This window comes from Mytilus californianus, unplaced genomic scaffold, assembly GCF_021869535.1.
Source record: "Mytilus californianus isolate M0D057914Y unplaced genomic scaffold, xbMytCali1.0.p SCAF_36, whole genome shotgun sequence".
NCBI classification, from domain to species: Eukaryota; Metazoa; Mollusca; class Bivalvia; order Mytilida; family Mytilidae; genus Mytilus; species Mytilus californianus.
In genome coordinates this window covers 1088977-1316689 of record NW_026262686.1, presented here as the reverse complement: position 1 = coordinate 1316689, position 227713 = coordinate 1088977, and the positions used below count along the sequence as shown (strand labels likewise).

At 33.2% G+C, this 227713-nt stretch overlaps 6 protein-coding genes and 1 long non-coding RNA gene across 12 annotated transcripts; 5 read left to right on the top strand and 2 right to left on the bottom strand.

Moving 5' to 3' along the window:
• Positions 1–11931: 11931 nt before the first annotated feature.
• LOC127736777 (uncharacterized) lies at positions 11932–30652 on the top strand. The gene is made up of 5 exons (XM_052247369.1): positions 11932–12509; positions 14590–14748; positions 16937–17078; positions 24376–24612; positions 30267–30652. The coding sequence occupies exons 1-5, from the start codon at positions 11977–11979 to the stop codon at positions 30450–30452; spliced, it is 1257 nt and encodes a 418-aa protein (XP_052103329.1). The 5' UTR covers positions 11932–11976; the 3' UTR covers positions 30453–30652.
• Positions 30653–47111: 16459 nt separating this feature from the next.
• On the bottom strand, positions 47112–83331 carry LOC127736775 (ankyrin repeat domain-containing protein 13D-like). 3 transcript variants are annotated; one of them, XM_052247367.1, is made up of 15 exons: positions 83015–83331; positions 79541–79676; positions 77980–78104; positions 72064–72109; positions 70899–70952; positions 66480–66569; positions 64977–65160; positions 63885–63951; positions 63086–63258; positions 62544–62610; positions 61339–61618; positions 58519–58674; positions 56868–56971; positions 55244–55332; positions 47112–54308 (listed from the first exon to the last, which is right to left on the bottom strand). In XM_052247367.1, the coding sequence occupies exons 1-15, from the start codon at positions 83108–83110 to the stop codon at positions 54086–54088; spliced, it is 1890 nt and encodes a 629-aa protein (XP_052103327.1). In that variant the 5' UTR covers positions 83111–83331; the 3' UTR covers positions 47112–54085. The 3 variants fall into 3 exon arrangements, with proteins under 3 accessions (XP_052103327.1, XP_052103326.1, XP_052103328.1); XM_052247366.1 differs by lacking the exon at positions 62544–62610 and adding an exon at positions 62307–62373; XM_052247368.1 differs by lacking the exon at positions 62544–62610 and having other exon boundaries at positions 63097–63258; positions 83015–83329.
• Positions 83332–83518: 187 nt separating this feature from the next.
• LOC127736774 (ARF GTPase-activating protein GIT2-like) lies at positions 83519–139662 on the top strand. 2 transcript variants are annotated; one of them, XM_052247365.1, is made up of 20 exons: positions 83519–83668; positions 97729–97862; positions 102687–102799; positions 104388–104487; positions 105029–105115; positions 105652–105782; positions 107243–107337; positions 107998–108043; positions 109094–109145; positions 110059–110131; positions 113131–113228; positions 115083–115206; positions 127733–127878; positions 128321–128470; positions 129313–129486; positions 130890–130955; positions 131598–131728; positions 132440–132607; positions 133489–133552; positions 135651–139662. In XM_052247365.1, the coding sequence occupies exons 1-20, from the start codon at positions 83611–83613 to the stop codon at positions 135825–135827; spliced, it is 2187 nt and encodes a 728-aa protein (XP_052103325.1). In that variant the 5' UTR covers positions 83519–83610; the 3' UTR covers positions 135828–139662. The 2 variants fall into 2 exon arrangements, with proteins under 2 accessions (XP_052103325.1, XP_052103324.1); XM_052247364.1 differs by having other exon boundaries at positions 107983–108043.
• Positions 139663–150881: 11219 nt separating this feature from the next.
• Positions 150882–170374, top strand: LOC127736773 (retinol dehydrogenase 12-like). Its single transcript, XM_052247363.1, has 4 exons — positions 150882–151086; positions 162928–163170; positions 164274–164579; positions 170020–170374. Exons 1-4 carry the CDS (start codon positions 150882–150884, stop codon positions 170358–170360), a joined length of 1095 nt encoding a protein of 364 aa, XP_052103323.1. The 3' UTR covers positions 170361–170374.
• A 15758-nt stretch (positions 170375–186132) lies between these two features.
• LOC127736772 (coiled-coil domain-containing protein 86-like) lies at positions 186133–191423 on the bottom strand. The gene is made up of 4 exons (XM_052247362.1): positions 191228–191423; positions 189459–189588; positions 187500–187574; positions 186133–186341 (listed from the first exon to the last, which is right to left on the bottom strand). Exons 1-4 carry the CDS (start codon positions 191320–191322, stop codon positions 186276–186278), a joined length of 366 nt encoding a protein of 121 aa, XP_052103322.1. The 5' UTR covers positions 191323–191423; the 3' UTR covers positions 186133–186275.
• Positions 191424–199486: 8063 nt separating this feature from the next.
• Positions 199487–212835, top strand: LOC127736771 (arginine/serine-rich coiled-coil protein 2-like). Of its 2 annotated transcripts, none has more exons than XM_052247361.1 (8): positions 199487–199591; positions 200953–201097; positions 201302–201360; positions 205322–205642; positions 207927–208335; positions 208621–208748; positions 210093–210218; positions 211017–212835. In XM_052247361.1, the coding sequence occupies exons 1-8, from the start codon at positions 199511–199513 to the stop codon at positions 211302–211304; spliced, it is 1557 nt and encodes a 518-aa protein (XP_052103321.1). In that variant the 5' UTR covers positions 199487–199510; the 3' UTR covers positions 211305–212835. The 2 variants fall into 2 exon arrangements, with proteins under 2 accessions (XP_052103321.1, XP_052103320.1); XM_052247360.1 differs by having other exon boundaries at positions 200953–201106.
• Positions 212836–218585: 5750 nt separating this feature from the next.
• Positions 218586–227445, top strand: LOC127736769 (uncharacterized). 2 transcript variants are annotated; one of them, XR_007999174.1, is made up of 3 exons: positions 218586–218745; positions 226267–226373; positions 227297–227445. It is a non-coding gene; the product is annotated as an uncharacterized LOC127736769 (long non-coding RNA). The 2 variants fall into 2 exon arrangements; XR_007999173.1 differs by lacking the exon at positions 218586–218745 and adding an exon at positions 218767–218945.
• The last annotated feature ends 268 nt before the right edge of the window (positions 227446–227713 follow it).

Below are 227713 nucleotides of genomic sequence, written 5' to 3'. Positions count from 1 at the left end.
ATGTCGTTATACCTTGGGTTAACAATGGGAAGAAACGGGATATGTCAGTGAGGAAAATCACACAATCATTTTGAGCCAAATTGTATTGCATTACAAACTTTTACCTTCAGACACATTTATGAGAAAACATTATGTTCTCTTTTTAACATGTAAAATATCTTAACATGTAAAAAAAAAGGATTTTAATTCTCGGTTAAATGTATGATATTGTAAAATCATATATACATGTATCATAGTAGCCGTTTATACTATCAGATTCCCCAAAGTAAATAATGATTTTAAAGCTAGCTGACGACTAACGCTCTTATGAAAACACTTGTAGATATAGAAGGGATATATTTATGTTGTCACGTATGATCATGCTGTACATTTCCATCGTTTTGTGTTGATCATTCGTAGTCCGTAAAGTTTACAATTTAATCTTTTCTGAAGCCACCGGGATAATCCTTGTGTGGGTCCGTTTCCAAAAAAATGCCAGAGAACCCAGAATAATGGGTCGAAGTCGGGTGACATGTATTTCTGTGGACTATTATTGCATTGTACTAACACGATAAAGATTCAACTCATTGCGTTAGTCTAGTACAAATCGGATATCATATCGTCTTATTACTGTGTTCTTTCCATGATATAGCTATAACATTGCTTCATTTGTGTTAAACAGTAATGATTCTCTCACTCTCAAATACCTCCGCCATTGTTAATTTTTGTGATTGCATATCATTATGCGAAGAAGTTTAAATAAGCAGTAAATAAATACAACCATTTGAACGTAAACAATTAATGATATTGATATTCGGTACCTTCGATCAGCCGGGTACATTCGTTGCAGCAAAGATCTAAACAATAACCAATGTGCTACCCTTTGCGTTCTATTTTCCCACCACGTTTATATGCATTAATTTTACTACGCTAAGTACGCACAGAGACATATGTCTCTGGTACGCATCAATATAAGGAATAAAACTGGGTGGATCGAAATCAGAATATTGAGTCTGATTCAGGTGTCAATGCCCTTCAGTGGACTGTAACATTCAATCTGAAATTGAAATTTGTTCTGTTTTACGTGTAAAGATATTGTACATGTAAAAAAAACGCATAGACTGGTTGGATGGGAACGGCAATAATGAAACCGAGTCTTATGATCATTTACCTCAAGATTTGTATAATCCCATTTGTATATTTATTTCCACAATACAAGTATAATCATTTACCCAAATATGTGCATAATGATTTCGCTCAATACAATGAGCAGGTTTGTTGTCCATTTCTTTCGAAAAAAAATTTTTTTTCTTCAAATAATGTAGGCTATGGTGGCTTCAGTTCAACAATTAATCAAAGGGCCCTGATTTGGTGCCTAGGACCCTTTCTGAATTTTTCGTTTTATGGGTGGAGTGTAAAAGGGCATTAATCAAGGATGAAATCTGATTAAATTTAAAGTATTTGTTGTTTCATATAAACTTGATATATTTTGTTTTTAATGAATTTAGTATTGTAAAAGCCATGTTTGGTTCCTGTATTCAGCTGAACTATGAATTTATGGTAAAGACTTAATTCTAAATCAAATACAGAGACTGAAAAGAAATACGTAAGCTTGTTTTATTTAATGCATGATATTCACTATAGCGTCATTCCGTAGAGCTTGTTTGTCGATTCTCAAGAAAATTCTCAAAATTCAAACAAATTTTGTGCTTATTGAATCGCTAATTTTTAACAGGAGATCTTAGATATTAACACAAACTTGCATGTTTTTTGCAAGAATAAATATGTTGAATACCTTTTTTTTTCATTTTCCAAATTTACTCCCAAGTTTCATGATCTGATAATCTTACTTGATCGGGCCAAGTGCCCCCGGACCACTTCTGTGGTGTTATAGATGGCGTGCTTGACTCAAGTGGGGAAGAACGTAACTTCGATTCCAGATCAGCTCTTGGCTGTTACGTTGAACTTTGTAATTTTTTACATGTAAAAAAGAGAAGACTGGTTGACTTGGAATTTAGAATAATGTGTCGAAGTCGGATGAAATGTATTTCTGTGGACTATTGCTTCATTGTGCTAGCACGATAACGATTCAACTCATTGCGTTAGTCTAGTACAAATCGGATATCATATCATCTTATTATTGTGTTGTTTCCATGATATCGCTATAAAATTGCTTCATTGTGTTAAACAATAATGATTCTCTCACTTCCAAATTCCTCCGCCATTGTTAATTTTTGTGATTGCATATCATAATGCGAAGAAGTGTAAATAAGAAGGGAATAAATAAAACCATTTGAACGTAAAAAAATTACTGAAATTGATATTTAGTACCTTCTATCAGCCGGGTACATTCGTTGCAGCAAAGATCTAAACAATAACCAATGTGCTACCCTTTGCGTTCTATTTTCCCACCCCGTGTATATGCATTGATTTTTCTACGCTAAGTACGCATCAATATAAGGAATAAAACTGGGTGGATTTAAATCAGAATAATGAGTCTGATTCAGGTGTCAATGCCCTTCAGTGGACTGTAACATTAAAGTTGAAATTAAATTTGTTTTGTTTTACATGTAAAGATATTATACATGTAAAAACGCATAGACTGGTTGGATGGGAACGGGAATAATTGAGCCGAGTCTTGTGATCATTTACCTCAAGATTACTATATTTATTTCCACAATATAAGTATAATAATTTACCCAAAGATTTGCATAATGATTTCGCACAATACAATGAGCTGGTTTGTTGTCCATTTCTTTCGAAAATATTTTTGTTCTTCAAATAATGTAGGCTTCTGTTGCTTCAGTTCAGCAATTCATCAAAGGGCCCTGATTTGGTGACTAGGGCCCTTTCCTAATTTTTCGTTTAATGGGTGGAGTGGGAAAGGGCATTAATCAAGGATTAAATCAGATTAAATTAAAAGTATTTGTTGTTTCATGTAAACTTGATATATTTTGTCCTTAATGAAGTTAGTATTGTAAAAGCCATGTTTGGGTCCCGTATTTAGCTGAACTATAGAAGTTATGGTAAAGACTTAATTCTAAATCAAATACAGGAAAAAGAAATGCGGAGGCTTGTTTTATTTAATGCATGATATTCACTATGACGTCCTTACGTATTTCTCAAGAAAATCCTCAAAATTCAAACAAATTTTGTGCTTATTGAATCGCTAATTTTTAACAGTAGATCTTGGATATTAATACAAACTTGCATGTTTTTGCAAGAACAAATATGTTGAATACCTTTTAGTTTTATCATTTTCCAAAATAACTCCCAAGTTTCATGAGCTGATAATCTTACTTGATCGGACCAAGTGCCTCCGAACCACTTCTGTGGTGTAATAGATGGCGTGCTTGACTCGAGTGGGGAAGAACGTAACTTCACTTCCAGATCAGCTCTTACCGAAGACTGCACGAATGATGGTTGAGGCTTCTCTGCTTAGTACGCATCATTAAGGGGGTAAGGCTGGTCGGTTCAGAATCAGAATAAGGGTTCAAGTCAGGTTACATGCCTTTTTTGGACTGTTACGTTGAATTTTGTATTTTTTTACATGTAAAAAAGAGAAGACTGGTTGACTATGAATCAGAATAATGGGTCGAAGTCGGGTGACATGTATTTCTGTGGACTATTGCTTCATTGTGCTAGCACCATAAAGATCAACTCATTGCGTTAGTCTAGTACAAATCGGATATCATATTGTCTTATTATTGTGTTCTTTCCGTGATATAGCTATAAAATTGCTTTATTGGTGTTAAACAATAATGATTCTCTCACTCCCAAATACCTCCGCCATTGTTAATTTTTGTGATTGCATATCATTATGCGAAGAAGTTTAAATAAGCAGTAAATAAATACAACCATTTAAACGTAAACAATTACTAAAATTGATATTCGGTATCTGCTATCAGGCGGGTACATTCGTTGCAGCTAAGATCTAAACAATAACCAATGTGCTACCCTTTGCGTTCTATTTTCCCACCACGTTTATATGCATCCATTTTTCTACGCTAAGTACGCATCAATATAAGGAATAATAAAACTGGGTGGATCGAAATCAGAATAATGAGTCTGATTCAGGTGCCAATGCCCTTCAGTGGACTGTAACATTAAAGTTGAAATTAAAGTTTGTTTTGTTTTACATGTGAAGATATTATACATGTAAAAAAAACGCATAGACTGGTTGGATGGGAACGGCAATAATGGAACCGAGTCTTGTGATCATTTACCTCAATATTTGTATAATCCCATTTGTATATTTATTTCCACAGTATAAGTGTAATCATTTACCCAAAGTTTTGCATAATCATTTCGCACAATACAATTAGCAGGTTTGTTGTCCATTTCTTTCGAAAATATTTTTGTTCTTCAAATAATGTAGGCTTCTGTTGCTTCAGTTCAGCAATTCATCAAAGGGCCATCATTAGGTGACTAGGGCCCTTTCTGAACTTTTCGTTTAATGGGTGGAATGGGAAAGGGCATTAATCAAGGATAAAATCTGATTAAATTAAAAGTATTTGTTGTTTCATGTAAACTTGATATATTTTGTCCTTAATGAAGTTAGTATTGTAAAAGCCATGTTTGGGTCCCGTATTTAGCTGAACTATAGAAGTTATGGTAAAGACTTAATTCTAAATCAAATACAGTAAAAAGAAATGCGGAGGCTTGTTTTATTTAATGCATGATATTCACTATGACGTCCTTACGTATTTCTCAAGAAAATCCTCAAAATTCAAACAAATTTTGTGCTTATTGAATCGCTAATTTTTTACAGTAGATCTTAGATATTAACACAAACTTGCATGTTTTTGCAAGAACAAATATGTTGAATACCTTTTAGTTTTATCATTTTCCAAATTAACTCCCAAGTTTCATGAGCTGATAATCTTACTTGATCGGACCAAGTGCCTCCGAACCACTTCTGTGGTGTAATAGATGGCGTGCTTGACTCGAGTGGGGAAGAACGTAACTTCACTTCTAGATCAGCTCTTACCGAAGACTGCACGAATGATGGTTGAGGCTTCTCTGCTTAGTACGCATCATTAAGGGGGTAAGGCTGGTCGGTTCAGAATCAGAATAAGGGTTCAAGTCAGGTTACATGCCTTTTTTGGACTGTTACGTTGAATTTTGTATTTTTTTACATGTAAAAAAGAGAAGACTGGTTGACTTTGAATCAGAATAATGGGTCGAAGTCGGGTGACATGTATTTCTGTGGACTATTGCTTCATTGTGCTAGCACCATAAAGATCAACTCATTGCGTTATTCTAGTACAAATCGGATATCATATTGTCTTATTATTGTGTTCTTTCCGTGATATAGCTATAAAATTGCTTCATTGGTGTTAAACAATAATGATTCTCTCACTCCCAAATACCTCCGCCATTGTTAATTTTTGTGATTGCATATCATTATGCGAAGAAGTTTAAATAAGCAGTAAATAAATACAACCATTTGAACGTAAACAATTACTAAAATTGATATTCGGTATCTGCTATCAGGCGGGTACATTCGTTGCAGCTAAGATCTAAACAATAACCAATGTGCTACCCTTTGCGTTCTATTTTCCCACCACGTTTATATGCATTCATTTTTCTACGCTAAGTACGCATCAATATAAGGAATAAAACTGGGTGGATTTAAATCAGAATAATGAGTCTTATTCAGGTGCCAATGCCCTTCAGTGGACTGTAACATTAAAGTTGAAATTAAAATTTGTTTTGTTTTACATGTGAAGATATTATACATGTAGAAAAAACGCATAGACTGGTTGGATGGGAACGGCAATAATGGAACCGAGTCTTGTGATCATTTACCTCAATATTTGTATAATCCCATTTGTATATTTATTTCCACAGTATAAGTGTAATCATTTACCCAAAGTTTTGCATAATCATTTCGTACAATACAATTAGCAGGTTTGTTGTCCATTTCTTTCGAAAATATTTTTGTTCTTCAAATAATGTAGGCTTCTGTTGCTTCAGTTCAGCAATTCATCAAAGGGCCATCATTAGGTGACTAGGGCCCTTTCTGAATTTTTCGTTTAATGGGTGGAATGGGAAAGGGCATTAATCAAGGATAAAATCTGATTAAATTAAAAGTATTTGTTGTTTCATGTAAACTTGATATATTTTGTCCTTAATGAAGTTAGTATTGTAAAAGCCATGTTTGGGTCCCGTATTTAGCTGAACTATAGAAGTTATGGTAAAGACTTAATTCTAAATCAAATACAGTAAAAAGAAATGCGGAGGCTTGTTTTATTTAATGCATGATATTCACTATGACGTCCTTACGTATTTCTCAAAAAAATCCTCAAAATTCAAACAAATTTTGTGCTTATTGAATCGCTAATTTTTTACAGTAGATCTTAGATATTAACACAAACTTGCATGTTTTTGCAAGAACAAATATGTTGAATACCTTTTAGTTTTATCATTTTCCAAATTAACTCCCAAGTTTCATGAGCTGATAATCTTACTTGATCGGACCAAGTGCCTCCGAACCACTTCTGTGGTGTAATAGATGGCGTGCTTGTCTCGAGTGGGGAAGAACGTAACTTCACTTCCAGATCAGCTCTTACCGAAGACTGCACGAATGATGGTTGAGGCTTCTCTGCTTAGTACGCATCATTAAGGGGATAAGGCTGGTCGGTTCAGAATCAGAATAAGGGTTCAAGTCAGGTTACATGCCTTTTTTGGACTGTTACGTTGAATTTTGTATTTTTTTACATGTAAAAAAGAGAAGACTGGTTGACTTGGAATCAGAATAATGTGTCGAAGTTGGGTGACATGTATTTCTGTGGACTATTGCTTCATTGTGCAAGCACCATAAAGATCAACTCATTGCGTTAGTCTAGTACAAATCGGATATCATATTGTCTTATTATTGTGTTCTTTCCGTGATATAGCTATAAAATTGCTTTATTGGTGTTAAACAATAATGATTCTCTCACTCCCAAATACCTCCGCCATTGTTAATTTTTGTGATTGCATATCATTATGCGAAGAAGTTTAAATAAGCAGTAAATAAATACAACCATTTGAACGTAAACAATTACTGAATTTGATATTCGGTATCTGCTATCAGGCGGGTACATTCGTTGCAGCTAAGATCTAAACAATAACCAATGTGCTACCCTTTGCGTTCTATTTTCCCACCACGTTTATATGCATTCATTTTTCTACGCTAAGTACGCATCAATATAAGGAATAAAACTGGGTGGATCGAAATCAGAATAATGAGTCTGATTCAGGTGCCAATGCCCTTCAGTGGACTGTAACATTAAAGTTGAAATTAAAGTTTGTTTTGTTTTACATGTGAAGATATTATACATGTAAAAAAAACGCATAGACTGGTTGGATGGGAACGGCAATAATGAAACCGAGTCTTGTGATCATTTACCTCAAGATTTGTATAATCCCATTTGTATATTTATTTCCACAGTATAAGTGTAATCATTTACCCAAAGTTTTGCATAATCATTTCGCACAATACAATTAGCAGGTTTGTTGTCCATTTCTTTCGAAAATATTTTTGTTCTTCAAATAATGTAGGCTTCTGTTGCTTCAGTTCAGCAATTCATCAAAGGGCCATCATTAGGTGACTAGGGCCCTTTCTGAATTTTTCGTTTAATGGGTGGAGTGGGAAAGGGCATTAATCAAGGATAAAATCTGATTAAATTAAAAGTATTTGTTGTTTCATGTAAACTTGATATATTTTGTCCTTAATGAAGTTAGTATTGTAAAAGCCATGTTTGGTTCCCGTATTTAACTGAACAATAGATGATATGGTAAGACTTAATTCTAAATCAAATACAGTGAAAAGAAATACGGAGGCTTGTTTTCCTGATTTAATGCATGATATTCCGTAGAGCTTGTTTGTCGTTTCTCAAGAAAATCCTCAAAATTCAAACAACTTTTGTGCTTATTGGATCGCTAACTTTTAACAGTAGATCTTTGATATTAACACAAACTTGCATGTTTTTGCATGAACAAATATGTTGAATACCTTTTAGTTTTTTCATTTTCCAAATTAACTCCCAAGTTTCATGATCTGATAATCTTACTTGATTGGGCCAAGTGCCTCCGAACCACTTCTGTGGTGTAATAGATAGCGTGCTTGACTCGAGTGGGGAAGAACGTAACTTCAATTCCAGATCAGCTCTTACCGAAGACTGCACGAATGATGGTTGAGGCTTCTCTGCTTAGTACGCATCATTAAAGGGGTAAGGCTGGTCGGTTCAGAATCAGAATAAGGGTTCGAGTCAGGTTACATAAAATTGGGGATGGAAATGGGGAAAGTGTCAAAGAGACAACAACCCGACCAAAGAGTAGAAAACAGCCCAAGGCCACCAATGGGTCTTCAACACAGCGAGAAAATCCCGCACCCGGAGGCGGGCTTCAGCTGGCCCCTAAATAAAAATGTGTACTAGTTCAGTGAAAATGAACGTCACGCTAAACTCCGAAACATATAAGTACTAAAATTAAAACAAACATACAAGACTAACAAAGCCCAGAGGCTCCTGACTTGGGACAGGCGCAAAAATGCGGCGGGGTTAAACATGTTTTGTGAGATCTCAACCCTCCCCCTATACCTCTAGCCAATGTAGAATAAAAAAACACACAGCAATACCCACAGTAAAACTCAGTTTAAAGAAGTCCGAGTCCGATGTCAGAGTAGATAACAAAAGAAACTAAGCAAAATGACAATGATACATAGGTTAACAAAGGACTACTAGCAGTTACTGACATGCCAGCTCCAGACCTCAATTAAACTGATTGAAAGATTATGTCTTCATCATATGAAAATGAGGCACAATCCCTCCCGTTAGGGTTTAGTATCATACCATCATTAAATATATGAGAAGAACATAACCCGTATCATGCCAACTGGTTTTATAATAAATGTGTTTATTTTCGATGCAAAGACCCTATCAGTGAATCAATATTAATTCCAAAATATGCCATCTTTAATGACCTGACAACAGTATCGTAACTATATCCCTTCTGAATAAGTCTGTTTAAAGGTTTGGTTAGCTTTTGAGGTGAATGACGACATTTTTGTGCTTTGTATAGAATATTACCATAACAGATTGGATGTGAAATACCTGAATGTATAAGATGTCTGCATGTTGATTTATATTTACGAATGATGTCCTTGTACCGATGATAAAATTTAGTAAATGTTTTGACTAGTTTGTGATATCGAAAACCCTGGTGTAATAATTTTTCAGTAATACAGAGATTTGTTTCGTTAAAATCAAATACGTTATTACATACACGAGCGAATCGAACAAGTTGAGATATATAAACACCATAAGATGGTGACAAGGGAACGTCACCATCTAAAATTAGATAATTAACAATAGGAAATGAAAAATCATCTCTTTTATCGTAAATGTTGGTATTAAGATTCCCGTTAAAGATATAGATATCAAGATCCAGGAAAGGGCAGTGTTCATTGTCAGTATTAGCTTTATTTAAAGTCAGTTCAGCAGGATAAATTTCTTTAGTGTACATACTGAAGTCGTCATTATTGAGAGCCAATATATCATCCAAATATCTAAAAGTGTTAAATTTTTGTATCAGATGTTGTTTCGATGGGTCTTTGCTGATTTTAGTCATACATTGTAACTCATAACAATACAAAAACAGGTCCGCAATAAGTGGTGCACAGTTAGTCCCCATTGGAATTCCGATAAATTGACAATATACGGAATCTCCATAGCGAACGAAAATGTTATCTAGTAAAAATTCAAGTGCAGTTATCGTATCAAAGCAGGTCCAATTGACATAGTTCTTTTGTTTGTTGTTACTAAAAAATGACCTAAAAGAGTTTGAACATACATATTCGCATTCTGACTTTTTAAATACCCATTTAATTAGGTGTGTGAATTTTTTCTTAATGAGATTATGAGGCAAAGTGGTATATAGGGTAGAAAAAGCAAACCTTTGAACAGATTCGAAATCACCAATATAAGCATGCAATTTATCAATTACTTCCAACGAATTTTTGACACTCCAAAAGTAATTAATTCCACTATTTTCAAAGGCCTTATTTGAACAATTTATTACCAGGTTTTTGATTGTACTAAGTGTACTAGTAAGTAGAATAGACAGTTTAGTAGTGAAACAATGGCTTGAAGACGAAATAAATCTATATTTGTAAGGTGTTTTGTGCAGCTTCGGAAGCCAGTACATAGTTGGAACTTTCATTGTATTTGGTTCTGCTTGTAAAGAGGTAGCTAAAAGTTTATGTTTGTTACAGATGTCATTTTCCGAAAATGGAGTCAGTTGGAATGTTTGTGAATTCGTGACTTCCCTTTGCAGAACCTCAATGTAAAATTTACGTCAAACAATAATGATATTATTGGCAGCCTTATCAGTCGGGACAAAAACAAATTCCTTGGCGAGTTCTTTTAGCTTATGTTTGATACGAGAAATAGGGCTATTATAGTTGTTGTTAGGAGTAAAATGTGCTTTTAAATGTTTAATACGAATATCAACTATGTTCATTACTGAATTAAAAAAAGAATCTAAGGATTTTTTGTCAGCTTTTTCTCGTTTTATCCATTTCGTGCAGTAAGTACGGAGTGAGTCGTGGATGATGTTACGACACTCATTCCAATTAATAATCGACGGGGGACGATATTAAGGTCCTTTACTGAGGAATGATTTCAACTCTCGGTCATGGACGATGTTAAGGTCTCCTGTTATAACATGGGAACTGGGGCCATAAATGTATTCGGAATTACTGCAATTTCATGACGTAGGTGTATTGTCACTGATATTAACATCTTTACATGCCTTTTTTGGACTGTTACGTTGAATTTTGTATTTTTTTACATGTAAAAAAAGAGAAGACTGGTTGACTTGGAATCAGAATAATGGGTCGAAGTCGGGTGATATGTATTTCTGTGGACTATTGCTGCATTGTGCTAGCACGATATAGATTCAACTCATTGCGTTAGTCTAGTACAAATCGGATATCATATCGTCTTATTATTCAAGATGGCTGGTTAGACTAAGATTGGTTGGAAGTATTGGCCACAGCTTTATTATTATTGAAATCAAATTTAAATATGTAAACACAAATAGATTCATAGATAAGATATATATTGTTTCAATAACACATAGATTGATAGATATGTGAGATAATTGTTAACTCATATTTTGGTTACGTCACTGTTCTGGCAACCTACAGATAACTATATCAATATATAGATAGATAGATATATGATCCTGAGATACAGAGATCCATAAAATGTACTTTTATATGAATAAAATATAGATGAACTGTAACTATAGTTCACCACACGCAGCGAAGTTGCCATATTGATCCGGTATAACAAAATCCATTGTACCAAGCTGTTCCGGATCAACCACCACAAAAGTTGGGGTGAAGCTGCGAGTAGCTGTGGACCAATACCTGTTACTTACACAATCTTATTTAATGCATATATCTACTACAATTCAACTGGATATGTTGCAACACCTGTGCAAATAAAAATTTCTAGTGCACCTTGCAAAGTACCCCCCCCCCCCCCCCCCCCCCCCCCCCCCCCCCAAAAAAAAAAAAAGAGCCCATAATGGCATATACACAGAATAAATTTCTTTAAAAAATATGTGTATATATATATAACAAAAGATACCAAAAAAGAGGACCATTAGGAAGTACGTTCTGTATTCAATCATTTTCTGGAATAGGGGACTGTAATACTTAATTTTGCTTGTTCGGGTAACACATTTGACCCCATCGTTAATCTTTTTTTTCAAGGTATTGAAAAATATCCCGAAATAAAAAAAAAATGTTTGTATTTCCTTTACAGTTATACAAAACGCTACATTAGTACCAAAAAATACAATTATTGACCACTTTATAAAGTTTTATTTTTCACGGTTGACGATACTATATGGTTTGGGTACGGATACGCGTTACACAAATTATCCCACACTGTTTCTCTCCCCTTATTCGTCACAACTCGGCCGATTCCGTACCTCCAGATGGATCTACCATGTGTACAGGAAAGAGCATCTCCGTCAATTTCGGAGGCAAACAGTCTCGATGACATATCTTTTCGGACTGATGAGCACGAAGATGAAAATATTTCTTCGCCATCTAGTTCATTCTCCAGGCAAAATAAGAGACGCAGGTTAAGTCCCAGGTTACAATATCAAAATTACGTTTCAAAGTATCATATTCCACAATTCGTGTCTTCTTGGAAGTTATACCACGCTGAAAGATTACACATTTTTTATTCCAAGTGTTACACCGAAACTCCAAAGGATTTACTTAATTTATTGGACAAGACAATTGAACCCTTTTCACATCAACAAAAGTATTATATTGAAAGAATAAAATCATTTCTAAAATTTGAATCTTGTGAGCCTGGAGTATCCCGGAGCCGATCGAGTGTTTTTTTAAGGGACATATACATTAGATTGGAACCTGTATTTGGTGAAATTATCAAGGAGCTTCGTTCTATCTTTGAAGGAGGATACAAGGCAAAAAATTCAAATCCTGGTTATTATCACATGTGAGTTCACAGTTGTTTCAATAGTTTTGATTTTTAAAAGAAGGTGGAATTCCAATTTTCACGAGAGAACTTGTATTGCCCAACTAATTTTGGATTGTCAGCAACTGGCTCTAAACAATATTCTCCCTCATGATAACCTTTTTCTTAATTCAATAGAAGAATTAAGCAGGAACTTATGTTATAGACTCCATCTAAAAAGAGTGTCTTCTCTTAATGTCTAGTTGTCATAAGGTCAGTGTGGTTGTACCGCGCTAAACCTTAAACAACTATCTTCAACTTCATAAAATAAAATATGGCTTTTTTCTCCAATCTAAGGAATAATCATTTATGCTTCTTCGACAGTACAACTAGGTCAGTGTGGTTGTTCCGCGCTAAACCTAACATCAATCTTTTACACAGAATTAAATGCTGCGAAAATCTAAATGTTCAAATCTTCATTTAATTTAGGTTAATATGGCTGTTCCGCGCTATACCTTCAATTGCTTTCTTTAACTCCGTAAAATGAAACAACTTAAACAACGTTTATCTTTAATCTAAAGTCATCATAAAGGTTTTTGGACAGAGCAACTAGGTCAGTGTGGGTGTTCCGCGCTAAACCTATCAATCCTTTACGTAAAATTAAATGCTGAGAAAATCCATGAAATTTTAGAATAACTGGTCAGTGTGGTTGTGCCGCGCTATACCTATAGTTGGAATAAATGTACATGTTTATCGTTAGCTTTAATACCCAGTAGCTTCACATATATATATATATAACAGATAGATAATGGCTATGCATAATTAGATCGCTTAGGACATATAAGCTTATATGCATGATTTTGTTGATTTTATATCGCCTAGTAGTGCTCATAGACAGATGTAGTAACTCCAGCATGTAGCAGGCAGGAAGCTGAAAACTCGTTATTTTTTACCTTTAAGTAACATTGTTTAGTAAATGTAAAGATTTTTTACTATAATGCATGCCCTGTAAATAATATTCAAAACTTTTTTATTTTTAAAAATTTTATTAATAACTTTTAAACTGTGACCCATTTTTAATGTACATAGAAGTTATTATTAGTATCTTTGCAGGGATTTAACTGTACATAATGTTATTTTTAAATAGTTAGGTATTCACTTAATAATTTTTATAAGGATTAACCAACCTGAATTCAGTAAGGTTGGTGTACTCCAACTATTGGAGGAAGATATAGAGGAAAGAAGAAGAAGGTGGCTACTTGTTTTTTTTTAAGTCGGGAGTATAGGCCCCCAGCCTCTAAACTCATCAATTCATGATTCAAGATAAATGATGGGACCCGATTGTATTTCAAAAACCACAAATATATATATATTTTTGTTTACAATTAAAAAATCAAACGATGAATGCATATTTTTTTGTGTACCCGTCTGTCCCTACTCGAAAACGAAAATTACATGTGTCCCTGCCCGTCCCTACTCAAAAATTGCACAGTTTCTTTTTTATTTTTATAATGTGGAAGTACAAAATATACATCAGCGGGGTTAAACGGCCACAAAAGAGACAGACAGATGAGGTTTCCGTGAATATGACTTTATGAGAAAACTAAACGGTCTAGAAATTATTCTGTCGAATGGGAACGTGAAAGACCCTGGCTAGGCGATAGGGACGACGGGATGGTGTGTTCTGCATGCAAAGTTCACAGTGACGCAAAAACTAATTCATTTGTAACTTGGTGTAAAATCTACAAATTAGATTGTGTTATTAAGCATGAGAGATCGAACAATCATGAAAAATCAGAAAAGACCAAGACTGAATCCAAGTCTACTTTATTTTCAAAAACTTGTAGAATAGCGAGAACAATCTTTGTGCCATGAACAAGTTCTAAAATGTTGTTAGCACAGTTTTAATTAAATGCATGTAGTTTACATATAAAACCTTTATTTCACTTGATTATTACTCCAAACTGTGTAGTAGTTGTAGTTGTACAATGTAGCTGAAATATTGCTCAAGTTGGCTTTAAACAACATTCAATAGACCAAAAAGTGTAGAGAATATAGTATATGAATCAATACTCTCAGGGTGTAAGGTACATGTATTATAATTTCTCTTTTATCTTTTTAGAGATGTCTTGGCAAGTTATAGGGTATTTGAATTTATTGAAGAACTTTCAATCCTGCTAAAATTGTTTCAAGACAAATACAATCAATTGCAAGAGGTTGCTGAAACCTATTACATTCCTGTCTGTCAAAGTTTTGCCCAGATGTGTCATTTAAAAGTGCAGTAAGTATAAGTAGTATTAACATTTCATTTTTTTGCCATCACTTTGCGTCCGTCGTCTGTCCGTGTAGTCTTCCGTCCGTCCCTCAAAATTTTACACATTTTAATTGTCTCCTCTGAAACCACTGGGCAATGGTATTTGGTATGATGTTGTATATCATCAGTACATCTCAGTTTCATGCTCGTACTGAAGCCCCACCCCCTCAGTCAAAGTCTAGTGACTTAGAAATTAATACACAGTTTCTATGTTAAGTTTTCTGATTAGGTCAGTTCAAAAGAAACTCCTTATGATAGGTCAGTGCTATTTTGTATCATGTTGCATTATCATCAGTACTACTCAGTTTCATGCAGGTTGTGAGGCCCTACCCCCTCAGTCATGGTCCACTGACTTTGAAATTGCCACAAAGTGTATGTTAAGTTTTGTGATTAGGTCAGTTCAAAAGGAACTACTTATGATAGGTTAGTGATATTTGGTATGATATTGCATTAGCGTGTGTACATTTCATTTTCATGCAGGTTGTGAGGTCCTGCTGAAAAAAAAACTCAAATTAAATATTCCCATTAATAGTGCAGTCAATATCAATCAAGGATTTGAAAATTGTGTTAATTCATGGTAAATATCAAAGGGGTTTTGTAACTATTTCACTCTTAGATATACACAGTCTAAAATAAACTTTGCTGCAAAGCAGGCGAGACAGTTGTCTGTGATAACAGTTTATTCAATTATTGCTTATCACATTGTGTATTATTGGGATTTTTCATCTGATTCTGATGCCGTTTTTATTTAATTTTTTTTATTTATTTCCTTATTGCAAGACTTTTCGGTAGTATGCCAACTTCATGTGAGTCTTACTATTTCAGAGATATAAGGGATCAGTTTTCAATTTTTGTATAATACTGGAATTTGGAATCAAGGTATACAATTGTATATAAACATTGGGTTTTAGTGTAGCAGATACTGGTAATTTTCTTATTTTACTACCAGCCATATTTTGCTTCATTGGCAGAAACCCTTTATTCAGATTTGTGACTTTGTGTCAGTTGATGCGGCCAGTCATTGAAAATGACCACCATGCCCTAAATGAATAAATAAAATCAATGTAGTAAATTGAACTGAACTTAGTATATATATTTCCCTAGTGGTACCCATTCAACACTACATTAATTGGTCCTACTGGCCTTTTCAAGATGATCAGTATGGGATCTGATCAGACCTAAATAGGTAATTGGTTAAATTCCTTTTTATGTCCCAGCCACGGCAGAGGGGGCATTAAGTTTTACCCTTGTCCGTCCGTACGTCCCAAAATTAGTTTCCGTTCTCTAACTTTAGTTTCCCTCAACCAAATGTTATAAAAGTTATACACAATGCTTATTACCACCAAACACAGATCAATTTTGAATATGGGTTGAAAATAATATGTTGCCAATCTCATATTAAAATATTGAATAGGTTATTTGAATACATATATACAATATACTGACATGCCTGACCAGTATAATTTATGTGGGCTGTTAAAAAACCTGTCCATCAGCACTTTAAGTGCTTTGATTTATCTTAATTAACTACTTCAGACCTTCATATATTTCATGAAACTTGGACAGAAACATCTCTATGGTCAAAATATTGTAGATACACAAAAGTTTTGAAAATAAATGATTTTTTTTCCGTTTTCGCAGTAAATTTGGACATTTTTTTATTGCTAATTGTACTAGGCTGACTGTATGTAATGTTAAGGTTTTTAAAACTTGAATAACTTCATCAAACAGTCTTACCTCCATGAATTTTGAACTGAAGCTACTTTAGTACCTATACATAAATTTTGAAAATATTTTTTTTTCCATTTCGGCAAAGAATTTGGAGTATTTTCTTTGCACATTTCTACTTTGTTTAACCTTTACATGCTTTAGTTTAAGAATTTTTTCCGATACAGTGTCAGAAAACTTGAGAAGCATGTTTAGAGTCTAATCCATGTATTGACAGGGTATCTTCTGTTTTGTCATACAATTTGAATATTACCGTAATTAATGATAATGCAGATCTATATATTTTTTATCGAATTATTGCATTGACTACTGTCTCCTTACAAAATTTTTGATTTTATATCAACAACTGTCTGAACTGTTGTGAAGTGAATTTCCCTGAATGACCAGCACTTTCATCACAAATTAATACCATATTCATCTTTTTAAGATATGGCAGACCCACGAGATGGACAAATTTAGCAGATCAAAAAGTTGTGTCATCAGTACCAGACCTCTGTTTCTTCCAAAAAGGAAAGCAGTTGGATGGACTTGTACTCTCAAAATCTCAAATTTTAGTGTCAGTTGTAGAGGTAAGTTGCTTTAGAACAAAAAATGTAAACTGCTTTTCCCTTTTATGTGACACAAATTGAAAAAAACTGTTCCTTATTGCATACAAATAATAAATGTGGTCAGTATTCTGTTCTTCAATATTTATATAGCTTTACCTGCAAAAGGAATCACAAACCTTCCCTGTTTATTAGCTCACCTGGCTAAAAGCCAGGATGAGCTTTTGTGCATCACTTTGCGTCCGTCGTCCGTCTGTAAACTTTTTCAAAAATTTTTTCCTCTGAACCCACTGGACCAATCTGAACCAAAGTTGGCCTGAATCATCCTTAGGGTGTCTACTTTCAAAATTGTATCCGATGACCCCGCTCTCCAAAAATGGCAGCCATTACTATAAATAGAACATAGGGGTAAAATGCATAGAAATTTCTATAAATGGCAAAAACCGCTTTATTTTTCAGTAAAATGGGTTCAAATTTGATCTGTAGCCTCATCATTTAGAGTTGTTTAACATATGATACAGGTTTTTCCGAAAAATTTATACTTTTGCCGATTTTGCTTAATATGCAAATTAGGCTTATTTTGACAAAAATTCAATGAAAGATCTTCTCCTCTGAAACCATTTGGCCAATTGGAACCAAACTTGATGTGGATGGTCCTTGGCGGGTCCCTTTCAAAAGGATATCTGGCAGCCCTGTCCTCCATCTAAAATGGTTGCCGTTTCTAAAAATAGAAATTTCTTTAAATGGCAAAAACAGCTTTATTTTTCAGCAAAATAGGCTCAAATTTGAACTGTAGCCTTATGAAAAGGAGTTGTTTACATATAATGCTTTTTTTTTCGAAAAATTTATACTTTTGCCAACTATGCAACATGTGCAAAATAGGCTTATATTGACAAAAAATCAATTAAAAATCTTCTTCTCTGAAACTACTGGGCCAATTTGAACCAAACTTGACTTGGATGGGCCTTGGGTGGTCCCCTTTCAAAATTATATCTGGTAGCCCTGTCCTCCATTTAAAATGGCCACAGTTACTAAAAATAGAAATTTCTTGAAATGGCAACAACTGCATAATTTTTTAGCAAAATTGACTGTAGCTGCATTAAAAATATATTTTTAATGGCAAAAACAAATTCATTTTGTGCTAAAATTTTGAATTAATATAGCCCTGAAAGAGTTAAACATTTAATTCAGTTTTTATACGACCGCAAAAAAAATTTTGTGGTCGTATATTGGTATGATGTTGGCGTCGTCGTCCGGCGGCGTCGTCATCGTCCGAAGACACATTAGTTTTCGCACTCTAACTTTAGTTTAAGTGAATGGATCTCAATGAAATTTTACCATAAGGTTCAATACCACAAAAGGAAGGTTGGGATTGGTTTTGGGGGTTATGGTACCAACAGTTAAGGAATTAGGGGCCAAAAAGGGGCCAAAAATAAGCATTTTTGTAACTTCCAGACATAACTTGTGTGTAAGTGTATGGATCTCTCTGACATTGTACCACAAGGTTCCATATCACAAAGGGAATGCTGGGATTGATTTTGGGGGTAATTGCCTCCAAATTTTAGGAATTAGGGGCCAAAAAGGGGCAAAAAACAAGCATTTTTCTAGTTTCATGACAATAACTTGTGTGTAAGTCTATGGATCTCTCTGAAATTGTATCACAAGGTTCCATATCACAAAGGGAATGCTGGGATTGATATTGGGGCTAATTGCCTGCAAATTTTAGGAATTAGGGGCCAAAAAGGGGCAAAAAACAAGCATTTTTCTAGTTTCATGACAATACAGGCGGAAACCCAGTTGAAATAGAACAAAAGAATCGAAGCTCTTTGTTAGAGAAGGCGATAAATGCTTACTGTAATGTTTACTATAGTAACAAAAATTTTAAAAGTTAATAGAAACAAATAAAACGACAATTTTCTTCTCAATTACAAAGTGTTTTATTTTAAAAACACCATTTGCATAAGTTTTCAATTTATCTATTACATAGTAATGCAGAACAATTAGATATCAAGTCGACGACATGGGTATATATCAAGTTGGATGTAGAAAATGCATAACCTCCGATTTTCAAAATTGTTTTACCACGGATGGAGAACATATCAATCTATATGTTCAGTAATTTTCGTGTCTGCCCTTCCATTATGTGACTCAAGGAAAAATTCCAAAAAATGGGTAACAATTGTATCGAAAAGAGAAAATCGAGTGCACCTTTTTATGTTAGGGCGTGTTTGAGGTGTATATTTTGTCTTTAAAACGTACAAAGCAAGAGTATTTGATATATCTTCTCGCTTCAGATTCTATCATTTTTATATATCAAAGCTACAGATTGACTTTATAACATAAAAAAATCACAGTACGAAAAGATGAAATATATGGGTCAAGTGAAATACCTATCTAATGAATCACAAAAACAGAGTAGGTGTGTTCGAATAGCTATTTTTTTACTAAAAGTAGTTGACGACAGTCTTTTAAGTTGGATGATGAAAATGCATATCTTCGAAAAAATATAATTTTTTGTGTGTGATAACTAGGGTTTATAATCTTCAACCACTGAAAATTTTTAGTCTGACCTTCCACGAAATATTTAATTAGAATTTTTTTAAATGTTTAAGAATTTTCGAAAATTCCACCTGACAACCGATCAGACAATAGTTTTAAGTTGAATCAATGCAGACAAGATCATTAACTGATGCTCATTAGCTAGTAGATACATTTGTCTTTTAAAATACAACTGACATATAAGGATCGTAATGGTGCTATGTGGATAAATTTATCGGTTTTTAAGAGCAAAATTGGTAGAGCGTCATCCCAACAATGGCTTCCATTTCTACGATTGTGAAAATGAACTGGCGTAATGGGGAGATAATTTTGACGAAGTAGAATCCTGACTGAATAACTTAGGTGTAAGTGTATGGATCTTTATGAAATTGTACTACAAGGTTCCATATCACACAGGGAAAGCTGGAATTGAGTTTCGGGGTAATTGCCCAAATAGTTTAGGAATTAGGGGCCAAAAAGGGGCCAAAAATAAGCATTTTTATACGACCGTAAAAATTAAAAAATTTTGGTCGTATATTGGTATGACGTTGGCGTCGTCGTCGTCGTTGGCGTCGTCCGAAGACACATTGGTTTTCGCACTCTAACTTTAGTTTAAGTGAATGGATCTCCATGAAATTTTACCATAAGGTTCAATACCACAAAAGGAAGGTTGGGATTGATTTTGGGGGTTATGGTACCAACAGTTAAGGAATTAGGGGCCAAAAATAAGCATTTTGTAACTTTCAGACAATAACTTGTGTGTAAGTGTATGGATCTCTCTGACATTGTACCACAAGGTTCCATATCACAAAGGGAAGGCTGTAATTGATTTTGGGGGTAATTGCCTCAAAATTTTAGGAATAAGGGGCCAAAAAAGGGGCAAAAAACAAGCATTTTTCTAGTTTCATGACAATAACTTGTGTGTAAGTGTTTGGATATTTCTGAAATTGTACTACAAGGTTTCATATCACAAAGGGAAAGCTGGAATTGAGTTCGGGGGTAATTGCCTGAAACGTTTAGGAATTGGGGGCCAAAAAGGGGCCAAAAATAAGCATTTTTCTAGTTTCAAGACAATAACTTGTGTTCAAGTGTTTGGATCTCTCTGAAATTGTACTGCAAGGTACCATACCACAAAGGGAAGGCTGGGATTGAGTTTGGGGGTGATGAATCATAAGGGGGTTCAAAAAATTTGGGGGGGGGGATTTTTTTTTTTTTCTTTTTTTTTCTTTTTTTCCTTTTTTTTTTCTTTTAAAATTTTCCATTTTAAGTTGGTTATTTCTGATTTATATTTAAAAGCAAATAATAATGATATTGTAGGAGATACACACCAAACAGGATGTGTAAATTTTTATATAATAAGTATTGTGCAATAGCAAGAAATTTTCAATTGCACAGTATTGCACAATAGCAAGAAATCTTCAATTGCACAGTATTGCGCAATAGCAAGAAATCTTCAATTGCACAGTATTGCGCAATAGCAAGAAATATCCAATAGCACAATATTGCGCAATAGCAAGAAATTGTCAATTGTACAGTATTGCGCAATAGCAAGAAATATTCAATTGCACAGTATTGTGCAAAAGAAGATACTTCTTATAAATTGCTTATTTCTTGATCAATTTCAATGGGGTTTTATTCTTGAATTCTTGGGGTTCTTTAATATGCTGAATATAACCGTGTATTAAGTTTTTGGATTTTCGGCCCCGTTTTTAAATTGGTCCACATTGAGGTTCAAAGGGTCCAAAATTTAACTTTGTTTGATTTCATCAAAAATTGAATTATTGGGGTTCTTTGATATGCCGAATCTAACCGAGTATTTAGATTCTTAATTTTTGGTTCCGTTTTCAAATTGGAGTACATTAAGGTCCAAAGGGTCCAAAATTAAACTTAGTTTGATTTTAACAAAAATTGAATGTTTAGTGTTCTTTGGTATGCTGAATCTAAACATGTATTTAGATTTTTGATTATGGGCCCAGTTTTCAAGTTGGTCCAAATCGGGGTCCAAAATTAAACTTTGTTTGATTTCAACAAAAATTGAATATATGGGGTTCTTTGATATGCTGAATCTAACCATGTATTTAGATTTTTGGGCCCCGTTATCAACTTTGTCCACATTGAGGTCAAAAGGGTCCAAAATTAAACTTTGTTTGATTTCATCAAAAATTGAATTCTTGGGGTTCTTTGATGTGCTGAATCTAACCATGTATTTAGATTTTGGATATTGGACCATAATATGTGAATGTCCAATTTAAAATTTTTAAGTTCTTAGACCACATTCATTCTGTGTCAGAAACCTATGCTGTGTCAAATATTTAATCACAATCCAAATTCAGAGCTGTATCAAGCTTGAATGTTGTGTCCATACTTGCCCCAACTGTTCAGGGTTCGACCTCTGCGGTCGTATCAAGCTGCGCCCTGCGGAGCATTTTATTCTAGTTTCCAGACAATAACTTGTGTTCAAGTGTATGGATCTCTCTTAAATTGTACTGCAAGGTACCATTCCACAAAGGGAAGGCTGGGATTGATTTTGGGGGTAATTCCCTCAAAATTTTAGTAATTAGGGGCCATAAAAGGGCAAAAAAACAAGCATTTTTCTAGTGTCAGGACAATAACTTGTGTGTAAGTGTATGGATCTTTATGAAATTGTACTGCAAGGTTCCATATCACAAAGGGAAAGCTGGAATTGAGTTTGGGGGTAATTGCCCTAAACGTTTAGGAATTTGGGGCCAAAAAGGGGCCAAAAAACAAGCATTTTTCTAGTTTCCAGACAATAACTTGTGTTCAAGTGTATGGATCTCTCTGAAATTGTGCTGCAAGGTACCATACCACAAAGAGAAGGCTGGGATTGAGTTTGGGGGTGATGAATCATAAGGGGGTTCAAAAAGTTTGGGGGGGGGGATTTTTTTTTCTGTAAAATTTACCATTTTAAATTGGTTATTTCTGATTTATATATAAAAGCAAATAATAATGATATGGTTTGAATAGGTTAATTAAAATTTTTTAAGTTCTTAGACCACTTTCATACTGTGTCAGAAACCTATGCTGTGTCAAATATTTAATTACAATTGAAATTCAGTGCTGTATCAAGCTTGAATGTTGTGTCCATACTTGCCCCAACTGTTCAGGGTTCGACCTCTGCGGTCGTATCAAGCTGCGCCCCAGTGGAGCATTTTATTTTTTTATCTGAAAACACAATTTTCATAAAGTTGCAACATTCTGGTCACAGGTAATTCAGGTGAGCGATTACAGGCTCCTAGGAGCCTCTGGTAATTAAATTCTAACAAGGCAGACATAGAAAGGCCCTTATTTCCTTAAAAAAAACCAAAACAATTGGAATATGCATAAAATACACTTAGAAATCAACTGCACCTGTGGCATAATGGTAAGCATGCTCACCTGGAATGTGGTAAATCATGGGTTCAATCCCTGGTAGGGTCATACCATCGATTTACAAAATAGTATTTGTTGCTTCTGTGCTAAGCAAGCAACATCATAGGGATAGAACATCGACTGGTAGGCTTGGAGCCAGGATAATGTGTTAGATTGAGGTATCTTGTATACTGCAGTCAGGTACTTCAGTGAGCTAGCAGAGCAAAAATCCAACTCATCATGTTGGTCTGGTACGATGCAGACATAAAAACACACAAAACACACTTGTTCTTGTAATAATATAGCTGAAAAAATGCTGAATTACAGGGAATACTCTTGACTTGAGCATGAGGGAGTAGTGACTTCTTCTTTTTTCCAGAAATATGTGAATTTGCCTTTTGCTGAAAAAAAAAAAGTTAGCTTGTGATTGATTTAAAAAAAATCTTCTTAAAATAAACTGATAAAGTCAGCTGCTTAGCCAAATTGAACCAAATTGACTGGAATACTCCTTAGGTGGTCCCCTCTCAGAATTGTGTCATGACCTGACCCTACCCATTATTCAAGATGGACAATTTGTGATTTCACGGTGCTATGCAAACTGAATAATTTGCAATGTGTATTAATATGTTTGTAAGATTGGCTTTATACATGTAATTGTGATTTAGCTTATCTACGTTCACATCCCAAAAATGAGTTCCATTGATTTTTGTGTTAATTTTTCAGTTGCCTACAATGCTCTGGTGGTATAATAATGAATGTACTAGACACCATTGAAACTTTTTTTTTAATAACTTTGCAAGGGCTTTTTCTTGTTCAATGATTTTGTGTTTTTAATAAAAAAAAAAAAGAAATATTATAGTACATTCAGTAATGGACTACACTACATTTATCTGACATTTTGTCTGAACTTTTAACTAGATATTCATTGTAAAATATTTTTATGGCCCAGAGACCAAATGTTGGTGGGCGGGGATCATATTCTTTAACCCTGTCTGTTCTTCCGTTATTGTATCCCTGCATCTGTCCACACTGTAAGCACTCTAGCAAATTTATTTCTCGTAAGAGTTGGATAAAATTTGTACATAGCCTTCTGTTCAATGATAACTCAAGCCAGTTTGAAGATGAGTTCTGTTCGTGATATTTTGTAAGAGTTGTGCCACTTAATAACTTTGTAAATTGGCAATATGGCCTTGTCAGCAGAAACACTCTACTGATTTTATTCCATTTTGGATTTGAATGCAATTTATACATATGCTTTAGCTCAATAATATCTCGAAAAAGTATGAAGATGAGTCGTGATAGTAAATTTATGTAGCATTTATGTTCCTTAAACAACTTTGAAAGTTGGAAAATTAATATTTGCAATGGGGGGTGACATTGGAGCACTGTTTTTTTATGATATAATTTTTAATAGGTGAAAAAGGATTCAAGGCAAAAGTGCGAGGAACCACCCATTAAAATCGGAAAATGCTCAGATGAAAAAGATGAAGGTTCCTGCAGACCAGAAATATTGAAGGATTTAACTGAGTCTGTGCTAGGACAGCATGCAGGAGAACTTTTGTTAGAAATTCGAAGAAAAGATCATGTAACAAAAGTAGAAAATGGAGTTAAAAAGTTTATGAAACCGGGAATGGTTGTTGATGGGACTAAGGTAATTTATTGCAGAATTAGAACATTAATAAACAAGTAATATACATGTAAATTAATATCCATGCCACCTATAGATGTATAAATGATATTATTGAGCATCCATGTATATTTATTAGTCCCCTACTGGCAAAGGCTCTGTGTCCATCTGTCCGTCCGTCAGATTTTAAGTTTTACAGATTTTTCCCAAAACCCTTTAAGACAGCAGTTTCATATTTGTTATGTAAATAATTCAAGGGCTGTTACAAATGAAGGTCACATTTTGTTCAGGTCTGATAATTTTTCACAGTGTTATGGCTGACCGTCCGTCTGGCAGATCCTGAGTTTTCCAGATCTTTTTAAACCCTTTGAGATGTCAGCTTCATATTTGATATGTAAATACATCATGGGCTGTTACAGTTCAAGTTTGGATTTTGCTCTTGTCCGATAATTTTTCACAGAGATATGACCCTTGAACTAAAGAAAATTCATAGAATTTTAATGTTTTCCACACTTTTTTCCCCAACCCTTTAAGAGATGAGCTTCATATTTGGTATGTAAATACATCATCGGCTGTTACAGTTCAAGTTCACATTTTGTTCCGGTCTGATATTTTTTCACAGAGTTATGGCTGTCCGTCTGTCTGATTTAAAGTTTTGCAGACTTTTTTCCCAAACCCTTTTAAATATCGGCTTCATATTGGGTATGTAAATACATCATGGGCTGTTACAGTTCAAGTTCCCATTTTGTTCCAGTCTGATAAGTCAAGGCCCTTGAACTTCTTTCTGTCTGATAAAATGTTTTTTTTTGCAGCGACACATAGGGATCACTCTCTGTCGTCTTGCGTCTGCGTCGTACTACTGTAGATTCATTTTTATTCGTGGTATACCAATTTTCGTGGGTTTCATGGGTTACAGCAAACCATGAATTGAAGAATTCAACGAAGAATAATCCCGAGAAATATGTATTGAGTCGAATATTTATTTCCAGTTATGTTGTGCAATTCTAGTATAGTGTTGATTTGCGAAAGCATGGTAACATAAAAAACGTGTTTTTGAAATAAAATATAAAAGTATTTTGATTAAATAAATAATGAAATCTTTAGAATAGCAGTGCAAATTTACTTTTTTAAATTGATTAAAATTGTTCATGGGAAATAACTGCAAGTTGTTAATTACCGTGTCATAATTTGGTTTATTGGTGATTAAAAATCAATAGGATTAAGTACGGACATTGCCAGTAGGCAATAGTGTTTATGACAGGAACATTAAATTTCACACCTTTGACTCATGAAAATTCTTGACAAACTTTTAATAAGGTAGCTCAGGTAAGACACAACTTGCTTTTCAAAAAAAAATTTCGATAAATTGCCGTTGAAGCATTTTTGTTTACTTAATTCTTGACAAAACGATATTTTTTGTTATAAAATTTTAAAGGGAGAATGGAGGACACAAATTGCATTTCAAATAATATTCCGATAAATTGTCGTTTAAGCATGTCATTTTGTTTATTTTGGACAAAAACGATATTTTTTCGAAATAAAATCTTACTCAACAAAATGTTAAAACAAGGAGCTCATGGAGCTGGGAGGACACAAATTGCTTTTCAGATAATAATTCGATTTATTGTCGTTTAAGCATGTCTATTTCTATATTCTGGACAAAAACGACACTTATTTCGAAATATAACTTTACTAAGCAAATTTTTATACAGGGAGCTGGGAGATTACACATTGCTTTGAAATAATATTTCGATAAAAGGGCGTTTAAGCATGTTTGTTTCTTTATTCTGGACCGAAACGACATTTTATCAAAATAATAATTTACTTGCACATGAACACATTGTGATGTACACTTGTAACCCATTCAGTTATAATCCTTTTAGACATTTATCGGTACATATCATACATTATACAAATACAATTTTAATAGCAAAATCGTTTATCAAAATTACAAGTGAAATAATTGTTTCCGACTTGAAACTTATAATTTATAATACATTAAAAAACCTCATGTTCCAAGAGAATATAAAAGAAAACCGCGCGATGAGTTAATATTCCATCATTGTTTTATGGCTTGGGTTCCAGCTTGGGATGCAAACATCGTAAGCTTTTATCTTACTTTTGATCATTTTCTAATGACTGCTTATTGTGTCGTGATAAGTGAAAATAACTTTCAGTCAGTTGTACATCAAAGGGCTTTGAATACCTTATAAAATTCCGACAAGAAGTTATAAACATATAAAACAAACAAATAATTAGTTGCCTTTGTCCTCGCTTGCGATCGAGGTTTTAAATGAACACTTTAACCTAGAATGACCAATCGAGGATTTTGACATTTCAAAACATTTTCAAAGAATTTCTATCTTTTGTTTTATCATTACAGAGTTCCACGAATTTACGTATCTGAAACATTTTTTTTTAATTTTTGAAACAGCGATCCACGAATTTACGTATCCCACGAATTGTCTTTTTTTCTCTATCCACAAAAATTGATACCCACAAAAATAAATGTATTTTTTTATCACACTGATTTCTGGGGTTTCCCAGACCAAAACTTTTACTTTTGGGGACAGGCGACACATGTGTTCCGAGGAATACTCATAAATTATTTAGGTTTATGAATGATAATTAAAGTACCACTTGACCAAATCTTTTGAAATATATACACAATGTCATGGACCATAAAATATAGGTTAAGGTTGATTTTGGCATAAAAAAAGAGTCCATGTAAAAGACAGGCAGTGGGTGGCACATGCACTAAAAGTTCCCACTAAATTCTTTATTGATTTTTGATTACAAGCTCATATCATATGATGTGCAAAACTAATACTGGTTGTCATTTTTAGCTCACCTGGCTAAAAGCTAGAGTGAGCTTTTGCCATCACTTTGCGTCCGTTGTCCATCCGTCCGTTAACTAATTCATTATTTTTTAGTGTTTTCGTTACTCTTGAATCTGAATTGCTTATCATTACAAGCCCGTTTTTGACCAAAACTTGTACACACAACTTTTTGTTCTTCATGAAAAAAAGAAACGCAAAATCTCGTAAATAAATATCAAAATATCTAGTATGCTGACCAATCTTCGATAAAAAGTAATTGAATAATATTTTTGATCAACACTACTAGAGGATGGCTTGGATTTGAAATAGCATTTAATGATTCATAGAAAAAGCCATATTGTCAACAGGAAGTTCGAATTGAAGGGAGACAATTTTGGAGGGAAATGTTCTAAAATCAGTATTGTCAAATCTTATGATATATTTCTGGTGGCAATAATTCAAATATTATAAAGTTATCTTTACCAGACTCAAACATTACATATAGGATTACCTAAAACGGCTTTATTAGTATATGAAAAGTACATTTAAGTTTTATTTTATTAGTATATCAATTTTGTTAAATTGCAATCAGCTATAACACTGAGGCATATGACCACACTTTTGAATAGCAATTTGCCAGTCATTATAAAAATCACCACAAAATATATTAATGATTGTCTTTTATTGAGAAAATCTGTATAATTTTTAGCTCACCTGGCCCAAAGGGCCAAGTGAGCTTTTCTCATCACTTGGCGTCCGTCGTCCGTCGTCCGTAAACTTTTACAAAAATCTTCTCCTCTGAAACTACTGGGCCAAATTTAACCAAACTTGGCCAATATCATCATTAGGGTATCTAGTTTAAAAAGTGTGTCCAGTGACCCGGCCAACTAACCAAGATGGCCGCCATGGCTAAAAATAGAACATAGGGATAAAATGTAGATTTTGGCTTATATCTCTGAAACCAAAGCATTGAGAGCAAATCTGACAAGGTAAAAATGTTTATTAGCTCAAGATCTATCTGCCCTGAAATTTTCAGATGAATCGGACTACCCGTTGTTAGGTTGCTGCCCCTGAATTAGTAATTTTAAGGAAATTTTGCCTTATTTGGTTATTATCTTGAATATTATTATAGATAGAGATAAACTGTAAACAGCAATAATGTTCAGCAAAGTAAGTTCTACAAATAAGTCAACATGACCAAAATGGTCAGTTGACCCCTTAAGGAGTTATTGCTCTTTTATAGTCAATTTTTAACAATTTTTCGTAGATTTTTTTTATCTTTTACAAAAATCTTCTCCTCTGAAACTACTAAGATGAATTGAACTAAAGTTGTAAACAATCATCATTAGGGTATGTAGTTTAAAAATTGTGTTTGATGACCCCGCCCTTAAATTTTCAGACCATTCAGGCAACCCGTTGTTGGGTTGCTGCCCCTGAATTGGTAATTTTTAGAAATTTTTTCAGCTTTTGGTTATTATCTTGAATATTATCATAGATAGAGATAAACTGTAAAGAGCAATAATGTACAGCAAAGTAAGACCTACAAATAAGTCACATGACCAAAATGGTCAATTGACCCCTTAAGGAGTTATGTCCCTTTATAATAAATTTTTAACAATTTTCATAAAAAATAATTTCTACTGAAACTACAGGGCCAAGTTCATTGTAGATAGAGATAATTGTAAGCATCAAGAATGTTCAGTAAAGTAAGATCTACAAACACATCACCATCACCAAAACACAATTTTGTCATGAATCCACCTGTGTCCTTTGTTTAATATGCACATAGACCAAGGTGAGCGACACAGGCTCTTTAGAGCCTCTAGTTTTTTTTTTTTTATTGTTTGATACTATCCTTCTTTGTTCATGGACATTAATAATTGTTTATCTGTCAATACACACATATTTGTAGTCTTCTTTTTCGTATGAATACCACTGTCACACTAATTTAATTATTGTCAGTTAATTATTTCAATTGTACTATACTGTATGCCATAACCATTTAATGTAAATGTGTTTGTGCTAATAAATATTGTCTATAAAAATTGGTTGGGCCCCTAAAATTTCAACTGGGCCCCTGAAAAAATAGTTTGGGGCCCAGCTGGCCCCTGGAGAAAAAGAGTTAAGTTTAGTCCCTGATTAGCAATATCTCAGACAAGTTTGAAAATCAGTGCAGATCAATTATTTTTAAAAGAGTTATGCCCCTTTAAAATATTAATTATATGGAAATTTGCATTGTAAGAGCTCTCACATGTACAATTTTTGCCAGATTTTTATCAGATTTATATCAAAGGTTTATATTTATAAGCAATGTCTCATCAAATATTTTTAAAAGAGTTATGAACCTTGAAAATATATCTCAAGCCTTCATTTCTCTAAGATATTTATAAAAAGTTTTAAAGAACAAACAAAAAAAGTTTTTTCTAGTTATTGCCCTTGGATAGATAAAATATGTGCAACGCGGGGGACATTGGAACTCTGTTCTTTTATAAAATTTAATTTGACAGCATTCTAATTCCACACACATGACAAATTGAAATATAATATATATGATGTCAAGTTTAACTTGTCATACGGCCACAGAAATACAGTATATCATACAAATCTCTAAGCATGTGACAACCATACAATATATTTCTCCCCCCGGATTTCAGAAACATCTGAGATACAAGGTTAATACAAAGTAATTATATATTCCTGTGGTTGTTTTCAAGAATTTTTTAGTCAGCGTAGGAATACAGCCTTACAGGATCTCTTGAGCCTCTACCTATTTTACCATAACTAGCTACTTTTGTTTTCTGAAACAGGTTTGTGAGGAGACATCAGGTTCTGAGAAACATTATTATTTTTATTTTTCAGGTTTATTTCACAATTCTTAAAATGTCTGATAACCATATAGAAGAACTTGAAATAAAGAACAAATATGATGACAGTATGGATGAGGCAACTATTTATTATGCGAAACCATTGGACCTTATTTTTAAAGAAGATCGGGACATTTTGATAGACAGCTTTATGATGTTAAATAACATTGATTTCAGTTAATGCCATAATCCGCAAATTTACAAGCTTCTTCCACCAGTAAAACTGGTCGCCACGATATAACTGAATCAAAGCCTTAAAGGCTGTAAAAGCAATTGCTGCCATGTTAATGTTTTGGGGACTTTTTTTTTCATCCACATATATATAAGAATTAAACCTGACAGGAGTGTTGTCTAGTGAGAAGTAAGAAGGTTTTAACTTTATATCAACAGTCAGGGGTGCTACTTAAACAAGTGATTTCATCATCACTTATTTCAGTGATTTGATAAATTCAGTTATCACCTATTTAAGTGATTTTAGTGTTTTCTTTGATCTTCAAATGCTAATTTCATTGATTTTCCATATTTTCAAAATCTTTTCTATAATTTTCCTACATAAATCAATTATCCCTTTTTCTTTGTATATTAATTTCACTAGTGCGCTTGGGCAGTAAGTTAGTGCAGTAAGTTAGTGCGCTAAAGCTTATAAAAGTACCCTTGGGAATTTTTCTGTAATCAAAAATTCATTAACTACTCTTACTATCAGACAAAGATCAACAATATTAGGTAACCTGATTGGTTTTCTTTAGAGTTAGAATGATCTACTTCAAGGTTATGACCTGATCTACAAACTATTCCAGTTTTTGCATATTTTAAAAAAACTGTAAAAGTGTCAGGCTTATCAAGCAAAAGACAATTTCTGCATATACATAGTTGTTTTTTCAATGGAATTGTTGTCTTTTTACCAATAAAAAAATCAAGCTTGTGGGAAAAATATCAAGAAAATGTTATAAACACTTATTAAAGTGATTACATTTTAACTTCTAAAATTACTTGTTTCAGTGATTTTAAAAAGTCTGTGTGAAAATTTTTAATATTTCACAGCCAAAATCACTCGAGGGAGTGATTCTGAAATCACTTTTTTAAGTAGTACCCCTGACTGATCAATAAAAGACTTTAGCAGAAAGTCATTTTTAATATGTTTTATATTTCACAAGGAGACGACACGTTTACCAGGCTAAAGTTGGGGTCAAATATACATGTGCTGAAACATATAACTCAAAAAGAAATCATTATGGATTATCCCCTGGTAGTGTTTGTAACTGGGCAATAATTTCCTTTATTGATTTAATTTTAACAATTTTCATAATTAATTTAAATTTAACCATTCAGTTAAAACATTTCAACTTTCCAGACGCAAATGTTGAAAAACGGGAAAGAAATAAAATATCTTACAAGACATAAACATGTAAAAAATAAATATATATTTCAGCTTACTAAAAATATTTTCATAATGTTACTTTGTCATCATTTCTTAAAAACTAAGTCCCAAACATTATTGCTCAGTTGATATGTGTCATCCTCATGCGGTACGAGATAACTATAATTCTCATGCAATCCCGAAAAGAGGGGCCATCACAGACAAACATGACATTAAATTGTCATTATACGAACAAGAACAAACAGCTCTACGTTGCTTTGATATTTATCCAATTTTCAGGAAACATTGTGAAAAATGATCTTCAATATTTCGAAAACATGTGAAATAAAATTGCAAATACGGTGGACCGTCGAGGGTCAACAAACGTAGTAGACTCGTCCATTGGAAAGACGAGGATAATGGTTTCATCATTTGTCATGCATACCCAGTACTTTTTTTAATCTATGAAACTAGAAAATTCCAAATTGTAAATATCTCTTCATCTGGACTTGGCATCTATCACGTTTGGACGGGTCCATCTCATTAGTAAGGTGATCGATAAATCTTACGGAGTTATGACAAAAAAGGAAAACAAACTTATTGTTACCCGGTATGTGTTTTTAACAAGGGTTTCGTTCCTCTAAATTATTTGCGCAAACAAATCAACAAAATAGGTCAGTTAAGTTTGTCTATTTTTAGATTACAGGTAATCATTTGACACTACGTATAACCTGTGTAGTGATTTTGATTTTACGATAAATTTATGAATGAACGATAATTTTATGAACGAACAAGAGCACCTGACCTCTTTCTTAAAGAAACACAAATTAAACATATAAAACCGTATTTAATAAGAGATAATTCAGTCAAATTTTCAATACTAAATCAACAACTGAAATGATTCCATATTTTGTTGAAACATCGTACGAACGGAAAACGGAATCGCAGGTATAAAAATGCACTTTTTTTACTCGGACTTCTATGTTTTTTGATAGTCAAACGGTTGTCCCCCTAAATACAAAAATACATCTACAAGAACATATGCTGAAACTTCTTAAATCCACTAAGGTTTTTCAAAAGTTTCAAGCTATGTATTGCATTAGAAAACATGCATAGGTGTTTAAGAATGACAGACCAGGAGCCTGTTTAACAAAATACTATGGCTTGATCTGGGCGGAGTCTCTGATCTGCGTCACAAAGATGGCCATACGCGATGGCATGAAAGCAATTGCTTTAAAAATTGTTGAAAGTGGCGTAAAAACCCTAATCGATCAATCAATCGATCAAATTTACAAAGTTTTGGACTATTTTTGGAGAGTTTATATGATGAAAAGGAATATGTACATTTTGTAACTTCATAAATTTTATTTCTTGAATTTCCTGTGAATTCTTCTCATTGTTGTTGTTATACAAGCTTGTCCGGGCCAGAACTTTTTCATCTTTTGAGCTACCAACATAATATTTGGTACATGCATGCATTAGATCGAGGTGGAGTGTTGGATACCCATGGGGTTGTCCTTCCCTCAACCATCCTAGTGATCTCCAAATTGGTTGAGATCCCCACCCCATAACAATATGTTTTTATATTCCTGGTGATAAGACAGATTTATATCAGCATAAACTGGATCCCCAGGGGTCATCCCCACTCCCTCCATATATTTAACTTTGATTATTTCTAAATTGATTGAGATCCCCACCCAATAACCATATGTTTTTATATTCCTTGTAATAAGACAGGTTTATTTCGTTGCAAGTTTGGATCCCCAGGGGTCATCCTCGCCCCCTTCATATAGTGAACTTTGATTATTTCTACATTGGTTGAGATCTCCACCCAATAACCATGTGTTTTCATATTCCCGATGATAAGAAGGGTTTATTTCAGTGCAAGCTTGTATCCCCGGGGTCACCCCCCATCCCCTTCATATAGTGGATTATGATTATTTCTAAATAAGTTGAGATCCCCACCCCTAAACCACTAAAACAAGTCTTCTTAGGTTTATTTAGATTGGAATAATTTTTACTGTATTCTCTCTTAATTTGTATATTTTACATGCATTTTTAGATGTTAATATTTTTGTTTACCTTTTATATTTGCATGCAAATATCTAGGTGTGTATTTTAGTGCTTCAGGTACATTCTCCTGTGCTCAGAATGAATTATACAAGAAAGCTTTAAAAGCATATTTTAAACTTAGAAAAGACTTATTATCTTTAATTTAAATCCTAGCTTAAAAACTAGTATACATGTTTTTGATCATACTATTAAGCCTATTCTTCTTTATGGAAGTGAAATTTGGAGCTCATTTAATCCCTTTGTAGCAAAATTTAGATCTGGAATTCAGGTAACATTAGATAAAATTTATTTGAATTTAACTTGTGAAAAGCTACACAGTAAATTTTGTAAATTTATCCTGGGTGTGCACTAAAAAAAAAAACACAAATTTTGCAGCCTTATCTGAACTTGGTCGGTTTCTTACTTTGACTTAGTCAAATCTATTTTGAATTATTTGCTTTGACTAGAAAATTTAGACTCGTTTCCTTTATTACAAGATGCATACCAGCATTCAAAAACTTTATTTTCTCAGCAGAAATCATCATGGTATGGCTCTCTCCAACAAATTTTAAAAACTATTCCTGGGTTTGCAAACCTAAATGATGGGAAAAATATTTCAAAAAATACCATGAGGAAAGAATTGAAAGAGACATGTATAAAAATTTGGAAAGATCAACTGATCAAGAATTCAGAAGGGAAGCTCCGCACCTATGTAAAATTTAAGACTAATTATGGTTTCGAAAAGTATCTAAATATTATAAGCATTTTTGAGCTTAGGAGATCATTAACAAAATTTAGGGTGTCATCTCACCATTTGCAGATTGAAATAGGACGATACCAGGGTACTCCTCCACACCTTAGACTATGTCAGCAGTGTAACTCGGGTAATATTGAAGATGAAGTTCATTTTCTCTTTTATTGCACAAAATATACAGAAGACAGACAGCACTTATATCACATTATTTCGGAATCATGTCCTAATTTCATAAACTTAAATTCCCAAGAGAAATTACTATGGTTGCTGTCTTGTGAGAACTCTACTGTGTTGAAAGAGTTGTGTATATTCCTGAATAAACACTGCAAATAGCAGATTTATCTGACATGTTTCACATAATTAGCAATTGTTGTTATTTATTAATTTATTTGTAAATTGACCAGATTCAATTTCTCTATTTATTTTGTTCATCTGCTTCTGACATGCGGAGGATTGCTGTTACTGCCTATTGCAATCAACAGTATATCCTAGAGCACCGTCCCTTGGTGTCTCCTGCAGATGAACAAATATCAATCTTTACAGATAATAATTTAAGTATGTTCAAAATTTTTTTTGGTTTATGATTTACTTGTTCATCTGCTTTTGACACGAGGAAGATTGCTGTTGCAGCTATTATAACAGTATATCCATAAGAATCGTCCCTTGGTGTCTCCTGCAGATGAACAAACTATATATCTTAACCTTATAAATCTTAAATGATAGTTGTGCTCATGTGAACACGAGGTGCACTGCCGGACATACAAATAATAAAGGGAAAAAATATTCAAGAGTACTTATAATGTATTTTTATTATTAATGTTATTTTCATATGTCTATTATGATATCTGTCACATTATATGCTGACAATGTCTCATGTTTGTTGCTTATATTGTTATATCTAATTATAATTGTTAATTGTATATATTATATACAATGAACTTGTATTATTATACATATTTTTTGTATCTGTATATTGTTTTTTTCTACTTTTTTGGATTATTTTTATTTGCAGATCTCTTATTTTCCATGAACATTTTTAGCTCACTTGGCCCACAGGGCCAAGTGAGCTTTTCTCATCACTTGGCGTCCGTCGTCATCGTCTGTCGTCGTTCACTTTTACAAAAATCTTCTCCTCTGAAACTACTGGGCCAAATTTAACCAAACTTGGCCACAATCATCATTGGGGTATCTAGTTTAAAAAATGTGTCCGATGACCCTGCCTGCCAACCAAGATGACATGGCTAAAAAAAGAGCATAGGGGTAAAATGCAAGTTTTGTCTATTGTTTTGAAAACCGTTATAAATAGAGAAAATCTGACTGGAGCAAAAATGTTTAGAATGTTGAGCTCTACCAATTGCTAATACATGTATACATCAAAACTGTCAGACGACTTCTTATAGGAGTTGTTGGCCTTAAATGACAAATTTTACCATTTTTTTCATTTTTAACCGGATTTTTGACAATTATAATAGAGAGAAACTTTAAATTGCAAAAATGATCAGCAAGACAAGTTCTTCAAATAAGTCTAATGGTCGATATCGTCAGTCGACTCCTTATTAGAATTTTTGCCCTTTGATGACGATTTTTACCAATTTTTGAGTTTTTGCCTTATATCTTAAAAATTGTAATAGATAGATAGAAACTTAAACAAGCAAAAATGATCAGCAAGACAAGGTCTACAATTAAGATAAACATGGTGGAAATCATCCGACGACTCCTTCTTGGAGTTATTGCCCTTTAAAGACGATTTTTACAATTTTTTTTGCGTTTTGCCTTATATGATAAAAATTATAACAGACAAAAAGACACTTTAAATCACAAAAATGATCAGCAAGGCAAGATCTACTAACTAATATTGTCGATATAGTTATTAGACTGTAACTCTTTAAAGGAGTGATTGCCTTTAAATGAGGATTTTTTTTACCCTCTTTTGTGTTTTGAGCAAAAACTAAAGAAGATAGAGATAAACTAAATAAACTAAATGATCAGCATTACAAGATCAACAAAACAGCGATTTTTGTCATGAGTTCTATTCTCGTCTACAATGTTGGAGAGTGTCCTTTGTTAAATATGCACATAGACCAAGGTGAGCGACACAGGCTCTTTAGAGCCTCTAGTTTATAAACTTATTATATTTTTAATCAAAGATGCTTGAAAGTAATATATATTTTTTTCAGGAAATCGTTTTTCCCCCACTTGCATTGTGTTATGATGAATGAATTTTTTTGTATATATATATGAAAGCAAAATTTATCTTATCATTCTTAATTTGCTTCATAAAAATATATGAATTTGTACCATAAAATCTCTAAATATTCGACTGTCTAATTATTTGACAAATTTCATTTTTAGATCTCCTGGCTAAAAGCCGGGGTGAGCTTTTGCCATCACTTTGCATCTGTCATCTGTCCGTCCGCTAACTTTTAACATTTTAATCTTCTCCTCTGAAACCACTGGGCCAATTGGAACCAAACTTGATTGAATGAAAAGAAATCTTCTTAAAATAAACCCCTTAGCCAAATTGAACCAAACTTATCTGAAACTCCATAGATGGTCCCATTTCAGAATTGTATCCGATTAGGGGGCCTGTCATCCAAGATGGCCACCATGGCCTGTGATTGGTTGAATGAAAAATAATCTTCAAATAAACCATTTGACCAAATTGAACTTAACTGATGACAGCTCTAGGCAATATATAAATTGTTTTGTAGTCATCTGTTAATCAGGTGATCGATACTGGCTCTCTAGAGCCTCTAGTTTGTTTTTGGTGCTGGTCAAAAACCAAAAATGTTGGCCATTGCTTCATCATGTTTTCATAGAAATTATATAGATGAGTTTTATTTCCCATTTAGGACTAAATATGATGAACAGACCTTGTATTTTTGAATATTTAGGGCCAAAATGGGTAAAAATGTTGCATAATTTCAGGCTTGTTGCATATCAGTATGACCAGTGTTCTGCCAGTTTGCATAAATATCTTTACAAAATGGTTCTCATTTATAAAATTATCTTTTTTCTTTATTAAAGATACCTTTCAAATTAGTTGTTCTTTGATGAAAATAATATCTAAATCAAACTTGATTAATTGGTATCAAATATGAAATGTATGCAACACATAAAAGTTAAGGTGAATACCACTTGCTATAATCATGTCTAGAAAATCTAAGAACCAAACACATAAAACTGTAATGTAATGTTCAACTGTAATATGATTGTGCTGAATGTAAAATTGTATATGTTGTGCTTGATTTAAATACAAGGTCACCACAAAGTTGTGTGCGTTTGTTACTATTACGTTATGTTTAATATATAGACAATGAAAACATTTGGTTGCTGACCCAGTAGAGGGTGAACTGGAACCAAGTTTGGTACATTTGGTTCCTGTGTAGATCATCTTGTTATCCTAGAAGCAAAGATGAGTTTTTCAAGTAAACCATTTTTTTTCACTAAAACTGCACTTGATAAGAGTTCTACATGTGAGTGATACTAGCTCACCTAAACTCTGTTAATCTTTCTATAATGCCCTTGAATATTTAAAAGATTGCTACAATGAAGCAGTATCAAGGGCTACACACTTCAAAAGTAAAATTGAAAACATGGTAAAGATGTTAGATCAAAATTTTATTTTAATTGGAAATCTTGTATATGAATACTTAGAAAAATTGCTTATTTCAGTGTTTGTGTAGGTCAGTGTTTGGGGCAAGTACATTTGTAATACAAGTGTACAGCTACATGTATTTTTGTACCAATGAGATTTAAGAATGATATCAACAACATGGCCAATGTTCAGAGTTTGGCCCTAACATGAAAGTAGGCAGTAGCCTAAAGAACATTAACAAGTCCTGCTGTTAGCTAAATAGACCTGTCTAATATAGTAATGGCCATGAAAAGTTCAAAGGACTACCAGTGAAACCAAGGTATTACGGATAAATTTCAGGTGAATTAAGGACAGCGGATATTAGTGTCAAACCCTGACAAAATGCAATAAATTTCCACCATAGGGGTAACTATTGGACCCCTGGTACATATATAAAATAAAAATACAGTAAACTGACAATATGTAGCCTATTATAGTTAAATTGCACAACACTATAGTGCAGCAGGGGCTATTCATGTGTTAAACACACGCTCACATTTTCCTACCTTTTGCAAATAACTGCTTGATGGGTGACATTAAGATAGAATACAGTCAACTGACAATATGTAGCCGTTTCCAGTTAAATTGCACAAACTATACTGCAGCATGGGCTATTCATGTGTTAAACACACGCTCACATTTTCCTACCTTTTACATATAACTGCTTCATGGATGACATTAAGATGGAATCTTGAAATAAATGTAGTTTCTTTACTCGCTTTGTGTTGAAATTCATATTCTTTGTTAGTGCAATACATGTACCTACATGTTTTAAGTTGGACGTAATTGTATGTTGTTATTTTCACAAGAATATTATTGAGTTTCCCTTGACTGTATAAAGTTTTTTTCTGTTTATATAAATCCCAGTAACCAGCTATTATACAATAGTCTTCCTCTGGTCAAGTTTTCACAGTAATGTACATGTACATTGATATTCAGAGTTCAGGTCAATGTTGAATTAAGTACATCATTTATGAAAAAATCCTTAACCCACATGCAGATCCCAAATTTTTAAAACTACAGTCGTTAAACTGGAAATGGCAAAACTGGAAGCAGATTTTGAGAGCAAAAAAAAGGGTTTCAAAATTCATTGTTTTAAAGTGGAAAGTCAGCTGTAATGAATTTTTCCAGTTTTCCTTGGATAAGCTCTCCGAGCAAGATGCTTCAACCACTGGAATCCTCCATTCTTTCATGATAGTATTTCAACTTCTCATAATGCACATAATAGTACTATTAGCTCATTAATCCAATGGCACATAACATGTACATTGAACAATGTTGATATAAGTTTTATGTCGGCAATTCATTCAGGAACTCAGGCTTGAGTAGGCGAGAGGCCTAGGTAGTTGGTAACTTCTATCTAACAGATCTCTCTAGCTTATCACTGCTGAGGTGTGAGTTCGTGCATGGCTTTGTACAATTACAAAAAAGGTGCACTCGATTCACACTCGTATGATAAAGTTTACCAGTTATTTGCACAATGTCGCTGTTCTCTCCGCACACTCCGGCTTCCTCTGCCTATTAAACTGGTCGCCATGATATAACTGAAATACTGTTGAAAATGGCACTTAACACCCAAATACCAAAACCAAACCATCCAGGAACTGAAAGTAAAGGGTTATTGAACAAAAGTTTTAGTTTGAAATCATTGAAAATTAATTCCTAAGTTCATAGGGATCCCTGTGTCTCGCCTGCTTTCCACCTATCAATAGTCAGTAGTCAATGCAAAATTTTTTAAAATTTTATTTAGATCTGCATTATCACTAATACATTTTCAAATTGTCTGAAATTCAGAAAAAAATTCCTGTCAATACATTTATACAACTGTAAAAATGCTTCGTCTGAAGTTTTATGAGATTGTACAAAATGTATAAAGATTTGAAGAATTGTTTTCCCTCACAAAACTTAAACCAAAGGTTTAACCAAATTCTTGGCCAAAATGGAAAAAAAAAATTTCAAAATTGATATAAAGGTCCAATATTTTGAGCCTAAAGTAGCATCGGTTTAAAATTAGTGAAATTATACACCTGTTCTATGCAGTTATTCTAGTTTTAAAAAGCATTACAGTCAACCTAGTACAATTTGCAATAAAAAACTAAATTCAAATTCTCTGCCAAAACAAAAACAAAAATCAAAAATTATTCTCAAACTTTTTGTATAGATACAATATTTTTTACCTTAATGAAATTGTATGAAGGTTTGATATATTTATTCAAGATAACAAAAAAACCTTAACACTAGGGTTAACCAAAAAAAAAGGTGAAAATTGTCTGCTAAAATGTTAAGTTAACATAAAGTTATTCAAGAATAAAAATACCCTTTAACATTTGGGTTAACCAAAAAGTATCGCAAAGATGGAAAGTGTTACCCCTATGTATCTCCTTAGCTACTACATCACAGGCCAGACAATAAATAAAACAGTTTACATGTTGTCCATGATTGTTTGTCAAGAAAACTTAGTCTTTTCAATAACAAGATTAAAGGTTCAAGTGTCTTTTATCTTGAGATCATTTTGTTGTTATAAAGACCGACTCGTTTTTTTAACTCGCCTGACCCAAAAGGTCATGGGAGCTTTTCTTATCACTTTAATTCCGTCTTCGTCAACCTTTCACATTTTAATCTTCTCCCCTGATACCACTTGGCCAATTGAACCCAAACTTTGCAGGAATGATGTTGTCTCATTTCATGCTGATTGGATGAAATTTAAAAAATCTCCTCAGAAACTACAAGTCCAAATGAAATGTAACTTTGCAGGAATGATGCATGGGAGATCTTCTACAAAAGTTCCTCATTTCATGCCTTTTGGAACTTCCAAAATGGCCACTTCCAACAATTCTTGTTTCTGATTGGCTGAATTTTAAAAATCTTAATGTTCTTCATTGTGTTCAGAGCTGGAGGCAAATACCAGGCATGGTTATAAATGCACATATATATTGCAACTATAGATGATAAGAAACCAACAATAAAATAAAATTTCAGGTGAGCGAAAAGGCTCTTTTATGAGCCTCCAGTTTTAAATAAAAACCAAACTCAAAGGGTCGTTGGAGCTTTTGTCCTCATTTGCATCCCATTTGTTTTCATTTTCAATTTTCCTCTCTTTTGAAACTTGTCTTAATTGGAATACTCATTGTATGTCTTTTACTAGAAATAGTGTTTTGGTACCAATCTGAAATGCAATATGGCAGACGGTGTTCTTATTGGCTGAAATTTCAAAAATCTTCTTCTCAGAAACAACATGCATTGTAACATATAAATCTGTAACCATGACTTGTGAGGAGGATGTTTTTTTACATCAATTTACATGTATAAACAAAAAAATTACATATGATTTTCTAACCAGAACTTTATTATGATTACATGTAGAATTATGATTACATATAAAGTTAATCTAATAAAAGTGTCATCAATGGTAGTAACATTCAAATTATGTCTGCTGTAACCTGCCAAAACAAATTACACTTTAATTAATGCAACCCTTTCTTTTAATCATAATTACATGTAGAGTTGATATGATATAATCAAATTAAAAACTTGTCAATAGCAATTTAATTCAAATTAAATTCACAAGTAAAGAATTTATTTCACCTGTCAATTTGTTGTAAAGGTCATCCTGTAAAAGTTGGTGTGAAAATTTGTCACTTCTGTAAAAGTTTGTACTGTAATATAATGTTAATATTTGAATAAATTAAAGATATGATTAGTTTGGTTAAGCGCTACCACCAGGAATATATAAATACCAGGATTATGATCATGTGATTATTGTGACCACATTGTATGTGGAATACATTAGAATGTATACATATTTATATGTTGCCTTTGTTATTGTTGATTTTGATATGATTTTAAAATAAATACTATTTTATGACTTTTTTAATTTGATTATTAGGTACAAGTACCTTATTTTGAATGTCCTCGTTTGTAATGAAGTAGACCTTTTATAGCATATCTTTTGTAGGAGTCTTTTCTAATTAGAGTATGATGGCTGGAATATAAATGTATATTCCAACCCTTGCAACCAGACATTTATACCATCCAGTAATACAATAGGCCAAACAAAACTCTCCTATTACTTACAGTACTGAGCCTAAATGAAGGTTTACACAGACACTGAAATGTGTCACTTTGTTATATGTCAAACGTCAATGGGGTGCTATTTCACCAAGGTAATATATCAATGGGTCATAACCTTTCATTTTCTGATAAGATGTATGTATATACTAAAATCTAATTGATTGTATTTGATTAAAGAAAACTAATAAAATAATTGTAATAAGTCTATTTTAGTTGTCAAACATTGTATTTGTTTTACCGGGTAAATGAGAAATAAGTATGAAAGGATTATGATTTTGCATTGAAATAAATATAATTGGGTCGGGATATCACCAAACTTTAATATGTAAATGTGTTTTTTTTCATCGTGCGCTGCCAAAAAAACAATAAAATAATTTTAAGGGAAGCTTTGTTAGTTCATAATCTCTGATCTCACCAAATATAAAACTGTTTCTTGGGTGTGCACCTACTTTTTAAATTCAAAATATACGTAAAAGTTGATGTAAAACGAGGAAAATCAAGATATTTTGCAAAATGTTGTCATGGTTTGTTGCCATGGTGATTGGTTGAATGTTTATTTTCTCAACACCTTATACCTTAGTAAAGTTAGGACAAATTTAAGATTATGTATGTTAACTTTTTAATTTACACTAATACATGTACTTGGGCAAAATAAGGACGAAGACCAAAACTAGCCTCGATGTGTCTTGTTATAACCCCTGCAAAGTTTGGGGGTATATAAGAAGCACCATATTCTCTGTCTGTCTGTGTGTCCTGTGCATAACTTTTGTACCATAAAACTTAAGTTAACCAAGCTTGGTGTGCAGTTGCATCAATGGCTAGGGTTGTGTCATATATCAATGTCAGGTCATTCTGACTTTGACCTTTGACTCCTATGAGAGTTTAACCATGACCAATTCTTGTCCAGCTCATAACTTTTGTACTGTAAAACTTAGGTTAACCAAACTTAGTATGCAGTTGCATCATGAGTTTGGGGTGTGTCATATAGCAACATTAGGTCATTCAGACCTTGACCCTTACGAAAGTAAAGCCTTGTCCAATTCACTGCTGGTTCATAACTTTTTTACTGTAAAACTAAGGTTGACCAAACTGGTATGCTGATGTATCTCTGGATTGGGTTGTGTCATTTATCAGTCTAGTCACTTTGACTCCTATGATAGTAAAACATTGTCCAATTGTGTGTGGTACACAACTACTGTAGCATTTAAATTTGCAAAACTTTGTATGCAGAAGCATTGTACTGACCTTGACTTTGACCTTTAATTTCTGAATTTAGTCCACAAACCTCAAACTTTGTTCCTGAGTCAGTATAATTCTGTCAGATTGACCTATCTGTAACCATGTGTCAACCTAATACAGAGGCAATGAAAGCCAAAAATCTTAAAATGTCATTGTCTCAATACTGAAATTCACAGCAGCAACTAAAATTGCATGAAGTTCCCTTCAATTTCAACTGTTCAGTACAAATGTTAAGGTTTGAAAGTTCCTGATAAAGGTAAATCCAGAAAAGCCCTATGATGCATGCAATTTTTTAAGTGTTATTTTCATTTCTGGTATTGCTGGTAGACTGTTAGTTCCATAGGGTATCATCATCTCAGTAGACTGTTAGTCCCATAGGGTATCATCATCTCAGTAGTCCCATAGGGTATCATCATCTCAGTAGACAGTTAGTCCCATAGGGTATCATCATCTCAGTAGACTGTTAGTCCCATAGGGTATCATCATCTCAGTAGACAGTTAGTCCCATAGGGTATCATCATCTCAGTAGACTGTTAGTCCCATAGGGTATCATCATCTCAGTAGACTGTTAGTCCCATAGGGTATCATCATCTCAGTAGACAGTTAGTCCCATAGGGTATCATCATCTCAGTAGACTGTTAGTCCCATAGGGTATCATCATCTCAGTAGACGGTTAGTCCCATAGGGAATCATCATCTCAGTAGACAGTTAGTCCCATAGGGAATCATCATCTCAGTAGACTGTTAGTCCCATAGGGAATCATCATCTCAGTAGACTGTTAGTCCCATAGGGTATCATCATCTCAGTAGACAGTTAGTCCCATAGGGTATCATCATCTCAGTAGACTGTTAGTCCCATAGGGTATCATCATCTCAGTAGACAGTTAGTCCCATAGGGTATCATCATCTCAGTAGACTGTTAGTTCCATAGGGTATCATCATCTCAGTAGACTGTTAGTCCCATAGGGTATTATCATCTCAGTAGACTGTTAGTTCCATAGGGTATCATCATCTCAGTAGACTGTTAGTCCCATAGGGTATTATCATCTCAGTAGACTGTTAGTCCCATTGGGTATCATCATCTCAGTAGTCCCATAGGGTATTATCATCACAGTAGACTGTTAGTCCCATAGGGTATTATCATCTCAGTAGACAGTTACCGGGTAGTCCCATAGGGTATCATCATCTCAGTAGACTGTTAGTCCCATAGGGTATCATCTCAGTAGACTGTTAGTTCCAGTAGACAGTTAGTCCCATAGGGTATCATCATCTCAGTAGACTGTTAGTCCCATAGGGTATCATCATCTCAGTAGTCCCATAGGGTATTATCATCACAGTAGACCGTTAGTCCCATAGGGTATTATCATCTCAGTTGACCGTTAGTCCCATAGGGTATCATCATCTCAGTAGACAGTCCCATAGGGTATCATCATCTCAGTAGATTGTTAGTGCCATAGGGTATCATCTCAGTAGACAGTTAGTCCCATAGGGTATCATCATCTCAGTAGACTGTTAGTCCCATAGGGTATCAACATTTCAGAAGTCAGAGATTTTGGTAATGACATGATTTATTACAATTTTCTGCTAAAATTCCAGTTGATGAATTAACAAAGAGTGGACACCCTGAAATGTCTCGCCTGCTTTACTGACCATTGCTTTTATGTTGATAGTCCTAAATTTAGAAACAGACCAGATCATTTTTCTGTCATTTGGTCTCAGGTGGCGAGTTGTCTCATTGGCAATCATACCACGTCTTCTTATTTTTTTATATTTACATGAAAACTTTATAATGACCAATGAACCATGAAAATGAAGTCAAGGTCAGATGAACCCTGCCAGACAGACATATACACCTTACAATCATTCCATGCTTTAAATAAAGTTGACCTATTGCATATAGTATCTAAGAACCAAACTTAATCAGGAAAACTTAACATTGACCAATGAACCATGAAAATGAGGTCAAGGTCAGATGATAACTACCAGACAGACATAAACACCTTACAATCATTTCATACACCAAATATAGTTGACCTATTGCTTATAGTTTAAGAAAAACAGACAAAAACGCAAAAACTTAACATTGAGCAATGAACTATTAAAATTTGGGCAATGTCAAATAAAACCTGCCAGACTGACATGTACATCGTAAAATATTTCCATACACCCAATAAGTATCTGAGATATGGACTTGACCACGAAAGCTTAACCTTGTTCACTGATTCATGAAATGAGATTGAGGTCAAGTGAAAACTGTCTGACAGACATGAGGACCTTGCAAGGTACGCACATACCAAATATAGTTATCCTATTACTCATGATATTAAAGAATGAAATTACAAAAAATATTAACTTTGTTTTCAAGTAGTCATTGAACCATGAAAATGAGGTCAAGGACAATAGACATATGACAGACAGAAACTTCATAACATAAGGCATCTCTATCCCTATGTCTCATTTTCTGCGACAGAAATCACAGGCTCCACATTAAATTACTCAGAAACTCACTTACCAACTCCATTAGGCAAAGTTTACTTGATAGATTAATTTGGCTATTCTTTTTTCTGATCCATTTTAGTCATATATCTCTAAACGTTTCTGATTATTTATACAACTCAGGTTTTCAGATGTTTAGGTTTGAGCATACCTAGTGGATGTTATCCAGAAAAATGCTTTGGATGCACAATATTTATTATAGTGTTATTTTCTAAAATCCAACAAGAAAAGCATGATCAATACTTTAAAAATAATTAAAGAACCTTAGTGAGCGCGCTCACATACCCCACGTCCCCACATTGTCACTGGAGAAATAAAATAACTGTAAGAAAAAAAAACTATAAGAAAAAAAAATTGAATCATAATTTCCTGTCGATATGCACATCTACATAGTATGTCCTTATTATCTACAAAGTTTCATGAAATTCTGTTGTGTGGTTTCAGAGGAGTTGCGATGACAAACTGTTGCAGAGGTATATTGGGGCAAATAAGTTCAAAGGGGCGTAACCCCTAGAAAAAAAATTGAATCATAATTTCCTGTCGATATGCACATCTACCTAGTATGTCCTTATTATCTACAAAGTTTCATGAAATTCTGTTGTGTGGTTTCAGAGGAGTTGCGATGACAAACTGTTGCAGAGGTATTTTGAAGCAAATAAATTCAAAGGGGCGTAACTCCTAGAAAAAAAATTGAATCATAATTTCCTGTCGATATGCACATCTACGTAGTATGTCCTTATTATCTGAAAAAGGTTTCATGAAATTCTATTGTGTGGTTTAAGAGGAGTTGCGATGACAAAAGGTTGCAGTAGTATATTGGGCAAATAAGTTCAAAGGGGCGTAACTCCTGGAAAAAAAATTGAATTGTAATTTCCCGTCGATATGCACATCTACGTAGTATGTCCTTATTATCTACAAAGTTTCATGAATTTTGTTGTGTGGTTTCAGAGGAGTTGAGATGACAAACTGTTGCAGTAGTACATTAAAGTAAATAAGTTCAAAGGGGCGTAACTCCTAGAAAAAAAAATAGATCGTAATTTCCTGTCGATATGCACAACTACATAGTATGATCTTATTATCTAAAAAGGTTTCGTGAAATTCTGTTGTGTGGTTTGAGAGGAGTTGCGATGACAAGAAACAGGACTGACGGTCTGACGGACGGACGGACAGACGGACGGGTTAAAAACATTATACCCTCCGCAACTCGTTGCGTGGGGAATAATTAAAAAACAATCCATGTTTAAGTATATTTATTATCAACCAGACAGAAATCAACAAAAATAAAAATATTTTTAACATCATATAAACAGAACACAGGCTTTAAAATATATATACTTATATATATATTTCTATATTACTTGCCAGAAAAAATAATAAATACAAGGTCAGATAATATAAAAAGATCCTCATGTATGTCCATCCTTTTATTAGGGTGACCCAGGTTTGTGTTTCAGTTTACAGTTTAATGTTTGATATAAATCAGGAATTAGGAGGGTGTAGGCCTAAGTATTAAATGTATCTTGGGTTTCCGTAATCAGCTTTTTTTACTCTGCCAGGTGATTAGCCATGCGAGAAACCTACAACCTGCAGGGTCAAGTTTTGCTGTTTGGTTTTTCCTTCCAAGCAAGGAAAACAGCTAAAGACTGTGTTAAATGGAAAGAATGTATCCTGGCCTTAAACACTGACTGGCATGAAGAAGATAGGTGAAGGTGAACACCTATGTTAAGGGACACAACTCTTACAAATCACAGTTACATTTGTATCAACCATTTTCATAATTATATCATAAGCTTCTTAGGAACAAAGATTAAATTTAATTCTGTTTCACAAGAATGCTTAAAAAGAATGAACAAAACTGCCAATTACAAAAGCATAATACTGATGTTAAAAGTTATCACCCTTTATGTTACTGAAAGGGGGAAGGTGTGCCTACATAATGTCTTTTTCTTGCATGCACAGTATGTATGGAGTTATCTCCCTTTATGTTATTGAAAAGGAGGTGTGTCTACATACATATCTTTTCTTGCAGTATGGAAGTTTGCTTGACTATTCATTATTTATTCTGAATGGACAAAATGAGAATCAATCTACTTTGAATGAAGCATATTTAACCTACACTGCACACAACAACTTTCTTCACAGGTCCAATAACAATCAATTAAAAATTAATATCTTGTAGATGAAAAAGGCTTCATTATGTGACTTGCTGCGGGTCATTTATACAATATCAATTTGCAAATAATATACATGACACTTACAATGATTTATACACTGCTGGAATTATAGTTTATAAAAACTCTCAACACAATACGGAAGTATCACTACGTAGTTGACAACAAATCAAGCCAGCAATTTCATAAGTCTTATAAGCAGGGAAATAAACAACCAGACATTATAGTACTGAAATAAAACTGTATTTAGAATCATATTTATCTACAGTTTTACTGTTTATGCATTCCTCACATTATATCATAGCTAACTGAAAAATATCTAACCTTAAGTGTAGAAATTAACAAGGTTAAATTACACATGGTATCTATACAAATTGTCTAGTAAGGGCTTTTAACAAGGTTCCATCATGCAGGGTACATGTATATAAAAATAAGAAGATGTGGTATGATTGTATGTAACTTGAATAAACTATCTAGTAATTATTGTAGAAATTAAAAAGATTCCATCAACAGGGTACATGTAACTTGAATAAACTGTCTGGTATTTATTGCGGAAATAAACAACATTCCAAAATTCAGGGTACCTGTATAAATTATTCGTAGATAGTGTAGAAATAAACAAAAATTTACAATAATAATATACTTTGTTGGTGACTTTGAATATACTTCACAATTTTTTTCTAATTATGGCACATTTAAAAGGTCACTAATCCATATCAGATAAACATCATAGAAATTTCATCTTTTTTATTTACATCTGAATGCTTATGTTTACTTTATGCATATTTATTATATATGGATGTGAGAGACTTATTTAGTCTTACTTGTCTAAATATCTCCACTACTTTTGTAACAATTCTGTTCTTCTAACTTTCCTGGACTATCATGAAGGTTTACAGATTGGTCCTTAGAGGTTATTAACATGACCTAATCTGATATAGCTGAGAGAAAAGGGGGGATAGGTCCAACCTCCAAACACTCACAATTCTGTTATACAATGAATATCTCAGTTCCCCAATCCATCCTAACCAGTCAGCGGTTTAAAAAAGTTCTAGTACCTGGTGGCCTTGTGCATCTCCACTTCAGTTTCACTTAAACATTTTTTTGGAAAAAAGAGGGTGCTGAAAACTTTACAAGTTGAATACACAAAAAAAAATTACCTTCCATCATGAATGTTGCTGAAAATTTAGTAAGTTTCATCATGTGAAAAATCACCAAAAATTATCCGATGTATATGCAAAGTGTCGTGAACATCTTCAATGTATATACAAACAATATAGAAAGAATTCTCTATACTGAAAAGAAGGCATTGATTTCTGAAAAACAGGTAGGTTTTTTTAAAAGACTGCCCCCTTATATTCTCCTCACTAGTAGTACACTTCATGTAACTAGACCTCCCCCTCCCCCCCCCCCCAAAAAAAGACAGAAATAGAAAATCCTAGTGACAATATATTTATATCAATATAGGAATGATATAAAGCAGTAATGTATAATTGTTGTCCGATAAAAAAGTGTACAGGATCTACTTAATTTACATTTACAAAGTATAATTACAAATGATTAAGAAATGAAATAAATATCACATATACCAGCACCAATAGAAATGTTGATAGATCTCTCAAAACATCACAGAAATAATGTCAAATAATCCTCAGGAAAATTCAGTAGACATCAAAATATAATTCTTTTCAAATTTCAAATTTCAGTTTGATTTCTAGTTAATTATTTTGTTCAAAACAACTATTCAAGTTATTCAAATTTTATAATGAATTCCTAAGGTCTTTTTTTAAAAGTATATATTTTTAAAATTTATATCTTTGTATTTTGTTTATTCTGAATGTACCGTATTTTTATAGACTATTAGCTACTGTTCTGCAGTTAATAAACTAGGGCTGAATCCAATGGTTTCTTATGGTCCTATCAATATCTAACATTTTGATTTTTCCTTATGACACAATTGATACAGTACTTAACACAATAGTTTCAGAACTTGACACAATGCACAATCTATGCAGTACTTAACACAATCAATTCAATAATTGACAAAAATGATCAAGCAATGACACTCGATTCAGTACTTGACACAATCAATTAAGTACTTGACAATTGATTCAATACTTGAAACAATCTATTCAGTACTTGACACAATCCATTCAGTAATATGACACTATGGATTCAGTACTTGACACAATCAATTAAGTACTTGACAATTGATTGAATACTAGAAACAATCTATTCAGTACTTGACACAATTAATTCGGTAATGACACTATGGATTCAGTACTTGACACAGTTGCTTCAGTATTTGACACAATAGATTCAGTACTTTTCTAGTCTTTACTACAAAAACATGACAATTTTGTTTTAATAAAGTAAAATATTTTCAACTTTTCTTTACTTTGTCAGAGCTTGATATATGGTATAGATACAGGTCATGTCTAAAGTTGAGTATTTCATGTTTACCTCTAAATTTCTTCTTGTTGTTAGGATCCTGTCTAATCAGCCCCCCCCCCTGATTTTTTTTGTGAGGATGCTGACTATTGTTAATTGGTGTATGTCTTACATCTTAAATTCATATCAACATTGCTTCTAAGATATTTACAAAGATTCACTTTAATATCAAAAGTACAAATAGTTTTTTTTTTTTAGAATTTTGGTACTATATTGAAACTGTGGTATTTATTTTCTCACTTTTATTTCATAAAATAATTTTTTAATTTATGAAAATTTTCCAATGCTCCTTTCTTGTGGTAACTGACAAATAAACTGCCATTTTACCTCAAGGATTTGTAACATTTGTTATACACCATCTAAAGCAAGCTTTAAATATAAATGGATACAAACTTGACAATACAAGATGCTGATTAACAAAGTATCAAAATACAGACACATACATATATAACATTGCTTGTTGTGCACAATAAGTGTATCTTAATTACAGAAAGGTGCAGTCATAACATTCCATGATGTGCTATTAACACGTTCCAAAAATACAGACAGTGACAGATGTTTCCTTTATATATGCACTTCATAAAAAGGTAACTACCAATTTTGTGTTTATTAAAAAATTCTGTTTGGCCAAGATATTCTTGGTTATAATTTTGTCTTGGTGTTTTAGTATCCCATATTCCCCCCTCCCCAAAGTCAAACTACATTTTTTTTTCTTTTATTAGACATGGTCTTTTTTTTTTTCTTTTTTTTTTTTCCATTTTGATAAAGAGTTTTCAGTCATGTCGTGTCACTTTCGTTTTCTCTACAGCTACTAAAGCATTTATATCTCATTAAGTAAATGTAAATAAAACTTATGATGATGTGACTTGTGTCTGTCTCCATCTGTATTAAATGATGGAAATAAATATGAATATGTATACTGTGCATTCATTTATTTTGTGGGTAACAATTTTCTTAAATTGAAGAAAAAATATTTTTCGTCTATACTTGATTTTTGGGTTTTGACAAGACCGTAGGAATTTGTATTTTGTTGAAAATTTTACCCATTAAATCCATGAAAATTATGAAAATTAGTACCCAATGAATACTAATTAATCCAATTACTTATGGTATTTTAATTCAGACTTATCTTATCTACAGTACATTGTAAATACATTTGCATCAGTAAAAATACATTAACATCAGTAAAAACATCAGTAGAAATACATGTTCATTTCATCGGTAGAAATACATGTTCATTTCCATCGGTAGAAATACATTAACATCCGTAGGTATACATTTTAATCATAATATTTAAAAGAATGAATTTCATTCCCATTTTCCATTGCACTTCAATCTTATATTTTTTGTGGTGAAAATGACCAATAAAAAACCCCTAGTTTTATTAATTTAAACAAATATATTAATAACAACATTTACTTTGAATAAATGTCAATCACATAAATCTGACAACTTAAAATTCTTAATCAGTTACCTCCCTTTGTCAAGTTAGGTAAACTTGGAAGAGGAAGGCTAGTATTAATAAATAGCCTACTCCTTTTTGTCCTTGGACTATAAATTCTGTTGATCTCCCCAAGTACCACAATCATCTCTCCTTGTATCAAATCAAACCTATTGTAATTATCTCCTCTAGTACTACATTTGTCTCTCCTTGTATCAAATCAAGCCTATTGTAATTATCTCCCCTAGTACTACAATTGTCTCTCCTTATATCAAATCAAGCCTATTGTAATTATTTCTCCTAGTACCACAATTGTCTCCCCTTGTATCAAATCAAGCCTATTGTAATTATCTCCCCTAGTACCACAACTGTCTCTCCTTGTATCTTATCAAGCCTATTGTAATTATCTCCTAAAGATCTGTAAACTTTAAATTTTTGTGATTGTTGAACAATGATGGACAAGCATTTCAGATTTTATAATAAAGGTTTCAGGAATTGCTATATTCAAATATGGCTATCAAAATTTAAATGTGTGTTTTATTTTTGTCATACCTATCCTGTCGCAATGTTTGATCAATAATTAAAACAGGGCAAAGATTTGTGAGCTTACAGTTCCAACGAACACTTATCTTTATTGTCTTTCCTTTTAAATTATAATGTTGTCTATTATAATTGTCTCCCAGACCACATTTTCCCATAGACAGAGCATGCTCTCCAGACCAACAGATGTCATCCATTTGTCTCCTCTCAGTTTAAAGACCTTTGTCTCCCTATGAATCAAATAACTTTTATCTGTATATTTTTTCCCCTTCTTTTTAAAGGATTTTTATTTTAAATGTTCCCCAATGTAAATTGTCCCCAAGGACAAAAGAATCATTATTTAAATTGTCTCAGCTATGACCAGAGAGCAAGCATTTAATTTCTACATAAGGTTACTTCTTTGAACGAAAAAACCCCTAGGATCAAAGGACAAATATTCTATTGTTTCCATTACGCAAAAAGGATGTTTATCTAGTTGTCTCCCCTTGGACATCTTTTCTTAGTCTCTAAAAACCAAGTGCTTCTCATTCTGATTTTTATGTGGACTGTAACCATGGTAACACAGATGTTCATATACTTTAAGGATGTTCGCTCCTCTTGTAGTAGAATTTTTGCCAGATATTCAGAATCCTCTGGTTTTATCCAAGTAGTGCCATTAAAAATTTTTGCCCATTAACCCCTACTTTTCTTTCCAGAATTTGATTTCATATAATTTAAAATGTTATCTTTGAAAATCTTATAAAATCTTTGTTTTTTTTTCAACGTTTTTAAAAGAAAAAAGGTGCCAATGTTAAATGAAAGATAAATCTAGAGAGAATTCTTTCCCGCCAAATTTTCAATGGCTTATATCTCAAAAACAAGCAAACGGACCCTTCATTTTTTTCTGCTTTTTTAGTTTCTTTATTTATATATTATCAATTTATATCAGTTTTTTAAAAAGCTTGTTATTTTGAAACAGAGTAGCGAACATCCTTAAGAATTTTATAAGACATTTAAATGCTGAAATCATACAATGTAAGATTGTGACATCTGAAAGGAAAGGATTTCTTACTTGAGATAAAAATAATCAATGATAGACAAAAGAACCTATGACCTACATTCACTGGTTGCAATTTATAGTCATTCACTGCTAATTTTTACATTTTTCTCAATTTACAGTTTATAAATGAAAATTCAAAAACCTTGTTAAACTTGAATAACAACATAGATTTGCAACAAAATATCGTAGTTCTATTAAGTTATTAATATTTCCTTGACTAATGATACTTTTTTTCTTGTCTTCGTCCACATTCTTCTGGTCTTCATCCACATTCTTCTAGTCTTTGTCCACATAAAACTTATTTTTACTTTCCTTGATACACGCTAATTTGTAACAATTAACTTTTAACAAAGAAGATATTTCAAAAGCTAAGCAATAATGTTTCATTATACTGAAGTTTTTACCAAAAATGTAAAAAAAATGATCCTTAATGTCTTCTTGAAGCAATTTCTTATGATAGGTTATGTGATTTTTCATATGATAGATTATATTATTTTATCAGTTGCAAAAGATCTTCATGAAGAAGATGTTTTAACCATTCACAAAGGGCGATGTTCAAGACACATATTACTTTTCAGTTATAGACAATTTCAGAATCATTTCTAGTTGTTCCTCTTCTTGTTTCCGTCGATTTGCATCGTCTTCCACTTGTTGACGAGATATTTCTAACGCTACACGAAGTTCTTCATCTACATCAGATGATATATCATTCACACTAATCATTTCCGGCTGAGTTGTCGTGGGTAATCCATTACTACCCTGTGATATGGCTAGGCTGTCTGCTATAGCTCTGCAAACAAGATATAAATAGAATCAAATGGTGAATAATACCTAATTCATAGTCTGACTAAAATAAGTTGACTAAAAAAACAAGTAAAAAGATAGCACTGCCAACTGATGATCACAAAACTGCACATTTATTGAGAGAAAACATTGTATTTCAAGGGTTCAAAATACTAGAATGCTTGGAGAAACAAATAAACATTTGCAAATTTTAAACCTGTTAAATGTGTTACAATTCATAGTGGGATACCAGCCTGAAACTAACTTGAAAAAGAAGACCTTAAACTTTGACCTATAAGGATGCCCCCAACCCTATATTCCACCTTTATAAGTTTTCATTTTAATCATGCAAGGGAAACTCTAGTAACAATACAGAAACAATTTTTCACATTTTTTTCTATTTTAAAGAAACTCGTATAACAGTTTAACTTACGACCAATTCTTATCCTTACATTTTTTGTGAAAAGAGACACAGAGCATTATGGAAATATTTCTTTTTCTGAAAATTGACAACTGGAGCAATAAAAATCTAAGTACCTCAAACTTATTAAAATTTTGAAAAAACTGAGTCTACTAAAGCTACTGAGATCTTTCCTTCATTCTATCAGGACTGGGTAACATAAACATCAATTTACATTAAACTGTGATTAAATTTTCAGTGTTAATTAAATCATTAACAAATACTAAAGACTTAACACTTCAGATTTAAGGTTCATCAAATTTTTATTGACGTTTGTTCAACCCAGATATAAAAATAAGATGTGGTATGATCGCAAATTAGGCAACTATCCACGCAAGACCAAATGACGTAGATGATAGCAACTATGTAAGCAGGACTGGTCTTTCCTATCCCAAACAGTAATATCCTCCCAAGTTTGGTTACGATCTGATACGAAGTTTATATTTTGTTGTATATAGTGGTTTGTGTAGATATATCTGTACCTTTGTAGTAGTCGCTCCTCTTCATCCCTTGTCCCTGATACAGGTGGGGGAGGGGGTCTTATGTTATTTAATGCCTCCATGAATGTTAGCTGAAAGTAAAGCATTATGTAGTTTTTTTATCCAATCATACAAAAGTATGTCACACAGAGAAAAAAGCAAAATGTAAGAAATAGGAAAAAAAATAATTTTATTTATGACGCTGATTTCTTTTGTGCTCCGACATTTATAGAATAACTAATCTAAGAATTCAAATATAGAAAAATATTCAACGAGTGACCGAACAACACATTAATTCACAAATGAGCATAGCGCATGAGTTAATTATCAGTGTTGTTCAATCACGAGTTGAATATTTTTCTATATTTCAATACTTTGATTAGTTATCCTTGTTATTACATTGACAATCGGCTTTTTAATGGAAATAAAGTAGAAATTGCAAGGAACTGTATCTTTTTCTACGCATTAATCATTTGCTTTGATGTAACGTCATCGACAAAGTCTTGACAACATCTATTGTTGTATGGCGTCAAGGAGTGAAATTATCGAGTTTATTTCACATGTGAAATTATCGATTTTTATTTCACTGGGAAATCACGGTAATTCATTGCAACCAATGTATAAATAAAATTTTATTCCTTTGACTAAAAGATGGGACAATAAAATAGAGATGTAACATTGTTTGTTATTGTTCCTTTAGATGTAACATTGTTTGTTATTGTTCCCAGAGATGTAACATTGTTTGTTATTGTTCCCAGAGATGTAACATTGTTTGTTATTGTTCCCAGAGATGTAACATTGTTTGTTATTGTTCCCAGAGAGGTAACATTGTTCATTAATGTGCTTTCTTGTAGATTTACAACTTAGAACAAGTATGACAGCACACTTAGCTGGAGAAATCAAATTGTCCAAGTTTGTGCTAATATATCATCCAGATTATACCTTCTTTCTAAAACAAAGAAATTTTTAGATATAAGTGCTAGGAAAACATATTATAATGGCTATATTCTGCCTCTAATTGACTACTGCTGTATTATTTGGGGAAAATGTAGGGATAACAAAAATATTCAAACTTCAAAAAAGGGCAGCAAGATTAATTTTAGATACAGATCCTTTATCCCCTTCAGCCCCCTTATTTAAAAAACTTGGGTGGATGACAGTTGAAAATAGAATTAAATACCACAAATATTTACTTCTATATAAATGTATGCGTATGGAAGCACCAATGTACCTAGTTCAAAAGTTTAAACTGAAATCAGATAATAATCCTTACTCTTTGAGAGGTGTTACTCAAGGTAATCTGATAATTCCTAAGCCAAAAGCTGAGCTGTTTAAGAAATCTTTTGTTTATTCTGGATCAATGCTATGGAATGAGCTACTACACAAAATGTGTAAACCCCTTTTACCTTCATTAACAGTGTCTTTGTTCATTAATGAAGGCTTAACAGCACCAAATGATGAGCAGATATTCAATTTCATATGTTAAGGTCAGATCAGTCGTTTGATGAAGTCCAAGCATGTTTTAATGAACAGTTGTCACCCCACCATAGATTTTTTTTTCAAATAATTTTACCATTCTATATTGACTGAGGCTTTTGGTTGAGGGCAATATGTAATGATAATTTACCTGATCACTTTCAGTACCACCTCCATTATCCATCAGACTCTGTTGTATAGCAAACTGTAACAGTTCATCATCTTCATCTCGTAAACGTTCATGGTGACCGTCACCTGAAACAAATAATCACTGAACATTGACCATAGGCGTTATGGCTGATTGGTCTAGACCCTTTTAGTTAATATGCTGTTATAACTTTTATTTTTTCAGCTGTTCTCACTTCATAAGTCTTGTGTATGTGATGAATTTACACTAGAAACATGTGCTTTGAGTGCCAAAATCATATCGTATGTTTTTTACAAGGGCAGAATGATATTTTAACATATTAAGTTATTAGGGATTGAAACATGTCTCATCTATGACACAAGTAACTAATTATTCATCCTCTGTAACAATTACGCCATCTACTGGCTATAAACTTACATCTATGACACAAGTAACTGATAATTCATCCTCTGTAACAATTACGCCATCTACTGGCTATAAACTTACATCTATGACACAAGTAACTGATAATTCATCTTCTGTAACAATTACGCCATATACTGGCTATAAACTTACATCTATGACACAAGTAATTAGTTATTCATCCTCTATAACAATTACGCCATCTACTGGCTATAAACTTACATATATGACACAAGTAACTGATAATTCATCCTCTATAACAATTACGCCATCTACTGGCTATAAACTTACATCTATGACACAAGTAATTAGTTATTCATCCTCTATAACAATTACGCCATCTACTGGCTATAAACTTACATCTATGACACAAGTAACTGATAATTCATCCTCTATAACAATTACACCATCTACCTGCTGTAAACTTACCCAAACGACTGTATCCTCTTGGAGGATCAAAACATGTCTCCTGTACAACACAAGTACCTTCATTCTCTATCACAGTAACGCCATCTACTGGCTGTAAACTTACCCAAGCGACTGTATCCTCTTGGAGGATCAAAACATGTCTCCTGTACAACACAAGTACCTTCATTCTCTATCACAGTAACGCCATCTACTGGCTGTAAACTTACCCAAAGGACTGTATCCTCTTGGAGGATCAAAACATGTCTCCTGTACAACACAAGTACCTTCATTCTCTATCACAGTAACGCCATCTACTGGCTGTAAACTTACCCAAACGACTGTATCCTCTTGGAGGATCAAAACATGTCTCCTGTACAACACAAGTACCTTCATTCTCTATCACAGTAATGCCATCTACTGGCTGTAAACTTACCCAAGAAACTGTATCCTCTTGAAGGATCAAAACATGTCTCCTGTACAACACAAGTACCTTCATTCTCTATCACAGTAATGCCATCTACTGGCTGTAAACTTACCCAAACGACTGTATCCTCTTGGAGGATCAAAACATGTCTCCTGTACAACACAAGTACCTTCATTCTCTATCACAGTAACGCCATCTACTGGCTGTAACTTACCCAAACGACTGTATCCTCTTGGAGGATCAAAACATGTCTCCTGTACAACACAAGTACCTTCATTCTCTATCACAGTAACGCCATCTACTGGCTGTAAACTTACCCAAAGGACTGTATCCTCTTGGAGGATCAAAACATGTCTCCTGTACAACACAAGTACCTTCATTCTCTATCACAGTAATGCCATCTACTGGCTGTAAACTTACCCAAGCGACTGTATCCTCTTGGAGGATCAAAACATGTCTCCTGTACAACACAAGTACCTTCATTCTCTATCACAGTAACGCCATCTACTGACTGGTCTAAGGCATTAATATTACCAAATGTTATCCTGGCATTCAGTACATGGAATAATGGAATTTCTACAAAAGATTAGCATGGAGACAGTATAAGCATTATAATAAAATGGGAAAAAAGTCACATGATTTACCTTCCTGTAAATAATAGATACACATGGTACAATGTCGGGGGATTTATCTGCTTCTATGTAAAATGATGTCAGATCTGTCTAATTAAGAATATTCCAGGAAAAAATTGTATGGCTGTGTTGGAAATCAGATGCTGTTTTTTTCTGTGATAATAAAGGTGGAATCAAATATAATTCTGTTACGAATGAAAATAAATAAAAGAAAAATGTGTCTGAAGACACAAATGCCCCCACTCAAGCTTTGCAATTTTCCAAGTTAGAAAGAGCATAACTCTAAAACGGTTAATGACATATTGCCAAAATTTAAACTCTGTTGTTCTTAGCATTGTGTATGAGTTTCATAAAATTTTCCAAGTTATAAAGGGGCATAACTCTAAAACAGTAAGTGACTCACTGCCCAAATTCGAACTCTGTCTGTGAATTATGATTCTTAGCATTATGTAGGAGTTTCACATGAGGCAAACTTAAGTTCGAGTGTGGAAATGAAAATGGGGCAGAGGAAGGAGGGATGGTCAAGGGTAACACTAAATGCCCCCTTAGGAGCATAAAAATATGGTGTGTGGGCAAAGAAAAGTGTTGTCAAAACCTCAAATACATCTTTTCCTGGAATACACCCTAAATTATTCACAACTTTTATAGACCCTGAACTACTGAGGGCTGCTCATTTTATATATAGACATTGGTCTATGATTGACAACTGCATGGTGCCCTCCAGACATTTATTTTTGTTCTTGGGTTGCTATCTCATTGACATATACCAAATATCTTAAGTTGAGAATGCTTTGTCTATTTTAAAGATATTGAGAGTCAATGATACATTCTATTTCAAAATAATTCACCAGGAAGGTGTGAAATGAAACACTGACACTGATTTAGATTCACAAAGACAATATTTCTAAACATTCTAAAGAAGGTATTTGTTAAATGATCAATAACTTTTACACTTGAATGAATAGTAAAACCACCACAACTGCCACACCAGTTTGGACTACAGCCACAATTTTATTCTTTAAGACCTTTCCAAATGAAGCATATTTTCTTTACAAGAAACTACACTATTCAATATAATCTTTTATCTTCCATCTTAAATGGAAACAGAGCACCTTTTTAACCAAAATCTTAATATTTTAAAATGATAAAAGATTTTAATAACCTTTTCAAATGGAAAGAAAAGGATTTTTCCTTTCGCTTTGGTATAAATCATTACAATGTACAAGAACAAGAGTGCACATGCTGAAATGTCTCGCCTTCTTTACTAACCATTGATTTTATGTTGATAGTCCTAAATACAAAGCTTTACTACAAGTAACACATAAACTTAACATGATCCAAGAAAATGAGGTCAAGGTCAGATAAACCAAACGAGAAATATATGTACACCTTACAATCATTCAATAAACCAAACATAGTTGACCTATTGCTTATTGTTTCTAAGAAACAGTCTTAAACAAGAAAACTTAACATTGACCAATAAACCATGAAAATGAGGTCAAGGTCAGATGAACCATGCCAGACAGACATGTACACCTTACAATCAATTTAGGCATTAAATATAGTTGACCTATTGCTTATAGTATCTAAGAAACAAACTTAACCATGAAAACTTAACATTGACCAATGAACCATGAAAATGAGGTCAAGGTCAGATGATACCTGCAAGACAGACATATACACCTTACAATCCTTCCATACATCAAATATAGTTGATCTATTGCTTATAGTTGAAAAAAAACAGACCAAAACACAAAAATCTTAACACTGAGAAATGAACCGTGAAAATGAGATCAAGGTCAAATAAAACCTGTGAGACTAACATATACATCATAAAATATTTCCATACACCATTTATAGTTGACCTATTGCATATAGTATTAGAAAAAAAGACCAAAACTCAAAAACTTAACTTTGACCACTGAACCATGAAAATGAGGTCAAGGTCAGATGACACCTACCAGTTGGACATGTACACCTTACAATCATTCCATATACCAAATATAGTAGACCTACTGCTTATAGTATCTGATATATGGACTTGACCTCGAAAACTTAACCTTGTTCACTGATCCATAAAATGAGGTCGAGGTCAAATGAAAATTGTCTGACGGGCATGAGGACCTTGCAAGGTACGCACATACTAAATATAGTTATCCTATTACTCATAATAAGAAAGAAATTAACATTACAAAAAATGTTGACTTTTTTTTCAAGTAGTCACTGAACCATGAAAATGAGGTCAAGGAGAATCGACATATGACAGACGGAAACTGTGTAACATAAGGCATCTATATACAAAGTATGAAGCATCCAGATCTTCTAGCTTCTAAAATATAAAGCTTTTAAGAAGTAAGCTAACGCCGCCAACGCCGCCGGATCACTATCCCTATGTCGAGCTTTCTGCCACAAAAGTGGCAGGCTCGACAAAAACCATGCTTTTATACAAAATATGAGTTTATGAAAATTTTCCTGTATTAAGGAACTAAACACTGACTGGACTATAGCAGTTTTCAACTATTATATCCTTCATAAGGTGACAAACATCTCTGATACATAATTAGTAAACAGTTACTAATGATGAGTACTACTGGTATCCTATACTCACCAATTTTGACAGGAAACCCAGCTGGTAACTGTAAAGTTATAAAGTCACGTAATTTTTTAAAATGTGCATTGCTCGCTGACATAAGATCTATAATTGGCACAACCTGTTGTTGTAACGAGAGAGGATAATTCTCACACAGCCACAGTGTAGCCTTGAACTTTTGAGTTTTAGTGGTTTGGTCGAGTGGTCGACCTACATCTCGATCACCTAAATCAATCAGTTGACTGAAATACTCCTCCTTTGTTATAGATGTTGGGTTGTATGACAGGGAGGTTAAATCCTAAAATAGATTTATACGAAAGATAATTCTAATTAACTGATTTAACAAAATAATAATAATTGTCAATCAAATATAAATCAATCATTAGAATGATATATGCTAAATTGCAGAGTACTATACACTAAAAGAGTGTGGATATGTACAAAATGAATATTTTATTGGTGGTTTAAGGCCTTGTTACATTTACAGTGAGGTGACAAAGTGTTTCTATTAAAAAATACATTTTACAGATATTTTTTACTTTTATCAAATATTGATAATTGAAAATTAAAGTGAATTAATAGAAAATTTTCAGTAATCAATCAACTTTTCATTAAAGTCGATAATCTGAACATCACTATCACTGATTGTGAATTATTAGGGTTTTTTTTTGCTATGAGTAAAATGACAGGTGCCAATATTAGAGCTAGAAATACTGCTTATCCTTCAGGAGCACATGAGTTCAACTCTGGTTTTTGGGGCAGTGAGTGTTTCATCTACTTACTGTTTTATAAGTGGAACTTTAGTACTTCTTTCTTTTTTACACTTACCCCATTTGAGTCCCCTTGTTTTTTATTATGCTCCTCTGCTACCCCCAGAAATGATTCCAGTAGAGTACTTAACACTAACCCCATACGAGGCCCCTTGTTTTCTATAATGCTCCTCTGCTACCCCCAGAAATGATTCCATTGGAGTACTAAACACTAACCCCATTTGAGGCCCCTTGTTTTCTATTATGCTCCTCTGCTACCCCCAGAAATGATTCCAGTGGAGTACTAAACACTAACCCCATTTGAGGCCCCTTGTTTTCTATAATGCTCCTCTGCTACCCCCAGAAATGATTCCATTGGAGTACTAAACACTAACCCTATTTGAGGCCCCTTGTTTTCTATTATGCTCCTCTGCTACCCCCAGAAATAATTCCTGTGGAGTACTAAACACTAACCCCATTTGAGGCCCCTTGTTTTCTATTATGCTCCTCTGCTACCCCCAGAAATGATTCCAGTGGAGTACTAAACACTAACCCCATTTGAGGACTCTTGTTTTTTTATTATGCCCCTCTGCTACCCCAAGAACAGATTCCAGTGGAGAACTAAAAACTTACCCCATTTGATGCCCCTTGTTTTTTTATTATGCTCCTCTGCTACCCCCTGAAATGATTCCAAGGAAATACCAAGCACTAACCCCATTTGAGGCTGCTCGTTTTTTATTATGCTCCTCTGCTACCCCCTGAAATGATTCCAGAGGAGTACTAAACACTTACCCCATTTGAGGCCCCTTGTTTTTTTATTATGCTCCTCTGCTACCCCCTGAAATAATTCCAGGGAAGTACTTAACACTTTCCTCATTTGAGACCCCTTGTTTTTATTATGCTCCCCTGCTACCCCCGGAATGATTCTAGGGGAGTACTAAACACTTACCCCATTTGAGGCCCCTTGTTTTTTATTATGCTCCTCTGCTACCCCCGGAATGATTCCAATGGAGTACTAAACACTTACCCCATTTGAGGCCCCTTGTTTTTTATTATGCTCCTCTGCTACCCCCAGAAATGATTCCAGGGGAGATTTTGCTGAGTTCTTTCTACTTTTAAGTTTATCTTCATGAGACAAGTGCTCTGTTCTAGTTTTGGTGACTAACTCAACATTAGATGCACTAAAAACCTAAAAAAAAACAAAACATTTTTTTTATTCTTGTACCCTTTTTCTTTTTACTGTTGACACACGATAGAAAAAAGTGAACCACTAAAATGTGTTCATGTGACCTTCCAAGATACATCTGTTAAAATCTGAATTAAAATAAAATTATAAACATATCGCATTACTGTATGACTGCACTGTACACATAGACACAGATGTGGATGTTCTTGATATCCTTTGTACACATCAACTTAAATGAATTAAAGATAAACAACTTCTTTATGGCCCTGTCTCAAGCCTGGAGTCTGTAGAAAGGTGGTTGTTGTCTGCCACAATTACAACTAGTTTTATATAGCTTAAGTCAGGCTGTTACTTTTCTCTCTTGTATTGTTTCACATTTTGTTATCATGGACCCTTATAGCTTAATTTACCGTATGGGTTTTGACCTTGTGTTGACCTTGTGTTGACCTTGTGTTGACCGCCATACAGTGACCTGCAGTTGTTTACATCCTTCTGCTTTGGTCTTTTGGTAGATAGTTGTCTAGTTTGCAATTATACCACATCTCCTTATTTTTATATTAACAGAAAATTTCTTCAGACTTTTTTTTTTAAATACCACATTTTCATAATAAAAATCCTAAATAACCTACTTTAGCTTCATGTGTATTAACATTCTCTGTTCTATCACTTCTCCAACCCCATATTCCTGACTTGTTTCTATAACACGACAAAAACAAAGTTATATGAAATACATTGTATATGTACTGCGTTGTATATCATTTACAGTCAGTAATGTATTTATTGAATATTAACAATTATCTTACAATCAACCAAAGACTCTGAAAATATTCTGTGTATGCATTATCTTTTTGGTGTATTTAATTCTAAACATTTATAAATATATTTCACAAGAGTGCACACACTCAAATGTCTCGTCTGTTTTACTGATCACAATTGATTTATTGTTGAAGGTCATACAAAGTGTTTAAAGGTTAGAAACAGACTTTACAAACATGTTTAAAATCGCCACATTCTTTATGTGTCTGTCTCAGGTTAAGAGCCTGTAGTTCAGTGATTGTTGTTGGTTCATGTCTGTCATATTTGCTTTTCATAAATTGTTTTGTTATAAATTAACCCACTAGATTTCTCAAATGAACTGTTTAAAATTTTTCATGTTGGGGCCTTTTATAGCCGACTATACAGTATGGGTTTTTCTCATTGTTGAAGGACATACGGTTGCCTATAATTGCTTACATCCACTTCATTTGAACTTTAGTGGATAGTTGTCTCATTGGCAATCACACCACATGTCCTTATTTTTATATTATCTACCTTTCAAATGATTTTTTTTAAAGGTAGTTTTGGTAGAATAAGATATCTCACATATTAAAAAGTTAGAAACAGAGTTATCTACCCTTCAAATGATATTTGTGTTTTTAAAAGTAGTTTTGGTAGAATAAGATATCTCAAATATTAAAAAGTTAGAAACAGAGTTATCTACCATTCATATTATATTTTTGTTGTTTTCATAAGTAGTTTAGGATTAGGTATCTGACACATAAAGTTAGAAACAGAGTTATCTACCTTTCAAATAATATTTTTTCTGTCTACATAAGTAGTAACTATAGGATTAGTTAGTCTGGCACATATAGAGTTATCCACCTTTCAAATGATATTTTTTCTGTGTCTACATAAGTAGTGACAATAGGATTAGTTAGTCTGGCACATACAGAGTTATCTACCTTTCAAATGATATTTTTTCTGTGTCTACATAAGTAGTAACAATAGGATTAGTTAGTCTGGCACAAATAGAGTTTGGAGAAGGGTCCATCACAGACGTGTCAAAGTTCTCTGGTAAGATAGCCATTGTTTCCGAAAACACCTCACGTTTATCATGGTCAATTTCCATCACAGTTGCGCTTCTTTCTATAAAAGAAAAAGGAAGAGAAAGTTTATACTTTTCCAATGCCATTTTTCCTCTTGTTTCTCTTTAAGGATAACTCTAATCATGGCATTTTTTTTAGCAAGGGATAATTTTCATTTGTTTCATGTTTGCTTGAAGGATGCCATCATTTCCCCTCTACATACAGTATTTGCAATATCAAAATATTACAGGGTAAATCAGCAATCTGCATGTATGAAAAATATAGACACACAATCTGTTCAAGACATAAAATTAATGAAAATAGAAACCAGAAATAATAATTAGTTTTGAAGTATCAATCCCTCCTCCCCCCATTTTTTCAGTAACAAATGAATCATGTGTACATTAAGAAACAAATGTAGGGATGAATCATAGTGAACCAATAAATTATACGAATGAATTAAATAAATAATGAAATTCACTTATCGTTTTAAAATTAAGCAGGAAAGTATTTACATACTGTTCATTTTGATGATTGCTACCTGCTGACTTAAAAAGATTAGAAGAGTAATAAAGCTAGACATGGATATAGTTAACTCATTGTAGTTCTACAGAATAATTAACAGACATACGGACAAGTGATTTAGTAGCATAGATGCCAACCCCCCTTTGTTGCAATCAGTAAAAATGTATTAAAATTTTCTTAATTTAAAATTGTTTCTGTAATAATACTTTTTATAATAATCATACTGATAACTAGGCAAACCAATGACTTCCTTTATTTATGACAACTACGACTAAAGTTGATGAGCAAGTAAGGAACACTGACCATCACACTGAATGGAAATCTTCACAAAATATTTCCAAAAGGCATAATGTTCTGATTTCTGATTTCTTTCCCTACTGCAGAAATTCAATTGTTCCATCCGACATCGTACTTGCCGCATTCATTAATTATTCGGAATATGCAAGAAATAGATAGATCACTTTCTGATTTAATAATCTTTTAAGTGCTTATTGTTACAAAATTATGACAAAAAATTGAAGCGTCACAATGATCAAAATGCTATCTAAACAAGGAACTGTTCCGGGCAGGTAATGAACAACAATCCGTAACAAGTAGACTTGATCGTAACACCGTAATTTTGGTTCAAAATTCATAGCAATTACAGAAAAATTGTAATGGTTGGCATCTATGTAGTAGCCTCATACGGTTACAATCAGTCATGAGGTTGGTATGTGACAAGTCCTACCCCAGTCCTAGTTTATACTGTCAGGATCAAGCGTCAGAGAAAAATATTGACCATCTGTCCCAATATTCCCGCTCCAAGTTTGTGCTGTCAGAGATTGGAGTGGGTATGTAAGGGGGCTATTGACTCACCTGTTCCTTTGAAAACATAACTTCTATTGCCCCGCTCCCAGTTTGTGTTGTCAAATCCAAGCAAAGTTGTATCTATTCGAACATTGGATCCTGAAAGAAAGAATTATTCAATATTGTCTACTTTAACTACTCGAATGTTTTTCTCCTGTGAAGTTGTGATTTCCTGCCTTGGAAAAGATTGATTGATTGATTGTTGTTTGTTTAATGCTAAGTGGCCCTGGTAGAAGGATTTCAAAGTCAGTGCTTGTATAAAGTTACTAACAACTGTTAATAAAATGCTTCGCTGGGGCGCAGCTTGATACAACCGCAGAGGTCGAACCCTGAACAGTTGGGGCAAGTATGGACACAACATTCAAGCTTGATACAGCTCTGAATTTGGATTGTTATTAAATATTTGACACAGCATAGGTTTCTGACACAGAAAGAATGTGGTCTAAGAACTTGAATTTTTTTAATTTACCTATTATGGTCCAATGTCCAAAATCAAAATACATGGTTAGATTCAGCATATCAAAGAACCCCATATATTCAATTTTTGTTAAAATCAAACAAAGTTTAATTTTGGACCCCAACTTGGACAAACTTGAAAACTGGGCCCATAATCAAAAATCTAAACACATGTTTAGATTCAGCATATCAAAGAACCCCAAGAATTCAATTTTTGTTAAAATCAAACTAAGTTTAATTTTGGACCCTTTGGACCTTAATGTAGACCAATTTAAAAAACGGGACTTAAAATTAAAAATCTAAATACACGGTTAGATTTGGAATATCAAAGAACCCCAATAATTCAATTTTTGATGAAATCAAACAAAGTTTCATTTTGGACCCTTTTGACCTCAATATGAACCAATTTGATAGCGGGGCCCACAAATAAAAAATCAAAATTCATGGTTAGATTCAGCATATCAAAGAACCCCATATATTCAATTTTTGTTGAAATCAAAAAAAGTTTAATTTTGGACCCCAACTTGGACAAACTTGAAAACTGGGCCCATAATCAAAAATCTAAACACATGTTTAGATTCAGCATATCAAAGAACCCCAAGAATTCAATTTTTGCTAAAATCAAACTAAGTTTAATTTTGGACCCTTTGGACCTTAATGTAGACCAATTTAAAAAACGGGACCTAAAATTAAAAATCTAAATACACGGTTAGATTTGGAATATCAAAGAACCCCAATAATTCAATTTTTGATGAAATCAAACAAAGTTTAATTTTGGACCCTTTTGACCTCAATATGAACCAATTTGATAGGGGGGCCCACAAATAAAAAAATCTAAATACATGGTTAGATTCAGCATATCAAAGAACCTCATATATTCAATTTTTGTGGAAATCAAACAAAGTTTAAATTTGGACCCCAATTTGGACCAACTTGAAAACTGGGCCCATAATCAAAAATCTAAATACATGTTTAGATTCAGCATATCAAAGAACCCCATATATTCAATTTTTGTTGAAATCAAACAAAGTTTAAATACTGGACCCTATCTTGGACCAACTTGAAAACTGGGCCCATAATCAAAAATCTAAACACATGTTTAGATTCAGCATATCAAAGAACCCCAAGAATTAAATTTTTGTTAAAATCAAACTAAGCTTAATTTTGGACCCTTTGGACCTTAATGTAGACCAAATTAAAAAGCAGGACCCAAAATTAAAAATCTAAATACACGGTTAGATTTGGAATATCAAAGAACCCCAATAATTCAATTTTAGATGAAATCAAACAAAGTTTAAATTTGGACCCTTTTGACCTCAATATGAACCAATTTGATAACGGGGTCCACAAATAAAAAATCTAAATACATGGTTAGATTCAGCATATCAAAGAACCCCATATATTTAATTTTTGTTGAAATCGAACAAAGTTTAATTTTGGACCCCAATTTGGACTAACTTGAAAACTGGGCCAATCTAAATACATGTTTAGATTCAGCATATCAAAGAACCTCATATATTCAATTTTTGCTAAAATCAAACAAAGTTTAATTTTGGACCCTTTGACCTTAATGTAGACCAATTTGAAAACTGGACCCAAAATTAAAAATCTAAATACACTGTTAGATTCGGCATAACAAATAAATAAATGTGATCAAAGATTTTACAAATCTAATGCGCCATACTGTGCAATTAAAGATTACTTCTTGAAATTTTTCAATATTTGAAATTTGAAAAAAAAATAATATTTGAAGAATATTTCTTTTTAATTTCTGAAATCTGAAATGAGAAAAAAATTGACCCCCCACAATTTCTTTTTATCCCCCCCTCCCACCTTTTTTCCCCCAAAAAATTCTTTCCCTCAAGATATAGTCATAATCTCAATTCAAATTTCCAATGGAGTTGGCAACCATAATTACCCATTTAAATTTACCATAGTGCTAACTTAATCTATTTTATAATAGAATTAAAAATATAGTGTCAAATCTTTCATATGGATTTTTTTGTAAAAAAAAAGATGCAACATTTGCAGATATTTTTACTGGTCTTCCTTTATAAATATGCATTTCTTTAAACATAATTTAAAAGCAGTGTAAGGGAAGTAACTAAAACATTGTATTTGGATTACCTCCCTTACACTGTTTTAAATTATCTTTATTGTTCATTAACCATTACTTTATACATAATTTAAAAGCAGTGTAAGGGAGATAATTTCAATGATGTATTTGATTTATCTCCCTTACACTGCTTTAAATTATGTTTTGTACTAAAGTATTTGTCCATTAACCAGGACAACCTTGTTTTTCCCCCTTTTTTGCCCCTAATTCCTAAACGGTTTGAGCCATAACCCCCCAAAGCAAATCCTTACCATCCCTTTGTGGTATGGAAACTTGTAGTATAATTTCAGAGAGATCCATACACCGTTGCACAGTTATTGTCTGGAAACTAGAAAATGCTTATTTTTGGCCCCTAAATCCTTAACTGTTGGTACCATAACCCCCAAAATCAATCCCAACCTTCCTTTAGTGGTATTTAACCTTATGGTCAAATTTCAAAAAGATCCATTCACTTAAACTAAAGTTAGAGTGCGAAAACCAATGTGTATTCGGACGACGACGACGCCGGACGACGACGTCGACGCCAACGTCATACCAATATACGACCACAAAATTTTTTTGCGGTCGTATAAAAATTGACATTCAATGGCAATAATAACTAATTGGAAATTTTTATTTTAATAAAAATGATTAATTACTGAGAAAGAAATTTCCATTCTGATTAAAAATTTTCACGGTTTCATTATTGTTTTTTCGGCTTAACGAATTAAATTTGTTTAATTGCTACTTAATTTTCGTCATCCTAAGTTTGTCAAGACTTTTCTTATTGGATTATCAGTTGAATTCTACTGATACTCACTTTCATTTACCTGTTAAATTACATACCTTTTTTCTTCACTCCAAGATTAGTTTTCACACGGTAAACACTTAAGTTCTTTTGGTATTATTTTTGAATTTCGAGTTGAAATGTCGAGTATCAATTTCCATAGTTTAGAGAACAGTTTTAACCCGCCTTCCCGAGCCCTATTTATAAATGTGTATTACATTATATTTTTTCTACTGGTCTTTAGGGTTAATTTTATGTATTAACATTTTTTGAATTTCTATCTTTGTAATTCTTAAATTTGTTTATTGATTATTATAGAACTATTTGTTGTGTGAGTCCGTATCATTAGCCTAATAAATGTTTTTATTATAATAGTTGTTTCATGTTTTTGAAAGTAATTAGAAGAGTCTGATGTTTTTGGTCATACTGGTAAATTTGTATCCGTTTTATCATGTATATATGCTCATTTTTGCTATTAACATTATTTCTCTAATTCTTAATCGATTCATACTTTCCCTGAACCATTCTTAACTGATTAATACTTTCCCTGAACCATTCTTAACTGATTTATACTTTCCCTGAACCATTCTTAACTGATTTATACTTTCCCTGAACCATTCTTAACTGATTTATACTTTCCCTGAACCATTCTTAACTGATTTATACTTTCCCTGAACCATTCTTAACTGATTAATACTTTCCCTGAACCATTCTTAACTGATTTATACTTTCCCTGAACTATTCTTAACTGATTAATACTTTTTCCCTGAACCGTTGATTGTTATCTCATAATCAGTGTGTATTTCATTTGATATTAGTTCTTTATTGGTCAAAATCTATTAAATGATGACGTCGAATTTTCTTGCTTTCCTCTAAATTTGCTATTCACGAAAATAGGCAACAATGCCTGCTGACAATACATAGAAAGAAAACATTTTTCCGTATATCATTGAAAAAAAAAAGATAAAGTTTGGCAACATTTGATCTGAAAATCATTAAAGAAACAGATTTTAGAGAGTTATCTGGTTATTTTGGTGGAAATGGAAAGTAGAAAATCTATGATTTTTCTAATAATAACCTTAATACCTACCACTTTTATAAACTCTGTATGTATCACTGGGGCACATTCTAGACACAAGAGGCACTGAAATCAAATATAATTATCCTAATTTATCATTTTTCAGGTAAATGTTTAAAATACTAAATACATGTACATCCTGTGATTTATAACAACAATTGAACATTATACTATTCAATATCTATCAATTAATAAACAAACTGATGCAGAATCTACCACAATATTCTTCTTTTTTTAAAACAGTCTCTGTGGAATAGTCTTATATTTACTCTACTGATAGTAAATATAACAATGATAACCACATCATCAAAACGGTTTTGCCTAGTTCAAATAAGTAAATAAATTTGATTATGGGTTAATCTTGCCTTGCCTAGTCCAAATATGTAAATAAACTTTGACTAAGTGTAAATTCTGCCTTGCCTAGTCCAAGTATGTAAATAAACTTTGACTATGTGTAAATTCTGCCTTGCCTATTCCAAATATGTAATTAAACTTTGACAATGTGTAAAAAATTGCCTTGCCTCGTTCAAATAAGTGAATTAATTTTGACAATGTGTAAATCATGTAAATCCTGCCTTGCTTGCCTAGTTCAAATAAGTAAATATACATTGACAGTGTGTAAATTCTGCCTTTCCTAGTCTAAATAATGTACAAGTAGTGTATCGCCTATAAGCATTATAAAAATGAATATAACAAGGCCTAGCTGTATCAGTATCATCATTTTACAGGAATAAATTTAACTTTTTTTAGATATTAACTGTACTCCAATTTGATCTCTACATAAAATCGTATCCATACCTCGTACTTACCTGAGCTTGTGAGCATCATTTCATCTCTACATATAATCTTATATTTCTCAGGCTTATCCAAACTTGTGAACATAAATTTTCAGAATTTCCCAGGGTAACTTTAGCTTGTAAATTCCCATTTCTATATACTGTGGAATCATTTAGTTTCTTAGGTACCCATGTTTGTAGATTGAGAAAAAAATGTATTTAAGTTGATATTTGATTTCGTGGTTTCACAAAAGTCTGCAAACAAGCCTATAAGAAATTTGTACTTCGTTGAACATTTAAATTCTTGGTTCAACTATACCCACAAAATCAAAGAAAATTGGAACCCCACGAATAATAATGAATCCCAACTATATAAAATCTTATGTATATCTTAGACTTACCCCAGCTTGTAAACTCCCATTTCATCTCTACATAAAAATCTGGAGACTGAAATAGATGATTAAATTATGTCATTTAGCATACCAAGCAAAGTTTTTTAAGGGATCTATACTTCGTATTTGAACAAACAGTCAGTTTTATCTGAATTTGGCTTTTTTTTAATATTGTGTACTCCATTGACAGGAGATATATATATGATAATAGTATAAACAAGTGACTTTTACCTACATTGAGCACTAGTTTCCTGTTTAAGTGACAATACACTTTATTCCTCATAGGAAATGTTATATATTTAATTTAGAATTACTTCCTGTTATAATGACTAATATATATATATGCTTCCACATAAGTACACCAATAATACTTTTATCATATACCATATACTATCTGTATTCCACTGCAGCAATATATCCAAAATTCAAAGTCAGGAGATTTTAAAAAAGCTCAAAGATACAATGAACTTTTGATGTGGTATGATTGCCAATGAGACAACTATCCACCAGAGTTCAAATGAAGTGTATGATTAAGAATTCCTCATAAAAATACAAGGATCAGAGATTTTGATAGTCTGGGATTTGCTTGATTTTAATACTTTGATCATTACCATGAAATTTTATTTTTCATTATTGATGAAAATAAATGTTGGGTAAACATCAATAAGACAGCAATCAAACAACAAACATCATAGTACAACACCAATAAATATGAATAAATGGAGACGTGTGTGGGGGGGGGGCTTAATGAACAAATGAAACCCCAGAAGAAAACTATAGGTTAGATCAATTAATTGTTTCAAACAATAGACAAGTCAGTGTTCCAGCTAGGATTTCAAAAGGGCAGGGTGCCAATCCTGAAAAAGGGCATTTAACGCGTGATATGATAATATGAAAAGGGCATGTTTTAATAAAGATTCAGTGCTCCAGCTAGAAATCAAAAGGGGCAGGGTGCCAGTGGAGGGCAGGGCACTTTTTTATGAAAGGAAAAGGCACTGCTCATTTCTTTTGTCTACATTTCTGTGTGTATCACGAGTTCACATTCTTTTTTTTACTGTATATGTTGTTAATAAAGATGCATAAGTTGTTGTTTTGATTATTTATTCTATAAAATTTGCATTAGAAAATGTAATTCATACGACATGTACGACATGTTCATAAAACATGTCAATACACATTCATACATCACATCACTATAAACCAATAGAGGTAAATTAACTTACTATGCTCACCCTCCCCCCCCCCCCTTTTCCAAAAAAAACAACATAAACTAAACACCTTTCTACCTTTTCTGTGCTTAATGGCAATACAGCACAAAACAGCTGTAAATGCACAATGTTAGGATATAGTGAACAGTGAAAATTTGGATTGAAAATAAAAAATACAGAAAAAGATGACCAAGGCACCCTACCAGCCCTGCTACTAAGACCCTCTTTAACTTTTCCCATAACTCAAAACACCTAAACATATAAATTCTAAAGCCAGAAGTATGAAGACATATTTTATAATATCTTAGTAGGTTACTCAATGCTAGGAAAAAATAAGATTGAGTTATCTTTCTTTATTTGGGTGTGCTCCTTCTTTGGAGGATAATAAACAGTATGTAGAAGATGTAGATACGATCAACAATATGGCGGCCGATTTTGTTATTTTCGTATAAAAAATGAAGGCAGTCAATGAAAAATACGTCTTAATTTGCTATTTATTTCACGGAAAACAATAAGAGCAATGTTTTTAACGAGTTGATTATGATTTTCAACTTTCTGTCAATTACGTTTTCTCCATGAAACTACGGTAAACATTGCTAATTGTGCCCAAGTTGTATGAACATTTCTTCAAGTTCAAAGACAAATGCCGACTGACCGATTCTATTTGAATGAATTAATGTTGATGATCATTAAATGACCCATCCGATAAACGGATTACCTATAACAACAGATTATGACACCTGTTGTAACCGTTGATTAGCTTGGGGTCGTAAACAAAGTCATATACTTGTCGTCAGGTAAATTTTCGTAATTGGCTGATCATATCAATACAAACAAAATAATATACCAATCGATCTTCAAAAAAGGTAAAAAACTGTAAAAAGGGCACAGGGCGGCCCTCGGGAAAGGGCGGGCGGACCGCCCTGTGAAAACGACCTAGCTGAAACACTGCAAGTGTCTATTCTTCTGTCCAAGTTTAAAAAACGCTCCATGAAGTTTTGACAAGGTTATTATATCTGAAATAGCCCAGATTGTATCTTAATGTTTACTGTGAAAAAAAAAACTAAATCCACTTATCATTGAAATACAGACAAATGACAAAATATTTCAAAATTTAACACTGGGTACTGTCTTTTGATCATGAAAAAGCTTCTGTCCAAGTTTTAATCAATTTCATGAAGGTTTCACAAAGCTATTGATGTCTAAATAGAAAACATAGACTGAACACAACTGTTGACTATACCAAAGTTGATGAGGGAATGTAGGATCACTATGTCTCACTTCTCCACAAATGTTGACTATGCCATAGTTGATGAGGGAATGTAGGATCACTATGTCTCACTTCTCCACAAATGTTGACTATGCCATAGTTGATGAGGGATGTAGGATCACTATGTCTCACTTCTCCACAAATGTTGACTATGCCATAGTTGATGAGGGAATGTAGGATCTCTATGTCTCACTTCTCCACAAATGTTGACTATGCCAAAGTTGATGAGGGAATGAAGAATCACTATGTCTCACTTCTCCACAAATGTTGACTATGCCAAAGTTGATGAGGGAATGTAGGATTGCTATGTCTCACGTCTCAACAAATGTTGACTATGCCAAAGTTGATGAGGGAATGTAGGATTGCTATGTCTCACGTCTCAACAAATGTTGACTATGTCGAAGTTGATGAGGGAATGTAGGATCGCTTTGTCTCACTCCTCAACAAATGTTGACTAACATGACTAAGCCAAAGTTGATGAGGGAATATAGGATCGCTATGTCTCACTCCTCAACAAATATTGACTAAGCCAAAGTTGATGAGGGAATGTAGGATCGCTATGTCTCACTCCTCAACAAATGTTGACTATGCCAAAGTTGATGAGGGAATATAGGATCGCTATGTCTCACTCCTCAACAAATGTTGACTATGCCAAAGTTGATGAGGGAATGAAGGATCGCTATGTCTCACTCCTCAACAAGTGTTGACGTCGCCAAAGTTGATGAGGGAATGTAGGATTGCTATGTCTCATTCCTCAACAAATGTTGACTATGCCAAAGTTGATGAGGGAATATAGGATCGCTATGTCTCTTTCCTCCACAAATGTTGACTTTGCCAAAGTTGATGAGGGAATGTAGGATCTCTATGTCTCACTCCTCAACAAATGTTGACTATGCCAATTTTGCCAAAGTTGATGAGGGAATGTAGGATCGCTATGTCTCACTCCTCAACAAATGTTGACTATGCCAAAGTTGATGAGGGAATGAAGGATCGCTATGTCTCACTCCTCAACAAATGTTGACTATGCCAAAGTTGATGAGGGAATGTAGGAACGCTATGTCTCACTCCTCAACAAATGTTGACTATGCCAAAGTTGATGAGGGAATGTAGGATCGCTATGTCTCACTCCTCAACAAATGTTGACTATGCCAAAGTTGATGAGGGAATGTAGGATCGCTATGTCTCACTCCTCAACAAATGTTGACTATGCCAAAGTTGATGAGGGAATGAAGGATCGCTATGTCTCACTCCTCAACAAATGTTGACTATGCCAATGTTGATGAGGGAATGTAGGATCGCTATGTCTCACTCCTCAACAAATGTTGACTATGCCAAAGTTGATGAGGGAATGTAGGACCGCTATGTCTCACTCCTCAACAAATGTTGACTATGCCAAAGTTGATGAGGGAATGTAGGATCGCTATGTCTCACTCCTCAACAAATGTTGACTATGCCAAAGTTGATGAGGGAATGTAGGATCGCTATGTCTCACTCCTCAACAAATGTTGACTATGCCAAAGTTGATGAGGGAATGAAGGATCGCTATGTCTCACTCCTCAACAAATGTTGACTATGCCAAAGTTGATGAGGGAATGTAGGATCGCTATGTCTCACTCCTCAACAAATGTTGACTATGCCAAAGTTGATGAGGGAATGTTGGATCGCTATGTCTCACTCCTCAGCAAATGTTGACTTAGCCAAAGTTGATGAGGGAATGTAGGATCGCTATGTCTCACTCCTCAACAAATGTTGCATGCTTGACAAATATCAGAAAAAAATGCTTATCTCAAGGTCATATTATTACAGATGTCAAAACATACAAAATACTTTCAAATAATATCAATTAAAATGAGATAGATGTAGGGAACACACCAATTAAACAGCAACCCCACAACAACAAAAACTTGAGACAACATATGGTCTTCAACAACGAAATATAACAAAATGCAACGAAATATAACAAAAGGCAACTAAAGATAACGTAACGAAACGAAATGGAAAATGAAGACACAAAATACAAAGCGAAATAATATATTTTTAGCCAAATAGCAGTTAAGAATCCGACCCTTTAGGTTTATGCTCTTGATAGTTATCATTGTTACAACTACATTAAAACAGCATATTTTTAAACACTCAAGTCTGTTTGATCTGTATTATCTAAATTCTTGTCAATGTTTTAAACAAAAGTGGACACCCTGAAACATGTGAAATGTGTAGCCTGTTTTAGTGTTCATAACTGAATTAATGTAGAAAGTCAAAATAAAAGTTTATACTACAAGCTTTACATTAAATTGATATTGCAGTGATAAATGAACATGAAGTGAAGGTGAGATAAATCTTTCAGACAGACATGGAAGCTGTACAAAATCATTCCTTTCACTGAAATATAGTAAACCAATTGCTTAAAGTATCTCAGAAACAAACTACATGTACATGACGAAAATTGAACTTTGACCGATGAACCATGAAAATAAGGTCAAGGTGAGATGACATCTTCCAAACAGCAATATACATCTTACTAGCATCATATAAACCAAATTATTAAGATAGTGCACCTCTTCCTTAATATTGATATGAGGTCAAAGTCAGATGATACCTGCCAGTTGGACATGTTCACCTTACAATCATTACATACACCAAATATAGTGAAAAATACTGAAATATTGTATATTTTGTCATTAAGATATCAGATATCAGCTAGTTTGCTACTGAAAATGGAAATGACTCAACATCAAAATGTTTTTAAGTTCTGTTTCTTAAACTACAAGCACTGTCGAAATAAATTTTAAAATGTACATGTATGATGGTACTTGCATTTCCTTTTCCTTCTCATTGGGCTCCATTTTGTGTAATAAAGTTTGAATAAAAAATTTCCCTTTTATATATACCCGGCTGAAGCCCGTGCAACATCTGGTGCTGAATAGGTTTTAGAAAACTTCAAAGACCTTTGAATTTTTTTTCTCAGGCTCACAACTTACCCATATAAAGCATGTAAAGAGAGCCGACAGGATCAAAGACAAAGCCCTTAAAAAGTATTCTTAAAACATCAAAGTGTTATATTGTACGTTACAAGTACTGCACGTCCACACAGGGTTGTAGAAAAGTATGCAGTCTTTTAATAAACAATTAATTAATTTGCAATCATTAATTAAGATATCATAGGGGTATTTCCTTTCATCTTAAATATACTGTTTGAACGTGCTTGTAACAATGATAACTATCAAGAGCACCACACAATTGCATAAACCTAAAGGGTCAGATTCTTAAGTGCTATTGGGCTAAAAATATATTATTTCGCTTTGATTTCGTTGTATTACATTCCTTCATTTTCCATTTCGTTTTGTTTCATTATATTTCGTTGCGTTTCGCTATATTTCATTTTGTTTCAATTCCATTTTTCACTTTATAAGTACCCCCCCCCCCCCCCCCCTGTCCTTCTATACATACCTCTTTTAGTTTCTGTAGAAGTTCTGGAACACCAACAGTTCTCTTACTGTATCTCTGATAGTCCCTATGCTTTAGTACTATCTGTACTAGTTCTGGGTCACCAGTACTGACTGCTTCATGTAACACTATAAAAAAAAAGGTTTCAAATACCCTGAATAACAAAATGTAATTCTTATACAACTTTTTTCATTGGCTAAAATTAAATTTACCATCAAATCCATATCTGAGATCACAGGGGCGCGTATCATAGATGTTTTGGGGCAGAAATATATGCCAGTCGACTGGTATGCGTTATATATTGTGTTAATAGCGGACCTATTAACATTATGTATAACGCATACCAGTCGACTGGCGTATCATAGATGTTTTGGGGCGGAAATATATGCCAGTCGACTGGTATGAGTTATACATTGTGTTAATAGCGGACCTATTAACATTATGTATAAGACATACCAGTCGACTGGCATATATTTCCGCCCCAAAACATCCATGATACGTAAGCGCCCCTGTGCTGAGATATTGTAACTAAAGAGTGAGTCTCCATATTGAATTTCTTGGATCTACAAATGTTCGATTACTACAATAAAATCTAAAATTTAACAACATCATGAAGTTTCACAGAATTTTATTCTATTTCAACATGTTCAAATATTAATTCAAGCATTTTTTCAAGCTCTAACATATCATTTCATTTTGTAATCTGGCATTAGTATAGGAATAACAGTACTGTAGTTGAAGAGTTGTCGCCATCAATAGGGAAATATCTTTTTTACTATATTTAAATCACCAATTGACAGTGGTAACTCTTCAACTACAGTACTGTTATTCTTTATTATTCGTACTCCCTTAGGTTTGAATACAATGTGTAATAGTCCGGACTTCTGATGTGCTATTAACACTGATTAATATAATATACACATGAATAATATGAGGTGTTGGTTATACATGTATATCAATGAAAAATTAAACAACCCAATGACACAAAAAATCAAGAGACATCTAGAGGTCAGCATAAGGTATTCAGCAAAATTCAGGTGTGTATATTCAATCAGCTCTACAAATTACCAATAGTCTAAAAAAAAGTTGTGAATAAATTTAACAGAGACCATGAAAGAGCACTGATCCTGACATTTTTACAAGGAATTCTTTACCATATATTCAATATAAACATTTCATTTTTTTAACTATGAAGTAGTTTCAAGCATGGTTAGGTATCTTAACTCAAACCCTGACCAATATCTATCACTTTTTGACATTCATGACATTATCATTAGTCCTATACATAAATAAACTGGAACACCTCTTATCAATAACTTTCATTTATCATGTTTATTGTATCTGCATTTATACTTTACTAAGTAGCCATTCCTACAATAGGTTGGTTGATTTTTGTTTGTTGAAGACTGTCGGTGACCTGTAGTTATTAAAATTCTTGTCTATTGGTCATGTGGTCTGTTTTAGGTGTTTGTTTCATTGACAACCAGACCACAGCTTTATTTTTATCTTGATTTTACATCAAAGTTTACCCTACATCAATCATCATGATCATACATAAACTTACCTGACCAATAGCCTTTATTTTCAGCATTTGCATTGGCTCCATATCTAAGCAGTGTCTTAGTACTCTCCACATGACCCAGACATACAGACAAATGGAGAGGTGTCCTTCCGCGGGGATCTTTCAATTCTTTGTTATGCTGAATAGATGAAGAAATAAACAATATGACTGTATTATATGTACAGTCAAGTACTTAACCCTATAGAGTTAACATTAATACAGAAAGGACAGCAGCTATTGTAAAAACAATACAAGAGTTATCTCCACTTTCTTCAAAAAGTTGGTGTATTGTGTTATAACAATGAAAACAATTGTCTGATATACAGCAAAAATGTGTCACCAGTTGTAATTCAAGTAATTTCATTGAACTATTAAACTTGATTCCTTTTCTGCAAGTCTAATGTAACTCATAGCAAGGAAAAAGTCTTATGAATAGTTGACCGTCTACAGTTACTAATCATTTGATCATACAAAGAAGTTACGCTGACAGACTTGGAAGTGTTTTGAGCTGTGAAGTACTTCTAATGAAGTTGGACGGTCTTGCATGCCTTGAAAAAAGTAAAGTAACAAAAATACCGAACTCCAAGGCAAATTCAAAACAGAAAGCCCCTCATCATATGGCAAAATCAAAAGCTCAAACAAATCAAACGAATGGAACAACTGTCATACTAGTATTCCTAACCTAGTACAGGCATTTCCTTATGTCATGAATGTAGAAAATGGTAGATTGAACCTTGTTTTATTGTCATGAAACCTCATTCAGGCCACCTTTGCGTTCTCTATTTTGCACTTTGCAAAAACTTTAAAAGGCATGTGATATCCCTATTGTTTAATTTTGTCAACCAGCCTCTGAATTTAACCATAATTTCCATCAAAGGCGGGATAAAAACTTTCTTGCCAGTGATAATTCGTCCACCACTTTTTTTCACAATTCAGCTGACATACAGATAGAGGACTACAGCTAGAAAGTCCCATACAAGCTCAAATATTTGCTTGATAACAATGCCCTCAATAATCAGGAGATGAAAACATTATCTCCCTTGGGAAAAGTTCAAAATGGGAAACCAACAACAATGAACAAATTTTTCAGGTTGAAAATAAGAAAATCCAGAATGTGGCTTGCTTTAAGATTTGATATCCATAATATGAGGGTCATAATGGGGGTATATACCTTCATGACAAATAATGGTAAAAAATCTTGCCAAATGATGTTAACAGTAGTTTTTGGTGCATGACGATAAAATGTACATTAATCATTTTTGTTTATCTATGATGATAAAAAAATTCGACTGATCATGCTGATTTTGACGAATCATGTTTAATTCTTCCCAAAAATAACGATAACAGATAATTTTTTTAGACCTATGACGAATCACGATAAGGATATTTTGACCAATCACGATAAAATTTAACCAATTTAACGCTAACAGTAGACGAAAATGACTGTTTGACACCTGACCAAGGATCTGGAAATTTTTTCACACAATTGCGGTTATTTTCAGATGACTTAAAAGTTGATGCTTTTTTTCAAATTGTCGTCATCACACTAGAGTAGATATTCATAGCATCAACGAACTTGTATTGACTGTTTCATCACATTTACTTACCAGTTTTCTAAAAACGTTCAAGACCAGTTTAAAATTGAAATGATTTAATGACTCAAAAAGGTAATTTCTCAGACATGGCTAACGTTCATGGTTTCTTTCAATTTTGAAGACGAAATTAAAACCGGAATTTTTGCTGTGTTTGAATATAACAGATAATAGTTGCACTCGTTTAATTTAGCATGAAATCATTTTGCATTTTACGATTAAGTAGAGAAGACAATTTCACTCATGCATATAACATAGTAAATAAAGCACATGTGTTACTCATGAAAAATAACTTTTTTCTATGTAAATTTAATTAAGTTTTGAATTTTAAATCAGAATAATTGAATGTCTTTGCTGAAAATAATTAATACAGGGTTCTCACTAAGGCGAGTCCATCTGGACTCATGAAAATCTGTCTAGACTCACCATTTTCAAAACTGGTGTGTCCAAAGATGCATCAAGATTGAAATATTTTGTATAAACTGAACACACATATCATCATTTTATAGCAAAAGTTTAAAGTAATTTGAATTTAATGTTATTTCATTGCTCTATAATTAGGTCATGGAGACTAAAATGATAAATTATATTGCAATAAAATATCTTCTTCTTACTGTTGGACTCACCATGGCCAAAAATGACGAGTCCCTGGACTCATCTTCAAAAATCCTTAGTGAGAACCCTGGAATACAGTTGTCATGGAATTTTAATTTCTTTATGATATTAGGTCTGAGCTTGTGATCAATGTCAGGTGTGAATTAAAAACACAGGTAAAAAGTGATTAGCGATCAGTAGCCAATATTTCACGAAGGCATTAATATAGATATAATGATTATCAAACTATACTGGACTGGCAGTTTTATTACAGAAAGGGATTATAAAACAAAAACAAGTGCAAAATGGCGATTAAGAAACCTGATCTCAATAAAATGACAGAAATTATTTCTGTAAAAAAATAAAATTTGTCCTAATTCCCAATTTTTCGTTTAGGACAAATAGCTTTCAGTTGAGGTCATGACTGGCAAATATGACCGTTTAAGGACCCTTGCCCCTGACGGTAAACAAATGGTAAAGGGCATTCATACCCTCATGTGGAGCAGGATCTGCTTACCTTTCAAAATCACCTGGGATCACCCCCAGTTTTTGGTGGGGTTCCTGTTGCCCAGTCTTTAGTTTTCAATGTTTTGTTTTGTGTACTATTGTTTGTCTGTTGGTCTTTTTCTTTTTTAGCCATAGCGTTGTCAGTTTATTTTCGACTTGTTTGTTTGAATGTCTCTTTGGTACCTTTCGCCTCTCTCTCGTTATATAAATTTGGGATAATAATAATAATAATATAATAATAAATTCTTTATTTATTCTTTGATTAGGGATGAGGAATGAAAATCAAGTTAATACCGCCAAATTCAGGATAGACTGTCCTAATTTAAATTTAGTATTTGGAATGGTACCAGTTAGCAAAGGTATGTTGACTTTCTGTAAAGCAAAAATAGCATAATCAGTTTAAAAACTTTAGCGCATATGATTTCCAGCTAAGTTGTATATCTGATTACCAAAAAGTCTAAAAGAATAGTGACAACAATATAATAAAAATAAAATTCTTTAATAAGGACTGTGTCCTCTTTCACATGCAACACCTGCCTCATGATTATTAAATTGATTGCACATATGCATATCTATAAATAAAAAAAAATAAAGGGCTAAAAAAAATCCAATATGGATCCCAGTAAAATCACAAATTGTACGAAAAGACTTAATTCAAAACTTTGGCTAGAGAACCCAGTAACTGATCTAACAACAGATTTTGACCTAGTGAATTAGTAATGAGGAAGAAATTAATCACTTTCTATTAAAATCAAAAATCATCAGAAATCAATACTGTACTCACAATGTCCTTTGCCAACTCTATGTCTAATTCACTAAAATTGTTATCCCAAACTAGCCAGTGAAGTGGGAATTGTTCTCCTAATGTCTTAGCTGACATTCTGTCTAAAACTTATTCTCTTCACTTTGAAAATACATTTTGACAGACGAAAATATGACTCATTTGTTGTGGTCGGTTATAAATCTTCTTCCGTGTGGTTTACGACACTACTTATCAAACAAAATACCAGCTCTTTGAATATAGGTAAAGGTAGCAGAAATAAATAAATAGCTCTAAGAACTATTTGCAAAAAAAATATCTTAAAAAACACATTTTTTTTCCTATTTTACGACATAAAAAAGAAAATACGAAACTGCGATTTGGTATTAAATTTCTATTTTGTAATTTTTTTCATGAAAAATAGAAATTAAAGTTATGAAAAATTATATTTTATGAAAATAAAACAAATCTGTGTTAACATTTGTAAAATATAATTAGCTTTCATATGTACGAAACTGTTGATCAAAATGGAAGTACACTATTGTGTGATGAATCTTTAGTAAACAGTCATCTCTTTCAATTGTTTTTATGCAGATTCTTACTCATCTGCATTAGTTTTCATGTCCAGGGTGAAAGGAAGGACCGCCACAGAGGTGTGTGCGGATTGCTCCGCCCCAGGTAAGAATTTCTCGGTCCATAAATTTAATTAAAAATTACTTTTTTCTCCTTCCTGATTTTTGATAATGTATATATTGTGAGGGTGATGATGTGGTACAATGATGATGATTGAGGTAAGGGTGATGATGTGGTACAATGATGATGATTGCAGTAAGGGTGATGATGTGGTACAATGATGATGATTGACGGGTTAAAATTGAAGGTGTTGTAAGTTTAATTAAATTATTGTGTTAATCCTTGAACTAATTTGTAAGTTTTTACAATACACCTTATCGCTATTTGTCCGCTATTACTGGACATCACAAAGGTTCCCGTAAAATTTTGACTTCATAATACAAAATATCTGATGCCACAATGCAGTGATCTGGAAGGATTTTTTCTCTATGGGCCCAGGGCCCCCCAAACATATATTCAATGGGCCATTTTTAGAATTAATGGGCCATGTTGTCAAATGTGTGGGCCATTCGTTTACAATGAAAAGAAAAAGAAAAAGTGTATATTTCAGCAAAGAGGTAGTGGTTACTGGTATGATTCTAATTGATATCATGGATATTGTTCCTGTGCTTTTGTAATTTCAATTTCAATGAATAATTTCTTCCAAAACCGGGCAATATTTACGATAACCTTTATCTACAATGTTAAAACTGGTACTGTTGCCTTGTTCATGTTCATGTTTTTTTTTACATTACATTTGGGTCTTCGACGATTGCCATCCTTTATTCCAGACGTTCCGTATTAGAGGACGTTTCTGACATTTCCTCTGCACTTCTTGTATTATTATAACATCATCACGATGACAAGAAATAACAGTAGAGAGTTTCGTTAATTGATAAGGGACAACAAAAATTCGCTGAAATGGCATGTTTACAAAATATTCAAACGAGCCAAAGACCAAAAATTGACAAGGACATTTTAGCGCCTTTTGTGGAGACAAATACTTAATTCATAAAAAGGCTTTTGGGTTTTTCAATCAAAATAGCAAGCTTACTTTAAAGATTATAATTAGAGAAAAAAAATCTCGTCTGTACTAGCCAAATTTCACAAATTTTAAGTTGTTTATAAAAATTTATACCATGAATGATGGTTAAAAACGTTTTTTGGAAAGGAATTAATATAAGTTGCAATAACTTGTTTTCCAATCCACTATAAATAAATATGTTTAAACTAATTACGTTTTTTTCGGTAATCAGTTATACCGCATGTTAGTGTTATTACCATAGGAAAACGCCCGAGACGTCCCAAAAATATACAGGCGGTGCTCCTATCGTTGGAGCTAACACTACACAGTTTTGTACACACACACATGGCGACACGAAACACGATGGGAAATCCATTTTAGGATATCTAAACGTTTCAAAACGAAGTGAAAAATATTGTGCGCCACATGGGCACTTACATTTGTCACTCTATGCGCCATTTCTGGTCAAAAAGCGCAATTGGCGCATGGCGCACGTCCTTCCCGATCACTGCAATGGAAAAGTGATTGTTGTATGACGTCAATAGTTCAAGCGGGACAGATTTCCAAATAGCGATAAGGTGTATATTAACAGCTACATTTGTGTCAAACATCATCTTGTGTCCGACAAATACCATAATATTTCTTGACTATGTTGTATACAATTGTATCTAGGGATTCAAATGGAATCTAACTCTGTTAAATAAGGAAAGATCTTTAGGCTCAGTCAGTTAGTGCATAGCATAGCTGCGGTATCATATATTAGGTCCTTATGAATTTTTTGAACATTTGACAAACTGCAAATTGTCAAAAAACTTCATAAGGACCTAAGAGTATGGTTCAGCAGCTAGCTAGTGTAATGCCTTTAGATCCTGAGGTTGCAGCTTAGAATTCTGCAGGTATCATTGTATTTTTCAGAATTACTATACATAGTTTATATCTGTATACATAGTATATATCTGTATATGCATGAAACATTGTGGTCAGGTGGTGAAGAGAATTACTTAAACTTTAAAGTATATATTAATAATCAATTATCTCCCTTGTTGTATGGCAGTTTATTTACACCGGCTCTGAAAAAATGTAGACAGTAACTATTTTAGAAGACTGAGCAGTATAATGGTACACGTATTAAAATAATTTGTTAGTTCCAAATGGCTTCACCACAAGAGTCCTGTCGACCAAAGAAAAAGCGAATAAAAAGCAAAGGGTAAAGTTGAGCCAAATGTGGGTGTGTTTGATTTGTCCGCCATCATGGCGGTTGCATGTTTACAACAAACATTTCTGATGAACAATTACATGTCCAGCCAGCCCTTCATGAACAATATGGACAATATGAATAGTAATTATCAAAATGATGGCTTCCTTTTTTGTGACCTCACCGACCCAGCAATCGCAGATAGTACCCCCCTTTTTTCCATGCCACATGCCAGTGCCGGCAGTTACCCCACCAATATGGGCGACCTATTTAATGTCTAAATTTGATGCTGTAGAAGTTTAAAGTTTATATTAATAATGTGGACTGTAAGTTTATCATTGTTTATGCATAATTATACTAAAAACATATGTATTGCAGAAGTTAGTACCATCAACTTTAATCAACACTATTACAATAATAAGCAATTTTTCAAATGACTTTGATCTTAAACAAATCTTTCAACTGGCTTTACAACAAATCCTTACATACACACTGACAGATGTACAAGCCAATTCCCAAGCTGATAATACAAACTTTGTTTTTGTTTAATAAAGTTATAAGACCTGTAGATCAAATTGAGAAATGATTTTTGATTTTTGGAATGTCATAAATCAACAATACTTAGATATAAGAAGATGTGGTATGAGTGCCAATGAGCTTGATGAGACAACTCTCCATCCAAGTCACAATTTATAAAAGTACATGTAACTATTTACTAAAAATATTCCTCTGATCATCGGTGAAATTTACACAGATTTTTCATGTGCAAATTCCATTTACCATGAATCAAATATGTCACTAAACATGCTAAACCCTCCTTTTTTAAGTAACTATTTATTATTTTACTATGGCAATGATGAAGTTGATGATTACACAATATAGTTAGTATTGTTATAAGGAACAAGCTATCAAATTATATTTTTAATTGAATAAAACGTATTCTCAAATTTGTGATGGAGTCTTTTCTCAAGCTGAGAAGCAATACTGTTGCCTGAGTTACATATATAGTGAGACAATTAATATAAAAATTCTTGAGAACATTTGAAGGCTCTGCAGTCTGCACCCTAGGGTAATTTCACAAGAATTAAAATGGATAAAATATAACAAGAACCTTGTCTAGTCATTTGCTAGTGATATATGAAAAAAATTTGACGAAAATGCAAAAAGGCAAAGAAAAATTTATCTACATAATGAACAGTTCTCATAATTAGTCCTAGCGGATATACATTCGAGACCAATACCGTATTGTGTACTTTCATTAGTACGTTCAAACATTGAGATACACATAAATGCTTCCTTCTATTCAAATTGGGGGACCTGTATTCAAAGACTACCTGTATTAAGAGACCACTTTTGCCCTCTCCTTTGAGTGGTCTCTTAATACAGTATTGTGTCATAGATCAAACTTATTTCATCAGTGTATGTTTTCTCGTTTTTGTTTAAATGTCTTGTTGATCGAGTTAAGCCATTTTAATTGATATTTTATAGTGTGTCTTTTCATGTTGTAATGTTACACTACTGTCTCGGGTTAGGGTGAAGGATGGCGCCTGTTAAAACGTTTAAACAAGCTGCATTATTATGCACCTGTCCTAAGTCGGGAGCCTGTTGTTCAGTGGTTGTCGTTTGTTGGTGTAGTTCATAGGTGTTCCTCGTTTTTCGTTTTTTATATAGATTAGACTGTTGGTTTTCCTGTTTGAATTGTTTTACACTAGTCATTTTCGGGCCCTTTATAGCTTGCTGTTCGGTGTGATCCAAGGCTCCATGTTGAAGGCTGTACTTTGACCTATAATTGTTAACTTTTTATACGACCTCAAAAAATTTTGCGGTCGTATATTTGTATCACGTGGTTGTCGTCCAAAGACAGTTGGTTTCCAGACAATAACTTTAGTATAATGAAATAGAAATCTATGAAATTTAAACTCAAGGTTTATAACCACAAAAGGAAGGTTGGGATTGATTTTGGGGGTTATGGTCCTAACAGTTCAGGAAATAGGGGCCAAAAAGGGGCCCAAATAAGCATTTTTCTAGTTTCCAGACAATAACTTGTGGAACGGTGTACATGGATCTCTCTGAAATTATACCACAAGTTTCCATACCACAAAGGGATAGTTCAGATTTTCTTTGGGGGGGTTATGGCTCAAACCATTTACGAATTAGGGGCAAAAAAGGGGGAAAAACAAGGGTTGCCTGGTTAATGGACAATTACTTAACCCTTTCACTGATAGCCGGCCTGACAGAAGCTACTCTGAGACGATGGCTTCCCTGGCTATTATGACACAAGTGGGAGATCTTCATATTGAATATCAATAAAAACTTGTCTGTAGTTATTTATGTCTTTATATTATTCACTTACACCATGGACACAGTTTTGTTAATGTTTTGATCATTTTTTTGTCGAGCCTGCAACTTTTGTTGCAGAAAGCTCGACATAGGGATAGTGATCCGGCGGCGGCGTTAGCTAACTTCTTAAAAGCTTTATATTTTAGAAGCTAGAAGACCTGGATGCTTCATACTTTGTATACAGATGCCTTATATGTTACGAAGTTTCCGTCTGTCATATGTCCATTGTCCTTGACCTCATTTTCATGGTTCAGTGACTACTTGAAAAAAAAGTCAACATTTTTTGTAATGTTAATTTCTTTTTTATTATGAGTAATAGGAAAAATATATTTAGTATGTGCATACCTTGCAAGGTCCTCATGCCCGTTAGACAATTTTCATTTGACCTCAACCTCATTTCATGGATCAGTGAACAAGGTTAAGTTTTCGTTGTCAAGTCCATATATCAGATACTATAAGCAGTAGGTCTACTATATTTGGTATATGGAATGATTGTAAGGTGTACATGTCCAACTGGTAGGTGTCATCTGACCTTGACCTCATTTTCATGGTTCAGTGGTCAAAAGTTAAGTTTTTGAGTTTTGGTCTTTTTTTCTAATACTATATGCAATAGGTCAACTATAAATGGTGTATGGAAATATTTTATGATGTACATGCCAGACTCACAGGTTTTATTTGACCGTGACCTCATTTTCACAGTTCATTTCTCAGTGTTAAGTTTTTATGTTTTGGTCTGTTTTTCTTCAATTATAAGCAACAGATCAACTATATTTGATGTATGGAAGGATTGTAAGGTGTATATGTCTGTCTGGCAGGTATCATCTGACCTTGACCTCATTTTCATGGTTCATTGGTCAATGTTAAGTTTTCATGGTTAAGTTTGTTTCTTAGACATGTTAGATACTATAAACAATAGGTCAACTATATTTAATGCCTAAATTGATTGTAAGGTGTACATGTCTGTCTGGCATGGTTCATCTGACCTTGACCTCATTTTCATGGTTCATTGGTCAATGTTAAGTTTTCTTGTTTAAGACTGTTTCTTAGAAACAATAAGCAATAGCTATATAGGTCAACCATGTTTGGTTTATTGAATGATTGTAAGGTGTACATGTATTTCTCGTTTGGTTTATCTGACCTTGACCTCATTTTCTTGGATCATGTTAAGTTTATGTGTTACTTGTAGTAAAGCTTTGTATTTAGGACTATCAACATAAAATCAATGTTTAGTAAAGAAGGCGAGACATTTCAGCGTGTGCACTCTTGTCTTCATAAAAAATCAAAATTTGCAAATTTTCGGCATTAGAGAGATGAAATTCTTGAAATTCAACTTTTTGACCCCAAATCGTAATCATTTAACCCAAAACTGCAAAAGTTTGAAAAATTCAACAAGGTTGTACAAATTCCTTACACTGAACGATGTCCATTCCAAGTGTTTTTGTACATAAAACGGCATTTTATGTCAAAAAAGTATACTAGTCTGGCTTCAATTCTTCCATATTCTTTCAAAAAAAATGTTTCCTTATTTCAAATTCTAGTAAAATCTGTAAATTTCATCTGATTTCGACACGGTTTTCAACAAACGGAAGCGCCATGTTTACACTTTCATCCCGGTATTCAACAAAGATAGATAACTTGTGTTTCCAATGTTTTTAGCGGGAAATGTAAAAGAGGTATTCCGATCCTGGTAAACCGGGACTCATCGTCAGCTTTCTGAAGCGTGAATTCTGGTAAACCGGGATTCGTCTGGGAAAGGGTTAAGACAATTTAAAAGCAGTGTAAGGGAGGCAATCCAAACACAACGTTTTGATTATCTCCCTTACACTGCTTTAAAATTGTGTATAAAGAAATGTTGTATTGTCTTGAGATGATTAGCTGTCAATTTATTTTTAGAAGTTACTATTTAGGAATATTAATTTTAGCTATGATTATGTATGTCATTTTCTATTTTAAGACTTTTATGATGTATTTAAATGGGTAATGATGGTTGCAAATTCCATTGGAAATTTGAATTGAGATTATGACCATATCTTGAGGGAAAAAGGGGGGGGGGGGAGGTGAAAAAAAAAATTGATGGGGGGGGTTAAAAGAAATTGTGGGGGTTAATTTTTTCTCATTTCAGATTTCAGAAATTAAAAAAAAAGTGTGTGGGGGGGGGGGGGGTAAATTTATTTATTTTTTTTTGTGGTGGGAGGGTGGGTCAATTTGCAACAGCAAAGTGTATTGCACAAAAGCAAAAAATTGAATATATATTCAAATCATATAACCAATTCTAAGTTCTTTGACTACAGTTATTCTGTGTCAGAAACCTATTATGTGTCAAATATTTTATTACAATCCAAATTCAGACCTGTATCAAGCGCGAATATTGTATCCATTTTTGCCCCAACTGTTCAGGGTTGGACCTCTGCGTTCGTATCCAGCTGCGCTCGGCGAAGCAATTTATTATACATTGTGACTTGAATGGAGAGTTGTCTCATTGGCACTCATACCATATCTTCTTATTTATATTGACTGTACACATAAAATTTCTTAACATCTTCCAACTTGAAGCAGTGTCAGTAGTAAACATTTGATGTGTACATCGATTATTTTTAGATTCAAATTTTTTGTATAAACCGTGATATATGATGATTTCCGTGACAAATATTTCAGATACATTATTCAGACTACGAGCTGACCATGCTATGCTCTTGCTCCTTAATGACATGTGCTTAGCGGAGAAGCAGCAAATACAAATGTTCAAGTTTTGGTTGACCTGGTCTTTGGTTTTAAGCCCATGTGAGTCCCCCATGTGAGGCTCACAAACTACTATGAGACCTATGAGGCAGTTCTTCATGAAATCGAACCTAACTGAAAGCATATAATGAATAATTATTTAACATTCTGTTCTTGTAAATGTTAGAAGCCAAGAAAGAACATACTTTACTTATTTAATCTTGTATTGTCAAAGTGAAAGTTAATGCGCCTTTAAACCCAAAAGGTCATAAATCAGTCTTCGAAGTGAACCCAAAAGGTCAACATTGCCTGGAGGAGTTTGTTGTTGTGGATGAATACACAGCTTGTGTACAATTGTTCTGTTACATGTGTTTCCTTGAAAAAAAATACATGATAATTATCGAGGAAGTGTGCTTAATTATAAAACAGGGCATGTAATACTTAACCCAGGAAACTTATATATTTACATCGTATTTACCCAGGAAACTTAATTAGCATGATTAGAAGTGTAATTGGTTTATCATATGATAAGATCTGTGTGATAGATAAAACAAATCAGGCCACACATAGAAATTTGTATGTTTTCTGACTCACTGGTGTGGTAAAAAAAACATGTATAGAATCAGGCCACAGATAGAAATTTGTATGTTTCCTGACTCACTGGTGATGTAGATAAAACATATATGAAATCAGGCCACAGATAGAAATTTGTATGTTTCCTGACTCACTGGTGTGGTAAATAAAACATGTATAAAATCAGGCCATAGATAGAAATTTGTATGTTTCCTGTCTCACTGGTGATGTAGATAAAACATATATGAAATCAGGCCACAGATAGAAATTTGTATATTTCCTGTCTCACTGATGTGGTAAATAAAACATGTATAAAATCAGGCCACAGATAGAAATTTGTATGTTCCTGTCTCACTGATGTGGTAGATAAAACATATATAAAATCAGGCCACAGATAGAAATTTGTATATTTCCTGTCTCACTGATGTGGTAGATAAAACATATATAAAATCAGGCCACAGATAGAAATTTGTATATTTCCTGTCTCACTGATGTGGTAGATAAAACATATATAAAATCAGGCCACAGATAGAAATTTTTATATTTCCTGTCTGACTGGTATGGTAAATAAAGAATATAACATCTGGCCGGCCACTGCTAAAAAATTGTTTATTTCTGGCTACAAGATGACTCACTGAACTCTGCATACATGTAGGTAAATAAAAAAATTTGCTTGCATTTAGGATTTGCCTATTTTGAATGCCTCCAAATCCTAAACTCAAATTTGTATTGGTTCTTTTAGAAATTCTGGTGGTCCCTATATATTTATGAAAAAAAATAGTAGAATTATAACCTAAAACACTATTTTTTATACGACCGCAAAAATTAAAAAATTTTTGGTCGTATATTGGTATGTCGTCGTCGTCGTCCAAAGACACATTGGTTTTCGCACTCTAACTTTAGTTTAAGTTAATGGATCTCCATGAAATTTTACCATAAGGTTCAATACCACGAAAGGAAGGTTGGGATTGATTTTGGGGGTTATGGTACCAACAGTTAAGGAATTAGGGGCCAAAAAGGGGCCAAAAATAAGCATTTTTGTAACTTCCAGACAATAACTTGTGTGTAAGTGTATGGATCTCTCTGACATTGTACCACAAGGTTCCATATCACAAAGGGAAGGCTGTAATTGATTTTGGGGGTAATTGCCTCAAAATTTTAGGAATTAGGGGCCAAAAAAGGGGCAAAAAACAAGCATTTTTCTAGTTTCATGACAATAACTTGTGTTCAAGTGTATGGATCTCTCTGAAATTGTACTGCAAGGTACCATACCACAAAGGGAAGGCTGGGATTGAGTTTGGGGGTGATGAATCATAAGGGGGTTCAAAAAATTTGGGGGGGGGGGGTTTCTTTTTTTCCTTTTTTTTTGCCTTTAAAATTTTCCATTTTAAGTTGGTTATTTCTGATTTATATTTAAAAGCAAATAATAATGATATGGTAGGAGATACACACCAAACAGGATGTGTAAATTATTATATAATAAGTATTGTGCAATAGCAAGAAATTTTCAATTGCACAGTATTGCACAATAGCAAGAAATCTTCAATAGCACAATATTGCGCAATAGCAAGAAATTGTCAATTGTACAGTATTGCGCAATAGCAAGAAATATTCAATTGCACAGTATTGTGCAAAAGAAGATACTTCATATAAATTGCTTATTTCTTGATCAATTTCAATGGGGTTTTTATTCTTGAATTCTTGGGGTTCTTTAATATGCTGAATCTACCCGTAACCGTGTATTAAGTTTTTGGATTTTGGGCCCTGTTTTTAAATTGGTCCACATTGAGGTCCAAAGGGTCCAAAATTTAACTTTGTTTGATTTCATCAAAAATTAAATTATTGAGGTTCTTTGATATGCGGAATCTAACCGTGTATTTAGATTCTTAATTTTTGGTTCCGTTTTCAAATTGGTCTACATTAAGGTCCAAAGGGTCCAAAATTAAACTTAGTTTGATTTTAACAAAAATTGAATTTTTAGGGTTCTTTGATATGCTGAATCTAAACATGTTTTTAGATTTTTGATTATGGGCCCAGTTTTCAAATTGGTCCAAATCGGGGTCCAAAATTAAACTTTGTTTGATTTCAACAAAAATTGAATATATGGGGTTCTTTGATATACTGAATCTAACCATGTATTTAGATTTTTGATTTTTGGGCCCCGTTAATAACTTTGTCCACATTGAGGTCAAAAGGGTCCAAAATTAAACTTTGTTTGATTTCATCAAAAATTTAATTCTTGGGGTTCTTTGATATGCTGAATCTAACCATGTATTTAGATTTTGGATATTGGACCATAATAGGTGAATGTCCAATTTAAAATTTTTAAGTTCTTAGACCACATTCATTCTGTGTCAGAAACCTATGCTGTGTCAAATATTTAATAACAATCCAAATTTAGAGCTGTATCAAGCTTGAATGTTGTGTCCATACTTGCCCCAACTGTTCAGGGTACGACCTCTGCGGTCGTATCAAGCTGCACCCTGCGGAGCATTTTATTTTGTTTGACCTAAACACATGTTGGCAAAACTACTTTTTATAAATTGTTTACTTTTTCAAACAAACTTTATATTCACACATGTTGCTTTACATGTTAATAAATGTTTTTTTGCTTTTCATACAATAACATTGTTTTTTATATAGAGAACCATGAGTGGAAATCAATACAATCATTAGAAACATTCAAACTACACATTAATTTGTACAGTATTAATTCAAATAACTCAAACATCAGACATTAGTTTATAATTAATACATGTACTATTCATATGCCCTATCAAGGCCATTTATAGCTTGCTATGGGGTATGGATTATATGCTCATTGTTGAAGGCTGTACCTTGACCTTTAGTTATATATAGTGTTTATTGACTGTTTTTATGCTCCCACCGTAGTGGAGGGGGCATTAAGTTTACCCTTGTCCGTCTGTACATCCGTCCATCAGTCCATACGAAACACAGATCAAGTTTGAATTTAGGTGGTGTCACTTTTACCTTTCTAAATTTTTTTTTTTTTGTTTTTTTGTTGTTTTTCTTGTTTTCCATGGTTTTGTTTAACTCTCTTCTACTTATGAGTTTTAATTGTCCCTTAGGTATCCTCCATAGGTTTCATTTATTTACCATGTACCAGAATGTGTATACACGTAGGAGAATCCCCATACCCCATACATAGGGAAAATGTTATATTACATTAATGGAGGTTTTTTTATTGAAACAAAACAGTGTTTCCGCTTTTAAAGTGATTAAAAGTATAGGATGTACTTTTCATAATGGTCCAAATAAGGTAATTAACTTCAGATAAGCATTCTTTTCATGTTTAGTGTACATGGAACAATAATTAGCTGACTAGATGCAGGAGTCACCAAGGGCTGGTCAGAATAGGATACATGATGATTAATGTTTATTTTGGTTAATGTGTTGTGTAGTTGCTGTTTCATAATGTCGATTCTTATCTCCATTTATTCCAACACAAAGAGGGAGCTATTTTCTCACAGTTACTGCATTAGCACATGTATCTGTGTATACTTACAACTTTTTAGCTACATGAGAAAGATTTTTATCTTCTTTTTATCATACAATTTCATGTTTCATCTATAATCAATGTTCTACCATTGATAAAGTGGGCTTTTTTCCAAATTTTCTTGATTCAAAATTATAATCCATATATTTTGATGAAAAACTGTGGCATATCTTATCATCATTGATCCTATAGATTAGAGATGCTGCAACATGGCACCAGAACTTATTGTATGTTTTTATTAATAAAAAAGATAGCAAATGATTGGAAGTCTTAAATGTATATTATGTATAGTAACAGATAATAACGGTATAAATAGATTTAACAAACCAATTACCATGCAGTATTTTAAAAGTAAAACAAACAAAAAAACAACTGAAAAAAAAGAGGAGAAATGTCGGGGAGGGGGGGGAGGGTAATTATTAGTATTAAGCTCACAAAATTATAAAAGGGGAATAATTTTGTATAGCAGTAGTTAAGAAAATAATGAACATTACTTAATGTTTTAAGCAAATGCCAATGACATGTTTTGTGGATTATTTAATCATGTTAATGTTATTTTTAATATTCTTGAAAGCTTAACATACATGTTTGCTTAAAAAATGCTAATTGAAGAGTTTGAACATTGTTGAGCAAGACTGTACTACATTTTATATACATGACATGATGTAAGTGTCAGTAGGAGGTAATGCATTGTACTCAGATATTTTGCATCTGCTTGTTTTATGTAAACTGTAATTAGTGCATCTATGCAGGACAAAACATTGTTAATTACAGCAGATGTTATTGAGGGGAGATAACTCATACTCACATACTGATAATGAAATAAGTTATCTCCCCTGAGTTAATCACCAGCATCAATCTGATTAAAATACAGATCCTTTGCCCATGTTTCACTTTAAAGGATTGGAAGGAAGTTTGAAATTTTTAAGGATGTAGTCAGATAAAATTTTAGAAATCTGGAATTTAAAATTGATACTATATTAAAACCAGAAGAGCTTTAGTTAAGGAAACAAAATAAGCTAAAAAAATATTGATAGGTTATGGGACTTATTTTTGATATACTTTTATTTGATTTAAAAAAAATGGCAGGAAAAGGCTGACTCGGACTTTCACTTTATATTTAGCATTGGCATTATTTGGGATTCAAATCATAAGAAAAGAAATATATATAGGATCTGCTTAGATTTTGGTAATGACCTTTTATGAGCTATTGAAGTCTTTTATGAAAAGAAAAGTGGGTGATATGGGGCGAAATATTTTACCCTGTATCGTAGAAAAAACCCAAAGAGTCCGAACCTGAACTGACTACATCCTTAATAAAAATGAGACAACTTTCCAACATAGACCAAATGTAAACAATTGCGGGGCACTGTATTGCCTATATTAATGAGCTCCTGGTTAAAGCTAGGTACATTAATTGTAATAACATTTAACAAAAATACCTATATCGTACACATTTTACTATCTATGGAGAGAGATATATAAATAAGAAGATGTGGTATAAAATTGAGAATGGAAATGGGGAATATGTCAAAGAGACAACAACCCGACCAAAGAGCAGAAAACAGCCGATGGCCAACAATGGGTCTTCAACACAGCGAGAAAATCCCATACCCGGAGGCGGGCTTCAGCTGGCCCCTAAATAAAAATGTGTACTAGTTCAGTGAAAATGGACGTCATACTAAACTCCAATGATTGCCAATGAGACAACTCTCCACCAAAGACCAAATGACATAAAAGTTTACAACTATGATGACTATAGGTCACCGTACGGCATTCAACAATAAGCAAAACTTATACCGCATAGTCAGCTATAAAAGGCCCCAAAATGACAAATGTAAAAAAATTTAGACAATTTCAAAATGAGTTTAACAGAAGGACATATATATAAATTTATAGATGACATGTTCAAGTCTTAGAAACATGCATATCTTTGATTGTGAAGAAGTACTAAGCAAAATAGAGTTACATTGACCTTCATTTTACATTGAATAATTCATCTCAGGTTATAATCAAGAATCAGATCTAGAAAACGCCATATACTGTACATGCTGTAAATTCAGAAAGTGTTGCACACATTTGTTCTTGTGATTTTGACATAACAGACCAACATGTGAGAATATTTATTGCAAATGCATGAAAAGCTTCACACAAATATATGTATGAGGTATCAGTATAGCAGTTCTTACTATTCCAATATTCACTCAGTAAAGTTGAGAATGGAAATGGGGAATGTGTCAAAGAGACAACAAGCTGACCAAAGAGCAGAAAACAGCCGAAGGCCACCAATGGGTCTTCAACACAGCGAGAAAATCTTACACCCGGAGGCGGGCTTCAGCTGGCCCCTAAACAACAATGTGCACTAGTTCAGTGAAAATGGACATCATACTAAACTCCAAAACATATTAGTCTCTTTATTATTCGTGATAACAAAAAGCTCTCAATAATTTCTTAGCTTATTTCCAATGAGGTCCATTCTAGCCCTAACATAAATGGACCTCATTGGAAATAAGCTGTATGGCTGTCATGGGCAATCCTGATTAGGTATCAAAAAGATTTTATGATTTTAGTAAAAATTACTATGTTTACATGTCTGCTAATGTTTATACTATTTTTGTAATGTTTTATGTTGATATTTGATCAAATAAATCTACATGTGTATCTATAATATACAGTGCATAAAATGACTCATATTAGTTTAGAGAATGAGGGTTTGTTAAACCAGAATAGTATTGTATATTTTGTAAATTTGTTTACAGATCCCACATGGGCCTCTATAAATCGTGGAGTGCTAATTTGTGATGAGTGTTGTAGTGTACATAGAAGTCTTGGTCGTCACATTTCACAGATAAAATCACTCAACAAAGGACAATGGAGTCCCACATTATTGTCTGTAAGTAGATAAAATCACTCAACAAAGGACAATGGAGTCCCACATTATTGTCTGTAAGTAGATAAAATCACTCCACAAAGGACAATGGAGTCCCACATTATTGTCTGTAAGTAGATAAAATCACTCCACAAAGGACAATGGAGTCCCACATTATTGTCTGTAAGTAGATAAAATCACTCAACGAAGGACAATGGAGTCCCACATTATTGTCTGTAAGTAGATAAAATCACTCCACAAAGGACAATGGAGTCCCACATTATTGTCTGTAAGTAGATAAAATCACTCAACAAGGGACAATGGAGTCCCACATTATTGTCTGAAAGTAGATAAAATCACTCAACAAAGGACAATGGAGTCCCACATTATTGTCTGTAAGTAGATAAAATCACTCCACAAAGGACAATGGAGTCCCACATTATTGTCTGTAAGTAGATAAAATCACTCCACAAAGGACAATGGAGTCCCACATGATGGTCTGTAAGTAGATAAAATCACTCAACGAAGGACAATGGAGTCCCACATTATTGTCTGTAAGTAGATAAAATCACTCAACAAAGGACAATGGAGTCCCACATTATTGTCTGTAAGTAGATAAAATCACTCCACAAAGGACAATGGAGTCCCACATTATTGTCTGTAAGTAGATAAAATCACTCCACAAAGGACAATGGAGTCCCACATGATGGTCTGTAAGTAGATAAAATCACTCAACGAAGGACAATGGAGTCCCACATTATTGTCTGTAAGTAGATAAAATCACTCAACAAAGGACAATGGAGTCCCACATTATTGTCTGTAAGTAGATAAAATCACTCCACAAAGGACAATGGAGTCCCACATTATTGTCTGTAAGTAGATTAAATCACTCAACAAAGGACAATGGAGTCCCACATTATTGTCTGTAAGTAGATAAAATCACTCCACAAAGGACAATGGAGTCCCACATGATGGTCTGTAAGTAGATAAAATCACTCAACGAAGGACAATGGAGTCCCACATTATTGTCTGTAAGTAGATAAAATCACTCAACAAAGGACAATGGAGTCCCACATTATTGTCTGTAAGTAGATAAAATCACTCAACAAAGGACAATGGAGTCCCACATTATTGTCTGTAAGTAGATAAAATCACTCAACAAAGGACAATGGAGTCCCACATTATTGTCTGTAAGTAGATAAAATCACTCAACAAGGGACAATGGAGTCCCACATTATTGTCTGTAAGTAGATAAAATCACTCAACAAGGGACAATGGAGTCCCACATTATTGTCTGTAAGTAGATAAAATCACTCCACAAAGGACAATGGAGTCCCACATGATGGTCTGTAAGTAGATAAAATCACTCAACGAAGGACAATGGAGTCCCACATTATTGTCTGTAAGTAGATAAAATCACTCAACAAAGGACAATGGAGTCCCACATTATTGTCTGTAAGTAGATAAAATCACTCCACAAAGGACAATGGAGTCCCACATTATTGTCTGTAAGTAGATAAAATCACTCAACAAAGGACAATGGAGTCCCACATTTTTGTCTGTAAGTAGATAAAATCACTCCACAAAGGACAATGGAGTCCCACATGATGGTCTGTAAGTAGATAAAATCACTCAACGAAGGACAATGGAGTCCCACATTATTGTCTGTAAGTAGATAAAATCACTCAACAAAGGACAATGGAGTCCCACATTATTGTCTGTAAGTAGATAAAATCACTCAACAAAGGACAATGGAGTCCCACATTATTGTCTGTAAGTAGATAAAATCACTCAACAAAGGACAATGGAGTCCCACATTATTGTCTGTAAGTAGATAAAATCACTCAACAAGGGACAATGGAGTCCCACATTATTGTCTGTAAGTAGATAAAATCACTCAACAAGGGAGTCCCACATTATTGTCTGTAAGTAGATAAAATCACTCTACAAAGGACAATGGAGTCCCACATTATTGTCTGTAAGTAGATAAAATCACTCAACAAAGGACAATGGAGTCCCACATTATTGTCTGTAAGTAGATAAAATCACTCAACAAGGGACAATGGAGTCCCACATTATTGTCTGTAAGTAGATAAAATCACTCAACAAGGGACAATGGAGTCCCACATTATTGTCTGAAAGTAGATAAAATCACTCAACAAAGGACAATGGAGTCCCACATTATTGTCTGTAAGTAGATAAAATCACTCAACAAGGGACAATGGAGTCCCACATTATTGTCAGTAAGTCAAATTCTTAAAATTATCAAAATACCATGGAATTTTTTGTCAAGTTATATTCTCTGCTGTTTTTTTAATGATACACGGTCCTCATACACTCTTACATTAATTTTCCAGCTGTCAAACTTGCCATCCTGCTAGAGATTCTTAGAGATACTACTTTTAAATTGCATTTTTTAATACCTCCATGACCATCATAAAGAGGTCGAAGAGGGGAAATACAGTGATGCATGTGTCCATCCATTTGTCCTTCCTTTCATCAGTCTGAAACAAGTTTGGTTCACAGAAAAATTCTTATAATAAGCTTTTGACATGTTTGAAATGATCAACCATTAATGAAATAACTACCATAGCCTAAACAAAATGTTTGGTTTCTATGCATTAAATTCATAATGTTCAGCAATGTCTTACAAAAAAATATACAGAAAAAAAAACATTATTGGTCAGATAATGATAGAATGGGCAGAAATATGTTAATTTTATACCAAAAACCATGCACTTTAAAACATGATGTATTTGGACATTACTAACTTAAATACAAAATGTGAAAAATTATTATGCACAGAAATTTCTGAGGAATTTTTATACGACCGCAAAAATTAAAAAATTTTTGGTCGTATATTGGTATGACGTTGGCGTCGTCGTCTGGTGTCGTCCGGCGTCGTCCAAAGACACATTGGTTTTCGCACTCTAACTTTAGTTTAAGTGAATGGATCTCCATGAAATTTTACCATAAGGTTCAATACCACGAAAGAAAGGTTGGGATTGATTTTGGGGGTTATGGTACCAACAGTTAAGGAATTAGGGGCCAAAAAGGGGCCAAAAATAAGCATTTTTGTAACTTCCAGACAATAACTTGTGTGTAAGTGTATGGATCTCTCTGACATTGTACCACAAGGTTCCATATCACAAAGGGAAGGCTGTAATTGATTTTGGGGGTAATTGCCTCAAAATTTTAGGAATTAGGGGCCAAAAAAGGGGCAAAAAACAAGCATTTTTCTAGTTTCATGACAATAACTTGTGTGTAAGTGTTTGGATATTTCTGAAATTGTACTACAAGGTTCCATATCACAAAGGGAAAGCTGGAATTGAGTTTGGGGGTAATTGCCCTAAACGTTTAGGAATTGGGGGCCAAAAAGGGGCCAAAAATAAGCATTTTTCTAGTTTCCAGACAATAACTTGTGTTCAAGTGTATGGATCTCTCTGAAATTGTACTGCAAGGTACCATACCACAAAGGGAAGGCTGGTATTGAGTTTGGGGTGATGAATCATAAGGGGGTTCAAAAAATTTGGGAGGGGGGATTTTTTGTTTTTCTTTTTTTTTTTTTTTTTCCTTTTTTTTTTCTTTTAAAATTTTCCATTTTAAGTTGGTTATTTCTGATTAATATTTAAAAGCAAATAATAATGATATGGTAGGAGATACACACCAAACAGGATGTGTAAATTATTATATGATAAGTATTGTGCAATAGCAAGAAATTTTCAATTGCACAGTATTGCACAATAGCAAGAAATCTTCAATTGCACAGTATTGCGCAATAGCAAGAAATCTTCAATTGCACAGTATTGCGCAATAGCAAGAAATATCCAATAGCACAATATTGCGCAATAGCAAGAAATTGTCAATTGTACAGTATTGCACAATAGCAAGAAATATTCAATTGCACAGTATTGTGCAAAAGAAGATACTTCGTATAAATTGCTTATTTCTTGATCAATTTCAATGGGGTTTTATTCTTGAATTCTTGGGGTTCTTTAATATGCTGAATCTAACCGTGTATTAAGTTTTTGGATTTTGGGCCCCATTTTTAAATTGGTCCACATTGAGGTCCAAAGGGTCCAAAATTTAACTTTGTTTGATTTCATCAAAAATTGAATTATTGGAGTTCTTTGATATGCCGAATCTAACCGTGTATTTAGAATCTTAATTTTTGGTTCCGTTTTCAAATTGGTCTACATTAAGGTCCAAAGGGTCCAAAATTAAACTTAGTTTGATTTTAACAAAAATTGAATTTTTAGGGTTCTTTGATATGCTGAATCTAAACATGTATTTAGATTTTTGATTATGGGCCCAGTTTTCAAGTTGGTCCAAATTGGGGTCCAAAATTAAACTTTGTTTGATTTCAACAAAAATTGAATATATGGGGTTCTTTGATATGCTGAATCTAACCATGTATTTAAATTTTTGATTTTTGGGCCCCGTTATCAACTTTGTCCACATTGAGGTCAAAAGGGTCCAAAATTAAACTTTGTTTGATTTCATCAAAAATTGAATTCTTGGGGTTCTTTGATATGCTGAATCTAACCATGTATTTAGATTTTGGATATTGGACCATAATAGGTGAATGTCCAATTTAAAATTTTTAAGTTCTTAGACCACATTCATTCTGTGTCAGAAACCTATGCTGTGTCAAATATTTAATCACAATCCAAATTCAGAGCTATATCAAGCTTGAATGTTGTGTCCATACTTGCCCCAACTGTTCAGGGTTCGACCTCTGCGGTCGTATCAAGCTGCGCACTGCGGAGCATTTTATTAATATTGGTTATTATCATTAACAAGATTGCTGTAATTTCAGTATGTAAAACAGTTGCAATTTATTTGTAGATGGTACAACATCTTGCAAATCATGGTGCCAACAGTATATGGGAACATTCATTATTGGACCCTTCACAGAGTAAACATGGGAAAAAGAAACCAGGCCCAAGGGACCAAGTGCAGTAAGTATAGCTTTACTATTTAAAGAGTTAACAGAGGAAAAAGGTACATTTACCTGGACCCTGAAACCAAGTAAAGTCATTACCACACAACCTCTCACTTAGCAATCACAGAAAAAACTTATCCCCAGGATATATCCAGACACACCACATACTTAACAGTCTAAAACATTTAAAAGAAACATTACCACAGGTACTGCTAGCTAATCTAGGCAAATACAGAGTAGGCAGATTTTGTCACTTTCACTCGTCCACTACAATGGTCAGAGTTTGTAAAGCTTGCTGATGGTCCCCTGTACCCTACTCTGTGGAGTGGACATGCTATTTCCTTTTCTTCCATTAGAAGAATTAATATTTACCATACAAAATCTATGAAAAAATACTGTGGAATCATTTATTTTCGTGGGTAACAATTTTCGTAAAATTAAAGAAATTTAGCATTTTCATGGATATTTGATTTGGTGGTTTTGCAAATCTCTGAATACAAATCCAATAGAAAATTTGTAATTTGCTGAACATTTGAATTCGTGGTTCACCTGTACCCACGAAACCCACAAAGATTGGTATCCAACGAATAGTAATGAATCCACAGTACTCTGACTTTTGTATTAATTTGTTTTTTTAAATCTATGAGTCAAGTTGTGTATGTATGAGTTGGTTGTCATACTGAAATAACTGAACCTTGTCTTAACTAATCTGAAATGAATGCAATCAAAACAATTATTACAATTATAAATACAAGTAAATCTCAGCAAATTTATACACATACTGTTCCATAAAGTATATAGGACCTTGCTTACCTACTGTTCCATAAAGTATATAGGACCTTTCTTACCTACTGTTCCATAAAGTATATAGGACCTTTCTTACCTACTGTTCCATAAAGTATATAGGACCTTTCTAAACTTCTGTTCCATAAAGTATATAGGTCCTTTCTCACCTACTGTTCCATAAAGTATATAAGGCCTTTCTTACCTACTGTTCCATAAAGTATATAGGTCCTTTCTTACCTACTGTTCCATAAAGTATATAGGACCTTTCTTACCTACTGTTCCATAAAGTATATAGGTCCTTTCTCACCTACTGTTCCATAAAGTATATAGGACCTTTCTTACCTAATGTTCCATAAAGTATATAGGTCCTTTCTTACCTACTGTTCCATAAAGTATATAGGACCTTTCTTACCTACTGTTCCATAAAGTATATAGGACCTTTCTTACCTACTGTTCCATAAAGTATATAGGTCCTTTCTCACCTACTGTTCCATAAAGTATATAGGACCTTTCTTACCTACTGTTCCATAAAGTATATAGGTCCTTTTTTACCTACTGTTCCATAAAGTATATAGGACCTTTCTTACCTACTGTTCCATAAAGTATATAGATCCTTTCTCACCTACTGTTCCATAAAGTATATAGGACCTTTCTTACCTACTGTTCCATAAAGTATATAGGTCCTTTCTTACCTACTGTTCCATAAAGTATATAGGACCTTTCTTACCTACTGTTCCATAAAGTATATAAGGCCTTTCTTACATTTGCTATTGAGGATGATTGCATTTCTCATGTTAATGATAGTATTATATTTACAGTCCTGTGAAGGCAGAATTCATTCGGTCCAAATATCAGTTTTTACAGTTTATCAATAAACAAAAAGATGGTGATGTTAACTCGATAGATGATCTGAGTAAGGTGAGTAACTCAAAAGATGATCTGGATAAAGAGAGTAACTCAATAGACCATCTTTTTTTTCTTTCTTTTTTTTTCATTTTAGAGACCAGGTGAGACAGTTGAAACCATGCCAAAACTTGAATAAAGATTCCTTTTGTTTTAAAATATCACTTCCAAGCCTTGAAACGTGTGACAAATGTTAACATTTAAATTCATCTACTTTTCTTCACATTTAATTCCTAAACTATATAACTGTACAGCATTTGTACATTTGCCAATAGATTGGAAACACTTAGAAAAGAACATAATATTTTTTACTGGCTAGAATCATACTTGCTGTTCGGTGTGAGCCAAGGCTCCGTGTTGAAGACCGTACTTTGACCTATAATGGTTTACTTTTATAAATTTTGACTTGGATGGAGAGTTGTCTCATTGGCACTCATACCACATCTTCTTATATCTATATTCTCCTTTTCTTTTTTTCTAATATTTTGTTATGAGCAGAATAAATGATGCTCATATTATTTACCCAAGAATTGAGACTGATATATTTCTATTACAGCAACTTCACTCCAGTGTAAGAACGAGTAACTTAGAAACATGTTTAAGACTTCTGTCCAAAGGAGCTGACCCTAATTATTTTCATCCGGTAAGTTGATATGATGATATAAAAAAAAAGACAGAAACCCAAAAATAACATAACAAACTGGATAACAGTCTTCCAATAGCAGACAGGTCTCTTATACAATATGTCACAATCTGAATGGTCTTGAATCTGAAAAAGTCTTGAATAAATTTAACAGAAACCATCAAAGATCTGCCATGAAGACAAAATTTCCCAAATAACAAAAAACATTAAGATATGACATAAGACAGCCCTTCACAAGGTGGATAAAACATATTTCTATAGAAATATCATTATTTCATTGGTTAAGCAAGTTTTACATGTTACATATATATATATATATATATATATATATAAACAAAGTTTGATGACATAATCATGAATCCACAATAGTTAGATTTTATCTTCAAATAGTAAGACAGCTGAACAAGTTGACAAAAAGAAAGTAGAAAACTGTAAAAGTGGACAAATGAAAATGTTAACAATTAATTTGGCAGTTGTTAGCATTCCATATTTTTAACACGAACAATTTTATGTTTCTATTGTGTTATATTTTGTAGGAGAAAGGTAACTGTCCTCTCCATGTTGCTGCTCAGAGTGGACAACCATTACAAGTAGAACTTCTAGTCATTTATGGAGCTGACCCTGGTGCTTTTGATTCCAATGGGAAAACTCCTATTGATCATGCTAAGTAGGTGTAATTCATCATGCTAAGTATGTCCATGATTCCTATGGGAAAACTCAGGTTAAGTATGTCTGATTCCTGTGGGAAAACTCATGCTAAGTATGTCTGATTCCTGTGGGAAAACTCATGCTGAGTATGTCAATGGTTCCTGTGGGAAAACCCATGCTAAGTATTTCTGATTCCTGTGGGAAATTTCCAATTAATGAAGTATTTCCACATAATTCTAATTAATTATTCCAAGAAATTCAGACATTATTGTGTAACAGGGGTGGCCACTGGCTAATCACAAAAACTAGACACCCTTGTGTACAGGAAATATTTAATAGATGGTAAGAATATAACCCTGTCTATGGGACTTAGGTTATAATACCACACGTACTGGTAACAATAATTCAACTGTCAACATTTAAATCTTTATTCTTAGAGACAACAGGAACATTTCCTAATAAATAATCACAGAAATATAATAAATTTCCGAAAGTTACACAAGACAAAATGATCCAGTGCTTTCTCTCAAACAATATCAAAATTTTGTAATTTCCCTCGGTCAAATCTAACCAATCAGAAAATAGAATTAATCCCTTGTGACATAATCGTCCAATGAAACTCCTGTACCAAATCTACATCACACAGATATACGAAATGACATCACAAGACTTACATCACAACTAAACAGTCGATATGACATCACAATAGTAAAAACATGTATATAAAGTATTGATCACCTGTATTAATCTACTGTTTATGTCCATACTTTCGTAATAAATCAATACTACATATATTTTAAACTACAATTATCTGGACATGGAAAATAATAAATAATAAAATATATGTACATTGCAAATAAATAATTTCAATATATAAATGACCCTATCACAATTGCATTGAATAGAAGAGATATGGTATATTAATTCATGAGACAAAATGTCTTAGCCATTAAACATAACCAAAGGAACTGCATTTTATGATGAAAAAGAAGGGATATGGTGTATTATTTCATGAGACAAAATCACTAAAACATTTGTTAGTTACTGGCTAGTGTTTACTATCCTTCAATACAACTAAATGTTTTAGTAGGACAGCCAAAGCAATTAACAAAACCTAAACCAGAGGATGATGCTTTTATGATGGAAAAGAAAGGATTTATTCCTGACAATAAATCAAGGGTACTATTGAAATGTTACACTCAGTAGTCTGTTTTAAAATTCAAGTAATTCTTTTTGTAAATTGGCACCTGATTCTAGTATAAGAAATCCTTGAAAAAACTCTGGAATTATGTGTGCAAATAGATTGGAAAATCAAAAATAATTTATTAAATACATGTATATATGCATTTGCTAATATGATATGCTGAACTTCAGAAAAGTATTTATATGATTTAAGAAAATGCTGCATATGAAGAAAGCTATTAGAATTTAAAATGTGAATATTAGTATTACATTATTTTAATGATTTATACATTACAGAGCTGAGTTGTACATAGATTTAGCAGACAGAATATTAGAATTACACTATGAACTTACAGATAGATTGGCTTACTATGTCTGTAAGAGAAAACCAGGTAAGCCTTTGTCTATGAATAAGTTACCATACATAATAAGTCAGCAATATTTGGTATTCAGGTTCATTATAAGGAGTATATATCTAAATGACTGTATCATATTGTTATTACCCTCATTTTCATACCCCCGCTTTAAAAAAGGGGGTTATACTTTTTTACCTCTGTCTGTCTGTTCGTCAGTCCATGTGTCCATCCCATGAATACTTTATATATTCGTCACATCTTTCTCAGGAACTACATTACAAGGATTTCTGAAATTTGGTTTCAAGGTTTATATGAGTCAGCTATACTGTGTGATTCGTTTTCAGATTCATCACTCAACAACTTCCTGTTTACCTTATACTTTTAGCGGGGCGGGGGTATCAATTATGTATGATAATTTGAAAATATTTTGTATAGGTATTCATTAAATGTCTATGACGATGTTCACCTTACAGGTCTCAGTTGATCATGGCCTCAGTTTGAACAGGTGTTTTCCTTAAAAATGATTCAAATATTGCAGCAAGTAGGATATTTTTGTGTTTCATATGTTGTTCAACTTAAAATGGTCAGTTAGAGGACTTTTCAGGAAACCATTGTCTGAGTAACTAAATATGTATTGCTTTTACTTTTATTTTCTGTTTATTCTTCACTTAAACATTTTAGGAATATATTTTCCAGATCACAAGAATGGAATACATTTTATTATCCCAGAAATGGCAGACAGGTAAGTTGTGTAGAGTCAAGGTCATTTATCGACCTTCCATATAGAAAACTTAAGGACTGATTTATCCCACAGAAGGTTATTCAGCATAAAATCTGCACTTATTGGAATTTAATGTAGGAATTCACATGAACCAGTAGTTAGATACATGTTGGATAGACTATATCTTATTTGGGCTGTTCCTTAAACTCACACATGGGACCCAGGGAAAGCACTTTAAACTTTCACCTTTGGATGGGTGTTAAGAGACTTTTTTAAAGATGAAAATGTAAGAGAAATTCTAAAATTGCTGCTATAGATGGTTACCCTATTTTCGAAGTGCCTTCCCTAGATACCATGTATGTTTTAATGTAACAGCCTTGATCACAATACTGGCCAGTAATTGTAACTACGCCAGATTCATTTTCTGTCTAGAATGAAATCAACTTAAGCAACATAACAGCTGATATCAACATCAAATTCTAATAAAAAAACATGGAAAGAAAATTTCTCTACAGGACAATGTTCCTGACTTTGAACAGATATTAGACAATGAAAGGGAGATAATTCATTACAGTATATTTACCAATCTATTGAAAATTGTAAAGGAACAAAGTGCAACAAACACTATGTTCAAGGAGACATGGGGTTTCCATCAATAAAACAGCAACAAAGCAACTCTTGGCAAGGCATAATTTTAAACTCAGATGTTGCCATATAGTCTTGAGTGGCAATACAGTAAGCTTTAGATTAATCAATTAAATTGATTAACAATAACAGACATAAAAAAAAGGACAACACAAGAAAATCCAAAAAGTAATTTTGCATCATTTATTGAAAAATATTTGTGCATGTCAGATTGTCCTGCCAAGAAACAATTAAAGTTCACCACAAAATAAATTAATAAATGAAATATTCAATGTATACATGTAAAAAGGATGTAGTTCGACAAGTTGTCATGGTTGTGAAACAATGATTTCACAAAACTAAGAATATTTATATTTTACAAACATGATTTAATCCACATTTTCTAGTTTGCTATTAGTATCTTAGTAGAAAGGTTTTTTTTTACAGTAGTTTGGATTTATCAGAGTTGGCTAAACAAGCAAAGCTGAAATTACAAGCTGTGAGTTTATTTTCATTATTACAATGCTATATTGTTTCTGGCAACAAAGGTTTATATGAGTAATGCCTGGGAAGAGTTTGAAAATAGTGTGGATCAACTGGTTTTTTTTGTGAGCTATGCCTATAAAATTATGTTTGTGCATCTGTCAAACCTGTCTGGTAAGTGCTTTCACATGTACAATTCTTGCCAGATTTGAATGAAATTTATATCAAAGGTTTATATCAGCAAGCATTGAAATATCAGTAAATTTAATAGAAAATTGCATTGTCAGCACTCTGACTCCTACATTTCCTGTCTGTAAAAGTTTTATCTTAAATTCCAGATATAAGTAGTTGCATTTCATAAAAGAATACTATTTTGTCGTCGTACTTATTATCTTGAATAGTAATGAGGATTGTGGGTCAACTAGATCTGTATTTTGTATGAATAAAAAGAGATGTTGGGTTCAAGTAAATAAGATCCAGACAGTAATCCAACAATTGAGCAACCCAAAAGACATCTCGAAGTCAACATATTTCCTTTAACACCAGAGAATAACTTACAAATGAATGTAAACCTCTAAATTGCCTCGAGTGTACATGTATTAAGTTGTGAATAAATTAACTAGAGAAACTTTCCAAGATTTTCTATCTGCTCAAAGAACAACAGTACAATATTATGGTATAATAAAAGTCAACCGTCAACAAGATTTAGGTTCCTGACTACTGACATGCAATCTTAAAGGTGTCTTGGTTAAACTAGATTTTTGAGAAATCAACCATTTATCTTAATTTCAATCATTAGTTTCATTTGCAATATAAATACATGTGATATAATTGAAATTTCTACATCTGTTTCAAATATTTAAAGAAAATACACATTATTAACAACTAAAGAGGAGATTTCTATAATCCAAATGTATATCTCTTTTTAGCTGCCAAATCATTTATTTGAAGAATTAGCCATGGATGTCTATGACGAAGTGGACAGACGAGAAAATGATGAGCGTTAGTAGTATAAATTACATCTTAAAACACACACACACAAATATATAGATTCTTTTAACATCAGTTTAAAAAAGAAAAGTGTGAAATTTTTATGTTTTCTCTAAGGTGTAAAACTTTTAACCCACCATCCCTAACTTTAAGATATTATTTCCTTCATTTATCAGAAATAACCATAACCCATTATTAAAATACACCTGTGACGTAAATCTTTTGTTCAAACTCTCCATTATTTTTCAGGAATGGAGAGTTATTTTCTATTGTTCGTCTTCATTCATCCGGTTGTTTTGCCCTTTGGATATTTCCATGGGCACTTTCTTAAAAAGTGTTCACCCATGGGAATAATTCTAGAGGATGAAACGCGATACTAAGTTGAATGAAAATGAAATCTTACTAAAACGACTGATACTGGATTTTTTTAAAATTGGGATCGTAGTACTACAATGAACACTAAATATCTCATTATTAACAAACAGCTTTTATTTGCGAGTCGTAATTCCATCTTGTAAAATATAGTATTGTATTCACTAAAATTCAACAATATAATCCACAATTTGTTTTCCGATGCAAATCATGGCTGAATTTTTGTCATGGATAGTATCCAAGTGGGTAAACACGAATATTTTCCATTGAGTCCCATTCCTCTTCTGTGCATCTACAAAATATCAAATGTGTTAACTGTGTGTGAGTCAGTGAATTCTATTGTGATATTGAACACATTAACATTATTCAATAATGAAAGTAAGAGAAAATATATTTCACATAAAGATTTGATTTTAATTTTACCGTTTAAGATATCATTTCCTTGAAATATTTTGATTTTGCACAGCAAAAATCGTTTGTTGCATTTTTATATATATATATAAATTAAAAACACAAAAATTACTCGGATTGTTTTTACATTAATATTGTGGTTTAATAGAATAAAAAGTCCAAGAAACTGTAATGGTCAAAATGGCGTATTCGGTATTTTATTGGATTGTTCGTTGTTTAAAAAAATTTAAATATAGTACTTATGAATAAAATTTGAGGGGGTATGGATAACATTTGAATAAGGCTTGTATAAAATATTCGGCGGGGTTTTTTAATCAATGTTCAACAGAAACGCATAACATAATCGCATTCATTCACTGTTGTTATATTCCAGTGGCAAATATAACAGTTATATCGACAGTGCAAATAAACGGCGTTAATCTTGAAATAAATGTTTAAATGAAATTAAAAGGTAGACTGTTGTCTAATTAAGTTAAATACATATAAAACGGAATCCAGAAATGTTTTTAATCATGCGGATTTTTGTTTCTAAAACTTTTTGCTTCCTTTCGGATAATAGGAAAGAATGAAACATACTTTCAGTTTGCTTGTATTGCTATTGCTTGTGTTAAATTTTAGGCGGGGTTTTTAATCAGTTTTCAACAGAAACACGTAACATAATCGAATTCATTCACTTTTGTTATATGTCCAGTGGCAAATATAACAGTTATATCGACAGTGCAAATAAACAGCGTTAATCTTGAAATAAATGTTTAAATGAAATTAAAAGATAGACTGTTGTCCACTTAAGTTAAATACATACAAAACAGAATCCAGGATTGTTTTTATTCATGCGGATTTTTGTTTCTAAAACTTTTAGCTTCCTTTCTGATAATAGGGAAGAATGAAACATACTTTCAGTTTGCTTGTATTGCTATTTAAAAAAAATGCATACAAGTTTTGTTCGTTGTAATTAGCAAAGGGAAGACAAAATGTTGTGTTGTGCATGAAATACTGTTTTCTTGTTTTTTTCATTTTATTTCATCGATTAAAATGGCTTGAAATATAGAATCATTTTGTTTTCGATATGAGTTTAAATCGAGCACACCGTTTTTAGTTAAATAACCTATACTAGAGTGTTACATACCTGGAAATTCATTCTAGTTGTACCATTTCACTTTTCTCAGACGATTCTACATTCAATATTTATCAAACGAAAAACACATATAATCCATTAACATATATGCATAAATACTAGTTTTTTTTTTTACTCTCCCGAAATACCACTTAAAGACACAAATAAATATCCTTTTAATCCCAACACAAGAAAGACGTGCGTATCCAATGACTTTAAACATAGATCTGAATGAACTTTATTCAAGATATTTTTATAGTAATTATTCTACTGTTCATAAATACTTCGTTAAGTGAGTAGATGTCAGCTTGATCTTAAATTTTGCCTGCGGATTATTGGGTACAACACGGGGAAAATGAACAGAAAACCATTACAAACTTAAATAAAATTCTTTAAAATGATATAATCTGAAGATTCGTTTTTAATATTTTAGGTGTATTTTAAGTTAGCGAAAGTCCAAATAACTGTCTATTCCTGGGAAATAATGGGCTTTGGCCCTACGGGCCTCCGCTCCATTATTTCCCAGGAATGGACAGTTATTTGGACTTTCTCTATAACGTAATCTCACAGATTACATTATTGTTACTAAGGTGCTTTGATACATTGAAGGTAAGGGGCCATAAACAATGTGCAAACATCAATTTAGAAATAAGAATATGTGGTATGATTACAAATACAACTTTTTTTCACCTAAAGATTCCAGGACAAGGATGTAAACAAACGTTTTATGTATGACTAACTTGTTATACTTATGTTAAAATGATATTTAATATACAAAAATATGTTGGCAGAAAAGACATGCTGTAAATTCAGAAATTATTGAGAAGATTTTATTATTGCAAATAATGCGACTGGGTGAGTATCGCAGTATTAAGAAGTTGCATTCTGATATCTGATACATATATCTATATGCATATTTTCCATAAATTGCAATAATTTATCTTGCATTTATGTCCATTCTTCAAAAATCGCAATAATAAATGTACGCAATAATTTCTGAATTTACAGTATTCATTTGATGTAATTAAAAGAAGTGTCCTGGAAATTTCACGCTGGAACCATAATAAAAATTTATTCAGATTCAATATCTCTAACGGTGATATTTTATTTATAGATTGGAGTCAGTCACATGACAATTCAGCTGTTGTCAGTGATAGGCAAGGTGTTCCATTTCTACCTCTAAATCCAGATTTTTCAGCAACAAGAAATCAGGTAAGCTATGTATAATAATGTTTTAAATGATTGCTTCTATTTTTGGCTGTGTTGGGCAAAGTCCAAAACCAGCTTAATTCAGTGGTTGTCATTTGTTGCTGTGTTACATATTCGTTTTTCGTTCATTTTTTTGTACATAAATTAGGCCGTTAGATTCTCGTTTGAATTGTTTTACATTTGTCATTTTGGGGGCTTCTATAGCTGACTATACGGCATGGGCTTTGCTCATTGTTGAAGGCCGTACAGTGACCTATAGTTGTTAATTTCTGTGTCATTTGGTCTCTTGTGAAGAGTTGTCTCATTGGCAATCATACCACATCTTTTTTTTATATAGTTTAATGGTGTCAGGCAGGTGGGCAGATGGGAAAAAAATTGGTACCTTATTTTCGTAATCAACTCCTCTAAAAGTTGCAACCTAGATTGCTGAAACTTCACAGAAAATAAAATTCTGTGAAATTTCATGAATGGTCTTTGTGCATTTACCTCATTTCAAAACATGACATCATACGAATTAAAACTCAAGTTGACGGTTATTCAATTACTTGTACAATTCAAATTTAGATAAAATGGAGTTTTTGAGGTAGGTGTTGATTGATTTTTAATTTTATTCCATTAATCTCACAATTATGGATTTCAGTAGGTCAATATGTCAGCTCACTTCTTTATAGTTGTGGATTTGACGGTAAATAGTAGCCAGTGATAAAAAGTGTAAATAAAAAGTTACTAAATGCTAGGCGAAGGGGCATTAAATGTTACCATTGACTGTCCGTCCTTCCATTTGTCTGATTTTCCTTTCCACACTCTAACATAAGTTTTCCTCGTGCAAATTTTATGAAACTTATACACAATGCTATGAACCACAACAGGCAGACAGAATTCGAATTTGGGCAGTAAGTCATTTAATTTTATATAATTATGCTCCTTTTTACCTTGGAAAATTGCAAAGTTTAAGCTGGGACATTTGTGTCCTCAGACACATTCTTCTTTTAATTTCTTATTATGCATTGGTTATGCTTTCTAGATTTTAATGTTAAGTTTTTCCTATTTACAGGGTCGTCAGAAACTTGCCATATTTAATGCCAGAGAATTTAATCCAGAGAATTTAATGTTAAGTTTCTCCTATTTACAGGGTCGTCAGAAACTTGCCATATTTAATGCCAGAGAATTTAATCCAGAGAATTTAATGTTAAGTTTTTCCTATTTACAGGGTCGTCAGAAACTTGCCATATTTAATGCCAGAGAATTTAATGTTAAGTTTTTCCTATTTACTTGGTCGTCAGAAACTTGCCATATTTAATGCCAGAGAATTTAATGTTAAGTTTTTCCTATTTACAGGGTCGTCAGAAACTTGCCATATTTAATGCCAGAGAATTTAATGTTAAGTTTTTCCTATTTACAGGGTCGTCAGAAACTTGCCATATTTAATGCCAGAGAATTTAATGTTAAGTTTTTCCTATTTACAGAGTTGTCAGAAACTTGCCAGATTTAGTACCAGAGAATTTAATGTTAAATTTTTCTTATTTATAGGGTCATCAGAAACTTGCCAGATTTAATGTCAGAGAGTTGAGAATTTAATCTTAATTTTTTCTTATTTACAGGGTCGCCAGAAACTTGCCAGATTTAATACCAGAGAATTTAATATTAAGTTTTTCTTATTTACAGGGTCGTCAGAAACTTGCCAGATTTAATGCCAGAGAGTTTAATGTTAAGTTTTTCCTATTTACAGGGTCGACAGAAACTTGCCAGATTTAATGCCACAGAATTTATTGTATAGTTTTTCTTATTTACAGGGTCGTCAGAAACTTGCCAGATTTAATGCCAGAAAATTTAATATTAAATTTCTCTTATCTATAGGGTCGTCAGAAACTTGCCAGATTTAATGCCAGAGAGTTTACTACCCTTGTGATAGATATTTTAAGTGATGCCAAAAGAAGACAAACAGGAGCCATGTCTCCATCACAAACCCCTAAAGAACAAGGTAAGGCTTCATGACAAACTCTACAGAATAAGGTAAGTTTCAAGTAAACTGCTGGAACAAGGTTCAGCTGTATAACATGCTCACTAAAATAAGCTTGAAAATAAGAAAATGAAGTTAGGTGTTTAAACTTTTATATGAACAGGATAATAAATATCCATTCCAAACTCCTAAAGAATGAGGTAAGACTTCAAACAAACTCTTTGATTTTATGCAAATGGTTACAAGTATTTCTATATATTCTTTTATTGTTATTGCCATTCAAAAGGTGATAGGTAGTAATTTTTGAGCTGCTAAAAAATGTTCAAATTTTAAGTTTTTGAATTATTTCTTCTAAAATGGTGTTTTATCTATGCATGCTGCAAAACTTTATTTGAATTAATCTCTGAAATACTTTGTGAAATGTACTTTAGGCTTGATTGTGTTCTTAAGTTTTAATGGAGGAATAAGAGCAATATTTCAAACGATCAATGATTTTAGATTATCACCCATGGAAACTTATTAGCAATGTATTGTAATATCACATTTATTCTACTAAATATAACATGGTTTAATTTAAACTGATGTCTTATTCTTATGAATTTAGAATATTTTTTAAAAGAAAAGTTTTATGAAAGCTTAGTTTTGACATTTTTTTAGCAATTTATTAATTACTACCTATCACCTTTCAAAAAACAATTACAATAAAAGAATGTATAGAATTTCTTATAAACATTTTATTCATGTTCATAATATCAATGAAGTGGAATTAAAGTCTTATAGGATTGTAAGTATATGCTTTATTTTATCACCTTGCACTTTCACGACTTGACTGTGGTTTTCTACAGCAGTTTGTTCCAATTTCTGACCAGTTGAACAGTTTGGCCTGTTAAAACAAATTGCAATTTGGTCAGAATTTTGAATAAACTGCATTAGGTTGAGAGCAACACTTACAGTCAAGTCACAGTAATTAGTTTTTTCAGAAAATAGACTTTGCCCTCTTCCCATTTTCTCTTCACAATTGAGTAAATTATATTAAAATTTCCACTCTATTATTTGATTAGGGATCAACATTCACAATATTAGTAGGAATTTCTCAACGAAGGTCAAGGTTGTTGTTTTCCTAGTTATTCCTCTTGAATAATGCAAAAATAAACAGATTTGAGGTGTTTTTCTTTCACATCTGCAATTGAATTTAACAAAGTTAGACATGAATCAGTCGGAAAGCAAGCCCTTAGAAACGACCATTGTTGCTACTTTCTTAAGACAACAATGGGACTGATATTAAAACCCGCCATTCTGAAATTGCGTTAATTTCGCGGAAAAAATAATTTGGCGCCAATTTGGATTTTTTTCTTTTTTCTGTTTCTTACTTGCCATTAGGGTCAGAAATAGATTTCTTTCGATTTTTCAAGCATGGTTCTTATTATCAAAGAAAATAATACTTAAACATGTTATAAATTGTCCGTCTTTTAAAAATAACGTAATGCCTTTGATCATTGTTTAAGAATTATGCGAAATTGTCTGTTATTTTTTTCTTCTTTTTTTTCCAGATAAACAAAGAATATACAAACTATATAAAAAATTAATAATAAGTATCTCAAAGTTTAAACAAAAATCAAGTCTAACGCTCTATCACCCCTTAGGAAACCCCGTTCGAACTAAATTCCAAACAAAAGGGTCTATTTGAGTATTTCACTGAGACTGAGTTCTGAAAAGTGATAAAATGTGTTTCGCTAATTCAGTTTTTTGCACATGTCTTTAGTATCAAAATATATTCAATAAAATTATTTTAATAATATCCTCATGTAAATAACAGCATATGGTGCTTAATATAATAATAGTTTGATCATGAGAGTGTCAAACAAAGGGACGTAACTCGTAAATTACTATCGGCCCGCTTCGTCAGAAATATCTACACATCGAAGTGGCACATTTGCGTATTACAGCGTATTAAGTGGCACAAATTTGACATATCATTGTCAGAGTTATGTTACATAACACAATTTAAATTCAGCATAGCTTCCCGAGAAGTTAAGAAAGAAAATTACGATTTTAATTTCCAGTGACCGATTTTTTTGGTCAACACTATGAAGACACATTTTGAGAGAAAAAATTAGTTTAATCCATAAATGAGTGGATCAATATATTTCTTATATACTCAAGAATGTTCACTTAAAAGCAAATTAGTTTTAATTCATGCAAAAAACTACAAATTCCAAAAAACGGGCTTCACTTTTTTTGGTAAAAAAATGCCCATATATGGTAATCACATGACTTCCATTGTTGCTTTAAGAAATGGGGTCAAACCAGGGTCAGCTTTCCGACTGAATGTTAATATTCTGGCGTCATTACAGCTTTTCTATAAAAGGATGCAAGGCAAACCTTTGATCAACTTGCTTGCTATGTTTGTTTGGATGTTTGTAAACAATAGGTAGGTAGTCTATTTCAGTCTGTTTACTATATACTGGAATTTGATTGGACAATAAACATTAACTTCATTTAAATGTTAAGTTTCACATTGTATGTCAATTTTTATTGTCCAATCAAATACCAGAATACCAGTATATATTAAACAGACTGAAACTCTGCCTACCCTTTTGTTTACAAACATCCAAGCAAACATAGCAAGCAAGTTGATCAAAGGTTTGCTTTGCATGCTTTTATAGAAAAACTGTAACAGTTTTTTAGTTGATAAGTTTTTAGTTCTTCAATCTGGTCCATTTTAGAATAAGTACTTTTGTTGGGTTAATGATATTTGTATATACAGATATACATGTAGTTGCATTTGTATCCATTCATCTCAATTGTGTGCTCATTACAAGACTTTATTTAATCATGGTCTACTGAATTCCAAATGTTTAGCAAAGTTGAGACATAGTCAAACTAATACATGTAATATGACTAAGCCTTACTGTCCAGGTGTTATTATTTCGCTTTTAAAAAAAATCATTTTTTGTCATAAAGAACATCTTTACCAATCATCTTATTGGGTGAGACCCTGTTGGGTTTTTTGTTATCAGTGGGTCAGTAGGTCAAGGTCACTGTGCCTATTGATAAATTGTTGCTCAGGAAAATTTGTGTCCAAACAAAATCTTTTTGCCATGAATCAGATATTCAATTAATAGACTGGATTTATGAAAATTTTTGGTATGGTCATAATACTTTTAATCAACTCCAATTGTTACCAAACCTGTTTCTTGGAATTAGCCTTATTGATTTTGAGGTCAACAGATCAAGGAGAAGGTCCATTCTGTTGTGTTAGAAACTCTATGGACAGAACACAACTGTTATGGATAGAATTTAAGATCAAAATTTTTTTTTCAGTTTTTCACTCTGTAGATCAAAGTGAAATTAAAATTCTGAGCCTTTAACATGTCATATCATTATGTAAACAAGACATTTCTGAGTGTTCAGGGACCACATTTGTTTATACATTATATAATTTACATTACTGTCAAAGTATTTTTATTCGTGGGTATCAATTTTTGTGGTTTGAGCAAAATTTATATGTTCGTGGGTTCTTAAGTTCATGGATTTTAATTTTTTGAAAGAAAAACAAATCTGGTGAAGAATTTGAATCCATCTGAAAGGAATACTTGTGAAAATAATCATATGAAATTGAGAATGGAAATGGGGAATATGTCAAAGAGACAACAACCCGACCAAAGAGCAGACAACAGCTGAAGGCCACCAATGGGTCTTCAACGCAGCGAGAAAATCCCGCACCCGGAGGTGGTCCTCAGCTGGCCCCTAGATAAAATTGTGTACTAGTTCAGTGAAAATGGACGTCACACTAAACTCCAAAACATATAAATGAACTAAAATTAAAAAACATACAAGACTAACAAAGGCCAGAGGCTCCTGACTTGGGACAGGCGCAAAAATGCGGCGGGGTTAAACATGTTTTGTGAGATCTCAACCCTCCCCTATACCTCTAGCCAATGTGGAATAAAGAAACGCATATCAATACGCACAGTAAAACTCAGTTTAAAAGAAGTCCGAGTCCGATGTCAGAATAGGTAACAAAAGAAACTAAGCAAAATGACAATGATATGTTGTTTTATGATAATTTGTGGGACATTGCAAAATAAGGTGTTCATCTTCCCTTACTTGTTCGTCTTTCATTACATTCATCAAACTTTTGATAAAATAATTGCTCTCAGAAATAAGCTGATTAATCTATCCTTACAAATGATCTTGATTAAAGGAAATTGCAAAGTAAACATTTAAATAGTGGCACATGTGTGTAATCAGAAGTGATGACACTGATTAACCCGAGATCGATTGATCAACAGATTAGGTTCACCAAAGGTGTTAATTGGGCCATAAACATGTCACTCAAAGGAAAAGGTGACATACAAAAATGTTACAAATGTACTTTGAATTGTATAAATAAATCTTATGAAATAAAAAAGCAAGCCCAATATAACTTTTTTTTCGTATGAGAATTATCATGATTATGAGGAGATAAAATGAACCCTTCATCATTGCATATCATCACCAAAAGTATGACTTTTATCGATCACAACTAATTTTTTATGAGAATTAAAAGGTTAAAAGTCGTACAGTTTAGTTTTTTTAAAGATCAAATGGGTAAAATCCTGTCTGAAGATGTATATATAGTTTATAGTGCGTCTGCTGATATTCAATGTATTTTCTAGATCATATGCCAGTATCCATGTAATCAAACCTATGGTAATAGGGATCTTTCCATGTCTTGATTTCGTTGGACACTTAAATTCGTGGATAAAGCCATCCACGAAAACCCCGAAAAATTGGTACCCCACGAATAAAAGTACTTTCACAGTATATGAAATTAACTTTTTATAGGAACGCAAAAATTAAAAAATTTTTGGTCATATATTGGTATCACGTTGTCATCGTCGTCGTCGTCCGAAGACAGATGGTACCAGCTTTAGTATAAGTAAATAGAAATCAATAAAATTTTAACACAAGGTTTATAACCACTAAAGCAAGGTTGGGATTGATTTTGGAGGTTATGGTCCCAACTGTATAGGAATTAGGGGCCAAAAAGGTGCCCAAATAAGCATTTTTGTAGTTTCCAGACAATAACTTGTGTTAAAGTGTATGAATCTCTCTGAAATTATACCACAAGTTTCCATACTACAAAGGGATGGTTAGGATTGACTTTGGGGGGTTATGGCTCAAACCAATTAGTAATTAGGGGCAAAAAAAGGGGGAAAACAAGGTTTTTTTCTGGTTAAAGGACAATTGAGACAATTTAAAAGCAGTGTAAGGAAGGTAATCCAAATCAATTAAAAGAACACTGTTTGATTACCTCCCTTACACTGCTTGTAAATTATGTATTAAGAAATGATGATTGTCTTGAGGTGATTAGCTGTCAATTTATTTTTAGCAGTTACTATTAATTAATATTAATTTTAGCCATGACTATGTATGTCATTTTATATTTTAAAACTTTTATGATGTATTTAAATGGGTAATCATGGTTGCAAACTCCATTAGAAATTTGAATTGAGATACTGACCATATCTTGAGGGAAAGATTTTTTTCTGGAATAAGGGAAAGGGGGGGAGGTGAAAAAAATTGGAGGGTGGGACAATTTTTCTCATTTCAGATTTCAGAAATTAAAAGAAAATTTCTTCAAATATTTTTTTTTAGGGGTTAATATTCAACAGCATAGTGTATTGCACAAAAGCAAAAAACCGGGGTAAAATTTTTTTTTTGGGGGGGGGGTCAATTCGCAACAGCATAGTGTATTGCACAAAAGCAAAAAATTGAATATAAATTCAAATCATATAACCAATTTGAAGTTCTTTGACTACAGTTATTCTGTGTCAGAAACCTATTATGTGTCAAAAATTTAGTTACAATCCAAATTCAAACCTGTATCAAGCGTGAATATTGTGCCCATTTTTCAGGGTTGGACATCTGCAGTCGTATCCAGCTGCGCTCAGCGAAGCAATTTATTCATATTTGTGCCTCAAAACATCAAGTGGCAACTATCAAACTGAATTCTCATTTTACTTATAAAACATAATACAGACTGGTTGTAGATGTAATTTGATGATTTATTGAAATATGATGATCACCTTTATGGTTTAAAGGCTTCAGTGATAAATACCTAATTTATGTGATCAAAACATTGATTATCCTGTTATAAAACACTAAAACATTAAATAAATTAATAATTTATAATATCCATAGTCCAGTGTTCTTTTTCAAATAAAGTATATGCTTCAACCCAGCCTGAGTTGACCACTTAAACTAGTTCATTTTATTATTATAAATAGTCTTTTCTAATTTGATTGATTTAATTTTTTCTATAAAAAAAATGTATTTTAAATTTATGATTAATTTTTTTTTTTTTAAAGTTTTTAAAGTTCTGTTGAAGAATCAATAGTTTCAAAGACAAAATGAAAAATATAAAAACTTACAATAGAATAACTGTTTAATAATAAAATTATGAGAATGGAAATGGGGAATATGTCAAAGAGACAACAACCCGACCAAAGAGCACATAAGTTCTCTATGTTTGGAAGTTTGAAAAGATAAACATCAGTACCCCTTTTAATTTATTTGACGGCTATCAGAATATTTTTTTAAAGTAATGAATATTGATTGGTCAGTAACTTTTAAAAAGATGCCAGGAGAATTAAATTTCTAAAAAAGGTTTATTTTTATATCTTATATTCACTTGTAACAAATTGTTGATTTTTTTTAACTCAGAATGAAAAATTTAAAAATTGCCTATTGGAAGTTATTAGACAAAAAATGTTAGATAGTGTCAAACATTGGAATTTCATACAATTTGAATTGAAAAAAATCATAAAAGATACTACTAGGCTTATAATTTTGTATGTCAGATGCATATTTCATCTACAAAAGACTCATCGGTGATGCTTGCATAAAAAAGTTTTAAGACCAAATAAAACAATTACAAAAGTTTACCTTAGCAAACCTTGGAGAAAAATATTCTGACTAACATACAAATATATCGAGTAAATAAAAATGGAGACTGCTTTCCTAACTCCTTGTCTTATACAGAGATGGTGCAGAGTGATTGATGAGTATGATTTGATAGCAATATAAATATGAAATATAATTATAAACTATAAACATAATAATTTAGTGTATAATTTTAAACCACATATACTTTTGATACATGATAGGCCTAAACTTTTGTCCTTAGGTTTTTACATGGTTGATTGATGACAAAAGAGATCAGTGATTTTATCAAATGTTTTGTAGTAAATCTACAACTTGTTAATATTGGGGTAAAAATATTAAACTATAGTTTGAATGTAAATCTATGATTGTATTACTAGTTAGGATTAGGTCTTGGTTTTTTGTGTCCTTGGGTTATATACCCACAATAAATCAATTACTGTTTTTGATGAGGATATCTGGTTTTATTGAGCTTTGAAAAACTGATATCTCTGAGGCAAACAAATATCTACCAACAAAATAATTGTTTTATTCCATATGCTGAGAGAAAACAATGCATTTAATGACATTTTTTTACCTAAACTAATTGCACATCAAACATATTAGCATAGTTATAGATGTTAAACATGGTTAAACATATGGTGTTAACCACAGTAAATATACTGTTTTATTCTAAATCTAATTCATATCGAAAAAACATCTAAAATAATACAATTATGGAATAACTCCTCTTTTTTGACAACTACAATGTAATAATATTGACATAATTTAACAAACATGAAGAATTTTTGCATTGAGTTGATACTTATTACTGTTGGTATGATTTAGTACTGGTTACAAGTAAAAAGATAGATATCAAGACATAAGTTATTGATTTTAAATATAAGTGTTGACTGGGTGTAATTTAGTTACAAAAAGATAAGTATTAAAGATCTCACTGTTGACTGGGTGTAATTGAGTTACAAAAAGATTTGTAAATCTCAGTGAAGACTGGGTGTTGCAAAAATATTTGTATTAAAGATCTCACTGTTGACTGGGTGTTGCAAAAATATTTGTATTAAAGATCTCACGGTTGACTGGGTGTTGCAAAAGTATTTGTATTAAAGATCTCACTGTTGACTGGGTGTTGCAAAAATATTTGTATTAAAGATCTCACTGTTGACTTGGTGTGGCAAAAATATTTGTATTAAAATCTCACGGTTGACTGGGTATTGCAAAAATATTTGTATTAAAGATCTCACGGTTGACTGGGTGTTGCAAAAGTATTTGTATTAAAGATCTCACTGTTGACTGGGTGTTGCAAAAGTATTTGCATTGAAATCTCACGGTTGACTGGGTGTTGCAAAAATATTTGTATTAAAGATCTCACGGTTGACTGGGTGTTGCAAAAGTATTTGTATTAAAGATCTCACGGTTGACTGGGTGTTGCAGAAATATTTGTATTAAAGATCTCACGGTTGACTGGGTGTTGCAAAAGCATTTGTATTAAAGATCTCACGGTTGACTGGGTGTTGCAAAAATATTTGTATTAAAGATCTCACGGTTGACTGGATGTCGCAAAAGTATTTGTATTAAAAATCTCACGGTTGACTAGGTGTTGCAAAAGTATTTGTATTCAAGATCTCACGGTTGACTGAGTGTTGCAAAAATATTTGTATTAAAGATCTCACGGTTGACTGGGTGTAATTGAGTTACAAAAAGATTGCTATTAAATCTTAAGTGTTGACTGGGTATTTAAGTTACAAAAAAAATGGTATTAAATCCTTGTGTAGACTGGGTGTAATTAAGTTATAAAAAGAGATTGATATTAAATATCAGCTTTGATGGAATGCATTTAGATTAAAAAAAGATTGGTATTAAATCTCACTGTTGACTGGGTGCAATTGAGTTACAAAGAAATTGGTATATAATCTCAGTGTTTACTGAGTGTTAAATTTACAAAAAGATAAGTATTAAATCTCAGCGTTGACAGGGTGTAATTAAGTTTCAAAAAGCTAAGTATTAAATCTCAGCGTTGACAGGGTGTAATTTAGTTTCAAAAAGATAAGTATTAAATCTCAGCATTGACAGGGTGTAATTAAGTTTCAAAAAGATAAGTATTAAATCTCAGCGTTGACAGGGTGTAATCAGTTTCAAAAAGATAAGTATTAAGTCTCAGTGTTGACAGGGTGTAATTAAGTAACAAGAAGATAAGTATTAAATCTCAGCATTGACAGGGTGTAATTAAGTTTCAAAAAGATAAGTATTAAATCTCAGCATTGACAGGGTGTAGTTAAGTTACAATGTGATTAATAGTGTCCTGTTACAGATGTTGATTTTTGTGGAGTTTTTACCTGTTTGTTTATTTGTCAATTGAACAGGTAAATGAATATTTTTTTTATTAATAGGAGGAAACTGAATCATTTATTGTATGACAAACTTTCTTTGTGTAAATAATAAGGTTGTAGATATATAATACTTGTAAACCATTGATACTAGATAGCCATGTGTATAACATTTAATTTAAATGGAGGAGTGTAGTAATAGGAAATGTGGTGTATAACATGTAAAGTTACATCGCCTGTCTCACCTTTATATGGTAAGCTTACTGTAAAAAAATTGGATATTTTAAGGGCCAAAGATTGATATTATTTTCACAATATGAAAGAAGCTCTATTAAAAAAGTTCATGTTTTTTTTTCAACATTGGTTTCCAGAAAACTTTATTGATACTTTAACCATGTTAACTTTCAAAGAATGATTAATTCATTTAAAATGACATTGCTACTCATAATCACCTTTCGGGCTAACAACTTAAAGAGTTAAAAAAAATTCAGTTACAGCAATTATTACCAGTGTAATTTTGAAGATAAAGTCATATAAAAATGTTTTTGTGTTTAGTTTATTTTGCACTTCATACCTATCTATTAAGATAAGTCATTTGCAATGGATTTTTATACGACCGCAAAAAAAATTTTGTGGTCGTATATTGGTATGACGTTGGCATCGTCGTCGTCGTCCGAGGACACATTGGTTTTCGCACTCTAACTTTAGTTTAAGTGAATGGATCTTTATGAAATTTTACTGTAAGGTTCAATACCACAAAAGGAAGGTTGGGATTGATTTTGGGGGTTATGGTACCAACAGTTAAGGAATTAGGGGCCAAAAAGGGGCCAAAATTAAGCATTTTTGTAACTTCCAGACATAACTTGTGTGTTAGTTTATGGGTCTCTCTGACATTGTACCACAGGGTTCCATATCACAAAGGGAATGCTGGGATTGATTTTGGGGGTAATTGCCTCAAAATTTTGGGAATTAGGGGCCAAAAAAGGGAAAAAAACAAGCATTTTTCTAGTTTAATGACAATAACTTGTGTGTAAGTGTATAGATCTTTCTGAAATTGTACTGCAAGGTTCCATATCACAAATTAAAGGAAAAGCTTGAATTGAGTTTATGGGCAATTGCCCAAAACGTTTAGGAATAAGGGGCCAAAAATAAGCATTTTTCTAGTTTCCAGACAATAACTTGTGTTCAAGTGTATGGATCTCTCTGAAATTGTACTGCAAGGTACCATACTACAAATGGAAGGCTGGGATTGATTTTGGGGGTAATTGCCTCCAAATTTTAACAATTAGGGGCCAAAAAGAGGCAAAAATCAAGCATTTTTCTAGTTTCAGGACTATAACTTGTGTGTAAGTATATGGATCTTTATGAAATTGTACTACAAGGTTCCATATCTCAAAGGGAATGCTGGGATTGATTTTGGTGGTAATTGCCTCAAAATTTTAGGAATTAGGGGCCAAAAAAGTGGCAAAAAACAAGCATTTTTCTAGTTTTATGACAATAACTTGTGTGTAAGTGTATGGATCTTTATGAAATTGTACTACAAGGTTCCATATCACAAAGGGATAGCTGGAATTGAGTTTGGGGGTACTTGCCTAAAAGGTTTAGGAATTAGGGGCCAAAAATAAGCATTTTTCTAGTTTCCAGACAATAACTTGTGTTCAAGTGTATGGATCTCTCTGAAATTGTACTGCAAGGTACCATACCATGAAGGGAAGGCTTAGATTGAGTTTGGGGATGATGAATCATAAGGGGGTTCAAAAAATTTGGGGGGAGGGATTTTTTTTTCCTTTTTTTTTCTTTAAAATTTTCCATTTTAAATTGGTTATTTCTGATTTATATGTAAAAGCAAATAATAATGATATGGTTTGAATAGGTAAATTAAAAATTTATAAGTTCTTAGACCACATTCATTCTGTGTCAGAAACCTATGCTGTGTCAAATATTTAATCACAATCCAAATTCAGTGTATCAAGCTTGAATGTTGTGTCCATACTTGCCCCAACTGTTCAGGGTTCGACCTCTGCAGTCGTATCAAGCTGCGCCCAGCGGAGCATTTTATCCACAGTTTGTTCTAATATTGTGTTGTTACACCACTGTCTCAGGTTAGGGGAGGGTTGAGTGCTCGCAAACATTTTTAACCCCACTATATTATTTATGTGCCTGTCCCAAGTCAAAGGACTGTATTTTGTAGTTCAGTGGTTGTCATTGGTTCATGTCTGTCATATTTGTTTTTCTTAAATTGTATTTTTATAAAACAGGTAGGTAGTTTTCTTGTTTGAATTTTTTCACTTTCTTCATGACAGGGCCTTTTATAACTAGCTATATGGAATGGGTTTTTCTCATTGATGAAGGCCTTACAGTTGCCTATAATTGCTTACATCTCGTCTTTTGAAATCTGGTGGATGGTTGTCTCATTGACAGTCATACCACATCTCCTTATTTTTATGCCCCATTTATGGGCATTATGTTTTTCGGTCTGTGCGTCTGTCAGTCCGTCCATCTGTCCCTCTTCAGGTAAAAGTTTTTGGTTAAAGTATTTGTTAAAGTTTTTGGTCAATGTAGTTTTTGATGAAGTTGAAGTCCAATCAACTTGAAACTTAGTACACATGTTCCCTATGATATGATCTTTTTAATGCCAAATTAGAGTTTTGACCCCAATTTCACGGTCCACTGAACATAGAAAATGATAGTGCGAGTGGGGCATCCGTTTACTATGGACACATTCTTGTTATATTATATAAATTCTTGGATAGAAAATGAAGAAAGGAGGTTGATACTTGTTTGAATATCAACAGAATCAATAACAGAAAGACATAACAATTCTAGTCATATAAGTATGTACACTCTGATCATTGAGCTGACTTTGAATTTTCTTTCAACAATTCAGTTCTTGTCTATTAGTCATTTGTTGTGTACTGTATATTGTATTTAATCTCATTTACTTGTGTACTATAAATTGTATTTAATCTCTTTTACTTGTGTGCTGTAAATTGTATTTAATCTCTTTTACTTGTGTACTGTAAATTCAGAAATTATTGCAAGGATTTTTAATAATACGAATAATGCAACTGGGTTAGTATCGCAATACGAGCTCGCATTCTGACATTTGATACATATATCTCTATGCAGCTTTTCTTTAAATCACAATATTTAATCTCGCATTTTGGTCCATTCTTTGAAAATCGCAATAATAAATGTACCCAATAATTTCTGAATTTACAGTATTCGTAATGGAAAATTTGACAATATTTAATAACTTGATTGCAGTTAATCTTAGTTTATGAATGTTTTAGAGAAGCCAACTAGTCCCATGCCAATAAGAAGGAAGATAAACAGTATTGCCAGTGATGAAGAGCCATTATATGATGTTGTTGCCTCCGATGAAGATTATAGTAGTATAGATAATCTCAGTATATCCAGTAGCAAGCTAAAACATCAAGTAAGTCTGTCCCCCTTTTTCATTTATTATTTATTGAGGGGGGCTATAGTATTTTATTCTGATTCTCAATTTTGTAAGAAAATTGTATTGCCAGACAAATAGACGAATTAATTTTTCTAAAAATAATCTGCTTTTAACAATGTTTAAATAATGTAAATAATCAGCAATATACAATGGTTTTAATGTCATGAAACCAGAGAGAAAAAACTTTCTCTTTTATGATGAATTAATTACCAATGTCACTTGTATTTTTCATTTACCGTAAGTTAAACAATTATGTGAAGTAAGATTACCTATGTCAACAATAAGAATTGGTTTACTTTGTAGCCTCATCATGAAGCTGTAGAAGGGGACCTGTCTAATAAGAATTTGTTTATGTTGTAGCCTCATCATGAAGCTGTAGTAGAGGGACCTGTCTAATAAGAATTTGTTTATGTTGTAGCCTCATCATGAAGCTGTAGTAGAGGGACCTGTCTCAACAGAAGAATTTCTTCAGATGAAGAGAAAAGTTGGTTCCATGGAATGTCAGGTTCATCAGTTACTACAACAGAACAAAGATTTACGCAAGGAGAGAGATGATCTGCATTTACTGGTATGTAAAAGAGAGGTGAAAAATACCAAAGGACATTCAAACTCATAAGTCGAAAATAAACTAACAGCGCCATGGCTAAAAAAGAAAAAGACCAACTGCACATGAACAAACAAACAACAGTTCACAAAACATTATATTCTATTTATAACTTTTGTAAAGTATACTATTAATAACTTTCTTTAAATGCAACAAAATATTCAGGCAGGCCCAAAGTTATATCTACACGATATTACGACCTGCATTACATCAAGGCTTGCGCTAGCAGGTGACTGGGTTGAAGAAGTCGCCTTCCTGTCTGTCGCTTCGCCCGACTGTTAAAAGTGAAATTTAGTGGCCTGGGTGTTCACAATAGTGGCTTGCATTCGCTTTCGTCATCCACAATTTTCCATTTTTACCAAGTGGATGAAACAGCAATTTTTCATTTGTATGCCTCTGCCGTAGGCAATGGGGGCATTAAGTGTACCCTTAACCGTATATCTGTATGTCTGTATGTCCCTAAATTGGTTTCCATTCTCTAACTTTAGTTTCCCTTGACTAAATGTTATGAAACTTATACACAAAGCTTATTACCACAAAACACAGATCAAGTTTGAATTTGGGTTGCTTCTCTTTTACCATTCCTTAGTTATGCCCCTTTATAAATGGAAAATATCCCTTTATAACGTTTTATGCAAGTGGGGGCATCATCTGTGTTCCATGGACACATTCTCCATTTATTTCTTTTCATATCAAAATTATAGAATGATTAGAATAATTTATTCTTCCATTATATTTTCTTTCTATCCTTTCTACCAAAACTAGTGTAACAATAATTTAATGATTTTGAATTGTTATAATTACAGGTACAGAAATTAACCAAAGAAATCACGATCTTGAGAGAACATACTCAGCAACATATTCAGACATTACCTAATGGTTATGGTCAGTCTGACGATGTCCAGAATAGTCCCATTAGAAATCCAACTCGTCCACAGTCCATGTTTGAGCCAAGAGATCAACAGAGGTTGTCCCAAAAGGTAGGTCAAGTTTTGTATATGAAAGTTCATTTGTCAGTATTGTAGATGTTTGGGGGAAGAAAGTATCACATTTTATTTATCAGCAGACCAGTATTGCTTGAGGATCAACGAAGAGACATTACTTGTTGAAATATACATCTGAGACAACTGGTGAGGTAAAATTGGTACTGTATGATGTTATTATTATGACCTGAAGACACTGTACTAACTTTAATGACTTGAAATCTCATCTGACCATAGAACATATTTTATAATTGAAAACCTCTCTATTAGATAATATGCACACCAAAAATAAATGTTTGTCAACAACAGCATTGACTATATTCAAATCTCTCAATTAGATAAAGTGGACAATAATAACCATTTTTTTTAAAAACAGCATTATTGACAACAATACTTTTGTTAAAAAAAGAGGCGGAATATACCAAGGGGAAATTCAAATATCATAAGTCGAAGAAAAACTGACAATGCCATGGCAAAAAATGAAACGACAAAAGACAAACAAGTCCACAAAATTATACATACAAAACTAAAGACTGAGCTGCACAAAACCCACAAAAACTGGGATAAAACTCTTAAACATTTCCAAAATCTTAATCAACTTCTAGCAATTCCTAATTTGTGTTCAATGCTGAAATTTGAAATAGATGAAATAAACTAATGTTAAAGATGTAGTCATGTCAGGTTTAGGAATTTTTGTCAGATGTTGGGACTACTTTGGGTTTTTCTTATGATACAGGGTAAAATATTTTGCTCCATATCACCAAAATTTCAGCAGATTCTAGATTTCTTACGATTTGAACCCAAATAATGCCAGTGCTAAATATAAGGTAAAATTCTGAGTCAGCCTTTTCCCGCTATTTTTTAAAAATCAAATATCTCGAAAAGGAGTTCCATAATCTATCAATATTTTATAGTATCAATTTTAAATTCCAGATTTTTTTTATTTCACCTGACTACATCCTTAAGCATATTATAAAGTAGATTGATAATGATTTGTGAATATTAAAAACATATTAGTTTCACATAAGGGATAATGTTGATAGGTCTGTGATGTTAATTTTATGTTTATATCATTAATAACTGCCGCAGAACTTCATTTTGATTTTCATAAAGTTTCAGTATCCCAAAAGATTTAGAAATAAAGCAGTTTGAGGGATATGTGCAGTGTTCTCCCCAGTATTTTCAAATAGCACCATCATATTTGAGATATCACTGTTTCCCTAAAATGATAGCACCTCATTTACAATACATTCTATTATAAAATCTATTCAGATCAGATAGCACCATATTAAAAAATATATCACCTTGGTACAATAAGGTCTTTGGGAAAACAAAAAATATCAGTGACAGCAACCCATTAACATACAAAAAATCCAAAGACATACTTCATTTTTTTTCAGAGTCAGTCCAAAGATTCTTTGCCGTCTGCTCATTCATTTTCAAATATTCACTTACAAGAAGAAGGGGTAAGTAATATTAGCCTCTAACAAAAACATAGTTCATACAGAACCAAAAGATAACTGTAATAATATATCCTATTACACTAAGGCACATTAAGCTTGGGTAAGTAATAGTAGTCTCTAACAAAAACATATTTTCATCAGAACCAAAAGATAGCCTGCAATTATATATCATATAACTCTAAGGCACATTAAGCTTGGGTAAGTAATATTAGCCTCTAACAAAAACATATTTCATAATTTTTTATGCCAGACACGTTTCATTAAATAATTAGAACTACTACTTATGCAGTCAGATGTAGCCTTGCAATGAGATTTTATGACCACAAGCAACATGATGAAGGTTATACCAAAAACATGTATTGTGCATGGGGAAATTTAATCATTTTTTTATTCGTTCAATCTGATAAAAACCAACCAACAATGCATCAGTATAAACCTGAAAGTAAAACTTTATAAATGTGATATGTCTAAAGCACAATTCTGGAGTTACCTTTGTCAGAAACAATCAAACCCAAAGATTTAGAATTTAGGGATCTAAAAATACTTAAAGTGCTCATGAATATATAATTGGAATTTCTAAATTACTTAATTTTTCTTACATTTTATTATCTATTTAATAAGTAAAGGTTTAATCTTTTGTTTCAGTGTGAAAGAGAGAGAATTCCTTCCCTTCACGATGAAGCAAGTGCAGAACTTCAGAAACCCGTAGGACAAGATGTGTCTCATTATGATTGTCCAAGCTCACTGCCTCTTGATAATAGTGCAATAAACCAAAGGTATGATTGTCCAAGCTCTGCTACTTGATAATAGTGCAATAAACAAAAGGTATGACTGTCCAAGCTCTGCTACTTGGTAATAGTGAAATAAACCAAAGGTATGACTGTCCAAGCTCTGCTACTCGGTAATAGTGAAATAAACCAAAGGTATGACTGTCCAAGCTCTGTTACTCGGTAATAGTGAAATAAACCAAAGGCATGGACTGTCCTAGCTCACTCTCTTGACAATACTGCAATAAACAAAGTTTTAATGTTCAAGCTTTCTGCCTCTTTATAATAGTGCAATAAACCAAAAGTAAGACTGTCCTAACTCGCAGCTCTCGACAATAGTGCAATAAACTAATGGTAAGTCTTCAACCTCACAAAATGTTTGTTAAGTTTTTTAATTCACCAAATTTATTATTACCAGAAGTTGTAATTCAAGTATTCCAAACTCCAAAGTAGTCTCATGTATTGTTAAAAGTTTCAAGAAAAGTTTGATTGAATACAAATTATCAGACATGCACATATGCATTATAGCATATATTTTTTTAGAATGTTCTAATTTCTGTTTGCCGTAAACATATCTATAAAATATTATCCTCGTATATATATGAAATTTTTGTCACATTTTTTATTCAGCTGGGGAAATATTCTCAAGGCAGGTATTTAAAAGAAGATGAAAAATGATGTCATGAAAATAAACATTAGTTTTATTTTCTCTATTTTCAGTTTCTCAGAACATTTTATGGACGATGATGAAATAAATAGTTGTCATGGAAATATACATGAGATTGATCCTGATTTACCGTCACAGGAAGTTATTATGGAAAAGACGGAAAAAATCACCAAAAATATTCAAGAACTGTATCATTCTGGACAAACAGGCAAACATGACAGGTAGATATTAAATAACTTCTCCTGTCCAGTTATTGTTTATATTGTACCATGAATACAGAATTCAGGCAGAAAATATTTGTCTATCAAATAACGTCTTTAAAATGTTAATTTGATAAACGATAATAGTGCAATCTCTGTGCATCCCTCAGTTTGTCCCTGAAATTTTGAAGCATACTCGTTTTGAGGTATTATAACAAATAATGGACAAAACATACTCTTTTAAAGGTATTAGACAATTATCTGCCAAAACATACTCGGTAAAAAAGATTTCAACAAATAACTGCCAAGCATATTATTTTTAAGGTATTTTAACAAATTACTGTCAAAGCATACTTTTCAGGTATTTTAACAAATTACTGCCAAAGCATACTCTTTGAAAGGTATTTTAACTAATAACTGCCAAAACACTCTTCTTGAGGTATTTCAACTTATAATTAGCTATAAGCAACATTCTTACCCGGAGAGAGAATTTGCAGCAAGATAACTATAAACAGATGTTCATACATTTGTGTACGTGTTTTAGGGTAAAGCTGTTTCACTATTATGATTTTACCTAATTCTATTTAAACGACACTGTAAGTCAATTGTGTCAATCATGCCCTATTAATGACATCACAGTGACTTAAAAAATGCAAAATTTTATTAACCTGACTTTAAAAGGAGTGAGAATTAATCTATTGTCGAATTTTAGAACCAAATAATGGCTCTGAATATGGTGTCTATTTTCAATTACCTTTTTAATACCCATATTTAAACTTTCAGAAAATACAAAGTTTCTATCCAAATCAAATGTTAACTTAAAATCCTGACATGCAGATAAGATCCATAATGCTGTTAACAGTTTATTGTATTACCTCATCATATTCAATGTTATATTACAGTTTTGGACCATGTGCAGATAAGATCCATAATGCTGTTACAGAAATGGCTTCATTATTTCCTATTGTAAGTTTTCCTTTTCTACTATAACAATCTTTATAACTATAAAAAGACAACAACATCCTGGATTACTACAAGGAAATGCTTTATTCTGGTCTACATGTTTCGCCACTTACGGTGGCATCTTCAGGACAGTTTAAAGGAAACAAGTGCATAAAATGCGGTTCATATGGGGTTACAAAAAGGTTAACAAGATGTAACGTCACAATACATAGTTTGATGTTAAATTGAAAGTGAAAGTAAAAGTTAATAATGAATTGTCAGTATCTTTTCCAAAATGGACAACACCTCACTGGACATTCGGTACCATTTCAACTGGCTTCACCCTGAATGAGGTACTACTTCCAATTGCGTCGGGAATAGTGTGGGATGTATGGTAGTCGCACATGTAGGGCATTGTGGAAATTGCGGTTAATCTGTATGATATTTGCAGTTATGGTACACTGGCCATGTTTCATTAGAAGTTCAATTTGAAAATAAAGTGGTATGGTTCTGCAGTTCATTCTGTTTTGCAATAATCTTCTTTGGTCCCTGTGTGTCAGAGTTAATCATTTTCTTTCTAGAATGGATCGGCAATCTCGGAAAAGGGTTTGTAATGTTATCCATACCATGTGGTTGTATAGTACTACGCTCGTTTGGCAAAGGTGGATCGTATGGATGCAGGGGTTCACAAAAAAACTAAAACATCGAGACGAGTGAACCAATACCTTCTAATGGTACAATCTTTGTATAAATCAGTGATCAAAACTGCTCATAAAAGCAGAAAGCTAAAAATATCTTGACCTCTCAATGACTGGTTTTGTGTTTTGTTGGGTTGCTATCTCATTAACATATACCCTGTATCTCCATTTGTTCATCTTAATAATGTTAAAACCCTCAGTTTGATCAACATCTGCACCTCAGTTTAAAGGACACAGGAACCTTGGCTGGATTTTATGTTGATGTGATTGCAAAGCTGGATAAAATACTCAAGAAAGAAATAACTGCAAATGAACTTATAATATTTTAGTGCTTATGTTCTAAAAAAGTGTGTGTGTTACCAATTTCTGGAAAAGCCAGAAGGTGAAATAATATATACTGACAAGACGAGAAACAAACCTGAACATAATAAATGATTAATAATGACTTTCTTACTACAAATAATAACAAATATAAGAACAAACCTGAACATAATAAATGATTAACTATGACTTTCTTACTACAAATGATAAAATAATTATACTTTTTCCATGGTATAATAGACTGGGTAATTGCCAATCATAATTACTCTTGGGATCTTTTCACCAAAATCTTATTACAACAATTGATTGTAAGTTATTCTGAAATGTTCATGTCGATGATGAGTAACAATATAAAAAAATAAGGAGATGTCGTAAGGTAGCCAATGAGACAACTAACCTCCAGAGTTCCAAATAAAGTGGATTTAAACAATTGTAGGCAACCATACAGCCTTCAACAATGAGAAAAACCCATACAGTATATTCGGCTATAAAAGGCCTCGACATGAAAAATGTGAAACAGTTCAAAAGAGAAAACTAACAGACTAATTTACAACAAAGAATAATGAGTTACAAAATCTTTTTCTTGTAAGATTTTTTTGTGAAATAAGTCACTACTGTATCACTAGCCAGTCAACACTGAGGTTATGAGTTCAAATCCCACACGGGGCAGGTGCACTCAACTCCAATCTTAATTGACTAGGATTGTCAGTTTTCCTACCGAAGGTCGGTGGTTCTCTCCAAGTACTCCGGCTTCCTATATCAATAAAAATTGACCGCCACGAAATAGCACAATAGTGTTGAAAGTGGCGATAAACACCAATCAATCAATCAATCAAATGTGTCATACTCCTAACAGTCATCACAATTGACAAAAATTATTGTATTGTATTATAGAAAAAATACTTACCACACATATCATACAAGTGTATCTTACACTAGATTTAGAAATTACTTATCTTTAGGATTAACACAAGAAGACTTTATAAAACATTTCTTAATATATATGGAATCACCATTAAAACTTGATCATTTTTTATTACTGCCTGACCCTTTTGAATTTTCATTGTTTTTTTTTTTATTTATGTATATAATTTTAATTTCAGAAGCCAAAATCCGAAAGTGTAAAATGTGCATTACATTTATTAGTGACAAGTGCTGGGCGCTTACAACAAGAATGTTACGAAACAAGTGACGGAGAACCTTACAGGACTCAACAAGTGATGCAAGGGGCATTCGATATCGCTAAAGCTGTTAAACAATTAGTCACGCTGTTTCAGTGATATGTGCAATATAATCTATGAGATTTTATCATTTGAGGGTTGTCTCAAAAGTCTTAATAACTTGACAGGAAAACTTTTGAGAAATCCTTTATTAATGTAGTTTTAAAAGTTTGTAATTTATACAATTGAAAATGGCAAGATCAGATTCATTGTAGGGTACTGCTGATATTTTTATCTTTTCATGAAATACGCCTTGGATCATTTGTGATTAGCAACCTTATTAATTACACATGCTTAGATAAAGAAATGAAATTTGTGCAGCAACCACTTTAAAGCTTCGTCTTGGAACATTTGATGTCAAATTAAAAATAGAACAAAAATTTCATTTGTCTCAATGAAATCTATTCCTTTCAATCATTCATTTTTTTGGTAGCTCTAAGAGTAGGCAATATTTGTGTGTGGCTTAAGCTAAAATTAAGAATTCCAGTGCTTATGGTCAAACAGAAATTTATGCTATAGAAGTATTTGACTAAATGAAATAGCCCTAAAGGATGATGACAGGGTCATATAAATTGTATACATTTTATTTAATTCATTACACATACATAAAAGAGGGTCTTGGTGGGGTTTAGAGAATAATAGGCAAAGAGTGCAGAGTAAAGGGCTAAAGAATAGAGAAAAAAAGGCCAAAAAAATAAGAATAGAAAATAATTAGGTGCTGTAATATACAGAGAATAATGGGAAAAATAAATAAAGATAAGAGAAAAATTATCTAAAAAAATGAAAGAATAAAGAAATGAGGGAAACCCATCCAGATCCTCATAAAACAACCCAGAGAAATGAGGGAAACCCATCCATATCCTCATAAAACAACCCAGAGAAATGAGGGAAACCCATCCAGATCCTCATAAAACAACCCAGAGAAATGAGGGAAACCCATCCAGATCCTCATAAAACAACCCAGAGAAATGAGGGAAACCCATCCAGATCCTCATATTACAACCCAGAGAAATGAGGGAAACCCATCCAGATCCTCATAAAACAACCCAGAGAAATGAGGGAAACCCATCCAGATCCTCATATTACAACCCAGAGAAATGAGGGAAACCCATCCAGATCCTCATAAAACAACCCAGAGAAATGAGTGAAACCCATCCAGATCCTCATAAAACAACCCAGAATCACTTCATGTTAACAGTAGACTATTAGTAAAAGGAAACAAGAATTCATAGATCTACTAATCCATTGGGTTGCTGTCTCATTCTTCATCTTTTAATCCTTACATCTTTATGTATTTATTCCATGAAATTCTCTATGAAAGTTCTTTCCACTATACATTATTTAACAATATATAGGAGCTTTTATAATGAGGATTCTTCAAAGAAGATTAAAAATTCTTTCAATACCTTGAAGGACCAGATTGTATGTGTTTCAAATTAAATAGAACAGTCCTAAGTTTGTTAATTGACAAGATTGAAAATCCCAAAAGTTTGTTAATTTTAATTGCTCAACCCAAAGGTGTCTTTGATAAATAGAATTGCTTCCATGTGTTTTTTAAGGTGACACTGTTTTATATGTTCAAATAACAGTACTGCCCTTATCCATAGAAAAGGTCTAAGGTGTGTTTGATTTTATATCTGATCTTGCACCTATATGTTGAACATTTCAAGTCATTTAATTCAGTGAAAAATGCATGATAAATTGTGCATTATTGATGTAATTGCTGAATATGATATACATAATATATTTCATTTAAAGTAACATGATTATTACAACAATTTACCCAGTCATTTTAGTCTCAGTCTGGATGAGTTGTGTTTAATACAAGTTACTACAGATACATTAAAATTTGTGGAATACCAATTTTCGTTGATTTCGTGGGTATTGGTAAACCACAAATTTAAATGTTTAAAGAAGTACAAATTTTTTAAAGGCGTGTACATGCAGACTTTGATATAACCATGAAATAAAATATCCGCAAAAATAAAATGTTTCCGCTATCAACAAAATTTTGAACCCTTGAAAATAAATGAATCCACAGAAATATTGTCATTGTTGAAGTGTTAAAGTTTATTTGTTATGGTATTGATATCTTGGTTTATTCTGGGTGAAGGGAGATAACTCTTTAATAAATCAGAAATGTGTTTGTAATAGTCAGATTCGGCAATGCCTTTAAAGCAATCATAAGAAACAGAAGATTATCTGTGTTTCTTAGAATACTTTGTATGAAAATGGTTGACATAAACATACCAGTGATTTATAAGAGTTATGTCCCTTGCAATAGATTAATTTGCATAAATTTACTGGGATGGAGCTTAATTGTAATGACAACAAGTAAAAAAGTCTTTTTATAAATAGTAGGAAAGAGTGATGTTGTAATCACATTGTTGTTTATAGATTTGACTTCTGACTTGATAAACTGGAGCCTCACCATAAACTATTAGCCTACATGGAATAATGTTGCCCAGTAATTGAATTTAAGCTCCACCCAGTGATTAGACTTGACCAGTAATAATTTATATTGCAATCATGTGACCTTCAGTGTAACATACTAGTCACCATCATCAGCCAATGAAATCAGTAGGTAATTTAGTCACTGGAATTATATCATTTAATACAATAAGTATTTTTTTTCAGAATGGGGCCTCATTTAGAAATGTTTTGTTTGACTTTATTTTCCAATGATTATTTAAAATAGGTAAATGTGTAGAGCAAAAAGTGTAAAATATGGGGAAAACTCATATTAAGTGATACTTATCAATAACAATAAAACAGGGTGAAGTTTGGTATTGTCTGATTGATGTGCCACCCACATCTTTTTTTTTTTTTTTCAAATATCAACCTATTCAGTGGAAATTTTGAGGTTTTTATTTCCGAAAATTTACTTCAGCTTTGGCAACTAAAAAACTTGGATTGTCCCTTGAGGTCCTAGTGGCACTTTAAAATATTTATATTAGTGGTGTGGAAGTTAATGGTACTTTATGGTTGTAACAAATATTCTCTCAGGAAATTAAAAATGTAACATTTCCTGAAAATTTAAAAGCCAATTTGGTGTAACTTAAATTTTCAGTAAACAATAATAATTTTGGTTATGCTATTTGCCATATGTCAGTTTAGTTCTACAGAAATTGATCAGATTACCTACTGATGTCTTGTTGTTGATGATGTTATATGTTTAAGTATTAATTTGTTGTTTGGTGTGTTGTTAGTTGACATATTGTAAAAATATTGTATTTTGGGGACAAAATGTAAATGTTGAGGGGGGAGTGTAGTTAGTGACACACATTATGTCTGTTGTTAGTTGTCCTATTATAGAAATATTTGTATTTTGGGGACAAAGTTTATATGTTAGGGGGGAAGTGTAGTTAATGAAACAAACATTTTAGTAGTGGCAATGTTCTATTGTAATTAGTCAAGGGTTGTGCATATACATTTTTCTTCCAATACTTTTCATAGTGCCGAATGTTTCGTCTTTTAGAAATACACTACCACTGATCACCATATACACTTATGTACCAAATAATGTTCCTAAAATAACATTAGTGTTAACCAACCTATTTTTGGGATGTGTATAACCCTTTCTAGCAAACTTTGCAGCCATTTATTTTCACAATCCTATCACTTTGTTGATTTATTTATACAAAAGAAGATCCATGGTATGTTAAAATCAAATCTTCTCTTATATGAATACATCTTCAGATTCGTTAATTCGTGAAGATTTATTTTCGTTTTATTATTCTTCTTGTAAAAGTCTTGTAAATAAATCCCTTTAAAAAATCAGTTTGATTGTAAGTTGTAAAAGTTTTGTCATATATGTTAATGTTTAGTCATAATCTTAGATATTAGTACAGTAGGAACAAATTTTTTTCTTTTTGCTATTATTTATCAGTGTTAAGCTAATCAGTCAGGGGCGTTACTTAAACAAGTTATTTTTTTAAGTTACTTATATAAGTAATTTTTGTTTTTAAAAATAATAAAATTACTTAATAGAGTTATTTTCAATTTCAATAGAAGTATAGACTAAATGTAGTTTTCATGAATTTTTACATCATTTTATATCATAAAATAAAGAATTTATTAGATTTGAGAGGAGTATAGAGATAAAGGGTTACTTTAAAAATAATGACAAAAATATTACTTGAATAAGTTATTTTATACATTTTTGGAAAAAAATAGTAATAACACTTATTGAAGGAACATATGTAATTGATTTTTGTTACAAGTTATAAATAACTTCAAGTCTTAATTAATTCACAAGTATCTATCTATTTATATCAGTCTACCTTCAAGATTTTGGAGGAAAATGATAATTTAATAGTCCCATGAGACCAATCTTTGACCCAGAAGCGTCAGTATGAAAGATAAGTGCGTCAGAAAGTTAATCAGTGTTTCATAAGGATTAGATTTTATATTTCATGGGAAAAATAACCAGATGACTGTGAAAATTTGTTAAAGCTACTAAAATCTGTATAATTGGACACCTATAAAAATAATATTCAGAAAAGTTACTTATATAAGTAATATTTAAAATAGCCTCGTTTTCAACATTACTTGTATAGGTAATTTTAATTGTTACTTATTTAAGTAATGCCCCTGACTGCTAATAGCTACATATTATGCATTTATTATTAATTCTTCCTGAAAAGATGATAAAAAATTTGAGAGTTGACCCCTAGCTGTCCCTTTGGACCATGTGATAAATATATATGGTCAATATAAATTAACAATTTTTTCCAGTGCTTATAGTATTGTATATCAAAATTATAATTGAAATAAATGGTTGTATTTACTTATCTGGTCTCAAATAAAAGTTGTATGTAAATGACTCTTTTAGCTTTTTTTTTTTTTTTTTTGTAGACTTGAACTTTTGTTTTGTCCTATTTAACATCTTGTATTTTATTCATATGCACTTTTCTATAAATTTTCTCATGATAAAGTATCACAAAATATTCTTGCTCTTTTTGTTATGGAAAGCCAAAAGGGTCAAAATCCCAACATTGCCATTCTTAAATCATAAGTATTTAAACCATAATTTCATAATTTAAATTTTGTTACAAAGGAGGAGTTGCAATATTCACGAACTTTTATTTACAGAACAGTGCTACACTGATACAAATTAAGAACTGCAATGTTGAAATTTCAAATTACAGCATTAAATACTTACAATTTTAGAATTGCAGTATTGGAGTTTTGATTTGATATTTTTTGAAGTGATGTTTGATTGAAATTTTTTTAGCCTTTAAGAAGAATTCTTACGATTTTATCAATTAAAGGTCACATGACATTAAACAATTTCACAAACTATAAAAATTTGTTTTGGAGAAGACGTTACTAAGTTATAAAACTTGTGTCTGATCCACTTGTCATTTTGAACAATAAAATATGTTTAAACTAACTATCAAAAAATGCATTATAATATCTGTTACCATGATAACCAGTAGAAATATTACAGGGAACAGGTTGGTTAGATAATATTTGTTTTGTTTTAATTTCATGATTATTATTAGAGACAAATACGTTACAACTCTTTTGAATATATTTCAAAATTTGATTGAAATTGGACCACTACATTTTACTGAAAATATCTAAGAAATTGACACTTTGTCTTTACCATGCTATTAAATATTGATATATAAAAGAGTTTATAATTTACTTTATCATGCTGTGAAATGTATAGTTGCTATATCATCTTTAAGTGTTATATTTAAACTTCCTTAACTTGTTATAACAACAAAATATGTCAGTAATTTATTTACACATGATATTAGTTTATAATACTATCTGTTGCACAAATTCTTATACTTTTTATGTTATACTCCGTCTGGTGAACCAACGCCTGTGTGAATCCTTTCGGTAGAGTCCATGAAGTGGATACCTTGGTATGCTGGGTTGTCAAATAATACTATTTTTATGTTATAGTAGTCAATATTGTCTATTTTGTTTAATTTTTTGAAATACATATTAATTTTATTTTTCCCGAATTTAAGAAGGCCACAACCCCCAGGTTAATTAAAATACAAAAAGAGTGATGCTCTCTTGTAGCCTTATTTTTTTTCATTTTAAGTTCTGCAATACACATATGAGGTATACATTTAAGAGATGGGTAGTTAAAACAAAATGCTATATGAAACATACTGGCCATCTTGTCAAAGGGACTTATAAGAATTCGTAGTTTCAGAAACTAAAGTACTATGGGTAATTTCATTGTTCATACCTTGAAATAAAAACAACATCATGTCATTGGTTGATTTTCTATTGTTAAGAATGTTTTTAACCAATCACAATGTTTTAAAAAGAAATAAACACATTTAAAAATATTACCATAAAATGCATTAGATTCTGAAACAACGAATTATATAACACATATGATTTACTTGTTTTGACCAATTATTTTATTATAAGCATTTATGCATGTGTTTTATACCATACCTTTATATTAGTATCAAGTTATTTAAGATGTATTTATTATTGTAAGATTCCCTTATAATAAAACGCATGTCTGATATATAAAGTATTTTTATTCACTTTCCTTTTTAGCTCACCTGGCCAAAAGGCAAAGTGAGCTTTTCTCATTGCTTGGCATCTGTCGCTGTCCGTTGTAGTTGTCATCAACTTCCGTTAACTTTTACAAAAATTTTCTCCTCTGAATCTACTGAGCCAAATTTAACTAAACTTGGCCACAATAATTATTGGGGTATCTTAGATTGCTGGTATGGCTAAAAATAAAACAGAAATGCAAGTTTTGTCTATTATCTTGAATACTGCTATGAATAGAGAAAAACTGATGGGGGCAGACATGTTGAGAATGTTGAGATCTACCTGCTGTCCATTTTAACTGTCAGATGACTACATATAGGAGTTATAGCCCTTTAATGTCAATTTTATCATTCATTTTTTTTTCATTTTGTCTATTATATTTAAAACTATAATAGATACAGAGAAATTTTTATCAGGAAAAATGATAAGCAAGACAAGACATACAAATGAGTCAACATGGCTGAAATCATCAGACAACTACTTATAGGAGTCATTGTCCTTTGATGACGATTTTTACCATTTTTGTGCGTTTTTGCCTTGTATCTTTTAAAAAACTACTTTAGACAGGAAAAATTTTAAAAAGCCAAAATGATCAACAGGTCAAGATCTACAAATAAGTTGAACATGAGTGAAATCGTCAGTTGACTCCTTATTGAAGTTTGCTCTTTAATGAGGATTTTTCCCAATTTTTCGCATTTTTCCCAATTTTTTTAAAAGATACAATTGTAGAAACTTCAAAAGAGCAAAAATAAGCAGCAGGACAAGATCTACAAATATGACAACATGACTGAAACTGTCAGCAGGACAAGATCTACAAATATGACAACATGACTGAAACTGTCAGCAGGACATGATTAAATATGTCAACATGTCTGAAACTGTCAACAGGACAAGATTAAATATTTCAACATGTCTGAAACTGTCAGCAGGACAAGATTAAATACATCAGCATGTCTGAAACTGTCAGCAGGACAAGATTAAATACATCAGCATGTCTGAAACTGTCAGCAGGACAAGATTAAATATGTCAACATGACTGAAACAGTCAGCAGGACAAGATTAAATATGTCAACATGTCTGAAACTGTCAGCAGGACAAGATCTACAAATATATCAATATGACTGAAACTGTCAGCAGGACAATATTAAATATGTCAACATGTCTGAAACTATCATCAGGACAAGATCTACAAATATGTCAACATGACTGAAACTGTCAGCAGGACAAGATATACAAATATGTCAACATGAATGAAAAAGATCTACACATATGTCAACATGTCTGAAACTGTCAGCAGGGCAAGATCTACAAACAAGTCAACATGACTGAAACTGTCAGCAGGGCAAGATCTACAAATATGTCAACATGACTGAAACTGTCAGCAGGACAAGATTAAATATGTCAACATGTCTGAAACTATCATCAGGACAAGATCTACAAATATGTCAACATGTCTAAAACTGTCAGCAGGACAAGATCTACAAATATGTCAACATGACTGAAACTGTCAGCATGACAAGATTAAATATGTCAACATGTCTGAAACTATCAGCAGGACAATATTAAATATGTCAACATGTCTGAAACTGTCAGCAGAACAAGATTAAATATATCAATATGTCTGAAACTGTCAGTAGGACAAGATCTACAAATATGTCATAACGACTGAAACTGTCAGCAGGACAAGATCTACAAATATGTCATAACGACTGAAACTGTCAGCAGGACAAGATCTACAAATATGTCAACATGTCTAAAACTGTCAGCAGGACAAAATCTACAAATATGTCAACATGGCTGAAACTGTCAGCAGGACAAGATCTACAAATATGTCAACATGTCTGACACTGTCAACAGGACATGATCTACAAATATATCAACATGTCTGACACTGTCAACAGGACATGATCTACAAATATATCAACATGTCTGAAACTGTCAACAGGACAAGATCTACAAATATGTCAGCATGACTGACACTGTCAACAGGACAAGATCTACAAATATGTCAACATGACTGACACTGTCAGCAGGACAAGATCTACAAATATGTCAACATGTCTGAAATGGTCAGCAGGACAAGATCTACAAATATGTCAACATGACCGAAACTGTCAGCAGGACAAGATCTACAAATATGTCAACATGACTGAAACTGTCAGTTCACTCTTTATAGAGTTATTGCTCTTTCGTGATGATTTTTAACAAAAAAATGGCTATTGTTGTCAGTGAGCGACACAGTCTCTTTACAGTTTCTAGTTTTGACAGTATCAACAGTCATGCTCCTCCTTTAGCTATCATCAGCTACAAACAGTAACCTTATATTTTTATACACTTACCTATTGTTTTTCCACTGTATCTTTACTTAATTCTTTATTCATTGCAATTTGACAAAACAATATTATCCAGTGATTATTATCTATGGAATTTTCCACATTCTTTATCCATTGTTATCAATTATTCTCTAGCCATATGTTAACATTTTCCTCCATTCTCTAACCATTGAATTGTGTTATCAGTTCCCTCCATTCTCATGCCATTGACATATGTTAACAGTTTTCTCCATTCTCAGGCCATTGACATATTTTTTAATTTTCCTCCATTTTCTAGCCATTGACATATATTAACAGCTTCTTTCATTCTCAGGCAATTGGCATATGTTAACAGTTCCTCCATTCTCTTTCCATTGACATATGTTAACAGTTACCTCCATTCTCAGGCCATTGACATATATATAACAATTTCCTCAATTCTTTAGCCATTCACATATGTTAACAGTTTCCTCAGTTCTAAGGCCATTGATACGTTAACCATTTCCTCTATTACCATGCCATTGACATATCTGAACAGTTTCCTCTGTTCTCATGCCATTGACATATGTTAACAGTTTCCTCTGTTCTCAGGCCCTTAACACATCTTTACAGTTTCCTCCATTCTCTAGCCATTAACTACTATTTTCCTCCATTTTGTACCAATTGGCATATGTTAACAGTTTCCTTCATTCTCTTGCAATTGCAAATGTCTACCCGTGTTCTCTAGCCATTGATATATGTTAACAGTTACCTCCAATCAGTAGCCATTGACATATGTAAACAGTTTTCACCATTCTGTAGCATTGACATATATTAAAATTTTCCTCAATTCTCTAAACCATTGACATATGTTAAAAATTGTCCCCAATCTCTAGCCATTACCATACACAGACAGTTAACTCAAATCCTTTGACATATGTTAACAATTACCTCTAATCTCTAGCCATTACCATATGTAAACAGTTACCTCCAATATCTAGCCATTGTCATACGTAAAAAATTACTGTCCTAGTCATATTGTGTTAATTCTATGGCTGTCCTTGTCCTATTGTGTTGATGCTAGGGCTGTCCTTGTCCTATTGTGTTGATGCTAGGGCTATCCTTGTCCTGCTGTGTTGATGCTTAAGACTGTCCTAGTCGTATTGTGTTGATGCAAGGGCTGTCTGTCTTATCATGTTAATACTTTTTGTGGTCCTAGTCCTATTGTGTTGATGCTAGGGCTGACCTAGTCCTATTGCGTTGATGCTGGGACTGTCCTAGTCCTATCGTGTTGATCCTAGGACTGTCCTAGTACTATTGTATTGATGCTAGGACTGTCCATGTCCTTTCAGTTGATGCTAACGCTGCTCTAGTCCTATTGTGTTGACGCTATGGCTTTCATTGTCCTGTTGTGTTGATGCTTAGGACTGTCCTAGTCCAATTGTGTTGACGCTATGGCTTTCCTTGTCCTGTTGTGTTGATGCTTAGGACTGTCCTAGTCCTATTGTGTTGATGCAAGTACATTCTTGGTCTTGTATTAATACTACGTCTATCCTTGTCATATTGTGTTGAATCTTAGACTGTCCAAGTCATATTGTGTTGATGCTAGGGCTGTCCTTATCATATAGGGTTGATACTAGGGCTGTCATAGTCCAATTGTTTGGATGCTAGAACTGTCCTAGTCTTATTGTGTTGATCCTAAGACTGTCTTTGTCCTATTGTGTTGATGCCAGGGCTGTCTAAGTCTTATTGTGCTAATTATATAGCTGTTCTTGTCATATTGTGTTGAAGCTAAGACTGTCATAGTCATATTGTATTGATGCTAGGTGTTGTCCTAGTTCTATTGTGTTGATGCTAGGAGCGGTTTTAGTTCTTATGTATTAATGCTAGGGCGGTTCTAGTCCTATTGTATTGATGCTAGGGCTGTCCTTGTCCTATTGTGTTGACACTAGGACTGTCATAGTCCTGTTAAGTTGATGTAAGGGCTGTCATAGTCCTATTGTTTGGATGCTAGGGCTATCCTAGTCCTTATTTGATGCTAGGGCTGTCCTAGTCCTTATCGTGTTGAGGCTAGCTCTGTTCTAGTCCTTATTGTATTGATGCTAGGGCTGCCCTAGTCCTTATGGTGTTGATGCTAGGGCTGTCCTAGTCTTTATTGTGTTGATGCTAGATCTGTCCTAGTCCTTATCGTGTTGATTCTAGGGCTGTCCCAGTCTTATCGAGTTGATGCTAGGGCTGTCCTAGTCCTTATTGTGTTGATACTAGATCTGTTCTATTCCTTATTGTGTTGATGCTAGATCTGTCCTAGTCCTTATCGTGTTGATGCTATGGCTGTACTAGTCCTTATTGTGTTGATGCTAGAGCTGTCCTAGTCCTTATTGTGTTGATGCTAGGACTGTCCTAGTCCTTATTGTGTTGATGCTAGAGCTGTCCTAGTCCTTATTGTGTTGATGCTAGATCTGTCCAAGTCCTTATTGTGTTGATGCTAGATCTGTCCTGGTCCTTATTGTGTTGATGCTAGATCTGTCCTAGTCCTTATTGTGTTGATGCTAGGACTGTCCTAGTCCTTATTGTGTTGATGCTAGATCTGTCCTAGTCCTTATTGTGTTGATGCTAGATCTGTCCTAGTCCTTATTGGGTTGATGCTAGATCTGTCCTAGTCCTTATTGTGTTGATGCTAGATCTGTCCTAGTCCTTATTGTGTTGATGCTAGATCTGTCCTGGTCCTTATTGTGTTGATGCTAGATCTGTCCTAGTCCTTATTGTGTTGATGCTAGATCTGTCCTAGTCCTTATTGTGTTGATGCTAGATCTGTCCTAGTCCTTATTGTGTTGATGCTAGATCTGTCCTAGTCCTTATTGTGTTGATGCTAGATCTGTCCTAGTCCTTATTGTGTTGATGCTAGATCTGTCCTAGTCCTTATTGTGTTGATGCTAGATCTGTCCTGGTCCTTATTGTGTTGATGCTAGATCTGTCCTAGTCCTTATTGTGTTGATGCTAGATCTGTCCTAGTCCTTATTGTGTTGATGCTAGATCTGTCCTAGTCCTTATTGTGTTGATGCTAGATCTGTCCTAGTCCTTATTGTGTTGATGCTAGATCTGTCCTAGTCCTTATTGTGTTGATGCTAGATCTGTCCTGGTCCTTATTGTGTTGATGCTAGAGCTGTCATCATATTGTGTTGATGTTAGGGCTGTCCTAGTCCTTATTGTGTTGATGCTAGATCTGTCCTAGTCCTTATTGTGTTGATGCTATGGCTGTCTTAGTCCTTATTGTGTTGATGCTAGATCTGTCTTAGTCCTTATTGTGTTGATACTAGATCTGTCTTAGTCCTTATTGTGTTGATGCTAGGACTGTCCTAGTCCTTATTGTGTTGATGCTAGAGCTGTCCTAGTCCTTATTGTGTTGATGCTAGAGCTGTCATCATATTGTGTTGATGTTAGGGCTGTCCTAGTCCTTATTGTGTTGATGCTAGAGCTGTCATCATATTGTGTTGATGTTAGGGCTGTCCTTATCTTATTTTGTTGATGCTTATGCATATATTCATGTAGCATTTCTACATACATATATACATTGTACTAAATAAAATTACAGGATGTCATTACAGTTGTATACATATGAGGTGGAATCTAAGAAATTACATACTCTAGAAAAATCAGACCGTACATAAATGTGCAAGTGCAAATTGCAATTTGTTTTTTTTGTTTGTGTGTTTGGATTTTTGTTTTTTGTTTGTTTTTTTTGGGGGGGTCCTTAATTTCCATAAAAGTATTTTTAACAACAACATCCCTTAAGGTGTACATTTAAAGGATTGTACGTGTATTCTATAAGGAATCTTGGATGTTTATAAAAATAAAGTACCTTTATATATATATAAACAAGTCTAAATTGAAAACAACGTTCAAACCTATGATTGCGTTGGATAAAACCGCAATTTTTATACGTGTGCATGCAAAACAAATTTCTCGATAGAGGGGTCTAAATACAACACAGACAACATTCTCCAAAAGACCAAAAAAGTTAAAAAGTATATTTTAACAAAACGCATTTGGCTAACAGGTCGAACAACAGATGGTCTTAAACCCTGCTTAATGCCATTGGCGATTGCCAAATAAACGGATCACAAGATGTTAAATCAAAGTACTGAAGTACTGAACATCGGATGACCACAAGTTCTTGAGGATGGTCAAAAGCACTTGTCTCAGAAAAAAAACAACATATCTCTTTACCTGAAACTGAGGTTAATGTACAGAGATATATTTTTTTTCTAGACAAGTGCGTGCGAGTATGATGAATAAATGACAAGAAATTCAACTTCACCGTAATAACTATTATATTGTAGTGATACAAATCAGTATACACTGATTTGTTGTTATATATTATATTAAAATAACAGTTACATATATATATAATTTGCATCCGTTTGTATATCATTCTATTCTACTGTTCTAATAATAGTGCAATGCAAGTGCATGGTGGACACTTTTCTGTAAAAATTCGATTTTTCTAAGATTGGATACGAGTAGGCATTCATATTTTCCCGCAAAAACAATTACAGAGTTACCGGTCCTGTCGCAAAACGTTCTTTGAGATATTCTTCCGCATGCTTTAACACAATTTTTCGGTACGTGTGCATTGATATTATCAATGATTTTTTTACTTATATATATATATCTAACTACAAAACATTTTCACATTATTAATTTATGTTGTAAACAAAAATATTTTTATCAGTATTCATTGAAGAGATGTATTTATATCAAATGACAAGGAATGTTATTTTGCACTCGTTTATGTGCGCATATTTATCATGTTTATAGATCGGTTACAAACCCAAAACTAATTTACATAATGGAAATCTAGGCGATAGCAATACATCGAATGACCTCAAGGTCATCGCGATGTAAAAATGGATCTTTTAAAATTATTAATTTAATACCAAACGGAAAACAATAAACTTGCGGAAAAGATGGTATACCGCTAACAAAAGGTGCAAAAATTAGTACACCATATCCGGATTTCGACAATTAATGTCTCTTCAGTGATGTTAGGGATCGAAACGATGTTTGGAGGCCATATAATTTACCTCAATTTAGGATAGACTCTTGAATTTTGAAGAGTCGAAATATTAGAAATAGGATGAACGGATCATATAAACCCGAAAGAAAATATAATACAAGCCCAAACGAAAAAATATAAACAAGTCTAAATTGAAAACAACGTTCAAACCTATATATGATTGCGTTGGATAAAATCCGCAATTTTTATACGTGTGCTTGCAAAACAAATTTCTCGATAGAGGGGTCTAAATACAACACAGACAACATTCTCCAAAAGACCAAAAAAGTTAAAAAGTATATTTTAACAAAACGCATTTGACTAACAGGTCGAACAACAGATGGTCTTAAACCCTGCTGACTGCCATTGGTATATATATATATATATACTAGTCAACAAAAGAAACGATACAAGGCAATGTATTTTACATATATAATGAAATTGGATACACTGTACTAAGGTAAATAATTGACCAATTGGTCTAATATTTACAGAGTGTTATTTTCTTACCAAAACCATTGATTTAAGACAAATACGCGAATTTATTTTTTTGCAATTTTTTTTATTTCAAAAATCTTATTTTCACCCAAAAATTCAAAAATCGAAATTAGAACTCAAAACTTTAAACGTAAACATGGTCTGCTTAAAATTTTGAATGCCTTTGCAGATATTTGAATACTTAATTCTCATCTTCGAAATTAAGTGCCGACATTTGTCATCATTTTCCGCAAAATAAATTTGACCCCTGTGTTCAATAACACTGTATTTCCTCACTTTCCAATTTTGTCAGATTCTTTTAATGATATGCATTTGCTTTACAAATGAATGTTTTTCATTGGATATAATTTAACAGTTTTTCCTATTTATTATATTTTATGATAAATTGGAGTTCAAACTTGTTAATCGTCACTTTTGTTGACTAGTTTATATCGCTTAATTTAAATATGAATATTTCTGAATCAGTGAAAAATTCAATAATATTATCAATATAATTTTCACGTCTGCTTTATACATAAACAATAAAGTATAAAATGAGTTTTTCATTAGGAAACTTTTTTGTTTTATTTGACGCAATTTCTAGCATTTCATGCCAAAATGATTTAACTAGATAGTAAACAGTGGCAGCACGTGAAAAGATAAGGTACGCAATCTTAGACAACATAAAAAAAAAATTCGTATGAATATAAATAGATCTACTTAATCTTTTTTTCAACAAAACGTCTACCGAGAATGAAGAAAGGAGGCAGTGTGAACGCTACAAACTGGAGACAAATCGGGAGCAACGTAAAAGACGTGTTCCGATCGCCTACGTTCCTAGTTCCGGTTATTATATCAGTAATTTTGTTAGTTCTGTTCTTTTTACGGAGATACATTAGGTGGACGGTTAAATGTTCCAGTAAAAATGACATGGAAGGGAAAACGGTTATAATTACAGGTTAGTTCTTCTCAACATTTTTATTTTAACATATAAAAGGTGACTAGAAACTTTTAATTACCATGCGTGTTTCCTATTAGCTTAACATTCTTAAATGAAATTTGTACCAGTATTTCAAAAATAATTTCTTTGCGTTTTTTTTTTTTTTTTTTTTTTTTTTTTTCCTTTCTTTCTTTTTTATCTCTCTTGCAGTGACCCCTATTTCACAATTTTAAAATCTAAATTTAGTCTTTTCAAAAGCTTACATCGGTGTCCTAATTTCCAAATTGCCGGGTGGTAAGCAGATGTGCGTAAATGTCGGTTACCAACATTTTAAGATGAATGACGCTGAAACTGGTGAATAGGCTTTTTGTTTCCATTGAATTATGGTCTGATCCAAGAGAAAAAAATAACAAGAAGGCTATATGTCAAGTCTTATTCTATAAGAACAAACTATATTACACGAAGATGTTCATGAATACCTATATATATATAGTGAGAAAATTGAATCAAAGAGAAAGTAGAAAATAAACTGACAACGCCATGGCAAAAAAAAGAGAAAAAAAGACCAAAAGACAAGTACAAAACAAGAACAGTACACAAAACACAACATAGAAAACTAATGACTGAGCAACACGAACTCTACCAAAAACTGGGGGTGATCTCGTGTACTCCGGAAGGATTAGCAGATCCTGCGCCACATGTGGCACCCGTCGCATAGTATAATTTAGTTGTTCTATCATTATTATACATGTTCATTTAACTCTTGAAAATTGCAAATAATTTATACTATAACCATTCTTCATATTTTAAAGAATTATTAATAAAAAATCTCTTATACCACATGTGCTGCTATTACCATATATTATTTTATAAAGATAGACCAGTTATAATTAAATGTGGTACCAGATATTCTGCTATTGCTGTTCTTCATCTTGAAACTTTACGGAAAGTTTCAGGAATAAAAATCACTATATAGAACATACACTAAAGCTCAAATTAATCCATTTACAGCCAATCTGTCATTAAATATATATATATATTTATGTACTTAGTTTTATTCCAGCAAGAGTTCACCCAAAAACTATTTCTAAAGAGACAAAAAATCAAAGTGTTTTCTTCCGTAGTGACAATTTGAAAAAGACCGTTCTTCAATAATTACAATGTAAAAGTAAAGTTTTCTTCACTTATTACAATGTAATGATTAGATACCATGCACTGCTTGTAGACTGTTGCTTCCCTGATAGAGGGTAATATCACCCGCGATGAAATGAGCGTTTTGGCACTGACATTATTTATATGGGTCTATACTCTATAAAATAAAATTGGGAATTTTAGGATTTTCTATTTTATTATATCTGAATGATTTTGTCATAAGTTATAAATAAACAAATTTTCACATCTTTACCAAAATAACAGGGTGTCAACCTACCTGAATTGATCCCAAAATATTAATTTTGCCTTCAGTTTTAAATCGCTTTGAAATCTCGGATATAGTTAAAAATCATCACTTGTAATCTATATCTCCATTGTTTAACAAAAAGAACGAGTCTCTATGACTGCTGGAAAATACATGTACCTTTTTAAACATCTGTAACGAAGTCGCAGTGAAATAACATAATAATTTATTGCGAGAAATACTGTTGAATACTGTTCAAGGCTATAAGTAAGTAAGTAAGTAAGTAAAACTCTATTTTGATTCGGCATATTGACAAACGCATTTAACAAAAGCTCTAATGTCGTCCTGAATATGCATGAAATATTTGCCACTGGACGTTAAGCAACCAACAATCAATCAATCAAAAGCTCTAATGATCTTTTCACCGAATATTAAAAGGCTATCTTCCTAGAATGCTAACTATAAACAGAAGGAACATAAAACCCGTCTGAAAATAAAACCTCATCATAAACATCAACATGTACAGTTCCGAACATTTTCAAAATTCTATTAGTATATTAGTGTTTAGAAATCACAAATTTCAGTTACTATATATATATATATTTAGGTTATAGCATATTCACGGACGGGTTTTTCGTAGAGATAACATAACTTTTCGCTACTTAAATTCTGCAGGGTAAATCTTAGAATCATAAACCATAAACTATCAATTTGATTAGCTATAACTCATTCTGACTTCAAAAAAATGATGAAATATTATATCCTTAAATTTCTGTGTCTTCAATGTTGAGATGCTGGTAACTTAAATTACGCGCGTGCACTTTCTCTATTTTACATACCACCGTAAACAAATGATTGATTTCGTTATCTTTATCATCGATTAAGGATTGCATAAACATGTTGTCCCCGCTCCATCAGTTGACACACGGATTCTGTTAAGGATTGCATAAACATGTTGTCCCCGCTCCATCAGTTGACAGACGGATTCTGTTAAGGATTGCATAAACATGTTGTCCCCGCTCCATCAGTTGACACACGGATTCTGTTAAGAATTGCATAAACATGTTGTCGCCGCTCCATCAGTTGACACACGGATTAAGGATTGCATAAACATGTTGTCCCCGCTCTATCAGTTGACACACGGATTCTGTTAAGGATTGCATAAAAATGTTGTCCCCGCTCCATCAGTTGACACACGGATTAAGGATTGCATAAACATGTTTTTTTCACTTATATGTTATATGTGGGACTGGATGGTTTTTTTCGTTTTTTTTTTTTGGTTTTGTTTTTGTTTTGTTTGTTGTATTTATTTTGCTTATTTTTTGTTTTGTTTTGGGTTTTTTGGGGGGTGGGGTGGGGTTCATTTCTGTATTCTTTTATTCTATATGCTATTTTTCTCCATTCCCTTTTTTGGCCATTATTCCCTACTCTATATTTTTATGAACATTATTCTCTTTTGTGTAAACCCAATCCGGACCGTCGCGTATATTCCTTGCGCTACATGGCACAAATTGAGTTTATCCTTGGTTTAAACAATATTTTATTCGATAAGTCAAATCATGCTATATAATATAATACAATGGGATTCAGAAACAAGCAACATTGCTTATTTTAATCTGTCTCCAAAAGAATGTTGACATACAATATAATGAATACTTGGAGCATGCTCTGTCACTTGAAATATATTAAGAATAGTAAATACAAAAAAAGATTGACTATATAGTTTGAGAAAAAAGGGAGAAAAAAAAATAAAAACAAAAAACAAAAAACAAGTGATTGAAATGAGCTAAATGAAATGCAAGGAAAACATATAAATGATGCTTTCATATTATGGTGTGAATCTTTTACTTTTCAATATGTATTTTTGTACCAATACAAAAAGAGTACAATTTTCTTCTTCAGTTAAACAATCTGACCCAAAAAGCAAAATATTTACATCAATACGCTGCGGAAAATCAGCAAGAGAATTCAGTAGCACTTGGCGTATGTTAGTATAGTAAGGACACGTTAATAAAAAATGAGAGCTTGTTTCTATAGCACCACAACGACAATTTGGCGAATCCACTAAATTACGTAAAAATAAATCGGAGTTTAAAGCACTAGAGTTCATTCGCAAGCGTGCATGGAGAATTTGTCCAATGCGATTTCCAACATAATAATGTGTGGGAACCTTCTTATTTTGTTTACAAATATGTTTTTTAAATAGAAAGAGAGAGTCGCACTGTCTTATATTAAAAGGTATCTTATTCCATAATTTCACGGTTGCAGGGAAAAAGTATTCTGAATATAAGCGAGTTCTTGTAACGATTTCTAAGATATTTTGACGTTGCCTTGTATTATGGTTATGCCTACTTTCTACTAAACCTGGTATTTGTTCACGGAGATAACTAGGTGTTTTGTCATATATAATTTTGTGCCAGCGTATCAATCTATGATTTTCTCTTCGTTCCGATAACTTTTCCCATTGAGTTTCGACATAGAACTTACCAATATTCGTAAGTTTAGTCCCCCCTGTAACTATGCGTGCGGCATCTAGCTGGATATATTCAAGCCTTTGTATTAGGTTTACATTATGTGTGTCCCATACAACATCGGCGTATTCAAGAATTTGCCGTATAAAAGACATATATAGTTTTTCCAGAGTGAACCGATCGAAAACGTTTCTAACTTTTCGTAGAATATTAACCCTTAAATAAGATTTTTTCATTATGTATTCGATGTGGTCTTGCCAAAATCCATTATTAGAAAAATAAACACCAAGATGTTTGTGATTGTCGACTATTTTCAGTTCTTGGTTATTCATTTTTAAAGGGGGTGGTACAACTTAGTTTTTTTCCTAGAAATAATCATAGACTCTGTTTTTTTGGCATTAAAATTAACAAGCCATTTTTGTGACCAATTATATATTTTATCTAAATCATTGTTTAGTGTTTCAGCAGCTTCAATCGGATTATCAACTACTAAGTACAATGAGGTATCGTCAGCAAATAATTTAATTTCTGCATGAATATCTTCGACAATGTCATTTATAAAGATTAAAAACAGTAGAGGCCCTAAAATAGACCCCTGGGGTACCCCTGCATTTACTGGTAGCCATTCAGAACTTGTACCATTTATTACCACACTTTGGGATCTTCCTGACAGATAATTTTCAAACCATTTCAATAAACTACCAGATATTCCAGCTTGTTGTAATTTGAAAAGAAGACCCTTATGCCAAACTCTATCGAAGGCTTTGCTTATATCACAGAAAACAACCCTTATTTCTTTACCACTATCAAGAGCTTTACCAAAATCATTTGAAATATTAACCAGTTGATTTACTGCTGAGTCCCCCCTAGTGAAGCCAGACTGATTATTGCTAAGAAACTTATTTTGTTTTAAGTGATTGTAAACATGTTTATAAACACAACGCTCCATACACTTTGATATAACACTCTAGAGGGAAATCGGTCTATAATTTTTCACATCATTTGGTTTATTACTTTTGAGTTTATCCTTCCTAGCTTTAAATGTTTCTATTTAGTTTATGTGATATTTTACTCCAGATCTGTTACATAACAAGAGCAGACGGCTTAGAAGTTTAATCAAACTGAAGTAAAAAGGCTTCCTTAAATCTGATTGAACAAAAACTTAAAATATACACGATAAGAAAGAGGTAATTACTTCCCTTTTGATTTATCGGCACAGACATCAACAATTTACATTTCCCTTCAGTAAGTACAACAAATTAAGCATGAAAATTAATGGCTACTTTCTGACCGATTGATGGCTATTCCACGTGTCCTCGTAAATCACAACGCGGTGTAAATAAACATCTCTTCGTGTCCATCTTCTTCTTATCATATGATTCTACCTGTTTACCACGTGGTAACATTTCTTTTTGGATTTTTTTCTGTCAGTATTGTATTGTGGAAATCAACCTTTTGATGTGTTTGTTAATTCGTAAGGTTTCATGTACATCTGTCAACGTATATTTGTTCCTAAGAACAGAAATTCCTCTAGAACCATTGCGATAAACACTGCTATTAGTATCTGTTTCTGTTGGAACAAAGATTTCATACCCTTTATTCCGTCAGATAAATCTTCTCGGTAAGCCTCGCTTTTCGTCCTGTTTCTAAAAGCTCTTACAAATAAATTGTACATTTTCTGACAATGTATATATAGTGTATACTTCAAAATTCATATACCGGTTATACGACTGCAAGTTCTCTCCGTGACAACTTGACAGCAATGCACAATAAAACAAACGACTCCTCGTGTTAAGGTTAGGCATATGCTGCTCACAAGGAAGTTTATAAACCAAGAGTTCCAAGTGGTCAAGTTGAAATCATCCTATCGAACATTTTGCGGACGCCATCGTGAGTTGGTTGACCGTTATGGAATATATGTTTCACAGATGACGTCAGATATGTTCCAATCGAGTCGTAACCACAATCCCGTCCTCGCTTTCCCGAATGTGACCTACCGAATTAGACTTAAAACCGGGTTTTTATACTTAATTAGACGAGCAACACGACGGGTTGCATATGTGGAGCAGGATCTGCTTACCCTTCCATAGCACATGAGATCACCCCGGTTTTTTGTGGGGTTCGTGTTGCTCATACATGTACTTTAGTTTTCTATATTGTGTTTTGTATACTGTTGTTTGTCTTTTAGTCATTTTCTTTTTTTTACCATGGCGTTGTTAGTTTAATTTCGATTTATGAGTTTGAATTTTTTCGCCTCTCTTTTATAACATAAAAAAATTATTATAAGAAGTAGATGCTTCTTTTTAGTAATTTCATAGAGTTGTTATTAAAAGAGCGTTGATCGTGTGCTTCAAACAACGCTTTTAAATACTAATTAAATTACAAAAATGAATAATTTAATTCTTAAATATTGTAAATACTAGTAAAATCAATTTAATATACATTTCATCACAACATTCTTTAGAGACAGCATGTTTCCCGTTGTCTATAACTCTCCATTTAGACTCTTCAAAGTTAATTAATCCTGTTGTTCTGATAAAATGTAACGTTCGCCAGAACACAACAAAGCACACAAACAAACTTCCAAAAGTCTGAAGGGAACATTATCATAAAATAAACTTTACACGAGAAATAAATCGGTTAAACAAGACGAATGATTGAACGGGTGTGCCTTATTGTTTTCCAAAATAAATATCTGTTTCATGTTTTCAATGTAAAAATAGTAAAAAATCAAGATAAAACATAAAACAAAACAGCCTATACAACAATCTTCTTTACAGCTGTACGATCAAAATCTTTGGCATTCTGATTGTCGATATTAATTAACCTAAAAGAAATGTAAATATTTATTATAAACAACTGTTGTATAATTTTCTGTAAACTGTTTACCGATATTTCAATATAGTTTATCAGAGCAAAGATAAGAAAATATTTTCTGCATTATCAATTATAAAATTGCATTGTCTGACAGTGAAAGGTTGCAAAAAGTGCAAGTTATGTAATGTCAGGTGATCTGGAAACATGGTAAGACGAACTTGTTCTTTTATAGGGGTAAATTCAGTAAAAAAATCTCCCACTGACTAAATTGCAAACCTATTTCTTGAATTAAATTTATACCTGGTTTACCTTTAAAAAATCCAAAGCTTTCATATACAACTCATTAAAGCACAAATGTAGCCCCATCATTTGCAATATTCAAAACATAGGGTCATGCGGCTTTTTACATTCACATGGCCTTGTTTACAAACACGGTAGATTCGCACTGATTGCATATACTGACCCCCATTACTTTTCAAATCTATAGTAAAAACATTAAGTGCATTTAGCATTTTTTTTTAAATCTCGTTTTGATACATCTTATCAAAAATATTTATTACAAACATTATCTACCAATTAGTGGAGCACAGGACTTCATTTTTATCCAGAAAGCTGAGGCTCCAGGCGCGTAGCTCCCTATACACCAACACGCAGCTGCGTACACTTCGGCATGCAGAAACAAAATTAAAAGGGGGGGGGGGAATGCATGAATAAAATGTTTAAAGGAAACACATATATGTTGTCGCTTTTTTAATTGATGAAATGTCAATAAATAACGGCATTTAGTTTCAAAATGAACGTTTTATTTAAATCATGACGTTTCTGATATATATGTATACGCACATAACAATGTCCGGCGATGAACACGACATGACGTCGAAACGTAACGAAAAAGGTGAAAAGGCTGAATGGAAAACTATTGACAGTTTTTTTTTTTAAAACCCGTTTCAACAGAAACGAAAGGTTCTTAAGAGGAACCCATTTCCCAACAATCCTTGCCAAAGTCTGAGAGAATAAATCATGATAGTGAAAATGCAACCGCAAGCTCCAGCCCAGTTTCGACCGTCACCTCCAAAGCCAACACCCCTCTGTACCCAAACACGTCAAGTCAGCACTATTCCAATTTGCAGATGACAGAAGTTAAGATGCAATTACTTACATCCAACTGGAAAGATGTAAATAATTTTGACTTCCCGGCGAGGTTTTTTTTTTTTATTCTTCCAAATAAAGGTAACAGTAGTATACCGGTGTTCAAAAGTCATAAATCGAGTGAGAGAAAACAAATCCGGGTTACAAACCAAAACCGAGGGAAACACATTAACTATAAGAGGAAAACAAATCAACAACAGGAGCACCGAAGTCACTTTAAGTGTGTATAACGTTTCCCAAAATCATGGAATAGCATATGCCAGGGGAAAACTTTGGATTTAATGGGGTATGCGGAAATTACTTTAAAATTGTATCCAATTCATTAGTAGAAATCATGTCCGAGTCAAAAGTATACCGGCAAAAAAAATAGATTGTGTTTATGAAAATCCCTACCCTGAAAAACAGTCAATATAGAAAAGTACACACGTCCTAAATTAAATTAAGAAATAATTCATGAAAGCCATAGATTTGTTGGAAATTTACACATGGCCCAGGCCATGTGTAAATTTACAACAAATCTATGGCTTCCATGAATTATTTCGATTCTAATAGGACAAATACGGTCATTAAAAAACTGAAGCGAGGGTGGGTGTGCCGTGTGTGTGACTGTTCTTTTTTACTCCCTGTTAGATAAAGCTAAAACATTCTAATAAATCTGTAGCTTGCATGAATTATTTCGTAAAGAACCGCTAGAAAAAATGTGCCTAATTCATTTAATTCTCAAACCCAACATTTGCCATTTTTATTTTACATGTTTTTTCTCGTAAGCTACCGTCAAATCCAAAGTTGACATTTCGTAACTAAGGAGCCGCCATATTGACTTGCTAAAATCAGTAAATATGCGAATAATGCAATAAAATAGAAAATAAAACATCACCTACCTCAAAAATCCATTTTAATGTAGTATTACACGAATTTCGATGGTTCACGAACGAAAAAACCTTCAGCTTTAGCGTTTTCATTTGTATGACGTCTTGTTTTGAAATGACTTAAATGCGCCAAAAGCATTAATGGACTTTTGCGGAATTTTATTTTATTTTGAATTTGTATATTTCTCCGAGCTCTAGTGCATTAATTCTTTTTGTTATGCATCCGAATAAGAATAAAAGTTCTGTAGTCTTTTTTCAATTGCAATTTTTAAAACAATAAAATCGGCATAGCGTTTGCAAATAGGTTCCAATACATGTGGATTTACGAGGGAGGTATTGTAACATCCATTATTATGTATATCTCTGAGTCTGCGCTAAGTATAGATATATCGAGAATTTTATCACGGTGTTGTTTACAACGCGAAAGAAGCACGTCATATTAGAATTGTTAACAAAAGACCCCAATTATTATTATACTATAGATTATGTAAATTACAACGTTTGAACCCAAATTTATCGTAACCCAGAGTGCTGTATCCTTCTGTAGATACTCTTTTGAGTATCATGTTGACAATGCCGATAACAAGTGCTACCGCGGAGAGATCTATCAGTGTACTACGTCGGTTGAAAACATATGTACGATCAACCATGAATAACGATAGGTTATCATCGCTAGCATTAATGCATATTCATCGGGATTTCATTGTGAATATTGACAAAGTAATGGAGAATTTCGTTTCTGCTACGACCCGATGAGCAGATTTTGGACAATTTTAAGTAGATTCTGTCTAACAAAAATGTTTTGCTTATGTATTCAATTTAACATGATTTACACTATTCAAAAGAATTCTGAATAGTTTTGCATTCATGAATTGTCTATAAGTCCTATGTCACTGAGCACCTCTTTTAACCCTCCTATGACTGAAAACCAAAAAAAAATATTATTTTCTGCATAACATGGTCCAAAAAATTTTAGACTCGCGGTAGATCCACATCATTTAGGTCTAGCTACGCCCCGGAGCTCGACGTATATTTAGGGCCGATATTTTCCTACAACAGTATATCTGTGTATTACCAACTCCGAACTGTTCCTTGTGTGAGACATACGTAATTGTTGAATACAGCTCCCCAATGACAAAAAGAAAACAAGATATGTAAAGGTCAACACAGGTCTTCAACAATAGACATGTGCTTGTACAATGTTATTAAGACCTACAATATGTCATTAAGATGTACAATATGTCATTAAAATGTAAAATATGTCATTAAGATGTACAATATGTCATTAAGATGTAAAATATGTCATTAAGATATACACTATATCATTAAGATATACACTATATCATTAAGATTTACAATATGTCATTAAGATGTCGTTAAGAATCGTTTGATGTTTTGTTTTCAGCTGTCATCTCGGAATAAGTTCTTAACATCAGTGAATCAGAGAGATTTTATCAAATCTTCTCTTGATCAAAATTGGTAATAAATTAACACATTGTCAAACATTTGTCACAAAGAAATGTTCAAGCTAGACAATTAGTATTTGCTGCTTCTTTCCTTATTATGAAGAGATGTGGGGTATACGTCAATGAGACAACAATCCAACGTGGAAAAACCCACAATCAAAAGATATGTATACGTCAATGAGACAACAATCCAACGTGGAAAAACCCACAATCAAAAGATATGTAGAGGGATAAATACGTTCTTTAACATAAGAAATGTTTCTATACAATATGACGTTCCGAGTCATTACAGTTGTGAATAAAAACAGAAACAATAAAAAATCTGCCATTTTCCAGTAACGCAAAAACATTTAGATATGCTATACGACAACTACCGACGAGGTTCAAGACTTGGAACATACACACGCGATATTTATCATTAAGAACGAGGCTGTTTTGACGGCTCAGACTCAACATAATGTGTTCTGGTTGGGGTACATGTGTTCCTGTGGACGGATACTTTGTAAGTTAAATAAGGTTCAACATGTCGGCCTTGTACAAAGCAAGGTTCAAGTATGCATATCTATAACCATGCATGTTCTAATCCTAAATATCGTGTAATATTTTCCGCTGATCATTAACAATTGATCATTCAAACCCTTCCCGACAGCTCATTCATTAATTAAATACATAAATCATATTAATCAACAACATGAATGTTTATAAGAAATAAACAAACAAAAATTAATGAAACGCCCTTCTAAGAGGGGATATATATTTAGTCCCTAAAGTTCACTTGATTGGAAATAGAGCGCCGTCTGCTCACTTATAAGTGCAATAACTTCTTTGAGATAACTTTATCGTATGGAGGATGATACGTATACTTTATATCTATACTTTAGTGTCATGCTACAACATTTAAATAACCTCTCATTTTCCAAACATCACTATATAACAATGACAAGTTATTTTATTCTTGTAGGTTAAAGACGTTTGGTAGATTCAGGACTAAAATTAATTTCAATATTTTAATCGTTTATGGTGATAACGTAAATATTTGATGATACGATTTACTATGAAATCTCGGAATTCGACTTATCACAGAATTTTCAATGGCATGAGCAGCAGGATGGATGCCTCCAGTGGAACAGGATCTGTCTAGCTTTTCTGATACCCTAAGTACACCCCGACTTTTTTGATACCTTGAGTATACCCGGCTTTTCTGATACCCTGAGTACACCCCGGCTTTTCTAATACCATGAGTACACTCTGGCTTTTCTGATACCTTGAGTACACCCCGGCTTTTCTGATACCATGAGTACACCCCGGCTTTTCTGATACCTAGAGTACACCTCTGGCTTTTCTAATACCCTGAGTATACTCTGGCTTTTCTGATACCCAAAATACACCCCGGCTTTTCTGGGACTCATGTTTTTTTGTTGTTGGTTTTTTTATCTCGTACAGCGTACTTGACCTGTTTTGTCTATTCTTTTTTCTTCTTATTATGAGGTTGCATGTCATTCTTTGACTTGAGATTATTTTATTGCCACTTTTAATTTTTCCCTGTAGAAAGGTAATTTTTAGAGATAATTAGTGCAGGATTTATATATATGTATCAATTTATTTAGCAAACATTATGCCGCGTGATATAAAAATATTATATAAATATCTGTTTAAAATAATATTACATTTATGTTTATGTTATATTTTAGGTGGAAATACTGGGTTGGGAAAGGCCACAGCCTACGAGCTTGCCAAGAGAAATGCTAGAGTCATTATTGCTTGTAGGAATGACATCAAAGGTGAAGCAGTCGCGAGGTCCATCAAAATCAAAACCGGAAACCCGTTTGTCTACTGTTCACATTTAGATCTCGGGAATCAACGCTCTATCCGAGAATTCGTCCAAGATTTTCTTTCAAAGGAGTCAGCTTTACATGTACTGATTAACAATGCAGGTAAACGACAGTTTTAACTTAACTTGGGATATGTAATGTGTAAGACTGTTTTTTTATTTGCCGATTCATATTAGTAAGGTAATGGAATAGAAGAAAATATTGAATTACCTATGACACAAAATCCGAAAAATGAGATTATACATATTTAGAAGAAAAAATAAAAAGACGGAAGTTAAAAAGAGGACCCTCAAATAGATATAAGAAGATTTGGGACTCAAAAGTCCAAGAGAAACCGACAACGCCATGGAAAAAAACCCGAAAAAAACGAGGAAAAGACAAATGAGACCGCAAAACACCGAGCAACATAAAAAGAACGAGAGCGATCTTAGGTACAGTGCTGCGGAAAGGTCTGTATAAATTGCTCCACACGTAAAGCCCATCGTATTACTCCACATGTAAAGCCCATCGTATTACTCCACGCGTAAAGCCCATCGTATTACTCCTATAAAATACGAAGGTACGTTATATCAAGACGAACTTGGAGCAAGACCGGCGTGTCTACAGCCTATCCCTTTCGTTTTCATAAATTTCTGTTTTTATATATTTATCATTTATTTGTACCATATGTACCATGTATATAAATAAGAAGATGTGGTATGAGTGCCAATGAGACAACTCTCCATCCAAGTCAAAATGTATAAAAAGTTAACAATTATAGGTCAACGTACGGCCTTCAACACGGAGCCTTGGCTCATACCGAACAGCAAGCTATAAAGGGCCCCAAAATGACTAGTGTAAAACAATTCAAACAGGAAAACCAACGATCTTATCTATATAAAAAACGAGAAACACTTATGAACCACACCAACAAACGACAACCACTGAACAACAGGCTCCTGACTTAGGACGAGTGCATAAAAGTGCAGCGGGTTTACACATGTTTACTATCAATGTATTATATACTAGTACTCGCTTCGCTCTAAAGTCGACTGGCACGTACAGCATTATACTTAAAGTTATGCAATAGCGAAGCATTGACTACTGAGAGAATGTAACCGTCGGGGACTAATCATCCACCAACATTGCCACTCAGAAACATCGTGTCCTTGTCTGAGGAAAAAATGTTACTTACATTAAATGCTCTCATTTTTGTTATATTTCAGCCTATTTGGGACCAAAAGCAACAACAGATGATGGATACGAACGGACATTTGGGGTAAATTATCTTGGACATTTCTACCTTACTTACTTACTTCAAGACAGACTAAAGAAATGTGGCCCAAGTCGGATAATCAACATAGCCTCAGATGCTATTAAGAAGGGCAAACTTGATTTCGATGACCTGCCGTTACGCAGTTACGATATCTACGGAGCTTATGCAAGGAGTAAAGCGTCACTCGGAATGTTCACAATGGAGGCTCACAGACGATGGTTTGACGATACAGTTACGTCTTATGCAGTACATCCAGGTATATTTCTTCTTATATACCACTACTAAACTTCCTTCATTATCGGCTGTTCCTCCTCTACTTTTTCTTTGTCTCCCATACCTTCTGATCCTCTTCTGTATTTTCTTTGTCTCCCATGTGTCCCTATACTTCTCACATCTGACAGACTCTTCAAAGGTGCATAGACAACATCTCTCAGAGAGGTCAATATGCAAATTCTCTCAGAAAGGTCCATAGGCAAGATCTCTCAGAGAGGTCCATAGGCAACAACTCTCAGCGAGGGCCATAGGCAACAACTCTGAGAGGTCCATAGGTAGCAACTATCTGAGAGGTCCATAGGCAACAACTCTCTAAGAGGCCCATAGGCAACAACTCCCTGTGAGGTCTATAGGCAGCCCTCTAAGAGGTCCATTGGCGGGTTGTTAAACTGGTTTGTTTATGGTGTGTATGTCTGGGCTCTACCACAGGTTCTTATGAACAAAAAAGCATCACCTGTCTTGGATCTATCACAGGTGCATAATTTAGGCAATTAATGAGTAGGTAGTGTATTTGATTTGTGTTATTAAGTCTCCCAAACGAAGTTTGGGAAGACTTATTGTTTTTGCTCAGTTCTTATTATTATTATTATTATTCTTCTTCTTCTTCTTCTTCTTCTTCTTCTTCTTCTTCTTCTTCTTCTTCTTCTTCTTCTTCTTCTTCTTCTTCTTCTTCTTCTTCTTCCGCCGCTTTTAAATTTGAACTTGTCCGCACCTGTTCTCCAAAACCGCTTGTCAGATTAACTTAGGGTTTCACAATATGTTAGACTAACATGTCTAGTGGTGCAATCAGGGTTTTGTTTGTGCAATGGGGTTTATAAAGGGGTACTTTGAGGGGCAAAAAGAAAAAAGGGTTTTACTATAGAACCCTATGGGATTTTATTTTTTTAAATTTTCAAATGATTATAAATTGAAAACCGTTTGTGATAGACACAATCTTTTTAATTGAAAATGTTCTAAATGATAAAGCCCATTAAATGAAATACAGGGTAAGTCCCCAGGGGTCACCCCCACCCCCTGCCATTTAAGAAAGTTCTAATACCTTGTAAGTGGTCAAGATCCCCACCCCTAAACCATATATATTTTGGTTTGTTATGCTAAGATGGTTTGAATGATATATAGGGTTAGTCCCCAGGGGTCACCCCGACCCCCTGCCATTTGAGAAAGTTCTAATATCTTGTAAATGGTCGAGATCCCCACCCCTAAACCATATATATTCTGGTTTGTCATGACAAAGCACATCAAATGAAATACAGGGTTAGTCCCCAGGGGTCACCCCCACCCCCTGCCATTTAAGAAAGTTCTAATATCTTCTAAGTGGTCAAGATCCCCACCCCTAAACCATATATATTCTGGTTTGTCATGCTAAGATGGTTTGAATGATATACAGGGTTAGTCCCCAGGGGTCATCCCGACCCCCTGCCATTTGAGAAAGTTCTAATATCTTGTAAATGGTCGAGATCCCCACCCCTAAACCATATATATTCTGGTTTGTCATGATAAAGCACATCATATGAAAAACAGGGTTAGTCCCCAGGGGTCACCCCCACCCCTTGCCATTTAAGAAAGTTCTAATATCTTGTAAGTGGTCAAGATCCCCACCCCTAAACCATATATATTCTGGTTTGTCATGCTAAGATGGTTTGAATGATATACAGGGTTAGTCCCCAGGGGTCATCCCGACCCCCTGCCATTTGAGAAAGTTCTTATATCTTGTAAATGGTCGAGATCCCCACCCCTAAACCATATATATTCTGGTTTGTCATGATAAAGCACATCATATGAAATACAGGGTTAGTCCCCAGGGGTCACCCCCACCCCTTGCCATTTAAGAAAGTTCTAATATCTTGTAAGTGGTCAAGATCCCCACCCCTAAACCATATATATTCTGGTTTGTCATGCTAAGATGGTTTGAATGATATACAGGGTTAGTCCCCAGGGGTCATCCCGACCCCCTGCCATTTGAGAAAGTTCTAATATCTTGTAAATGGTCGAGATCCCCACCCCTAAACCATATATATTCTGGTTTGTCATGATAAAGCACTTCAAATGAAATACAGGGTTAGTCCCCAGGGGTCACCCCCACCCCCTGCCATTTAAGAAAGTTCTTATATCTTGTAAATGGTTCAGATCCCCACCCCTAAACCATATATATTCTGGTTTGTCATGATAAAGCACATCAAATGAAATACAGGGTTAGTCCCCAGGGGTCACCCCCACCCCCTGCCATTTGAGAAAGTTCTAATATCTTGTAAATGGTTGAGATCCCCACCCCTAAACCATATATATTCCTATTTGTCATGTCTCGAACATTTGAATGACGTATACGGTCAGTCCCCAGGGGTCCCCCCACCCCCAATGTTCTAATATCTTGTAAATGGTTGAGATCCCCACCCCTAAACCATATATATTCCTGTTCGTCATGTAATGAACATTTGAATGACGTATAGGGCCAGTCCCCAGGGGTTCCTCCCCACCCCCAATGTTCTAGTATCTTGTAAATGGTCGAGATCCCCACCCCTAAACCATATATATTCTGGTTTGTCATGCCAAGATGATTTGAATGATATACAAGGTTAGTCCCCAGGCATCACTAATGCATGTAACTTTACTGGACCAAACCAATTTTCACTGGAAGTTGCCCAATGTCAGGCGACCCTGGGAATTACGAATTATGGGAGCTTCGTTTGGGAGACTTCGTAACAGCATCCTGTTACAGTCATTTCTTGTTTTTATTATTTTTATTGTAAGTTTTAATGAGTAGCCCCCTAGAAATATATAAAATTGATTTTAATAAAAGAAGGGAAATTCGATAGATGTTTTTGAAAGAAAAAAATATAGATTGACACGAAATAACCACAAACACTTTTATTATTGCTTATTAATATTATTTTATGTTTTACATAACCTTCGACAAAACCGTTTGTTATTTCAAAGAATCTATAGATCCGGATAGGAATCAATGTGTTTCTCTTTTATACTGTTGGGTTGCTGTATCGTTATCGCTTATCCAACATCTCCTTTTACTCATATGAAAAGATAAAACTCCATCGAATACAATTTATATATATATACAAATCTACCTTGTATGCTGTATTTAGACCCCTCTACCAAGAAATTTGTTTTGCATGCACACGTATAAAAATTGCGGTTTTTATCCAACGCAATCATAGGTTTGAACGTTGTTTTCAATTTAGACTTACAAATCTACCCTGTACATATAAACAATTAGTTTTACAGTTATCGTTATTAATCCGAGTAAGATGACAGATCATTGGCCGGTTTATTAAAAAATCTGACCATATGAAGTTTTAACACTGTCAAGACTGAAAATAATGAGATATTAAAACCATAAAATAATGGAAAACACAATTAAACGGTTATAAAATATACACTGATGACATTTAATCAGAATAAACTACACAATGAACAGTATGTTAACATATTGACCTAGAAGAGGGTCATTATCCTGTTAACGGATTCAATAAGATGCATTTATCGGCTTTACTCTTTTCGAAATGTCATTTCCAAATCAAAGTATTAATTGGATCATATAAAGATATTTCTATCCTAGATGATCTCCTTTTATATAACAAAAGTTCAAATATATTCCGAAAAAATCGTAATTTCTACATTTGTAAATCTTTATGAAATATGTTTTGTAAGAGAAAAGAAAGGATATAGCGTGTTCATCCATGACACAAAATCATTACATACACAGCAAAACAAACACAAAAGCCAAAGGAACAGCGCTTTTATTGCTGTTCATCATCTCAAAGTCATAGTGAAGCCTTCAACACAGCGCTTTTATTGCTGTTCTTCGACTTTGTGTTCGTCTTTGTTTTTTATCAGCAAGCTGACACAATGGTAAGAAAACACAACTTTGGACCGAAGGAACTGTTAAGTATTAATGAAGAGCATTGATGTGTAGGATTAAAATGTTTCAATGGATATGATTAAAAATTGCTTACAACCTGTTAACTTAAATGGCGTATTCGGCGACATCTTCCATTTTGAGAACAGCAAATATTTTCGAAATTTATAAGTTCCAATTATTTTACCTTGTAGACACTATTTTATGCTGTATGACATATGTTTATTCGATCCCTATTAACACTACTTAGGTGACAATTTTCACTCTGACTTTTTTTCTGGTTTGATAGTCTTGCTTGTCCAATGTTAATTTTCTGTTAATATTCAGCATCTTTAGTTAATCGTATAGCTACTTTATTCAACTTAGATTTCGTTACTTCTTGTTTCAACAGACAAGAAACCAAATACCGATTAATTTGTGTATCGAAGAGATAAACATATTTTATATACCGTTAGATAAGTTTGGCATATTTTCTGTATCTACCTACCACGACTAAAATATATAAGGGAAAACACTCCAGCTTTTAAAGTTAACTAGATATAGGAAGATGTGGTATGAGTGCCAATGAGACAACTCTCCATCCAAGTTACAATTTATAAAAGTAAACCATTATAGGTCAAGGTACGGCCTTCAACATGGAGCATTGGCTCACACCGAACAGCAAGCTATAAAGGGCCCCAAAAAATTACTAGTGTAAAACCATTCAAACAGGAAAACCATATCTATAGATATGATCTTGCAATACGCAGTACTATATTCAAGACTTTAATGCTTCTTTTTGTAATTTTATTGGGGTGTAAAAGCGTTGACCAAAGCACAATTTGCATGAAGCGCGGAACCCCATCAAAAATCGAAGTTAACTAAAGTGGTCATGGTCCAGATTACTCATCAGTGAATGCTCAATTATGTTATCTGTTGCTTATTTGCTAATGGCAACCTAAGGGTGCGACCATTTGATTTTCAGTGGCGGGGGGGGGGGAGGGGTCAAGATGAATACCTTGGCCTGGTAAGAGCTGAAAATAGACGACTTTGCCCAAGACAGGAAGGAAATGTATAATCTGTAACACAAAATGCAGGAAATTATTGTATACAAAAATTGAAATAATTTTCGAGCAGAAAAAATATTTAAGCATACACAGCATTAGAACAAAATGAATTGTCGGTCCGCAAAAAATACTCCTGCAGGCAGATCTAAAAGATCAACTATAAGTAATGATTGCGTCAGCATCAAAACAATGACATGTAAGGGGACGACAATTTGATATTCTAGGTACAGGGGTTTTCACTTTCGCGAGTGTTCTTCATTCATTATAGGGTACGGTTATTTTTTCAGTTATTACCAGGCCAGAATTTTCATTTCTAAAATCATGTTGACCCCAGAATATCAAATGTTCCTCCCCTTGAGGAATATGAAGAGTGGGTTATGCTTACAGAGTTACTTCCAGAATGTTACACCATGTGATCCCGGATTGATAAAAACATTCAAAATGAAGATTTAATTTGAATAAGCCAGAAAGGTTGAAATTAAGATCATATAAAAAATTATTTACAGGTGCTGTTTGTACAGATCTTTTAAGGAGCTGGCCAGGAATTTTTGGACAAGTCCTTCGTGTGGCATCCAGGATATTGTTCAAATCTCCTGACGATGGCTGTCAGACAATTGTTTATTGTGCTGTCTCTAATGGCTTGAAGAAATTTTCAGGCAGACTGTTTTCTGAATGCAACGTCGGTTCATTTCCGGAGAGTTTGCGTGACAAGGAGCAATGCCGTAAATTATGGGATCTCAGTTTAGAACTGTGTGGTCTGGAGAAAGAGCAAGATTCGGAAGACCAGGAACCAGAACTAAACACCAACCACGTGACAAATCAAACAACACATACAAAAAGTCAGTGAAATTGTGGGGGGGGGGGGGGGAGCAAGTAGATGGAATGGATTTTCTTATAAAACAAGTTAGTCAGGAATTTTACGTTTAATAAATATCGGCTGCTTCTATAGCAACGAGAGTGTTAATATAGCTCATATATTACAGAATGTGAACATGTATTTCCGATTGTTTATGTATATTGGAAACGAAGCTAAATCAGTATCCACGATTTACATAAATATCATGTAGAGGGTTTCATATTCAGTCAGGAACGTATAGGTCTTCACAAAAAACAGTGTTGATGCTATCTGATATAACATGTACTTATGTTCAATAATGACATGCATGTAGTCGTATGCAAAGTTTCTCCTTTGTATTTTTGGAATAGAAATCAGCCGAATGCCGGCAAAATTTCTGTATTTGTTTTCTTTTTCTTAAATTCTAAGCTAGATATGACGCTAATGTTCGGATCCTTATGACACAATTGTTGTATGGCGGAAAGAAAAGAAGCGAGTTGTTAGTTTTATATTCCAATTAATCAAATATAAGAAAAATGGAATGGAAAATTTAACCTATTATTTGCGGATTTCTTGAATATATTAGATAAGAAAAAAATTATTTTGATTCGGCACAAGTTAAAATACAAACACTTGTAAGCTCTAAGGAGCTTTTGGCCGAATAATTTAGAAATTGTATTTGAAAGACAAGTGAAAATAGTTTGTTGCTTTTTTATATAAGATGTGTTGGCCGACGGTCAACGTTTGTATTTTATATAAGATATGTTGGTCAACGTTTGTATTTTATATAAGATATGTTGGTCAACGTTTGTATTTTATATAAGATATGTTGGTCAACGTTTGTATTTTATATATTAAGACCTTTTTTGCATGCGGTCATGTAATTGAGATGTTCGTGAACGTTTGTTGTGGTCAGATGTGTTTTATACGTATGTTACGCTGATGTACTACTTATATACTGATTAAATAGACATAATATTCCAAAATCCAAAAATATCATTTTATATTTTTATTATCTTATCTAACAACGAAAATAATATGTGAAAGTTTCATAAAGTTGCCATGGTTACGTTTGCTTTAGTATTGTGTGTTCTATATACTTATAATCCGGATATTTCAACCGTCTTGGTTGCACTTAAAATAGACAATGTAATTTCCCATAGCAATTCATCTCAGCTTAAAACTCTTCCTCTTTTACTCTGAAGTTTCAATAAAGAAAAATGACCTGAATTATTAGTGTGAAATCCACAATTTTTTTAAAAGGTCAAATTATAGAGTTATGATGCATTTTCCCGCATTTAGTTCGACACAACCTAAATTTCGACTCATCAGGAGTCGAAATACATGTATTTATATGGAACAAAGTTCGGGTCCACGGGAAAATTTCGACTCATCCGAAATTTCGAGTCAACCGAGTTCGAGACAACGAGAGTTAACTATATATGCTTTTAATTTAGGCTTTTACTATAATTGTACAGTACCCACTTTCTTTTCTTTTAGTCTTATTGAGAATTCATTTTGACCGCTATCCTACTGTATATGTACTGATCAATATTATATAGGAACAAGTAGTAATCTTATGATCATATTTTTTGTCTCTAAACTGGTTTCGGTTTCTGACAATCTAAAATGATAAAATTCTCTGATTTCGTTATGCTCGTATTAGTAAACTAGTTACATTAGATCTGAATTTTATCAGATTTGGTTTCTTATAGATATGATTCTGGTATAGAATATATCACATGTACTTGGGGACAGCACAATTTTTGTTTTGCCCTATATATCCCTTTTTCCAAAATCCGTTATTTCTCGAATTTTCTCTTAATTTCAATTATTTTCGTGTTTTTTTTTCTGTATCATATTAACACAAATATACTAAAAATGCGTGTTTATAATCCACAGCGGTTAATGATAATATATATATAGATTCTACTCTCTTTGGAGAAAAGAGGGGGGGGGAATGTCTTGTGCCCAAGTACCTGTGAAATATATACAATAGCCATATTATTTTGCTGTTTTTACAACTTTTAAGATTCTTTTTTCATATTAGTGATGTGTTGTTGTTTTCTATGTGACGTTTATCATTTGTAATCCAATTATATTAATGTATGATTAAATTGTGATATAAATTATCTAATTGTTGTCCTTATGTGTTTTACATGGATTTTTGAACGTGTTTAGTGCGTCGTGTTTCATACATGTTATGCCATTACTGTATGCAAGTAACGCAGAAGTACAGTGGCGGGTATTAGAGTGTATGACGTACTTAAATTTGCTGTTTATTTCAGAAAATGAACCATTTCAGATAATCTATTCAAAAACTGTATTTAGGTTGATTTAAATTTAGGGTTCTTGTGTCCATCGTTAAATGCCACATGATGACCTCTATGTTGACCTCTATGTTTCTATTTTGGTTAACTGAAATTACTATGTTAATATTAAACTGACGGTTATCGTACTCCGCTCCTCGTCAACGAAGCAAAATCATTTCACGCACTTGACAAATAAAATAAAATCAAGGATCAGCGCTATTATTGCTGTCCTTCATCTAAATTTCACAGAGATGACTTACACATAAAGTGAAAGATCAGACCTCACTGAAATTCAAAACGGACCCTGGCATTGGCTCGAGCGGAATTCTTTGCTTTGGCTATCACGCTTTCTATTTGCTCATGCATGGTGCTGAATAACTCCAGTATGCATCGAACAATTTATTTATTCCTAATTGTTGTGATACTCCGTAATACTCCATGGCATTGTCGTTTATTGATTATGTATTGACATATCTGCGTCTAACATGCTTTTTTTCTGAACGAAATGTGTTCCTTTTTATTTTCACTTTATTCAACATTCCAATTAACTTGAATAACCGTTTGTTCAGTTCTAGTTGGATAACTGTCAATGATTGATTGGTTAATTGATTGTTTTGTTGATTGATTGATTCATTTATTCGTTCACTTGATTTTTTATTAATCTATCTATTTAGTGTGTATTTCAACCATGCATTCAAGCTACTTCTCTAGCTTATCTGGGTGCAGCTAAAGGGTTTTCACAATCACTTTACGGTCGTCGTCCGACATTAAATATTTAAAATAAATTATCTGTGAAACAGGTGATCCCATTATAACAACTCTTCAAGCAAAACATGGATACATGATCTGTATTTCAATCAGATTTTATTGTCCTCTAATAATAGATTTTCTAAATTATACGATTTCTGCATATTATCTTGAAAACTGCCATAGAAAGACATAAATTGTAAACAGCAAAATGACCTTAACTACTAAAATATCAACAAAAATGCAAAAGATTAAAACAATTAGTCAATCGACTGCTTATTGGGGCAATCGCCCTTAATTGACATATTTAACTGAATTTTAAACGCTTTTTTGTCCATTACCTTGAAAACTATAATAGATGAAAATAAACAGTAAAAGCAAATCGTCAGCAATACAAGATTTATAGAAAAGAATGTGTCCATAGTACACGGATGCCCCACTCGCACTATCATTTTCTATGTTCAGTGGACCGTGAAATTGAGGTAAAAACTCTAATTTGGCATTAAAATTGGAAAGATCATATCGTAGGGAACATGTGTACTTAGTTTCAAATTGATTGGAATTCAACTTCATCAAAAACTACCTTGACCAAAAACTTTAATCTGCCTACTCGCACTATCATTTTCTATGTTCAGTGGCCCGTGAAATTAGGGTCAAAACTCTAATTTGGCATTAAAATTAGAAAGATCATGTCATAGGGAACATGTGTACTAAGTTTCAAGTTGATTGGACTTCAACTTCATCAAAAACTACCTTGACCAAAAACTTTAACCTGAAGCGAGACAGACGGACGGACGAACGAACGGACGCACAGACCGAAAAACATAATGTCACTAGGTGGGGCATAAAAATAAACTCCCAATATAATTGGAAAAAAACAAATAGATCTCTTGTATGATTAAATTCAATGATGATTTTAGCATGTTTGCCTATTACTTTTAAATCTATAATGGATAGACAGAATGTGAGAACTTCAAAAATAATCGCAATACAAACTTACAAAATGCAAAATGACTGAAACAATTTATTGACTACTAATAATGAAAATAACATTTCGTGCGTCCGAATCGCGTTTTACGGCTCTACCATCACCAGGAACGCTTAAACCCCAAAAATAAAATATGATATAAATCATTTCAGTACAGAAGCACTGACTATTGAGCTGATGAAACTTCTTGGACTAGCAGTCCACCAGCAGCAGTTTCAATCATGTGCTAGTAAATTAAAACAACACTTAATACATTTCTTGTGTCCGAAGCACTTTTTTGGCTTTACCTTCTTAAGAAATGCACAAACCCCAAAAAAATCAAAAACCAAGGATTTTTTACAAAAACTTTGATGTTGCTTTCTATCTTAAAAACTATTGTAGACAGCAGAAAATTATCAGCAATACAATATCTTTAAAAAAAATGCCAATAACTAAAACCAATAAGCCACTTTTTATAGGAGTTACTGCCCTTACACATTTTTGACAAATTCTAGCAGGCTTTTTTTTAATTTTTTTTTTAAAACAAATTAAGGTAGACAGTAACTTTAAGGCAATACAAGATCAATGTAAAATATTGTAATTATACGTTTGTCTAGGGTAAGGGTTAGGGGTCATCTTTATGTCACGTGACGGGACTGAATTGACAGATGGGCAATCCGGCTCCTTCAAGTCTCTGGTTTTTTCTATTCTGTTTTTTTCTTTATTCGTTAGGGTACACATTCCATAACGAATATTGAAAGAGTCGTTTAAAAAAGGTTCATTGATTACACTCCTTTTTTCTTCATTCATCCCGTTATCTCTTCGTTGTGTGTATTATCTTTCATTTATTTGTTCATTTATGACTTTATTCTTTCATTTATTCATTCATAAAGATATACCTATGTTTTCACTTTATAATTTCAATTTTCTACCTTCGTATGGGTAAAATACATAAAAACTACAATTAGATCTATGTACTTGTGTTTGCACTAAAGATAGTTAATATCTTCGGTCGGAAAATAATTGCTGATAAGATTAAAAACACCAGTTTCCCATATGTCTAAGCTATAAAATTTACAATGATAAAAATATTATAATGTTATCTCAACTATATTATTTATCAATTGATCTACTTTATCAGATTTCGGGTTAATCATACTTAAAAATGAAAAAGGCACCATGTAAAATATGATGTTGAATACTGGAATGGAACAGAATTGTTTCATGGTAGTGGCCAGTAGGACTCGTGTGGAATTGCATTTAGTAGTCAAGTCTTTTTTTGGAGTTTCACGATATAATGTAAAAAAATGAACCAAAATTTACTAGTCAGCTGAAGCAAAATGTTTAGGGTAGTGGAGGTCCTATATTTTAGTTCATATTTGATTGATACTGGTTTGCACTCTTTTTATACTTCTTCAATATAAAAAATCAACATGTCAGGCAAAAATGTAAATTTCATCAATCAATCCGAATGGAAATATTTCATTGTTAGAATAAGTATTGTGAACTAAAGACTATGCTATTCATTAACTGTCATTCGGCGCACACTCATTGCAATCAAACATTTCTCCTGTGAAGAATTCCTTCTGCTGTTTATCGAGTATGTCACGGAATCTGGCTGTTTACGGAGTATGTCATGGAGTCTGCTGTTTACTGAGTATGTGACGGGATATATTGTTTACGAAGTATGTCATGGGATCTGCTGTTTACTGAGTATGTGACAGGATCTGTTGTTTACGGAGGATGTCATGGGATCTGCTGTTTACTGAGTATGTGATGGGATCTGTTGTTTACAGAGTATGTCATGGGGTCTGTTGTTTACGGAGTATGTCATGGGGTCTGCTGTTTACTGAGTATGTCATGGGATCTGTTGTTTACTGAGTATGTCATGGGGTCTGCTGTTTACTGAGTAAGTCGTGTGATCGTCTGTTTACTGACTATTCACGGGATCTACTGTTTACTGAGTATGTCACATGATCTTTGTTTATCCTGAATCACGAGATCTGATGTTTATTCTGTATGTCACGGGATCTGATGTTTATCCTGTATGTCACGGGATACGATGTTTATCCTGAATCACGGGATCTGATGTTTATCTTGTATGTCACGGGATACGATGTTTATCCTGAATCACGGCATCTGATGTTTAATCAGTGTGTCAATAGATCTGATGTTTATCCTGTATGTCACGGGACCTGAAGTTTATCCTGTATGTCACGGGATTAAACGGGACAATAAAAAAACATAGTCGAAGAAAAAAACAGACAACAACATGGCTAAATAAACTGCTTCGCCGAGCGCAGCTGGATACGACCGCAGAGGTCCAACCCTGAACAGTTGGGGCAAAAATGGACACTATTCAAGCTTGATACAGGTCTGAATTTGGATTGTAATTAAATATTTGACACATTATAGGTTTCTGACACAGAATAAATGTAGTCAAAGAACTTGAAATTGGTTATATGATTTGAATTTATATTCAATTGGAGATGTCTTGCTGTTATGCACTGTGCCGTTGCGCAATACTTTGTACATCTGTTTTCAGACTGTATACAAAGAATTAGCAAAATAAATTGTGACCCCCAATTTTTCTTTGGAAATTGACAATTTCTTAAATCTTGAGGAAAAAAGAATTGACCCCCCCCCTTTTTATACCCCCAATTTCACGGTCCCCCCTCCAAAAAAAATATATTTGAAGACATTTTCTTTTTAATTTCTTAAATCTTGAGGGGAAAAAATTGCTTCCCCCCCTAACCCCCTTTCCAAAAAAATCATATTTGAAGGAAGAAACAAGTTTTCTTTTTGTAAAATGTGGTTTGGGCAATTACCCCCAAAATGAATCCCAAACTTCTACTTGAGGTATTGAACTTTGTGGTACAATTTCAGAGCAATCAAAATACTTCTACACAAGTTATTGTCCTGAAACTAGAAAAATGCTTGTTTTGGGCCCCTTTTTGGTCCCTAATTCCTAAACGGTTGGGACCATCATACCCAATAACAATCCCAACTTTCCTTTTGTGGTATTGAACATTTTGGTTAAATTTCATCGAGATCCATACAATTAAACTAAAGTTATTGTCCGGAAACCAAATGTCTTCGGACGACGCCGACGACGACGACGTGATAGCAATATAAGACTCGTATAAAAATGACGTAAAGACAAGTCCACAAAACGAGTGACCTTTTAAAAACCGGATATGATAACTTTGTGATTTATATATGAAATCCACATCCCCGTCCCATCTCGTTTTAACCAATGCCATTCATATTTTACTTTTCTGACCTGGTAATGTCAATCTGACAGCATGAAAGGGTAACGCACACAAGAGCATTTCACAGCTCATTTATATTTTTTTTAAACAGAAATGCGTAATGACAGGGTATTTATTTACTTTGTATCAATTTGATTGGAGTAATGAAACACCTTATCATATTCATTACTAAAGTTTGCGTTTGTTGATTTAACATAATACATAGATTTTTTCCGTATTTTCATCTTATCGCTTTTAATCATTATTCAGACGTCTGTTTGATCATGATACATACAGAGACTACTCTCGGAGAGGCGGTTTCTCCGTTTCGCGGAAAGACAGAATCTTAATAAAACTATAAAGAAAACAAAAGAATGACCAACACGAACTCCACCATAGTATTCATTTAGCTCATTCGATCCCATGCATGAAATATTTGCCACAGGACGTTAATCAACCAACAATCACTCCATCGTCTCCAATCTTGCCTGTAGTCGTGATTACAACTGCCATTCTTTTATGGCACTGGCTACGGTTACATGGAAATGTAACAATAATAAAATAATTATTGTTATATTGGAGACTAATTGCCGGAATACAGGGTTGGGTAAGGAACCGATTAATTACGAATGTAACAATAATATTTGTGTCTACGGTTACATAGGAGACTAATTGCCGGAATACAGGGTTGGGTAAGGAACCGATTAATTACGAATGTAGCAATAATATTTGTATTTACGGTTACATTGCGTTATTGTTACATTAAAGATTGCCACGATAATAAAAGTTTCTTAAGGTGGTACCCAACACCTTGACTAATATTAATTTGGCTCGTTTAATTTTCATAAAATTTTGACAAAATGTTTACTTTAACCCTTTGACAAAAATATAAAAAATTCAAAAAATTTGAACCAACCACTTTATCAGAAAAATTTCATTGGTTATATAGCAGTTTGACAAACACTAATTTTGATCATTGAGAAGCTTAATATTTCCTTAACAATACAACGTAATTAAAACGTTTAGCTGATTTTTACAGAGTTATCTCCCTGTAGTGTTAGGTACCACCTTAAAACTTTAACCTCTGTAGTTTTGTTGCTTAATTCTTTGATATGTACTAGATAATATTTGTAATAATGATAATAATAACAATTTATTTATATTCAACAAAATGTGTTTAAATAGTTTTAAGTATTAATTGTTTTGATGTTCTTAAAGAAACTGATCCAGTTAAGTAGTGCCAGTGTCAAAGGCGAAAAATATAGTTCAATGGTTCGTTGTTAAAACTTGGACTGAGAAAAATGTCCACTTCTATGTATTTAACTGCACACCTCAGTACCCTTATTACTGTCATTATACTTTGAACAATGAATGAAGTGATTCCTATTACCAAATTTGTTTTGGGTGAAAAATTTAAAAATTCGGATGCGTTTAAATCGAAACTAAAACAATATCTAGACTCACATTTTTATCTTCAAAAAAGTGCAGAATGGAATTGAACTATATGCAATACAAACGTGTAAAATGCCACATCACTGGTTTGTAATGGCTGCTTAGATCGAGTGGTTTCACCAACAATGCGTCGGACTAAAATATGCTCCAAAAACAACATACTGGATTTGTAGAAACTGTCATTGTAAATAAGAATTTCAAAAATTGTATGCAATATTTTAAATATCAAATAAAGATTTTAAAAATTGTATGCAATATTTTAAATATCAAATAAAAGTTTTCAAATTTTATTTTAATAAATATTTCTAGTCCCATCGTACATTGCAGTATATTGATGACGATGTAACAAAAGCGCAATGTAACCGTAGACACAAATATTATTGTTACATTCGTAATTAATCGGTTCCTTACCCAACCCTGCACTCCGGCAATTAGTCTCCAATGTAACAATAATTATTTTATTATTGTTACATTTCCATGTAACCGTAGCCAGTGCCTTCTTTTATATCCCGTATGACACTCCATACTTTTTTAGAACTACCCCAGCTGAACTGTGCTGACACTGTGCAGGGAGTTCAATTTTGCAAAACTTAGCCCGTAAACTCTTTCAGGTCGTATTATAAAACTATGACAACCTTAATGTCCTTCTCTAAGATAAAAATCGGAAAATTGTGAAAAGTAGCCAAAATCAAGTGAAGTGAGTCATTTGAAGGCCACTGCGTTAATGGTACAGTCCAGGGGCGGATCCAGGATTTTGGAAAGGGGGGCGAAGTATGTAAAGATCGCCGAGCGGAGCGAGGCGAAAATTTTTTTTTTGCTAAAAAACATAAAATAAGTGTAAAATGCACTTTAAACGGTTCCTGACGTGGGGCATGTATATTTTATAATTTAAGTGTAAGGGTTGGACATTTTTGATGCCGTATTCTCCCCATTAATTTTCTTTTATAAAATGATTGGATGGATCCAAAGCTATGTACTAATATATTTGATGTGGGACTTGTCAGTAAAAAATTGACATGGAAAATTCTCGTTTGTTGTATGTTTAGTTAGCATAACCTCACGGATTTCTTGTTGTAAACAAGATATACGCCGGGCTATTCAATGAAATTTACAATACGACCGACACGAGTTAAGAAAGACAAACAAGCAATTTTTATCCAAATGTTTGGTTGAAATGTTTCACCCAACAAGGGAAATGAGGGGTTCCAAATCAACCTAAGGCTACGAACGAGTCTGAAATGACTACGAATTTATGAATGACGGTCGACAAATGGAGATATAAAGGCCACACCCAGCAGGCAGGTTGCAGTCGGGCCTTGAAAAAAGTATTCATTTTATCAGTTCGACGAAACAGACATTCTGGTCAGATATGGGATTTACATGCAAACCCCCGGCCCCAAAAAAATTACGCCCGTTTTTTTATTCATCATGTTCATTTAATGCTAAATAATTCTGTTGGAAATTTTTGTTTCTAATAGCAAAAAAGTGGACAAGATTATTGTTTTCAATCCAGATACGGCCAGAATTTTTGTTTAAGGCAAAAATCAGGGTCAGAATTTTTTCTTTAAATCTATCTAGAGCTTATTTACTGGGGATCATTATTCAGATATGTTATTAATAGGCTGGAGCGTGTGGGGTTAAACATGTTTTCGTAGGTAAATAATATTGCTGTGGAACTTTTTTTTCAATAGTAATAGAGTATTACTTTCTGTTTGGTGGAATTGTGAAATAGAAGTCAATAAATACGTTCTTGCTCAATCCTTTGTCGCTTTGAAGGTGTCATGCTTGTCATCCTCAGCCTAAGCAATGTGTTACTGTAATTTGAATTTCAAAATGACTGAGTGACGTTTTTTCGACGCACTGGTCAACTCCACCGTAGCGAATCACATGATTTTGACATAATCAATAATATATTACAGTAAATACGAGCGAAACATATCTTTATAAGTAAAGAATTGTCACATAAAAATTAAATACGCGGTAAATGGCAAAGTTCACGAAGTCTAGTCTGATTAATCATTTTACAAAAAACAAAAAAAAGTGCAAGCAAAGTGGGGGCGTACGCCCTCTACGTCCCCTCTGGATCCGCCACTGGTACAGGACCTATGTATTTACTATTTTCCTACATGTAAATGCATCCATGGGTAGTTTATACACACAAGGAGGTATTATATGGCAAGACAAATATGGTCACTGTTTTGTCAGAAATCTGTAAAAGGACATTTTGGCATACCTGGCTTGCCATTAATAATTCCCAAGAAAGACAATGAAGTCAAATTTACTTCGTCAGAATGGATGGGTTGCTGTAACTATAAGGCAATAATTGAATGACGAAGGAATAACAGTTTTGTCAATGTTCGCCTCTCAAGGTCGTCCTTAAAATCGAAAAATAGATTGAAAACGACAATTATTCAGTTGCAGAATTTAAACAATAAACACGTGCACATTATTTGTAGATTTTCAAGTCATAATGGAGTAAGTTGACAAAGACCGTTTCCATGGTGAAAAAGGGATTTGTTTTTTGATTGATTACTGTCAATGGCAAATATTGTTTCCTTGGAAAGTCATACAGACAACAGAACTTTATTAATAATTTTGAACATCTCTTAATCTATATCACATACAGTGGCATTGTCTGCCATTTGTGTAGTGACAACTGCAAATTATACCTTGTCCATCGGATTTCTTATGATTAAGAAGTACCAGGCGTACATACAGTGGCATTATATATAAATCATGAACAAACAGAACAAAACTAACAAAATCTTGTGTAGTTCTTCATATTCCTGTATACAAAACACATGAGGTGTTTAAAGGAGATTCAATTTGAAGTACCTCTCTGCATATTCAATAGAAAGTACATTACAGGGTAGTTAATTAAAGTATTATCACCAAAAATTACCATTGATCAAGTTGATTCACAGTAACTCCTCATCAGCAAAATTGTTTTTTAACTAAATCTCATTGTCGCAAGGCTTGTGTGTAAGGGAGCTACCATTTGATCTTTATGGGGGGACTAGGATGAAATTTGAAAAAAAAGGCAGGACAGGAGTTTTGAGTAAAAAAAAAAGGCAGGATGAGCAACTTGGCTAAAAAAAAAGGCAGGATGACAATATATGTAAAATAAAATGCTCCGCTGGGCGCAGCTTGATACGACCGCAGAGGTCGAACCCTGAACAGTTGGGGCAAGTATAGACACAACATTCAAGCTTGATACAGCACTGAATTTGGATTGTGATTAAATATTTGACACAGCATAGGTTTCGGACACAGAATGAATGTGGTCCAAGAACTTAAAAAATTTTAATTTACCTATTCAAACCATATCATTATTATTTGCTTTTATATATAAATCAGAAATAACCAATTTAAAATGGAAAATTTTAAAGAAAAAAAAAATCCCTCCCCCAAATTTTTTGAGCCCCCTTATGATTCATCACCCCCAAACTCAATCCCAGCCTTCCCTTTGTGGTATGGTACCTTGCAGTACAATTTCAGAGAGATCCATACACTTGAACACAAGTTATTGTATGGAAACTAGAAAAATGCTTGTTTTTAGGCCCCTTTTTGGCCCCAAATTCCTAAACGTTTCGGGCAATTACCCCCCAACTCAAACCCAGCTTTCCCTTTGTGATATGGAACCTTGTAGTACAATTTCATAAAGATCCATACACTTACACACAAGTTATTGTTGTGAAACTAGAAAAATGCTTGTTTTTTGCCCCTTTTTTGGCCCCTAATTCCTAAAAATTTTGAGGCAATTACCCCAAAATCAATCCCTGCCTTCCCTTTGTGGTATGGTACCTTGTAGTACAATTTCAGAGAGGTCCATACACTTGAACACAAGTTATTGTCTAGAAACTAGAAAAATGCTTATTTTTGGCCCCTTATCCCTAAACGTTTTGGGCAATTAACCCCAAACTCAAACCCAGCTTTCCCTTTGTGATATGGAACCTTGTAGTACAATTTCATAAAGATCCATACACTTACACACAAGTTATTATCATGAAACTAGAAAAATGCTTGTTTTTTGCCCCTTTTTTGGCCCCTACTTCCTAAAATTTTGAGGCAATTACCCCCAAAATCAATCCCAGCATTTCTTCTGTGATATGGAACCTTGTGGTACAATGTCAGAGAGATCCATACACTAACACACAAGTTATGTCTGGAAAATACAAAAATGCTTATTTTTGGCCCCTTTTTGGCCCCTAATTCCTTAACTGTTGGTACCATAACCCCCAAAATCAATCCCAACCTTCCTTTTGTGGTATTGAACCTTTTGGTAAAATTTCATAGAGATCCATTAACTTAAACTAAAGTTAGAGTGCGAAAACCAATGTGTCTTCGGACGACGACGCCAACATCATACCAATATACGACCGCAAATTTTTTTTGGGGTCGTATAAAAAGTCAGGATAAACTAATAAATAAAAAGGCAGGACCTAATAGAGTGAAAAATAAAAAGGCAGGACAGAGATTACAACTAAAAAAAAATGCAGTACAAAATTTTTCATCCTAGCCCCCCCATAAAAATCAAATGGTAGCTCCCTAATGAACATGTACTGTGTGAAGGGCATAGTTTCAAAAGGATAAAAGAACAGAATTCCAATGTCCCCCGGGTTGCACATATTTTATCTATCCAAGGTACAAGGGCAAAAACTAAAAAAAACAGGTTTTTTTTGTTCTTCAAAACAATTTATAAATATTTTAGAAAAATGAAGGCTTCAGAGCAATGCGATTTCTGTTATAACTAATTTTTCCAAGGGGCATAACTTGTTAAAAATATTTGATCAGCACTTATTTTCGAAAGTGTCAAAGACATTGCTGATATCAAGGCCGTAACTAGGCATATTATTCTAGTGAGGCAAAACTGATCGCCGAGTGGAGCGAGTCGAAAAATAGAGCCGAGCGGAGCAAGGTGAAAAATTTCGGTAGGGGTCTGGGATAAATGGTGTAAAATCCTGCATTCTGGGCATTTCCCGAGAGCTTGAGAGATAGATTGAAGATGTCATGGATTGATTTCAAACCGTTTCATTGCGGACGGAGCTAAATATCAATTTTCAGCTTTAAGCCTTGAACAGGGTATATTGGGATCTACTTTGCCATTTCACCTTCAGGAATATCGGATAATCATAACTTTGTCATCTGAATTCACTGAGATATGGGGGTAACCATTATGATCATTATGTCATTTTATGTTATTTTAGGAATATTATTTTTTCTTTTTGCCACATGCTACCTTTTAATGTATGGATACGGGAAATTGGATATAACTATATCGTTTTACGTTATTCTAGGAATATTGATTTTTTAGTGTTTTAGATTTCTTTAGGAAGGGGTCCGATCCCGAAATCCTGAATTGTAAGACATGGAATCCTGTAGTCCCGATTAGAAAACACGAAATCCCGTTTCAAAGGTCCTACCGTCCATCAATAATATCAAAATTGGATTACAGGATCATTCAAATTTCATGAACGAATAAAGTTGGAGAAAACGGGGAAATGAATACTCAGACAGGACTGCTCTGGTGCGGTGCCCCAGTACTTATAGTTTCAATGAAAATATATTCAATACTGGAACTCTTTGACACTTGTTGTGATCACAAATAACATCCGTTAGTTTACCTTCAGTATCGCTTTTCCGTTTTCTGCAAGAGTCTGTTTTTTAACCAGAGATCCACGATGATTACCGGTTACTAGGTTAATGTAATTGAGAAACACCAAGCGTTGACTGAGATGCTGATTTATATCCGGGAAGAATAATTTAAAAGGAACGATGTCAAGTTATAGAAATTAAGGTTGAGACAGAAAAAACAAATGACTATATTTCGTACTTAATTACCATAAACAAATACACCAAAAAAAAAAATTTCAGTGTCAAAATTTTAGTGAGGCAATTGCCTCACTTGCCTCAATGGTAGTTACGGCCTTGGATATAAACCTATGATATAAGCTTCATAAAATTCTGGCAAGAATTTGTACACATGAGAGCGCTAACAATGCAATTTTTCATATAATCAATATTTCCAAGGGACATAACTCTTTTAAAAATAATTGATCAACACTGATTTTCAAATTTGTTTGAGACATTGATGATATAAACCTTTAATTAAATTTCATAAAAATCTGCCAAGAATTGTACACATGAGAGTGCTAACAATGCAATTTTCCATATAATCAATATTTCCAAGGGGCATAACTCTTTTGAAAATAATTAATCGGCACTGATTTTCTAACTCGTCAAAGACATTGCTGATATAAACCTATGATGTATGTTTCATAAAATTCTGGCAAGAATTGTACCCTTGAGAGCGCTAATATTGCAATTTTCCATATAATCAATATTTTCGAGGGGCATAACTCTTTTAAAAATAATTGATCGGCACTGATTTTCGAACTCTTCAAAGACATTGCTAATATAAAGCTACTATATAAGTTTCATAAAATTCTGGCAAGAATTGTACACATGAAAGCGCTAATGATGCAATTTTCCATATGTTTAATGTTTCCAAGGGGCATGACTTTTAAAAATAATTGATCTGCACTGATTTTCGAACTCATCCAAGACATTGCTGATATAAACCTATGATAAAATCTGGCAAGAACTGTACACGAGAGTGCTAACAAGACCGGAGGGACAGACGTCCTGTATTTCTATGTCCCCCGCAAAGCATTACACAGGGGACAAAAATATGAGGATCATTAAAACGAAAGACATGACTGCAAATTCATGTAGAACCAGTTAAAATATATTACTTTACAAGAGGGAGTTACAACAGATAATTAATGGTAGGAAAGTTAGCAATTGTGAACAGAAAAGTCATGTTAGTAATGGAAATGAAGACCTTATTGGGAAACTATAAGATATGGTCCAAAAAGATTTCTATTTATAGTAACGAAGAAAGTGATTCAGTCCAACATTGGCCTTTAATGGAAATTTCTATCGGAAAATAATCACTTCATTAAATATCCACGAAAATACAATTGGCCTCCAACTTGATGAAAATGTGTACCCACGAAAATAAATGAATAAACAACAATACACAACAAAGACAATAGTTCAGAGGACCTTTTATTAGGTTTAATAAACCTGCACAGTTCAGCAAGACAAAATTACTTGTCAAATCACAGTACCCTGAAGCTATATTCCTGTTATTTAACAGTTATCAATTTCACTTCATTTATCTTCTTTATTTTTGTCATCTTTTTTCAAGAAGTCTCAGTTGTTTCTTTTTCATTCTCTTGATTTTTGCTGTATTTTTTATCTGAAAGAGAATTAAAAAAAAGTATAAAAGCCTTGCAATATGTGAGTCTGAAAAAAATTAGTAACCAGAGCTCAAAATTAAGGGACCATGGGCTAAATTCCATCCCAACACCTTCAAAGCAGGGTATAAACAATATTGCATGTCAATTTAAGCAAAAATAGTACATCTTACTTTCATTAATTCATTTACCATCTGAAATATTAACAAGTGTTCTGAAAGTATTGCATGGCAATACATAGTCCCCTACCAGTTAAAAATTCATTGTACTGGAACAAAATGCTATGGTGTAAACTATATACCAATTATCAATTCAATATCTTCAAGCATGACGAAAAAAAGAGCGGAAAGTTGATTATTTGAGTGAATTTTCTAAGTCCAAGGACCATAACTCTGCACAAAATCATCAGACCGGAACAAAATTCGAACTTGATCTGTAACTTGTCATGATAAAACAAAACACAAAATATCAAATCAACATATTCAAGCATGAACAGACAGACAGACTGACGGAGTGCAAACCTAAAGTCCCCTTCGACTTCGTCGGTAGAGGACTAATAATAACAAGCATTCTGAGAGTATTGCATGGCAATACATAGTCCCCTACCGGTTAAAAATTCATTGTACTGGAACAAAATGCTAACTTGATCTCTAACTTGTCATGATGTAAACTATATAACAATATCAAGTCAATGTCTTCAAGCATGACGAAAAAAAGTGTGGAAAACTGATTATTTAAGTGAATTTTCAAAGTCCAAGGACCATAACTCTGCATAAAATCATCCGACCGGAACAAAATTTGAACTTGATCTGTAACTTGTCATGATCAAACTATATACTAATTATGAAATCAATATCTTAAAGCATGACGAAAAAAATTGCGGAAAACTTATTATTCGAGTGAATTTTCAAAGTCCAAGGACCATAACTCTGCACAAAATCATCAGAACAGAACAAAATTCGAACATGATCTGTAACTTGTCATGATAAAACAATAAACCAAATATCAAATCAATATCTTCAAGCACAAAGAAAAAAAGTGTGGAAAACTGATTTGCCGGACTGACAGACAGACAGACAGACACAGACAGACAGACAGATGGACAGAGTGCAAACCTAATAATTACTGATCAGCTGGACAATTGTAACAAAATGATTTACCGGCTGAACAATTTCTGATTTCCTCTGATTTTCCAGTCTTCTCTTTTCTTTCTCTGCTTTTCTCTGTCTTCTATCCTGTTAAAAGAAAATTATATACAAATATTTAATTCTGTTTGTATAAATATGAGAAAGCAACCAAAGGATACAAAGCATTAAGCACATTTCTGAGGGAAACTTAAAGGTAATTAAAACAGACAAGAACACAACAACACAAATTTATGCGTACGAAACATACATGAAAACTTCTAAAGGGTTCCATTAAATCCTGTGTATTGCCTGCTGCCAATGATAAGTGCAATGTTTGCTGCGAAAAAAATAGTCCATCTAACAATAAAATACTGAAAAATATCTCTTTATCATCATAAAGATGGTTAAAATTCCATAAAAGTTATTGATGTCTAAAAAAACATTAGTTTTTGTTAATTTATCAGTAATACAGGGAAATCTTTAATAAACAGAGATATGTCTCGAGTTTTGGACTTTTTGATAATGCAAATGTTGAAATTAAAATAGCAATACTTTCACATGTAAGTAATTAGTTATGCAAATATTCAAAGTCGATGAACCATGACTGAAGGTACATGGCGCTGAACAATCTCCATGGAAATGAGATGTGCCAATGTTAATACAACTGCATACCAAATACCATTGACTTATCATAAGTCGTTCCCTTTGAACAAACCTAAACACAAACATTAACTTGTAAACTATGTAAAAGTTTCAAAGTCAATGAACCATGATGAGGGGGTGGGGCTTTATAATCTCCATGGAAATAAGACTTGCAAATGCCAATAAATTTGCATACCAAATATCACTGACATAACATTAGCAGTATATCTTTTAAACTGATCTAATCACACACTAATATATATAAACTAAGCAAATGTTTCAAAGTCAATAAACCATGACTGAGGGGGCGGGGCCAAATATTCTCCCTGGAAATGAGATGTGCTAATGCTTATACAACTGAATACCAATTAACATTGGCCTACCACTAATGGTTCCCCTTGAACTGACCTAATCACAAACTAATACATGTAAACTAAGCAAAATTTTCAAAGTCAATAGACCATGACTAAGGGGCGGAGCCAAATAATCTCCATGGAAATGAGATATGCCAATGCTTATACAACTGCATACCAAATATTATTGATCTACCACTAGTTGTTCCCCATAAACTGACCTAATCACAAACTAATACATGTAAACTAAGCAAAAGTTTCAAAGTCAATAGACCATGACTGAGGGGGCAGGGCCAAATAATCTCCACGGAAATGAAATGTGCCAATGCTTATACAACTGCATACAAAATATCATTGACCTACCACTTGTGGTTCACCATAAACTGACCTAATCACAAACTAATACATTGTTGACGCCTCGTTTTCAGTCAACAAACAGGACTTGACTTAATATTGATCAGCATTACATACAAAAATTCATAGCTTGTAATTAATAGTGCTCTCTAATTCTTAGTCCAAAACTGCTCCAATATCCTTTTTGGGACTGTCTGGGACCCACGGTCCCAGCAAGTTTTATGAAGTGCATCAATGCAATCTCTGATTATCTAATTATTACCAGATTTATACATTCACATAAGTTTGCAAAAATTTAGGGTTAGGGTTACAGTCCCAGCAAGTTTTATGAAGTGAATCAAAGAAATCTCTGATTATCTAATTCTTATCAGATTTATACATTCACATAAGTTTGCAAAAGTTTATATAAACATGATAAAAGTCTATAGAAAATTAATACTTTGTTGAACATTTAAATTTGTGGTTTCACTTTACCCACAATCAATAATAGTAATTGAAAATATAACTTTTCTTCCACAGATATTTATACCAACAAAAACAGAGGAATAAGTATATAAAATTCATGGTCATATTATTCTGCTGATCATATTATTTGTACAAGCACTCACTTATGTAAGGTTGTGTAAAAGATTAAAGAACAAACCTCCTTTTCTCTGTTTTTCTCATCTTTTAAGCGTTTTTCAAAATCCTTTATTGACTTCTTCTCTGCTTTCTTTTTCATTTTATCTGACCACGAGGTCTTGAAAGATTTCACTTGTTTAATATCTGAAAATCTATTGAAAACAATTTTTATTAATATTTAAAATCTGTTTTTTTTCTTCATATCATTCAGTACCGACCATTCATCTTTTGTGAGGGAGGGGTATAGACATGTTTGATTTAACAGATATATATAAATATATACTTGTTTGATTCATAACATATTTTTTAAAAATTTGATTTGAAAGGGAAATGTCATTAGACATGTTAGAACCTCAAAGGAACCTGTAATGTATGATAGGTTTCAAGACATTTGGTAAAACAACTGTTGACACAGAGATATGTCTCACATTTTGCAATTTTGATAATAGAACATGTGTAATGCAAATGTTTAAATTAAAATGGCAATATTTAAATATGAAAACTATGTAAATCATTTGAAGTCCACGAACCATGTCAGACTTTAAGAGGGGTGCAAATGATCATGGAAATACATCTGCATACCAAATATCATTGACCTACCACTAATGGGTTTAAATTTAAATAAACATAATGATGTTGATGTTTTTATGTTCGTTGGTAAGCTTTTCCATAGAATTGCAGAACTGTATGCAAAAGATTTTTCATTATATTAGTGCTTGGCCGTATAACTACCAAATTGTTTTTAAGACGGATCTTAAATTTCTTTCATAAAATTCATAGACTGTCAGAACTCTGACATGTCTGAACACACAAACTTTTTCAGATAGTCAGGAGTTTTATTGTGTAAGATTTTATATACTAAAATTAGTTTACGATATAAAATTCTGCAACAGAAACTTCACTTATCTAATCTATCAAAAAGTTCTCTTGATGGTGTTTAGAAGGGTACAAGTCAAGTTGTCACCTGGTCAAATAGGTATCCAGTCAAATGGGCACCTATTTAAAGTAATTTCACATTTGGTTAGTCAATTTGGCACCAAATATTTTTTTACCTTTTTTAAAAATTTTATTTGAGATATGGCCATGATGGCATGTACATGATGTATGGGGAGAATAGTTTTTTGCTTGATTAGGTATCAGATTTAAAAAAAATATGGTATTAATTATAATCAATAACCCCCTTGTTGTTTTAACCATTTTCAGGAAGTTTTTGATGTTTAATAAATAAAATAACTTAGATTAAACAGAGAAGCCATCACCCAAGCTATTGTTTAATCCACATATGAGGATAAAAACAAATTTAACAATTCATTGTTATTTAAATTCTTTTTTTCCGCGTTTCCTGTCTACTTATATAAAATGAATAAAGCTGGCACCAATTTTGTATGTTTACTAGCAATGTACAGTTGTCATGAATGGAAGTTCAATGATAATATAAGTTCCAGCATTTACGACATTTTTTATAACAATGTTTCCTTTGGAATTACTGTTATGTGTGACAAATGTATGTTGACACCTCGAATGAAAATATCTTAAAAAAATGGAGAAAAAAAAGGGAGTCTTCAATACTTTACTTTGCAAAACATTATTCTAGTCATGGGTGCCGAAATAACTACCTTTGGTGCCGAATTAACTAGGTCCTGATTTGACAAGGTGCCGAATTGACTATACCTGGTGCCGACTTGACCAGGTGCCGATTTAACCAGGTGCCGAAGTGACTGGAATTCGTAAAGAATGGGCCATCTAAAATTATTTTTGTGGTTCTTTTCTTTATAGTTTTTTAAACTATACCTTTGGTTTTGCACATTTTTCCAAACTCTGCCAGATTTAGGTTTTCCTCGTGTTATGTTTTCTGGGTTTTCACTCTTCTTTTTTAGTTCTGACATGACCAAAAGACAGTCTTTCAATAATATTTAGACGAAGTCAAGCAGAAAACGTGTGATGAAAATGTGTTTCTCAATGTCAAAACGTTTATAACCAGACCGTTAAAATTTTTCGTTTTTAAAAACGTTTAATTGATGTCAATAAATGAATATAAAAATATTCTAAAATAAATACACTACCCCGACCTAAAAATTTACATAGAAATTCTGCATGTCATTATTTTCATGACTTGATCAATATTCCCTAATACTGTAAGTGATTAACTAAAATAGGTTAATAGTTATACGAAATGGCAATTATTTTATAAGTACATTTTGAAAGTAAAACTTTATTTCGATTTGACATAAACGTGACAGAGCGTGACATTCGTGAAAAACATTTCAAGTGAAAATATGCATGTCTTTCTATGTTGTAATGTTACACTACTATTTCAGGTTAGGGTGAAGGTTGGCGCCTGTTTAAGCGTTTAAACCCGCTGCATTTGTTTGCACCTGTCCTTAGTCAGGAACCTGTTGTAGTGGTTGTCGTTTATTGATCAGTGTGGTTCTTTAGTGTTTCTCGTTTCTCGTTTTTACAGAGGATGACCTTCAGGTCATTCCGATGTATTGCTATCGCCTAAATTTCCATTATGTAAATTAGTTTTGGGATTTCAACCGATCTATAAAAATTATAGATCCGCGGTCATTACAAGGGAAAAAAGTGCATTTTTATACCTGCGATTCCGTTTTCCGTTCGTACGATGTTTCATCAAAAAATGGAATCATTTCAGTTGTTGATTTAGTACTGAAAATTTGACTGAATTATCTCCTTTTAAATACGGTTTTATATGTTTAATTGGTGTTTAAGAAAGAGGTCAGGTGCTCATGTTCATTCATAAAATTATCGTTCATTCATCATGAATTTATCGTAAAATCAAAATCACTACACAGGTCACACAGGTTGTATACGTAATGTCAAATGATTACCTGTAATCTAAAAATAAACAAACTTAACTGACTCCCCTTACTATAGTGTGTGATAACATTTTGTGAGGAAATTCGATGTTTGCTATACCACTGTTCATTTCAACGCACTTTATGACGATACCACTTTATCAATATGAATGAAATTTTTTGCAGTGTTTTAAGAAATAATTTTACTTTAAAATCGCGTATCATTTGTGAACTATTAAATGTTTTACAAGGACGAATTTTCTGTATAAAGTCAATAATTGTGTGAACTTTTGAAGCCCAAACTTTTTATAGCCTTAAATACGCTAATGAAAGATCCGAAAACTATACCCATACAGAACGACATGTTTTTGAAATTGTAGCAAAACTTTTGGTTGACAAATTTTAATTCGTTATTGCATAAATATTAACTTGAAATATCTGTCATTTTCTCCCTACCAAGTTCACCCCTATTACTCATTATGATGTGGACTGGACATTGTTATTGAATCTTATGCAATTTGATTGGATTAAGTTATTATTAGATTACCTTCAAACTGTTCATGCTTTTTCGTACGAGTATATCGATTAAATCAGAGCGTGCATGAATGTGTACAGTAAATTAAATGACCTGCAAACTGGACACTGGACCAGTCCATATTACGTTTTATCAATGAATAGATTTTTTTTTGTATTTTCCAAATTACAGGGCCCATAAAGGGCATAAAATCAGATACAATTAATTTACATAATTGGTAACAACAACAATAATAGCGGCATATGAATGAAACTTAAGGTATGAAAGGTAACAATTGCCACTTTTTATCTTTTCACATAATTTTCCACATACACATTAGATAAATTATTTTTGATAGCCTATTGCGGAGAAAAAAGAGAAAGTTTACTGTATTAACGTTCTATTCCATTAAATACGCCATTTTTCGCAGAAAAACATTTTATGCACGGCTACGCCAGGTAAAATTGTTGTTTATCCTAACAAAAAAATACAATTTTCAGTTTCATTAGAATATTATAATAATAATAATAAATCCCAAATTTATGTAGTCATTAGATAAAGTCCTTATATGTCCGATCTGCCTATTTTTGGACATCAAAAGACAATACGATCGTTTTAAGGTCAATTTCGTCTACCTCACACAATCTTGTTAGGCACTATAATGAAATGGACCTGAAATTTATTTCACATGTTTCCTGAAAATTGATAAATATCAAAGCAACATAGAGCTGTTTGTTCTAGTTCGTATAATGACAATTTAATGTCATGTTTGTTTGTGATGACCCCCCTTTTCGGGATTGCATCAGAATTATAGTTATCTCGTATCGCATGAGGATGACACATATCAACTGAGCAATTATGTTTGGGACTTAGTTTTAAGAAATGATGTCAAAGTAACATTATGAAAATATTTTTAGTAAGCTGAAATATAATTTTATATTTATTTTTTACATGTTTATGTCTTGTAAGATATTTTATTTCTTGCCCGTTTTTCATCATTTGCGTCTGGAAAGTTGAAATGTTTTAACTGAATGGTTAATTTAAATTAATTATGAAAATTGTTAAAATAAATCAATAAAGGAAATTATTGCCCAGTTACAAACACTACCAGGGGACAATCCATATTGATTTTTTTTTTAGTTATATGTTTCAGCACATGTATAATTAACCCCAACTTTAGCCTGGTAAACTTGTTGTCTCCTTGTGAAATATAAAACATATTTAAAATGATTTCCTGCTAAAGTCTTTTATTGATATAAAGTTAAAACCGTCTTGCTTCTCACTAGTCAACACTCTTGTCCTGTCAGGTTTAATTCTTATATATATGGATGAAAAATAAAAGCATTAACATGGCAGCAATTGCTTTTACAGCCTTTAAGGCTTTGATTTTTTTTTACAGAAGAGTGTCCACCATGCACTTGCACTGCACTATAATAATAGTAGAATAGAATGATATACAAATAGATGAAAATTATATATACATGCAACCGTAATATTAATATAATATATAACAACAAACCAGTGTATTCTCTGGAACTATATTATTATATTAGTATAATAGTCTAAGGTATACTGATTTGTATCACTACAATATAATAGTTATTACGGTGAGGTTGAATTTCCTGTCATTTATTCATCATCCAAGCAGGAACTTGTATCAGAAAAAAAAATCTCTGTAAATTAACCTCAGTTTCAGGTATAGAGATGTGATCTGTTTCTGTGACATGTGCTTTTGACCATACACAAGAACCTGCGGTCATCCGATGTTCAGTACTTCAGTACTTTGATTTATATAGATTAGACCGTTGGTTTTCCTGTTTGAATTGTTTTACACAAGTCATTTTGGAGCCCTTCATAGCTTGCTGTTCGCAGTGAGCCAAGGCTCTGTGTCGAAGGCCGAACTTTGACCTATAATTGTTTACTTTTTACACATTGTGACTTGGATGGAGACGGTTGTTTCATTGGCACTCATACCACATCTTCTTATTTCTATGAAACATATGTATTGTGTAGACGGAGAAACAACTGCAGAACAAATGATAAGCACATACATACATGACATAAAACCAATACAATCTTTTACAACATACTTATATTTTACATGACTTTCATATAATAAAAATTAAATATTGATGTAGAGTGATACAGGCTATATATATCCACTTTATTTAAACTTTGGTGGATAGTTGTCTCATTGGCAATCATGCCTTATTTTTATATATGATTTGAGAGTTAAATTAAAGCCATATACCGAAAACACATGCTAGGTATTTTCTCGGTTCACTAACTGAAAACGAAATAATCACACAAGGGGTTAATACAGACAGCAAAGACATTTAGTTAGAAAATTAATAAGAAAATCTACATGATATGAAATAATATTTTAAGACCGCAATAATGCGGCGGGGTTAAACTTGTTTTGTGAGATCTCAACCCTCCCCTTATACATGTTATACCGGCATGTATACCTCTAGCAAATGTGGAATAAACAAACATACAGCCATACGCACAGTAAAACTCAGTTTAAAAGAAGTCCGAGTCCAATATTAGAATAGGTAACAGAAGAAACTATCAGCAAAAAAGCAAAATGACAATGATTAACATAAATTATAAACAAAAACTACTAGCAGTTACTGACATGCCAACTCGAAACCTCAATTAAACTGATCGAAATGTTATGTCTTCATATGAAAATTAATTCCTCCCGTTAGGGGTTTAGTATCGTGCCATCATGAATTATACGAGAAGAACATAATCCGTATAATGCCAACATTATAAAAGATGGGATGTGAAATACCTGACTGACAAATATGAGAAAATACGGTTAAATCAAATAAGTAAATCCTTGACTTATTTTTCAATTAATTTTTTTTTTCATGGTACAGAAAAATATTTGGAGTTAAAAGAATTGAAAGATAGGCATGGACTATGCAAGATCAGAATAAGTGCACATCCTAAAATTGAGACGAATAGATATGCAAAAAACAACTTCCATAAATCACAAAGGTTACGTAAAAAATGCACGTTAATGAAGACTATTTTATATGTGAATGTCTCTTTTATAATCTCTTGAGAACAGAGTTCTGTGATAAAATTTTGATACGATGTAAAAATTTCGAAATGTTAAACACGAGTTTCATGTTCAATTGGCTTATTACTCACTTGAAAATTATTGGAATTTATATTAATAAATGTTTTAACTCAGAAAACTATCAATATAGTACAGATATGTTTGTATCACGGTAACCCATTAAAAATATTTATCTGTTAATATTATATATAATCTGTTTTATTGCTGCTTTTTTCACATATATGCTTATGGCTCTGGACTGGCTGTGGCTAAAGTAAGATCTTAGAATTTAGTTGATTATATTCATATTTGTATATGATTGTCAACATTATTTGTGATAACTATAAAAAATCATTGTACCAAATTACTTTGCTCTAGCTTCTTGGGCCCTTTAATTGGGAAAAATATCTTATCTTATCGCATAAGATGTTTACACGTTGATTTATATTTACGATTGATGTCCCTGTACCGATGATAAAATATTGTAAAAGTTTTGACAAGTTTAAAATTGTAATATCTAAAACCCTGGTGTAATAATTTTCAGTAATACAGAGATTTCTTTCGTTAAAATCAATACATGTGTTACATGCACGAGCGAATCGAGCAAGTTGAGATATACAAACACCATACTATGGTGCCAAAGGAACGTCAACATCTAAAACGGATAATTAACGATAGGAAATGAAAAATCATCTCTTTTGTCGTAAATTTTAGTATTAAGCTTCCCGTTATAGATATAGATTATATAAAGATACAGGAAATGACAGTGCACGTGTTCATTGTTGGTATTAGATTTTTGTATCAGATGTTGTTTTGATGGGTCTTTGCTGATTTTAGACAAACATTGTGATTGGTAACAATACAGAAACAAGTTCGCAATAAGTGGTGCACAGTTAGTTCCCATTGGAATTCCAATAACTTGGCGATATATGGAATATCCATAGCGAACAAAAATGTTATCTGATTAAAATCAAAGTACAATTATCATATCAAAGCAGGTCCAATTGACATATTTCTTTTGTTTGTCGTTAACAAAAAATGACCTAAAATATATATATTCACATTCTGACTTTTTAAATGCCTATTTAATTAGGTATGTGAATGTTTTCTTAATGAGATTATTAGGCAAAGTGATATATAAGGTAGAAAAATCAAAACTTTGAACAGATTCGAAAGCACAAATATGACTCGGCATGCAATTTATCAAGTACTTCCAACGAATTTTTGACACCCCACTATTTTCGTAGAGCTTAGTTGAAAAATTTACTACCAGGATTTTGATTGTACCAAGTGAACTATGGTATGGGCTTTGCTCATTGTTGAAGGCCGTACGGTGACCTGTAGTTGTTAATTTCTGTGTCATTTGGTCTCTTGTGGAGATATCTTGAAGACGAAATAAATCTATATGTGTAAGGTGTTTTGTGAAGGCCTACTTGTTCAGTCTTGGAGTGGTTCTGACTGCTGTTGCTCTGCTTAATTGCAGGTAATTTGATACATGTCCATGCGTTTTGTGCTCCATTGCTAGCTTGCATTGTAATTTGAAGTTTACTTCAGTTTAGTATTAAATTACAAAAAAAAAATCAATCATAGATATATATACTTCAGGGACGGATCCAGCCATTTTTAAATGGGGGTTCCCTGGATAAAGGAGGGGTTCCAACCATATGTCCCCATTTAAAAGCAACAATCGTCCAAAAAAAGGGGGTTCCAACACCCGGAACCGCCCCCCCCCCCCCCCTTGGATCCGCCACTGTACTTTATATAATTACTAACTAGACTTAGTTGCAAACTTTTATAAATTATCATCTTTCTTATAGACTGTCTTAATTAGTGCTTCATATGAATGCTGTAAGTGTTAGCTTATTTATATATATATATATATATATATATATATATATATATATATACAAGTCTAAATTGAAAACAACGTTCAAACCTATGATTGCGTTGGATAAAAACCGCAATTTTTATACGTGTGCATGCAAAACAAATTTCTTGGTAGAGGGGTCTAAATACAGAACAAACAACATTTTCCAAAAGACCAAAAAAGTGAAAAAGTATATTTTAACAAAACGCATTTGACTAGTAGGTCAAACAACGGATGTTCTTAAATCCTTCTGACTGCCATGGCGATTGCCAAATAAACGGATCACCAGATGTAACAAAATGGATCTTAATTATTATAATTCAATACCAAACAGAAAACAATAAACTTGCGGAAAAGATGGTATACCGCAAACATGAGGTGCAAAAATTTGTACATCATATCCGGATTTCGACAATTAATGTCTCTTCAGTGATGTTAGGAATCGAAACGGTATTTGGAAGGCCATATAATTTACCTCAATTTAGGATTGACTCTTGAATTTTGATGAGTCGAAATAGGATGAACAGATTATATAAACCCGAAGGCAAATATAATACAAGCCCAAACGAAAAAATATAAACAAGTCTAAATTGAAAACAACGTTCAAACCTATTATTGCGTTGGATAAAAACCGCAATCTTTATATTACGTGTGCATGCAAAACACATTTCTAGGTAGAGTTTCTAAATACAGCACAAACAACATTTTCCAAAAGACCAAAAAAGTGAAAAAGTATATTTTAACAAAACGCATTTGACTAGCAGGTCGAACGACGGATGTTCTTAAACCCTGCTGACTGTCATGGCGATTGCCAAATAAACGGACACCATGCAGATGTAACAAAATGGATCTTAATTATTAATTTAATACCAAAAAGTAAAATCACAAAAATACTGAACTCTGAGGAAAATTCAAAAAGGAAAGTCCCTAATCAAATGGCAAAATCAAAAGCTCAAACACATCAAACGAATGGATAACAACTGTCATATTCCTGACTTTGTACAGACATTTTCTTATCATAGAAAATGGTGGATTGAACCTGGTTTTATGGCTAGCTAAACCTCTCACTTGTATGACAGTCGCACCAAACAGAAAACAATAAACTTGCGGAAAAGATGGTATACATATATATATTTTAAAGTGACTGAGTGTCGTGTTGTTTTATAACTATTTATTTGCATGCTGCTTTCTTTGTTTTATTTGTTAGTGTGTATGTTTTTATAATGGGTAAAAAGCTAATCTGAGCTTTTGTCCAAATGTTTGTCTTAGGCATACTTTCAAGTTACATACTCCCTATTTGCCAACCTCTCCAGATCACCTGAGATCACCTGGGCCGGTTTTTGGTGGGGTTTGGGTTTCTCGTTTTCAGTTAATTTTCTATGTTGTTTTTTTGTAGACTGTTGTTTGCCTTTTATTTTTGTTCTTCTTCATTTGTTAGTCACGGCGTTGTCACTTCTTTCTGCTATGGAATTTACACTAGTATCTCAATCAATACGAGTCCTGGATCCTATAGCTAACCCGTCCTAACCCAATGTACGTAATAACTATGACATGTATGATATCTGTGTCCTTTAAGATATACTATGTTATTTTGCATGCAGTGTTCCTAAAAGAGAGGTGAAAGATAACAAATGATTACTTAAATATGATTAAAAGTGAATTCAACACAAAACCAATTAAAAGGGTGCGAACGGACCCAGGGTGCGAACGTGTGAGGGGCGAACGTGAATGGGATCGAATGGGCGAACGGACCCGGATTCGGGTTTTAGGCAATCCTAAAATATCATCCGGGAACTTGAACAATAAAATGGAAATGTTGGCAAGTTATGACGAAGATTCAGAACCTATGCACAGTTTGGCTGAAAATGACAACGGTGACGACGAACAGGTTCAAAATATTTCAACTTTCAAACTTTCTTTTACAGTAAAAAAACACAGTTATCGGCATTGCAGGCAATCCCCAACCAGGGACTTCCCCAACTCGGCAACTGACCTTTCTTCAATGTTGTTTCAGTTTCTATTCAATTTATATGGAAGAAATTTATTTGCCAGGTGTCGGCATTAATACATTTGATTTGTCATGATAAACTACGAATGACTTGAAATTCAACTTTTATTGTGTATGTCATGCCATTAGTCCTGAAAAAACCGTGTGTTTCTGTGTGCTAACCTATAATATATTTAGTCCAAATTAAATATGACATCTTGTAAAACTTTTCTATTTTTTTTTTTTTTTTTTGCTGTAACATCTTCCTTGAAATCGTAGCCATCTGTACGGCATGAAAATTTCACTGACCGCTAGAAAACGTGGCATTTTTAAAAATTCTTACCTTACAAATAGCGCTTGTAATTTCACGTGTCCTGCCCCAACTTCATTCCCGTTTTGACGCTAAATTATTTGACCTTCACGTGTCACGCTTACAAAAAATCAGTTGGTCACGGGATTACGGACAAAATAGTAAGCGAAACAACTTAAAAATGAGTCTGGTGAAGACGAACCTTAGTGATTATGTACTGGAAAACAACTCTAAGTAACTCTTAAGTATCATGCTTACACCCCAATGAGACCCACTGTCATGTTTGTGCTAAAAATATTTTAAAAAGTTACAATTCCAGCCTATGACGATGACCAAATTTAAATTAAAAAAATTTCCCCAAGATCCTTCACTTCTGAAAGTATAGATTAAATCAAGAAACCAAACTCTATAATAATTTGAGACCAGAATTTCCCAAACATTTGACTTAAATTATCAGGAAATATGTGACAGTCTGTTAAGTTATATTTTGTCCGAGTTGTTGTATGTATATGTATTAGCAATTTTTTGAGCTAGGATTGAAAATCACATTCCTGTACTTAGCATTTAATTAAGCAGGAGGTGAGACCTGGTAAACCTTTCCGAAAGCAGAGATGTTGAAACCTTGTCAGTCTCTCTGAGTTTTTGCCAGACCTACACTTTTTATACATGTATGCTGTATATATTGAAGCATTTCAGTAAGTCATGTACTGGCATGCAATGATGAGGTCTTTCTAAATATTACAATAGAATTGATTAAAATGTTTAAGGCAATAACAAAAATGCTGGAATCCAAGGGAACTGTCTACCGTGCTTTAGGATTTTTTTCTCACTTACTTAAAAGTTCAAAGAAACGTGATGGTAAAAAAATTACTTTGCAACATGAACATTTCACTTTCCAGATTTTATTGAAAATAATTGGAAGGCTAAATCTTTATTAATCTGCCATTTTCAGAACTCAAATTTGGAAGACGAGTACAGTATGTTTGAGAAAATGATTGCTGGGGACCAGTCTAAAACAGAAAACCAATCAGTTACCATGGTAGCAGAGACAGATCACGCAACCAATGAATCAGGCAGCAAAAACAAGGAGGATACAGGTCAGAAAGGTCAATTGTTTTGGTTATTTATACACTAGGTTCCTGGTTCACAATCCTTCACCCTGTACAAAGAAATTATATATATATATAAAGAATAAAAGAAAAATTGCTACACAGCTTTTCATCCTATTGCAGTAAAGCCATGCTTAAACATCTCTAGTAAAATCCTGTTTCATGTTATTATTTTTGTTTGTCCTATTGTAGGCACTGGAAGATGTTCATTAGCAGAAAGTGTGAAAAAGATCATGGAACAAAATTCTGAGGTAATATATATCAGTGGTAAAGATTGAACTTTATAAGATGGGAGGGTCCTTTGTCAGCTGAAGCACTCCGTAATCAAGTGTAGAAGTGACCAGATCATTCTTTACAAACAATTATCATTTTATATGCATCAATTAAATTAAAAGTTATCCAATCACATTAACATGATTAATTAGAAAAGAAATGAAAATTGAAAAAGATGAAAATATTCTTTTCAAGATTCTCTTTTTAACATACAATGACATAATGGCCTTGAAATAGTTTTTCCATTGCAAATTTTGTATTCACTGGTATCTAAAGTTATTACTAAGTTGTCCTTATGCACCAAGAATTATTTAAATGCTTATATTATCCTTACATTAACTAATTTCAGAATTTGAGGTCACTTCTACATTTATTAGATATTGGTTCAAACTTATTGTGAAAACTTTACCTCACTTCAGAAAACTCTTGTTATTAAACACAAAGTTTGGAAGAGAGAGAAAGCTTTGACAATGAATTTCAACTGACTTACATTATAAAAAAGAATTTATGCAAGGTAATTTTACTGAGGCATGTTGAGAGGTAAAAATTGACCAGAGTCAAAATGGTATAGATTGTGAATTGAGTAAAATCTTGTTTTGATTGTAGCTAAGTATGGTGAACCAAACAAACATGGTGTAGACTCAAGTGTGGGGAACCCAACAAAGTACGGTGTAGACTATGTGTTATCAGTTTATATACAAACTATGGTGTAGACTATTTTATTGATATAGATATTATTTGGTCGACTATTCATCTTGTAATTAAGGAAGAAAGTTCAATTTTAGCATCAATATAAAAATATAAATACCAAAAGAATTCTTTTCAAAGAATGCTTTGAGATATTTTACTTCAAGTTTTAGCATTAACAAAATAGAGAAAAAGATTATTTTCTTAAACCATAATTTACAAATGCCTGAGCGAGGAATCAAACATATCTTCTTAGTTCTTAGTAAGTGCTATAAGCTGTCATGTTTTAAACATGGATTTCTTGCTGTCTTGTATTGACTTTCCCTCCCTCACAGAGATACCAGCTTACAGATTGTTAGTAGACTGTGTACTTCCAATTGTAAATGGGAAAGTCTACACCATGTAGTTCAGTTGAACATATGGAAGTCTGCAACATGTAGATCAGTTTTAAGTAGGAAAGTCTACACCATGTAGATCAGTTGTAAGTAGGAAAGTCTACACCATGTAGATCAGTTGTAAGTAGGAAAGTCTACACCATGTAGTTCAGTTGTAGGTAGGAAAGTCATAGATGGAATAATTTGGAGAAAAAAACAGACATCATACATGTACATGTTATAAAACAAGATTTTACAATGTACAGGAGTATAAGTTAAAATATTATTAGAAATTTGTTCGTTTGAAAATCAAATTTCTTAATTTATTTATAACTGTAAAAGCAGCACTTCGAATTGAGTTCTTGATTTTTAAACATGCGAGATGAAGAAATTTTCAAAGTTGAATACATCAAGGGAAAACTTGCAATCATTGTTCGTATGGAAAGGGTTTGTTTTTTCATTAAAAGCCGGGCTAAAAATGATTTCAAGTAGAGTAATATGACCTTTAAATGACTTTCAAGAACTAAACTGTCATGAATGTGTTCATACCTACCTTTTTTTGTTCACAAGAACAAATTTACCAAGCTGTGTTCTACATTGATAAATAAAAAAAAACTATTTTCAATTTATGATGTTCAATATCAAGTAGTCCAGTATTTTTAAGTCGGTGCGACTATTTTGTAATGATTTGCAAAGTGTAATTTCTAAAAGCTGTATTTATTGTACTAGAATGATGATTTTGTTGCCTGGAACAATGTGCTGCTTTTACAGATAAGTCAGGTTTAAATGGGTGTCAAGATATATGTAGTGCTCAGCTGACAAACATACATTGTTCCCATAAACATATTGTCTCCGTGTCTTCATGTCTTCTTCATTAATCTGACCTGATACTTGCCTATACATTAGGTTAAACCAGTTCTGCCATCAAGTTTGAGTGAAGTTATCAGGCGACGTTATGTTGCCTGCAGTGTCGGATCAACGTAAGTACCCAGAAAAACACAGGTAAAGTTGCCCGGTATGGATACTATTGAAGATACTGACAATACAAGCCAGCCATGTGTCCAGAGTTACCAGTTATTCCAGTTTTTCTTCAAATATCGGGCATTTTTCAGTCTAATGTGGTTTGGTCTAATAATTTTGACCAAATATATGTACATGTATCACATTTTATTCTGAATCAATGGATTTGTTTGAAATAAATGTTTTTTTTTTTTTAATTTTGTGATTTTTTTCATCAATTTTTTTTCTTCATATTTGAATAAACAAGTAGAGTTATGGCACCCTGTAAACATATTTCTAATTTCATGCTGATTAGGTGGCACACACGGAGAAATTATTGTCAATGTGTTTCCCCCAAATCCTACTGTTAATCTTATAAAAAAAATGATAAAATTGCTTGCCCATTTCGAAAATCTAACTTTGCAAGCGAAATTTAAAGTCAACTGTTCTATGAAAATGTTGAAATTTGTTTAGCTGATAGAAAAAAGAAAATCAGAATAGGCAATTCTCAATTCTTATTGGTCAATTTACAAAATTTTGTTTACAAACATTACAAATTAATGTACAGAAAATGAAGACATTACATCAAATTAAGTTGGAAAAAATAAGCCAGGTGAGAGATACAGGCTCCTAGAAGAACATTTTCTCATCATTGAATTGTTATGGTGCATGGGACAAGAGAAGGATTTAAATTCAAAATATATTTATTTGCGCCAGCATTATAACAATAACCCGTTAGGAGTTTTCTAAGCATACAATTTTAATGGAGATATTCTGTCATGACCGACATGTTAAAAAAGAACTGAACTGATTGTATTAAATACATCTTGGTTTCTCCGTTTGTATTTTCTGTGTTAACTCATGGCATATGATAAGAGATCTAAATAGGTCACAAAATGTCGTCCATGATCAAAATAATAAATGACAGTTTTTAAATGTGCAACTAATAACGAACGAAAACAATATGTACAAATATGTTATTGGTTGTGTATTAGTGATGTTAAATTGGATGTTAACATATATGTCAGAAAGAGATGTAGTACCGGTAATTTAATGGGAGAAATCTGTTTGTGCCAAAAATGTGTCCTTTTAGCATGTTTAGGCCACAACTCATTTGCGCTATTAGTTTTTGAAATACCTAGTATCATTTGCTCCAAAAAAGTCAAGATTGTGCAAAAAAAATCCTCTTCCTTTATTCGATGTGAACCAAGGCTCCGTGTTGAAGGTTGTACTTTGACCTATAATTGTTTACTTTTACACATTGTGACTTGGATGATACATATTTAAATAACAATTGGTTCAAAAGGACTGCAGCTAATTTAATACTGGTTCATTTTTACATTGGATTATAGTTTATTATACAATGTAGTGTGGCAATATCAACTCCTTTAAAGCTTTACGTCAATCATCAGCTTTTCATAAAGTAAGGTACTTGGTACTTTTACTCTTAGGCTACAACACATCTTATAAGTACCTTCTGAAATGAAGAATTTTAACATTAATTATTCATAGAATAGTACCCCATGGGATAACACGTGAAATCATTTGTAAACTGTCAAGTGGTTTCTTTTGCAGTGTTTAAATTTCGTTATTTTTAGGGGAGTCCTGTATTCGTGAAGTTTCATTTACAAAATTGGCCTGTCTGTGATTTTGATCCTCCAAATTAAATGTATCTACAGGGATATTTTCATGATTTAATTTTAATTTCCAAATAGGTGACTGGTGAAAATATATAAATACTTCATGAATTTGGCCCGTCTGACTTTATAAAATATTGTTGCTTGTTTTAAAACTAAATGAAATTATACACATACTGCTAATGATGGTTGTTTACTGTGAATTAGTTCGAAGACAAAAGCAAAAAGTTTATTATTAACAGGTTGGTGAGGTGAATGAAGATCAAAGGTCAAAGTCAGGGTCATCTGATTCTGGATCATCGAGGGAAAGTTCAAAATCCAGGTCACCATCATCATCACCTGAGCGCAAATCAAAAGAGAGGAAAATATCAACAAACTCAACAGAAAATGAACTGGAGAAACCATCTGAAAAAGAGATGAGGGAAAGTCCTTCAAAAAGGAAAAGGTCTCATTCAAGGTCACCATCACATAAACACAGATCAAGATCCCCATCTCATAAACACAGGTCAGACCACCATCATAAGTCAAGCAGACGGCGATCAAAAAGTAGAGATAAAAGAAAGGTTTGTCATAAATGCCTCAAGGCACAAAAGTCAGGTGTTTCTATTTTTACCCTAGAAAAAGAAGTTAATTCCTAATATCTTTAATACAGCATGTAAATCCTAAATGGTAGAAAGTTTTCAACAAAAATCTTTAGATTAGGAAAATTAACAAATTTCTCCTCAATCCAGAGGTTCATAAATATAAAATCTATTTAAAACATGTAAACCAACAAAATTGAGACATACAATCGTTTAGACTACTACAATCACCTGAGTAATATTTTCCTGACTGGGTTCATACATATATATGAGCTGCATAGGATAGAAATCAACCTTATGCAAGTGCACGTATACATGTACATGAATAAGACTTTGATTGATTTTGGGACATTCACATACGAAATAAAAATGAATTTTGGTCTGTTAAGTAGATTTTCTTAAAACAGTTTAATTTTTGAACAGTAACAGACATTCAAAAGAGATTTTTTCAACCCGAAATAGGTTAACATAAGTATTGATGTTCTTTTAAATAAGGTTGAATTCTATCTGACGCAGCTCATATATAATTCAGAGAAAATAGTTGAACAAGTTTTGGGGCAAACTTCACTCTAACACAATGTACACAACATAAATCATATTTAAACTTATGAATAAAGAAATCTGATTTTCGGAAGAAAGTAATCTGTGTATTAGTTAGTCTCATCAGAACACAAACATCAGCCAATAGAAGTATAGTCTGTAGTCTTCTTATCTTTAACTGTTTAAACTCAGCCAGTAGCAGTATAGTCTGTAGTCTTCTTATCTTTAACTATTTAAACATCAGCCAGTAGAAGTATAGTCTGTAGTCTTCTTATCTTTAACTATTTAAACTCCGCCAGTAGCAGTATAGTCTGTAGTCTTCTTATCTTTAACTATTTAAACTCCGCCAGTAGAAGTATAGTCTGTAGTCTTCTTATCTTTAACTATTTAAACTCCGCCAGTAGAAGTATAGTCTGTAGTCTTCTTATCTTTAACTATTTAAACTCCGCCAGTAGAAGTATAGTCTGTTGTCTTCTTATCTTTAACTGTTTAAACTCCGCCAGTAGAAGTATAGTCTGTAGTCTTCTTATCTTTAACTGTTTAAACTCCGCCAGTAGAAGTATAGTCTGTAGTCTTCTTATCTTTAACTGTTTAAACTCCGCCAGTAGAAGTATAGTCTGTAGTCTTCTTATCTTTCTTATCTTTAACTATTTAAACTCCGCCAGTAGAAGTATAGTCTGTAGTCTTCTTATCTTTAACTATTTAAAAACTCCGCCAGTAGAAGTATAGTCTGTAGTCTTCTTATCTTTAACTGTTTAAACTCCGCCAGTAGAAGTATAGTCTGTAGTCTTCTTATCTTTAACTATTTAAACTCCGCCAGTAGAAGTATAGTCTGTAGTCTTCTTATCTTTATAGTAGAAGTATAGTCTGTAGGCTTCTTATCTTTAACTGTTTCAACTCAGGCAGTAGAAGTATAGTCTGTAGGCTTCTTATCTTTAACTGTTTCAACTCCGGCAGTAGCAGTATAGTCTGTAGGCTTCTTATCTTTAACTGTTTCAACTCCGGCAGTAGCAGTATAGTCTGTAGTCTTCTTATCTTTAACTGTTTAAACTCCGCCAGTAGAAGTATAGTCTGTAGGCTTCTTATCTTTAACTGTTTCAACTCCGGCAGTAGAAGTATAGTCTGTAGGCTTCTTATCTTTAACTGTTTCAACTCCGCCAGTAGCAGTATAGTCTGTAGGCTTCTTATCTTTAACTGTTTCAACTCCGCCAGTAGCAGTATAGTCTGTAGTCTTCTTATCTTTAACTGTTTCAACTCCGCCAGTAGCAGTATAGTCTGTAGTTTCAACTCCGCCAGTAGAAGTATAGTCTGTAGGCTTCTTATCTTTAACTGTTTCAACTCAGCCAGTAGAAGTATAGTCTGTAGGCTTCTTATCTTTAACTCTTTAAATTTGAAACTTTTAAACAACAGTTGCCAGTTCTTCAGATTAGAGTTATTTAAATGAGAAAGACATGTTTTCATGTTTTCCTAAGACTTCTAGTCCAATTGGAATCAGCACTTAGCAATTAATAAATTGACCTTTTTTTTTTCCTACTTGATAGAAAATTTCACATTTATGCTCAACCCATTCAGACCTCTTTTTCCATCTTCAAAATTAAAACATTTTTCCTCTTTTCATTATGCTTGTAAATATTGAATTGATTTTTAATGCGTAATTAAGTGTAGTTATTGAGTTTACATATATTCCCAGATGACCTATTTTTTACTGAATTACATCTTTTTGTAGGAGAAACGTCCTTCAAGATCACATAGGCACAAACGAAGCAGATCCCGAGACCATAAACACAGAAAAAGACATTCTTCACATGACAAGAAGAGGAGTGGCAGCAAAGACCGTCACAGAAAACATAAGAAAAGTCGTAGTCGAAGTCGTGAAAGACACTCACGAAAAAACAAAAGTCCACACAGACGGCATCATAGAAGTCCCGATCGCCATAGAAGTCCCGATCGCCATAGAAGTCCTGATCGGCACAGAAGTCCTGCACACCGTAGAAGTAGAAGTCCTGATAGGAAAGCTAGGAGAAGTCCTACAACTTGTAATAAACCTTTCACTTTCAAGGATCAAATGAGACAACAACTTCTAAAGGCCAGTAAAATATTACAGAATAATGAAGGCATAGATGGAAAAGAACTTGGTGAGTACATATCAGTAGGAGTACTGAAAAAAAAGCTGTTTTTGATGTACCTGCAAAGCGATAGTCGAGGGATATAATGGAAAAGTTAGGTTATGGTACATTTATTCATGGCACAAAATTACTATACATGCACGGGAAAAAAACCATCTGTAATCTTGTCCTTATCTCAAAAACTACTGAACTACTGAAATGGCAAGTTCTTTATCATGTAAAGTTAGAACAAAAGAAACAATTTGCATTTAACACCAAATGACAATCACCAAGTATACAAATATTATTTTTCAGAGTTACCTAAAGAAAAACCAAGCAACCTTCCATTAAATTCCAAAGATGTTTTCTCACAAATATCAGCTGGTTCAGGGGTCACCCCACAGATGGCACTGCTTCAAACAATGGCAACCATGCACCAGAAGGTAAGATATCAGAGTTTTCTACACAGGAGTTGCTGCTGGCAACTAAACATGAGAAAACATGATAAAAGGTTAAAGGGTTAATACAGATTACAATTGATTCAGAAAGTCTAGGTGCGAATTTTGTTAAATTGCTGTTCTTCATTTCCTTCTTTGGGGCCTCGGTGGCCGAGTGGTCTAAGTAGTTACTACTGTAATCACTAGCCAGTCAACACTGAGGTTGTGAGTTCGAACCCCGCTCGTGCAGGTGCACTCGACTCCAATCTTAATTGACTAGGATTGTCAGTTTTCCTATCGAAGGTCTGTGGTTTTCTCCGGGCACTCCGGCTTCCTCCACCAATAAAAACTGGCCGCCACGAAATAGCCCAAAAGCAGTGGCGTTAAAACACCAAAAATCAATCATATCAAATCATTTCCTTCTTCTTGAAATTTCTACAACATTGGGATGGAGCACCCATAACCTACAGCAAAACCATAATCTCTGTTCACTCAAGCACACTTTGTTATTAACTTGTCTAGAGAAAAGACCAGTGTAGTATTTCGGCTTTATTTGATTTGTGTGTGCATTTGTTTGTTGGTGTGTAACTCCACTTCTAGTGCCCTTTGATTGATAATGTCATCAACCCTCCATGTTTTGCAGGAAAATTTGTCACCTTATCAATCAAGGTCTGAGTCAACACTTTACAAGGAAGTAAATTATAACTCACAACCTCAGAGTTGACAGGCTATTGATCACTGTAGACTACTTACTTGACTACTGAGGCCAATTTATTTGAAGTTATGCCTGGGGTCTCAGGTAAACTTTTTAAAAAATCTCTGATACCACCAGAGCAAGTTGACTGCTTTGATAGAAATAGTGCATAAACATAAATGAAAAATCATTATAAAAAAAATTCTGTTGAAAACCCTCTGATTAATCCTTTAATGAATCTTTGGGAAATGATATATTTGTTATCTCCCTTTGATCACCCAAACTACCTGAAACTTTAACTCCACCTTTACAAAAAGACTGTGCAAAATTTTATTGAAAATCATGCGAAGGACCAGTGAAAATAAAACTTTCATTAAAAAAATTTATTGTTGATGTGACATTTCTACAACATTGATGCCCATCTGTTTTCAAACATTGCAGCTATTTCTAAGAATGCAAAACTCAACAAAACATGCCTGCATTTTGTTAAGGCAGTATACTCTTTCAAAAAGTTTTATTAGATGACCCTGACATTAAAAATCATCATTGCAACAATAGCTAAAATATGAATCCAAATATTTAGTGATCTTATAATTTTGTCACGCTCTTGAATATGTTATTCATATTTATGTATTTTGGATGGATATATTTTTTAGGCCCAAGAAATGACTGGTATAGCTGTACCCAAATATTACAACCCAGCAGCAGTAAACCCATTAAAATATGCAGAACAAGTACAGAAACGAAAACTTCTATGGTCCAAAGCCAAAGACCACAAAGAGGTAAGTTAGGCTGTCTCTATTCTTTAAAAATATTCTTGTCCAAAGCTAAACCCCACTGGGAGGTAAGATGGACCCACTATTAACCCACTCGGAGGTAAGATGAGCACACTGGGAGGTAAGATGGACCCACTGGGAGGTAATATAGACCCACTGAAAGATGTTTTCATGTGAACTTATCCAAAGATAAGGATCACAAGAAGATAAGTCCAAAATATAAAATTGTAATTTAAGTAGATTATTTAAAAGAAAATGCCAGGTGGATTGTTTTAATAGGTATGGCGGGAAATTATGTGTGATGAATTTAAGCAACATGTGGTGTGTCAAAATTTATCAGCTGGTTAGAATTGGTTTTAATCAACACAGAGCGAGGAGAACATATTGCGCAAATTTAATGACCTCCTGACTATGACAGTACAATCATCTATATATGTATCTTTCTTTTTCAATGATCTGCAAAAAGATGTATATTCATATCATGTAAAGTCATCAGGCATTGTCAACTTTTTTTGTGATGTCACAATACAAATTCTGAGGAAAACAAGAAAACTGAGAGCAAATGAACAACACCTTGATAATAAAAATAATCAACCTGTCATCGAAAGTATAAATAAACTAAAAATTAACACATTTTTCCACTGAAAATTTGCCCATCTTTTTCAAGGATAACAATCAATCATCCATACTCAGTTTCTCTTATCACCATCCCATTGCACACTAAAATATGGTTTAGAATTATGTACACAAATCTTCCAATCTTTCCTCCCTTGATTTCAATGACTTTTGATTTATATTTTTCAGGACAAAGAAAAAGAATGGAAGACCTCTGCAGCTTTGGCATCGAATTCTGACGACAAAACAAAAGCTAAATTCTGTAAACTAATGGGAATAAAAGGTGAAGGAGGTCAAGAGGAAGAAGGAGAAGACAACTCTGAGAATGTTGAGGAGAAGAAGAAACAACATGATGAACTGTTCTCTAGATTAGATAAAGACTATGAATTTGCTCGAATGACGACTCACACACAGAGGGGAGTGGGACTGGGATTCTCATCGCAACAACAACAACAGTTTCCCATGCAACATCCATGAGCAATTCTTCTCATGTAGACATCAACATCCCTGACACAGTTTGTTATGTGATATTCAATGTAATCCATACATAATCTGTGTAAAGTTTATTATCATTCCTTAATCTGTGTGTTATATCCAGTGTGATAAGCATGTATATGTCCAGTATTCTATTAAGAATGGGCATACTACCTTTAATAACAAGTTGTAGAATTTACAATGTTCTAAATGTATGTTGAGTGATTTCTCGTGTTTATTCAGTATAAGTAACACACCCATGTAGAAATGTATGATATTATTGACAAAGTCAGTGTTATGTACAAGTATAATGAAATCATGTTCTGTGTGTTTTCTGTACATTGAAACAGGTGTAAAACTAATCCTGAATCAACTGGAAATCTGCTTTACGTTACATGGATTTATTTATCACAACTAGATTAAATTGTTTTCTTTTTTCCTAAATTTGTTTATTAATATAAACTAATCCTTTGCTTAACAGGGATTCTGTCTTTACTAGACCCGGGGTATTTAAACTGGGACCTTGTCGTAACTAGTCCCTTACTTAACATGCAGAGGTCCTGTCTAAACTGATCCCTGAAGAAACTTGGACCCTATTCTAAATATATCCCTTAGCAAACTGGGACCCTGTCTACACTGATGAATGGGTAAACTTAGACCCTGTCTAAACAATCCCTGAGCAAACTGGGACCATATTCTAAACATACTCCTGAGCAAAGTGGGACCCTATCTTCACTAATCACTGGGTAAACTGGGACCCTGTTTAAACAATCCCTGAGCAAACTTGAAACTTATCTGGATATAAATATGAAGACCTGTCCAAATTGATAATGAGAAAAGCGTGACCATGCTTTACCAGATTCTTCCGGAATTTACGACCCTGTCAAATCTGAACCCTGAATAATCTAGGAACCTGTCTTAATGAATTCTTTATACAACTGATCATTGAAAAATGTGAAGGCCTTTCTTAACTGAACTCTGATTAACATGGGACCATATCTCACATGGTCCCAGAGTAGTCCCTATTGAACTTATTTTGACAAATTTAGAAAACAGTGTTCAAAATAACATGTTAGATTATTATCTCCAAACCATTGCATCTGTCACATATTTGAAGAATAAGCTTCTTTGACATTTAAAAAACTATATTTTGAAGTGATCCTAAAAAGTAATTAAAGATGAGACAGGTTTTTTCGATGAATAGCAGGGGAGGTACATCATATTTCCGTATGGGCTTCTGATGAACAACATGGGAGGTAATTAAAGTCACTTAAACATAATGAATGACTTTTATAGAAGCAAGGATGCATATTAAATGTGAATTGTATGTGCAGTAAGTTGTATGAGAGAGATGTACACATGTTGTTTTTGGTTGCATGTTATTGAATGAGAGAGAGTAATGGTTAATGATTTTTGTAATGTATGAATGATTTGTTTTTAAAATAAAATAACTGGAAGTGAATAAATGTATTGCATTATTTTCTTTATTCTTTATAAATAATTTGATCCCTCAGTAAAATGGGAACCTAATTGACGTGGACTTTTCAATTACTATAGGTCAAAGGTCAACATTATCTGGGCTTTAAAATAATCTTGAGGTGTATATATCTGCCTGACATGGGTCAGTTGATTTTGACCTTATTTTAATGCCTCACTGATCAACGTTTTGATGATGAGGAGGTTTGTTCAGATACTTAAGAATTAGGATCAACTAAATTGTGATAATATGAACATGTGTATAATTCTTCAACTTTTGTGTTGTTTTGTTGTCTCATTGACATACGTCCCACGGTATTCATTAAGTTTCATATATCAGGGTTGCACTAACCAAATTCACAGTCATGACATTTCATTATTGGAGGTGTTATTTCATTATAAGTGCTGTTTCTTTGTTGAATTCTATTATATGAATCAGGGTTACATGACTAACCTTGATACCTTCACCTCATTTCTATTGATTAATTGTTGTTCGCATAACGTCCAGTGGCATATATTTCATACACACTCAGGACAAGAACAAATTAATATTAAATCCAATATTTAGATTCTGCAATGTAGGTAGACGAGTGAATCAGTGGCGGTTCCAGGGAGGGGTGGGGTTGCAACCCCCCTTTTTTTGACGATCAATGCTTTTGAATGGGGACATATGGTTGGAACCCCACTTTTATACTGGGTTAGAACCCCCCTTTTAAAAATGGCTGGATCCGCCCCTGGTGAATGTTGAGGATTTTGACTACCACTGTAAATTGAGAAATGTGTTTATTGCCTTTTATAAGGTCAACATCATACCCCTCAAAGAGTTATTGTATAGGTTCTTTATTTTGAACAGCATCTGTTGATTCTTAGTAGCATGCTCACCTGGATAGAAGTCATGGGTTCAATGCCCTGCCATGTCAAACCATAGCATTTCAAACTGGTATTTGCCACTATTTGGTGCTTCTCTGCTAAGCACACATTATTAAGGAGTAAGAGCATAGACTGGTTGGCTCAAAATCAGAATTATGTGTCTGTGTAGGGCGACATGTCATCTTGTGGACTGCCTGTTGCATTATGAACTAGCATTTTAACTAATTGATAATTTAATTTGCTGCTGGAAGTTAAACAGTCACCCAACATCTTCATCTGAACCACATGTTAGTTGTTATGACTTTGTGCATCTATTAGTTTGGCCCTGTGAGCTATTACCATCACTTGGTGACTCTCTTCATCCATCGTCTTCACTAGAAAGGCTGGACTAATTTCAACTTAGCACTTCGGTGTTGACATGAATAACAATTATATGGTCATTTTTGTCTCGCCTTGACGGAGTCAGAAAGCGAGACATAGGTATGCTGTTTCCAGCGGCGGCGGCGTCAACAATGTATTAGTTTGTGATTAGGTCTAGTTCATGGTGAACCACTAGTGGTAGGTCAATGATATTTAGTATGCAGTTGTATTAGCATTGGCACATCTCATTACCATGGAGATTATTTGGTCCCGCCCCCTCAGTCAAGGTCTATTGACTTTGAAACTTCTTAGTTTACATGTATTAGTTTGTGATTAGGTCAATTTATGGGGAACCACTAGTGGTAGGTCAATGATATTTGGTATGCAGTTGTATAAGCATTGGCATATCTCATTTCCATGGAGATTATTTGGCTCCGCCCCCTTAGTCATGGTCTATAGACTTTGAAAAATTTGCTAAGTTAACATGTATTAGTTTGTGATTAGGTCAGTTCAAGGGGAACCATTAGTGGTAGGCCAATGTTAATTGGTGTTCAGTTGTATAAGCATTAGCACATCTCATTTCCATGGAGAATATTTGGCCCCGCCCCCTCAGTCATGGTCTATTTACTTTGAAACTTTTGCTTACTTTACATATATTAGTTTGTGATTAGATCAGTTTAAGATGAACTGCTAATGTTAAGTCAATGATATTTGGTATGCAAAATTATTGGCATTTGCAAGTATCGTTTCCATGGAGATTATATAGCCCCACCCCTGATCATGGTTCATTGACTTTGAAACTTTTACATAGTTTACAAGTTAATGTTTGTGTTTAGATTTGTTTAAAGGGAACGACTTATAATAAGTCAATGGTATTTGGTATGCAGTTGTATTAGCATTGGCACATCTCATTCCATGGAGATTGTTTAGCCATGTACCTTCAGTCATGGTTCATCGACTTTGAATATTTGCATAACTTACATGTTAAAGTATTGCTATTTTAATTTCAACATTTGCATTATCAAAATTACAAAAAGGCGAGACATATCTCTGTGATAACAGTTTATTATAAATTTCCTGTTACAAAACTTTTTCGGAAAACTAAGGATTTTCTTATCCCAGGAATAGATTACCTTAGCCGTATTTGGCACAACTTTTTGGAATTTTGAGTCCTCAATGCTCTTCAACTTTGTACTTGTTTGGCTTTATAACTATTTTGATCTGAGCGTCACTGATGAGTCTTATGTAGACGAAACGCGCGTCTGGCGTATTAAATTATAATCCTGGTACCTTTGATAACTAATTAACCTGAATGATCATTTGGGTGTCTAGTATATAGTTTTGCTCGTGCAGATTTTTTGCCTATTAGCTCGAAAACTATAATAGATATATATAAGCTGTAAATAGCAACTATAAAAAAAAGAAAATATCAGCATTACAAGATCTCCAAAAATGCTTAGGTGACCTGAAATAGTGGACGACTCCTTGTATGAGTTCTTGCCTTTATTTGATGGTTTTTGACTAATTTTCGAGGTTTTGCGTCATATCTCAGAATCTTTGATAGATGGGTAGATTATGGCAACGACAAAAACGATCAGCAATACATGATCTAGTTCTATATAGGATTAATTTCCACTTAATTTCCGGTTTATTACATAATTTTCAGTTTTTCTCTATAATCCTGAAAAACTATTATAGATTGGTAGAAACTATTAACATGAATATAATCGAAAACATTAAGTGAAACCTTGTAGGAATTATCCTTAAATAACCATTTTTGACTAATTTTCTAGTATTTATCTGTTGGTCTCACAACCTCTTACATATTTGTAGAAACTGTAAACAGTATATATGTTTAGCAATACCAGTTATGATTTTGCAAGGTGAGCAACCCTCATGGATAGTCAATGTCTTCAAACACCCCCTCTAATTTAGTTAGTTAGGTGAGCAATTCAGACTCTGATATGCGCCTCTTGTTATGCATTAACAATCCAAAATACGGATTCAATTTGATAGTCTTTAAAAGGATAGAGACAAGTACCAAGCTTGGAATACTACTTATTGATACTGAAACTCAAATTCTTTTCCATTTGTTGGAAGGGGGATGTTTCATACCTTGTATATGATTGCTTATGATGTGAATTTTCCGTCTGGCATATTCTATCTTTTTGAAATCTTGTCATTTTTGCGATTATCTTTTGTAAATTATGAGATATATATTCTAAATTTCTTAAATCGACCAAAAAATGCAGTTTTTAACTAAATTTTGGCCAAAGCATTTGTTTGATTGGATATTCCAGAATATTTATAAAAAAAACATTGTTTGTAGAACTTCCAAAAAGAAAGAACAAACACGACGCTGTTTTACAGTGGACTTCAGTACAGTTTTTAATGGCTAAGCACAGCATGAATTAATTGTTCTTAAAACAGTTTGGGATAGATGATCATTGGTATTATACGTCCAGTGACAAATATCACATGCATTCTGACTTTTGGATGTCTTTCCTAAAAATTGCGTGCCTATCGGCGAAGAAGTAGATGCCAAATTTAGATCCATTGATTTGAACCGCCTGGGATCTCACGACCTCCCGCGCTCCAGTTTTAGAATGAAGTTAACATTGATCGCACTGTACCTTGTCAAGTTTTTATTTACAATTGAAAGCAACTTTAACTGCAGAGGGACACAAAAATCATAATCAATTGTTTAATATCATAAATGGATTATTTTTGAAATGTTGTTAGCAGTCATTCCTGTGCAGAATACGGTGAAATTAAAAAGAAAGGGGAGAACAAGTCCTGAAAGCATAATGCACATAACCAAATAACGAAATGTAAATATTGATGTGTGGGTGTTTTTCAAGTTAATTTACTTTGACAAGATAGAACATCATTTTGTTCAAGTGTCAAAAATTACTTTGCTTTTATTTTTTCCATTATGAATAAAACTATGATCAGATTTAATTAATGTCATTTGATAATCTTTTTATTTACTCAAGAAATGTTTACTTTTAAATTGAAAAGCCTTAAAAGTTGACATTTTAATTATCGAATTTTGCAGTCTTATGCAATTTAAGTTAAAATTCTTTACAATTCTTTCATTTCGAGGGATATATAATATAGTACAAATTATTAAAATCTTTTGTCGGCTATATCTATATATATTTACAAGGATACAGGGTACTTTATATGCACTTAAAAAACCTTAAACGTTAGAAACCATTTTTTCCTCTGATTGTTTAAACCGTACTTGATGTTGGCCATAACTTAATCAGTGGTGTAAGAGAAGACTGAAAAGTGTGTGTGTGGGGGGCGGGGAGACGAGCTAGGAGTGAGGAGATTATTGCAAAACTTCTGTAAGTAAAATAAAATTAAAATCCCACTTTTGAAAGTGTGTGTGTGTGTGTGTGGGGGGGGGGGGGGGTTGCATCCTTTGTCCCCTTTCTCATACGCCAGTGCTAATACACAAAAAAGCTAACAGGAAGCAAAAAAACTGGGCAGGATATACAACATACTATACTCGTGACTGTTTGCCTTCGGGATATACTTTAGAAACAATCTTATGAATATACTTTAATATATAGAACATATTAAGAATATTGAGTATTTTTTAAAAGTGTGTGTGTTGAGAGGGGCTTAAGTCAGTCCTATGTTGGACTTTTATCTGGAGGGGGTCCTTTTGTCTATAAACATAAGCTTGGAATATGATGTCAGTCCAACACATCAATATGAAAATCAGAAGATGTGGTATAATTGCCAATGAGACAACTCTCAACCAGAGACCAAATCACATAGAAGTTATCAACTATATGTCACCGTACGGCCTTCAACAATGAACAAAACCCATACCGCATAGTCAGCTTTAAAACACTCCGAAATGACAAACGGAAAACCATTCAAACAAGAAAACTAACGATCTGAAATGTGAAAAACAACAAATAACAATGCGAAATACAAACATGAAGCGGGATTTTCTCTCTGTGTTGAAGACCCATTGGTGGCCTTGTGCTGTTTTATGCTCTATGGTCGGGTTGTTGTCTCTTTGACGCATTCCCCGTTTCCATTCTCAATTTTATGATATATAAATCAAACCATAATACATAACACAAAGTGGCCAATGACAAGCTTATTTTTAGTAATTTTGACTTCAAAATTGTATATACCTTCAAAAGAAATATACTATTGGAAAAGGAATTCTTTTTTCCTAGCTACGTGTTAACTCGGGTGGAATACATTCTTGTTTTTCACTGGCATTAATTTATTGTTCAAGCTTTAAAGATTAGTCGAAGAAGAATTCTTTGGTGACTGCTGTGTTAATATTCAGTAACACTAGATAACGCTGTGATCAGAATATAGAATCAATAGGAAACGAGATATATTTGTTAAAATCATAAAAGATGTCAGAAAGAAATCCAAGTGTGATAGGATTTACGTTCGAATGTACTGTATAATTCGATATTTTTGAAAGACTAATTTGAAAAGATATAATTGTTATTCATTTCAATAGATTCATTCCATCAAAACTAACATAAAAAGGACACCACTATAAGGAAGACTACATTAACTTTATTGATAAACATACATTTATCTTACTTATCATACAAACTTAATTCGACCAAGTGAAATAGGGAGAAAATGTTATCAGAAATTTATTCATTTTTGTTGAACGGTTGATTGGGTAGAATTTAAACTTTGACGGAACATCACGTCGATATTTGATAATGGGACACGTTTTAAAGTGGTAATTTAATGCTAGGTATTGCTAAGTAAAGGGGGTATAAAACTGAAATAATATTGTATTTTAAGTGTTTGACGGAAATTTACTACATAATTGTATGGAGTAGTTTATTTTCGTTATATAGTTGTAAATTTGAGGTCAATTTTAAACAGATTCGGATCGGAATTTTATTTACTAATAAATTAAACGCTCATATTAAACAGGTAAGAACATATATACATTTACTTTATTTTTTATTTGATTTAGTATAAATTAGTATTTGAATGAAATATTCAGAAGCCGTCAACATGTCGCCTCCGATTTGCAATTTGAATTCCTCAAATGGGCGTTTATATTGTGCATTTTGGAAAAGTACAACAAAATAAATACAAAAAAAAAACAAAAACAAACAAAAAAACGCAAAAGATACGTAAGTGGATACATTTGTCTTTTTTTTGTTTTCAGGGATATATAAACACCCCGCCACGTCCGATCTGTGTGTGTTTTTTTTTTAGATGTTTTTTTGCTTTGTATCGTTCTGATGAGTAAAGCCATTTCCAACTGATTTTTAAAGTTTGTTTTTAAGTTGTACTGTTACACCCAGGTTAGGGGAGGGTTGGCGCCATCAAACATGCTTAACACAGCCACATTCTTTATGTGCCTGTCCCAAGCCAGGAGCCTGTAATTCAGTGGTTGTCTTTGGTTCATGTCTAACAAATTTGTTTTTCGTAAATTGTTTGTTATAAATTAGGCCGTTAGTATTCTCAATTGAATTGTTTCAAATTTTTTCATGTCAGGGCCTTTTATAGCTGACTATACGGTATGGGTTTTTCTCATTGTTGAACGCGTACGGTTGCCTATAATTGCTTACATCCACTGCATTTGAACTTTGGTGGATAGTTGTCTCATTGGGAATCATACCACATATTCTTATTTTTATATGAATATATAAGATAGTTAAGTAAACTGTTATTGAAGTAGACTTCTGGATATAAATACGGGTGTCGTACATGAAACATGATATACTTGGCCCTCTGTAACACCTGTTATCACTCAGTCTTAGAGTGAGTTAATATCGGCTAACTTACCCCTATCAGCCACAGTACTATAGTGATATAACATCGACCAACTTACCCCTATCACCCACAGTACTATAGTGATATAACATCGACCAACTTACCCCTATCACCCACAGTACTATAGTGATATAACATCGACCAACTTACCCCTATCAGCCACAGTACTATAGTGATATAACATCGATCAACTTACCCCTATCAGCCACAGTACTATAGTGATATAACATCGACCAACTTACCCCTATCAGCCACAGTACTATAGTGATATAACATCGATCAACTTACCCCTATCAGCCACAGTACTATAGTGATATAACATCGATCAACTTACCCCTATCAGCCACAGTACTATAGTGATATAACATCGACCAACTTACCCCTATCAGCCACAGTACTATAGTGATATAACATCGGCCAGTTTATCCTATCACCCACAGTACTATAGTGATATAACATCGACCAACTTACCCCTATCACCCACAGTACTATAGTGATATAATATCGGCCAACTTACCCCTATCACCCACAGTACTATAATGATATAATATCGGCCAACTTACCCCTATCACCCACAGTACTATAGTGATATAATATCGGCCAACTTACCCCTATCACCCACAGTACTATAGTGATATAACATCGGCCAGTTTATCCTATCACCCACAGTACTATAGTGATATAACATCGACCAACTTACCCCTATCACCCACAGTGCTATAGTGATATAACATCGACCAACTTACCCCTATCACCCACAGTACTATAGTGATATAACATCGACCAACTTACCCCTATCAGCCACAGTACTATAGTGATATAACATCGATCAACTTACCCCTATCACCCACAGTACTATAGTGATATAATATCGGCCAACTTACCCCTATCACCCACAGTACTATAGTGATATAACATCGGCCAGTTTATCCTATCACCCACAGTACTATAGTGATATAACATCGACCAACTTACCCCTATCACCCACAGTACTATAGTGATATAACATCGGCCAGTTTATCCTATCACCAACAGTACTATAGTGATATAACATCGACCAACTTACCCCTATCACCCACAGTACTATAGTGATATAATATCGGCCAACTTACCCCTATCACCCACAGTACTATAGTGATATAACATCGACCAACTTACCCCTATCACCCACAGTACTATAGTGATATAACATCGGCCAGTTTATCCTATCGGAACTCATATGATATCACTCACAGTTTCAGCATGAGTATTCTAACATGATCATTCAGCTTACACTGTCGGAACATATCATATCGCTAACTGTTTTCGCGGAAACTTAACATCACCGTGCCAATCGAAACAAATGGCATCGCTCACTCTCTTAATGGGAGATCGATTCGCAAAATTTAACCTCCTGAAACACATAATATTCGTCTGCTGAAACTTATTATATCACTCAGGTCTCAGTGGGAGTTTCATTTAGGATTTTTATTTTTGATGTCAGCTGTAAAAATACACATATTTCAAAAAGAAAATTCAAACGACAATTCGTATTACTAGCTAAGATTTGATTTGGAAAAATTCTTTCAAACATTATTAGACAGTTTGGAGATTTGTGTATGACGTGAGGAGCCCTCACGGATAGAATGATCAAGTAATTTGCTTGCCTTTATACGATACATTTGAAATATTTTATCATATTCGTCAGCCCTCGCATCTTTTTATTCAGTTATCATGAAACGTATTGACATGACGCACAAAATATTTAAAAAAAAACCAAAACAACAACAACAACACACACACATGCACAAAGAATGGAACTATTTCCCTCCTGTGTAATTTCACAGTCGTTGAGAAGCCCTTTCAAATTATATAAAAGGAAATGTGTTTTGACTGTCATGCAATCACTCCATAATTCACCGAAAACCAAACGACGTGAAGATAAACGAAACATTAACACCCTCAGAATAGACGTACCAACAATGTCAAAGAACAACAACACATGGTCCAAATATAGCAAAACTTCTAGAACAGGTCTTATATTTCCAACTTGAAAGTTGGAAATTTCAAAATATATCTAAAGCAGGAAATTAAACACAGACACAAAATGTGATGGGATTAAACCAATTTTACGTCGCACAAACGATTGCTTATCTAGACCATATGTCATAGAATAATATCACCTTGAGTTCTCTAATACGGGAGCGAGCGAGATGTCTCTACCATACATCGAACTGTAAATGTGCAGATATTGTCAACAATAGACAAATACAGTTGAACAGGTTACTGTCAAAATTATGAGCAATTAAATGCTTTACAATTCGTTTAAACTGTTACTAATTTTGGTTTTAAAAGTCCTCGAGGTATTGACAAGATTTTCATTTATAAATCGAAAACCTTCAACCTTTTCCTGGTATAAAACTTTAAGTACAGATGATAGAAATAGATTGTTATTTAAAACTGTAATTTGATATTAAATATCAGCCAGAAATTATACGAGTACTTTCAACGGTCGAGATGGTTGTTTTTAATCAAAGTAATGGCGTACTGTTACGATATTGACGGATAACAAATTGAAACACGAATGCCCAGGTGATACTATACAGGTTAATTTCCGAGGCAAACATATCAATAGGCTACGTTCGCTGAATTTCTGTTCGGACTATCATTGTATAAAACGTCTTAAAGTCAGGAGCCTGTAATTCAGTGGTTGTCGTTTGTTGCTGTGTAACATATTTGTTTTTCGTTCATTATTTTGTACATAAATTAGGCCGTTAGTTTTCTCGTTTGAATTGTTTTACATTTGTCATTTGTCATTTCGGGGCCTTTTATAGCTGACTATGTGGTAACGGCTTTGCTCATTGTTGAAGACCGTACGGTGACCTATAGTTGTTAATTTCTGTGTCATTTGGTCTCTTGTGGAGAGTTGTCTCATTAGCAATCATACCACATCTTCTTATTTTTATATTTACAGGGCATAACGAGCATAATTGGCAACTTTTTCTCTTAGGGTTGCATGACGCCTCTTCTCTACTCATTAGGTTATATTACTATTAGTGCTATGTCTTTCGTTTACAGCCAAACATGTTGTAAAATAGAGGAATACCAGAGAAAATACTAAGTGGGCATTCGAAAATTATAAGTCCAATCAAAGCAGATAATACAAAGTATTACACATCTTTAGTCCTCATTTTATAATCTGCACATATCAACTTGAGGGAATTCTTCGGTGGGAGGAGAGTTTTTTTTCTAACGGAATATTGATTTTCACCTTTTACAAGACTCGCTTATTTACTAGTATATTGTTTTTTTGCTGCTCGAAAGTTTATTTTCTATTTGTACACAACTATTTCCTGCAAATGGCTGCATTTAATGTTGCAGAATATTCATTTTTATCCTGTCTTGGTCAAGATTATTCATTTTCAGTACTTAACAGGCCAGATTATTCCTTTTCAAAACCCTTCTACCCCACACACAACGATAGAATTGGTCGTCCCTTATCATATCGAACCCTGTAAAATCACAAGGTCCATCCCTTATATATTTAAATATAAGTTCGAGTCCTGGACATAGTATGAGTCACTAAGCAAAAAGGAAAGACCGACTCCCTGCCCCCCCCCCCCCCCCCCCCCCCCCCCCCGCCCCCTCTCTGTTTTTCATCCACAAATAGAGTGTTTATATTAAAGTGATAAAAACTAAAGATTTAAACAATCGTAGTAGATATACAAAATCTATAAATCTATCTTTAAACTGCCATTCCTTCACAGGAAATTACTATTGGGTCTTATTTCGAATTTCAAACCCATTAAAAAGATGGAAAAATTTCAACAGTGTGAAATTATCATATTTTGCCGTGCTGCAACGAATTGAATTTAAATATTTTAAAGAATTTGAAATGGGTGAGATTATTTAACGATCAATCACGTCGTACGTAGGGAAGTACTGGTCTAAGTAAACTCTTCAGAATGAAATTTAATAACTTTAATCGTTGTTTTATTTAAAAATCATTTCGTGGTGATGGTTTAAACTTTACTCTGATTGGAAACATGTTGAAACTGAGATTAAGATATTTGATAACTTATCTTATCATTATGTTGCTCACGAAAGTGTTAAATGAAGATCAATAGATGTTTTGTGTAATGAAATGTCATTTCATTTTGTAAACACTTATGAAAAATTGAAATATTATTCCTATAAGTCGAGAAACATGTTATAAATTTGTAACAAATGAATTTATATTCTGTTTAAAGTATTCTAAAAGTTCTAAAATCTGATGTGATTTACATCTGATATTAAATATTTCTATACAAACACATAAAATTGATCAAACCAGATCTGGGTTAAACAACAACGAGAAATTTATGAATGGTCCGCAAATTATAGAACGGTGTAATTACATAACTTATATATAAAAGAAATATATAAATCTTGGTGATGTGGGTATACGAGAATTTTTCGATACGCAATTCTTTTGAGGAGAGGGGTGTATTTTGGTTCTAAATAAACGAAAAACATGGAAACAAACAAACAAACAAAACCGCAAAAACAACATCAAACAAAGACCTGGATCCAGAAGTTAACGTATGGTCTTCAATAATTGATATAAATGTGTGTTGTTCTCTTTGTGTGTTTTTTTTTTGGTAATTAGCATCGTTGGGTTATGTCGCGTTGAGTTATACCATACATATTTTTTATTCACAATATGTCATAGTTTAATCTACCCTATTCAGTAAGCTCTAAATAAAGCATAACCAGTAGACTAAAGCTGATTCGTCATATTTTAGTTTTTTCAAGAACACCTTCTTCCGATATTTAATTTTAAAGATTTAAAGATTTTGCTTCTAATTTAAATTAACAAGATCTAACTACCATTATTATACAGAGAACATTGTCACAACTGTTATTTTCGAAGGAGCACGAATTAAGGACCGAATGTTAATCATATATCCATTTTACCTCAATTTTACTCAAAAGTGATATACTACACACATTTACCGCAAGGAACCTTTGATTATGTTTAATTTCTTTTTACTCGCTAAGTCTCGGACTGACAATAATGCTGCGTTTACACGTAAATCGAATTCGATTCGCATTAACTAATTCGAATTAGTTTAATTTGCATTTGAAACGTTTTACGTCCGAACGTAAATTTTAATACGAATTGCAATGCGCGTCAAATTCGCTTTACTGTCCAAACGACGTTAACTTTTAATTCGCATTATCAATTAATTAATTATAATCTAATTCGAATTACAATTTAAAAAGTGTCCACACAACAGTCTAATTCGAATTAAAACGAATTAACTAATTCGCATTAACGAAAACGCATTTCTAATGCGAATTGGATAATGCGAATTAGCCAATTCGAATTCGATTCGAATTAAAACAAGATGAGTGTGTGAATGCGATTAGCGAATTCGATTCGCATTCGATTCGAATTTAATTGAATTAATGCCTCGTTCACACGTACATTTATGCTGCGTTCACATGTAATTCGAATTCGATTCGATCGCATTAACTAATTCGAATTAGTTTAATTCGCATTCGAATCGTTTTACGTCCAAACGTTAATTCTAATTCGAATTGCAATACGCGTCAAATCTGCTTTACTGTCCGAACGACGTTAACGTTTAATTCGTATCAACAAAAACGGATTTCTAATGCGAATTGGTTAATGCGAATTAGCCAATTCGAATCAATTCGAATTAAAAAGGAAGAGCGTGTGAACGCGATTAGCGAATTCGAATCGAATTCGATTCGAATTCAATTCGAATTAAATGTACGTGTGAACTAGGCATTAATTCGAATTGAATTCGAATCGAATGCGAATCGAATTCGCTAATCGCGTTCACACTCTCTTCTTTTTTTAATTCGAATTGATTCGAACTGGCTAAATCGCATTATCCAATTCGCATTAGAAATGCGTTTTTGTTAATACGAATTAAAAGTTCACGTCTTTCGGACAGTAAAGCGAATTTGACGCGCATTGCACTTCGAATTAGAATTTACGTTTGGACGTAAAACGTTTCGAATGCGAATTAAACTAATTCGAATTAGTTAATGCGAATCGAATTCGAATTACGTGTGAACGCAGCATTAATGTACGTGTGAACGAGGCATAATATGCAAAAACAAATACAATGGTAATCTTTGTCAATTTTCAGGTTGCTACAAGCCCATAGTAAAATGTTGAAAATACGACATTGTACAATATGTTACAACCGAAAATTTATTATCCATACTCGAGCCTCCTCATGGGGTTTTTGATTATGTGATTACATGACCGATTTGGTTAGTGATTATTTGATAACCAGACCAAATATTTCATGATTATTTGATTATTTGATAATCTAGGACTGTATTTTTTATTTTTTTATTATCTTGTTTAAAAAATAGTTAATGATTATGTGATTAAATTGGCCATAATTTGTGATTATGTGATTACGTGGACACCTCTATGAGGGGCCTCATACAAGTATTTGAATTGTAGGTATGGCGAATGAGAAGTTAACGATGCAAGCTTTGATCGAACATGATCGAGTACAACCCAAATTAAAAGCCACGGGAACATCAAACTCGTCCACAGTCATTAAAGAGGTAAAGACAGGTGATAGATAAACAATAGGTGTAGATAATATGTTAAATTTATTACTGTTAACTCTTTATATGACTTGAACTACAAATAAATTTAGTGTATTAAAATGTCTTTGTATATCATGTTTAGACGGTTCACTATTGGGGTAAGTATATCTTGTTGTTACTGTTACACACTTTCAACCGTCGTTATAGTTTTGAATTTGCTCTCAAGACAAGCTAGACAATACAAGACGAGACAAGAATATTTATTGGTTAAAATCTTAATACTAGCTTTTCTATCTGAATTTGTGTTTTTTACAGATAGGAAAATGTTTACGCGTAAAATGTATTCATGTCTGTCTCATGTTTCGTTTTTTTTTTGCCATGGTATTCAACACACGATCGACTTGTTTTTGACTAATGACATTTGATTGTCTCTTTATTTTTCCCCCTTTTTTATCACAAAATAGACAGAGATTCGATTTCTTCAAGGAACTTTGCCATGAATTTTAGAGTTCGTATTGAGATTTCTTTAACATTGCCATCAATAATTCCTTGTTTTAAAACATAAACAAAAGTTAATCTCAGATTGCGAAAGATAGAAGGAACACATATAATAAGGGAAAATAAGTTGAAAAACTGAAGACAATTCAATAAAAAATCTGAAACACAAAATAACTTAAAAAAGAAAAAAAAAGAAAAAAACTTATTGAAAAAACCCAGTCAATTTTAATTCTCTTTCTTTTTCTTCCTCTGAATCTATAATTAAAATTACTTGATAAATACCAGGATTTTTAGAATATGTTTCTTCATCTACGTGGACGACCATTTGATTTTCAGGGGGGGGGGGGGTTAAAATGATTATTTATTTGTAATTTTTAAGCTTATTATACCTTTATATATGCAACAAACATTAGAATATACGTTTTTCTTTTTTTTTTAAGAACGCCTCAATCAAAAGTGGCGATGCTGTTCCAAAGAGAAGAAGACATCCGTCATCAAGTGATACAAAATCTCAGAAATCAGTTTCCATGGCACCGCCAAAGACGGGTATAAATTTCTTTCGAATAGTTGCAGCAACCAAAGCATGGCAAAGACTAGCAAAACAGAGAGCAGCTAAAAGGTCTCCGAAACTAACACCGAAGTGCGAAAATACGTATAGACTAGAACCGGCGGAAGGGAAACACTTCTCTCCGCAGAAAGTAGAACTCGTCATGAAAAACGTGATTGAAAACCATCCAGGACTAGATCAGTATAACCATATCCGAAGTAAACTCTTAGTAAGAGATTTATCGGAGAAGATAAACGAGAAAGTGAAAGAACTAGATTTCCCGAGGTATAAACTCGTGTGTAATGTTATT

Bases quoted from the DNA above. Each gene is read 5' to 3' on its own strand.
- LOC127736773 (XM_052247363.1), top strand. From the start codon at position 150,882: ATGAAGAAAGGAGGCAGTGTGAACGCTACAAACTGGAGACAAATCGGG. The intron at 151,087-162,927 runs GTTAGTTCTTCT...GTTATATTTTAG, and splicing joins GAAAACGGTTATAATTACAG to GTGGAAATACTGGGTTGGGA. The intron at 164,580-170,019 runs GTATATTTCTTC...AATTATTTACAG, and splicing joins GTCTTATGCAGTACATCCAG to GTGCTGTTTGTACAGATCTT.
- LOC127736775 (XM_052247367.1), bottom strand. From the start codon at position 83,110: ATGTCAGCTAAGACATTAGGAGAACAATTCCCACTTCACTGGCTAGTT. The intron at 61,619-62,543 runs GTTAGTGTTTAG...AATCTATTTTAG, and splicing joins AACAAGGGGCCTCAAATGGG to GATTTAACCTCCCTGTCATA. The intron at 54,309-55,243 runs GTACAGATATAT...TCTTGTTTGCAG, and splicing joins GAGGAGCGACTACTACAAAG to AGCTATAGCAGACAGCCTAG.
- LOC127736771 (XM_052247360.1), top strand. From the start codon at position 199,511: ATGGAAATGTTGGCAAGTTATGACGAAGATTCAGAACCTATGCACAGT. The intron at 199,592-200,952 runs GTTCAAAATATT...TGCCATTTTCAG, and splicing joins ACAACGGTGACGACGAACAG to AACTCAAATTTGGAAGACGA. The intron at 210,219-211,016 runs GTAAGTTAGGCT...TATATTTTTCAG, and splicing joins AAGCCAAAGACCACAAAGAG to GACAAAGAAAAAGAATGGAA.
- LOC127736774 (XM_052247364.1), top strand. From the start codon at position 83,611: ATGTCCAGGGTGAAAGGAAGGACCGCCACAGAGGTGTGTGCGGATTGC. The intron at 108,044-109,093 runs GTAAGTTGTGTA...TTTTTTTTACAG, and splicing joins ATCCCAGAAATGGCAGACAG to TAGTTTGGATTTATCAGAGT. The intron at 127,879-128,320 runs GTAAGTCTGTCC...TTTATGTTGTAG, and splicing joins GTAGCAAGCTAAAACATCAA to CCTCATCATGAAGCTGTAGT.
- LOC127736772 (XM_052247362.1), bottom strand. From the start codon at position 191,322: ATGTCAGAACTAAAAAAGAAGAGTGAAAACCCAGAAAACATAACACGA. The intron at 189,589-191,227 runs GTATAGTTTAAA...TGTTTTCAATAG, and splicing joins AAAAATGTGCAAAACCAAAG to ATTTTCAGATATTAAACAAG. The intron at 187,575-189,458 runs GTTTGTTCTTTA...TTCTTTTAACAG, and splicing joins AGAAAAACAGAGAAAAGGAG to GATAGAAGACAGAGAAAAGC.
- LOC127736777 (XM_052247369.1), top strand. From the start codon at position 11,977: ATGGATCTACCATGTGTACAGGAAAGAGCATCTCCGTCAATTTCGGAG. The intron at 17,079-24,375 runs GTAAGTTGCTTT...AATTTTTAATAG, and splicing joins TTTTAGTGTCAGTTGTAGAG to GTGAAAAAGGATTCAAGGCA. The intron at 24,613-30,266 runs GTAATTTATTGC...TTTATTTTTCAG, and splicing joins TGGTTGTTGATGGGACTAAG to GTTTATTTCACAATTCTTAA.